The sequence below is a fragment of the Trachemys scripta genome, chromosome 10, assembly GCF_013100865.1.
Source record: "Trachemys scripta elegans isolate TJP31775 chromosome 10, CAS_Tse_1.0, whole genome shotgun sequence".
NCBI classification, from domain to species: Eukaryota; Metazoa; Chordata; order Testudines; family Emydidae; genus Trachemys; species Trachemys scripta.
In genome coordinates, this window is record NC_048307.1 from 81,884,463 (window position 1) to 82,133,297 (window position 248,835).

Consider the following 248,835-nt stretch of genomic DNA (forward strand, 5'->3'; position numbering starts at 1 on the left):
GTCCTGGGGGGCAGTTGGGGGGGGGTCTTAGGAGGGGGCAGTTAGGGGACAAGGAACAGGGAGTCTTAGGTAGGGGGTGGGGTTCTGGAGGGCAGTTAGGAGCAGGGGTCCCAGGAGGGGGCAGTCAGGGGACAAGGAGCGGGGGGTAGGGGGCTGGGAGTTCTGGGGGGGAGCTGTCAGGGGGCAGGAGTGGGGAGAGGGATCGGAGCAGTCAGGGGACAGGGAGCAGAGGGGTTTAGATGGGTTGGGAGTTCTGGGGGGGGCTGTCAGGGGGTGGGGAGTGGTTGGATGGGGCGTGGGAGTCCCAGGGGTCTGTCTGGGGGTGGGGGTGTGGATAAGGGTTGGGGCAGTCAGGGGACAAGGAACGGGGGGAGGGTTGGGGGTTCTGGGGGGGCGGGAAGTGGGAGGGGCAGGGGCGGGGCTAGGGCGGGGCTCCTCCTGTCCTCTTTTTTGCTTGTTGAAATATGGTAACCCTAAATTAACCACGTCAGTGAACATGGTGGCCAAATCCTGCTTCGTGCTATGTGAGTGATATAGGGTCAGGAAGTAAGAAAGAGCCTCTCTGGACAAAGCTCAGTTAACCGGGGGAGAGGGGGTATGCTACATAATGCTCAAGATTTAGGGCCTACTACTCAGAGGTGCTGAGTAATGTTGTGACAATTGGGCCTAGAATTTTTGCCTGCTTGGGAACGGAGGATTAAAAGTAGGTCATGTTGTTTTCAAAAATGAATGTTACAAACATGTGCAAGAGAACCAGACAGACAAATTGAATTAGTCCAAACAAAAAGACCTAACTGATACGGCTCAAAGGACTGGGCTGAAGTTGGACTGAATAAATAAGAAAATGTGGGAACGAAGTTACCTGTGCCAAGTTTGGCTTTATGGCAGTGGGTTTAATTAGTGAATTAAATAGTGAGAAGATGAAGTAGGCCAGCCACTTTCCACCTCATCCCCTTTGTTGGGGTTCTTGAAAGGAGACTTTGAAGAACTCCCATCTTATCTTCCCGCATCCCGGGACAGAGGAAGCAGACCACACTGAAGGATTTTCTTCCTGAGAGGAGGGCCAGCAGGTCTTGCTCTTGTTTATTCCTCACCTTTATACACCAGTCACCAGCTCAACCCTCGCAATTCAACATTTTAGAGAAATGTAGCAACTTCAAAGAGGGCAGAATATTTTCCAGAGCAGAAGAATGCGCCAAGATTTCTGTGGTGAAAAAGCAAAACAATAGAAATATGGTTTTTATTTTTTTGCTCCAGTGCAGAGATTCACTGAGTTACCTGGAAATAACCCAAGTGGCTAGAAGATTGGAGTTCTGTCTGAGGAGAACATAAGAACGACCTTACTGGGTCAGACCAATGGTCCATCTAGCCCAGTATCTGGTCTCCTGACAGTAGCTAGTGCCACAGAACAGGGCAATTACTGAGTGAGCATTACTGTCTTCCAGTCCCAGCATCTAGCAGTCAAAGGCTTTGCCATCTTGGCTAATAGTCATTGATGGACCTATCCTCCAGGAACTTATCTAGTTCTTTTTTTGAACCCAGTAGGAATTTCATGAGAGGTGTCTGGGAAATAAAACAATCACGGCCCTGGCACACCACCAGCCCTCCTTTCACTAACTGATGCCATGAGGAGAGTTAAACTAAAATGTTCTAAGCACCAAACTCTGCCCGAGCGAGTGCTGGAGCAGTAACTGGTGCTTCTAGCCTAGCAAACCTGTACCTTTAGCAAACTCAATTTTTAATATTTTCATAATTTTAATGGATATCAATGTTTATTTTTAAACATCAGAGAGGTAGCCATGTTAGTCTGAATCTGTAAAAAGCAACAGAGGGTCCTGTGGCACCTTTAAGACTAACAGAAGTCTTGGAGCATAAGCTTCTGTGGCCACAGGACCCTCTGTTATTTTTAAACATTTTTTCAATTTTAAATTTTCACAGCTGTGAGAAATTGGGAGGAACAGACAATTTAATGACAGCAGACACTGAGAATAAAAAAATTAAAGCTTTGTAACCATTAATATACAAATCGTCAACATCACCTGTCAAAATATACAACGTAATTAGCCTTAAATCAAACTCTATGTTCTCAAGCAGCATTTTCCCTACTTTGCCTGTCTGCACATTCCAATGACTACTGATGGAAATATTTGTGATTGGATTTGTCTGTGTACGGTAAAAACCCAACATCTACTGCTAAAAATCGAATCTTTCCGAGGGTAACTAGCCGTAGCATTGCTATTTTGGAGAGCAGTGTTGACAAGGGTGTTTCCATTCAGTGCATTAGGATCCGGGAGGCTACCTGTACTGTGGGTTGTGTATTTCCATGCAACTGGAGGCTTCACAGGAGCAACTGGAAATGATTCCGTGGATTTTAAGGCCAGAAGGGACCATTAGGATCATTCAGTCCAACTTCCTAATACCCAGGCTAGTCAACCTCAGCAGATCTCACAAGCTTGCTCAGAGCATCAAATCAAAGTCCGGATAGAAGTCTATAAAAAGTGCTTAACACGGCTTAGAAAATTCAGCCTTCCTCCGCAAAAAGCTGTCTCTAGGCAAACATTTGGCTGACGGTGGAACAACCAGGTCTAAAGCTCACTGAGTATCCTGGCTGTGCCATGAAGTGTCTCACTGATCTGAGACATGAACACAGCAGCAAAGACTTTCCCTGGGACCAACAACAGCACAAGAACCTCTCTAGTTGCTACACTCTGCCTTATTGCCTTATTTGAACAGAGCAGTCCAAAGGGTTTTCACATGGTCTTGCTGCCAGGGGAAACTTCTTCCTGGGTGGGAGATGTTTAGTTCATCCGTCTCCTGTTAACTGCATCTGCCGGGGCAAAGACTGCACTACAGTATCTGCAAGGAGTCTGCAACTGGCTGGTTGCACGGGGATAACGCCTCCTCCTCTCTCCAGCTATTAAAACATATTAAAAGGCAGCCAAAGTACGTCAATACGCTCCTGACATTACTTTACTAGGTATGCAATTGCTGCCACTTCCAGAGGGACGCAATGGGATTGCAAATTGCCCACGTGATGGCAGCCGGGAAGGTTTCCAGGAGACTATTGCGGTGTGGTCTCTATTCTAGAAGAGTCTGAGAGCCCATCACCCTCACAGATGCTGCAGTGCAGTCTGAATCCCTGGAAGCTGAAACTGAAGAGGGAAATCAAGATGCTAAACATCTCAAATTGAGGAACACGTTTCCCTGGAAACAGACCCATGCAACCCCCACCCCCACCGGCAATTCTCTCTCTCTCCTTTCATATTTCCTTTGATCTCAGAGGGAAAGAGGAAGGTGTTAATGGGGTAAATTACTGGGTACCAATCTCCATTGCTCAGGCACCTGTGGCGGTCACTGACAAGCTCTGCACCCCACTCTGCTGGGATGGCCATGGGATCATCAGTGAGACTTCAACAGAAACAGGATTCTGGGAACAATTGACTAGCAGGAGGCACCAAAGGCACCCGTTCCCCTCTAGATGATTTGCACTGCATGGCTGTATTTAGGGAAATCCATCTCCCTCTGAGACAAGTGAATGCCATTCGTCAGCTTCACCAATGGAACCCTACAGCCAGCCATATACAAGAAACCCACAGATCACCACAGCTACTTTCATAGATCCAGGAGCCACCCCAAACACACCAAGACATCAGTTCTCTACAGCCAGACACGTAGATACCACAAAATGTGCTCTGAGGAGACAGTCCAGATATACACCTTAGCACACTTAAAACCTGCTTCATCAAACAAGGACCCTCCACCAGAGAAGTAGATCGCATCATGGAATGAGCTACCCAAATACCCCAAAAGAACCTGCTACAATATAGAAATCAAACCCCCTCCAGCCACACACTCCTAGTTGTCACCCACCACCCCATATGGGTTCCGGTGTGGGGTATCAAATCGGGGATACCCATCCTGAAAGAAAATCTTGCCTGAACCCACACTTCTGGCCTTCAGACAACCCCCCCACCACCCCCGCTCCCAAATTCTCCAAGCTCATCAGAAGCAAGCCCCCAGAGACCAGGACACCAACTCAAAGTGGCACCAGACTCTGCAAGAACAACAGATGCAAAACATGCTGACAAATTTCCACTGCTACACTGATCAAACGCACCTTTCAAGCTCCATGGGTCCTACATGTGCCTATCACAACCTGTGGCATACCTCATCCAGTGCACTGAGTGCCCCAACAACAATTATGTGGGTAAAACCAGACAATCACTAGGCACCTGAATAAACACACACAGGAAAATAAGACAAACCCCCCCACACACATACACTATCACCTGTGGGTGAACGCTTTCCACTGAGCCATCAGCCTAGATGTGACCTATCAGTCCTCACCCTCAAGGAAACCTGCACAATGCTTTCAAAAGATGATCCTGGGAGTTTAAAATTCATAACTCTGTTAGACACTAAAAATCTGGACTGAACAGAGACACTGGATTAACGGTTTATTACAACAATCTGTAACCCATTAACCCCCTCTATTCGTCCTGTGACTGCATAGGTGCTAATAGGCCACTCGACCTCAAACGGTCCCTGTGATGAGGTCTACAAACCCCACACTGGGCCACAAGGGGCTAAGGGATTATTTTGGGTCCATCCTGCCCCACCTGCAGCAAAGGCGCCATCTGATGGAGGAATGACAAGGCAGGGAAACAGCTCATTTGGGGGCAGATCTGGAAGAGAGCAGACCTGCAACCCATGGCTCCAACAGCATAACTGCTGACATAACTGCCCCAAAGGGCCCTCCCTCAGGCAAGGGAGGACCCATCCCCCTCTCCTCTGCATTTGGACATTGGTAATCCCCTCTTATGTTGTTGGTTTGGACTTGCCAGCAGGGGAAAGCCTTGGACTGACCTGGCGGGGGGGCGGGGAGAGAGGGGAGACAGGAAGTGGCCCAGGGAGGGCAGTTTTAAGCAGCCTTGATTGCAAGATCATTGGTAGCCCCAAAGGGCCCTGTGTCGGAGCCCAGTGGAGAGGGAGGCCTGGGCTCCCCTACCAACAACCCTCCTGCCGGTCATGGGTTGTGGCCCTGACCACTAGGCCAGGCTTCCCGACCAAGCCCCAAGTGAGAACCATTACAGCCCCTTGGAATAGGTGCTAACGACGTATGCTAGGTCTGTTCACCTTGCATTTAGCGGTGATGCTCTGGGTACCGTTCCCAACCTGACGAAGAGCTCTGTGTAGCTTGAATGTTGGTCTCTCTCACCTACAGAAGTTGGTCCAATAAAAAGACATTACCTCACCCACCTTGTGTGTCTATTTCACAGAAAAATCAGCCCCGTTCTTGTCCATCAGTGTTGGGCAAGTAGCATCAGCAGGTGCTTGAGAGAGGAATTCAGTGAAATGGAATTACAATGCGGTCATCTCATTCTCATCCTAATAAAGAGCCTTTATACCTCAGCAACGCAGCTGTGCACAGGCGAAGTAAAACCACTACTAACGGTCATAGCCAATAAGTCAGCCATGGAGCAAGGAGTCGCAGCCAGTTTTGTGTATCTTCTTTACAGGCCTTTTGTAATAGGCACGTTTTTAACTTGCTGTTATGAACAATGCTTGAGGGCTGCCCTCTGCCAGGAGCTGTGCTTGGGACTCCATAGGATTTGGTGGTTGGTGGAGAGTGGGCTCCACATGGCTTGGTTACCTGGGTAAATTGTAGAGGGAGCCAATAGATAATGGGCGAGATAAATAGATAAATGGCCCTGGGAATTTGCACAAGTGAGGCCTGGATGAAATAAAGTAGAGATCCCAAGATTTGGCCCTATGAGGTTACAATGAAGCCTTCTAGGGAAAAGGGAACAATTTAATCTGCTCCTTGTGGGCAATTTTTTCTTTAGGGTTTGTGTGTGTGTGTGTGTGTGTGTGTATGTGTGGACACTACTACAGCCACGGGTGCCAGATAAGGGACATCAATAACCCAGGATAGTGATTAGAGAGAAGCTTAGATTACTGTTAAATTGCTCTCCATTGTTTGCAGGTGCGGAAGGGGGAGCTGGCAAGTTTGCATGTGGGTGACCCAGGATAAAATTCCTGTCTGAATTCTGGAGTTTGTTTAAATAAATAATGAAGAAGCAAGGGAAAAAGGCTGAGAATAAAAAGGAAGAGAAACAGAACAAAATTGCAATTTACAGTGCTTTTCTCAGAAATATTTGGCAGAGACGACATTACATAAGGATGTGCTTAGAACATGAATCACCACAAAGGGATGTGGATGATCCGAGTCTGATATCAGAAACATCTCTCTAACAGATGCCATTAGAATCCTCCAGAGGTTTGACTAAAGTCTGCATGGCTTGGGAATTGCGTGTTAGACATTCTTAGCGTGCGGGGCTGGACATAAGTGCTTTTGACATCAGAAAATGAAAGAGACAGTCAGCCACTTAAAAATACAAAGCATGTGGTTTAAAAAAAAGCCTCTAGTTTTGCACTTATCATTTATTGCAGGCAAAAGCGATAGAATTTAGACATCGGACTCCCTAACTGCAGCCCCATGTTGGATGTGCCGATATCATCACTTGCATCAACACCATCTACTGCAGCAGCAGAGTTACCGGTGCAAAATCAGAGGCCAGGTAAAGGCCCCTTTCAAAATGTGGCCTTGGGCTTGTCTACACTTAAAATTCTGCAGCCGTGCCACTGCAGCGCTTCAGTGAAGACGCTCCCTACGCCAGTGGGACGGGTTCTCCCCAGGAGGCGGTAGCTAGGTCGACGGGATCTCTTGTCAACCTAGGGCTGTCTACACCAGGGCGTAGGTCATTTAACTGCATCGCTCAGTGGTGTGGATTTTTCACACTCTTGAAGGACATCATAACTATACTGACCTAGATCCCTAGTGTAGGCCAGGCCTTAGCGATTCTTCAAGAGAAACTTGGCTAGGACTAGTCATGCACCCTACATAGGGCTATGTTCAAAGTACCTCTCTGCAGAGCAGCGTACAATGGGATATGAAGTGGGCAATTTCCAGCATGGCAGGAAGAACATCTGCTAATGAGAATGTCATCTGCTAGTGCTGGCAGGGTTAGAGATTAGGGAGGCTCAGTTTAGTTTATTAAAATCACCCAGTTCTACTTGGATGGCCTGGAATTTCACTAAGAACCAGCCAGCTTTAGTTTCCCACTGGCAAGAAACTCCTTTAATGCGACTCAGGTCCAGGCCCTGCCATTTTAGACCAACTGGCTAAGCAGCAGTTCTGCAGAAAAGGACCTGGGAATTACAGTGGACGAGAAGCTGGATACGAGTCAGCAGTGTGCGCTTGTTGCCAAGAAGGCTAATGACATATTGGGCTGTATTAGTAGGAGCATTGCCAGCAGATCGAGGGAAGTGATTATTCCCCTCTGTTCGGCACTGGTGAGGCCTCATCTGGAGTATTGTGTCCAGTTTTGGGGCCCCCACTACAGAAGGGAGGTGGACAAATTGGAGAGAGCCCAGCAGAGGCAACACAAAAGATTAGGGGGCTAGAGCACATGACTTATGAGGAGAGGCTGAGGGAACTGGGATTGTTTAGTCTCCAGAAGAGAAGAATGAGGGGGGATTTGATAGCTGCCTTCAACTACTGAAGGGGGGTTCCAAAGAGGATGGAGCTGGGCTGTTCTCAGTGGTAGCAGATGACAGAACAAGAAGCAATGGTCTCAAGTTGCAGTGGGGGAGGTCTAGGTTGGATATTAGGAAACACTGTTTCACCAGGAGGGTGGTGAAGCACTGGAATGGGTTACCTAGGGAGGTGGTGGAATCTCCATCCTTAGAGGTTTTTAAGGCCCGGCTTGACAAAGCCCTGGCTGGGATGCTTTAGTTTGAGTTGGTCCTGCTTTGAGCAGGGGGTTGGACTAGATGACTCCTGAGGTCTCTTCCAACCCTGATATTCTATGATTTTACAGCATGGCTGCACCTCAAGCCACAGGGACACCCAGGTCCAGCAATTGTAAACCCCAGTTGGGATGCTCAAGGGCAGGTTTGGAAATCCAGAGTCCACAAGCACGGGTGCTTCAGCCCCAGGTTCACCACGCAGCATGGACATATTTAGTCTTTACTCTCAGGTAGAGGGTCACCTGGAGCCTGGCGGATTTCCCCAGTTTTGGGCTGGTGGCTGAGAGGCAGGACCTGGTTAGAAGCCCGGCTTGCAGCAAGTCCTCACCAGTCCATTGCTCCCCTATTGTGCATCATCCCAGCAGGGTCTTGCTCTCTGCATTCAGGCCCCCTCCTACCAGCGGGGGAAGCCCAAAGGAGAGCGAGCACTGGGCATAGAGAGCAGCACAGCCCTTGATTTCGAGGCAGCTGGCAGGGAGCACAAGTCTTGCTGACTGCTTGGGCAGGACAGTCAGATACTTTCCGTGCTTATTGAAGGGAAGGAAGGAGACGGACTGGAGTGGGGAGGCAGACCTCATGAAGAGCCCTGAGCTTCTCCGGAGGAGTATGGTGGACCTCAGAAGCTCTGCGGAGAGGCTCATGGACATCATGTTTACTCACCTTCTCTTAGCACTAGTAGTTTTATCCCAGAGGATCTGACTTCTGCCTGCACGGGAAGGTAGGGGCTAAAGTGAACCCAGCACCAGACGGTTTTCTGGATCAGCTGACGAGAGATGCATGGTACACAGGCCACAGCAGCCCCCTTGCAAGCCATTCTCGAAGGAATCCGAGCGGACCCCATAGTGCAGTGCGCAATGTTAAGTGAGATCTACACCTCCTTCTGCATCTGTGACTGCCCCACCCACCCTCCGGAAACTACCAGTCTGACATCAGCACCACGGCTACTGAGTAGGGGTCTGTGAGTAGTGGAGGGTTTGGTTTACTAGTAATTTGGGCCCAGTCAAGTATTTCATTTGACCTGAATCTGAAGTTTTCATTTCAATTGGGAGCTTTTTTACAAAAAAAAAAAAAAATTAAAAGGTAATTTTGAAGCCAGAATATTTTGTTCTGAGAAAGTCAAAACAAAACATTTCAACTGAAACAATTCGCTGAAGTCCACACAAATCCGTGAAATGTCTCCATTGACCTGAATCTGCATTTTTTGGCCACATAAAAAAAAGTGTTCAAGCAACCTGGCCCAGCTCCCCTGCTGGGTTCTATAAACGCTGCCAGGCAGGAGCAGAGAGGGGAGGTGGTGAGTGAGGAAACTCTCTGGGATGGTTCCTTGCTAGCCAATGGCTCCAGCTTCAGATGAATGGGAAAGAAACAAAGGCTGAGCAGTGCGCAGGGTATGCAGGACACAGAAGCCAGACTGTCCATTGGCCGTTGTCTCTTGCCACCAGCTGTTTGGCAGGAGGGCATGGAAGTCACCAAATAACTGATGTCCATCAGCTCTCTGCATGGGGCAACTACATTGGTACCATAAGCCCATGGGTAGTGCTACCTTGATGCAAAGATGTCCAATTGGAGCAAAATCTACAGTGACAATGCACAGACGGACTGGATAAAACAGTTCTTACAATGCAGCCCTTACCCCTCTGCTGAGGGAAAGCCCGTTTGATGGTATTTGGTAGTTTCCAGTTACACTGCTGGATGGCGCACTGTATTTCTATCTAAATTAAGCGTGCACTGTTTGGCTGCAGCATCTCCAAGCCATTGATTTTTCCTCCCGGAGAATTCTGTTTTCTCCATTAGCATGCAGCTGGGCTTTTCAAGCCCCTGTTTTTAACCAGGTCAGTTGCACTGACATACTGTCTGCTTCTCAGGCGGACCTACGCTTGGCTGGAACCAAATCTCTGGCTTCACCTCTGCTCTGGATCAGCAAAGGATTTGTTCGCCAACTCCATCTAGCTAGAAATCTAACAATGTTCAGACTCGCAGGCACTGCCGTTCCTCCAACAAGCTCACAGCACCCCTGGGAGGGATGTATTTCTCATTACACATTTGGATAAACTGAGGCACCAAGAAGCATTGCCTAGTAAGTCAATGGCAAAGCCAGGAATAGACATTACAAAATTACATCTCTGTGGCTCCTGCTGTAACCACCAGGTGCCATTTCCTATCTGCAGGTGTGAACCCATCTGATGTTCTGTTAAACTGGCAAATCCATCCTTAAATTACCTGCCTCTCAAAAAGTCATCTGACTTCAGAAGCTACCCTTTAAAAAACTGGGTTACATATTTAGTCAGAGTATTTGTTTGTTAATATTTCTGGAACCCTTCTGCCAGGTGGTGTAGCAGCATCAAGGGCCGGGTTCAATATTTAGGTGTTCCTTTTAACATTAAGAACATAAGAACGGCCAGGCTGGGTCAGACCAAAGGTCCATCTAGCCCAGTGTCCTGTCTACTGACAGTGGCCAATGCCAGGTGCCCCCGAGGGAGTGAACCTAACAGGTAATGATCAAGTGATCTCTCTCCTGCCATCCATCTCCACCCTCTGGCAAACAGAGGCTAGGGACACCATTCCTTACCCAGCCTGGCTAATAGCCATTAATGGACTTAACCTCCATTAAGAAACAGAACCAGCTTAACCCCCCCACCCAGAAATCCAGGAAAGTTAACGACCATCCGGGCACCTTTCAGAAGCAGTGCTTCCCCCCGTGCAAGCACTGAGTCGGTGTATAACAAAAGAAATTTTTTTAGTGAGAGACAAGGGAACAGCATTAATTTGGGAAAACACCCACCATGATTCAAAATGACACCAACAATGAGTAAACATCCATCCCACAGTATCTTGGGCAGCAGCCCCTTGCCTCAGTTTCCCACCTTTCATTGTGAAAATTCAATGGATCAATGGCCCTTTAACACCACTCCCCCTTGCCTCCCCACTCCCTGCTTTCTCTGCTGTGCCCCGATCATGGTCTGTTGTCTGATGCCAGAAAAGTCTCGGAGTCCAGGGATGTGTTCACTTGGGTTCACCTTCCAGCCCACTCAAGGGAACGGGCCAGGAGTGATGGCTCAGCCTTTGCTCACCGCTGATGCTGCTGTCTGTAGCTGCAATGCAGCGTTCCAAGCGTCCACCACTTTGCCCAGTCCCTAATGGTTTCCCTGGGGTTAGTGGGGAACCTCGCAGCTACTGCCACCTCTTCTGCTGTCTCTTTCACTGCAACACCGTCCCCACACTAGGCCCAAGCCTCAGTCCCCCCCAGACCGACTCAGTGATTTCAGCTCTAGCGATCACTGGGGAAAAACAAGAACTCTCACTTCAGTCTAATCAGCTCTGTCTTTAAACACTGGCATCAAATGGCATCTAGGACCCACGCCACCACATAGGAACACCTGCCCGCCCCTCTGACTTTCACTTGGATTTGGCTTAGTGAGTGAGGTTATAGATAGGGGACACCCAGCGAGAGTATTGAGTGCAGTTCTGCTGCCCGTTAGTCATGCAACAAGGATGAGATTTCATTACCCCTGCATCCGGGTCTTGAGTGAATTTTAACCCCAAAAAACAGCCCCGAACCATCACTTTGGCAAAGCTGGTCTGTCTGCTGATCACCTAGGCAAAGTACCGCGCAAATCCGATCTGTTCTTGAGGTCTTTCCCCCCTGTTCAATAGGTATCAGGGGAGAGCTCGTTCAGATCGCTGGCTTGCATTTGTACAAAGCTTTGGAAATAGAAATTGCTTCATGAATTCTCAGGGCCAGATTCAGCCCAGAATTACACCCTGCATCCCCATCAAACTCAGCTGAGCCGCACAGGGCAAAACTTGGGACAAAGCCCCAATTCCCCCACCCCCCCAAGCTGATCAGCAATGTTATTTACGAGTTATACCGCAAAGGTGCCACAAGATGGCAGTGCCTCAAGTCTTTTTTTGAGCAGCTGTCTGATAGATCCAGGGTTTGTAGACTGATTGAATGCAGCAGTTGTGGGGTGTGGGGCGGGGGGGGAGGGGAGGTGGTAGCCTGTGTGTATGTGTGAGTGAGGGGGTAACCTGTGTGTATTTTCTCTCTTCTGGGCCCGCTCTTGAATTCACTTTTCAATATCACCAGCACAATTCAAGGTCGAGCATACAAGAGTTTGCTCACTCTTCATGAACATGTGCACAGCCCTCTCAACACAAAGATCTGGGGTACCAGGAGCTGACAGAATCCACACTCAGGGGAGAAAATGGATGGTCTGAAACACTTCATAGCAGATCTGGAGTGAAGTAATTTGTCTAATTCCAAGGCGCCGCCCTGCCCATGACATCAGTGGCATGGAGAATGCCATCAGAGGATGGAGCTCGTCTGTTCTCAGTGGTGGCAGATGACAGAACAAGGAGCAATGGTCTCAAGTTGCAGTGGGGGAGGTCTAGGTTGGATATTAGGAAACACTATTTCACTAGGAAGGTGGTGAAGCACTGGAATGGGTTACTTAGGGAGGTGGTGGAATCTCCATCCTTAGAGGTTTTTAAGGCCCAGCTTGACGAAGCCCTGGCTGGGATGATTTAGTTGGGCATGGTCCTGCTTTGAGCAGGGGTTGGACTAGATGACCTCTTGAGGTCTCTTCCAACCCTAATCTTCTATGATTCTACATCAGGAGCTAATGTCTAACAGATTAGGCCATGCCTCATGCTGTGAGATGTCGTGGCAGGCAGCTTTTGATCATACAGAGGATGTAACACCTTACCAACCCCTCCCCCCCCCCCGCCCGATGGGATCAGTGGGTTACTATGGCCTGTAGTTCAGAGTTAGATCAATGCCTGGGTTGAGACACTGTGCCTTGTGTATAGGCCAACTTTGAAAATAGCTGGGGTGGAGGGGGGGTGAAATTATTCCTTCAAAATGCTTTTTGGACCAAGTGGTGGGTTTTTTTAAACAAAAACTTTGCAAAAAAAATGTTAAAAATTCACAAGGGGGAGGTTGTCAAAGCCCAAAGGTTTGAGTTTGACATAGTTCCTCCCCATGAATGCAATAAAATGCATCCCCTCCCCTTTTCTCCTTTAATTTATTTTTACCACCTTAATTTAAGACTTCCCCAACTTTGGAAAAGTTACATAGCAGCAAAAAGAAAAAAGGTGGAATGTCCCCCTCCCTCGGTATATATAACACACTCCTGCCATTTTCCCAGCGGCCTGTGGGGCACCCAACAGTTATGGCTAACTGGGCATTTGGATAAACAGAAATGTCATTAATTAACATAGGGTTACCCGGAGGGCATACTGCGGATTAGGATAACTAGGATTTCTGGACAAAGGGAATTAGATCATTGGAATTACAATATAATTCCAACTATTACATTTTGTGGCAAAAGCCAGGTAAGAAGAAAAGGGGGGGGGGGATTTAAAATTCTGAAGTGTTGAAATGTCATTTAGAAAGCGTTCAAACCACTTCCAATCCGCCAAAATGAGAACAGCTTCACACAGCTAGTTTTCCGTTGGTACCCAGCTCTAAATGATAACGATCTACTCTTCGGGGTTGTCCTGCCCACCCTCAGGAGGCATTTCAAGGGACTGGAAAGGGAAGAGGTGGGCAACTAGAACTCAGTCTGGAGTTCCCCAAGCCCTCTCTGGTGAGGCTGCTGCAGCCGGATGCACCTTTAATGCCACCTGCTCTGGAGGGTACAGGTAAGGAGCGAGCTGAATCTGAGTCTCAGATGTTAATCTCTCCTCTGCCAGGAGCCTTTGGAGAGTCTGGGTCCAAATTTGGCAAGTTAGGCCCGTCTCGATTCCTGTCCCTTCCTGGGCTCTGCAGCCAGTGCCTCTAGGGCAGTGACAAAGTTTAGCTGTTGTGTTAGCGGAGGGGGGAGGAGGAAACCGAACACGGAACGGGGTGGGGGGGTGAAGAGGACATCCCTCCATCCAAGGTACTTCTCCAGCGTCCATTACCGTCATATTGGAGTGCCTCTGCCTTTAGTCTCACGGCACCCCCCCGGTGAGGAAAGGAAGTACTCTCCATTATACATACAGCTTACAAAGGTCTGTGGAGACTAAAAGGACCTTCCCAAGGTCCCATAGGAAGCCTGTGGTAGAACAGGGAATGGGACCCAGGTCTCAAGTCCCAGGCTAGCGCCCTCACCACTAAGCCATCCTTCCTCTCTCGACATGTGGCTTTCTGCAGCACCAGAGAGGACACAGCACTGCCTGCCCCAGGGCTTTGTCTCCATGCCCTAGAGAAGACCTAGGTGACTCCCATCAGGACTGGTGGGTAAGTGAGTTGCCTCAGGGAGAAACAAGGACACCCAGTGGACAACAGCTGGCAAAGCATCCCTGACCGTGGGATCTGCGCCTCGCAGCTCCAGAGACATTTTTAGCACAAAGCGGGGATTAGTGGCAGCGTCCGTCACTCCAAGAGCTGGAAATCTAGTCAACACCCATCTTCTTACGTGCTGCAAGCCACGTGTGGGGCATGAAGGAGCTGAGCTGGCAAGCACGGGCCCAGATGGAGGCCAGCCTGATGCTCGCCCCCAAGCACAGCGTGCTAAAGAAAATTTCCTCTCTCAGCGTCCCTTGGAGGAATCCGACTATTAATGGGAAAGATAAACTATTCACGGCGTGTGCTTTCCATTAGCAACGCCGCCCTGGGACCCCGGCCCTGGCCAGCCACGCGGTTCGGCATCAGCTGATCTATTTACCATAAAATCTTTAAGCCGAGCTTCCCATAGTAGGGTCTGGTGTCTGGGGTTTTATGAACCGCCAGCCCCACTCATGCAAAGCGCCTCCCGGTGTGTCAGGAGAAACGGTTTGCCCACCAGAGTCTGTAGATCAAAGCCCGACCAAAAAGGTGCAGGGAGAGGAAGTATTTGACAAGGCTTCTGTTTGGAGGTTGCTGGTTAAGATTCAGCAGCTGCGGCTCCAGATGAATTCAGACAACTTGTTGAAGAGCTGAGTGACTGCACATTAAACTACCCCCTACTAGCAAGCTCATTAACCATCAATTAACAGTTGGTGATTAGCATTTAAGCTGCAAGCCCGGGCTAGAACACTCCGGTGTGGAGAGAGGGAGAGGACCATTCCGTATATTTCAATGGATCTATTAAAGTCATGCTCCGTTCTCCTCATCCCAGAGGCAGGCGCTCGGTTGTGCTTGGCCACTTGGATTCAAGGAGCTTTTCTCCAGAAGCTGCTCAGTTGACTCTGTTTGAGTTGGTTCTCTTCTGACGTCTCCACTGCAGACACAGCGTCCCCACAGCCACTGCTGCTGACAAACGTTTCTGCTGGTTCTTTTATCAGTCTGACTCCCCGGCTCTCTGACCTGTGACCGTGGATGGAGTGAGGCAGCAACTCCTAGCTAGCGATGCCCCTAGTCGCAGGACTTTCCTGTAGGGAAGATACTCACACAGGGATGCCCCGCTATGTCTCTTGATCATTAACATCAGAACGGCCAGACTGGGTCAGACCAGTGGTCGATCTAGCCCAGTATCCTGTCTTCCGACAGTGGCTGGTGCCAGATGCTTCAGAGGGAAAGAACGGTACAGACAGTGGTGCAAATATGGCAGTCCGGTCTGGCATGCCGTACCAGTAAGATATTTACAGCCGGTACCGCACACCGCAAAGACACAGGAGGAGCCCGAGCCCAGCCCTTCCACGCAGCTGCGTCTCCTGCCTGGGGTCTGTACAGCAGAAGTCTCCGGCACAGCGGGAGGAGGACAGTCAGAGCCCTCCCTCCCCCAGGTAACGTGTGGGATGGATATGAATCATGGGGAGGAGACGGGAGTGTGCAGGTGGGGGGCCCAGTCTGGGGGCAGGGAGAAGCCACATGGGGGGTTCAGGTGGGGAGATCACATGCCCCCCTCCTTTGTGTCCCTCCCATGAGTGCAGCATACCGGCAAGAAATTATTTCTACTTGCACCACTGAGTACAGGGCAATTATCAAGTGATCCATCCCCTGGTGTCCTGTTCCAGCTTCTAGCAGTCAGAGGTTTAGGGTCAGCCAGAGCATGGGATTGCATCCCTGACCATCTTGGCTAATAGCACTGAGTGACCCGTCTTCCATGAACTCATCTAATTCTTTTGTGAACCCAGTTATACTTTTGGCCTTCACAACATCCCCTGGCAATGAGTTCCACAGGTTGACATAGTTCAGAATGAATATGGAAATCTCATTTAGAAATGAAACAGACAGCTTTTTACAGCGGGAGAAGGGTATTTAGAGAGTTCTCTCGGGTGGGGGGTGACAAGATAATGAGCATATACAGCACAGGGTTAACCGCGTAGCAGAGATTTCAGAAACCGAGCCCCATGGCTCGGCTGTTTAATGGATTTATTATATTTCTTAGGACGACTGGTGAGCTATTTCCTCAATACCTGCCAGTGCGTTTCTGCTGATATGATTCAGGTCTGGCTTGCCATCTCTTTACTAAGACGTTCACGGATGTGAACCTAGAATGGTCTCCGCGGCTTCTCCATGTTAGCTGGTCCTGCCATACACATCGTGGGAAAGGCCCAGAATGAAGAGTCAGGTTACTAACAAGTGCATGGCTGAGCAACTAAACCCCAGGTCCTATGTCTACTAGTTCATGCAGGTGGGACTCCAAGTTTGGAAACCAGAGTGCCAGGGCTTGGGGCAGCACATTTTTTGCTGAAAACCTTAACCTGTGTTTGCTTATCCAGCCAAGCATCAGTGGTGTTCAAATGGAATATTCCTACAGGAACAAAAACCGATCCGTTGACGGTGGAAGGGATGGTCTATTTATAGTCTCCTGCCCCATGTCCAAAATCTGTTGGCTTTGAAGGTGGACTGCAGAGCCATATTTGTTCCCCCTGGCCCTTGAGGGACAATTAGGGGATGCCGAGGCGTCCCTTCTGCTCCAGGCAGGTTCTGATACTGTGCTCATCACCACAGTGTCTGAGGTGCTGTTAGTTGTATTCTGGGATTAGGATTTTATTAAGCCCCACTGTTTAGGGGAAAGTGAGACCCCGCCAAAGCTGTGCATTTGGAGAGGTATTAGTGGGGTGCTCAGAGTCTGTTTCTAATTGTCAGACATCAAAAGGAAATGGTATTCGAACAATATTTAGGTCCAAATTCTGCTCTCAGATTTAAGGGCACAAATTCCATTCGGCTTCAATGGCTGCTGCAGACAAATTGTATGTTCCCACCAACTCATGAACAACAACAACTAGAAGCAGAGCTCAACCACACCGTGGCACTGACGGATACGCTGTGCGATGAAAGTGCTAGAATGTAATTTCTCTCTTTCATCTAGAAATGATAGTGCAAAGGCGCCCGACTCCAGGCACTGCTGGAGTGTGTCATTTTACGGCACTGTGTAAGCTGTGTCTGGACTGGACTGGAGAGCTGTTGGAGCAGCGGAGTGTTGTGGGAGTTCTGTGCTTTAATTAAAGAACCGAGCACCATTGTACTATGAATAGTTGGACACTAGAGGGCACCCTGTGCTTCCCAAACACTAAAGAACGACACACATCCCCTTAGAAGTCAGCTTGTCCACAGACAAAGGGTGAGGCTGTTTAGACAAAGGCGGCTTTTGGGAGGGTGGGAAGGCAGTGCCCAGAGCAAGAGAGAGCGCGAGCCCCCAGTAAGGAAGCCTAGACCGGCCCTAGAACTGGTCAAACAGACAAACGTGGTCACTACCAGAAGCACCAGGCTCAGTTTGCTCCGGTTTTGCCATCAGGGCACAAGTTGGGAATTGTGAACATTTTGTAAATGTCAGACGAAGTATTTAGCCATTCTGAAATTCACGCAGGCCAAGGCGGTTATCCACTGGCGGAGCAGAAAGAGAATCGGCAGACAGGGTGACCAGATGTCCTGATTTTATGGGGACAGTCTCAAACCCAGGGTTGTGAGTTCAATCCTTGAGGGGGCCATTTAGGGATCTGGGGCAAAAATCTGTCTGGGGGATTGGTCCTGCTTTGAGCAGGGCGTTGGACTGGATGACCTCCTGAGGTCCCTTCCAACCCTGAGATTCTATGATTTTGGGGGTCTTTTTCTTATATAGGCTCCTATTACCCCCCACCCCCATCCCGATTTTTCACATTTGCTGTCTGGTCACCCTATCATCAGACTTAGCTGACTCACCACACAACTCGACAAAGAGTCAACGCAAACAGCTCACAAGTACTCCCGAAGCCAAACAGGACTCAACTGTTGGACAAATGTTCTCACTCGTGTTTTTAAAAGTTGGGCTCAGGTGGCAAATGACTGGCTAACACGGAGATGGCCTGCTTCTGTAACAAGTGTTATTACCCAAGTAGCCTGAATGTGTCTAGTAAAGACCCTAGAACATCCCTGTTAACGGCCTCCATTCCCTGCCCAAAATTGCTCCTGAGGGCCATCAGTGGAGTTCACAGGAACATGGGAATTGCCAAGACCGGAGCAGACCTGCTCCATCCAGCCCCATACCAGCTGACGAAGGCCAGTGCCAACTGCCTCAGGGCATCCATTGACAACTGCAGGAAGCGGCTCATAACCAGTGATGCAAACAGCTCCTTGGCTCCAAGAGCAGGGCTGGCTTCCCCAAGCTGCTGGTCAGTCACATGAGCTCACCGCAGCCCCAGAGGACACCGGATCTTTCCTACTCTTCCTCCCAACAGCTTGTTCAATTCCCAGACCAGGGGCGAGAGTAACATCCAGCTGCCAGCCCTACGGGAGAACGGTGGGAGCTGCATTAACACTAGACTGGGGAGAGAACTGGAGAGCTGGTGATGAGGGCGAGGGAAAAACCCTATAGGCAAATCAAATATATGGGGCAGGATGTGGTGGAGGAATCAGTGCTGCTGGGGCCTGGAGATTTGCCAGTAGTCACGTCCCAACTTTCACGGCTATGTGTGAGTAACTCATAGGGTCCTATTGCACTGTCCCTGGTGCAGGTGCACAAGGACATGGGTGGGGGACACAAGGAGGTCCCCCCCCCCATATGCTTCCTCCCTCCCCCTGCCCCCACTCACACAATCACGGCCACAGCACCCTCCCACGCACCCGGCCAGCTCCATGTTGGGACATCTGCCTCCTCAAAGGGGGCTTGAAGGCAGTGAAGCCAGAGCTGACCAGCCACACGAGGGAGAGCAATCTGTATTCTACTAGGCCGAGTAGGCCAAATGCCCCCAGTTGAATCTTGAGCAGTGCCCTTTTCTTCCATAATCCAATGTGACTTGTTAACCCCCATCCCCAAAACACTGCTTCTCTGCCATGGCAAGCCACCACCATTCCCATGGATGGCAGTGGAGTGGAGTGGAGTACCTTACAGGACTAGACCCTTCATGCTTTTGGTTTAGGGACTACTACAAACGTGGAGCTGAATTTTGGTAGAATTCTACGTAACATAAGAATGGCCAGACTAGGTCAGACCAAAGGTCCATCTAGTCCAGTGTCCTGTCTTCTGACAGTGGCCAATGCCAAGTGCCCCAGAGGGAATGAATAGAACAGGTAACTATCAAGTGATCCATCCCCTGTCACCCATTCCCAGCTTCTGGCAAACAGAGGCTAGGGACACTTCACAGATGTTCAGAACACAATTTTTAGTATATGACACACAACTCCTTATAACTACCAAGCTCTTCCATTCACATCTTCTTTTACTGCTCCTTTCCATAACTCCCCGAACAGTCACTATTGTTATTTCATCAGCACCGTTTTCCAGCTACCAACAGGTGCTTTTCCAAGACACAGGATCCCGTTCTGAGTGACAGGACTGTATTTGTGAGGTATAGCAGAGATCCTGCCGATGAACATGAAAGTTTCAGAGGAGAAGGTGACCTGGGTCACTGTTCACAAGAACCTCCTCCCGTGCAACACGCAATGAAAACATGGCTCATTTTTAGAGAGCCTGCATCTCCCATTGACCTCAGTGAGACTGGAAAGTGCTCATATCTCAGGGGGTGGTGGGAGGGGAGTTCCAAGTTTCCCTTTAACATGTGGATTGGGCCATGCTGCCAGACATTCATAGACTAACCAAAAGCTAGAGTTGGATAACACGTCTTAAATCATACAAGCCAGGAATCCAGGATTCCTGTCAAGGCTCAGCTACAGTGCTTCTTTCTACGTTCTTCTGGCATCCAGGAACAACTCTCAAAGCTACCTAGGTGCTTACACGGGCCCTGGTCCCCAGATTATCTAAGGCCCTATCGGGAGGGAACAGACCCGCAGATACTAGTGAGGGGTGCAGCCTGTAAACCTGCAGAGACAGAAGAGTTCACCTGTCTCTGTATAAAACTGGGTGACAGAATTTAACAGGCCGAGGTAGTAGCTATACAATCTTTGTTCTAGCAAGAGGGAGGGGCTTTTCCCAAGCAAAATACAGGGATCACCATTAAAAAAAAAAATCAGCATTGTTCAGCATTCCTGGAATTCTCCTGCACAGTTAGAATACTTGCTAAGGGTGCTATCCATGTGTGGCCTTTGAATGAGAATTGCTGAGGAGAGAGGTATGCAAAAGCAAGCACCTCTTCAAACCCCAGGGCAGTGGCGTAACAGTGCTGGGAGGAGGCAAGAGCAAAAGCTATTGTTCCGACCAGACGCTGCAGAGCAGTGAAGCCAGGAGAGGGCTGCAGTGGGTGGAAACCCAGAGTACAATTTCTCCAGTCAACAGGGTGATTTTATTCTGGCTATACGCAGACAGAAGCTGGATGCTATCGAGCTGTTTTTATCCACCCTGGAGCAGTCTGAGGTGTTTGTACTCTCCTCCGTCACTGAAGTATTTGTTGAGGAACTGCATCTCACGTTTGGACTAAAGAGCTTTCAAAGATTTTTACTGAAAGTTTAAATTTAGCAACATTTAAGTTTTACAAAAATTCTGCTCCCATTTCACTTGGCCGAGGAGTTGGAAAGGTAAAATTCCCTTCTCACCATGAATGAACTGGGAACTACATTGGGAAATTAAGGTTTGGAATCTCTGGTGGTTGAAGTCAATCGATCTACACTGACTTCAATGGAGCTACACCGGTTTACATGAGCAAAGGAACCAGCTCTGTGCATTTTATTGCCAGCTGGTATTTCCTGCAGACGGTGACCATCTTATTGAGAAGAGGAAGCAGATAAGAGGAAAACCACTAACACTCCAGACCTCAAATTTAAACCTATGTTGTCAGGACTCACAACAATGGGAGGGGCTCTGAGCCCGATGCTGGAAATCAGCCCACCTCAAGCCTAGCAGCGCCTGGCCAATGGGATTTCTAGTGACCAGCATCTGATCTGTCCTCTAGAGCAGTGTTTCCCAAACTTGGGACGCCACTTGCGTAGGGAAAGCCCCTGGTGGGCCGGGCTGGTTTGTTTACCTGCCGCGTCCGCAGGTCCGGCCGATCGCAGCTCCCAGTGGCCGTGGTTCGCTGCTCCAGACCAATGGGAGCTGCGGGAAGCGGTGCGGGCCAAGGGATGTACTGGCCGCCACTTCCCGCAGCTCCCATTGGCCTGGAGCAGCGATTGGCCGAACCTGCAGACGCGGCAGGTAAACAAACCGGCCCAGCCCTCCAGGGGCTTTCCCTATACAAGCGAGGTCCCAAGTTTGGGAAAGAATGCCCTAGACAACCAGTATGTCTAGTTTGTAAACCACCCACACCTGCCTCTCCGGATCATCTATAGCATTACAAAAAAACCATGAAAGGGAAGGAGGATATTATTGCAACACCACTGGTAATGGATGACCAGGGGAAACGGTTAGTAACACCTGAACAAGTGAAGGAGAGGTGGAAACACCATTTTGAGTCTCTTTACGGTGGAGCTGCCAACTTGTGATCCTAATGCGATGCCTAAGGCAAATGTAACAGAGGAGGAGGGGAGGAGAAATGCAGTCCAGGAAATGAAGAATGGGAAGGCAGCAGGACCTGATGAAGTGATGGGGGACCTGTGAAAGTCCTGAGTGCCAGAGGCATAAACAGAGTGGTTAAAGCCATATGGTGAGAGAAGACTGGGATCAGGATAGACTTGCACCAATAAGTAATAAGGGAAGCATCCAGGACTGTGGAAATTAGAGGGATAAAGCTATTGTTGCATGGAATGAAGATGCTTGAACACATCTTGGAAACTGGGATTAGGAGAGTTGTGGAACTGCTCCTTGAACAAAAACAGTTCTGCTTTAGAGAAAGATGAGAAGTTTCCACCGATGCCATGTTTGTAATTCAGCAGGGGATAGAGAAGCAGACAGTACCAACACAATAGCTTCTGGGCTTTTACAGACTAGAAGAGGCATATGATAAGCAGACGGAAAGATGCTCACACCAGTGCTGAGGAAAAATGGAGTGTCTGAGGATTTACTATCTATGGTGAATGAACTACATAGGTCACCCAAAACAGTGACCCAAATACAGTACGTTTTGAAATGACAAGCCCCTTTGAAGGGAAAACAATCAAACTGCACCGGGGTCAGCCCTCAGCCCATTGCTGTTTAGGGTGTTGATGGATTATGGCAGCAGGAAGATCCCAATGGAAGAAAGGTGAGACACCGCTGTATGCAGATGACAAGGAATAAGGGCATCCTCCAAAGAGGATGTGGAGGAAATAGGAAGCCAGTGGTATGACCAGCTAAGCAGGCATGAGATGAAATTGAGCATGATTAAGATTGAGGTCTTGTGGGTTTGTAGAAGTGCCACAGGGAAACTGGCCACAGAGATTAATGGAGATTAAACAGGACTGCCTAGTACCTGGATTGGCTGGGTTACGGAAGACAGCGAGCTTGAATGTGAGATGCAATCCAGACTGGGAGTGCTGGAAGATGTGTGGAACAACATCTCAGGTGTTGTGAATGACAAGCCTTTGCCCCTGAGACTAAAAACCCAACTGTACAGAACAATAGCATGCCCCGCAGTGCACAAAGTGCAGACGCTTGGGCAGTAAAGAGACAGCAGGTTCAATGCCAACGGGTGCGTGAGATGAGATGTCTTCGTGCAATAAGAAGAGTTACATGAAGGGACAGAATGCCAAATGAAAGCATTAAGATGGAAGTCAAAGTCCATTGTAGCTGACAAATCCAGGAAGCATGACTTGCTGGTTCAGTCACATACAGAGGATGAATTAAGGACCCCTGGTGAAGATAGCATGGAAGGGGAGGATGGTAGGAAAGACTCAGAGGAAAACCAAGGAAGCAGTGGATGGATGGCATCAAAGAAGATAAGCAAGTGGACTTTAGTGCTGCCTTAGACAGATGTAGAGGGTGCATGTTTGCACAGTGACCCAACCCCAGATGATGGTATAAGGAGGAGAAGTTGTCAGGCCTCACAAAGTCAATCTGGATACTGTGGATATACAAGTATCAGAGGGGTAGCCGTGTTAGTCTGAATCTGTAAAAAGCAACAGAGGGTCCTGTGGCACCTTTGAGACTAACAGAAGTATTGGGAGCATAAGCTTTCGTGGGTAAGAACCTCACTTCTTCAGATGCATCTGAAGAAGTGAGGTTCTTACCCATGAAAGCTTATGCTCCCAATACTTCTGTTAGTCTCAAAGGTGCCACAGGACCCTCTGTTGCTTTTTGTGGATATACAGAATCTCAAGAAAGTGGAGACACGGTGATGGGAACAGGCAGGCACGGGAGAAGCTGTGCTGGCAGCTTTGCATAGCAACCCTGGCACCAGAGTGAATGTCTCAAAGTTAAAAAAAGCTTTTCCTTTAGGTATCCTGATCTCCAGCTGCGGAATGTGCCACGGTATAAACTCAGCTGGACCGTTCCTGGCCACTCGACCTGGCACATCACGAAAACACTTCCAAGAATTGTTATGATCCAATTAGTCCCAGCAAAAAAATTCTATAAATACAAACATCCAGACATGCTGCTTCTGTGTCTGCAATTTATGCACAATTCTGTAAGGGAAAATGACACTTCTGTGGATAAGTGGTATGCAGATGTTGCCACGCTTATATGCCCAATCTTTAGGTAGACAAGGATCGCTCTTTTTCTGGGGTTCAAGCAATCGCATAATTCTGAATGGCTGAGTTGTGTGATATTGCATTTAAGAGACCCAGCACTCAATACCACGCAGGATTTAGACAGCAATTTGGCAGGAAAGTCAATTGACAGCTAATTGATATGCCAACAGCTCAGCACATAAGACAGCTAGTGATTAATGCCAGTCATTCACTGTTTGCCAGTTCAGATTCCCATACTCCCAGGGAGGCCATCCATCCAGACTGGCACGGAAAACAAAGGGACAATGTTGCTACACTTTGCAGATGAACATATCATGGCTTTGGGAGGCGCCCAAGAGAAGCAGTAGAATGAGGAATGCAGATCGCTAAGGGTTGCTTGCTCAGCCGATGCAGAAAAGCTGGAATCAGCCACGTACTGCAGGCTCCATGGAGACTGTTTGCCAAAGCAGTAACCAGGGTGTGAAACAATCCCCGGGTTACTGCTTGGGGGCCTCTGGAGGTGTTTTGTCCAACCCACTAGAGCAAAGGGCAGGGGGGAATGGAATCCCCAACTTCCTGCTTGTGGAGCTCAAGAGGAACAGGGGGCCTCGTTCCCGAATCCCTTTACAGCCCAACAGTTTCAAATGGGAGTGCCTAAAATGAGGCACCCACATCCATATTTAGGCATCTAAACAAGAGCATGTCTACACATGAAAGTGAATCTGGAATAAGGTAGGGTTGAATTTAAAGCAGATTAACTATTCCTGATTTATTCCAGAATAAGGGTCCACATGTAGCTAAGAGTGCCCACACATACGGCTTGTCTTCACTATAGGGGTAAGTCAACTTAAGTTACGCTACTCCAGCTATGTGAATAACGTAGCTGGAGTCGATGTAGCTTAGGTCAACTTACCCCGGAGTCTTCACTGTGTGGAGTCAACAGGAGACGCTCTCCGGTCGACTTCCCTTCCTCTTCTTGTTCCCATGATGTACCATGGTCAACCAAAGAGCGCGCTGCAGTTGATTTAGCAGGTCTTCACTAGACCCACTAAATCGACACCTGCTGCATCGATTGCAGCAGTGTCGATCTCCCCCTTAGTGAAGACCAGCCCATAGAGTTAGTCGGGAATAACGCCCCATGTAGACAAGCCCTAATAGGCCTGATTTTCAGAGTCACTGAGCCCACACATGTCTACTACCGAGATCAGTTCGGGGAAGACACAGGGAGAATCTGGCCACTTCATGTTCTTTCCCTGCCCAAAGATTTAGTGCTATCCGAGGCAGGCGATTGAGAGAGACTCTCTCCTTGAATAGGAAATAATGAACAACTTGACATGAAGTCACATTTTCTTTTTTGTGACCAACAGTGTTGCTATAACCCCCAGGTCTGAAGAGCTCTGTGTAGCTTGAAAGCTTGCACTTTCCAACAGAAGCTGGTCCAATAAAAATCATTATCTCACCCACATTGTCTCTGATAGAAGTAGTAAGAAGAACAGGAGTACTTGTGGCACCTTAGAGACTAACAAATTTATTAGAGCATAAGCTTTCGTGGACTACAGCCCACTTCTTCGGATGCATATAGAATGGAACATATAATGAGGAGATATATATACACACATACAGAGAGCATAAACAGGTGGGAGTTGTCTTACCAACTCTGAGAGGCCAATTAATTAAGAGAAAAAAAACTTTTGAAGTGATAATCAAGCTAGCCGAGTACAGACAGTGTGATAAGAAGTGTGAGAGTACTTACAAGGGGAGATAGAGTCAACGTTTGTAATGGCTCAGCCATTCCCAGTCCTTATTCAAACCGGAGTTGATTGTGTCTAGTTTGCATATCAATTCTAGCTCTGCAGTCTCTCTTTGGAGTCTGTTTTTGAAGTTTTTCTGTTGTAATATAGCCACCCGCAGGTCTGTCACTGAATGACCAGACAGGTTAAAGTGTTCTCCCACTGGTTTTTGAGTATTTTGATTCCTGATGTCAGATTACCTACATGCCTCCAGCTTCCATCCAGGACACACCACACGATCCATTGTCTACAGCCAAGCTCTAAGATATAACCGCATTTGCTCCAATCCCTCGGATAGAGACAAGCACCTACAAGATCTCTATCAAGCATTCTTAAAACTACAATACCCACCTGCTGAAGTGAAAAAACAGATTGACAGAGCCAGACGAGTACCCAGAAGTCACCTCCTACAAGACAGGCCCAACAAAGAAAATAACAGAACACCACTAGCTGTCACCTTCAGCCCCCAACTAAAACCTCTCCAGCGCATCATCAGAGATCTACAACCTATCCTGAAAGATGATCCTTTACTCTCACAGATCTTGGGAGACAGACCTGTCCTCGCTTACAGACAACCCCCCAACCTAAAGCAAATACTCACCAGCAACCACACATCACTGAACAAAACCACTAACCCAGGAACCTATCCTTGTAACAAACCCCGATGCCAACTCTGTCCACATATCTATTCAAGTGACATCATCATAGGACCTAATCACATCAGCCATACCATCAGGGGCTCGTTCACCTGCACATCTACCAATGTGATATATGCCATCATGTGCCAGCAATGCCCCTCTGCCATGTACATTGGCCAAACCGGACAGTCTCTACGCAAAAGAATTAATGGACACAAATCTGACATCAGGAATCAAAATACTCAAAAACCAGTGGGAGAACACTTTAACCTGTCTGGTCATTCAGTGACAGACCTGCGGGTGGCTATATTACAACAGAAAAACTTCAAAAACAGACTCCAAAGAGAGACTGCAGAGCTAGAATTGATATGCAAACTAGACACAATCAACTCCGGTTTGAATAAGGACTGGGAATGGCTGAGCCATTACAAACGTTGACTCTATCTCCCCTTGTAAGTACTCTCACACTTCTTATCACACTGTCTGTACTCGGCTAGCTTGATTATCACTTCAAAAGTTTTTTTTCTCTTAATTAATTGGCCTCTCAGAGTTGGTAAGACAACTCCTACCTGTTTATGCTCTCTGTATGTGTGTATATATATCTCCTCATTATATGTTCCATTCTATATGCATCCGAAGAAGTGGGCTGTAGTCCACGAAAGCTTATGCTCTAATAAATTTGTTAGTCTCTAAGGTGCCACAAGTACTCCTGTTCTTCTTTTTGCAGATACAGACTAACACGGCTGTTACTCTGAAACTTGTCATAGAAGTAGTAGTTCTTCATGGAAGAAGATTTTATATATATGGTTCTTAATCCTCATACCAGCAGCCACTAGTATTACTGATGTAGATGGCCTTGTTGGGAGTAGGGCCATAAAAACACAGCACACCCAAAACATCAAATGAAACACTCTGAAGGACATTTTAAAGTCTTTTTTCCCCCAGCGACAAAGAGAATCCCCAGTCCTCCTCCTGCAAACTTATGAGAAAAACCGAAGAATCTCATTGGGTTTTCCACCTGACTTAGCCCAAAGTTCACAAATTACAGCATTTACTGGATGTTCTGATAAATAAGAGAAAGAACTTTTAGGCCTGAGGGCCACATCTGGTTATAGACATTTTATGGCGGGTCATGAATGCTCATGAAATTGGGGGATCAGGGCTGGGGCAGAGGGTTGAAGTGCGGGGTGGGGGGGGATCAGGGGTGAAAGCTCTGGGCAGCACTTACCTCAAGCAGCTCCCGTAAACAGTGTCATGTTCCCTCTCCAGCTCCTACGCAGAGGCGCGGCCAGGCGGCTCTGCGTGCTGCCCCGTCCGCAGGCACCACTCCCGCAGCTCCCATTGGCCAGGGTTCCCAGCCAATGGGAGCTGCGGGGGGCGGCGCTTAGGGCAGGAGCAGCGTGCAGAGCCCCTTGGCTGCCCCTACGCTTAGGAGCCGGAGGGGGGACATGCCGCTGTCTCTGAGAGCTGTTCAGAAAGCTCCTGACCCTGCTCCCCAGCGGGAGCTCGAGGTCTGGATTAAAAGGTCCAAGAGGCTGAACATGGCCCGCAGGCTGTAGTTTGCCCACCTCTGAGTCAGAACCAGGCACACCGCCAACAGCTGGCACTTTTGCGGGAATTGTGGAAAACAAAACGAGGCAAAATCCTTCCTGGCTGGGATGTGAAGAAGATACAAGAAAAGATTGTGTCTCCTGGACGCAGGCTCCACAATGAGCTAGAGCAGTATCTCCACCAGCATTTCTCTGGCTAGTAACCTGCGCCCGATGAACAAGAACTAGTAGTCACTAGTACTGCTGCCAACTCAACTTCAAAGAAAAGAAGCATTCTTCAGGCAACTCCTCTGAGAGTTCTGGTTAAACCTCTCTTTATGGTCACCTGTTTTGCTCTCTCTAGAGCTAAACCTAGGAAACAAAGAACCTCAACAGGTAACTAGCAGCTGAGGTCACTTTGGAATGAATGTACCCTGGTTACAGACACAGCTTAAGGCTCCAGTTCAGGACAGCACTTAAGCACGTGCTGAGTTAACCACATGTTTAAGTCCCATTGAAGTCACTGACACTTGAGAACATGTTTAATTGTTTTCCTGAACAGGGGCCTTGGAGCGTGGGTTCTCGAAGGTAAATGAGCACCCCATATTGGGAAGTGGAGGCAAGTCCAAGCTAGAGGGGACAGGAGGTATCATAGGACCCCTGCATAGATAGGGGAGAACTGTTGTGTCTTTTGCTCTTTACACAACAAAGATTAGACACAGGCACAATGGGGCACCAATATGAAATACACCCAGCCACCACCTACCTATGCACGCTCTACTGCTCTAGCTGATTTCGACATGGCTTCTACCACAGAGCACATGAGCACCACTAGAGGACTCACAAACGGTTTCAAGGGATACTGCTCTAGTCCTATAAACCCCACTCTTTTAAATAGACTGTCACATGGGACCTCTTCAGCTACCCAGTGAGCAGCACTGTCTAGCCTTCTGCCATGGTCTCTCAGCCACAAACACACAGTCTGTTTCTTTTCCACCACACATACCTCCAACCCTGTTCCCCAAGCAGGGCCAGCCATGACACAGGGATGCAGCAGATGGCACCTTTCGTGCAGTTTCTCTCCTCCACCGGCTCACACCTCTGAGCTCCACCTGCTGCCTGTTCCTCCCGGTGATACCTCCTCCCAAGTACTGAGCCAACTGTCTCGTTAGCCCAGCAATTACTCTCAGGGGTCAGTAATCCCCACTAGAAACTGGTTGATTGGCTCCAATTAAGACTGCAGCCTTCTCTGCAAGCAGCAGCAACTTCAGTGACCAGGTTGCTAGAACTAGCACTTTGTTACATAGCCCCTTGCAGGCATACTATCCATACTCCCCCCCCCCCACCGCCTCCTTCGTTAGCACAGAGCTGAGGCTGCCACGGGTATCCTGTGCCCTTCCAGAGCGTGAGATTCAGCAAAACTCACCCTCTGAGCGCCAGGAAATACAGAGTGAAGGTGCACACCAAGGCACCGTCAGCTCCGCCCTCTTTGCACGATGCCCCGCAATACCCAGACTCAGATAGTCCCGGGACTCTGGGATCAGGCCCACTGGCTAATGCCGTCTCTTCGCTAAAGCCCAGCTTATGTTTAGGGGAGCTGCACTGCAGACTGCCCTATACTCAACACTCCTACTCTACAGGAACAGTGCTGCACCTGCTAGATTTTACCCCTTACACCTGGGGTGCCATTTGACACCTGGAGCCCATCAGGAAACCCACACACCTTGCTGCTGACTGTCAGGCCACCCCTGTGAACTGCTGCTGACAGCCCACAGAACTCAGCACTGCGACAAAGCATATATATATATGGAGATATACCGATCTCATAGAGCTGGAAGGGACCCTGAAAGGTCATGGAGTCCAGCCCCCTGCCTTCACTAACAGGACCAAGTACTGATTTTGCTCCAGATCTCAAAGTGGCCCCCTCAAGTTGTGAACTCACAACCCTGGGTTTAGCAGGCTAATGCTCAAACCACTGAGCTATCCCTCCCCGCATCTCTCGCTACACATGCTCCTCTGGCCTTCAATCACACAAACTGGGGGGGCCGGGCGTCAGGGGTAGGGCCCTCCCAAATCTCCTCATCTCACAATCACAGCTCTGCCAAGCTGCTCCAGCGGATCCCTCCACCCTTCCATGGAGGCCCGGGTTAACCACTGTGCACCCCGTGAGCTTGCACTGGGTTCCCGATTTCCGCTTTGGGCCCGTTGTTGCCACCTGAGGCGTTTTTCACTGGCCTGGCTGTTTCTTTCTCTTGCATGGTCGGTGGCAATGCGCTGGGGGTGTTTTTTCACGTGTAACTTTGGACCGTTACATGTGGGAAACCCAGCACATGGCAGCCATCCAAACCCCATTGCTGTGTGCCCATGGCTGCTTCATTACAGCACCCAGGTCACACGGACAGCACCGGGTCCCGCTCTGCCTGCCGGGGCCTCAGCGCCGACGGGGCAATGAAGGCGCCTGCTCCTCTCTGTGCTGGAAAGCAGGATGGTTCTGAGGTCACCAGCAGGGGATGAGGGGAGGGGAGGCCGAGGCTCCTGGGAGGGGACAGGAGGGGGACTCCCTGGGATAAGGCTCCTGGGAGAGGGTGGGAGGGGGTCAGGCTGCTGAAGCTGGGGAGAGAAAAGAAGGGTTTGGATGGTATGAGGGGGGAGAGGGGCCAGTTTTTCTGCCTCTCAGAGGAGGCAACCCTATTTGGGCCCTGACCAGTTTGGCCCGGCTGCCACCTCTTCCCGCTCCCATCGTGAATCAATGAATTGTGATGGAGGGACTGGCAGGCCAAAATTCAGTGTGGGGCGTTCGTTGTGACCTCACACACGGGGTTGCAGTGCTGCTCAGGTTTGGTGCCCGAGACAGCTGGGCCTCTTCTTGGTGCTCTCCTAGATGGCCACGGCCATCCAAACCCCATAAGAATAGGGAGGCTTCTAGGAGAGGTTCAATTTCTCAGGTCCCTTATGGAAGCTGGGGGGGGGGAATTTCCCTAATGCAGAGGTCCCACATTCTCTGGTCCTGAATACAGCTACACTGAATACAGTAAATACAGCTGGAGGGCAGGCAGACAATTCCCAGTGGTTATTGCCGGCTCCAGGGGGCAGAGTTAAGGTTGTGTTGGCGTGTGCCCTAACTCTTCATTGCCTGGTTTTCAGAGGTTTGAGTTTTGCTGAACTCTGTGTTCTGGAATGGCACAAAATACCACCTGGCACCCTTAGTGCCGGCTCAACAAAGATTTGTGTGTCAGTGAGTTGTAATGATTATTGTGTGACTCTGGGGTTGAGTTGTCCTGCTTTAGAGAGAGAGCTAAAACCCCACCAGTTGATCTACTGTGCTTTCTAAAGTTAAACCTCACTGCGCTTTTAGAAATTGTTTTCCACAGGCAGGAACTGAAATCTCTGTGATTTCCTTAGCATTTTGGAATTCATTTCTACAGTGCATTCAGTTCATACTTGGAACGAGTCGAAACAGCTCTAAGTTCTCCTCCTAGCTCCCTGGCTATTAGCCAGTTCTAATTTGAACCAGATGACAACAGGGAGTTAGTAAGATGGGACGTTCGTTCTTGCTAGGGTGACCAGATGTCCCGATTTTATAGGGACAGTCCCGATTTTGGGGTCTTTTTCTTATATAGGCACCTATTACCCACCACCCCCGTCCCGATTTTTTACACTTGCTGTCTGGTCACCCTAGTTCTTGCTAACAACATTTTAAAATCAAAACATCTTGCTTTCAAGCAGAAGGGTTTGGTCGATTGGTTTGTTTTCCGTGCAATTACAAGCATCAAGTTCCCTCAAGGAGACAATAGCTATTTGGCATGAGCCCCCAGAAACCAAGATGGCAGTCATGCTCTGGGCTTGTCCACACACCAGCTGGAACGGAAATAACTAACTTTGTTACAATTCACAGCTGTAGTTGTTTAGTTGCAAGGCTCGCGGTAGCCACTTGTCTTGGATTCTGAGTGCTGTATTTCGATTCAACTTAAATCAGTAAAGAATGGACTAAAGTTGATTGAGCTAAGTGTTGGCTTTTTGACAAAGATTGGGTGCAGTATCAGTCTAGCAACTGAAGCATCTTCTCTAGGGACTACGGTCTGCCTTGGAAGGGGCAAGGAATTGAATGATAGGAAAGACACCAAGTCCCTACGTTAATCCTAAAAAATAAAGACACAGCAACGCACAAATAAATACATCACACAAGGAGATAATTGTTTCTCGCAATTCTCCTACCCCAGGCAATACGAAGAGTCATAGTCAAATGATCTGCTGATACTTCCTGCATCTGAGTATTGGACCAATGGAGCTGGATCTGTGCTCACATCAGAGGAAGTCAGGTGTTATTTCTCTAACATCACTTCAGTGACCCTGGGGTAAAACCGGTGCGAAGTGACATCAGCATCAGGCCCATAAACATCTGAACATTTCCCAGTCATGTGAGTATGGGTGTTATGGAAACAGACCATGAGTCAACTGACATTTCAGCAACCAATCATTTCAGCAAGACAACAACATTTGCAACAACGTAATAGAAGAAAGTTCCATTTTGAGATTCTAGAGAGTGGGCCATCCAAACTCACCCAGGAGTCGTCTTGCCATGAGAACTTCCTGGTGGCACAATAATTACGTGTTACCTGGTTGCTTTGCTATTATTCTCATATGTTTACACATACACCAAAATCCCTGTCGCTAAGGGTATGACAGACATTTGAATTTCCATGAGCTAGATTAGACCAAAGAGCAAACAACTGACGGATGGATCGATCTGAAGAAATTATCCCAGTTGCTGTAATTCAGGGAGGTTTGTGCTATTATTCCTCTCGGAAGATGCGATAGCCCATGGTGATATATTGCACTGACTGTGTCTGCAGCATTGCACACAGTGGATCTCTTGGGCACGACAGTACCAAGCCACGCTGTGAAGCCAGGCTCCGCCGAGACAGCCTCCCACGCCACTCCAAGCAGGCAGGCTCTGAGAACACTGATCAATAGGCGTTAAGTGCTCACATCCACCAAGACAGCCCCTTCCCTTCATCTGGATAAGTAGCACTGCTAAGAAACAGCACAAGGGCCTGAAATGCAAAACGCTTCTTGGCTGGGCTCCAGATGCAGGGAGTCTAGGAGACCCTGGGGGGAGGAGAGGGAGGAAGAGAGGGCACACTGAGTGGGTTTGATTATTTCTTGGGTTAATTATTATTACAAAGCCTACGAGCAGGGTGGGGCGGAGCAGCCTCGGACCCCCACAAGGCTCCGTTGACCTGCATCGTCTGCCCACACAGTGACTGCAGTTACAGGGACCATGGAGGTAGCTGCTGCTATTGGGCCCCGGCTTTCATGAGCGCTAGATGTCCAAACGGGGCGTGAGGGGGAGGGATGCACAGTGCGCTGCCCAAACTTTACCATGGTGCCCCCCAGTCCCCGATGCAGGCGATCCCATCCCTCCCCCACCCCGACACTCCTCCAGTTACCCTTTCCCTCCCAGCCCAGCCTCCGGCAGTTGTTCCTCAGGGCAGCAGAGGTGGTGTCAGGCAGGTGGTCCTGCAGTTTCCAGCTGGGGTGCTCAGACTGGGGGTGGGGAGCCAGCCGAGGGGTGACTGGCCATTGGTTCTCGCTGGGAGTGGAACGTGGGCTTCCCTTGCTAGTTTGGAAGGACAGGGCTGCAAGTGCCTTGCTACCAGCTCAGGGCTGGGGACAGAGCTGCTCTGACCCCTCTCCTCCTTGCGTGCTGCAGGATCGCACCGGATCTCCGGGAGCAGCTGCAGGCTGGGTCCCAGCAGAACATTTAAGGAGCAGAGCCGGGCTAAGCATTTTGGGGCTGACCTGTGAAGTGTTTGCCCACAAGGTGCTGCAATTGGGGAGGGTGAGCGAGGCAATTCTTGGGGGCGAAGGCCCCGATTCAGCAAAGCACTTAGGGGCATGCTTAAGCCCCGTTCAATTTGGTGGAAACTGGGTATGCATTTAAGGGATTTGCTGAATTGGGGCCACACCGGCTTGATGCAGAAGTGCATGTGAAGAGGGCTGGGGCTGTCAGGGGGAAGGGTGGAAGAGGAGCCCAGCTTTCATTTTATCTCCCTGAGGAAAAGGGCTAGAAACAGCCTTTACTGGATGCTTGAATTCTCCACACACAGCCCAGGGCAGGCTGAGGGCCTGCGGGAGCCACCAGCTGGCAGAGAAGGCAGCAAGCTAACGCATTCCTTTGCAGAACCCTGGAATGCCCGGAATTCAGATGAGGATCTCTCAGCCCCGCTCTGCAAAGTTAATTTGCAGATAACACCCCTGGCTTGTTCAAAGCTCCCTGGCCAACAAAATGCACTAGTCACAATTCCAGGAAGGAAGGCTCCCAATCCAAGCATCTGGCCCCGGAGCTCCTGAGGAAGTGATTATTTGTTTGATTTGGAGAAGCACGTGGTTTTTTGGGGGGCGGGGGGGGGAGGGAGATTGTCAGTCATTCCCAGTTTCACAAAGAGAGGGCAAATGTCACCAACAAATCATACAGCAAAATATGAACGAAAAGCCGCTGCTCCGGAGTGCTGGGAAATTCAGTTATCGCATCTGTGGTAGGAGGGAGGGGAAAGCTGCCTTTTCCTGGCCCAATGGCTATCCATTGTCGTTCATAGTCATTCATGAGGACAATGAATAGCTGTTGGGTCGGAGGAATGACTGGCTAGCCTGGTGGTTAGGCCTGTTCCTCAAGGATTTTGGAGACTCAAGTTCAAGACCACGGCACGGCAGAATATCCTACAGCCCAGCGTCTAGGGCATTCTCTTGCCATGTGGGAGAGCCAATTCCAATGCTTTTCCACATCAGGCAGAGGGGGAAATTGAGCCCCACATCCCAGGTGAGTTCCCTAGCTACTTGACTAAAGCGCACAAGTAAGGCCCCACCTCTTCCTCTCCGGACATTTGGTGAGTCTAGTCTGCCGTTGCTTGTGTCAAAATGCCCAAAATTGCAACACAAAGCTTCAGGTAGAGACAAAATGTTTTGTTCCAACCTGACCCCATTTCCCCCCGTGACTTTTCAACCCTCCCAATATTTTGAAAAAAAAAAAAAATGTTTTCACTGTAACCAATTTTTTTCAGAATTGCTAGTGCATCAAAAAATCCATTATTTGCCCTGCTTTCGTGGTTACCGGGCTAGGTCCTCGTTCCTTCGTTGTGAAGCAACCCAAACCATGTCTGCCTTTTGGTTGTGTGTGTGTGTGTGTGTGTGTGTGTATGTAGAACACGTAGCACCCAGCTGGGGCCCACAATACAAATCAGATGGGCTTTCTTTGCTTTGTAAAGTGAAATTCTCCAATAGCACTGGCAGGCATTGATCCTGATGGTCCCGGCATGGTGCGCCGTAGAGGTCACCGCACGCCATCACAAGTAGAAGCTATTCCCATGCATAAGGTTAAGCATTAGGCACAGTCTTTTACATGGCAAGGAGCAGGCCAGAGACCTCCCACTCACCTACTCCCCGGGAGGAGGGGACGGGTATGGAATGGGCATGCCAGAGGAGACACGGACCTGGATGGGATCCTCGGTATGCCAAGTTAGCCCTTAGCTGTGCATGCTCTTTGTCAGCCTATCTTCTGCTGCTAGGCGGGAGACGGGCCAAGGGACATGCGTAGCTAAGTAGGCAGGAGCCGCGAGGTGGCTGCTCAGCAGGACGCCAGGATCACGTTTCCTGCATTGTCCATCCTGCTGACCGCTGCCTACCTTGTGCGTGTGTCTGGCGCCCCACCCCAGCCCTGCGCAGGACCAACCCTGGTGCGACATTCATCCTCAAACCTATTCGCTGCTTGAACCTCACAGCGCCCCCTGGAACGGGCAAGGGGACGCTCGTCCCTATTTGAGAGAGCAGGGAAGGGACGCAGAAAGGGCAAAATCATTCTCGCCTTGCTCAGGCCTGAGGGCGCTGGCCTCTCTCACAGGCCTCATCAGCGTATTAAGGCCACGCAAGACTGCGGAGGTTGTGCCGAAGCCAGGGTTCCAACTCAAGACTAAAAACCCTGCTTGCAGTTGCCCTGTGGTGCTCCCGCCATCTTCTCATTAACCACTCCTTAAACTGGCTTCCCCTGGGAACCCTTGCAGGGACTACCTGCAAAGACATAACCCCAAACTCTGAAAAGAACCCTGGGCCACCTGCCTGTTGGCCCCTCTGTCTATGCACCATATGTTTGAACAGACCTGCCTGTATCTATTGCAAATTATAAACTCCTTCTACATTTGTACAGCCCCAAGCACGCTCTGGGGTGCTATAAATAAGGCAAAGAATTATGGACACAAGAGGCACAGATCATAGGTTTCTTGGGGCGACCGGTCCCCATTTTACAGCAAACTTCTTATTTTGAAAAGCTTCAGGCAACAACAGCTCGACAAACCTAAATGCAGCCTTGCAATCTAGACTGCAATCTTCCTTTGCCGAAGACATTCTTCAGCAATGATCCAAACCACCAAAGCTTATGCTGGGGTCTCCATTCAGCTCTCCAAAACAAGTCCAAAACAAGTCCAAAACAAGTCCAGAAGAGGGAGCTCTATTCAACACAACAGCCACTTCATTCCAGAAACATTACAGCACCATATTGCTCAGCGAGTCAGAAGCGATTATTTAGCACAACCTAGTCTGAGGAGATTTTGTGTCATTGCAGATTTCTGCTTAGGCACGGCTCTCCGAGTCACCACCGGGAGACACGCTGCAGATGCCAGAAATAGGATCCCACCCGGCAACAGTACTTACAAATGCAGCTCAGGACTCCCAACCTAAAAAATCTTCACAGTAAACCTAGTTATGTGCAGTTCAATCTGGTCTTTGCAATCAAAGATTACATGCAAAAAGAGGACTGAATTCCCATGATGCTATTGGAGATCCCAAGACAGATACAAAGATAGTTGTATCCCCTAAAACAGCCAAACCTCCGCAAAACACTTCCATAATTTTAAGATGACAAATATTCATACTGAGCTCCGTGGGTGTCATTAACAAGGGAAATTTACTGCCTGCTGCAGCATTTCCGATACTCGAGGCCAAATTCTGATCTCATTTTCACTAGTGTAATTTTGGAGTAACTCCATCGTAGTTAGCATCGCTACTCCGGATTTACACTGGTAGAGGAGAGAGACCAGAATTTGATTCTTAGAATGGGACGATGGCAGGTAATTTAACTCCTACAGTTTATGTTTTCCATAGTGCCCATTATGGGTGTGAATACTGTACCTACACATGTCATTAAAGGACACCTCATATGCCCTGGGAGCAGGTGGAACTCAGTTAGTTCGGTTCTCCAAGGCCTATGCAAACCATGCCTCCAGTCTCACTTCGGCTGGGTTGGCAGCCCTTGAGTTACAGTCTCCATTTGGGGGTCGAACGAAATCCATGCAGCCCCCCCAAAGCAAAACTCAAATAAAGTTCTGTGGATCTATGTACTGGAATTGTTCCCACCCAAATCCCCCTAAAACCAGCTCCGGTCTTTCTGTTCTAATTAGTACAGCAGCAGCCCAAGGGGGACTGGGCCCCTGACTGGGGCTCCTATGGGTTTCAATAATACAAATAAATACAAGAATAATAAAAGTCCCTACAAGGAACCTGGCTTAAATTTGGGGTTTGCTGGGTTTGCATAGCTCTGACTGGAAGCTGCTGCATTTGCACCCAGTGCAATTAGAAGCCCCCTGGCTATTTAATGGAAGTCACTTTGAGTCTCAGGAAGGGAGGATTTTCTCCCAGCCTGAATGTCAGTTAAAGCTAATACCTCGGCTGTGACCGCAAGGATGAGTCTGGCTGGGTTCATCCTCCCCCCCCGAGCAGCAGGACCTGTACAAACGTGCAGCAACGCACAGATGCTTTCCCAGGTGCCCTGACGTTGTAGGACGCTGCACACCGCCCGTTCAGTGTACCCAGAAGGGTGCTGTGTCCCGATGCCCGGAGCCAGCACTCCACTATTCTGTGCAGTGAATTCCCCTTGTTCTAGTAAGCTCAGGCCCACGGCGGTTTTCTGTGCAGCTGTACGTTGTCCCCTTCCTCCCTCAGGGAAGGAACGTCTCTTCAGAGTGCAGCAGCTGCGAGTTGCCACGGTTTGCCCTGGGAACCGGGTGGCTATTTCGCAGGCCTCGCTTTGTTCACAACAGGCCAGGAAGTGTCACTGGCTGACTGAGCTCAGACTCAAGGCTGCTTATTTGGCTGGAATCAGAAAGAGCCAAGCACTTTAGATCATGCGCCAGGGAAAGCTAGAGATAGGCCTAATTGGCACAAACGCTGGTGCCACACAACGGTGAGCATTGTGTCTGTGGGGGAAGCTTGGGAGGGGCTGCTGAACAGAGAGGAGGGGCTCCTCAGAAGCATCCATCAGGCTTCCTGTTTACAAGGACTTAGCTGGCTCCGGCTTCACTGTCTGCACTGAACCTCTGTATTCTATTAATAATTCTACTGGAGCTGCAGCCATTCCAGAGCCGGGAAGTTTTCAGGCACACACCAAACAATAGCAATTATCATTTGCGGCGAGCTGTGCAATGTTGAATAATTATGTAGGGAGTTGTTGTTTTTTTTCCTCCCATGCCACTGCGGCCCTCGGGAAGACATGCTTTCTCCATCAACCCCGGCGCGACTAAACAGGGCCAAAGAGGCTGGTAGGGCTCCGCTGGGTGGAAGCAATGTAGGAGAGTGCTGATTTGCTGCGGCCCGTTTACTGTCATCCTGCCTCTGCACACTCTCCCTATTCATTGCACCAAGAGGAAGGCACTGGGTTGTCTCAACCAGTTAAGTGGTACTAAATTAATTCCAGCAGATCGATCTCAAATACACCCAGGGAGCAGCTGAGAAGAAATTCTGATAGCCAGCATTTCCATATCTAGGCCATCAGGGTGCAGCAGGATTGACAGCACCAGGAACTCTGCAGCAGAAGACGTGGGGTAGATCCCTCTGAACGTCCAAGAAGAGGTCTCAGTGATGGAGCAAACTACACAGGAGCTGGTCCACTTTGAACAAGCTGCAGAGCAGACGGACTCAGCGCGCTGGGGCTTTTCATGTCAGTCGGACCATTTCATGTAATGTCTGTAACTAAAAGCTAACAACTCTCCTTCAAATTGCCCCTCAAGCCCCATTTCTTTCACCACTTCTGATCAGCTGCAAGTCTCAGCTCGCACCCATATGCTTCGTGCTCCTGGCTGTCTGGCGTACATAGTTTAGCCATCCAGTTTAGACCATAAGCTCTAAGAGACGGACCTTGGGTGGGATCCTGGTATTTGCTCCAGCTTCTTTATGCGATTCTGGCAGCTAACAGGGGCTCTACCCCCACTCCACATCCAGTGAGGGAGAATTCCCCTAGTGCAGGGGGCTACCAGAAACAGCCATATACAGGGCCCCATTCTCAAGCTTTGGCACAGGAGGTGGAAGGGTCATTTCTGGCCGCCACAGAGCAACTCCTGCTTCTGTTCTCTGTGCCGGGGACCACCCGGGGCCTCCGAAAGGCCAAGCATAGAGATTCTGATCTTGGCACAGACACCGGCTCTCCTGGTCGCTTTGGGCCAGTCAGTTAACACGTCTGCAAAATGGGGTTAAGAAAACTGATTTACACCCATGGGGTAGCTAGTTAGCAGCTGGACATAGACCTCTTCATTGCCACAGATTTTTTTCCAACGGTGTGAAACGGTGGCATTGCTCACCCCTAGCCAACAGGCCCTTTTTAGAAGTCAGCTGCTTATGCCAGTCATAGCCCTCTCTGCTTCTTGTTCCCTAAATCCGGGGGCAGGTGAAGGCCCAGGGCAGGTGTAGTCACCAGCTTCCAACTGGTCTAAAGAAGGAACAGCCAGAGATGAGCCAGAGGCGACTTTAGAGTTGCCAACCCTCCAGGATTGTCATGGAATCTCCAGGAATTAAAGATTATGTCGTGTGATGAGACCTCCAGGAATACATCCAACCAAAACTGGCAAGCCTAGACGAGTTATGCCCAGATCAGAGAGCACTGCCGGCTGCGGGCAGGGTGCAGAGGCACAAGGGTTCCTCTAGCACTTTCTCTCGCTGTATAGTTGCAGACTGGTGGTTTCAAGAGAGCAGGAATGGAAGGAGCTCGCTCAGTTCCTAATCCAGCCAGATGACCTGCACGGGTGGCTCCCATGTCCCTGCAAGGACTGCTTCAAAAGAGTCCCATTCCCATCTATGGAGAATTAGGGGGCCACCTGCACTGATCAGCTGGCAAGAGCTGGACCAGTAGTATGAACTTGCCACAATGTTTGGAAGCAGCATAGGGTTTATTTATTCTGTGTGAAGGGCAGTGGTCTTCCACCTCAGGCCAAACCAGCCTTCCTTCCTCTGGATCAAACTGCCACAAACCGGATCTTTCATGGCTCGTGCCCGTCAGAAAGCCACAGATCCAGCCCCTTCCTCAGGATCAGGCCAGATGTGGGTTAATCGCCCTTGCTAATGTTATACATGCCCAATTCTATTTGCTGTGGCACTTCCACTGTTTGTTTCTGGTACTAGCCCTGTTTCCCTCTCAGGCATTTCCATTCATAAACAGACTGAGGAGTGTTTTATTGTTTGGTTAATTAAGAACTCCCCGCTTCTTATAAGACATTGTAAGAGGCTGTTTTATCCCTGCCTGGCTTATTAAGCAGTCTAATTCCCCTGTCTTGTTAACAAAAGTGTTTTTAGTTTTAAACTTAATCTTGGTTTGCAATGATCCTTGCATTTAGCCTGCCAGCTTATAGGGGGAAATGGGGGTATTTGTTTAAAAGAGGTCATTTGTAGATAGTTGAGAAATTAAAGGTGGCTTGCTCTAGTGGTAATTAACTCTACATTAAATCATTAACCTTTCTCATGATTTCAAATCCATCTCACAGAACTTGTTTTATTTTTGCAAGCAGTGTTGCTTTTAGAAGAGTGTCAGAGGACGAACTTTTTTTTTTTATTCCCTTGGTACTCATGTTATCAGAGCCAATAATATTTTATGGGAAGCATCAGCACTGGGAAGATAACTGTGGTCTGTTCATCAGACTCTTGGCTGTATGATCTCCTTATAAAAAGGAAATCCTTTGTTTCCTGGCAGACTGCTTTTCTTTAAGGGGAAATGGAAATACACATTCTTTGCCTGAAGCGTTTTTAATTCAGTAGCAATAAAATAATTTCATATAGTGTCTAGTGTAGTAACTGGATAATTCTGAGAGTAAGCCACAGAACACTCTGCATTCTTGTAATTAGTTAGGAAACAGTCAGTGAAAGTTAGTGTTTCCAGTTACTACCTCTTCCACGTCAGAGCCACACTTGAAAGATTTGACCAAAAAGCCCTACAGTCATTTAGACACCTTAGCGGGGTAATATGTATAGTGGTTAAACCAGGGCCTGGGATATGGTTACATAGATTCTAGTCCTGAGTCTCCCCCTGTATCCTAGCGCCTCAATTTACTCATCTGTAAAATAGGACTAATGATTCTAAATCATTGCTTCGTGCTGACAGGTATCAATCTATGACCAGATTATGGATTTCCTCAGATTTATTTCTTATTGTATGAAAGTCTTCTCTACTGTTTTACTCTCTGGTTTGACTGCAGATGTGCAGAATTAAAAATGTGTTGCAACACATTAGCTAAGTCAGACAGTTTTGAACACACCCAGAGCAAAATCCTGCCTGTTTTGATTTGCGTTGTGATGTAAATACACACACACTTTCATCAGTTTCAAAGTTCACTGTCGCAGCCTTTATGGTTCCCCCCAAATGACACCTCAACCTCTCACTTGCTAAGATGTAAACAATCATGTAATTCACCTTGGTCAAAACAGTGACCAAGTGACTTTGAGGGGTCGGGGAGTTTCACTGAGAAATTGACTTTGACAAAAAAATGGTGAGACTCAAAATCTGGTAAAATTCAGCCAGCTCTGCTGTGAGCTATAGGGGCCGAACCAAACCTCTCACCCAGCCCCATTCCTCCCCAGGCCAAGTCCGGGTGGTTTTCATAGGGTCACATGGTTTATTTTGGCGGGAAAAGAGAAGTCGTTTCTTCTCCCACAGGAAGCTAAGCATGCAGGCGAACAGCACTGCGGCCAGGGGGTGGCACCTCTTTCTTCCAGCACTTAATTTGGAAGCTGCATCCCAGAGTGTATTTTTGTGTCCATGTGAAGTTTGTCTCAGCCCTCCAGTGTGTTGGCGGTTTTGGAGAACATACCGAAGCGGAGAGGTTGATACAAGAAGTGAGGCAGTGCCCTGAAAATACTGGCTTCACCTCAGTGAGAATCTGCTGAATAAATCCAGCAGGTGCCTCCTGAAGCAGCATGCCCTGGATTCCTGGGGGGATGGATAAGAGAACTTACTCCTCCTTCCCCCCCCCAAAAAAAAGTTGGCGTAAATCACTAACTGCCAGGCTGGGCAATGGATCCAATCCTGCAAAGAGCTGGGCCACTCCGCTCAGCATCTCCTCAAAGACCGGGGCCAGAATGCTTTTTTTTCCCCTCTGCAGAGGGGAGGGGGGAATTGAATTCTTCTTACGCAGGCACTGATCCTACTAAGGCTCTCTCCCCGGAGCAGCCCTTGCTTAGAAAAATCAGTCATTTGCAAAGTCCTGTTTGCGCCCGTTGTTAAGAGCTGCTCCCACGATCAGGGATTTGCGGGAACAGCCCTCAGCGGAGTCACGAAGCCACGTATAGAACTTGAACCTGCAAGCTCTTGCTCACACACAGTAACCTCTATGCAAGCCAGGAACCAACAGGAGTATCTGCATGATTAAGGGGGTTTAGCATGGCACCCTATCATGTCTAGTATAAAAACCTACACACACCGTTCTGAAGAAAAGTCTCTGGTCCTGTTGGAAACGGATGAGAGAGACTAGGAGGCAGGATTGAAGAGGAAGGTTGTTTTTAGAAAAAAAGGGATAAGTATTGAGGGTTCCCATTCATAAGTACAGGGCTGTTCAAGACAGCCCTGTTTCCAAAGCTTGTATTGACGCATAGTAATTCCTATTTAAAACAAACCAAGTTTGCTTTGGTTGCATCTTTGCATTGGTGTCACTGTGGCATCACAAAGAATGGATTTTTACAGAACTCTTTAGTAAGGTATAAGGGGTCAGACTCACCCCTGCAGTGCCTCCTGCTGGTCATCTGGGGAATAAGCTCAATCCAGCCTGGAGCGCCCTCTGCAGGCCAGTGATCCACCTTGCCGTTCGCCCTGGCCCCCATTTCCCTCCCAGGACCCCAGTGCCCCTTGCTCTGGGTGCTGCCCCCTGGCAGTACCCACACATGCTGGGTCTCCCCTCCCAGGGGAACCCCCACCCACTAACTCCACCTCACCTCAGAATAAGGCCACTGCCAGTCACCATCTAGCCCCACTCCCTGGGGCAGACTGCAGTATCAGCCACTCATCACAGGCAAGGTTGGGTTTGGACCCACTGCCTTGGCCTACCCCTGGGTTGCCCTCTGCAACCCCCAGTACCCCTTGGCCTTCTACTAGGCCGCAGCCTGGGGCTTTCCAGGCTGGAGCTCCCCAGCTCCTCAGCCTTTCCCCAGCCCTGATCCACCCAAGCACTCTATCTCAGCTCCCTGCAGCCAGGCCCTTCTCTCTCTGAGTGCAGAGAGGCATGGCCACAGCTGAGGCGGTTTCCCCAATCAGCCCGGCTTTCCCTGCCCCAGCCTTCTCCCAGGGCTATTTCAGGCCCTTCCAGGCAGAAGCGGGTGTCCACCCCGCCACATAAGGGTTTCCACCAGCTAAGGCATTTAAGATCAGCTTGGATCAAACACTACAGAACATAGGCCATTGCGTTGGTGGGGGAAAGGGGAACAGACCCGATGACATAAAAGGCTCTAGCTTCTGCTTTCAGTCTTTACACACTTCCAATTTTATAAAATAGTTTCAGATAGTTGCATGAATGAGACTGTGTATTTGGAAGAAACAAGAGGGAACAAGGCATGCTCTGACTACTGCCATATCCATCATGAATAAAATAACTACACTGTTGTAGCATAGCAAATAACTACACAAATGCCTTTTAAACAAACAGATATCAACCACCAATTCTAGCCTTTATAGAGGATCACCATCCTAGTACTTCAGCGAATAGGTCTGCTCTACACTTCTGCTCCCTGCCTTAATCGGTATCTCTTCACTTAAAAATACCCAGGTATTTAGCAGAATAATAAACACAAATGGACATTTAGCTGGGTGAGTTTTATACAGTGCTATTTATTGCCTCTTTCTCCCACCCTCACCCTGCAATCGCTATCTCAGCTGCTTGTGTGGTTGACACCTGTGGCTTGTTAACAATGTAGTAGAGTGCTGGGGGCAAACACAACTGTCTACATTGCCATTTCATTTGTGGTTTTTCTCCTAATCTTTGCATAACTCCTTCAACAGATGCTCTTGCAGCGCGATCACCTTTAAAATCTTTTAGTGTCTCCCACGTGCACTAAATACAAATTCAGAAGACCAAGTATCAAAATGGTTATTAATCCTCTTAGTCATGACTACTGCTACTACGCCAACGTATAAAGACCCCCCCCCAGCTAGGATCAGGCCTCTTTGTGCTGAACTCCGAACAAACGCACGGATAGAGCTAGCCCCTGAATTTTGAGCAAGGAACTGTGAGGTGGCATACCAAGGGGGCGGAGGTTTACTCACGCCTAGTGGAAGGGATCAGTGCTGGAGGAGGCATCTAAACAGATGGGAAGGCTTTTAAAAGGGAAACAAGCTGCTCTTTCCTTTGATGACTCACATTTGGTTTGGATACCAGGCAAATGTTCCCATTTAGCGGTGGGAGGTCAGATGTTCAAACCCTGGCCTCAACTCTTTCTCTAGTTTTGTCACGTTCTCAGTCTGCAGAAGCCTTCTGCTGCGCTGCAATGGTTGTCTTAAACACACGCAGGAAACTTACTCTTCAGATGAAGTGACTTTTCTTACTGATGGAACCCTCTGTTCTTTCCCCCTTCTCTATACCAACTGCTCATGGTGCTGGGTTGTAAAGGGTGTGGGCGTGGACCCCTTTGCTAACTTTTGTGGGAGGAAAAAGCAGTGGTATGACTTCCCTGTGGTGTCTAATGATTCCAGCAGTTCCTTACAGCAAATCAGTGAGCTGGACACTTATGAAAATCAGACCATGCAGTTCTACTTCCAATGGATTTGTGTAGATGCACGTACTTCGCAGAAATCATCCAGGTACTTGCCCATTGCCCCTTGGGGCTTATGGATTCTAATTTGAGAGTCTCTTCTGTATACAAGAGCAGCCTTGTAAGGCTGTCATGGAAATCTTCCCAATTCTGGCACAAAGGCCCAGGTCAATGGGAGGTAGGCACCTAAATACCTTTGTGGATCTAGGCCAAAATCAACATAACCATCCTTTCTGATGACTGTATGAAAACAAAACTTAATGATCTGTAGCATGACTATGCAAAACTATTTTGCAGACCCTTGCAATGCTGCACATGAGGTGTCAGGCTCTTGGTACGATGTTCATAAACCAGCATTTTTGTTGTCTGAGTGACTGTAGCTCCAAACCATAACTCTGTCTCTTATTGATCACTATGAGCTTTACATAAATCACAAGCCACCCGTTAAGGTGGCCATGTGAGAACTGACTGTCACAGTTAACGATGTCTGGTCACAGACATTGGTTATTGTTTTCATCCATCTGTGTTCTGAATCAAATCTAAGTAGCAAAAAAAAAAAAAAAAAAAAAAAAGGGGGATGCCTAAAAGGTAGGCTTGGCAGAATTCAGGGTTTTTTAGATATAATTTTGAGGGATGATATACATTTTCAAGCACTTTTAAATTTTTGATTTAAATTTTCAGAGTTGCAGTCAGACAATTATTACTTAATGACAGTCGACTGAGATTCAAAAAGTTAAAGGGGTATAACTGCCAAATTGTCAACCTCACATATCAAAACACGCCAAGTAAATATCTTAAAACCAAACTCTAAGTTCTCAAACAGCATTTGTCTTACTTTGCCTCTCTGTAACTTTTGATGATTAATGGCTGGATATATTCGTTAGCTGCTTTGTGTGTGTATGGGGTGAAATCGACATTTACCCATTAAAAATGGAATCCTTCCAAGCCTCCTAACAGACCATAACAATACAATCCTCGCATTTAATCTACTGCATTAATAATGAAATGGGGACATGACTTTCTTTGAGTCAGTTTAGTGTCTGTGGCATGTGCTTGACTTACCCTTCCATGCATCTGTTCATAAGGGGCCCATTGTGCCAGTAGCTTAGAGACCCAGGGGCGGGCATGAAACGATCGCCACAAACCATCTTTTGGAAAAAGAACAGGAGTACTTGTGGCACCTTAGAGACTAACAAATTTATTGTTATTTATTTAACAAATCTCTAAGGTGCCACAAGTACTCCTGTAAAAAGCAACAGAGGGTCCTGTGGCACCTTTGACACTAACAGAAGTATTGGGAGCATAAGCTTTCGTGGGTAAGAACCTCACTTCTTCAGATGCAAGACAAGGACGCCTGTTCTTTTTGCGGATACAGACTAACACGGCTGCTACTCTGAAACCTGTCATCTTTTGGAAGTTCAGCAGGTGTCTCCCGGTGTCCTGCCCCCTGCCCTTGGGAAGTTTTGTGCTCGTCACAGAGTTAAAGAAAGGACCTTTCCCCCTTGAAGCTGCAGCGTGTTCCCTCCTGGACTGTGCACCACCACAATCAATCGCTGCTTCTTTCCCCCCCCCCCCCCTTCAGTCTCCTTGGCTCTCCCCCTCCCTTCCTGTCTGCAGAGAAGGAGGCTCATGCATTATAAATGCACACGCTGACATCACTGCAGCCATCAGTGCAAGGACAGCTTCATCAGCCTGCCTGGGAGGGAGGCGGCGAAGGAGGAGGGCTGGTCCCCAGCTCTTCCTGTAACCACTGACGCCGATTCCTCTGCAGGGGGAGAGAGGAAAAAAAAAAAACCCTCAACAACCCCACCCCGCCGCGGCTTCACTCAGGCAAAGCGTCCCCTGCCTGGTTTGCTTTGCCTGCTTCCACCGGGGCCCCACCGTTCCTGCATGACTGTCACCAAGGTAAGCGCAGCGGGGGCGTCTCTTGCCCGGGGCGCGGGGCGGCTCCCTGCGCTGCAGTGGGGACCCGGCTGCCGGCCGGCCCAGCAATGCCAGGGGGCGCAGGGAGGGGGGTCGTTATTCCAGCCCCAAGGAGCCGCTTTGCGCCCGCACCCCTCGATTGCTCCCTCGCCTAATGAGCTTCAGTGCCTGCTGCATTTTTAACCCTTGGAGAGCTGGCAGCCAGGGATCCCGGGGGGGGGGGGGACTCCCTGGCTTTCCCGCAGGGAAGACCCTCACATAGGCTTGGCTCCTGCTTCCCTTCCTGGCTGAAGAACGGGGATGAGCGATCACTTGAGAGGCTTCTGCCTCTGGCGAGCAGGGGGGGCTACAACCACCCGTTGTGGGGCAACTCTGCCGGCCCCCTGCAGAGCTCACCCCAGGAGCCGGTCCTGGCCCAGCGCAGGTCCTTGGCAGGCCCCTCACCGGTATCTACAGGTGGCCACCAGGTTGTTTGCCGGGAAGCAAACCTCAGTAGGGGGGGAGCTGAACTGGGACATGGTAAAGAACTGTTTCAAAAGGAGACCCTGGGCGATGTCATGGGCTTGCTCTCTGCACCCATCTCTGCAGGAAAAAGCAAACCTGCTCTAATGGAAAAGAGCAGGGAAGTGTCATGGGCCGGAAGTTAATTTTCTTTAATGTAAAGCTTTGCAATCTTCTATTTATCTGAGGTCCTTTCGGATCTCTCTTTGGTCATAAAGTGGGGTCTCTGGTTTCCCACATTCCCTTTCTAACGGGGACCAGGGTGGCTTTCTTGGCATTTTACTTTCATATCTATAGTGACAATACCTGCAGTGCCGAATACTAGGGATCCAAGTACTTTTATTTCCCATTCACCTTGGTCCTTGGGTCTGGGATTGAGGAGATAAATATAATTTAGTTTTTGTAGGGAGGATTCAGGTGAAAAGATCTAGTTGGTGCGGTTGCTTTGTGTCAAATCAGCGTTTGTGTCTAGCGTTGTCAGCACAGGTAGCCTTGTCCGCTAAGGCCATGACTCGACAAGTGAGCAGCCGTGCATCACACACGTTAGCGGGCCAAACACCTGCTTGGCCCAACTGCACCAAGTCACTCCTTGTCTTTGATCTGTGGAGTTAGCTGAGCTGATGCACGAATGTCAAAAGACACAGAAATCCCGTACGGTGAAAAGTCTTAGCAGCTACCCAAAAGCCAGAATAATCAGTTGTAGAAGGGAGATGGCCTTGAATAGTTGGGGAGGAAGGAAGTATACTAGTAAGTGTAGAGGCATGTTAAAGTGGTTGTCTCTACAGAGCGTTGCCAGTTGGAATCACACTACAGGGTTTTGCTACATGGTTTGTTCCATGGTATTGGTTTGTGCTCCATTAATCAAAAAGCTGTAATATAGTGAAATTGTTCAGGGCAATCCGTGACTGGAACATGACTTACACTCAGTAGGTACAAATGCACAACTGGGCTTCTGGTAAGGAGGTGGGGAATAACTGCTACTTCAGGCTTTGTAAACCTGAGCTTTGAGCTACCGGACTATATTTGACAAGCCAAAGACTCTAGAGAGTAAGGAGGCAACAGGCACACAGTTCAGATCAACATTTGTTTAACAGCTGAGGAATGAACTGACTTCTTCATGGTGTGTGGGCAGGTGTCAGAGGCCAAGCGAAGCTGTTGCCCTTTGTTCCATTGATGCGACGCAGGTTAGTGGAGCGTGGCTTTGAATTAATGAAAGGCTGGGGTAGTGACCAAGCTTCCTACGGCTGTTGTTTTTCTGCATACGGAGCAGAAGCAAATGGGAATGAAAGATGGGGTGACTCCTATGTGGGTGACAGCCTTGCCTGGGGTTCAGTGAGGTCTTATTGTTATACTGCCAGAATGCCGCTTGCTACTTTTCATGCAGAATGTCCTTGGCCTTTCTGTTCAGAGAGATGGCATTGCTGATGGATTTTATTTCTACAGCATAAAGGTATTTGGAGACATACAGAGCTCCCGGCCCCAAAAGTTTACACTCTAAATCGAAGACTAAACACAACTCCCAGTATTGACATGGGCCTAGATGCACTAGGTTGGACAAGCCACGTCACTTTCTCCTAACCTAACAGGAGAGTGATCTGCTGAGAACCAACTATTCTTCCAAATGCTAAACAGTGGTGCCAATGCTTGCATGAGTTTCTTGTGAGTCTCTCAGTATATAGTGTGATTCGTAAAGTCTCTGCTCCTGGAGTCGGATGAATGTGTCAGCATCTTAACTTTCATTTGGAACAACAAAAGTATATTTCTAGCCCTTGTGGCTATAGAGAAAAGTTTGAAAATATGAACCTGTAAGTTAAGAAAAAGAACTTCACATTTATTTCTGAAATAAATAATTTTTTAAGCCAAGAAGTTGTTTTTATGGGGGCTTGAATAATGTCTTTTGAATGCTTGGAGTTGGCAAAACAGATTCAATCACAAGTGAGTGAAGTGAAGGCCTGGATGGTGCACGTTCCTCAGAATTACAGAGAACAAAACTTCCAGGCCCATAGATAGAGCACTCCTTTATTTCTGTCTATTGAAATAAATGGTAAACTAGAAGTCAAAGTAAAATACAAATATGATACAGCAGCCCTTGGGGTGCTCTAAATAAAGCATGTTCCATATTTGATTTTTGTTGTTGTTGTTTTCCCTTTCCATATCTCGTGTCCCTATAACATGAAGGGTTATAACTCAAAGGAAAATTCCCAACTAAAGCCCTGAACCTGCTGTCAGATTTACACATGGGACTTTCCATGCAGATCCCAGTGCAGGAACTCAGTGCTTGAAGCTGCTACACTCGTTCCATGCTACGGCACATCCAGCCTTTCCGATATCCAAGTACACCTTCTGCAGGGTAAGAAGCTGGGCAACATTTTTCAGCTGAATTTTTTTTCCCGCCAAATTATGCAGACTTGGGTTGACCAAGACATTTTGTGTCTTTTTATTGACTTTTGCCATATTGGTTTGGCTTAAAAAAATTCTAAAAAACAGTAAATGTTTTATTTTGAAAATGTCAGAAGAAAATATCTTGCTTTTCCCCCCAATTAAAATACATTCACAATTTACTTCAGTTCAACTTGAAAAAAAATTAAAGAATTTTTTTTTAAAAAGCTCAAGACCAAAACATTGTTTATCTCAAAATGAATTAGTTTTCAACTTTTCTGCTTGCCACAGTTTTTTAAGTTAATTCTCTGTCCCCATCCCGACCCCAACAATTTATTTTCAGAACCGCAATTTTTTACCGAAAAAAAATAATTATTTGCCCAGCTCTAGCAAGGAGTTGGATTTCATCCATGCTGTGTGCCATGAATGCAATATTGGTGTGTATCAACACAGCGCGGTGCACACTACTGAGCCAGTCCAGGGAGAACTAGCATAGTGGCACGATGCATGATGAGACTTCATGTGTTCGTTTTCAAAAGCACTTGCTTTTTATAAAAAAAATAAAACCAACCACCATCCAACACACAAAGACTAAGCTAGCAACCATACAGGAAATCCTCTGTAAACACATACTCTTCTCTCTCTCTATGGATGAGTGTTGCCTTCTAACAAAGATACGAAGTATGTAACTGTCACTATAGCACATGACCATGTGCTGTAAGGATGTCCTCTAGATACCTGTCATGCTTCTTGTAGAAAAGAAATGTGATGGCAGGGTGAATGGTGGTGGCTTCTCTCAAAGGAGATCAGCACTTGGATCTAAGCTGTCAGGCATTAGTAGGGGCCTGTCCCCCTGGAAAAGGCTTGGGTTGTTTTCCTTACCATTGCAAAGTGGTGTGTTCAATCAGACGTGGAAAGGAGGGGCTGTTCTCACAGAACAACGTGCCCTCTGGACAATTTGAGTGGTGTTGATTACTTCCGAAGGGAGTCTCTTCCAATCTGTCTGCTGTGATGCAAGGACTCGGGGTGGGTGTTCGTGAATGGGAGTTAAGTTAGGTCTGAGAAGGCTCCTGAGAGTATCCTGGACATGGGTGAGGCGAATAAGTCCTAAAAAATAACTCCTATACATTCTTAAGCACTGAGCTCCTCTGTTACTGTAGGTCTGTCAGGTATTCAGCATAGGGGTGGGCATGCTGCCCCCTTGTCAGTCAGACACAGAGTGCCTTCACTCCAAGTCAGAAGGCGAAATCCTTCTCTTAAAGGTGGGAAGTGTACCATGGGGCCTCAAAATTGTGACGCAGGATCTCCTTGCCACAAGCATTGAGCCCCACATTTTCAAACGTGAGTGCCTAAACCTAGGCACCTACCTCAACGCTGCCTGAGAGGTTGAGTCCTCACAATCCCCAGTGACAGAAGAGTGTCATTTGGTGAATTCCCCTAACTTCAGTGGTTGCTGTGGGTGTTCATCAGCTTTAAAAATCAGGCCGCTTTTAATACAGTGCCTACATGTGGACCAATGGGTCTAATTTTCAAAGGCCTTAGGCACCTAGATACCTTTGAAAATCTGACCCTAAGTGCCTAGCTTCAGCATCCTTTTGAAAATGTAGACCAGAGTTTCCAAAATACAGCTGAAGAACTTACTGTCTCAGAGCTTGTGGGGGTTTTGGTATATTGTGGTGTTTGTTAAATCTTAAGACCAAATACTGAAAGGCTCTTAGATGTGCTATAGACTAGCATGAAAGGCTTTTGTTATGGTGCCGGTCTGTGTGTGTGTGCGTGTCTGTGAAATACCTGAAACAACCTGGACATCGGCCTTGTCTGAAACAGCCCTCTGTCCTTCTCACAATAAAAGAGCCAAATGGCCCATAACAAATTCAGATAAATGCATTCTCACAGCTTGAGCCCTCATCCTGTATGCCGACTTTCTGGCCAAGGAGAACTTGGTCAAAGTATAACCAGGAAAGGGAAGAACTGACTCAAATGTAGAGAGAACCCAAGAACCACACCGAACGATCTACCCCAAACTCCAAGTAAACCTTTTTGGGGGCTTGGAAAACCTTCCATCTCTCTCCCACCTCCATTATTTTTCTGCCCACTTAACACCATAGTGAAAATTCCAGCTGAAAATGTTCAGCTGGTTCCAACTGGCAGTGAGTCTTTGGAACACAGAATTATTGTCCTAGTGGTTCCTGTTTCTCCAATAGAAGCCACCAGACACCAGCAGAAATCAAGAGAGATCAGCTAAGGGATTCTAATGGAAACTACTATTTAACCTAGGGATGAGTCTCAGTCCTCCTGGCTCCAGCCAGACCAGGAAGATGACTTGCAAATATATCAATAGCAAGGCTTTGCTTATGCTATTCTTCAGCTCAGTTCTGGAAACTCAAGGGGTTGGTAAAAGTTTTGGACCCAAATCTCTGAACTTTTGATGTTTGCCCATCACTCGTGTGTGAATTTTAGATGCCTGTTTCAGAAGGGCTCATAACTTCATGAGTGTTTCATAGAAACTCAGACTGACCAGTAATCATTGCCTTTGGGGGATGTTGCCTGATGCCACAGCAGTAAGATTAGATAAAGGAAAATTTGGTGCAAATTAAAGCATGGTGTACAAATTCTTCCCTGGAGTAACCCCATGGAGGGCTGATGATACTACACAATCTTATAAATTGGGTTTGAGTACTGTTATCTTTAAGACTTTGCACTTAGCCTGCTCTATATTTTTCCAAAGTCTGTTATAAATATTAACTTATCAACTTTATCAAAATGATGCTTCACTAGCTTCTAAAGAAGACTAAACAGACTGCTGGGGAAAGGATTCCTCCCTGAATTTTTAACCTGGAGGGTCCCATCAGCTGCATTTGTAGTGGAAGGAGCTTCCCTCACTTCCAATACAAATTGACAGTTGCACTTTGTAAAAGAATGTAATCTTTTAAAAAAAGCAATTAAAGTAAGAACTTTAATCCGGCCTGGTCTATTACCATTGCTTTGAAGTTTAAGGTCTGAATATTAAACATTAAAACAAGTCATTAACATAAATGTCCATATCTTCATTTGAACAGTAAAAACTGTCTTCCCCACCTCCCTAATACGTTTATCCATTTTTCAACACACTCAGGTCTGTGACAGCAGAATTACATACTGACAAAACGAATGGGGTCAGTCTATACAGTTACTCTTTGCACACAGGCCAAGCCTACCTGGATTCAGCAGTGCAGAGAAGCATGCAGCTCACTAATCCCAGAAAGGAGGTTATGTCCAGGGTGGAGGTTAGGCTCAGCTTGGTGAGGGAGAGATATGATGAATCCTCCACAGCCAAACCATTATGCACCAAGGAGCAGGCAGAAAAATTATTCCTCTTACACTGGTTCAAGACTAAGAGGCATATGCACCAAGCCATGTTGTCCAGTTATACATGTATGTATCACAAGTGCCACCCGTCTGGTCTCATAACCATTATTCTGACCAAATCTTCCCTTGTGTGGAATTGGCCAGTTCTCCAAGATAATGCATTGGAAGAGTGAGCACGTGGCTGACTGCTGGTCAGTCTGTGTTAATTCGGGAAGTACCTTTCAAATATATGGGGTAGGTGAAGCCATCCTTATCTTCAGCTGCTTACCTAGGAACAAGATAGTAGCTTTGCATCAAAAATGGAACTGCCCCTTGCAATCTTTCCCTAGTGAACTTATGTACATCCAGAAGATCTTATCTATATGGGACTTCATCTTGACAGATAAAGAGAAACTGAATACTGAACTAAAAATTAGTGGTTGCTTAGATGCAGGTGATTAGGACTTGATTATATTGGTTGTGTGCAAGCAGAATAAAGTCCAAACCACTAACTGGTGCTTTAAAAGGGCCAATTTCACAAAGCTGAAAACAATTGAGCTAAATAAGGTGGGAGAAAGAACTTGAATACACAAAGTGAACAACTGGGAACTGTTTAAAAACATTTTTTAAATGCTCCAAAATTCACAAAAATCTTCTAGAAGGAAGACTACAGCAGTTAAAAATGAACCAGGGTTTTTTTTTGGGGGGGGGAGGGGGAGGAAGGGGAGTGAAAGCAGCTATAAATAAATTTTTATAATATATAAAACACAAATGGAAAAAAGGAGAAGTTAATAGCAATGAATATAGATTAGAAGCTAGGAATTGTAGAAGACTGATATGGGAAGCAAAAAGGCACAAGGAGTGATCAATGGCCAGAAAAGTTAAGTACAGTAAGAAGGAGTTTAAGTACATGGAGAACAATGGGAATCCTAACAATAGTATTGGTCCGTTACTAGATGAAAATTGTAGAATTGTCAATAATGCAGAAAAAGCAGAAGCATTCAATGAATCGCTTCTGAATTTGGGGAGAAAGGCTGATAATGTATTCGTAGAAGATGACGATAATGAAATACTGTCAGAATGAAAAGTAACTCAGTAGGATGTTTAGTAGCTCCTAAATTAGACATTTTTTAAATCAGCAGGTCTATTTAACCTGTATCCAAGGGTCCTACAAGAGCTGGCCGAGGTGCTCTCTGGACAATTAATATTGATTTTTCAATAAGTCTTGGAACCCTGGGGAAGTTCCAGAGGATTAGAAGAAAGCTAGTATACTACTATTTTAAAAACATAAACAGGATGACCCCTGTCACTAGAGACCTGTCATCCTGACATTGAACCCCAAGCAAAATAATGGAATAATCGATATGGGATTTGATTAATAAAGAATTGAAGAAGGGTAATACAATTAATGCAAAAAAACATGGATTTATGGAAAACAGACCCTGTCAAACTAACTTGATATTTCTTATGAGATTACACATTTGATCGATAATGGTAATAGTGTTGATGTAATATATTTAGACTTCTATAAGGATTTTGACTTGGTACCATCTAACATTTGTATTTAAGAAAATAGAATGTTTCAAATTTAACATGGCACTTATTAAATGCATTAAACACTGGCCAGCTGATAGGTCTCAAAATTAATTTTAAATAAGAATCATCATCTATTTTAGTAACTATTTTGTGTTAACCCAAAGAAGTCAAACATGCCAAGTAAAAGATATGAGAGAATAACTTGCTGTAGTCTAATATGATCAAATACTAATTACAATGGAACCCACTTATGAGCTGAGATACAATTATGTTATTCTGGTGGTAGGAACAGGACTCTCTAAAAGAGAATTATACTGTAGTTTGTAATCTAGTTAAATGCAGTTCTAGAGTGACTGGGGCAAATTATGGTCTTATGGAAAAGGTGATACAGGATTCAATTAGTGATCATAAAGGATAGGAACATAATTAATGCCAGTCAACCTGGTTTTATGGAAAATAGGTTTTGTCAAATTGATTCTGGTCTTTGTTTGATAAAGGTGACTGTAGACTTTTGTAAGATGTTTTGACTTAGTACTCTGAGACATTCTGATTATTGATCGTGTATAGTGCTTTTATTTTAAAGCGCACTCTGAATAGGTCACAAATTGGCTGACAGATGTCAGAATAGTTGTCCAGGGGGAATCCTCATCAAATGGAGGTGGGGTTTTTTGTTGTCTAACTCTTTATTAAGGCAAAGTTACAATAAAACATTAAACATGCTAAATCATACATTGCTTGTTCTGGATCAGTTTATACTCCCAAATCCTGACTACAGAGTCTGACTTGCTGGGTGGAGAACCCACCTCTGAATATGCTAGAAAGGGTAACCACATTTCTAAATAACTGTCCTCTTTTTGGTGCAACTCTTGTGTACCTACTTGGTGTGAAAACTTTTCTATTACAAGAATGGTCCATATTTTACTATACCACAATTCCATAGGAGGAAAGGGTCACATTTTTCCAGTATGTGTAACACAGAGTCTAAGTGCTAACAATGAAAAATAAATTAATTTGTTTCTCTGTTTAAAATGCCGATCCTTTACTAGAGCATTGATGAGCAGCTCAGGGGATTTCTAGGAAGCTGGCATTTTGTCAAAGATGGTTCTCTTTAATAATTTCTTCACAATTTTTGCAGTTTCCCATGAATCTTAAATCTCATTCCCCTGCAGTATACTATTAACCTATTTAGTTAAAATAGGTACCAAAACTGACTTGAGAATTCTACAATATTCCCCAGGAAACCCCTGGACTTATATTGGATTTTAAATTCTTAAATACCTTTTCAACTTCCTTTGCAGCAATTTGCCTATCAAGAGCTGCCTTGGCATCCTCTGAAAGCCGAGGCAGTTTCATACTTCTCAAATATTTATTTACAAGTTCGGGATTTAGATGTTCTGAGCCTACAAAATATGGAAAAAATGGAAAAAATTAGCAAAGTTTTCAGAGATCTGTCTGATGCCAGTTACTAAATCTCACTTTTTATTTCTAATCAGAGTGATGTCTGCCTTATCCTATTTCTTTTTTAACTTTCTGGCTAAAAGCCTATTGGCTCTATTGCCCTGTTCATAATATGTTTGTTTACTATAGCTAAGTGTTTGCTCAGCTTTACCTGTTTGTAACAAGTTAATCGTCCCTCTTACCTCAATTATTTTCTCGCACACACTTTTAGATCCCGGAGGTTTGACTACCTGTCAAAGCAGGAAGTTCTTTAACCAAACTGTCTTCTTCAAGGAGTTCTCACTTTTTCAAGATCTGATGCTTTATTTATGAGGTCCCCCCTCATTACCACCCGGCCATAATCCCAGATAACACTTTTACTGATCACTTCCTTCTAAATGTTTCTGGAAATTTTCTTCCAGCTCTTGAATTCTAAGAGGATCGTACAACAAAGCTCTATTCAAGGGCGGGCTCTTTTGTTTTTCCAATGAGTCCCAATCTTCTGATCTAACATATGTAGGGGCATGGTTATAAACATCAAGACTTGCTTTTTTTTTTTTGACCAAACTAGACAAAGTCCTAGAAACAAAAAAGAATATAAATTCTGAATAAGATCCAGGAGTAGCAGAATATGTATATCCCCTGACATCCGGATTTATCTCCCGCCAGATGTCCACTAGATCCTCATTTTCTAAGTGATGCAACAAATTTTCCCTTGCTCCTCCCAAATGCCTTCTGTGTACATTCGATCAATCCAAAGAAGGATTAAGCACCTCGTTAAATCCCCCCCTGGAATATCCCCTTCCCTAACAGCTCCTAAATCCCTAAAAAAACTGATTAAAAAAACAACAACTTGCTCTTGATTGGGAGCATATACATTGTCAAAGGTGAGACGTTTACCTTTCAAGGACCCCTTAATTAAAATGTATCTGCCCCCTGATCAGAGTTGTGCTGAAACATAAAGAGATGTGTTTAGCAAAGAGTATTGTGAGCCCTCTTCAATTAGATTGCTCTAGTAAGACACGTGGTAGCTGTGTCCAAGAAGTCATCAGTTATTTGTCACTTTTCTTCATGTGTGTTTCCTGTAAATAAATCTTACGAGGAAAATCCTCTGTGAGCTGAATACCCTTTTCCTTTTTGTTGGGTTGCTCATCCCCTTTAGTTAATGGTCATGACATTAACAAACTCACCCATGGGTACCATGTCTGCCCTCACCCTTTCTTGAAAGCAGCAAGACCTCCCCAGCCAGATGCCAGGTCTCCATTACAGTTGTACCTCTTCCTTAAATCAGATCGTTGGGAAAGAGTTCCCATCACACACACAATCATTTTAGAACTCCCACATCTACTGCTTTTCCTCTTTTAACACCTATATTGTACCGGATACTGAGTCTGATTTACTGTACATTCTTAAATGGAGCCCCAGCACTTAATAGAATCCTTTCTTTTAAAGCATGTAACAATATTTAACATCTGTTCCGTTCTCTTATCCCCGTGTCCCTCCCTATGCTTCCCCTCACTGTCCCCTGCTCCCCTTTCGCTGTGGGAACTGGGCTCTCCTTACGTCCGCCAGGGCGTCTTAGTTCCCTGTGGGAGGTGATAGAGATAAACAACCCCTGCTGGAAGTTTTATATATAAACTAGACTTCCCCATTTCACAATGCTTGTGATAGTCAGTACGGAAGGGTCATAATGGAAAATTTAAAAAATAAACGAATTCAAAGACTGTATAATAATTTCATAATGTTAGATAGTATAAGATGTTTGATAAGATTTGATAAGGCTTGGTTCTTAAATATATTATAATTATACAATATATGTTGCATTTGTATATATTATGGTTAGATTCTTCTCTATATTGTCTGGATAAGAATCAGTGGTGGTTCAGATCTCTCTCTTGTTTCCCTCAGTATTTTATTTGTCTTGATAGTGTAGACAGACTATATAGTAGTTAAGTATCAGGGGGTAGCCGTGTTAGTCTGTATCCACAAAAACAACGAGGGGTCCGGTGGCACCTTAAAGACTAACAGATTTATTTGGGCATAAGCTTTTGTGGATTTAAAAAAAACCACTTCTTCAGATGCATCTGAATAGTAGTATATGTAGTAGTTAGTGGCAGCAGGGACGTGACTTTCCCCTAGGTATGCTGCATTGGTGAGACGGATACTGCAATATTGCATCCACTTCTGGTGTCAACATTTTTAAAAGGATGTTGAAAAATTGGAGAGGGTGCAGAAAAGAGCCACAACCGTGATTCAAGGACTAGAGGAAATGCCTGTTTAGCTTATAAAAAATAAAAATAAAAAACCTGAAAGGTGATTTGATTAGTGGGTAAGTACCTTCATGGGGAGAAAAAATACTGGGATCTAAGGGGAACTTTAATCTAGCAGCAAGAACCAATTTTAACCCACTACATTTGGATTACACAAGTACCCACTATAACTCCATTTTACTGCAGGAATAGTGAGCAGGTTCAGTCTGGTTTGACAGGAGAAGTCCCATCCGTGGATGACACCACAAGAGAAATCTGCAAATGTGGACAGTTCTGGATGCCCATACCCTGAGTTGCTCCAGTCTGGAATAAAGATTCTGCAATGTAGTAACGCTGGTCAGAATTAAAAAAACAAAAGCTCTGTTTACAAGAGGACAATCTGAGGGTTAAGACTCCTCAAATCTAAACGCAATCTTATTCCACAAATACAGTACTGTGGAAACGGTATCAAACATACAGATTTCTTCAGTATCAAAGTGTATCCGGGCCACAAATCCTACGCATTTAAAATGCACACCACTGCTTTGGCATTTGTCACCACACAGGCCTGAGCTGAACACATAGCAAGCACCCAGCTCTTTGAATAGGCCGCTATCCTTCTTCTTGTGGTTATAGTCTTGTGGAAATTAGTAAAAGCAGGCCTGTGAGCATCAGCCCTCAGGGTAGAGATCTTCACCTTCCCCGACAGTCCTATGAAATGTTTACCAGTCATTTGGGGGTACTCAAGACAAATCAGACTTCTGAAAGGGGTACAGTAGTCGGGGAAAGGTTGAGAGTCACTGGTCTAGCTCGCCCTCTGTGCATAACTAGACTGATCCTCCTTATCACCGTTGTAACAGAAGAACCATGGATTGTTTGCAATAGATTCCTCAGCAGCGGAGGGTGTTTCCTGAAATTTCGGAGAGCTATCCTGTTTTGTTGAGTGCTGCCTCTTTGGAGTGGCAGGTCCTTCCATTAACTTAACTGTGGCTCCTTCAAGTTGAGTTGTACGATTTTCCATTTTCTTTGAGTCTCCCGCAGCAGAACTTGAGCCGCGGTTAGCTTCTATGGTATGGCATGAGCTGCTAGGCTTAGACTGTTGTATTTTTCCCCCAGCTGCATAATCCTTCTTTGCTCTGTCTTCTTCAAAGTGGTGGATTTTGTACAGCAATTGGAGAGTCGGATACCTTGGAAATAGCAGTAGTATCCAAATGGTCCCTCAGATGGAGCTGTGTAATCAGGGACTCATCCCAACATCTATGAATAAATTGCTTTACTGGCTGTATGTTAAGGTTTTCTTGAATGCATGTCTTCTGCTCCATTACCCTTCTCAAATAGCTGTTTAATCTCCCCAAATACTCAGAGGGTATTTCCATGGACTTCTGAAAGGTCTCTAGGAATTGCACATACACTTCATCACCGCTGGAAACAGGGCCATTATTCTTTCCCAGCTCTGTCAAACAAACATTGTTCTGCAGGGTAGATTTCCCTCAATTGAAAGCTTCATTCGCTGGAGGTGACAAGCTTTCTATTAACTTTCTTTGCCTTCGCTTGGAAGACAATTCAGGTGCCACAAGTACTCCTGTTCTTTTCTAGTAGCTGTTGTATTTCTAGCTTCCAGGTATCAAAATCTACCTCACCACTGCAGCATTACCTGTCTGGTTAGTATTAATTGTACTGTCCTCTGGAATTGCTCCTGCTATTAACGAGGATACCTGTCATCAGAAGTATTAGGGGAATTTCTCAATATAATGGGAATTACATTCCATTTACCATTCAGTTTAACCTCTTTACATTCTTTTCTTACCATTTGAGCTGCACACTTCTCACTCCTTTCTCAAGTTGCAGTACAGGCGAGTCTTATCTTACCCTCATTTAACATGCGCGAATTCAGCTTTGTGCGGTCGGCAAAAAACAAAACCAAAAAAAAAACCAAAAAAGCAAAATAACAATTTAAATCCTGTACCTGTAGTGCGGGCGATTCCGCCCGCCATTACACTCAATGGAATTTTGACTATACACGATTTTTGCTTTACGCGCTGACAGCGGAACATAACCCCCGGGTAAGATGAGACTCGCCTGTACCTAGGTGGTAGCTTATATTCTCTTAAGTCTGGTTACTGTCTCTGAAAGCCTGGGTCCATTCCTCATTTGTACCAGTAGGGTGAATCCCGCTCAGTCTCACTGAGCTGTCTGGATGAAGCTGATAAAGCCAGCAAGTTCCATGGTCACAACAATATACAGTCTTCAACTGCAGGATGGTGCTGTCCCTGTTTGGGTGCCACAATTTTTAAACGTATGTCGCCTACTACACCAGTGGCTCTCAAACTTTTTTTTTCATGGACCATTTGAAAATTGCTGAGGGTCTCAGCGGACCATTTAATGAGCTTTCCAAATGTTGTTTGTACCGTTAGCTAACTATTGTAAAGTGCTTTGGATAAAAGCACTATATTAAAAAAAATTAATAATTAACATTTTTGTTCTACAAATAAAAGCACACAACTCCTATTTTAGTATCAGTAGTCTTAACTTTCTAGTGCGATGGATGTGCCCGGTCTGCCCCGCCACGGCAGCCCCTGAGCTGGGGCTGGGAAGGAGGGGGGGGGTCTCTCCCCCACCCCGGCAGCCCCCGAGTTGGGGTTAGGAGGGGGGGTGTCTCTGCCCGGCAGCCGCAGCCATAGAGCTGGGGAAAGTCGCCACTTTCTTTAGCTGCCGCAGCCCTGCATGTCCCAAATTCCCCCCACCCACTCTTCTCACCCCACTGCCCCCTCCCACCTACCCCTACTCCCCCCAAGGCCACCACCTCACCTTACATGTGTGTCTTCTCCAGGGTCCAGGCACCTAATTAGTGGAGCCATGCCTGCGCAGATGGGCCAATCAAGATGGGCCGCTTTCAGGAAAACATGTTTCAGCCCCATACAAGTTATTGAGCTCAATACGGGGGGTAACGGGGTGAAATTTAATGGCCTGTTAGATAGAAGGTCAGGCTAGATGGTCCCTCCTGACTTTAAACTCAATGAATCTTACACCTCCAGGTCCTGAGTGGCTCCAGTGGAATTCTTAAAGCCTACAAGTGTCCATTGACACCAGTATATCTCGCCCACTATTTTAACATTTGTTTGGCTAAGTTATGCAATATTGAACATGGCAACTAACTTAGATTCTGCTTCCTGTTTTGGCTGATAAAAGTAAAATATATGTTGAAGTGAACAGCCAGGTCCTCTCTCACAATGATGGTTATTTTCAAAATGGAATGGGGAATAATCATAGAATCTCAGGGTTGGAAGGGACCTTAGGAGGTCATCTAGTCCAGCCCCCTGCTCAAAGCAAGACCAATCCCCAACTAAATCATCCCAACCAGGGCTTTGTCAAGCCTGCCCTTAAAAACCTCTAAGGAAGGAGATTCCACCACCACCCTAGGTAACCCATTCCAGTGCTTCACCACCCTCCTAGTGAAATAGTTTTTCCTAATATCCAACCTAAACCTCCCCCACTGCAACTTGAGACCATTACTCCTTGTTCTGTCATCTGCTACCACTGAGAACAGTCTAGGTCCATCCTCTTTGGACCCCCTTTCAGATAGTTGAAAGCAGCTATCAAATCCCCCCTCATTCTTCTCTTCTGCAGACTAAACAATCCCAGTTCCCTCAGCCTCTCCTCATAAGTCATGTGCTCCAGCCCCCTAATCATTTTTGTTGCCCTCCGCCGGACTCTTTCCAATTTTTCCACATCCTTCTTGTAGTGTGGGGCCCAAAACTGGACACGGTACTCCAGATGAGGCCTCACCAATGCCAAATAGAGGGGAATGATGACATTCCTCGATCTGCTGGCAATGCTCCTAGCATCTTTGCAAGCAGATATATACTTGCCTTTATTTTCATAGATTCATAGATTCATAGATTATAGGACTGGAAGGGACCTCGAGAGGTCATCGAGTCCAGTCCCCTGCCCGCATGGCAGGACCAAATACTGTCTAGACCATCCCTGATAGACATTTATCTAACCTACTCTTAAATATCTCCAGAGACGGAGATTCCACAACGTCCCTAGGCAATTTGTTCCAGTGTTTAACCACCCTGACAGTTAGGAACTTTTTCCTAATGTCCAACCTAGACCTCCCTTGTTGCAGTTTAAACCCATTGTTTCTGGTTCTATCCTTAGAGGCTAAGGTGAACAAGTTCTCTCCCTCCTCCTTATGACACCCTTTTAGATACCTGAAAACTGCTATCATGTCCCCTCTCAGTCTTCTCTTTTCCAAACTAAACAAACCCAATTCTTTCAGCCTTCCTTCATAGGTCATGTTCTCAGGACCTTTAATCATTCTTGTTGCTCTTCTTTGGACCCTTTCCAATTTCTCCACATCTTTTTTAAAATGCGGCGCCCAGAACTGGACACAATACTCCAGCTGAGGCCTAACCAGAGCAGAGTAGAGCGGAAGAATGACTTCTCGTGTCTTGCTCACAACACACCTGTTAATACATCCCAGAATCATGTTTGCTTTTTTTGCAACAGCATCACACTGTTGACTCATATTTAGCTTGTGGTCCACTATAACCCCTAGATCCCTTTCTGCCGTACTCCTTCCTAGACAGTCTTTTCCCATTCTGTATGTGTGAAATTGATTTTTCCTTCCTAAGTGGAGCACTTTGCATTTGTCTTTGTTAAACTTCATCCTGTTTAACTCAGACCATTTCTCCAATTTGTCCAGGTCATTTTGAATTATGACCTTGTCCTCCAAAGTAGTTGCAATCCCTCCCAGTTTGGTATCATCCGCAAACTTAATAAGCGTACTTTCTATGCCAATATCTAAGTCGTTGATGAAGATATTGAACAGAGCCGGTCCCAAAACAGACCCCTGCGGTACCCCACTCGTTACGCCTTTCCAGCAGGATTGGGAACCATTAATAACAACTCTCTGAGTACGGTTATCCAGCCAGTTATGCACCCACCTTATAGTAGCCCCATCTAAATTGTATTTGCCTAGTTTATCGATAAGAATATCATGCGAGACCGTATCAAATGCCTTACTATTTTCTGGGGAGAGAAGTCAGTCGGTATCACCAGTGGTAGCAATGCTGTTAGCTGTTGTTGAACCATCTCTGGATTATGACAGGGCACCAGCATGGACAGCGCACCAGACAGACTGGTATTTTTACCAACATGATATCTAACCCTGCTCTGAGTAGGTGTTGTCAACGCTACTGCTTAGGACTCCAGGCATCTGCTGGCGTTTGTTTATGTTAGCACCAGTGGAGCTGCAACGGGGGACTCTTCTCCAGTAAAAAGGTTACTATAGATTAGGGTTGCCATATTTAAGCAGTGAAAAAGGAGGACACTCCACTGGGGCCCCTTCCCCGCCCCCATTCCAACCCCTTCCCCAAAGTCCCCACCCCAACTCCGCCCCGTCCCCTGAGCACCCCGCATTCCCCCTCCTCCCTCCCGCCCCCCGGGCTCCGGCTGCTGCTGTGCTGGGGAAGTTGCTTCGGCCCCCGCCGCAGTGGAGAGCGGCGGGAGCCGGGAAAGTTGGAGCCCGGGGAGGAGGCGGCAGCGCGCTCGGATGCCGCAGCCGCCTCCGTGCCCCGGCAGATCGGGGGAGTTGTTAGTTTTGGCTTTGCTGCAGCCACTCGCACTCGGGATCCCCTTACCCTGCCTCCCTATTTTCCCGGACATGTTCGGCTTTTTGGAAATTCCTCCCAGATGGGGGTTTGAAGACCAAAAAGCCGGACATGTCCGGGAAAATCCGGACGTATGGTAACCCTACTATAGATGGAACCAAAGTCTCTGTTTTAAGAGTGGGCCCATTTGGTTTGTATGTGCTGCCTAGTTCTGTTAACTGAATTCTGGCACTGCCGTTGGCTGTTCTGTGGGATTGCTGAAGAGTTTATAATTGCTCTTGAATGAATTGCTTTGGCTGTTTGTTCATAAATTGTGCAAAGCGGGTTGCTAGTATTGGGACTGGAAACTACAGATGCTATGCACTTTAGTTTTTTGACTAACTGTTTTGCAGCATATGACCTGCTGAGATCATATGAAGGGACATGTTGTTCCCAAGGGAAGGAGGGAATCAGATTTCTTTACTAAGCAGAATTATAAAGATGAAAATCAGAGCTTGTCTTTCAACAGAGAATAAAATACAAAATCAAACCCTTTCTCCTAACAGGTAGGAGCACCCACCACTCTCTGCTTCTCTGAAGTGCTCACAGTCTTTCAGGATCAGGCCCTGAGAAATTGCTGTGAATCAAAAATAAATAAATAAATAAATAAAAATGGAAATGCTGCATTTCCAAATGTGTTTGTTAAAAGTGATTCATCTTGCTTATCTTTTTTTTTTTTGTTAATGGATTTTGTTTCTGAGTCAGTAGCATTAATTCTATGCTTTAATATTCTAGTTTTGTAGGCAGAAGGCTCTCTATCTGTAATGTGTACAATACAGAATGCAACAGAGGGTGGGATTTTGGGTGGGGGGGGTAAAGAAAAATCTTTCCAAGTGAATAATAATTCAATTCATTATGCAGTTAGAGAATCTGAAATAGTAGAATTATGGATTCCTGTCTTTCTAGTCAGTGTGTAATTACTGAAATCTGGCAGAAGGCAGAATCTACGTGATGGAGCCAGCTGCTGCATTCCCCCACAAATCTGTGAATCGGATCTTTCACTTACTGGAAATGTACTAGGAGCCTGCTTGGTTCCAAGAAATCTTTTACTCCTTTGTTCCTCACAAAGCCATTAGAAAGCTTTTTTCAATGCAGCTTTCAATCAACAAGAACAAAAATGTTCAATAGCGGGTTAGAATTCTGTCTACCGACCCTTGATTGCAATTGTGAAAGTCTTGGTGTAAGCTCTTCCCAGGGAGAAACGTTGATGGAGAGATGAGTCTCAAAGTCTGGGGGCCCAGTGTGTTGGAATAGGACTTGCTAAGGTGGCTGGCTGCTCCTCCTTCAGGCCCTCATGGGCCACAAGATTAAAATACAAATTAAAGCTCAAGACAGGCACCAAACTTCAGACTTACACCCCACTGAAAGGAGGGGCATGGGTTTGGATCAGGACACCCAGAGCTGCATCTAGTCTGCTGGTTCCGGACTTAGACTGCAGACCAAGTTGGGTAAACAATATTTTCTGGTACCAACAAAAATCTCTCAGGGACTGCTAGTGAGAATCTGGACCCAGACAAGGCAGCGTCATTGTGGGCAGCCATGGCTTGGATGTAGCAGGTCTGTGACCTCTATTGACCTCTAATTCTACTGCATGAAAACTTGATCCAGTTCCTTTGACACAAGGAATTTAGAAAACGCAGGTCTGTTGGAAGACTGTGTTCTCTCCAGGAAGAGCAGGAAGCGTGCTGTGCTGTTCAGAGTCCCTCAGACTCCCGCACTAGAGGGATATCTCCATCCCAACCCGTATGCTCGGCAGAGATGGATAATGGGGCAGCCAAATTCCACAGTTCCCTTTTAAGCAAAACACTCCGCCAGTTTCCAGGCCTCATCGCAGCCAATGTGACACAGGTCCGGTAGTGTGCACTCCCAGTACAGGTGGGAAAGCCATTGCCATTGCCAGAGCGAAGCCGTGGAAAAGCTTGTGTGCTTTTCATCACCACTGGCAGCAGCTTGCCTGCTGTCGCTTGTCTTACCTGACTGCGTTAATAGGAAAACGGCTCCGATCACCACTGCTGTGCTAGGATTGAGACAGCGCAGGAATAATTGCCCCGGACAGTCAGTCTCCTGGCCAAAGGCTGCTGAGGAGGACACAGCCTCATTTGAGTCTAGCTCGTGAGAACTGTTGCCAGTGGCGGGGAGGGGGGAATTTAAAAGACCAGGACCCTGTATGTGACCCGCTCGTGTCGTTACTGCCGGTTTGCGCTAACATGCACCAACCGAGACAGCACCACCACCACCTGTCTGTATTACTGAGGTAGCTCCTCTCCTGCTGATGGCGTCGCTGTTACAAAACGACTTCCCTTTCTCCCAGAGGCAGGAAGCGCAGACGCTCCCCTGAATTTCCTCAGCCAGGGGATTTTCCCATCTAGGAGGTTCCATACCCTTCCGGAGCTTTCTCTGGGCAGACCAAGACAGGCCTGCTCAGCCAGCCAGCCCAGGAATTATTCTAGCTCAGTGACTGAGGGACTCGTGTAAGACAGGTCACTGGGGTGTGTTGTGGCATGCCAGTCACTGAACGTTTCTGGTTAAGAGAAGTGTTTATAGCGGTGTGGGCTAGAAGTCCGTCATGATTCTGGAGGGTGCTTGTACAGGAACTCCTCACTTAAAGTCGTCCCGGTTAATGTGGTTTCGTTGTTCCGTTGCTGATCAATTAGGGAACATGCTCGTTTAAAGTTGCGCAATGCTCCCTTCTAACGTCCTTTGGCAGCCGCCTGCTTTGTCTACGGCTTGCAGGAAGAGCAGCCCGTTGTAGCTAGCTGGTGGGGGCTTGGAACCAGGGTGGGCCGGCAGCCCCCCTATCAGATCCCCGCTCCCCTAAGTTCCCTGTGCAGCGGCTGCCGGCAGTTCAGCTGTGTCCCTCCCCTCACTGCCATGTGCTGCTCCTGCCCTCTGCCTTGGAGCTGCTCCCCGGGACTCCTGCTTGCTGTGCGGGGGGGAGGGAAGGAAGAGGGGGGCTAATGTCAGGGTGTCCCCCTCCCCGCTTACCCCATCTTCCATAGAGCAGGGGGGACAGACCAGGACGGAGGGAGCTTGCAGCAGCTGCCTCTCAGCAAGTTGATCTGACTGCCCCCCTCAGAACCCCTGACCCATCCAACCCCCCTCCCCCCCTGCTCCTTGTCCCCTGACTGCCCCGACCCCTATCCACCCCTCCCGCCCCCTGACAGGCCCCCTGGGGATCCCACCCCCTATCCAACTGCCCTCTGCTCCTCGTCCCCTGAGCACCCCCTCCCAGGACCCCCCACCCCTAACTGCCCCCTGGGATCCCACCCCCCTTATCCAACCTCCCCTGTTCCCTGTCCCTTGTCTGCCCTCCCGACCCCTATCCACATCCCCGCCCCCTGACAGGCCCCCCGGGGCTCCCACTCCCAACCCTCCCTGTTCTCCATCCCCTGACGGGCCCCCCAGAACCTCCACTCCATCCAACCGTCCCCTCCTCTCTGACTGCCCCCTAGGACCCCCCGCTCCCTTACCCAACCCCCTCACTCCCTGCCCCCTTACAAGCAGCAGGAGCTCGCAGCCGCGACACCTGGCCAGAACCAGCTGCGTTCCCAGCTGCCCAGCGGGAGCGGCGGGCCAGAGCACGGGGAGGGGGGTCAGCGGGAGAGGGGCCAAGGACTAGGCCGGGAGCTCGGGGTCCGGGCAGGATGGTCCCGCGGGCCAGATGTGGCCCGCGTGCCGTAGTTTGCCCGTCTCTGTCCCAGACAGCTTACAATATAAGACGAGAGGCAGGAGGTCATGCAGAAGGTAACAGTTCCATTATTGTTAGGACTGTAGCAAGCAGCATTTATGGAGCACTACTTGCCTAGCCACTGTCAAGGAGTTTGTTTTGGCAAAGATGAGTTGTTAGGACAGCTCTGAAGGAGGCTGGTGTAATGGATTTCTGCAGGGAACTCCTCCCCAAGGAAATTAAGCACATCAGAAGATGCTTCCTTACCAGGACAAAGCTGAAGTGCACCTAAAAGCTGGATTGGAGGACTAGGCTGCAAGGGAGGGGGCAGGGGGCTCTTAGTGCAGCTGTTTAACAATATTTCTATGGTATGAAAACTGCTGTAGTCAGCATGAGGGAGATTCTGTGATGGCTGAGGACTCGTATGACAATGTCTATCTAAATAGGCCGTTGTCCTAAGCTAACCAGGGCACTAAACCCACCAGGGTAGGATGGCTTTATCGTCAAAACACAATGCTGTGAGTCCTGACAGCCTGAATACTAACCATGTGGCATCAGTAGAGGTTTAACCCTGAACAAAACAGTCATCTTAATTAAACTGAGCAATTCCCTTGAGAGCAGACGCCAGCTCCTTCTGTATGCTGCTGTCACTGAGGGGCAGCCAGCGAGCAATGTGGGGAGTGTATGGTACAACCTTAGGAATGCCCCCCGGGAGCAGTGACGCATGGGAGCAGAACAACTGTCTCAGCTGCTGAGTCTGTAGCATCTGCAGTGAGCTCAGGGATTCAAGGTGAAATAGATCTGCAGAAGGCAGCATGAGTTTCTCCGAGAAGCTTGGGAAGGGAAGACTCTCAGCTCTCCTGTGGCCTGCATTTCTAGTAATAGTAACTTCCTGAAAAATGTAAACTCCCGGAAAATTGCAGTTATGTTCTTCCCGCAATAGAGCGCTTATCCAGCCAACATGGCAAGTGTCTTTAAAATACAACAAAAAGAGAACCAAAAAACCCAACCTGTTATGCTGTTTTAGTTTCTTTCCCTAAGCAACGTTAATAAGACTGATCGCTATCAATCCAGGGGTTATTTAAAGGGTTTCATTAGACCTCTTTACACAGTTGGTTAAGTTTAAAGCTTTCTGTGCCTCTGTTTACTTATCTGCAAAATGGGGACAAGTGACCAGGGCCACATAACATTTGAATGGCAAAGCTTGGAGGAGATATCTGGTCTTCTGACTCCGTCTTGTGTGCCATCTCTTGGGCTATGCTGTACCTTCCACTTCACATCATCTTGCGGTGAGCATGCCACCCCATAGTCCTTTCTTCATTATTGCAGTTGTATAGAACTCCATCCTCTCTCCTGACCTGTAGAGGGGTTCAGGTTGATTTGGATTTGGTCTTTATGGCTCATGCCCATGTCCTATAATAGACCTAACCAGAACACTGGATAAGGACCCCCTCTGAACTTTTGGGGATCCTCAGACTTGAATGTTGGTCTGCTCTCTGCCACTTGGGCCCATCTCTAGTTTTGAGTCTCCTCCTTGAGTAAACAATTAAGGAGTGGAATCAGTTAAAATACATGAGTACAGTGGGTCTTGAACTTTGTAAAAGATTCTCGCAAGGACCCATTATCCCTCTCCACCCCCCCCATAGCACCTAATCCCTCTCCCACAGCTTGGTTCTCAAAGTTTAGTTTTGTAGAACACTAGGTCACAGTTCAGGAACTACTGATATAAGTGAAGTATGCAGGAACCTCTTCTCCCTGGGAGTCCCACTTTCACCTGCCTGTGTGTTGCTACCCTGTAGCTTGTTAGTGCATATGGTTACACCTGCTTAGTAATATTGTTCCATCATGTGAGGGATTCTAGTTCTCTTCCAATTGTCACATAACCTCTGCTGTGCTGTTGTAATAAACCAGAAGCATCTAAAACCTACTTTGCCCCGTTCCTAAATGTACTAAATCTAATCCAAGAAATAGAGCCTCCTCCATCTTTATTGCCTGCATGTTTGGCAGATACAGCATGAATTTTCCTTTTCTTATACAGATGCTCCCCGACTTACGCAAGTGTCTGGAACTTACGGAACGTTTTCCGTAAGTGCAGATTTCCGTAACTCAGGTTGGCGTAACCCGGGGAGTGTCTGTAGTTAAAAAGAACTCTTACATCAGTGCCTTAAATGTACTCATAATGTTGATATATAGCAGCTCAGTCTGCAACCGCTAGATTTCCCCCCTCATCCGTGAGCCGAAACTGCATTGTGGGGCTCTGCATGCTGAATTAACACAAGTGTTTCCGTAACCACGATATACTGGGAAAAACCTCGCACTCAGGATCTCACCACAGCCCAGCTTGGTGTGCTGGTCTAGTGACAGTGCTCAGCTGATCTAGAAAACACACTACTATTCAATTTTTTCCCTCTCGCAGTAGGGTAAGTTACCCATTTTCTTTCCCTCACTGATGTGAATAGCTCCACTGACTTCAGCACAAGCCAAGTGGGTTTTTTCAGACGGGAGTACAGGGATATCGTGTTGGGTTTTTTTAGTAGATGGGAAGATTTTATCTACTTGCGGGTAAAGGATTCTTCCTTACTGTCCGCATTGTTTCCTGCTGGATCAGGCTGGATGGGGGCAGGGTTAGCGATACTTTCAATCTATAACTGCTAATAATTGCACATGGTCTCACCCCAAAAGCCCCTGCTCAGGAAATCATTGTAAAAGTGTCATCTGAGTGTCAGGATTCTCCCGCGGGGGAGGCTGCCGTATACAGGGCCTCCTTATGCACTCTGCTGCAAATGCTTCCTGCCTAACTGTGCTTAAAGACCGGCTGATAGCAAAATTAATCCACTGACTGTTAGAGGTGCATCTGTTTTATAGTGTAACCATGGAAACCAGACTCCAGAGCATCCTGATTAACTGCCATTAGCCTAATACAACAGGGTTAATCTAGCAGCCCGCCTCTGAAGAGCTCTGATGCTGAAACTCGTCTAAGCAGCTGGCTGAGAGGGAGAAAATAACCAAGTATACTGACTAGAGACTATAAGGTGACCCTTCAGCATCTTATAATGAGACGCTCACTTCTCTTACCCCTTACAATAAGCAAATGCTCATCTCTTCATTTGGGTCCTGGCTGAGAACTAGGAAACTCAGAACTCAGAGAAGCACATATGAATTGCCTTCTGGGAACGGACTCTTCCAGCCCTGCTTTGTCCCCCTGAGATCTGACATCAAGGCGTGGGATTCAGAAGGCCCGGCAAGGTTTGCTGCTTGCCTTGGCATCTCTGCTTTTCGCCTGCTTTAAAGTAGTTCAATGTCTCTGAGCGGGATATGTGGAAAGCGTGAGGATGGCCAAAGCACTAATGAGGTATGGCTTGTAGTGTGATGATTGAATCTGCCAGGCCTTTGATGCCAGTGGATTATAGACAAACAGGACTCAACTATGCTATTAATGACACTTCCTTCACAGGACAATTCAAATCTATAAACTAATCAAGTAATCTAAGTTACAGCAAATGGGCAGAAACAAAAATAGCTTTGAAAAACCACCGCACAGTGAATTCCACCTCTGAAACCCAGGTTTATTTTTCACTTATCATATTTCTCGGACTCTAAACAGGTCCTCTTCTGTTTAAATGCCAAGGGAGCCGATGCGAAGAGATTATAAATAGTACTTCTGCCACTATATCTGCAAGTCTGTATCTGCTAGTTCCTCAGTGGAATTTACAGCTTTGTCACAAACTCTGAACAGTGTCTTACAATCAAAGCTAGAGATTTAATGGCAGGCAGGAGTCAGTTGCATTTACTAGACTTCACATATTTTATGCAACTATAAATCATCTAAACTTTCTTTTGCCCCAGTTTGCAAATGACAATGAGGACATTGAGAATTTGTGTAGGAAAGGCTAACTGGAGGGCTTAGTTCACCAAAGAGGAAGTTATTCGTTTTGGAGGGACATGAGATCATCCCTACCTTAAGGAGGGCTATTGTTGGCAAGAGGAAATTTTCTAACAGCTCTTTTCCCAGAGAGAACATTGGAATCGTAGAAATGTAGGGCTGTAAGGAACCTCTAGGTCCTCACCCTGCACTGAAGCAGGCCCAAGTATATGTAGACCATTCCTGCCAGATTTGTCTAACCTGTTCTTAAAAAGCTCCAATGGTGGGGATTCCACTACCTCCCGTGGAAGCATATTTCAGTGCTTAACCATCATTATAGTTAGACAGTTTTTGCTGAAATCCAACCTAAATCTCCCTTTCTGAAGACCAAGCTGATTACTTATTGCCCTACCTTCAGTGGCTGTGGAGAACAATTGATCCCCATCCTTATTAGAACAGCCCTTAACATATTTGCAGACTGTCCTCAGGTTCCCCCTCAGACTTCTTTTCTCAAGACTAAATATGTCCAGTTTAACTTTTCCTCATGGATCAGGTTTTCTAAACCTTTTAATCATTTTTGTAGCTCTCCACTGGATTCAGATTTGTCCATGTATTAAAGTGTGATGCCCAGACCTGGACACAGTACTGCACCAAATAGAGTGGGGTAGTCATCTCCCATGTCTTACATACGATACCCTTCTGCTCCCAGACAGCAACTGAACTGCTCTGGCCCTGTAGCTCCTTTTAACTGAGCCCGCTGGGCTGTGATTGGCTGCTTCCCTGCAGCCTTTCTAGGCAGGCCTGGAGGACCCACCTTCACTGCTCCTTTTGCTGGGATGGGGTGAGGTAGGACCGCAAAGTCTGCAGCAGGGGGGCCTGGTAAACCCTGTCACACAGACCCAGGACAGACCCCTGCAGGACCTCGCTAGATAAGTCCTCTGAATTTGGCAGGGAACCATTTATCACTGTGATTTGAATATAGTCATTCAACCAGTTATGCACCCACCTTATACTAATTTCATCTAGACCACACCTCTCTAATTTATTTATGAGAATGTACTCGTTCAGTTTGAAAGCTCCACTGACCTATTGTTTCAAATATAATAAAAAGCTTAAGTCCAAGCCAGAGATGGGGCAGAACAGAGATGGCTGTTCTTCCTGGCACTGAAAAAGAACAAGTCCAAGGCATAGTACGGTACACGCTCACAGCACTTGCTCTGGGCTAGATTTGGACTATGATCGTTTGGTAGAACTTGAAGGTAGTGGAGGCCAGTGAGCGTGACAACACAGTAAAGATTGGGATTTTCAAAAGCCCTCAGTGTTGGCCAAACTCTTATCCCGCTGGAGAGGGATCTCTAAATATATCAGGGGAAGAAGAGGTGAACACTCAGAGGGAGAAGAGCTGCTGAAGCTAAAGGACAATGTTGGCACCAGGACAAATGAGGATAAATTGGTCCTGAATAAATTTAGGCTGGAAACTAGGTTTCGAACCATCAAAAGAGTGAAGGTCAGGGGCAGCCTCCCAATGGGAGTAGTGGGGGCAAACAAGCTAATTAGTGTTAAGATGGAACTTGATAAGTTTAGGAGCAGGATTATATGACTGGGGTTCCTGGGATAGTGGGGCACTGGACTCTCTGATCCAAGAAGTCCCTTCCAGTCCTATGTTCTGAAATCTATGGTAAAACTACCATTGATTCCAAGTTAAGCCAACACTGAGGACTTTTGAAAACCTCGCCCGAAGTATCTAAGCTGGAGCTGTATCTATTGCTAGCATGCAGGAAATCCACTTACTAACTGCTGACTGGAGACGAAGCAGAGTTTGACTGCACCATGTTGCCTGGTAGGGTGTGAGCCAGAGAACTGTGTGTGGCTTTTTGGCTTTTTTCTTAAATGGACATAACATGTTTCAGACTTGCTCTCCTCTTGCGTTTGTACAAAGCACTTTGGAATCTGCTAAGGGAATATTAAAGTCAATATTTAAATAGGAATGCTAGAGAAGGCTTAGCATGCTGGGAGGGTTCAAAGTGGAATAGGGGGAGGGATAGCTCAGTGGTTTGAGCATTGACCTGTTAAACCTACAGTTGTGAGTTCAATCCTTGAGGGGGCCATTTAGGGATCTAGGGCAAAATAAGTACTTAGTCCTGCTAGTAAAGGCAGGGGGCTGGACTCAATGACCTTTCAAAATCCCTTCCAATTCTAGGCAATAGGATAGCTCCAAAAAAAAAAAAAAAAAGGGATATTTTTGTACAGCAGTTTTGTTGTTTTTGTTTTACACAAGACAAAATAAATGGAGACCCATGTTAAAGGTTAGGACGGTGTTTTCCAGAGTAGGAGATGGGACGCCCTGGGAGATACCAAAGTTGTCCAGTGAAGCAGATGTGGGGTGGGGGGGAGTGGTGGCAGGAGAATTATGCCATATAACAAAGGCTGTCATGACCTCTAAGCCAATTTAAAAAAATCTGCTCACTAGCTACTTTGATTAAAAATATGGTGGTTCCAGGAGAAAGGATTAGGACCCAATTTTATGGGGCTCCAGGGGCTTCTGTATAGATTCTTTAGGTTAATCTTTCTATCTACCCAATGGGACGCAGTGCTCAGTCTAGAAGATACCATCAGAGATGCTTAGTTTTGCAGTTCTCAAACTGTGGATTTGTGTCTCCAGAGGTTACATGCTTGTTAACAGCAAAAATGCTTTTAAATAAATTAATATAGAGAGGTGAGAAATAACAGACCTTAACCCTACTGTCCCTCTGCAAATTTGTGTACACAGAGTCAATCCCTTACCTCTCTCTAAAAGTGCAAAGTTTCAGAAAGTTCAATGAATAGAAGATTGGTGGTGGTGGGGAATAGATCTGGACAAGGAGAAGAAATTTGGAGATAAATGTGAGAAGGGAGGAACAGGCAGTAGAAACAAAAGTGAAAGTGATTGAGCAGCATATTCCAGAATGCACTTTTATGTAGAAATCCATGATTGAATCGAGTCTTCCTGACTAGTGAAAATCTACCCTGCTGGTGTCTATCCGCTATATACCAAAGGTTGCAGGTTATTTATTTTGGATATACTGGAAACGTAAGCTAGGCGATACTGTAGGTAAAAGAGACTTTTTTATACTGCATGGCCCAACACTTCCTTATTTTAGTTTCACGCTTACCCTCCTGACTGGTCCAAAACTCCTGAGACCCAAACGGAAACGCTGAGATAGCAGAGCCAGGGGCAAGATGGACCTTTTAATAGTCCCCAGCAGCTTAAACTTCAAGGTCACTAAAAAGCAATGTCAGAGCTAGTGGCCTTAATGGCTTTAGTCTGGGGTTGTGGGCGGTACCCAAGCCCATTTGAAGCAGGGGCATCAGAGGACCGGACGGAGCACACACAAAGATCTCGGCATTGCTCAGAGTTGGTTCTGTTCTGTTCCTGGCACTGAAGGGGATAAGTAGTTGGTACACATGGCTCAGCATACCCAGTCTGAGGAAGGAAGCATTGCAAGAGTCCACTCCCAGACAGATAAGGGCAAGGAGCCCCAAGACCTGTGCTGTTGGGCTAGACTTGGACTGAACCAGTTTGGTGGATGCTTCTGAACTCCAGCACGTTTGAGGCTGGCGGATGACAATACCCAAGGCTGGGATTTTCAAAGCACTGAGTGTTGTGCTGTAGCCAAAAGGGCAGTCAGAGCAGAATGGGGGCAGAGATGTCACTGTGACAGATTCTCGAGAACCTCTCGCCTTGCTGAATGCCCTCCTCTGCCAGTGGCTTCAATGTGCTAAGTCCTATGAATGGTACAGCATAATGATGGGTTTTTACTCCGAAGTGTTCCTCTTCAAATTACATGAAAGGAGCAATAAGACTATTAAACTTCTGGTCCTTCTCCCCTGGAATTGACACTACAAATGGAAGGTGTAGTATAGAGAAGTTAAAACAAAGCATGAATGTTGAGCAGCTAGCCTCTCCTAGAGCTTTTCAAAATGTGCAGGACACAAATGAGTGCAGCACACAACAGCCATTTACCCGCTCCCACCAACCCCCAAAGAATCATGGAATCTTAGAATCTCAGAGTTGGAAGGGACCTCAGGAGGTCATCTAGTCCAACCCCCTGCTCAAAGCAGGACCAACCCCAACTAAATCAAAATCACAAGAGTACAAGCTTTGTAGAAATAAACACTGAAGCTGACTCGGGAATTTATCAAAACCAAAACTTTTTGCGGGAACGTTATGTTTTGACACAACTTTCTCGGGCCCAAGAGGTACATGAAGGAGTCACGCGGCCTGGGGAAGACCAAGGTTCACGTCTGTGCTCTGCCTGATTCGGAGCCTGGGGGTCTCATGCCCGGTGAGTCCCATACCACCAGGCGATTGGCTGTCCTGGGGTGCGTCTCTTTCTCCTTTTCATGGGAAAAATTTCCACAAGGTCTCTGTTGTTGTTGCACATCAGAATGAGAACAAATGCTGAAGCATCAACCTTTTTCACAAAAAACAGAAATGTTTTCATGCCAGCCCTGCTGAATAGTATTTCCTGGGCAAATGGACAAAGGCAATGGAAAAGGGGCTGGCAAACTCAGTTTGGCAGCAATAACTGGTTGCCTTCATAGAAAATAGGTTGGCCTAGGTTTTATTGGCTTGGGAGTAGCTGGCTATTGATTTGGGGGCCCCGGGGGAGCTTCTCTCTTCCTTTAGACTGGTGCTGTGTCTGTCCATCTGTATGTTAGCCTCCACCAGTACAAAGTTTATGGCACAGTAGCTGTCCTGGTCTCTTCCATGAACGTTACACTGTTTGACAATATGATTGTATGGAGCAGGGGGAAAAAAGACTGTCTGATGTGGGGAGTAATGATCACACTTACATTTAAAAGCTCCTTCCGAGCTGTCAGCGGGATTTAAAGCATTTACTGTCAGTCATTAGTAACGCAGGATGAACGGCAGGAAGCAGACACATTGTGCAGGAGCAGCTCGGGGGCCATGTGGTGGGGAGAGAAATGCTCCTGCACCTCCTTCCCGGCATTTCTCCTTTACATCCTCCACGTCCTTTGGCGCTTCCTCCCCTTGCAGCCCCATGACACCTCCATCAGCCGAGGTCCCCTGCCTTTGTCGCTCCAGGGGTTTCTGATGAGTGAGGGGAGGCCCCATCGGAAGGACTGATCACGGGCACAAAGCAAGCCAACAACTGGAAATGAAGCCCTGGTCTCCTGGGTGGCACTGAAGAGAGTCCCTCAGGCCCTGGGCTGGCTGACCGTGGGCTTTGCCTGTATGTGGCGTTGTGGTAGCTGTGTCGGTCCCAGGATATTAGAGAGACAAGGTGGGTGAGGTGATATCTTTTATTGGGTCCGCTTCTGTTGGGAAGAGGGACAAGCTTTCGAGCTGCATGGAGCTCTTCTTCAGGGCTGGGAAAGGCACTCCGAGCATCACGGCTCAGTACAAGGTGGAACAGATGGTTTAACATAAGTGGTTAATCACAGGCACTGACTTTTCTTTTTGCCGGTGGGTGCTCCTCTCGGCGCCCCCCCTCCCTCAGTGCGAGCAGCGGGCAAGGCCTTGGGGACAAGGTGGAGCAGGGGTGGGGCCTCGGGGTGGAGCACAGGTGAGGCCTCTGGGGGGGGGGGCTGAGCAGTGGCAGGGCCTCTGGGTGGCGCACCCCCTATTTTTTTTTTTTTTTTAGTGGGTGCTTGAGCCCTGGAGCACCCACGGAGTCGGCGCCTATCGTGGACACGTTTCAAAGGGCTATTCAAGGTGAAGTGGCCTGTTACCAGCTCTCCAGTCCATGAAGACTATTTTTAAAGAAAAAGACAACTTTTTTATTAGTGGCAAAATCAAAGCCTCCAGGACAAGCCACGTGCCTGAACGGGGGCTGTCGGCAGCCCCTGGTGGGCTGAGGAGCGCTGAACAGCATGGACTATCTCTGCTCTGCAGCCAGGCCTTCTCTCATCTCATGAGTCCCTGCACCTGGCACTCCCTCTCTACTGGGGACAGGCCTAGTCAGTGGCTGCCTGCTGTCGGCACTGGTAGCCAGGGCCAGTTGGGAGCCCTGTATTGTTGTGGCCGTGGTTCCTCCTCTCCCTTGCAAGGGATTAGACGGCAAGGGAGCAGTAGACACTCCAACCTCGGAGGTCCGTTTGCTCTTAAGGGATGGGCACCCTGCCCGTTCCTGTACCACCCAGCTGTGCGCCCCTATAACCCTACTCCCAAAAGGGGAGGACCCCGCCTTGGTCACAGGAGCCACTTCCTGGCAGAGGTCAAAGTGAAAGGAGGGGAGAGTGAGTAGCTGGCCAACTCTGGAAAAAGGAAACCCCTTCTCCCAGAGCGAGGGGCACCCACACCCCCATGACCACAGCACACAAGCCTGTCGGTACGACAGCAAGAGTTGTCTATTTGTGGGCATGCAGGTGAAGGGTGGCTAGACCTCTGCATGCTGCAAACCAGGGTCTATCTCCGTCTTTTCCGTCAGTTAGGGAAGGAAGGAGGCTTCTTTGGAAACAAGACTTCAGCTGGAGAGAGTAAAGCCAACTGTGGCAGAAAGATGACGCCCAAACTGCGCTGGTTCGATTCTTCATCTCCTGTGGGTCCAGGAGAACACCCTGTCCTCTTCCCCTCCCTGGCCCCGCAGTTCCTCAAAAGGTTTTCTGTCCTATTGCCCCCTGCTGGGGCAAAGCATTCAACCCCACCATGCCATTGGTTCTCCCCTTCCTCTCAGCCTCTTGACTGACACTGCATCACTCCTGGGTGGCGCATGAGCCTGGGGTTTGTATGTGCAAGCGAGGGAATGAGGGAGGAAGACCTGCGGGCTCGCAGTCGGAAGCAGCTTGCAAATACCGACTGAAATAGGGAGCAAGTCTGGTGAAGCATTCAGGGTCGGGTAAGGGCAGACTGGTGTCATGTGACAGATCTTATATGTGCTTTGTAAATGAGATTATTCCACTGCATGCTGCTTGCATGAAGGGCTGTGCGGAGAGTGGTTTAAACAAGGCAGGAGGCAGCTGCAAATTGTGATGTCTCCAGATTCAGGAACATTGAGAAAACTGTTATTAAACAACGGGCCTTGAACTTGCAGCTCTCTGCAGGTAGATCAATGCCGCTTTGGCTGCACGGCGACTGCAGGACTGGCCCTAAGTGCAATGCTACGAAGAGGTGCACCCATACCCTATTCTAGAGGATGTTATTAGTCTAGTGTGTGTCATTGCAAGAACTATCCTGCCAGATTTTCTTCCCCAACACTTCTGTTATAGTTTATAATGTTGAAGCACAAATGCAGATCTGCAATGGAGAGCCTGGACAAGAAGCTCAGAAGTGTCTGGCTGGCTCCCTGTGATGGCTGGGAGAATCGTTTCTGAGGCTGAGAGCAAGAGCTGGTTTGTGATGTCTTGGATTGAGCTCTTACTTGGATGCGTTGGTGTTTAAACCGGGTCGTCTGGGCATGAATGCGTGCGCCTTAGCCCTGCCGAGAGTCCCGGGAGAGAGCGTAACGACCTGTCATTTTCCTATGACTCTGCTAGACTTCTCTCCTGGTGAGGGCTGCTCTGAGTCTGAGAGCGTCTGCTCTGACTCATGTACCAAGGCACTGGCGCCGCAATATGTCATTCCCTGGATAATAACGAACCATGGCTGGTCTACACTGGGGGGGGGATCGATCCAAGATATGCAACCTCAGCCACGCGAATAGCGTAGCTGAAGTCGAAGTATCTTGGATCGAATTACCTAGGGTCCAGATGGCGCGGGATCGACGGCCGCGGCTCCCCCGTCGACTGCGCTACCGCCGCTCGCTCTGGTGGAATTCCGGAGTTGACAGTGAGCGCGTTCGGGGATCGATATATCGCGTTTTAACGGATAAATCGATTGCTACCCGCCGACGTGCCCCTGTGTAAAACCTGTTTGATACCCCATCTCTCTCACTTGTTCCCCCAACTCCTTTATACATGGCGCTTGCTTGTAAAAATGTAAATTGGAAAAAGAGAGACTTTGGGTTGAAGGGGGGCGGGGTACAGAGAGAGCACATAGTGTGGGGAAAGAAGAGTACAGCAGGGAAAAGGTGGGGAGGGAGAAGATGTGCGCTCCTCTGAGGAAAGAAAGAGAAGTAAAGGGTGGAAGTTATAACAAGAGACACATGCCATCTTTTCAGCAAGGTATTGAAGCACGGGCATAACTTCAAGTATGCAAGTCATTCCCTTGGAACCTACAGGTCTAGTACTGGGGTTGCCACCTTTCTAATGGCTGGTAACTGGACCCTCTCTTCCCACCCAGGACCCCAGCCCTGCGCTGCCTCTTCTCCCCTAGATAAAAACAATGCACACGAGGACTTGTCAAATGGCACCCAGACACACAAGCTGAAACCTGGCCTATCCGGGTGAAAACCGGACAGGTGGCAACCCTAGGTGTGTCACCTGGGTGAATCAGGGCCACGGTAAACTGCACTTTTAAAGATGAAAAGATGGCTGATGTTACAGTTAATTACAATGCACATCCGTTTTATTCCTCTAAATGGCAGGGGTATAATAGGTGTTCGGTAAGCTTCTCCAGCCCTGCTACCTGTTACATTTTAAATGCCAAGAAGAGATCTGCCAGGCCGTCCTTTACAGACTGATCTCAGGTCTGACTTCAGAATAAAGTAGTATCTGATGCAATTCAGTATCTGCATCTCTTAATTTCTTGAGAATGACCACGTTAGACCCCAAATTGTATTTAAATGATTGTGCAATTGTGAGGAACCAACAGAAGCCCAGAGCCCTGTTCCCTTAGAGCCAGCCCTCTCAAATTAGTAGGTTGAAAAGTGGCAGCCTTGCTAATTACATGGGCTTGAATGTTTTGTTATGCAAGTGGCTGTCCCACAAATGTCCTAGTCAAAGGCCAGCTCATCTCCTCAGGGAGACCATGTCGCTATCAGGCCCTGGGCTATGCCTGTGGGCAATGCCTAGCTCAAGTCTGGGAACATCCACAGCTGGTGAAAATGGCAATTGTCAACTTTACTAAAGAGGTCTTCCCTTCTCTTCCATCTCTAGTTCCCCAGGGCAGATCAGCAATGGATGTGAACTGGCATAGTTGTATTGACTGCATTGGAATCATGCCAAGTTACTTTCTGCTGCTTATTTGACATGAGCCTCTCGAATAGCATCCTACTTGTTATGTCTATATAGGCAAAGCCCCATCTGCCCCTGCGGTAGTTTTCTTCTGGGTTCCATGCCTGACCTTTCTCCAGCACTTACTTGGTTTCTTGGCTGTATTAAATTGCTGCTCTGAATACAGAATTTTATGCAGATAAGCAAATTGGTTTGCACAACTTTCTCCAGCAGGAGCCTCTCCATGCTGCTCCGGTGCTGACACGATGGTTGTGAAATAATCCGTCTGGAATGGTCGGCTGGTTGTGTCAAGCCAAGTTAAATTTTTGCCTCCCCAAAGCTTTTTTGATCAGCTTATAATATAAACATAGAACAAAGTCAGCCAGAAGTGGCTTTTCATGATTTGTTTTGAATGCGGTTCCAGTCCATGGCAAGCAGTGAAGCTGACAAGGTCCATGCCCACTTGGCATGCGGACAAGACTACTGACTTGCTTTAGGGTTGAATGTGGTCTGATACAAGCAGGAGGGGAAGGGTTTTGTTCAGCCTGCCGGTGACAAAGATTGCGCTCCAGTGGCTTTTGGCAGGCTGCTGGTCTGTGCTCTCTATGGTGTACAAAGCCATTGTCTCAGCCACGGCTTAGATTCAGTTTAATAAAATCAGCTTTTATATGAAACATGACTTGATTTTTTTATCCCACGCCAGCTTTAAATGGGGATTAAACCCCAGGGAAGAACAGGAAAATACCCTTCTTTCCCATAAAAACAACGAGTCCGGTGCCACCTTAAAGACTAACAGATTTATTTGGGCATAAGCTTTCGTGGGTAAAAAACCATCAAGAAGTGGGTTTTTTTACCCACAAAAGCTTATGCCCAAATAAATCTGTTAGTCTTTAAGGTGGCACCGGACTCCTTGTTGTTTTTGCGGATACAGACTAACATGGCGACCCCTCTGATACTTGGCTTCTTTCCCATGAGATTTATTTTTCTCACCCAAATCTCTGTCAATTCCCATGCTGGATACTCTAGTTCTTCATCTCATGGTCTTTCAAACTGCCCTTTTTTAAGCAACTCCAGTTGGTCTTCACCACTTCACTGGCGAAGTTAATTGCAGAATGCAAAACATGCTGAAGGTACCTGTGTGCTGTACTGCGAGACTTAAGGAGCGCAGGGAATGGAGCTACTGCATGCAACTTTGTGATCGCCCCTGCCGTCACAAGTCCGAGAACATTGTTTCGTTTGCCATCTGGTTGTGGAGCCTTCAGAGTGCAGTTGGATCATGTTTTCAAGCTTTTCCCCACTCTCATGAAGGCTAGAAACGTACCTTTTCTTTTAAATGACCGCTGAGATTTTCATGTAACTGGCTTAAGAGGCTGGGGCTCCAAGTGAAATATCCAATATTGTGAGTTGGGATAAAGTCCCAAGCACTGGCAATGCTGTGTTTGGAACTACAAAATCTTATCGCTTCCACTCTTGTGAACGGAAGGGAACATTTACAGTCTTCCACAGACAGTAGCCAGGGAATACAGAGTGCCATCTGCAAAACAGATTAGGCCCTGGCTTCCTCAGAGTTTGGGGGCGTTTCGATTTCCCTCTTGATTTCATAACCTCTCTAAACTAAACTAAAAGAATGAGGCGTCTGGTGTGCCACTAGGCCAGTGGTACTAGGTCAATAAACGCTGGTTCCATGTTAGAAAGGGGAGGAATTTTGTCTGATCTCAAGCTTTTCAGCTTGGCTGGATTCAATGACTTCTTTTTTGGGTGTGGTCTGCCGTGGGATCATTTTTTATATCTTGAGATGTTATATATAATATACGATTATGAGGACACTAAAAATTTAGAACTAAGTCTCTCTTCTCATCCAACCCATAGGAATCCAAAAAATTGTCAGACTTAAAACTTTCTTTCAGATGTGTCTGACTCTGTGATATGAAAACGAGCATGCCAGAGTCTTAGTCATTCCCTCCAAAATGCACTCCAGACAGTCTCCTCTTGCAAAAAATTCATTTGGAGAAAAAGGTAACTTGTCCAGCTCTAAATTTATACAGTGAGCAATGTACAAATGATGACTGTATATAAAATAGCACTTTCTCACCTAATGAATCTATGTGACTTCCTGCAGTAGAGTAGATTTCCCCTAGTGTTGAGGAAGGAAAACTGGTCATTGACATGGAAACAAGACTTCAGCGGGAGAGAGTAAAGCCAACTCTTAAAATATGGAAACTTCAATTCTGACTACATTGTAGTGTATCGGAATAGGGGAGTAGTCTTTTAAATAGTTCTTGAGCCTTCTAGTGATGCTCACTGTGTTCTGTGTTTTGGAAGGCACCAGAAACCAATCAGAGCAGCGGTGTGTATGTCTCTGTCACTAGGCCTGACATGTTTGTGCATATTTAGTACACTAGGTTATGTGTGACCCTCGTGTGCCTGGGCAGTTTCTGCCTATTGTTTTCTTATGTAAAGAGCAAAGGTCTTGCAATGTGCCACACCATTACATTATCCTGTCTTGCATTCTGACAAATAGGGCATTAAAACTTCAGTCCTTCCCGCTGCCCTGATCTGCTTCCTACACCTCTGACTTGCTCCCTTCTCTCCGTTCCGTTTAAGAGGATGGCCATTGTGGAGGATGCTTGGGATAGTACGAAATGTCTCCATTAAAGCCAATTCATTACTCACATCCTACAACCAGCTAAATATTGTCTAGTACTTTATCAGAAGCAGCAGTGTACTTGCCTACCACAGACTTTAGTTATGGTCACCACTTCTGTTTTCTAGACCGGTCTGGGAGTCAAAATATTTTTTTTCTCTTCTTGGTCCTACTGCAATCTCCGTAAGGGTGGTGTTTTTTGTGCTCAAGGTTTGGATCTGAGTCGCTACTAAATAAAAACAGTATAGCGGGAGGAAAGACGATCTTGTGACTAAAGAATGGGGAGTGAAAAGATTTGGGTTCTCTTTTAAACAGATTTCCTAAGGGACTTTAGGCAAATCACTGTCCTCTTTATGTCTGATCCTGCTCCCTAGATCTGTGCTTGGAGGAGCACTCCTTTCGTGCATCTCCTCCTGCCTCATTGCTGCAGGACCACGCTGGGGAGGGATGTGGATGTAGATTGTCCCTCCTCTAGTCCTGGGCAGAATCCCCAGAGGCCTGTTACCTCTTCCACCCCAGGGACAGGTCTCCCCAGGGGGAGTCTCTGGCTTTGGGGCACTGAAGCTGAGGGGGTTCTGCTGGAATTCAAAGCCTGGATGGCCCTGACCTCCCATTGTTTCACTATTGGAGCGTTAGCCCCTGCGTTTTCTTCTATGGGGTGGGTCAAGCCCTAACTGGGCGACGTCAGGATCATCAGACTTACTGTCCCAGAGCCCCCTGTAGTGGGCCGTTCAGTCCGAGGAGGTAATCGAGCCTTCTCTTCTCCCATCTGTTCACACAGGTTTCAGTTTTAATTAATCTCAAGATCCTCAGATGGAAAGACCGGTTGGAATCTAAGCAGCCCAGACCTGAAGACAGTGACTCAATCAAATCCGGCCTGAAAGGGTGTTCTGGCTTTCAGCATTTCCATGAGCATTTGGGGTCTGAAAGTGGAATGTTCCCTCAGAGCTGGACTCCATTGAGCCAGTACCTTAAGAGTGATGGTTCTTAAACTCTTCAATTCTGCCATTTGATCAATACTTTCTCTAGGACTGTAGATGTTACCAGGAATTATAAACTATTGATTAATCTGAACTGTTCTTTGTTTTATAGCTGTATATAATTTTAATGGAAACCTTGACTTCCCATTATAGACAGATTATTTTGTAATAAGGCATGCTGTTTTGTCTGAATCATAAATCCTAGCGGGTTTTTGAAGAGGCAAATATGTAACTACAATACATATCTCTTAATGGCCATTAGTCCCTCTCCCCACTCCACTCCACTCCACTCCACTCTCTCAAGGACTGTCCATACCAGGTATATAACTCTTTATTGTCAGTACTGATGAGAGCAGTATGTGTAATAAACCCAGCCATCATTTTTTTAAGAGGGCAATGACCTGAGAATGGATTTGTTTTCTTTGCAGTTTGCATTCTGCCTTGAGCTGCTCATCAAAGAGAAAAGCACTCCAGTCATATGGCTGGAAATGTGCTCAGTAAACCATGAAAATCAACATGTTTAATTTATGCAAACCAACTTTTTTAACCACTTATTGCCCTTTATGCAAAGGGCCACAAAGTGTTTTGTATAGCTAGAGCTCTTCACAGATGCTGGGGCAGTGATTCTCATCCTGCAAAAGACTCCTATAATTAAGAGCCTTCAGGTTTTGAATGTTTGAATCCAAAACGGAATGGGCAGCAACTTCACAGTTTTTAAAAATGATGCTTGATTATGACTGTTTTTAAAGGCTGCCCTTTTTGTTTCTGGTGAATGCCGATCATACTAAAATCCGCCGGTGGAGAGCACCACCTTTGCTGCATTCTTAGACTTAATGGATTGATTTGGGGCGGGGTTGGGGAGTTTAACAAGCAGTCCTCTGACTCTTCATAAGTACCTCATCTGTGTGTCCACCTACTCCATCCTACTTACCACTTTAAACCAATGTAATCTAACCTTACCACCTGGGGTTGGAAGCTTTGCAAGACCAAAGTGTTGCTGGCAGGGGGACTATTTAAAATTATAAAGGAGAGCTACAAATCTTCGCAAAGATACTAAAGGAGCGGGTCAATTGTAATGAGAGCACAAGTCATGCAAGTACACTTTTAAAGTTGAGAACATGCATAAGTGTTCCATTACTTCCTGCTATCAGTCCGGTTACTTTCTGGACAGATCAATATGCAGTTTAAGTAGATGCATATGAGTCAGATAATATGTACTGTACATAAGTGGTTCCATTTGCTAATGGTTTAAAGCATGAAAGTTATTTGTTAGAACGACTTTGTTCTTTAAAGGAGGGTGGGTGGTAATGTGTAATTACAACAAAAAGTAGTAGTTTAAAAGCTGTCAGTCTGAATCAAATAAGGCAGTGGGATTAGAGTGATTGCTCTCTGCTGATAGCTCTTGGGTAGGCTGATCCGACTTCAACTGTTCTGTAATAGCTTGCAAGCTTTTGCTTGAGTCCCCTGTTGATACGAGTGATTCATCTAATGTAAAACTTCCCTGTGAAGAACATTTATAAAGGGGTACAGTTAAGGCCTGATCCTAAGAGGTTCTGAGCCTCAGGAGCGCCCCTGGGCACCAGTGGCATTTGCTGGTGTTCGGCAGCTCTCTGGAACAGACTCCTACGGCTGTGTAGTGCACTACTCAGAAATCATTGGGCCAAAACATACAGGCCACTGGCCAGAGGATTATAGAGGATTTTTTTCATTCCCTTTCTGATGATTCTTAGGCTATTCCTTAACTCAAGGCCATGAACTTTCTGCATCCAATACACCAGTTAGACTTACAATCCACATCTGTGTGTGTAACTCCTTGGGCTGAAAATATGCTTATTTCCTGTTACTTAAACCAAAAGCCACCGGTTTTAGCTAGGGTTTTAGTGCGGCAACAATCAGTGAATGCAAGGAATTGACTCAGCCTGGAAAAAGGACAACATTCTCTCAGATCCACACAGTGAATTTTAATTTAAATACGTTGCATTCCCTCTCTGGACAGCCTTCTTGTTGAGTGAATGAGAGACCTGCGCACTTAGAGCAGAATGTCTGAGCTGAGATCTGAGACACATGGGAGAGGGGAAGCCACCTGCCTTTATAAATGAATAGGAATGAAAACATACTGTGTCCCTTCTTAGCTATTTCCTACTTCTCTGCATTACAATTCTGTGGTTGCACAACCTTCCTTTATTGTGACGCTTTCTTGAATCAGAATTAAAAACAAAGTAGAAAGAGAACTTGGTGCAATGTCTCGAATAACAAACTACTTGATGCACAGCTAAGAACCCATGTCCCATGACTATCCTTGTACCTATTTGACTTGAGCCATCGCTTCTCCCCTGACTTTACCTGAGGGGTGGATGGGCAGATTGGGGCATATTTGGTGTTGGGGGGAGAATGAGGCTTGTCTGTGTCTGTCTCCTGTTTAAAAGGTCAGGGCTCAAGGTCTCAGACAGATCTGCCCCTAATTTCATGTACATGATTTAGACAAGCAAATCCCTGATACATAAGTGGTGATTGTGTTGTACGTGCCTTAAGCATACCCTGTTATACTCTGGGCCCCAGCTGAGTAGGTAGAATCAACAAACCATGCCATAGCCATATAATGGAATCGTAGCCTTGTAAAGGTGAATCCACTTTTTCAAAAACACCTAAATGCTATTTTCAAAAAAGACTTAAACACTCTTAAGTCCCATTGAGTTTCACTGAGACTTAGGCTCCTATGGGCCAGACTTTAAAAGATTGCCCCCTTTAAAAGTACTAAGAGGCCTAAAGATGCAAAATAAAGGGAATTTCAAAGGTGAAATCAATGGGAGTTAAAGTGCCTAAACTACTTAGGAGCTACATGGGGTTTTCAAAGTGCCTGTCTCACCTTTAGGGACCTAGATACCTTTGAAAATCTGGCCTTTAGAAGCTTACGTCTCTTTTGAAAATGGGACTTGACAGAAAAACCCACGGTGTCCCCACACGGTGAATACTGTGTCCATTTCTGGTTGCCCCATCTCAAAAAGGGTCTGGTGGAACTGGAAAAGGTTCGAGAGGGGCAACAAAGATTATTAAGGGTTTGGAATGGCTCCCATATGAGAAGAGACTAAAAAAGTTAGGGCTGTTCAACTTAGAAAAAAGGGATGACTAAGCCAGGGGATATGCTAGAGGTCCATAAAATCATGAATGGTGTGGAAAAAAGGGACTAGAAAAGTGTTGTTTAACCTGTCACACAATGCAAAAACCAGGGGTCACCTAATGAAATTAAAGCAGAAAGCTTAATGGGGAGAGAGAGCTCAGTGGTTTGAGCAGTGGCCTGCTAAGCCCAGGGCTGTAAATTCAATCCTTGAGGTGGCCACTTAGGGATCTGGGGCAAAATCAGTACTTGGTCCTGCTAGTGAAGGCAGGGGGGCTGGACTCAATGACTCTTCAGGGTCCCTTCCAGTTCTGTGAGATAGGTATATCTCCATATATTAAGACAAAATAGTTTTTCACACCACACACAACTAACCTGTGGAACTCATTGCCATGGGATGTTGTGATGGCCAAAAGTATACCTGGGTTAGGAAAAGAATTAGATAAGTTCATGGAAGACAGGTTCATTAACGGCTATTAGCCCAGGTGGTTAGGGATGTGACTCTAAACCTCTGACTGCCAGAAGATAGGGGTGGATCTCTCCAAAATTGCCCTGCCTGTACACTATCCCTGAAACTGTTGGAGACAGGATACTGGGTTAGATGGACCGATGGTCTGACCCAGTACGGCAGCTCTTACGTTACCCAAGGTCGCAGCATGATCATGTCACAACAAGCCCCTGATACAGTATATAGGCTATAATTTATAACTGCCTGATTGCCAGCTAATGGACTCTCGTGTCTTTAAAGTTAGCGTAAAGTGGCTCTGATCTCTAGCAGGCCTTTTTATCATAAAAATAGATGAGTAGCTATCTGGAAACTTTAACTGACATTCGTGAAGATAACTGCTTAACTAACCAGGTCCGTTTACTCTTCCTTTTTAGCAAAAGAGAAATTACTAAAATTAGAGTGAAGGTCTGACCTTAAAAGCAGAAACTCTAGAAAATGTCAGGCTTAAGGCTGGATATGTAGATCTGTGCCCTGGCTATATCAACAGCGCTGAATGAATAACCAGCTGATTTTTCAGATCATTGGCAACTTTGAAAAGTTTAAAAAAAAGTTTTCAGGTCTGATTGGAAATTAATTTTTTTTTAATTTCTGGTGAATCACGGTTAAAACATTCTGGGTTGAATAAAATGTTTCATTTAGATTTTGAGCATTTTTTAACTTTTTTTTTTTTTTAATTCAGAAAGAAAATCTCAAAAGTTGTTTCGAACCAAAAATTTGTAACATTTTGTTAGTAAATGTCAAAATAAAACATCTCGGTTTTTTTGGTTATTTTTCTAAATGAACAATTCAGCAAAACTGAAACAAATTCACAATGTTTTATTGTCTCCTAACTGGCATTTTCCACCAAACAAAGTGTGGGCCAAAAAGTTCTTCCAGCTCTATATGTCCTATCTTTTCACAGCGCTAGAAACTGACATGGAATTGTGCATGTAGATTTTCCGAAACTTTCCATGGCTTGATGGTGTTTAACTTAAACGTGTACATTTGGAGGTTGGACTAGATGACCTCTTGAGGTCCCTTCCAACCCTGATATTCTGTGATTACTGAAAAGTGATGTTCTTTGCTGCTGAATTGTAATGAAGCTGAGGAATCAGATGTGCCTATGTATTAAATCTTTTTGAACTAACTTCATTAGCTCCAAATACTTTAATGTGAGCAAAAGGAATTTACAAGGTTTTCACACATGTGAAGCATCACATGTGTGAAAGATTCTGTATGAAATGAAGCTGATCTAGAACTTTCAAAAACTTCATCTGAACCTAGTTTCAGACTTTCACATGTGCCAAACTTCCCTTCACGCACACACACAATGTTTTAATTAAATGCACAACACTAAATGTTCTCAATTATTTTGGTATTTGGAAAATCCTCTTAAATAGCTAATACAGTGAAATGGGAAAATTTGGGTTGCCTTGGATTCAGATACTTTAACAGATTTTGCAGCATCAAGACACAGGTAATTTCATGAGCACCTCTGATAGCCTTGCATATCCGTCACAACCTCCTCCTGGTTGAAGACTTCAAAGGAAGACACCACAATGATAGTGAATCTAGAAATACCTCTCAATAGGTTGTTGAAGTTTAAATTATATCTTGTACTGCAAGAGGAAAGCAGAAGTGGAGGATAGTTAATTATCCTAGCATAAATAATCATGGTAAAAAGTTAATATTCAGACTCTATTATGACCTCAGTTAAGTGTGCAAATTTGGCCCTTAATTTTGGTTGTCTGATTCTAGCAAATGTAGATGTGACTGGATGAGATTCCTGTAAAGCATGCTTGTTCCCTTACTTAGCCATGTTTATGATGGGAGGAGACTTCCTTTTATTTGGCTGTAGTTTGCAGACAATACTACCTGTACGGCTCATAAAACAGAAGCTTTTATTACAGCAACATGAACTTAAGTCTTCCAGGTTAACATGAAAAGAGACCATTACTGGAACATTTCTGCAAATACATGTTGTGTTCATTATCTCCTTGCATTGACTAATTAGGAACAGCGCCCATATACGTTTGTAATAGCACGATAAGTGTTAAGTACTTAACAGTTTCCTTGGTTGGAATGTTTAAGAGTAAACGTTATGTGGTGTACACTCAACAAGTGACAGCTCTTCAAAGCTGTTATAAATCTAGGGCTGTATGTGCTCTATGCTTAATGTTTTCAAAGGTGCCTAAGGACCAAACGGGAATTTGAATCCTAACTCACTGAGGCCTTGGCTTCACTGGTAAGGTGCGTTTTCTGCCTCTGGGATAAATAACACACGGACACTGTCCTGAGGTAAAAACACAGCAAACACTGGGCACTTTAGTTTTCTCGTGAAGTAAATTTGCCAAAGTCAACCCCTGGAGGAGGTATTAGGCTATTTATCTCACAGAAAAACTTGAGTGCCTGATCTGCTCTGTGTTGGTATCTCATGCTGATGCATGTTACTTACCCCAAGGTATAAAAACACACACTTTTGTTTTTAAAGCAGTGGGAACATGGCCTGTTAAGCAATACGTGATCTAGTCTAGCGTGATAACCTAGAGAGTGTCTGCTACTCTGAAACCTGTAATTTGAAAATGACTTCTGGAAACCTGTTTTGATTCTCAGTCCTGGCCTTTTGGGGGATGTCTACACAGCAAAACCCGTGGCGGGCCCGTGCCGGCTGACTTGAGCTGCGGAATTGTTTTATTGATGTGTAGAAATCCGGGCTCAGGATGGAACCCGGGCTCTGGGAGCCTCCCACCTTGCATAGTTCTAGAGCCCAGGCCCAAGCCTGGAAGTCTACACAGCAATGAAACAGCCCGAGTCGGCCGGCACGGGCCAGCCATTGGTTTTTCTTTGCTGTGTAGACATACTCTATGTCCCTAGAAAACTAGGGGCTGGGAGTGCTGTGACCGTAGCATTTGCCCACTAAGTGGGGAGTGTGCAGACATGCCAAACCCATGAAAAAAACGCAGAAATTGGGCATGTTTTTGGCTTAATTGGCTTGTGAGTTGCTTGTTGGCTAGCTTTTGGCTTGTTGCTTCCTTTTTTTGATCGACTCCCGGCAAGCAGGGGCAAGGGGGGGAGAGAGTCAGGGGTGCACAGCAGGCCCACCACAGTCCCAGACTGCAGGCTGGGGGGATCTAGTCACAGAGTGTTGGGGTTCTTAGGGATTGGCTTGTTTTGGCCTTGTTTTGAAATGGGATTAGCTTGATGATTGGCTTATTGTGAAAGTCGGGGTGTTTATTTACCGCGTGAAAGTTGGCAACTGTGGGAGTGTGGCCTACTGAGAAACTGCACTGACTGGCTCCCAGAAGAGTCCTGTCTGGGTTTTCTCTAATCAGGAAGACTGGTTCCCCTCAGGGTCCTGATATGGGACTTATAAAGTAAGGAATACTGGGGGTAACTTCAGAAAAGGATGTGAAGAACATCTCTTCCTTCTCCAGGGCCGGAAGGGGGGAACATGGAAGAAAGTACTCCACTTCCTAGAAATGGCACTTTTTTTTTTTAAAGTGGTCTGTTTGTTGCCTGATCAGAAACTAGTGCAGACCTTTCTCTTTTTGCATGGTAAATTTTTCATTACCTTAATGGATGATCAATATTCTAAATGTCAAACACAGACAACACTGACCTTTCTGATGGAAAAGTACTCTGTGCAGTCAACATTTTAACTTTGTGCTGGAGAGGAGAGATGGATATAACCCCACGTGAACCTTTCTGCTGAAAAAACTCTCAAACAAACCAGTTAGAAAAGTTCCTCAATTTCCTTGGGAATACCTAGCATCAACAGAAATGCAGAGTTGTGTATCTGTCCGGTACCTGTCAGCAAACTCTTGGGCTAGATGCATTAATAATTTAAATGATATATAGATTCTTAAAGTGCTTTTTGGGGGAGTACAACTATGTGTGGGGTTGGCTGAATCCCAGGAGCCGGAAGGCTTTCTGTAGAAACTGTTTTTGGAGTAGCTTCAAAACTGGCCAGTGGTGACTGAGCTTGGTGAGATGTCTCGTTCCCCAGCCCTTGCTCCTTCCACATAACCCTCTGCTCTTTAGAACACCCTCTGCCGTTTTTTGTATAACTCTGTTTTCTGTTTAGCATCTGCTAATTAAAGTAAGGCCACAGTAAATATTGCCCTTTCCTCTGGCAAGCTATGCAGTACCTATCTATATGTTGCTAGAAACTAAGAAAACTTATTGTCTGAACAGCCGGAGACTAATATATTAAAAATCGATTTTATGTGGGTAGCACGTGGCTTTGACCAATGACCCTTAAATAAAGGTGAATCAATAGGCAGTGAAAGAAATAGAAAATATTGGCAACCGGGCGGTATATCTAGTGCATTTATACACAATGGGGCTTGGAGGATGTCTACTGGGCGCACCCTGGTGTTTTTATATAGGTTCCCTTTGCTAGATTCTTCCTGAGGGAAAGGGGGTTCTCTTCTGTGTCCAGAGAGGTGTCCTTGTTTTGCATGGCTTGAATTTTAGGCCTGGTGAGTAATGATTTGAGCTGATTGAATTTACACTTTCTTTTCTTTCTAGGACAGAACGTTGATTTTTCTGATTGGAAAATAAAAACCTAAAAATTTAATTTTTGAACAGAAATTCTGAAACAAATTTTTCTATTTTGACTTGAAGTGTTGTCAGTTGGGGCATTTTTGGATTGTGCTTTCCTCCCTTTCACCCCCCCCCCCCTTCCTTTGCAAATAGGAATATAAGAATGCCCATACTGGGTCAGTAGGCAGTCTTCCATCAATGGCCGGTGCAAGATGGTTCAGAGGGAATGAACAGAGCAGGGCAATTATCAAGTGATCCATCCCCTGTCATCCACTCCCAGTTTCTGGCAGTCAGAGATTTAGGGACACCCAGATCATGGGATTACATCCCTGACCATCTTGGCTAATAGCCATTGAATTTATCTAATTCTTTGTTGCACCCTAGTTGTACTTTTGGCCTTCATCGTATCCCCTGGCAATGAATTCCACAGGTTCACTGTGCAGTGTGTGAAGTAGTACTTCCTTATGTTTGTTTTAAACCTGCTGCCTGTTAATTTCATTGGCTGACCTGTTGTTCTTGTGTTATGTAAAGGGGTAAATAACACCTCCCTAGTCACTTTTTCCACACCATTTGTGATTTTATAGACCTCTATCATATCCCCCTTTAGTAGTTTCTTTTCTAAGCTGAACAGTTCCAGTCTTTTTAATCTCTTCTCATATCGAAGCTGTCTCCGATACGTCGCCTAAAAAGAATGCCTCAGGTGAGGGAATCTCCCTCCCAGCCTTTGCAGTGAATACCGATGCAAAGAATTCATTTAGCATCTCCACAACAGCTTTGTCTTCCTTTAGTACCTCAATCGTCCAATGGCCCCACTGATTGTTTGGCAGGCTTTCTGCTATTCCTTTTTATGTCTTTTGCTAGTTGCTCTTCAATGTCTTTTTTGGCCTGCCTAATTATACTTGACTTGTCAGAGTTTGTGCTCCTTTCTCTTTTTCTCAGGCAGACTTAGAATAATAGAATATCAGGGTTGGAAGGGACCTCAGGAGGTCATCTAGTCTAACCCCCTGCTCAGAGTAGGACCAACCCCAGACAGATTTTTGCCCCAGATCCCTAAATGGCCCCCTCAAGGATTGAACTCACAACCCTGGTTTAGCAGGCCAATGCTCAAACCATTGAGTTATCCCTCCCCCCAGCACAGTATTCTACTTCCTCTTTTAAAGTATGTCGTTTTGTCTCTAACTGCGTCTTTCAGTTTGGTTGTTTACTGTCCATACTGACATTTTTAGGGTTGTTTTGCTGTGGGCTTTTCTTTTAAATTTTATTTGGAGTATACAGATAGTTTGAGCCTCTATAATGATGATTTTAAAAAGTTTCCATGCAGCTTGCAGGCATTTCACCCTTATTACTGTTCCTTTTAATTTCTGATTAGCTAGCTTTCTCATTTTTTTGTGTGGAAGAAAGAGAGAGGGAAGTATTTAATTAAAAAAACAAGAGGGGAGAAAAAATGCCCAACCAGAAATCTTTATGTCAAAAAAACCCCAAAGGGCACTACATTTTAAGATGAAATGAAAATGTCATTTGAATCAAAACAAAAATGTACCTTTTGCTCTAGAAATGAAGCCCTGCAGAAAACTCAACATGTTCTCGAAAAAAAATCAGACACTTTTCATGCATAAATTATTCAGTGGAAGAGTTTGGCTTTTTCCAACCATCTCTAAGGTCTTATTTAGGATTTTGAAGCAACAAACTGGAGCGAGTCAGGATAAAAGAACATGGTTTCATCAAGTAACCATTCTCTGTGACATGGTAACGAGCTAAAACTGCTGTTTGGAAATGCCACGAACCCTTCTACGTTTCATCAGAGTGTTGGTTTGACTGTGCCAACAATAACTTTTTTTTTTCTTTCAAAATGAGACAAATTTGAGGAATAACGAATTCTCTATGTGCACTGGAAGAATTAGAAGATTATCATCAAAAAACCTCTCTTACCAAGAGCTGAAAATGACTGTTTCATACAAGCTGAGCAACGAAGAGTGAGGAAGAGGCTTTTACAGTACATTCTCTGAGAGCTTGTCTGATTGAAGCAGATTAAAAGGGCCTGTATATTGTTATTTAAAAGGATTACTGTCCACTCTTCTGTGGTGATTGCATGTTCTAGTGCTGTGTGGATTTTTGCAAGTGCTCTCCTTAACGACTGTTGCCAAGGCTCCCGACTATTCAAAAGATCCAATTATAATAAATAAAAATTGAGACACGGTGCGCCCTGCTGTTCCTGTTTGGGAAAAGCTGGAGCTGCCATAGACTGGAACATCTGAAAAGGGCCCAAGCATTTTTTTTTTTTTAAGCCATTAAATGTGACTGCACTGCAGTTATCAGGAGATGGTGTCTCCTAGGATTTTCCGTATTCTGCCTTCTGCTGTACTGTGACATACAGCTTTAATCTCTGTCCTACTATCCCCCTCTTTTCTGATGGTCTGATATATTGTAGCCTCTCTTTGAGTTTTGTGTGACCTTTCATTACCTCAGTACAGCTCAGCCCAAATTTAATTTCTTCACTAATTGACTGGAGGCAAAAAGACAGAAAATCGAGCGTTTATATTGTCTTCGTTACCTCCAGAAGTAGATCTAAGCTCCAGCACGTCCTTTTAAAATAGGAATAGTGATTTATTCTCTTGCAAGAGGAGAATGCCAGCCAGGGAAATCAAACTTTCCTTCAAGCACATGATCCAAGAGAACACCAGACTAGAGCAACACAGAACGTGGCCAGATACCCACTCCCATTTTTTTTCAGCACAGATGCCTCCCTCAAACAATTTACTTTGTACACTTACTGCCCTGCTCACTTATTCATCCTAGCCTCCCCATGCAGCCACCACTGGACAGTCGTTAAAGAGCGCCATAACCGCTTCCACACACTGAGCAGAAGGCATTGTTCATGCCTGTTTCTCATATTTGAACAATACAAATATTGGGAGAAACTTACGTTCTTTGTGTATGAAGTGAGAGGAGAGAGAACCTTCCTCCCACCTTCACCCCTAGCTCATGACCATTCTCACATGGATCAGTCCTGCGATGTGCTGAACACCTCTTGCATTTCCCAAAGCCAGTGAGAGTCGAGGGCGCTCAGCACCTTGCGAGGTCTCGTCCTAGCACAGCATCCTAAATCTCGCTGCTCTTCAGAAGCATTCTGAGGCCTTCAGGATGGTTACACTGTGATGTAGTCAGCTGACAATTTTGATTTAAAAAAAACAACAGCCTAGAATTCTATAGCATTAACATAGCACACACTGAATGTCTTAAAAGCTGGCTAACTGACAGGTGTCAAAAGGTAATTGTAAACATGGAATCCTCATCAAACAAGTGTTTCTAATGCGGTTCCTCGGGGATCTGTTCTTGGCCCTGTGCTATTTAACACTTTTATTAATGACCTGGAAGTAAACATAAAATGATCACTGATAAAGTTGCCAGATGACCCAAAAATTGAGGCGGGGTAGATAGCGAAGAGGACAGGTCATGTGACAGAGTGATCCGGATCGCTTGGTAAACTGGGTGCAAGAAAACAATGAGTTTTAATACGGCTCAATGTAAGTATATACATCTAGGAACAAAGAAAGAGACTGTACTTCCAGGATGGAGGACTGTAGCCTGGGACGCAGTGATTCTGAAAAAGCTATGGGGGTTATGGTGGATAATCAGCTGAATATGAGTTCTCAATGTGACGCTGTGGCTAAAAGGGCTAATGCGATTCTTGGATGTATAAATAGGGGATTTCTGGTAGGAGTAGAGAGGAGATTTTACTTTGTGTTGGCACTGGTGTGACCACTGCTGGGATGTGTCCAGTTCTGGTGTCCGCAGTTCAAGAAAGGGGTTGATAAATTGGAGAGGGTTCAGAGAAGAGCCATGAAAATGATTAAAAGATTAGAAAACCTGCCAAATAGTGATAGACTCCAGGAGTTCAATCTGTTTAGTTTAAGAGAGAGAAAGGTAAGGGGTAACTTGATTATCGTTTGTGAGTGCCTGCATGGGGAACAGATATTTGATGGTGAGCTTTTCAGTCTAGCAGACGAAAGGTATAACATGATCCAATGGCTGAAGTTGAAGCGAGACAAATTCAGGCAGGAAGTAAGGCGTACATTTTTAACTGTGAGAGTAGCTAAACGTTGGTATAATTTATCGAGAGTCATGGTGGATTCTTCATCACTGACCATTTTTAAATCAAGAAGAGGATGTTTTTCTAACAGCTACAGGAATTATGCTGGGCAAGTTCTATTGTCTATGTTACACAGGAGGTCAGAGTAGAATCGATGATCAGTGGTCCCTTCCGGCCTTAGAATCTATTAATCTATGCTAGGGCCCTAACCTGGCAATAGAGTGTATGGGAAATCATTTGCTAGTCAACCTGTATTCAAACACAGGGCTCTTATTCCCATCCCCAATCCATTTCTGCTCTTATGAGTTGGGGCACTAGTAGAACAAGTTAATGATCCTTTACTACAGGTCATGTCAGCTGCAGCATCCTGGCCTGAAATTGCAAAACCCAAACTCCCTGCTCTAGAGCCGTCCCCTAATATGATCTTTTTGGGGTTCAGTACAGGAAAGACCCAACATACTTCCTGGAGACAATTTATTATTCCTCTACTTTTCTCTTTCTTCCAAAGAAATATTTGCATGTAATGCTCACCTTACATGGATCGCGTTTTGTAGTGTATGACTGGTTTAATATTTAGAAACCTGCTGACTGCAACTCACTTAGCCCCATTATTAAATCTCAAACCAGTTTTATCTAAATCTCAAATTTAAAATTACTAATCTGTGTAAATCTTGGTAAGAAAAATCACTTACTCTGCTATTCACTAGGTAATGCAAAACTTTGGTGCTGGAAAGCAAAGTATTTTAAGGAAACATCTTATGTCTTACAGAAGCATCTGATTCTAAGCAAGATAAAACTAGGATATACAGAATAATTCAAAATTACTGCAAAGTCAGATGTCCAATGTATAAATACTGCTGCGGTGCCAGTAAGATGGCTTAGTTCTTCGTGATTGTCAAAAATATCTTTTTTGTATTTTATGTATCTTTACTGAGATCTAACTCCCATATAACCTCATCGATCTGTGGCAAATTTGCCTCTGCAGTTTGTGCTATTGTTCTAAATCCTATGGAGTCCAATTCTCATTCAAGATACCAAGTTGCAGGTCCCATTGGGAAACGGCATTAGGGGTTGTGCAATACACATGAGGATGAAATAAGCCCCACTGTCTCTTTTGCTTCATCTTGTAGCTAGAATAACAATGAAGATGTATTTGGGCAGGCATTGGTAGTGGCATTTGTCTCCTTTATATTAAATATTCTTGTTATGACCCACGGATTTTTGTGCTTTTCCTTACTCTCTGTGAAGTTAAAAGAATTATGTTCTTTATCTCTTGAGCGATTGGACAAATGGTGCTGTCTGAAGACCACATTCTGCTGGCAACGTCTCACATTTTAATGTTTTCCCAATTGCTATAAAAACAGTTCATCTCCACACACTATAACCTGAGTAGAACTTGCTGCGCTGTCAAGATTATAGCTTGGCTGTGACCACTGAGGCAGTCATGAGAGAGTCCAGAAGCAACACTCCTCATCCCAGGGGAAGTGGGGGGAGACGGGGGAAGAGTCAGGGATGTTTTGAAGCTCCGTAGCTTGGTCATTGTTGCCAGGGCCTGGTTCCAAGCGTGTCTGCAGTGCTATTGGTGCCACCCGTGGTTATTACTATGTACTCCTGTGGAGCAGTTTACATAATTAGCTGCATACTGGACATTTTTAAGTCTGAAAATTTTTGCAAAACTCTACTTCAGGGTCACTTGGCATTGCTGTTACAAATAGTTGTTCAGCTGCTTGAGATTAGATTACTATGGAAGGTCATAGCCAAGCTAAATTTGTTCACATACTTCTATTTTTTGTATTGATTTAGGGCACTCTTTGTAGATTCACTGATTAGAAAGCCATGAAGGGACCATTGTGATGATCTAGTCTGACCTCCTGTAGAACACAGGCCCGATGACTTTCCTGAATTCCTGTTCAAACAGGGCTGTATCTCTGAGTTTTAGTTCAGTGGGGAGGATTGTTTTGTTATTTAGTGGCTGCTAAGCCCCTTTCACTCCATTGGACGTAATTTCATGCACTGAAATGCTGCAAGCTGGATATAGGCAGGAAGACCAAATACGATGCAGTATCTCCCCTGCTGCCGTAGGCAGCGAGTTCTATGGGCCCGTGGTGCCTGGGCACCAGGAATATTCCTGGTCTGGGGCCCGGCTCCAGAACTATTTGAGGCCGGGTCTCTCCCTCGGCCCTACCTTGCGCCCCCGGACACTCCCCCGGGTGATTTAAAATGGCCCCCACCCCCCACTGGCAGTGCAGTGGAGCCGAGCGGCTTCCTGCCTGCTCGCTCTACATGGCTGCTGGCCCCTCTCTGTGGCCCCTGGGCGGGGTGGGTCGGATCTGTCCCCACACGCTGCTCCCGCCCCAAGCGCCCCTGCGGCCAATAGGAAGCTGCAGGGGCAGTGCCTGGGGGCAGCAGTGCACGGAGGCCCCCCGGCTCGCCCTACCTAGGAGTCCTAGGTAAGCGCCACACCCTCCCAGAGTCTGCACCCAAACTTTGTCCCAGAGCCTGCACCCCTCACCCCCTCCTGCACCCCCACGCCCTGCCCCAGCCCAGAGCCTGCACCCAGCATCCAAACTCCCTCCCAGAGCCTGCACCTCCTCCCGTCCCCAAACTCCCTCCCAGAGCCTGCACCCCTCACCCCCTTCTGCACCCCTGCCCCAGCCTGCACCCAGCACCCAAACTCCATCCCAGAGCCTGCACCCTGCACCCCTCCTGCACCCCAATCCCGTGCCCCAGCCCAGGGCCTGCACCGCAGACACCCTCCCCCTCCCAAACTCCTCCCAGAACCTTAGGCAGGTGGGGCGGGCGGAGTTTGGGGGAGTGGAATTGGGGGGGCGGACTGTGGGTGTTGTGAGCACCACCAAGATTTCTACAAACCTGCCACCCCTGCCTGCTGCTCACCAAGGTATCATTGGCTCTTTGCCAAGTAGCATCAGATTTTTAGGGCCATCTCTAGCAGTTTCTGTTTGGGGCAGAAATTGGTGATGTGGAGTCAGGTCATTTCTTCGTGTAACTTTGTTTGTTTCTTGGGGCACAGGTGGTGGTGGCGGTCTACTAGGGTTGACAACTTTCTAATCACACAAAACGGAGCAACCTGCCCCGCCCCCACTCCTTCTCTGAGGCTCCGCCCCTTCTTGCTCTATCTCCCCCCCCCATCGCTCGCTCTTCCCCACCCTCCCTCACTTTCACTGGGCTGGGGTAGGGGATTGGGGTGCGTGAGGGGGTGAGGGCTCTGGCCGGGGGTGCAGGCTCTGGGCTGGGACTGGGGATGAGGGGTTTGGAGTGTAGGAGGGGGCTCTGGGCTGGGGTCGAGAGGTTTAGAGTGCAGGAGGGAGTGTGGGCTCCAGCTGGGGGGTGGGGCCAGGGATGAGGGGTTTGGGATGTGGGAAGGGGACTCTGGGCTGGGGCAAATGTTTGGGGTGCATGGGGGGGGGTGCAGGGTCTTGGCGGCGCTTACCACGGCTCCGAGGAAGCAGCCACCAGGTCCCTGCGGCCTCTAGGTGCATGGGCGGCCAGGCAGCTCTGCGTGGTGCATGCTGCCTTCGCAGCAGCAGATGCTGCATCCTGCAGCTCCCATTGGTCATGGTTCCCAGCCAATGGGAGTTGCGGAGCCGGCACTGGGAGCGGGGGCAACACGTGGAGCCTCCCTGGCCACCCCAATGCCTAGGGGCCACAGGGACCTGGCAGCCGCTTCCGGGAGCTGCGCAGAGCCAGGGCAGGTAGGGAGTCTGCCTTAGCCCCGGGCCCCCACTGCGCCACCAGCCGGACTTTTAACGGCTGACCGGAGCCACCAGGGTCCCCTTTTGACCGGGCGTTTCGGTTGAAAACCGGATACCTGGCAACCCTATGGTCTACGCACAGACAATTTCCCCCTGGCTGGAACAGCCAGTAAAGCACAGCTGCCCTGTCCCCAAGTGCAGCTGTCTTGTGCCTCTTTCTATCTTCGGGGCCTCACATAAGTCTTGCTGCCTCACAAACTCTGTGCCTTTTGCACTCCTGGCAAACTCCTAAGCCTGGGCCCCACCGGGTTTGGGAAGGAGACTTGGCCACTGGCCGTCTTTGTATGCAACTCTGCATATAATGCAAAGAAGGCTCAGAAAGGGCTTATGGCTTGGAGACCGTGCTTTAACTCACCCAATGACCTTAACAACCCATCGGTTGTGGCTACTGCCGACATCTCTACCTTTCCCATCCTAGGGGCTTATGTGTCACTGACCCCTAGTGGGCAAGAGACAGTTGTTTGCCGTACCCATCTTGTCCCCTTTGCTGCCTCTACTCCAGTGCGCTGTCTGTGCACAGGGGAACAAGCCAAGGCAGGGGTGTCCTACCCAGAAGCGCCCATGAGGCAGCGCAGGAATCTGGGGTGACCTGCCCATGAGAGGAGCTGAGATTCTCTGAACGAAGACGTTGCAGGTTCTCGCTGGGCACTGAAGTCTGCTTACGAAAGCATGTAACTGATGAACAAACGAGAGAATGGGTGGAATGAGGCTCACCCTGCTGCTCTGTGCCGGTACAGCTTGACTTCAATTTTCTGCTTCACGTGGCGATTGCATGAGGGGAGGACAACTTGGAGAGATAGTTAGGGGAAAAAGAGCAAACGTGTCTCAGGTCCGCAATGTATTATTCATCGCCAGACCTACTGCATTACCCTGTTGAAATGCAAATAATTAGGACGATTTCTCACTTCCATCAGCTGCACTGCTGAATCCTGCTTCCAGGGAAGCCATTCCTACGGGGATGAAGGTCCGCAGTGCCACAGCCTCTGCTTAGGGGCCAGTCCAGCTGGGTGCTGAGCAACTCCCCTCCCATTGAAATCTGTGGGAGCAGCGGGTGCTTGGAATCTTTCAGGAGTGGACCCTTAGTTTAGAACAGTTGCAGGACTTAAACAAGCCAATTTTGTGATGTACTTTTATTTTAGGGCCCGATCCTGTTCCAACTGAAGTTAATGGCAAAACTCCTCCATTGGTGATGGGCGCTGTGCTAGGCCCTTTATTTGGAAGGCGTACATCAAGTAAAATAACTTGTTCAAAAAAGTAAAACTGTTACTTTAAATAATAATAATTTTTTTAAAAAAGTAGAAAGTACCCTCATGCGATTCTGTGCAGATGGAAGAGCCCAAACTCCTCCTCCTCTTCCTCAAGTGGTGGCTTCCTTTGGTTGCTCCCCCACCAGCAGATGTGATGCAGCCCTCACATCTGAAACCCAGGCGTTAGTGATTCCTCTCGGCCCTTTCTCCGGGGCGGGAGGTGGGTGGGAAATGGTTTTCCTGTCTTGTGAGGATTTGACATTGTGAAAAATTTTCCGATCTCGAATTGGGACGGAAAGTCAAAACTTCAGCTTTTCACAAACTGAAAACCCCAAAAATGTTTAGGTTCGGGTCAATGGAAATGTTTTTTGCTTCGATTTTGCACTTTTTTCCTTTCGGTTGTGTAAATTTACTAAAATTTCTAAACGAAAAGTTGTTTCGATTGTCAAAAAAAACCCTGACCCTCTGGTTCGACAACCTTGAAACTCTTTTATCAAAAATGTTTCGAGTTGGGTGGCTTATTGAACCTGACACTGTTTTGTGACATTTCAGTTTTGACAAATCTGGTTGGGTTTGGGGGTGGGAGGAGGTTTGTCAAAAAAAAATCCCAACCAACTGTACCCTCCAACTTTCCAGCAGTAATAGCAGAGAAGGGATTTGCTAAGGACTGATGGGAAATGGGGACTCCACTGGCCCAGAGGATTTCTCCAGAACTAGAAGCAGCCTGTGTGGTAGGCCCCAGTGTGATGCTGCATATCAAATGGTCCTTCTGTTGGCTGGGGGTTAACAGTCCCTCTTTGCTCAGCAGTGGTGCTGAGACAAGACTGGGTGGAGCTGTAGTTTCTAGGTTTTTCACGACTCCTTCACCAGCTTTCTGTGTGTTGAGCATGTCCGTGAGGAAGAAGATCAGGTCAGCCAGAGGGCAAAGGTCCTACCGGAGCAATGGCCCCCCAAAGGTGCTTTGGCCCCAAGCTTCCCAGCCACGGCTCTAGCAGCTCCTTGTTTTTCTCTGTCATCTAAAGCCGCCGGGCTGCCCTGTCTAATTCTGTCACAGGAAGTGGTGCACCTGGGAGGTCTCTTCTCAAAGCTCTCTCTCCTCCTGTCACCCGAAGAAAGTGATTCAGGCCCTGAGCAATTTCAGGGCTCGGCTCACCAGCACTTGCAGTTATAGGTAGGATGCTCTCTACGGAAATAGCACCATTTATGCTCTGCGGTAACATAGTACATCAGCAAATTCAAGCGCTTCTTACTGTTTCCTATGTCCCTACTGTTCCTTCTGTTTCTTACAGCGAAGGCTCCTTAGGGGCGCAAAAAGGCAGGAAAATGAGCGAGAGCACTTCTTGTATTGCCACTGACTAGGCAACTTCAGCAAACCCATGTATTTCTATTAATCTCTCCATTCATCTTAACAGGAATAGAGATGGAGTTTTGTATCCTTCGGGGTCTTGCTTGTTAAGTGACTCTTGGAAGAGTGAGAGCCCTTGACCCCTTCCACTTAGGGTGGCATCAAGTTCCTGTCAGAGCTCTAGCAGGATTTAGAAAAAAACTTGCAAGGCTCTCCACTTCTTCCCTTTATCCTGAAACTACATTCATAGCAGGCGATGCCTTTCAGACTGCTCAGTGTGTCCTAGACAGAGCATAGCCAGGTCCTCTCCTCCCTCAGAGATGAGAATCTGGGCTTTGGGACTTGCATTCGGGATAAAGAAAGAGGAAAAGCCATGTGCTAGCCCATACTGTTAATCCCCAGAAGAATTCCCTCCAGCCCTGCAAGTCTTACATCAGACACCTGCCAAATGGTCATGACCACAGTTGGAAATCAAGGCCTGCAGCAGGGTGGGGCTGAAAAAGGAACTCACTGTTCTGAGTCTGGAAAGAGGAAACTGCCCACAAGTCCAGGAATTCTCAGTTCCCAGGGATCCTGACATTTTTCCTGTTTGTACCATGGGGCTGCGATCAGGAGAAAGGTGAGAAGCACTTGAGTGACTGCCGTGTCTGACCCTTCCAAGTGTAAAGTCCTTGTAGCTGACCTTGGTAGAGAGGCCGTCCCCAGGATATTGAATTTTGATCTATGATCTCAAAACACTCTTGCTGTCACTGGAGATAGTTAGATGGAAAATAGCCTTTTTGCCCCCAAATAAAAAAAATGAATGGAAACGTGTTTTCCCCCCTACACTTCTTTGTAGCAAATACTTACTATTTTCCAACAAGCTTGACCCGAGCCGTTTGCAGCTGCTCTTCGAATGTGTATAACGCAAAGCATGGTAGCCGAATCGTTGCAAACAAAGATCTAGCAGATGCCTCATTGTCATACTGTATTGAACTTCCAACTTTTAAAAAAAAAATCAAACTGCAAATACTGGTTACATATGGCCCTTAGAGGTAATTTTAGAACGAAGATAGAGCAATTGATCATCTTAATTTCAATATGTTCTGAAAAAGATTCCCAAACTTACCAATATCTTGCAAGCGTGTCTGTCTTGCACTTGGGCATAGCTTAACTCCCACTCCTTCCATACATCCCCATAATTTGCATTTTGAAAAGCTTATGTGTATGTCACCCTGTCCCCTGAAAATGGAATGGAACAAACCTGGCACTGTTACGTTTTAGAATTCACTTCTGTGAGTCGCCTCTGGGTGAGTATTTCCTCCATCCAGGTGAAAACACTTGCATAAAGATCGTGGGAAGAGTTGGTTACACTATGGTAGCTCACTAAACCAGAGAAAGCATTTACTCTCAGATTTTTGGGGTAAAATGTTTGTAAGCAGAGTCAGGATGAGCTCTACCCTGACATCTGGTGGTGAATTATGGCGAGTGTGGAAAAGAACTCCAGGGGCTGATCTTGTTTGCATAGGCACACCCACTCGCCTGGCATGAAACCACAGCAACTCAAAGTGGTTACTTTGGCTGGTGTGGGATCCCCAGTTTCTCTGTTATTGGGGCAGGAAGAATAAAGTTTTGTTACCCTGATTCTGTGAATCAAGGCCAGTGGAACTGTTGTATGACAGAAGGACTGAGTGAGTCATTCACCATTACCTAGGTAGCATTTGCTTGTCAAGGGGCATGGGTTACAAAACCCAGTGAATTGAGAGAGGATGGGGACAGGTATTTGTACCTGATGGTATGGCCCCCTCCCTGAGGGGGTTGAAACACCAATTGCACTACCTCCTCTCTCCACTGTTGAATGTCAGAGCTAACTTTGATTCCCTTAGGAGTCTAGTTACAGACTGCTGAGCTGAGTTCACCTTGGGGCAATAGTGCACCAGCACTGGGGCTCCCCTACTACGAGCTGAAATCACAAAAGAGCTAAAGCTATTTAAGAGCTGAGATCACTGAGGCTGTGTTAACTAGTGGGGGAGCCTGAAGCTATATTGCTAAGCTAACTTAGCTTAGCGGCTGGTGAGCGGAGCGGCTGGAGGAACAGCTAGCAGAGCAGAGCCTTGTGGGAGCAGCCCAAGGGACAGCTGGAGCGGAGCGGAGCGGTGCGGCTCGCAGGTTGGTGAGCGGAGCGGAGTGGCTCACAGGTCGGTGAGCGGAGCGGAGCGGAGCGGAGCAGAGCAGCGCGGCTCACAGGTCGGTGAGCGGAGCGGAGCAGCTGCCAGAGCAGTTCGTGGGATGGCAGGAGTGGGACTGCGGGTGGAATGGAGCAGTTCGTGGTGAAGGCTGCGGTGGAACCCCACGGAGAAGCAGCCGGTTGGCCTCGGATCACGTAAGGTGCCCCTTAACACCCTGCTCACCCCCCCCCTTTGAACTCTGGGGCTGCACTGATCATGGACAGAGACTTTGGGGGGTTGTTGGACTTTTGGGACTTTTGTGATTCTTGCGTTGCTGGACCCAAGAGACTTTGGGATTGGTGGACTTTTGGGACTTTGGTGATTCTTGGGTCGCTGGTTTCAAGAACCAATGGGAGAGGACACGGCCCAATTTGCTGGGGTGGGTCTTCGCTCATGGTTTGGTCTAAGAACTCTAGTTCTGGTGTTTTTCCAATTTAATGCTGATGTTGTTTACCTCATGTTATTAAACATTTTCTGTTACACTCAGACTCCGTGCTTGCGAGAGGGGAAGTATTGCCTCTTAGAGGTGCCCAGGGGGTGGTATGTAATTGTCCCAGGTCACTGGGTGGGGGCTCGAGCCGGTTTTGCATTGTGTTATTGAAACGGAACCCCTAGATACAGAACCCGGCCCTTGTTGCTGCCAACTTAGATGGGCAGAAGGGTTACATGTTAATACCAGGAAGACAAACCACAATTTTCAGGTTGAGACCAGAACACCTCAATGTGCATGAATTACAGAAATGCAATTAGTGCTGCAATGCAGGTCTTACTTTCCCGGAAAGTTCCAGATGGGAAAGCTTAATCTGCCAGAGTAATCTATTGAAGGACCGGGACTGGAGAAGCAAAGTATTTAAAACTGACTTTCCAGCCAGCCTTTAGCATCTCGCATTAATCATGGAGCAAAACAATGACAAAAGCATACTGCTGCTTATGCAAGACGGTCATGGAGGAAAGAATGGCTTTTAATATTTTACTGTTTGTTAACGTGGATAAGGCTGCACTCAACTCTTTGTGTCACAAATCAGCTATAGTACAACACTCCTGTAAAGGATTTAGGATAGCTGACTTACAATTAAATTTGTTTGTCTGAAAGAATAGCAGCTCAGATCAAAACGATTTGGGACTGATTCTACGCTCATGCAAATTGGAGGTAACTCCATTGGCCTTACATGGGTGCAACACTGGTGTAAGAGGAGAATTGCTCTCTGAATTCCAGAACAGCTGCAGAAGGTACGCTTGTACTTCACGGTAAGTGGAGTCCAATAAGTGGAGAAATAAAATGCAAGACGTTAGAGTTCACTAATGAAAGATTTTGTGATGTGCACACTTCAAAATTAAAGTCAACGGCAATCCCTCATGTGTTACCTCTTCGAAATAACTTTGTTGCCCAGAACACGTAGCTCATGATAGCAAACCAAACCAAGCAGAAACAAGCTGAACAAGTTCATAGAATTGAGTATAACGTGTAAAAAGAGTAACTCCCCGAGGTTGGAGACTGTCGGACCCTCAGGCCCTGATCCTGCCCCTCTAGCTTACACACACACACACACACACACACACACACAGAGTCAGGGTTACTCACATGAGGAAGAGGGCATGGGGGGCCCCGGGGAGATGTTTCACTTCTTTCACACACTAATGATAACGATAGCTTGATGTGAAAGAAAACGCATCCAATTTTCCCCAGAAACCTTGTAAATACCTGACTTAAGATACATCAAATAAATCTTGTTTGAAAGGAGTCCACAGACAGCTGCCACATATACTGTGGAAGAACTGTGTTTCAAAATGGTATTGCTGTTATGGGCATATTGGCTAGTTTCTCTTGCTTCCATTACACTTTTAGCTGCTATTATTTTGTTGTTCCTGTAGCACCTAGCAACCCCAGGACCCTATTGTGCTATGTGATATACAAACACAGTCCTATCACTAACTGCTATGTACAGAGGGGAGAAAACCTGAGGCCCAGGGAGATGAAGTGACTTGCCCAAGGTCATCCAGCAGGGGCAGAGCCAGAAATAGATCTCACAACTCTAGGTTTCCAGTCCTGCATCTGAGCCACTAGACTACACTAATATTATGGAACACCATGGTTGAAGCCCTGGCCTTCTTGAAGGCAGTGGGAATTTTACTTTTGATTTCAGTGGGGCCAGGATTTCACCCCATAATTGCCTTCATGTCTGCCCAGGTATCCCTGCCTGAGAACTTGGAGAACACACTGGCATGGGAACTTGGGCTAAAGCACTCCTCTCCTTTGGGAAACATCTGGGTATCCTGCACCAGGTCAGCACACTTGGTTTTAACAACTGGAAAGGAGAGGACAAAACTTGGGAGTGAGGAGAGAGCTAGAAATCATGTCATCAGCGGTTCTTGACATTGCTCGTGTTGATAGGAGCTAAAATGCTATGCCAATGTAACTTGTAGTGTATTTTTGCTATTTTCCCCTAGCATTAAAATAACCCTCTAATTTTATAAACCTCCTGATCTTAGCAATTTTTTTGGTGACCCCAAACACCTTTAAGTGGGTTTTTTCCCTTGTCTTGGTCTGTCCTAACTCGTCTGGGAGCCTCCCTCCCCACACATTCTGACTGTCACCCATTTCTAACATCTCTCTTCCTGTTCTGAAACTCAAGCCGCATCATAATGGGCTATGTAGCTGAGTGGGCTGGTGGCCTTTAAATCTTGAAGGTCTGTTTGTGCTGACTGTTTGAGATGCACTTCCTTCCTTCCAGAAAGCTTCACCCCCACAATTCTTCCAGGCGAGGTTGGCTTGATGTGTGAGACTTAGTCGAGTCTCCCACGTGAAAAGATTAGCTGTTTAAGGCACCACTGTTTCTCCTCTGCCCCAAAAACAAACATTCAACCAGAAAAAAGTTCAGTCCAGAGAACCCCCTGTGTCAGGGAGTTGATAGCAGCAGTGATCATTGTACCACACAGTGCTAGGGTTACCATATTTAAAAAATAAAAAAAGAGGACACTCCACGGGCCCTGGCCCCACCCCTTTCCCAACCCCTTCCCCACCCATTCCCCACCCCTTCCCCAAAGTCCCCGCCCTAACTCCACCTCCCCCCTCCCAGCCACGCGGAAAGGGCTGCCTGAGCACTACCAGCTTCACGGTTTGCCAGGCAGCCCCCAGACCCTGCGCCCCCGGCCAGCGCTTCCCCAGCGCAGCTGGAGCCCGGGAGGGGAAGCACCCAGCTGGGGGTGCAGGGTCTGGAGGCTGCCTGGCAAACCGTGAAGCCAGTAGTGCTCGGGCTTCGGGCAGCCCCCATGCCTCCGGACCCTGCGCCCCCGGCCGGGCACTTCCCCTCCCGGGCTCCAGCTGCTGTGCTCCTCCCCTGGCTCTTCGGCTCTGCTTAAGAGCCGAGCTGCCGGAGCGCTCCGGCTTCAGGCAGCCCCCATGCCTCTGGACCCTGCGCCCCCGGAGCCCGGGAGGGGAAGTGCCCGGCCGGCGGCTGGGGTCCGGAGGCAAGGGGGCTGCCTGAAGCCGGTAGCACTCGTGCAGCTCGGCTCTTAAACAGAGTCGAAGAGTCAGGGGAGGAGCAGAGCAGCCGCGGGAGAGGAAGTGCCCGGCCGGCGGTATTTTTCCCGGACATGTTCGGCTTTTTGGCAATTCCCCCCGGACGGGGGTTTGAGGACCAAAAATCCGGACATGTCCGGGAAAAAACGGACGTATGGTAACCCTACACAGTGCAGCTCTTCTCAACAAAACAGTGTGAAGCAATTTCCAGATATTTCACTTCTTGGCTCTGTGCAGCACAGAAGCGTTTGAGCTACTTGACATTGTTTACAGGAAATACTTACTGAGGATGAAGGAGAGGAACGCTTGAACTCTCCAGTGAAATATGCACTCGGGCTTATGGCTTCCTCTCATTATGGTTGGACCAGAGCAGAGGCTTGGCTACCTTTCTGTGGGGGGGAAAAATAACAGGGACATAAAACCAGAAATCTAACGATGCTGAAATCCTGAAAACGAACATTATCTCACTCTTCTTTTTTTTGTTTTGAGTCCCAATTGTATAGGACATCACTAAACAGCTTATATACAAAATACACACTAGACTATAACAGGGTTCAAAAAATAACTAGATAAGTTCATGGAGGTTAAGTCCATCAATGGCTATTAGCTGGATGGGCAGTGATGGTGTCCCTAGCCTCTGTTTGTCAGAAGCTGGGAATGGGTGACAGGGGCTGGATCACTTGATGATTCCCTGTTCTGTTCATTCCCTCTAGGGCATCTGGCATTGGCCTAGGGTGACCAGATCACCAAAGACAAATATCGGGACGCGGGGGGGGGTGACGTGGGGGGAGGGCGGGGCGGGGCCAAAAACAAAAACAAAAAAAACCCTTCCTCCGCAAGCGCTGGAGGGAGGCCCGGGAGACTCAGGGGAAGCGCGGGGCCGGGGTAGTGAGAGTCCGGCCTGGTCCCTTGCAGGCAGGACTCAGTTGGGTGGTAGGGCGAGGAGGGGGGCGGCCCGCGGGGCCAGGCGGCGGCTGTTCTCACCCCCGGGCAGCGGGACTCGGGAGCAGCCGCTGCTGCAGCTCCCACTGCCGCGGGGGAGGAAGCGGCCATGGCGCTCCGCGGCTGCAGCTCTGGTGCCCCCGAACCCCCCGAGCCGGGGCCTGCTGCGGGGACCCAGCAGCGCGCACGCTGGGTCCAGCCCCTGGCCGGTCGCGTCTGGGCTGCTGCCCAGCTGGTGCTATCGCGCGGCGGCCCCGGAGTGGGAGCAGCAGGCCCCAGCCCCCCCGTCCCGCAGGGGAACGAACGGGGCTGGGCGGCCGATGCCTCCGCCCCGGGGCCGCCGCACGAGAGCACCAGCTGGGCAGCAGCCCAGACGCGACTGGCCAGGGGCTGGGCCCAGCGTGCGCGCTGCTGGGTTCCCGCAGCAGGCCCGGGCTCGGGGGCTTCGGGGGCGCCAGAGCCGCAGCCGCCAAGTGCCATGGCCGCTTCCTCCCCCGCGGCGGTGGGAGCTGCAGCAACAGCTGCTCCCGAGTCCCGCTGCCCGGGGGTGAGAACAGCCGCCGCCTGGCCCCGCGGGCCGCCCCCCTCCTCGCCCTACCACCCAACTGAGTCCTGCCTGCAAGGGACCAGGCCGGACTCTCACTACCCCGGCCCCGCGCTTCCCCTGAGTCTCCCGGGCCTCCCTCCAGCGCTTGCGGAGGAAGGGNGTCGGGGCGGGGGGGGGGGGGTGCGAGCACTTCCGGGCTCTAGGTTCCGGGGCATTTCCTTGTTTGTCCGGTTGTCCCGACCGCATGTCGGTCGGGACGCGGGACAAACAAGGAAATATCGGGACGGTCCCGATAAAATCGGGACGTCTGGTCACCCTACATTGGCCACTGTCGGAAGACAGGATACTGGGCTAGATGGACCTTTGGTCTGGCCCAGTGTGGCTGTTCTTATGTTGACCAGAAAAAAAGCAGAGACTTCTTATTTTCTGTGGAAAGACCAGGATGAAGGAAAGCAAAATCTCACACTAACTGTACACTATCAATTGTCAAAAGGTGAATAAAGCACCTATCATTTTGGTGCTGTGACTGGATGAGTCTCGTACAGAAGCTGGCTTGATTTTCTCTGGCCAAGAATGGAGTAGTATGGGCTGGTATTATACACTTCTAGTAATTATAGCGTTTGCCTGGCAGCAAATGCTATAGATATGTAGCTAATGCTACAGAACAGACCATTCGTGTGAGTTATACCAAGGTAGGAAGTGTGTGGAAGGGCTCATCTTAAAAACAGCCTCGCTTTGTCAAACGAAAGAGTCCAATTGCACGGGTCTCTCTGTTTAGTTGCTCACTTAAATTCATCTGTCAGTAAATGCTAGTCCGTCTTGGAGAATATAAGCTGCTTTGAGTCCCTAAGCATGAAATTGTCAGTGTGTGATAGAGATTTAAGTGCTTAAGCCACTTTACAATGGTGTAAGCGCTCATGCTTTTCTAAATGTTTAAAATGCCTTAACTCCGTATAGCGTAAGGCTTTATTGTGGTACCAGCACTTGTGCTACCATAAGGACTTTTCTTTAATAAACTTAGGAAAATAACCACGCACACAAACCCTACTAATGTAGCAATGTTTGCACAGGTCGGACCATATTTTATTTTTCTTCTTTTTGTGCATATCACAAACTCTAAACAACAGTGGCCACAAGCACAAACGAGTGCACGGTGCACTGGTTTGCATCTGAACATGTTTAGCATGATTGTATGCGCTCTTTTGGGGAAACTGTATGCAAATAGGTTTCCGGAATCTTCTCTGGTGCATACAGTTACAGCCGCTGTGTGGATGACCGAGGTAAATGTTCCAGCAATGCTAACGGGGTTGTGCTGCATGTATGTAAAGTAGCATACTAGAGTTTCCAGTTAATCCTGTAGCTTGAAAAATGACTTTTTAAAAATCTACTTTTGGAAGTAATACGTGGGACTAGACAGAAATTCACTTTTTTCCAGTTTGTGGACTTTATACACGTAACAGCACCTTGAATATAGTCAGTTTAAGAGCTTCCCCTGCATTGTTAGTTGTGGGTCTTTCAAACAAATGGGAAAAATGAGAAAAAAGAACTAGTATTAAAATTAAAAAGAAGACCCAAGGACAGGTGGGGGTGTGCCTGGAAACTGCCTTTAACCCTTTTTTTATTCTAGACAGATTAGATGTCAAGACCCTGGAATCTTTAATTCTACGTCATAGATCCCTATCTTTCAGTTCTTTGGTATCCCAAATGCCCACTGACTTCCAGGTGTGTTCACTTTTGTACAAGGAATATGTATTTTTAAAGTAGAAAGATGGCTGTTCATCGTTTCACTGAGTACTTTGAGGAGAGATACTATGTAAATGTAAAACTATTGTATTTGTAGTCAGGCTTTGATTAATTGCAGCTCGCGGCTTTTTTTTAGTGATGTCATTAGCTTGGGAATAGTTCTCTGTACATTTGCGAAGAGTAGGCGAATGAGACAGCTCGTTAACACAGAGTATGGCTCGCCTGCTGGTTAGCTACCCAGTTTTCTTTTAATCTTCAGATGACAATCCAAATGTTCCAAGCTTTGCTTTCTTTGCTTTAAAAGAAATCTTTGGAACACTTTCCCAACATCCCTTGCAAGTTCTTTTCCTAGATCTCTGTAGAAGGAGAGAGAGAAATTTCCCAACTACAACTCTGGATTTAAATTTTTGCCTTTCATGTAGAGAGACATCTGAACTGTAAAGTTCACCAGAGGATCTGAACATGTCCAGAGTGTTTGGTGATTTGTAACCAGGATCTGGCTTAAACCACATTATCTCCTAATGACAAGGAGGGAGGACTTCAACTACTCAATGTTTTTTTTCCTGTGACCATGCAGGTTAGGTGTAGAAGTCACTTGTGGCATTTGTTTCTCTTTCCTTATGAAGACTGGACTATTGTAAAAATCTTCGTACATTTGCTCCACAGATGTCATGGCGTCCGCAGTATCGCAGTTCAAAGTTTCGAAATGTCTATGGGAAAGTGGCAAACCGAGAGCACTGCTTTGATGGGATTCCAATTACCAAGAATGTTCATGACAACCACTTCTGTGCTGTTAATGCCAAGTTCCTCGCCATAGTAACGGAGAGTGCTGGCGGAGGGTCCTTTCTTGTCATTCCACTGGAACAAGTAAGTAATTTTTCCTTAACAAACCTGATTGAAGTTCAGTGGTAATCTTAAAACACAGCTGTTAAAACACACGTTCTATCCCAGGAATCTCTTTAATACCATTGTGACAGGCTGAAATCTCTGGTATTTTTTTCTTTTTAAGTGTGGCTTTCTTGTTTAGAGAAGTGAGACTTTAAAGCCGGTTTAATGAATTGTATCTTTCTTCTGTATCGTTTAGGAATAAATAAAACATTTGTATGCAAACAGGTCTTCGCTATAATGGCCCTTTGTATCTTTTAGTCCATGTCTGCATTAAGATTGCAATGCTGAGGTCTTCATCAAGCATTACTTAGTCCTTACTAATAATGGGCAAATAATCCATTGAAGTAGACAGGAGATTACCTCAGCAACAACCCAATGGATTTGGCCCTAACGCCTAGCACTCTTCCAACGGAGCTGCTGCTAATGCTACTACATACGAGCCACGCCAGGAAACGTGTCTTTCCGAAATCACAAATGTCAGTTGTCTCTCAGCTGTGTTGTGCCTGGTAATGTGGAGTGGTGGATGTAACGTTAGCCACGGGAGTTGGTGGCTACTGACCCCTGTCATGTCACAGTACACTGTTGACTTTTGTCACTTTGACCGGATCTTTCTAATTGCACAAAACTGAACACTGTTGCCCCGCCCCCTGCCCCGCCTCTTCTCTGAGGCTCCGCCCATGCTCAAACCATCCCCCCCCTTCCTCTGTTGCTCGCTCTCCCCCACCCTCACTCACTTGCTCATATTCACTGGGCTGGGGCAAGGGGTTGGGGTGTGGTAGGTGTTGAGGGCATCAGCTGCGGGTGCAGGCTCTGGGATGGGGCTGGGGATGAGGGGTTTGGGGTGCAGGGGGGGATCTGGGCTGGTGGCTGTGAGGGTGTGGGGTGTGGGAAGAGGTATAGGCTCTGGGCTGGGGGTGCAGACTCTTGGCTGGGGATGAGGGGTTTGGGGTACAAGAGGGGGCTCTAGGCTGAGGGGTTCGGAGTGTGGGACGGGGCTCCGGAGTGAGGCAGGGGGTTGGGGTATGGGAGGGGGTATGGGCTCTGGGCTGGAGGTGTGGGCTTTGGGGTGGGGTCAGAAATGAGGGGTTCAGGGTGCAGGAGGGGGATCCAGGCTGGGGCAGGGAGTTGGGGTGCAGGTGGGGGTGCGGGTTCTGAGAGGGAGTTTGGGTGTGGGTGGGGGCTCAGGGCTGGTGCAGGGAGTTGGGGTGCGGGAGGGGGTGCGGGCTCCGGGGGCTCCCTGGAAGTTGCGACATGTCCCTCGACTCCTAGGCAGAGGTGCAGCCAGGCAGCTATGTGTGCTTACTCTACGCACTGGTGCCACCCCTGCAGCTCCCATTGGCCACGGTTCCCGGCCAATGGGAGCTGCAGAGCCGGCGCTTGGGGCGGGGTGGGGGCAGCACGGAGAGTCCCCGTGGCTGTCCCTCCACCTAGGACCCAAAGGACATGTCGTTGCTTCCGGGGAACCGCACAGAGCCAGGTAGGGAGTCTGCCAGCCCCGCGCCAACCGAACTTTTAACAGCCTGGTCAGCGGTGGTGACCAGAGCCACCAAGGTCCCTTTTCAGCCGGGCGTTCTGGTCGAACACCTGGCAACCCTAGTTTGGGGTGGATACGTATCCACGCTGCTCCTTTCTCTCACCCGTATTCCCTTAACCCCATGTGCCTTGCAGCTACAGTGCCCCGTTCACAAGGCTCCATGGGGCAGTACCTTGTTAGGTAGCCTCTGTCGTTCTTCTAAACTCAATAGGTTTCTTTGGATGTGCTCTTCAAGTTTAAAGAGGGCAATAAAACTGATATAAAATTTAAGAGCTACACTATATCTTTACTCCTTTTCCTCTTCTCTATGAAATTCAGACCATAAAGCCTTTTCCATGGGTTTCTGTAAATGACAGTTCTGAAAATTTAATTGGCCCTTTTAAACTGGTGCCCTGAATCAGTCACAGCTGGGCAATCGGATGGGCATCAATCTCATCTGTCTCTTCCATGGACAAAATTGAGGCTCCCTTTCTCACTCTGAAGGATCCCAACTCGACATGGACTCAGGTCTTTTCAGACAGGGTTGAATCCTTCATATAGATTTAATGGAGAGGAAAAATTGACCCAGAGTCTCTGTAGTGGAAACTTTGGTGACAGTTTTGAGTATTCCTTTCGATTCTCCCTAGGTCTCGATGACTTAACTACTTGGCTTCATTATTCCTGCTGCCAAATCTTCACAGCATAGTCTGGTGGAGAGATTACTGTGCCTTTATAACACTCTGTCATCCTCCCGATAGCGTCTACTCGCCTTCTCCAATCTGTTCCACGTTCTGCTTGTCACTTTCACATCACAGTGGTTAAGCCTTTATTTTGTGCTCTGACAGCTCCCACTTAAACCGAAGATTTATTTTAAGTTTTTATCACCTACCCTTAGAACCTTATGAGCAATCAACCTGCAGGAGTATTTATAGTGCACAGTGTTCGAATGTTCAGCTTGTAGTGATCTGATGTACAACATGGCCTCTTTTGGTACCGATCTACCCATTACATGTTGTAAGCTTCATCCTTTGTTTGGTGGCACTCCTCTTCTAATGACTGGCAAGCTATGGCTTGCTTAAAAGCAAATCCAATCCATGCTTTTGTTTTCCCCTTAATTGTATTGCGATGTGGTCTATAGCTGGCTCTTATCTATGTAAAGCACTTTTATACGTGTGAAGAATGGCGCCTACATTTAATAAATAATAAACCTATTGGAGTAGTCACCTTTTTTCTGCAGATAACCTTGCACTTTATCTTCCCCCCTGAGACTTGCTTCAGCTGTTCACAGGAGTTTGAAAATAAACTACTTCATGCAATTTTAAACTCCTGGTCATTCAGCAGATTCTTCAGAAATGGACTGATGGGAATATACTATGTTGTGTACAAAGTAATATCTGTCACCAGTGGTCATTCCTGGTTGAACAGCCATTGCTTGGCTGACTCACCGCTCTCAGCCTTTGCTGTGCCTCTTGGAAGAATTTATTGTTTGGCTGCAACTTCGCAGCTAAACTCACTAAACATTACTGTAAGGGTACGGACTCACCCCTGCGGCGCCCCCTACTGGTTACTCCGGGGAATCAGCTCGTCCAGCATCTGGAGCGCCCTCTGCAGGCCGGTGATCCGCCTTATCCCTACTTCTGGCCCCTGTGTCCCTCCCAGGACCCCTGGTGCCCCTTGCTCTGGGTCGCTGCCCCCTGGCAGTACCCCACAGATCTGGTCCCCCCCCCCCCAGGGAACCCCCACCCACTAGCCCCACCTTGCCTCAGCACTAGGCCACTGCCAGTCACCAACTAGCCCCCGCTCCCTGGGGCAGACTGCAGTATAAGCCACTCATCACTGGCAAGGGGGGTTTGGACCTGCTGCCTTGGCCTAGCACTGGGCTGCCCTCTGCAACCCCCAGTATACCCCTTGGCCTTCTCCTAGGCCACAGCCTGGGGCTTTCCAGGCTGGAGCTCCCCAGCCTTTCCCCAGCCCTGCTCTACTACAGGTATCCTGTCTAGCTCCCTGCAGCCAGGCCCTTCTCTCTCTCAAGGCAGAGAGCGACTCTGGCCTGAGATCCTGGCTCCCAGCCTTTATAGGGCCTGCTGAGGCTGTTTGGGGCATGGCCCCAGCTGCAGCCACTTCCCCTAATCAGCTCCGCCTTCACACGGCCTACTCCCTGGGCTATCTCAGGCCCTTCCAGGCAGGAGCAGGTGTCCACCTTGCTACACCTACCTTTGGTTGGAATGCAGTTTCTTCCACTTTTGCATGTGCAGCATTGACAGGTAGTAGTTGGCTAGTGACATGAACAGCTCAACTTTCAATTACCGTGAAGAGACTTAATAAATCTTACACTTTAATCTTGTTTGCTTTGCCTCCATCAGAAGAGTAGCTCAGCCTTGACCTAATATGCACTGGGCTAAATCAAGTGCCCAGGGTGAAGGAGACTTGGTAAATTTTTTACCAGTATCAGGAGATAGCCGTGTTAGTCTGTATCCACAAAAACAACAAGGAGTCCAGTGGCACCTTAAAGACTAACAGATTTATTTGGGCATAAGCTTTCGTGGGTGCCACCAGACTCCTTGTTATTCTTACCAGTGTGTCTCACCCTCACAGGGGCGTGGTACTCCAGCTGGAGGAATGGTAGGTGCCCAGCAAGATGCTACCTTGCGTGCTTTCAGCTCCAGCATATACTGACCAGGGATGCGTTACTCTTTTCTAAGGAGTGAGGATGGGCGTGTTGCTGTCCGGTGTGACTTGCCTGCTCTGCAGTGCTCCTAGGCATCCTGTCTTGCATCATTAGGATGGCTCTTGTGACAAACACGCTGCCAGTCCCCTGTTCTGCTTTCCTATCTACAACACCTAGTGCAACTTCTACTGGAGAGGCAGGGTTTTGCCTTTAAGCTCAGGAAACAGACTTGTGACAGATTGAACTGAAATGCAAAAGAAGGGAGGTATGGGGGAGGGGGGAGATCTATACTTAATGTATGCTTTTAAAATAACCATTTTATAATGCCTGTAGTTCCTACGAAGTCAAAGGATTCATTATACGGAAACCCTACAGGATTCTTGCTGCATGATCAATAAGCTTCAGGCTGGACAGGTTCCAAAATCTCCTTGTCCTTGTAAATGAGCGCAGGTCAGGATCATGAACATTGATTGAACACCTCTTTAGCGTTCTGCTAAGAGCTACTCTCAGTCTTGGAATAACTCAACCGACATCATTTTACCCCAACGTTCAGTTTGTCCCAAGTACTTTGGGGAGGATTTGATTAAATAAACTGGGTGAAGGTTTCTGGCTTTTGGCATAATGAACATAACACTCAGCTGTGTATATTGTACAAGGATAGAAAGCTTCCTGGCCAGCCAGCCATTGGGATGTAGTGGTACCGGAATATTGTGGCCGGCTGTAAGAACAGATCACATCTGAATTCTTGCATCACTGCTTTCCTAAGCCTATCAGTCTGGTTTTTTTTTTTAAATGACTCCAGTAAACTTTCCAGGTCTCTTGTGAATTTGTCTTTAATTTCTTGTGTAGAATCAATTGCAGATGGAGGAAACTGTAATCAGCATTTTAATTACAGTGCACAGCTTGAATCTTATTAATATTCTAAAAACAAGTAGCTGGAGCTAACCAGTGTTAGGCCAGAGATGGAGACGAATGTATTTTTCCTGTTCTATTCAGTGTTTCAGCTACTGAATCTTTTTAGCCTATAATTATGAATATGCCAACCCATACTCCAATAATGTTGAGCCGCTGTAAACCTGTAGCTGTTAAGCCTTTGTTGCTAACACATCACTTTTTATTTCTGGTAAATCCAACATGGGAGCAATGGATTAGGAACAGACAGTACACTAAATTAGTTGCAGTCGATACCTGGAGGAATCATCACCAAAGATTTAGAAGACCTCATGAATATTAAATATCGAGACAGTCATTTCATTCATTCTTATCAGAACAGAGCTTGGTGAAATGTTGAAAACTGAATACGGACTCCTTGGTGCGATGTTATAATTTCATCATTTTTAAAAATAGAATCTGATTAGTTCATTAAGAGTAAATCAATTTTTTCTGGAAATAAGCAGCCTGCTAATTAGTGTTCATCCATATTTAGTGAAACATAATCAAGGTAACCTAGATACGGCAGATCTACTCCAGGATTTCATTTGCTCCTAACTTTCCTTTTCTTTTCTGCGCACTGTTCTGCATTAGAAAATGTTTTTAAAGCAACAGTACATTTGCATATTTTGGGCCATATGTTCCCATTGTTGCATACCAGAAATCACCCCAACTTGCTATAAAACCTGCCTGCATGTTCTAAGCATGAGCCAAGCCCACCTGCTTCGTACTCACCAAACCAACTTGAAACACAGAAACGGTCCAGTGTAGAATATTTGCAAAAGACTTGCCAGCTCCCTGAAGAGGGTGTGGCCAGATGCACCAAAGAAGTCAAGACAAAGGCAAATCAAAACCGAAACCCTGAAAACAAACCAAAAAAATTGTTTAGATTCAAATTGAATGGGGTTTTTTTGTTTTTGTTTTTGTTTTTTTGATGAAAAATTTCTGATGGTATTTTGGCGGGGTGGCCAAAAAGGAATTTGTCATTTAAGTTTTTTTTCATGAAACCCCATTTTTGGACCAGTCTTGTCTTTGCTACAGATTGTGTTATGTAGCAATGCAGGAGCCTTGGTTTTGCTCTTCAGTGGGTGCCCCCAGGTGCTAAAATCTGAGCCGTAAAAAAAAAATCAGAGGGCACTTTTGAAAATGTTGACCTTGACTTCTCCCAGCCTCACACAGAACCAGAAATGAAGGCACTACTCATGCCCTGTCCAGGGTTTCCCTACTATCCAGCTAAAATTACCCTGACCACCTGAGTACTATCATAGTTGGCTAGAATTGCTCTTCTGTCTTGGTGGGTAGGATGATGCTATTCATCGCCCATCCAAATTGGGATTAAACTGAGTGTTCAGTCAAAAACTGCACTTCAACTTGTTACTTAGCACAAAATATGTGGTCCCAGATCCCTTCTATAGCTGCAGCAGCCCATTCTATTGCCCTCCATCGTCTCCTTGGTAATCATCAGTGGGTCTCCATGGCCCCTTTGCCTCTCCTCAGAAGGAATCACTCTTTCCTCTTCAGAAACCCATCCTTGGGGTCTCCCTCCATTGGTCTCTCTGCTCGCTTCCTGCGACTTCCATCTCAAAAGCCCCAATCAAACTCATCTAACAAATGGAAACCAAAAGAAACTAAGCTTGTAAAGAGACCCAGACTTCCTTGTCAGATGTTTGCAACCTCAGTAGTGGCCAAGTTCAAAATTTACTGCTGCCTAAAATAAAAACCCCTTAGATCTTCTGACAGGACATAACTAAGAGCGGGGGAGAGGTAGCCTAATAGTTTAACTGTAGACGGTCAGGCTAAGACCTTGGAGGACTCAATAAATAAATTTACATAATTTTTCATGTAGACTAGACAAATCTATTTGCACTCTTGAGTGTTTGTGTCATAAGAATGTGAATGTTTAGCTGCTTCTAGAGGGCTGTTTACATTGGAAAGCAATAACACAGGATTACATTTTCTTTCAGTAGATATCTCCTTCCTGCGATCTATCTTCTCCACGTGTTGCCATGTCCTTCCATCTGTCTCTTAAACCCAACCGCCCCGGCTCCCCCCGGCTCCTACATCCCGTTTTGCATCCTCTCACCTCACACCTCTCCACATTGCTGCATCATCAAACCGATGAGGATTGCAGTGTTGTGGACCCTACAGAACCAGGCTCTCCCACCACTATAAAACTTGTGCTGTCTTTTTTTTTTCCAGAGTGGGTGTGGGAGCGCCCATGATCTTTGGTGCTGGAGCTAAAAGGAAAAGAAAAACTAAGCAGAAAGGCTGCCCACTCATCCACATTATCGTCCAGCACTGACACAAGAATTACTTCAGTTGAAGAGGAGAGATACGGAGAACGTCTGTGTGCCCTGACTCACCAATAGCCCTATCACTGTCCCTGTTAGCAGGAGCAGAATAAACACGGGCAGACAAAGCTCATTGTAGCCATGACCACAGTCCAGAGGAATTGGGTGGGGAACTCTGCACATGAAAACAATTCAGGAAAATGAGCCAGTCGTTTGCTATCTAAAAGCAATGGGTAGAAATGCACTTCAGTTCATTTTCACTTCCAGGCACAATCTTTGCAATAAATTGCAGCTTGGACCACAGTCTTGTTAATATAATAGACCTATTTTCTCTGTGCCGTGAAGATGCATGCGCTGTTATTTCATTTGCACCTAGACATATTCAAGACACTGGTTGAGCTCTCTCAATCTCTCTCTATATATATACTGTATTTAATTTGGAAAGATATTACACGTTTAGATGCATCTTTAACATTTTCAAATAAATTCTCTCTCATTACATGGCAATCTTATTAAAGTAATGTCAATTACTCCTTGTATTGCAGTGCATGCTAAAATCCTGGAAAGCTTTCTTTTTAAAAACACGAAAACAACTCCCTCCTCCCCCGTTTTCTTGAGCTCACCTTATTTCTCTATGTTGTGTAACATAGGATTTGTGTGCGACTGCCCTCTGCTGGACTGTCAAACCTGTCTGTGTGTTTTTGGGGGGGGAGCTCATTTACAGAACCTAACCTTTAATACTGCTAGTAACTTAAGGAGATTCTTCTTTATTTCATTCTGTATGTCTCCTTCTTCCAAAAAAACAAAAAGTGTTTGCAACCTTACCAGTAAGTAGGACAAGTAATGGGGTGGAAATGAAATTGCTCAACTTACAGGAAAGCTGCGTGAAAGGTTCCATTTTTACTATCTGCACAAAAGTGAAACATCGGAGTTGGTGCCTCCTGGAGGTTGTTTTTTGGGGGGGAGAGGGGGGGACTTAATTGTGCGATGTGTGAGACTTTGTGATTGGCTCTCTTGCAACTAAAATACCAATATTTTCCCCAGTGCCGTAGCATGTTTGTTAAGTGAGATATGGATGTGTTGGATATTAAACAGGGTTAAGCGCTGTCGCTCTAATGAGTAATGCAGCTGACTTCTTCACAATCCTCTAAGGAATAACTGTTTCAAGGGATATGTTTGGATTCTGGTTGAGAGCGGGCCAGGAAAGGACAACTTCCAATAAAGATTCTGAATGCGTGGTTTGGCTGTGACCTGGTTCGGCTTGACTCTTTGAGCTCTTTCAGGAAGTCTCAAGCTTTCTCTGGCAGATTGCTTTTTAGGGCTAAACAAGTAGTGTTCATTTTACCAATATTTAAAAAAATGACTTAAGTCCCACTTCAGCAAAGCCCTGAAGCATATGCTTAACTCCCGTTGACTTGAGTATTTACAGTTAAGCATGTGCTTAAGTTAGTATTGCTCACAAATCAAGACTCAGGCCCCCAAAGTCATAGGATTGGCTTTAAAATCCTGCGATTTTTACAAATAATAAAATTGGGGGTTTATTTACCTTCTGGCTTTTTGAGCCTGTAGGGGCATTTGGTTCAAATTTTCTCCGCAACCATGAGGGCTAGGGAAATGTTTTTAAAATGAAAGCTGAGATTCTCATAAAACCCGGTGACCCCAGAAGCTGGGGTGCTAAGAGAAAAGCCAAAGGTCCCGAGACTTGTGACAGAATCACAAGTGGTGGCAACATTTATAATGTTTCACTGAAGTGTTTTCGTCTGTTCCGGCTTTGGTTAGGAAAGGGTGGTGCAAACCTGTGCATTTTAGAGTTAAGGCTACATACAGCTTCCATTTTAACCCCTCTTTTACAATCTCATCATTTTAGCAAATCTGAGGCATGCTCAGTCTCCAGTCAGAGGTGGATAGGTTTGAAATTTGGAGCACATTGTGATTCAGTCCTTCCCAGTTGCTGCATTCTGGGCAGCCACTCAGGTTAATTGCCCTGCTTTCTCTGTGCAGTCTTGCAGCCACCTCGGTTTGTCCTTGAGGCCCTGCAGAAGCTCCAGTTTTCAGACATTCCCGTGAATTTGCATCAGACCAGGGAGTAGAATATTGCTCACAGCCATTGCTGCAGGAACTCAGGCCACGTCTACACTACAGCCCTATATCGGTATAACTACATTGCTCAGGAGTGTGAAAAATCCACAGCCCTGAGCGGTGTAGTTACACCAACGTAACCACCAGGGTAGACAGCGCTATGTTGGCGGGAGAGCTTTTCCCATCGACACAGCTACCGCCTCTCGCGGGGGTAGATTAACTATACAGATGGGAGAAGTTCTCTTGTCAGCGTAGGAGCAGCTTCACTTAAGTGCTACAGTGGTGCACCTCTTACCAATGCAGCGGTTTAAGTGTAGACCTGCCCTCAGTGCCTCTGGTCAGCCGCAAGGAAGAACTAGTGCAGTGTTCTGTCTTACTTCTGACACGGTGTGAAGAGCTGCATAGAGAGAGCCATTTGCAATGCACAGCACGTTTTTTGTTGGTCCTTCCAACACCTGGGAGCTACATTACATCTTCACAAGCACCATCTACTGTCACCTTGTCTTATTAGAGAGACAAGGTGGGCAAGGTAATGTTGGTCCACTAAAAGATATTACCTCCCCTACCTTGTCTCTCTAATAGCCCGGGACTGACCCGGCTACAACAACACACCACACAACCTGGTCTTATTAACTATTTACATATAAAAAGACACAGCGCACTCTTATAACACATGCATTGTGAAAGAACCCAACTTTCCTGCATTTGTTAGAGAAAAATGTTTCTTGTGCAGCCATAAATCCTCAAAAGCTGAACTAATCTGTCTCGAACTTGTCTGGTTTTGTAGATTTCCTTCAGACCTAAGGCAGAAAATTGGTGTGCACATTCTGAAGTTAGGAACAAGAATGTTTATGTATATAAAGCAGGATTTTTTGGGGAGGTTGTTTGTGTTCCCTTTAGATTTTAAACTCTGAAGCACTTTAGTTTGATCTAAGGACTGTGAAAGTTGACCAAACCTTACAATATATTCCAGGAGGCCCAGGTCACTAATGCCCAGAAAAGCAGGAGGTGGTGATAGGGAATTCTCGGAGACACCTAATACAGACAGAACATGGGCTGCTAGCCAGGCAGTCCTGCTTTCTGACCTCTAAAACTGGCTGATCAGAGCAAACACGGATGGTGCTTCACAAACACATCACGTCAGCCACACAGCAAAGAGAAATAAGTATCACCATGTGTATTTGCTGACTCAGAACCGAGGCTGAGAAAAGAAAGTCAAGGGCCAGATTTTTAAACGTATTTAGGCACCTAAATCCCATTTGATTTGGGAGCTAGGTGTTTAAACACCTTCAAAAACCTGGCTCTCGTGACAAGGATGTAGTGTAGACCAAAGCTTAATGTCGGTATAACTACTTCGCTCAGGGGTGTGGAAAATCCACACCTCTGAGCAATACAGTTACATTGTCCTAACTCCCGGTGTAGACAGCACTATGTGAACAGCAGGCTTCTCCCGTTGACATAGCTGCCAGCTCTCGGGGAGGTGGAGCACCTACGCCAATGGGAGAAGCTCTCCTGTTAGCGTAGGTGGCAACTTCGGTAAGCGCTACAACGGCACAGCTGTAACAGGGTGGCTGCCCCTCTGCTGTGCTGCAGGTGTAGAAAAGCCCGAAGTGTTGCAGAATAACGCATGGAGCTAGAACCTAGGTCTCCGGTCTCCCACTCTTACGCCTAATCCACTAGATTCCCGTGCCCCCAGGCAAAGAGAGCAACAAGAAGCAGAATAAATGATTAAAAACTGAAGCTGTTTACAACATGCAAAGTCTTGCATGTCTCCTACCATCAAATCCAGTGTTAATGTGTATTAATGATTGTGTACAACATCAAAGTGCCTCCAATGGATTTCTGCTGTGACCCACATAAATACCCAGGAATAAAAAATGTCAAATCAAGGGAGACCATAATGAAATGCAGTTGATACTTTGCCCTGCCCCATTCTGCTCCCTATAAAAAGTAGCCCATTGTGCGGAGGCAGAAGAATGGAAAATACCTTGCCTGCGGCTATTAACTGAAATAGGGAGGTGTTTATATTCTTCTCTGGCTGTGCGTACTTAACTCTGATTACCAATAATGAGCACTGCACATGCACACAGAGAGAAGACTGTGCCCTGTGTTAACATCCTTGGAAGGACAGATGGGGAGAATGGAAGCCAGGCATAATGGGCCACTCTGTACCTTCCCCATGGAGAACAGTTGTTTCTAAAAGCTTTTTGTGTGACTCTCCGAAGAGTTAGAAACCAGCTCTTCCCCAGAGTCCTGTGGCTGTTAGTCACACGGTGTTATGACCACAAGTAATCTGATGGTGTCATGGCACTGAATGGCATTTCCAATGGGTGGGGATGAATTGGCTACGCCAGGCTGAATAACGTGGTGTAGCTGTGGGCATGACATTTCACGGGACTGGCCTGATGATCGTCTCAATGGTTCATCTTTTCACTGCCTTACTGCAGCTAACAATAGATGCTTGTTTCGGCACAGCTGGGAAAGAATAAGGTCCGTCAGTACTTAGGTCTTTTGCTGTTGTGCTTTATATAAAAGTAGACAGGCACAGGAGTGTGCGTGCCGGTCTGAGCTCTGGCTAAATGGTTCCGATGATATGTCGGTCAGTGGGTGCAACTCTCGGACCCGGGGAGGGAAGGATTCTTGCAGTGATTTAGAAAAGGCTTTGTGGAAGAACTGTGTGACTAGTATCCTGCTAGCTCTGTAATAGGATGGCATTTTTGTTCCGTGAGCTCTTTAAGGGAGAGAAGACGTTTAGTTTATGCTAGTGGAAAATCTTTATCTGACAGAACTCTGTAATTCCAGGCAAAGGATTGAGAGCATGAAAAGAAAAAAAATCTTTAATAAAGGCAAAACGAAAATCCAAGAATCTTGTTCAAACCAACAAAAGCAAAGATTCCCAGTGGGCGTGCCAGGGGAAACAAGCCAGGCTGTCTCCACTGGACAAACTCCATCCTTGCTGTCCCAGATGCTGTCCCAGATGCAGTCCCATCAGCGTCAGCAATGGTAGGGGCTCTTGCAGGGACAGGCCCCGCCAATAACCAGCCAGTGGCTAGTCTGCTCTAGCACTCCCTCCAATTGAGTTGCAAATGTCGGCAATAGGAAAGAAAGGTTATGGGGCAAATCTAGTGTAGACAAGCCCTTGAACAATGCTGCTAGTAGCTCGTTGGGACAGGGATTGTGAAGAACCCCGCTTCGTGGTGGGCTTGTGGCATTCGCTGTTACAGTAGAAATGTTTAATAAGCAGTGCCAACGGCCTGTAATTTTATCTGACTGTTACCAAGTGCAAGCTAAACTTCAAGCAATTGTCTGACACTAACATGGACTTCGTTAGCTAGAGCTGAGTTGCATCAACTGTGCAAGCGATTAGCCACAAGCTGGAGTCTTTGTTTTCTGCCAGTGGATTCCTGCAGCACCTCGGGGGTGTGGCTGTCTGAGTTGTGCAGGGTGCACTATTACGGAGTGGGCAGACTGGCAGGAGGAGCCACTCCCCAGAAACTGGCAGGGGATTGATGTAAACAGAAGTCCAAACTCGTCAGATGATGTCTTACACTTAGGCACCAAGAAGAACGATGGGCCCTGTTGGCTGGTTGATTGTAACAGACGGGCAGTACAAAACTGGGGGATTCTCTTCTGCAATCCACGCTGCAGGTCAGAAAAGTAACAATCCGTGCTGGCTTAGTGCAGAAATGCTCGCCCAGCATGTCAGCAAGCCCCAGGATGGAGAGGCTAATGCACGGCTCCCCTCTGATGTCCTGGTAAAGGCCAGGGCCGAGCAGAAATGCAGATATGTTCCTGGTTGCATTTCATGGCACCCAAATTAAAAACGAGGCAAGCGGGAAGTAGAGGAGAGAGCTGAAAGCAAAACTGGGCTGTAGCAAAATCCTGAATTGAATCCTGGGTTTATCTCTAGTTCAGAGACTTCCTGAAGGGGAGTGCAAAGAAGCTGGAAGAAGCTTTGCCCTGGGCCTGCGCCTTCTCCTTACAAAGGATAGACGAAGACGCTGCTTAAATGAATGTCACACAGAAGGTCCTGCTGACATTGCTCTTGCCTCTGCATGCAGCTGGGGCAGGTAGTGGGGCCTCGCTGTAGGCAGACGCGGCTGCAAGTTGCTGGGGAGAGGAAGCAGCTAGGCTCAGGTTTGCTTGCCTGGCTTCGGTGTGATGCAGGAGGAAGCACAGAATTGCAGCAAACCCAGCTGGAGATCAGAAAACAGCCGTGAGACTGTGACAGTCTTTAATGCAATCCCAGGAGAGTTGGGGCAGTTGTCCAGGAAGATGGAAGAGGGGTATCTCTGGTTTGGGGAGGAGGGATGGATGAAAGGAGATGGGACCTGTAATGGAAAGTGCCTCCCTCTACTGCCATCCCATACTAGGAGGGACAGACGCCAAAACAAGATGATGTACGGCACCAAGGGGGTAAGCCGTAGTGATGGTCAAACCCTCGGGAGTCTTGGAGTTGAACTCATGTGGCCATCTGACCGTTTGAACGCTTATCTGCACCAAACCTCGTGAAGCAGCAACACTTGCCTGGGTCCCTCTCAAGAACAGACTTTCTTGCAAGACTATCAGCAACTGGCTTCGGTCCTGCCTGGATACCGGTGCTTCCTCCGCAGTGATTATAATTCCTGTGGCCTGTGAGAACCCTCCACTTTCAGCCACTTTGTCTCTTCTTTCTGGCCTAATGTGTTACGTGCCCATTTGACCGCCAGGTTTTTCAGCCCTTCTGGTCGCTTGTCATCCCAAACAAAGAAGGGGAAGCCCCAGGGTTAATGTGCTTCCCCCTCCATGGGAACCTCCATTGGACTAATATTTCCTTTGGGTGGAAGCTGGATCCAAAGTGGGTTGTTCTTTCACAGCATAGCCCTTGAGATAAATGCCTTGCTCTGGAATTGGCTTATATTGAATTAGCTAATTAGTATTAATTTGTATTACTGTAGCACGTAGGAGCTCTAATCCTTGCCCAGGACCCCTTTGTGCTAGGCGCTGTACAAACACAGAACAGAAAGACAGCCCCTGCCCCAAAGAGCTTACAATTAGAGCCCTGCACAGGTACAAAATTAGATCTGCGGGTGCAAATATAAAATGGATCTCTGCAGAGTTGCAGGGCTCTAGCGACAATGAGCAGGGCCATGGCCGGCAACCGGGCCAGGAACCACAGCGGCGAAAGCAGCAGCATGTTGGGCTACAGCTCACAGGAGCCAGCGCCCAGCCCAGGCAGCTTCTCCGGCCTGGCAGTACCATTCCCCGCCCTGCCCACTGGGATGGGCACCAGGCTCGCCAGCGGCTGTCCCGGGTCACGCTAGAGTGTGGAAGTGGCTGTCACACTCCCAGACAGTAGTCCCTTCCATGCAGCGGTGTGCGTCTCCTGTCTGGTCTGAGTACCTGTGTGCTGAAACCTGCCCACCCCTGCTTGGCTGAGGCTGGGGGTAAGGGGTGAACTGGATTGGCAAAGGATGCACAACCATCTGTTCACACTAACCCTGTGAGTGATGGACCAAGGAGGCTGTTTGGAATCTGGATGAGGTTTAGGCTAGTTTGGTTTTCGGGCTGAATTGAGGATGGGGTCAGAATCTGACACCCCAAAAAACTCCCATCTTGTGGGAAAATTAGCTCTTTCTGGTTCTGGCTCCATTTGAAGTCTTCTCAATGCGTAATGACCTCTTGCTGCATGCATGAAATGTGACTTAGAGAAATCAAACAGCTTGTTATCCCGCCCCCCTCACTGAAGTCTCAATGAACCTTTCTGTGCGGGTCATTCTTGCATTACTCCAGCAGGTACCCCTTTTATTCGGGGGCCCAAACACTGTGGTGTAATTAAGATCCTCCGCACTGGGATGTGTGTGGCTCCTTAAGGGCAATGACTGTTATGTCAGGGAATTTCATGGGGCTTGCCGTCCAGAAATGTATGAAGGCGCTAATCCTTCCCAGTCCAAAGTAAGTTCAAGGAAACAGGTGTCCAGAAGGGACAGATGGCTCACGCAGCAACTCAGGACATCTATGCTGGCAATTTGGCCACATTCAGCAGGTGTGAAAGCCAAGAACAGGCCTAGATGCAGCTGCTTGAAAACTGAATCCAGTTCCTATCTGGGCCCCACATTTGCCTGGCATGCCCTCTATGTGACCGTAACTGTTAACGCTCTCTTGCTTCGGGGCCAAGCGAGAAGTGGAACAAAGGTTGCGGCATGGAAACTTGTTGGCTTTGTGCCATCGGCAGCAAAGAACTATTTAAATCCCTGTTTAGGTCAGCGTGGCGGCTCTGGCTGGTGCCTCCGAAGAGAGTGGTGGGTAGTTTTTCTACAGCCGCTGGGAAGGTTGAAATACAATATAAAGGGTGTTTTAGCTACATTTCTGGCAACTGAGTGTAGCTGAGGCCTAGCGCTAGACCAGAGATTCTCAGGCACAGATCCATTATCCATGTCTGCAACAGCTGCTCACCCAGCCAAGAGGTCCGTGTACTTAAGGAAAGCTTGGGGCAACTCCTATCCTTTTGGCTTGAAATGTCTTTGCAGCAGCTGGTTGACTTGCACACCCATGGCCTGAAGGACTTTCCTTTGTGCTTCTCCGTCCAGCTCAGCCTGGCTGACCTCTGCAGGATATGTTGCTAGGAATGAATTTCCCCAAGGATCTTTACTGTGTTTCAGAGATTGGTAATTCTCTGGTAGGCACCTCCCAGCTGCCAGAAATAAAACAAGCCCTGTTTTGATGAGGTGATGCTGCATAGCGCTGTAACCTTGCTCAAGTAGCCTGGTACTGACTCAGCAGATAGACCTGGGCCCTCAACCATGGCAATCTGCCTGCAATTTATTTAACTCACTGCACACTCAGCTTTTCCCCCTCAGAGCTCCACAAACAAGCTGCCTTGTTCAGGCCCCACTAGATTCTCCTTTCCCTTTAACTTGTGCAAATCATCTTCCATAATCTAGACTTGCACCAATGTATAGGAGGACTTTATTGCATTTATGCCATCTGTTGTTCAAATAGCCTGCAAATTTGAGATGCTTGAACACTGAATACCAAGGTGCCACAGAAAAGAGGTTAACGTAGCCCCAGCTACAAGGTGCCTGTTCAGAGATTTGATGGTTGTCTGTGGTAGTAACACAAACAGAGTGCCAGAAATGTGACAGAACACATTACATCTTTGGCCTTTTGAACCCACACTTATGTAGGTCTTCTCGGGGAGAACTGGGAAGCCTTGGAACGGTTGAATGTTCTTCCATCAGAAGACCAGAGAGGATGGCTCAAAGTCAGAACCAAGTGCCCCAGTGCTGGTGTTGAAGTCAACACCAGTGATTTAAGAATTTATTGTAGACATTGAGCAAAGTGATTGAGCATACCCTCAACGTCCTTTTAGAAATGGCATAAAGGCTTGTTCTTGCTCAAACGGAACGTAAAATTCCATGGTTCCAACTGCATATGCCGGTTTTCTGTCTGAAGTCAATATCTGCCTAAATACTAACACTCTTCACAATCGGGATTAGTAATGGAGGTGTCCACGCTAAGCGTGGGGGCTCAGATACTTGTATTTACTGAGTGATACTAGCAGAATTGTGACGTGGTGTGAACTTATTTTCTGGGCAACACTTAAATCTCCTTTAATTCTATATCCACAAGCAATTGTAGACACAGGACTGAGGATGGAAATGACCTTGAATGCCTACCCAATTGTGCTTCCAGGGCTAGGAGCTAGACATGTAGGGACACAAGCATTCAAACTCGAGTACAACGTAGCCTAGAACAGTGCTTCTCAAAGTGGTGGTCCGCGGACCGATGCCAGTCCTTGAGACATCGGCTGCCGGTCCGCAGCAAGTTTCCTCATAAGAGCGTCGAATAGGATAATAATATGGCACCGGTCCCTGGCACATTGGAAAAAAAATTGCCGGTCCCCCACATCAGATAGCTTGAGAAGCACTGGCCTAGAAGACAGAGCACTGGACTGAGATTCGGGAGACCTGGGGTTTGTTCCTGGCTCTGCTGCTGGGCAGGTTACTTCACCTCTCTGTGCTTCAGCTTCCCCATCTGAAAAACGAGGCCAATGATGCTGACTCCCCTCGTAAAGTGCTTTGAGATCCATGAAAGAAAAGTGCTATAAGAGCTGGCTATTATAATAAATGTTGCATTTTGATTCATCATAAAGTCACACATGTATGTAGACAATGACCAGAAAGGGGCCTGGCTTTTTCTCAATGGTGTTGAGCAGCGGGTCAGTGTTTTCTGAGTGTATTCAGCAATTCTGTATGTGGGCGCCTAATTTGAGGAACTCAAGTTGAAAAACGTTGGTACTGAATTTTAGCATTGGATCCAGCAGATGCGAAAGAAGAGGTCAGGTTGAAAACTTAGCTTCTTGTGTAAACAGAAGCTTTGAAAAGGAAAATCAAATATTATGCCCAATTCCTTTGTTGTATTTACAGGTAAATGTGTCTGGGTTGAATTGTAAGAGGAGTTAAAACTATACAGGACATAATCTGCAGGTTTGCACATCACTCTAGCACTGTGAAAATAAAATGCTGTTAAATGTAACATTGTCCCATAGGGGCGGATAGTATGTGGGTTGCCAGTGTTTATTTGTTTAGTTACATACAGCAGCCTACAGTTGTGATAACTCAAATACTTGCACCCTCTGCTGGTTAAACCATGTCACCTTTAGGAAAGAATGGCTTTTCGTTACCAGTCAAGATAGATTTTTTCCCCAGTATGTACGGAATGCAGTTTAACAGGGATTTTGTTTGGCTTTTTGTCTTTTTCAATAACAAGCTTGATCTTGGCTACTGTTCTGGAATAAATGTAAATACCAGTTCAGCAATGCTTTGTGTCTTTAAGTTGTGCAACACTTTCATCTATCTAAAGCTTATGTATTTGTTGCTATATTTTAGATCAAACATCTCTTATGCTTTGTAGACCTACCCTGCAGTGATTAGTAAATAAGAAATGTCCTGCAGTGGAAGGGAAGTAAGAAAAAACAATTGTCCGCATGGGGGGGGGGGGTGTAGTGGGGTGGTTACCCCACTCCTGCCCTGAAGGGCTTAAAGCAGCCTGTGGGAAGGTTGTGGCTGGGAGCTGCTAAGCTGGGCCACACCCCAGTCAGGCCTCAGCTGGCCCTATATAAAAAGGCTGTGAGCCAGAGACCAAGCAGTCTCTCTCAGCGTTCAGAGAGAGAAGGGCCTGGCTGCAGGGAGCCAGAGACAGGGTACCTGGGTGGATCAGGGCTGGGGACAGGCTGAGGAGCTGGGGAGCTCCAGCCTGGAAAGCTCCAGCCTGGAAAGCCCCAGGCTGCGGCCTAGCGGAAGGCCAAGGGGTACCGGGGGTTGCAGAGGGCAGCCCAGGGGTAGGCCACGGCAGCAGGTCCAAACCCAACCTTGCCTGTGATGAGTGGCCTATGCTGCAGTCTGCCCCAGGGAACGGGGGCTAGTTGGTGACTGGCAGTGGTCTTATTCTGAGGTGAGGTAGGGATAGTGGGTGGGGGTTCCCTGGGGAGGGGAGACCCTAGTACTGAGGGGTGTACTGCCAGGGGGCAGCACCCCAGATAAAAGGGCACCGGGGTCCAGGAGGGACATGGGTGCTGGAGGATAGGCGGACCACTGGCCTGCAGGGGGCGCTCCAATGCTGAAATGAGCTAATTCCTGGAGACAACCAGCAGGAGGTGCCGCAGGGGTGAGTCAGCCCCTCTATAGGGGGCTTTCTTGCTGGCTACCCAGGAAAGTTCAGGTAGTTAACATATTAGAAAAGGGCGAGGCAGAAGATGTAATATCTGTGGCTATCCTAACTCTCCTCATCACCACGCAAGTGTGGTGACTGGCACTTAAATCTTATACATGTCCAGAAGTGTCATGAAATGTCTGTTTCTTTCAGCTATTTATCGCTAACATATTTTTACAGAGGATTAAGTTCTGTATGTGCTGATGGAGTATTTTTATAAGGGAAGTATAAGGGTGATGCGAGGTGTGCCTTAAAAATGTTCAGGTGAACAAAAACCCAAACATAGACATGTGCAACTTTGCCCCATTGTAACTAAGGAATCTGGCAAAGAGGCCCAGAGTTGTTATAATAACTATATTCCTCAGAAACATTAATTTAACATTCTACATTAACATTGAGAAGCATTAATTTAAGCCATGATCTATATCCCTCTGAGGTAGATTGGTATTAGTCTCATTGTACAGTTGAGGAAACTGAGTCACAGAAACACTAGTGTTTTATTCAAGGGGAGAGTTGGTGGCAGAGCCAGAAATGAAATCTTGACTGTCAGCCCCCTGCTCTCATCACTAGACCATGCTCCCATCCAACTGGAATAAGTAGATCAAAATAGTGTAAAAAAATTCAATGGGATTCTTCTGCATTTAGTTACAGGATGTTTGAGCAGGATGTCTGAGTGTGGAGACATTACATCTAAAATACCATAAAAGGCGGAGGCCGGGGGTGGAGGGAAATATTCCTAGACAGTGTCTGTTAGCTGATCTGACATGTGTGAAATGAGCTTGTTACATGCAGAATGGCAGGGCACTGTGGGGGGTGTCAACAGGATTTAGCTAGCTGTGTCTCTTGTCATTCTGTCCTTTTCTTCACTGGAATTTTGCAAGTACTCTTGCTAGGGCAAATTCTGACAGGGAGAAATGTGTAGGTGGCTGCTGGAAAACCTAGACCTAGTGGGGGGAGCATAGGCTCTAGAAAAATTGCAGAGAGGCTACTGAAGAGGAGCAGGAATAGCTGGTGTGGTTTTCCTACGTACTTCCCTGGAGCAAGCAAAGCCACTGATGTGCACCCCCTTGTGGAGATTATTCATTCCCCTGCCATGACCAATCTGTGCAATCGGGTAGCTGCCATTCAGAATACAAGTTCACAATGCTACTCTAAGGTTCCAGGCGCTGTGGAATTCTGCCTGTCTGGAGACTGGCGGCGGGGGGGGGGTTTCTGTAGTGAACAAGAACTTGGTCTTGGGAGAAGTCTATTTTGCTCAGTTGGCAAAGACAGGTGAAGGGAATGTTGTGTTTGACTTGTGACCACTTCTATTTATTTTCCAGAGAGCAGATACTACATGAGATTCAGTTGCGTTAGTGATGTCATGATACTGTGTCACATACATGCGACTCCAAAAAAGTCCACAGAATGCAATAGACAGCAGCTAAGTAATTAAAAACAAATGCCCATCTATATTCGTGCAGCTGATTTGATGCATGTTTACTTCCATTGACCGTTTAAAGATTAGATATATTTTGCTGCATTTGGCATAACAGACAAATGAGATTAGTAGTGAGCTCTTTCTCTATTTAAATTTTCTAAGTGATATTAATCAGAGCTATGGTTTTGCTTTGTTTTGTTTTTTCAAAGTGACAATTCCAACTTTTGTGGCATTATTCTGGGTGATTTTAGCCCTGAAATTCTAGTCTGTCCCTACTAACATGGCAAAATAGCTGTCCTCACTTCAAAGCCGTGTGAGAATGACTTTTTTTTATTTTCTTTATTTTTGGCTGCAAAGCCATCTTTGCTTGAAAATGAAAACGTTTTCTGCTGCGGAATGGGTTAGTTTTTTAACTGAGTGATCGTATTCTCGAGGAGAAATTCACAACATTTGGCAAACTTTTTGAGAAAACAGAACCATCTCTTGCATTTTTAACTAGTCTTTGCTTTTGAATATACACCAGTTCCGTTGTGCCTGGTCTGCAAACCTCCCAATAATCAGCCGCCGCAGGAATCCTTACAAGACTAGAATTGACATTCACGTGGACAATGAAATGTTCGCAGCGGACAACGAACTTTTCATTTGTTTGGCTTCCTGCAAGTCGCTACTTCTGCCTGAGTCACCTTCTAATTGGGTCAGGCCGATTGACCCAGATGGATGAGCCTGCAGGTGCTTTGAATTTCCTTGGCCTTGGCTGACTTCATCCAAGTATGATTCAGATCATGTGATTGACACAGAATCATGATCCTCAACTCTTAGAGGCTAAATGTAGAACGTGCAAATATGTAATAAAGCCGCCCCCCGCCCCCCCTTCCCAGGGTAAAAACAGTGGTGGAGAAGCTTGCAATAATTTTGGTGTTAGGTATTTTTAAAGGAACTAATGCTGCCTGTAGCCTCAGATACATAAATCTGCATTTCTCATGTCAGTTATTTACATCATGGAAATTATGCAACAAACCTCAGGGGAAGGTCTGGGGAAAGGTCTAAAATACAGGCTACCTTTGAGCTGAAAAAATCAACTGTTGCAGAGCTGTGACCTTGTCTTGTGACTAATTCCTGATGCTTTGGAGGAAAGGCGCCAAAAAACCCCTTATGGTGCAACAGAACATGGGGGAGGGAAGATCTCCCTGTCCCCATTTGTTGAGCAGCTTGTGCCCTGAATATTCCCTGTTCATCCCCGAAAGGAGCAGAGGCCCCCCCAGACTTGCTTCTCTGCCCCACCCTCACTTATTGTCTATATGAAGTGCTGGGGAGAACACAGACAAAAGCAGCAGCAGAGTGCACCGAGCACGCAGCTCCTTCACAATCAATGCACCGGGCTCCAATTTCCTGCATTTGTGTCTGAGATGGGCACCTAGATGGAGAGCAGCTGGACCCGGACAAGACGGGGGACGCTTCTGGGAAGAGAAGTGTTGTGAAGAGCTCTTTGTATTAACAGCTCCCATCAAAGGCACCCTGCCTTCCAACCTGTTCCCAGTCTTGGGCTCCACACTGCACCAGCAAAACACTCCCTGCCATTTGCAGCTGGCCAGCAGAGATGTGGCTGCTTCGCTCCAGGCATCTGCAGCATCCATGCTGGGCTGCTGTCCTTCTCTGCCTAGGCACAACACTCAGAGCCCTGAGGAAACTCCAGTTTACTCAGAATGCAGCCGCCTGATGGCTGAGCGACACACGTCCTTGGAAATGCACCGTTATGCTACACAGCTGTCCCTGCAGTAGGGAGCCAATGCAATGCGGAGTCAAGGTGACTGCCCTGATCTTCAGAACTCTGCGTGGAATTAATCCTTGAGACATGATCTCTGCAACCAAATCATCCCACAGCAGCTGGGGCGACTAACTACGAACCAACAGGAGAAGCCTGTGACTCCTGGAGACGAGACTCTCACCAGAGCTGCAGCAAGAACATGGACCTAATATTCTCTGTTGAAAATTCTGTTGCCTGCTAGGCCCCATTGTTCTTGCTATTATCCCGCCTTCTGGTATCTAGTTTGGCACTTTAATTAGACCAAATTTAGATTCACTTGGCCATGTAAGCTGTATGTGCCTATCAGCCACATGGTTGCAGTGGGTGGCTCCTTTATAAATACCTAGATAGGGACCCTCAAAAGATACCCCAAGCAGTCACCTGGTGTATAATCAAAGCTCACGACTCTACACTCAAAGGAAGCTTGTTTTCCTCCATGCGAGTGCAGCAGCCATTGCGAAGCAGGGAAGGAAATGGATTACTCAGCAGAACCACCCTTCTGGTCGTAACTGCTAAATGCAGAGCCATTCATTTCCCTGCCCATTAAGTGGCAGCTGCCCTGTTCACATTGCCTGATGCCTCCTGTTCGGATGGCACCGGGCATAGTGATGAACCGCTCTCTCAATGGACTATCCACAAACTGACCACTCCTGGGCCGCGCTTAGAGGGAGCATTAATATCTGCTAAAAGGATTGTGCCTGAGAATGCAAATGCGTCTGTAAGCGGAGGGGACGTCCGCCTGACTGAGTAGGGGATGCAGCCCGTTAGTATGAGGGGTTAATCACGCACCTTTTAAACTGGTGCAACTCTCTGATGCAGACAAGGCCTTCTTCAATAAGACAGTATAAAAATCTATTTACTCTTTTAACCCAGCCACTGAGGAGGATGTATGTACTGAAGCATTTTCATCATCCCTCCTCCCATTGCCGAGTCGTAACTTTACTAACATAAAAATGGTAAGTAGAAATTATCAACAATTAATGGGAAAATGTATACTTGGGGAAGAAAGGAATTTGGAGTCATTCTCTCCAGGGTGTTTTTTTTTTGTTTTTTTATTCCTATTATTTTTGCCTGGCTTCTCTTCTTGGTTTGTGCACGAGCTTTCAATGCATTGGAACTAATGCTGGACAAACTCCACGGCAGTGGGAGTTGCCTGAGTTTTAGAAAGAGGTGGAAAAGTGGTTCATCACTGTTACTGACTCTGTACAGAAAGCAAATAGCAATTGGGATATGAGCAACTTGTTTTATTTACAGGCATGTTAGTGGAAAGCAAAATTCTCATGAATATTCATGATTTTTTTTTATACCAGAAATGACTGATTCAAGCCCTCTTCCTAAAAAAAATCGTTGCCCAGTTGGGGAAGCAACGTGTGGCTAACACAAAACACAACTTGCTGATGGACTGAGGCTGGGTGAATAAATGCAGCCCCTCTTTGCAAGCACTAGAGGGCATGAGGAAAAGGAGGAAAGTGAAAAGGCAAAGTCATAGCTGTCATCTTGCAGCGTGACTTCAATAAAGCATGTTGTGGCAATCTTCCTGACGGCTTGCTTCCTGCAGTCAAAACAACACATTCCCATATTCACATGGGAGGGAGGAGCCTTGGTTAAAAGACAGCGTGAAACTTTGAAGCTTGCTTTTGAGTCACAGGATCTGAAGCTCTGACAAACTCCCTTCAAATGAGTCCAACACTGATAATGTCAAAATAGGATTTCCAGTGCAGACTACCAACTGAAACTTGCATGTCAGCTCCCAACACTTCCAACAAACCTTTGAAGCCTCAGACTGCTTAAGAGTGAAGCTTCAAAGAAAAAGTGCTTTGTGATGGGCCTAGGGCCTCTGTCTGCGTACGCTCGCCTTCCTTTTTCTGCTGTACATTTATACTAGAAAGCTCTAGGCAGGTGACGGTTGCCTGTACAGTAGCCGCATATTCAAGCTACTGACTGTAGAAAAAAATACGTGAACTGTACAAACTTGGGCTATTAGCTAACAATTTGATTAGAGCAGCATTGTAAAGGGGCTGGAAATGGGTGAGATTTGACGATCCTATTAAAGTTGTTGGTGAACTGGAACTCCTCAAAAGGGCCTGTCTTAAGGCATGTGCAGCTTTCACTGGGCATATTTACGCAGAGACTGTCCATTGAAACTGTACGTGTAGTATTGGAATAACTACAAAACTCTATTTTTCCCTTGTCAATGTTCCAAAGGCACTGCAATTACTAACCATTTCCAAAGCAAAGATTCCTTCTCATTCGTCAAGAGGCAAAATGACTGACTTAGGCAAACTGAAAAATTAATTGTCCTCTTCCTCTTCTTCCCCACCCCCCCCCGCCCCAAGACATAATAAAAATGAATTCCTTCGCTCCAAAATGAAGCTGTTTAATTGCTCTGGTTCCCAGGCAAAAAAATGTGTTTGAATGCTTAACGCTACTGAAGAATTACTCCTTCAAGTCCCTGTGACGACAAATGTAAAAGCGTACAGGAGCCTACAGGCAAAATCTTACTCAATAGAGTGCTCCCTGTGTTCTTGTGCTTCCACACTTAAAGGGAAATCATATTTGGGTCACCGAGCTTTAAGTAGCCCAGGGGTTATAGATACAGCTTCCTCGTATGATTAGAATTCCACTAGGGCTTAAACCACTGATGCTGACAAGGTTTCCCTTAGAATGACGAGTGGGAAATTACAGCAAAGGAAATTGCTGATTTGTATTTATCAGCATTAACCAAACAAGCTTCATGTATCCGTTTATTTTCAATCGTTGCAGAGCACAGGTTCTGAGTGTGTCAGACGCTCCTCTTTCACCAGCATTGTGACTCAGAGCAAAAGTGTTGCTAAATCAGATTCTGCCTTTGTTAATATTTCACACATACACAACGGCTGTCAAAATGTCTCTGGGAGGGGGCGTATTTTGATGGAGAAGGCAAATGGGCTGCACCAGTTTCAGGGGATAACAATCAGATCCTATGTTCTGGCTTTGTGAAATACCAGCATTATTTTGTTTTAATAAAAAAAAAAAATTCTTGCACTGTAGTGGTCTAGTAACCAAACTGTGTTTTTTGTCCTCCAGAAAGCCTAATGAATTTTGATAAAGAACACCAAGTCTGCTTTGCAAAGACAATTATCCAGCTAGTTGCTCAAAATTAGCGATTGCTTATTAAAGTACACAGTTACAAGATCTGTCCTCTTGCAGTTTAACAGCAGCTGCCTACATTTGTATTTCTTGTAAGCTTTGAAAGAGTGATCTTCAGGCAGTGTGCTGGTAATGTCATGCTAATGCAAATATGAAAACAGGAAGTTAGATTATCCAACGTGGGGTTGGTAAGTGATGTCTGTTACAGCACTTTATAAATAATAACCCATAAAATTGTGCTTTGCCTTCGAGTAGTTCACAGCAAGATGATAGGCAGGCAAAAAGGAAGGTCTGCACTGATCCTACTGTATGTTACTAGCATGCATTACACAGCTCCATGCCCACTAATGATGTTGATTTTTCTGTATCTTGCAAATCTATTGCTCTGCACTCACAAGCACACAGAGTCCTTTACTGTGCTCTCAGAGCTCAGACCCCAGCCCGGTTGCCAAGAGAGCTCATCAAATAAACTATGTTTTTGTGGAAAATGTCAAAGAAGAGGGGAAATCTTTTTTTTTTTTAATTTTTCATGGAGAATTTATTCCCCACCTCCCCCACTGGAAATTCAAAAAATCCAAATATATTTCAGTTTGGAAATGCTGCTGTGGTGCCTCATGGGAATTATAGTTCAGGTGCCTCATGCTGCCATGCTCCTCCATAGGCTGGCATCCCTGGTTGGACTACATCTCCCACCATGCATCAGTCTCCCGAGGTCTGAGTCATTGTGGACACAGGCCACAGCAAGTTCCTTGTTGCTTAGCAGCGTGGTCTCGCTCGCTCGCTCGTGTGTTAGGCTGACTTGAGGGAAGTAACTCCAGGTTGAATCACTCAAATGAACTCTACAGTGTGGACACACCAGAAATGAGAGAGGAAAGGGGAAAAAACACATTCAGAAGGGTGGTTCCTTATCACAGAATAAAAACAGGCCATTTCTTCATTTTACAACATTTCAGTGACTTAAAGGGACAAAACCAGTGGATCACACCTACTAGCAGAGGGGCTTCCTTGGATGCAGCCCTCACAGCTCCCCCAGTAGGGCTTTGCCAAAGGTGTGGCCAAGAGCAGTGCTGGTCTCGGTCTGTTCTCAGCTGATGCAACGGAACCTGGGGCTGTTTCATTCAAGCACAAATTGGAGCAACAGGTTGCTGGTCCTAGAATATAGAGGCACAAAGTCATCTTCCTGCAGCCTCCTCTGTCTCCCTGTTCCGGCACTGAGCCTGGTTTGTCTGGAATGGCCTACTGGGGCCATCGAGCATTGCACAGAAAGAAAGGAAATGGATCGTGTATCCTCGATGTTTGTCTTAAGATCACTGACTTTGACAACAAAGGCAAAGATCTGGGGGGAAGATTCACCAAGCTGCAATGACTTCATCTCCATTCTTCATCTTAAATCTTTGTTGCCTTTATATTCTCTATGATGGCAAAAAAAATAAATATCTGAGCTGGGTTCTCACACCATTGTATCAGTGGAGTCTCTCCTGACACGACTCAGTTTACACTGGGAAGAGAATCAGGACCTTCATTTTTACTCTAACTGGGAAAACTGGTGGGGAAGGGGGGGCAATCAAGCAGTTCACTTTTTCTGGTACACCTAGAAGGCTCCAGCAGTTGCCAACGTGTTTAGTGCCTTTATAACCCAGGAAGAGAGAGAGCAGTAATTTAAGAAAGCAAACAGGTGGCTTGGCTACTGTCCACCATCAGCGCTTTTCAAACACTCCCAGCGCCCGTCTGGAGGCCTGACAATGCCATGGGGAAAATGCCCAAAGGTTTACTTGGTTTTGGTCCTAAAAATCTGAACAGATTTCTAATAGCACTAATGAACTCAGATCACAGTTCCCTGGGAATTAACCATCCTTAATTCTCCCAGTCATTGGTCAATCCCTAGGAAATATCCAGTACATTGATCATTATTGCTTAATTAAAGTGGAATTACCAGACAGTCAGAATGGTAAGTACAGGTATGGGCTTAAGAAAGCACATTAGCTTAATGGATAGTGGGAGTCCATGAAATGGCTGAGTTTGACCCATTAGATCTGCTCTGGTAGTTCAGAGGCAGCAGCATAAAATTAAGACCTTTGGAGTAATCCAAGTGACCCACAATCAGAAACACCTAATTGGAATCTACCCTAAAGGAACAGGAGTTTAGCCCTGTATCTTTCAACAATTCCATCCTCTCTTTTCTTTTCTTTTTTTTTTTTTTTAAATCCTCACCTGCCACAATGGAAATTGGGCCTAATGTAGGTTAAATTCACTTTGGCTGCTGTCAGTCACTGGAGTAAAAATGAAGCGTGTGCCATATGGTCAGGGAATTTGCCTAACATGCCCTAATTAATAAGAGGCTCATAAGTCAGAAATCAATGTAGCATTAAGTGCTCATCGTAGGCAAGCTAAAAAGGGGTATAATCCTGTGGCTGTTATGTTCATGGAAATTAATGAATGTTTATAAAGGATTTAATTAAAGGGCAAAGGGAAACTGCTGAAAATGTCCCTATTATTGCGACAGTGATGTATCTGAATGTGTCCATTTGTTCCTGTATTGAAAGTAATGAGCAAATGCAGAATTTTTTTCTCTTTACCTTGGTAACTGAAAATGACACAGATAATAAACACTCCTGTGTTGCAAGAATAGCTTAACTCTGGCCTTATATGTAGGCTTGGCAGAATTGAATTTTGATAGTTTTTATAATCCATGTTTCTTTTTAAGCATTTTCTGTTTTTATCGGATTTTTTTTTTAATTTTGACAGTTGTGGGAAATGGGGGGGGGAGTATAAACAATAATTATTTAATGACACACGTTGAGATTCAAAAAGTTAAAGCTTTTGTAACCATTAAAACACAAGTTGTCCATATCAATTGACAAAATATACAAAGTAAATATCCTTAAATCAAGCTCTAAGAAATTCTCAAGCAGTGTTTTTCTTACTTGGCCTCGCTTCACATTTCATTTCTCATCGATGGAAATAATTTTTCTTTGGCTGATGTGTGTGCAGTGAAATTGAGGTTTACCAACATTTACAGATAAAAATCGAATCCTGACGAGCCTGCTGATGTGGTGTTTTGGAATGATCGGTTCATTGAAACCATATTGTTGAATTCAGTTAAAACCTTCATTGAATTAAACAAACAGAACGCAAAGTGTTAAAACGTCCTTTGGAAACAAGAAAGCAGACACTGGAAATAAGCTGATTGCAATGCACTAATCACTGTGGTTTTTAATTTGACCGTTTCTGCTGTCCTAATTTCTGTTTTGAAGAGAGGTTTGTTCACATGATGCAGGTTACTACCATCTCCTACTGCATTCTAAAAAAATCAAATCAAATCTGAAATAACATTGAACATCAGGATTGGGTAAAGGAAATAGGGGCCAGTACACCAGCTGGAAATTATCGCTGTGAGGTATGGACATTATATACTAGCTTCTTTTTCCTACCTTCCCCTATGTTCTTGTCTGTCTTTCTACATCTGCAGAGTTATTATTGGAGCTGGCTGAAAATCGCTTTTTTTCAAAATGCTTTTCCAACAAAAAATGGTTTTTGGATTAAATGGAAACTTTTGCAAGCATTTCTGTTTTCTGTTGAATTTTTCAGGTTTTTGCCCAGTCACGTGCGTAAGTGCTGCGTCTGAGTGCTCAAACATCTTCCTGATACATCACCAGTAAATGACTGGATGTCTTGTGCTTCTTTTCCAGATGACTTTTTGTGTAGTAAATCGGCCAAATTTGCTGATATTTCGGTGCCCTTGCATTTTGCATTCCAGTTCAACGCAGTATTTTCTATCAGAAATGCCCATCCTTTCCTTTAGGTGCCCTGAATAATGACTAATAGCAATCATTGGTATTGCTGGTGCATGTGTTAAATCTTTGGGGATAGAATCTTCGTACAGTGGTTGGCATCCTGTTACCTGATTGGGGCTCTCTAGGTTCTACTGAAATACACATGATAAAACCTCTAGAAATGCCCATTCATACTCTACCCTAAAGCGAGCTGAAGGGATTGTTCCGTGTATGACAGAATTTCTCTTGGCTGGTGATGGTAGGAAATCAATATACAGTATTAGCTGCTGCTTTTACCGGGGTTTTGTTCCTAGAATAAAGCAGACATTCCAGTCTGTCTCTTGGACCCCAGGCAAGACTTGTTATAACCGGTATCTGTGTTCCTTTCCGTAGCCACAGTGGCTATGATGTAGTAGAAGCAGTGACACCATCACAGCAAGAGCCAAGAATCCCCGGTAATTAACAGACTAGCTCAGTGGGGACAAATTAATTCAAATAATCTCCCCAGGAGGCAATGTCTGAAAAGCAAACTCCTACGTCTGGCATGTCAGTATCTGACCGCTCACAGTCGTCCACACTCCCAGGGAATCCCGTCAAACCAAAACAAGGCGATCTACATGGTAGCCCTGGCTGAAACACTATACCATTCTTCCCTCCCCTTGTGTTACAATGGATTACAAAATACTCACCAGTATTTGCGGAACTATTACAGTAGGAGGCTATGAATCTGCTTCACAGATGTTTACTTTACTGGTAGATTACCGAAACCAAGGACTTACCCATGTGCATTTCTTTGTTCACATTAAATGAAGCCAGGAGCTAAATACTTTAAGGTCAGTGCTGAAAATGCTATTAAATATTTAGTGTATTTAGCATTCTGACCTATCTTGTTTTCAAACCTTAAAAAAGCTTGACACCACCTCCTAGTGGACACAAGAAACCCATAACTAAGATCTGACATTTCAGTGTGGCTTTACAAAAAGGAGAGAACAAAGGAAGGAGAAATGTCTGCAAGTCTTATGCCCTAATTAAGAGACCAAACAAACAATCCCTCGGCTGCTGTACACAGACAGTTTTAGACAGAGCAGCATGTAGAATAGTTTTATACACTCAGGAAGCGAAGACTGGGGAATTTTCTACAATTCCACTGAGGAGAAGAAACTAACACAAGACTGATGTGCATTAATAGATCTGTGTGCTGTAGTCACCAAGTGAACTGTGCATTTTAAAAATCTTTCAGCTTTCTCTCTGCAAATAGAGGAAAAACACAGGGTTATGCAAATAACTGACTTTTGGGTTTAGTGGATGGAGCAAGAAGTTGGGTGGGGGGGATCTGTTTGTGTTGAAACAAAAAAAATAATTTAAAAAAATGTTTCCTTTAATTTTTGATGTTTTTAAACTTTTTTAGAATGGTTTTAAAAAATATAATTGAGTGAGTTTCTAAAATGAAAAGTCAGATTTTCTTTCAAAATGCTGAAATGAACCATTTTGACATTTATGAAACTTTTTATTTGACAGAATTTGCAAAAATTGACCCAAATTCATGAATTGTTTTCGTCATCCAGAATCTGCATTTTTCCACAAAAAAATAAACAAAACCCCCTCCAAAATACAGGTTTGCACAAGAAAATTTTGCCCATCTCCAGAAAAAAAAGATGATTCCTAAAAGTTTTCCTAAAAGAATTTTTGATCCCAGTGGAGAGAAATCACATCTCTAAGGTGCAAAGCGCTTACTACACTTTCAGTGTTCCTATTTTCTAAGCTACTACATATGGTTGTCTAGAATTTAAAAAAAAAAAATCATGCCATGCTCAATATGACTTCAGAAGTTGGGGAGAAGGAAGGCCCTCAAGAGCCAGTTAGCAATTTTGTGGTTGTACCCTCATGCTATCGTCAATGTTCCTCACCAGAAATGTCTATTGTAAATTGTTTCCTTTTCCCCAAAGAGTGTAGTAACTTCCACAGGGAGTTGAGAACTCAGGCATTAAACGAGTGGATTTTATTTTTATTTGTTATTTTCCACTTATGATGCAACTAGCAGCCTACCTCTAGGAGCATTTACAATTATATAAATAAAAGCATTAGTCCGTCAGCCTTCTCCTAAGTAGTGCAAGCCCATCAGCGAAACAAACCCTGAAGCCTCTTCACACAATTCCATTAGAAAGAGAGTAGCTAAAGCAAATACAAAGTGTTCCACTGCAGGATCGAAGGATGTTGTATAGCTAAAGGGAAAGGCATTTGTTGTATTGGTTTCTTTATTTACGAATAGTTCAGCAATAGTTGCTGGGCGTGTCCTAGAATGGAAAGAATAAGAATCTTTCCTCTGGAAAGCAAGAAGTATAAAATTGTGGCACTGACCTCAGCATGGTTGATATCTGGTCTACCATGAAATATAAGTGGTTCAGGTCATTACAGCAAGCATCTCTTTTTGTATCTCAGATACATATTTGTCCTCATGGTAATGGTGTTTGAATTGACTCTACCCTGTAATGCATTTACCCTTTCAATTTACCCTGGTGATTCACCCCCCACCCAATTAAATTAAACTCATGCATCAAACAGAAAATGTCAAACTCTTTCCCTACGTCTTTCACTGTAACTGTAATACATCTGCATGTTGTAGGAGAGTTTGAACGCAAAGAAAGCTTTCTTTCTCCTCCTTTGTTTCGAGCTAGTTCTCTGTAGTACCTTTTGATCATTGTAGAGATGCCATGCTGTAAAATTGCTAGGAGTTGTTGGTAATATCCTGAGGAAATCAACATCGTTTAGATTTGTTTTGCACATTTAACCAGGCACGTACAAACCACAGAGAAGTAGAAGAAAATGAAATCTGATCTCTGAAGCAAGCCACAGAAAGAGAGCTGAGTTACTAAAAAGCGTGTCCTCTTTGCTGACGTTTGAGTTATGCAAATGAGCTGTGCATTCTCTCTTAACATGAGTTTACTTCTTAAGATGACTAGAATTGTTGCTGATCCTGTATTTCTCCCTTACAGACCGGTCGGATCGAACCAAACTACCCAAAAGTCTGCGGTCACCAGGGCAACGTGCTTGACATCAAGTGGAATCCTTTTATTGAAAACATCATAGCTTCTTGCTCAGAAGACACCTCGGTGAGTAAAAATGATTTGAGCTGATGTCTCCTTTGACATAAAAACTTCAGCGGGAGCAGAATATGAACATCCTGCATTCCTCTCAAAGGGTGGTAAAAGCGCTTTGTCAAGCTTATAGGGTTATCATAGGCTCCATCTGTCCGGAGTGAGTCATACCATGCTCACTTTATTGGCATGTAATTTTTGGCTCCTGTCGTGGGCTTGGGGGAAGGTACCAACAATGAAGCAATAGAGGAATTTGTGCTGTTAGGGATCTAATACTACAGGGTTGGGACACTGGCTATCTTGCAAAGTGTGTATGTGGGTGAGAGAGAGAGAGAGATAGATTTATTTTTAAAGGTTAAATAGTCACATATACAAAAATTTGAAGTGACTGGATGAGGTGACTAGCAATATACCCCAACCGTGACTCTTAGCAGGTGTTTTGTTAGTTACGCCATCTTGATTTGGATTTTTCCAAAGGGTTTTTGTCACTCTGGTTTCTCGTCCTTTCTCTGAGGGGCAGAACCTGGTTCGTGATCCTTAAGGAAGGATTTGATGGACAGCTTGCGGGAATGGGCTGTAATCCCAGGGGGCCATATGGAAGAAGGTCCAGAAAAGAGAGGGGGGGGGAGATAATTATACAGCTTGGGTGGAGGGAGGATGTGAGAAAGGAGGGAGCAGAGACAGATGAGCAAAAAGGCAGGAGGCAACAAAACAACTTGAATTGGTGTCGCAAAAGTAGTGACTGCCCCTTCCCAATCTCTTCATCCATCACTGGGGTCATCAGTGACCAAGGTGACCTAGGGGACACAGCCTCCTTCTCCCTCACACAAACACTTGGCCTCGTGCATTTTCCCCCCACTGTATAAAATGCAGGTAGTGCTGCAAGCTAAGGACAGGTCAGGGGAACGGCCCCAGTAACCACAAGGAGGGAGGGCGGGGGTCACTTTGGAAGAAACAAATACTTGAGACACGAATCAATCACAAGCTATTTCCAAACCTTGGAATGATTTCTAGGGACTTCTGCTTCAGCCTGCTGAGAAGTGGGGTTCAGGCCGAGCCGCTGGCTGTGTGTGAGAGAAGGGGATGTTCCCTGCTCGCATGGTCTGTGGCGATTTCTGAACTCTCCTTTTCTGTTCACAAGAGCTCCTGTTCAGATGTCTTCCCCCACCATCACCCTTCCTGTCTCTCCCTAGCTCAGAAAGTCCCTGCGTTGAAACATCCACATTCATCATCCATCTATAGATATTACGAACAGCGGGTATCCTCCGCCTCTTGTGAGAAACGTTAAGGGGGAAGGAAGAGGAAAGGGTATTCTCCTGTTTCAAATCTCTTACCCTATTTCCCCCTTCTCAGGAGAGCTCCTCCTTCCCCAACCTAACAGATTCTGCCAGCACAGGGAGGGTCCTGAGCCAAAGGCAGACCACTCTGCCCCTCCCGTAAAGCCCTAACCGAACTCCTATGTCTGACTTGACTTTGTCAAGGTCATCAGCATCCTCACAAGGGGAGGTGTGGCTTCAGTGTGTGGCTGGTGCAGTCCAGCTGGGACCACCTGGCAAAGTCCCCCGGGTCTCCACACTAGGCGGCTGAAAGAGGAGCGGGGCCCATGTTCCATGCAGGCTGGTGGGAAGAAGAGACTGGTAGTTGTTAAGACTGCTCACGGAAACTGGCATGTGCCGGAAGGAGGGGGATGGCAGATCTAGGGGAAGCACGTCTGTTCTACGGGTAAAAGCTGGAGTAAATTAGAAGGTTCTGGAGCCGTGTGCTGCGGTTTCCGTGGCTTGTGTTAGCATTTCTGTTGTCTTTCTTTATGCCCCCTACAAAACAGACACGGGTGTTTTAAGTGCTTCTGATTTTAACTGTGAAATTTTAAATGACACATTTATGCAGCTTACAACGAGCTCTGACCTGGTGTTTTATATAAATCTGTAGCTGTTGTCTGGCTGAATCCAGTTCCCTCTGCTATACAGTGATGTCATTTATCGTTGTAGTAGTGTTCTTTTTATAGCCCATGCTGCAGATAAGCAGTAGGGCTGTGAACAAGGATGTCTTGTTTCCACCCAACAGCTATTATTAATCCTTCTTACTATCAAAGACCACAGGGGCTGCAACTATTCTAGTGTCTAGAGAAATATCAAGTAAGGGGGGGAAAAGGTAGTCTTACAACGTGGTGAAGACTGAGTCAGACCGTCTTTATTTGGCTGCTGTTTGCCTCCACTTCTTTGTTTTCTGGATACTAACATTTCCCTCTGGAATAGTGCATTGCACTAAAAAGCTGCCTTTGTACAAAGTAGTGTGTGAAAGCTTAGCAGAGCAGAAATGGGAATTTGTGGTGACCCAGTTCTTACTGGTTACAGTTCTGCCTCAATAGATCTTATAACATTTCTGTATATTAGAGAGACAAGGTTGGTGAAGGAATATCTTTTATTGGGCCAACTTGCGTTGGTGAAAAAGACAAGCTTTCGAGCTACACAGAGCTCTTCTTAGTTCTGAAAAATGGGGGAGAAAATCAGTTTGGGTAGAACCGAAATTGAATTTTTGGGGTCTGTTTGGTAAATCAAAACGTCTGGTCAAGTAAAATGTTTGTTTCAGGCATTTTTAACCTTTGTAATAAAAGAAGGTAATGAAAGGTTAGACCCACAAAACTGAAAGGAGGAAGGTGCTGGTGGTGCTTTAGACCTTTCTCTCCTTCTCTGGCCCAATGATTCTTCAGTATTTTGTATAAATTGGAACCGTTTCAATGGGAGAGCTTGAGGGGGAATACCCAATAGCCCAGTGGTTAGGGTTCCCATCCCAGTTCCAGAGCAGGGAGTTAAACTTAGGTTCCCACATTCCCTGGTGAGGCCTCTAACCACTAGACTACTGCAGTGTAAAGGGGCTACTGTCAGCGACTCCTCCTAATCCAACCTGAACAATCCAAGGTTTTAATAATGTTGAATCGATTCATTTAGACCCTTCTGGAAAAATACTTCATTTTGACTGAAACAATTTGGTGAAATCAACACAAGATGGTGAAGTGTTTTGGTCAACCCATTTTGGAGGGGGCGGGGGGGGGGGAAATATCAGCCTAAAATGCCAGCTCGAATGTGAAGTTCCAAATGTCCATTCTATGTGCTCTGCAAATGCCGCTTGTTGTTGATGCAGTAGCACTATTTGTTGTAATCACGTGCATTTGTCACCCACTGGTTGTTCTATTTCATGAACTTCCTTTGTCACAATACAGTTTTAATTTGCAGGGTGCTTTACAAACACAGACAATATGCTGGAGGTCCAAGTCAAACCTAATGTAAGTAGGTGTTAAAGGCTACGTATGGCAATTTCCTTGCGTCCTGGTTCTCTAGCCACTTAAAAAAATACACTGAAATTGCACCACTCCTACTGCTGAATTACCTAATAAATTGTATTTGTCCTATGTTCAGTTTCTGAACTGCCTACTTTCATGTCAGAGTGACCTCATTCTGGGATAGATGGGCAACTAGGAAGCTGCCTAAAACGTGAATGTTATAAGCAGGCGACTGCAAAAATGTTAATTGTAGGATCCTATTACAGTAACATTAAAGAGGACCTAACTATACCATAAACAGGAGGGCAAACTTGCTACCACGTTGCAAATTACCAGACACAGCCTGTCAGCGGCATGGGTGCTTGGTGCCCCCTATCAGAGCACCAAAGTTTCCTTTAGAGGGGGGAGAGACATCCATTCCTTCTTGGGGTCTGATCACAGCCTGAGAGAGACTTCAGAATGTTTAAAAGCTGGCTGACCTTTATGGGGTATATCCCTTTCCCAGAACTCCCACAGTTGCTACTCCACCCCAGAGCTCTCTTAATGATTGGTTTAATCAGAGGAGAAGATATACACCTCTGTAAACATCTCTCCAGAGGCTAGTAAAAGAACAAACCAACCCCCGCACCAGTAGAACAGGTGCATGTTGTGCAATAGGCAGGTAATACACTGCAGAGTCACATTTTGTTTTTGTTACTTGTTCATGACGTGAACACCTGTCACAGGTTGACAGTTCTCTTGATCTACTGTGAGGCAGGCTTCCAATTCTTAGACTGTTCTCGTTATCCAGATTGCTAGCTAAGGAAATGAGGAGGCGAATGTGTTATATGTCCAAAGAACATCCCAACGTTTCAGAAAATGAGGCCATTGGAACAACGCTCACCCTAAGTATTTGCAATGCAGTAACCACTTCAGCTTCCCATTTGGACTCCTTACCAAAGAGGGAAGACCATTTGCAGCTATGACCACTGAGATTCTGGGATGCAATCCAGACCAGTGAGGAGTTCTCATCACCTGCCTTGCAACCTTTGGTGCCTCACAATGCTTTGCTGCCGTAGCTCCTAACCGGGGCTCCTCACAAACAGCATGCAGGTCGCACCCTAAGTGCCTGGATATAGCTGCAGCCCTGGTCCAGTAGCAGTGATCCCAGCAGCCTGTCGGCAGCACACCAGTCACGCTCTGCCTTGCACCAGCCTTGGTGACTTCTTGCAAGGTGGCCCCAAGACAGTCTCAGTCCCAGATTTTCCCAAACCATATGTTCTGCACTGTCTAGCTTTCTCCTGGACAGGTCCGTTATTAAGATCCATTGCCCCTTTAAAGAATCAATATTCAACCGTTTCTCCTTTAGGTCCACTTACCTACCACAACACTGGGTTGGTTTAGGTTAAAAATAAAACAGGTTTATTAACAAAAGAAGATGGGGCTTTAAGTGAATTCATGTGTAAGAGATTATGTTACAAATGGTTACAAGCAAATCGAAGTGAAAACACTAAAAGGTCTAAAATTTAATCTAGCAAGGTTTGGTTTGAGGCTTTGTTCAAAATGGCTCTTCTCACCCATGGTCATCCAGCATGGTGACAGACCTCTCCTTGGTCAGGATCTCTCCAGAGCCCCAAGGTGCTGGTTCCTTTGTCTTCATATAGGAAAGAGAGAGAACTTGGGGTCTTCTGCCTCCTTTCAAAGGTTCAGTGGAGTATAAAAGAAGTTGATGCTTCTGAAGGTTACCCCTCAATGCAAAGTTTATTCAGACAGTGAGGAAGGTGACATGCAGCCTGGTGGTAAAGTAGGTGCCCTGCTCTTTCATAGAATAACAGGGTTGGAAGGGACCTCAGGAGGTCCTGCTCAAAGCAGGACCAATCCCCAGAGAGATTTTTGCTCCAGATCCCTAAATGGCCCCCTCAATAATTGAACTCACAACCCTGGGTTTAGCAGGCCAGTGCTCAAACCACTGAGCTATCTCTCTCTCCCCCCACCCCCCCCACCTGTGTTTGCTGACATGCAAATTTGCTTTGTCTCCTGCCATCTTCAGTACCCCATTTACTATAAACACACATTCCTTTGTCTAGAAGAGATAGGGTTGCCAAGCCTCCAGGATGGTCCTGGAGTCTCCAGGAATTAAAGATTAATCTTTAATTAAAGGTTATGTCATGTGATGAAATCTCCAGGAATACGTCCAGCCAGAACTAGCAACCCTAAGGATAGACCTGCTAAACAACTTTTGCCAAGGCAGGACTGTGTGATTTTGTGTGCTAATAACATCATACAGGAGGATTTCATAACTTTATATATAATGTTGCTACACGTATTTCACCATGATCTAACTGATCAGCGAGTTAATAGCTTTCAAATGATACCACACAAGGCACATTTTGTACAAAGATGATTACAATGGTGTGAATACAGGGGTGCTTTTGGTCAATCCACCTTCTACAGCAGGGGTCGGCAACCTTTCAGAAGTGGTGTGCCGAGTCTTCAGTTATTCACTGTAATTTAAGGTTTCGCGTGCCAGTCATACATTTGAACGTTTTTAGAAGGTCTCTTTCTAGAAGTCTATAATATAGAACTAAACTATTGTTGTATGGAAAGTAAATAAGGGTTTAAAATGTTTAAGAAGCTTCATTTAAAATTAAATGAAAATGCAGAGCCCCCCGGACCGGTGGCCAGGACCCAGGCAGTGTGAGTGCCACTGAAAATCAGCTCGCGTGCCGCCTTTGGCACCCGTGCCATAGGTGCCTACCCCTGCGCTACAGTATGTTAGAAAATCTGAACTGACTTTGAAGATCTGGGGCTTTAGTGTAAATGAGAATCAAGCCTCAGATGTCCCAGATAACGAGAGCCACGACATTAGCTGGCAGCCCAAAAAGGATAGAGGTGAGCATGGGGGAGGGGAGGCACATGGAGTCATGTGCCCTTTTCTCCCCCCCCCCTTTTGCTGCTTGGCTTGTACTGAGCATGCTCAGTAACATCTGCTGAAGCCGCCACCCTCACTCTGTTGCCCCCCCCCAATCCGCAAGTACAGGTCATCTCTGCCAAAGGAGGACTCTTAGGCCATTACCATTTTGTGAGTGAACTTCATGGAGTTATTCTTCCAATATTTACTGAAGTTTGTGGGCTCTTTTATCTAATTCACTAGCATAAACAACGTGTATTCCTTCCAGTTAGTCAGCTTGGCGTCGTGAACACTTGCAGTCCGTTATTTAAAGATAAACACTCCCTCTCTCTTTAACACAAACGTGCATTGAAATGTGCAAATCCCGCCCCCCTCCTGCGCATTTGAAAGGGGAGCCTAAAGGATGTTCAAGCTCTGCACAATTGACTCACTAATCCACATTACTTTGGTACCTGTAAGTACCATTTGTTCTGTCGCTTGCCAGGAGTCAGATTCTGCTCTCAGATGCACTGTTGTAAATCTGGGGTAACCCCGTTAACCTGGATATTCAGTGGTGTAACTGTCAGAATTTGGCCCAGCAGGTTCAGTCTCTGGAATTTAGCATAATCACTGGAATACTCATGGGACGCGAGATTAAAATGCCAGCAGGCTCAACCGGCCTAAAGTCAAGTTTTCCCTCTGGACCTTGCCCATGATTAGCACAAAACACTTTTCTTTTGCTGCTTTTTGTAAAGTATCTAGGGGTTTTTATGAATGTTGGAAGCACGTCAGTTAATTTGCCAATTCCTCTCTGGTTTAAACACCAGGGGCCTGATTCCAATCTCCCTTGCGCTGGTATAAATCTGGAGTAACTCCATTTAAAACAGTGGAGTGACACTGCTCTACAACGGTATAAATGAAGGGGCAAGGCAGGCCTATGTGTGTCTGTTTATATCAATACCTGACCAGCCACGCTGGAGGGGGAGACCCTCTTCATATCTTGTCCGTTCTAGTAGCTGATTTCTTTAATACTCAGCAGCTTGGATTTTGTGGTATACAGATGTCTCTCCTCGCTCACTTTCTTCGTACTGCAAATCTCCACTGGTTCTTAGGATCATCTATTTGATTCAAATTAGGTTTTTCGAGTCTCCTATATATTGTCCTCATCTTTCAATTGGTCTTTCATTCTCTATGTACCATCTCATTTGGTGCAATCCAGAGATCAATGCCTTCTGCATCTTAAAGTAGAAAACATCCAGGTCACGGCTTAAAACCAGCTGTAAAACCATATGTTTTGTGTGGATCTTCCACTGTGGATCAGCAAACTAACAAGTTCGGGGCTATACTCCAGTATCCTCTCTCCTCTCAGACAGTCAGTCCTGTTTGATAGGCTGTAGTACTGACCCTCCAGGTGGCATGCTCCATTCTTCTTTATATTACACTTGTGCCACCTTTGGAAAATAGCTTCTCCCACAAATTCGCCCACCCCTAAGATGCACCATTTCGGTCCTAGCAGAGATGATGATTTTTACAGCTTCATTTTTTTCAGCCTGCAAGTAGCCTGAGCGTTTTTGTAACCATCTCTCTGACTCGTATGTTACGCATTCCATCAGGCACAGATAAAACAGGCTTCTTGCAAATATTATATCCAGTGCATTGGATCAGCTTTGTCCGTAACACTCTGAAAAATTGCCTCTTGAAGATTCAAACACTGTCCCATTAGCTTGAGAATAGCTCTCCACCAAACTCATTATCAAATGGGTCCCCAGAATACCACTGTCTTCTCCCCTTAGCTCCTCTGATTGCTTATTGTTCACTCTGAATTCTCTCGAGTGATGCCAAATACCAGAATTCTCCGAAATGTAACTAACTCTCTTTTTAAAAACAAAACAAAACATCCTTTGACTTGCTCTCCCTCCTGCTCTCTTTCACCACCACTGCCCTATTTATCATCCTGTCCCTTCTCCAGTTCACTCAGCCTCCAGCTCGGACAGCTGGTCCTCCTTTCTGCTCTCACTCCCTCTGGGCCTAAATCCAGCCACGTGTCATGAGTGAGACTCTGATTCCTTGATCTTTCTGAGCATATTAACTTGTCTTTCTAAATCTGAAATTTGATCTCAGTTCTGCAGCTAAATAAGGGTGATGCTCTTAGTTTTTTTGTGAGCCTTGTCTCATCGGGTCTTCCCATGAATGAAGCAAAATGCAGGGCTATTTCAGAAAGATGCATTCCTTGCTTTCATTCTTGCCTCATTTAGATCTTTTAAAATAAAAAGAAGCCCATTTATTTCCTTGCTCCTCCTCCCGAATCAGGGTGACAAAAAGGCACTTTTTCTTTTCTGAGTTCTTGCGATACCTTCTTGATGACTAAATTTAAGGAATAAAACTGCATGATTTCGCAACAAATGCATCTTGTTAGCAAAGCTTGCACTTGCAGGGAACTTCAGGAAAACAAACAGAACAAAATGTTCCTCTCTTTACTTTTGTGTTGATAACACTGTGTCGGAGAAAAACAGAGTTCTCGCTTTTTGTTTGGGTACAGCAAGTCAGATGCTTTATTAACTCTCACATTTGTGCAGAGGGAGAGAGCTAAGCGGGTTACCTGTAGAGAGACCTGCTTAGCTCTCTCCCTCTGCACAATTGTGAGAGTTAATAAAGCATCTGACTTGCTGTACCCAAACAAAAAGCGAGAACTCTGTTTTTCTCTGACAACTGGCAATAAACTTTGCCATCCATGCAGTGTGTGTACAGTAAATGACAGCTGTGTTTTGCTGCCTATCTACCAAAGGAGTAAATATTTCTCATTCTTTGCCTTGTTCTAAGGATGTATCCGAACTCCAGGGAACTGATGCAGGAAGTTGTGAATGATGTATTAAACAAAATCTCCCCAGGGCTGAGAGAGAAATGCAGGCCATAGGGTGACCAGACAGCAAATCTTAAAAATTGGAACGGGTGGGGGGTAATAGGAGCCTATATAAGAAAAAGACCCAAAAATCGGGACCGTCCCTATAAAATCAGGACATCTGGTCACCCTAGCAGGCCACATGATGCTGCAGTTGCTGTGTGCTGTACAAAAAGAAGCACAGTTTCTTGTTATACCTGCCAAGATGCAACTGGGGGGAAAAACTCCCACCAGTCCGTGTTATCTCAAGGTGAAAAATAGTGGCAATACTTCTAGTGCTTTTTAAATAAAGTATTTTCCCTCCATAAAGGTGAGTCCAAGCATCCAGTTGTTTTCAGGGGAGAGTCTCACTCCAAACAATCTCAACGAAGCCTTCTGTTGAACCAGTGAAATAGCCTCTAACATCCTAGCTAAACTTTAGAATAATTTATTTCTAATCTCTCTCTTGAGTTTGTTTGTCCTACTTGACAGATCTCCCCCGCCCCAATCCCCAAAGATACGTTGCCTGTTTTATAGTCAGAGGCCAGCTAAAATGGCTGCTTGTATTTGAACTGCTCATCCCAATCAAGTAATAGGAAAACTCACCTAGACTTCACTGAGAATAGGCCTGCTGAACCCTTTGGTGTTGGTCAGAGTACTGGCTTTGGAAGACGGTGACTCCTTTACTCCAACGAAACTTTCCCAGAGCTAGAAGAGGAGACACCAATCCGTGGTCTTCTCTGGTTCTGGTGTCTGTTCAGCACATCTCTACCGCTATCGGCTCAATTCAATGGGGCATGACAAGCGATACATGTGTTGGCAGAGTGCAGGGAAAAGCCAGCGGTGTCTGTCAGGAATCAGAGCTACATGCTGTGGTTGGGGGTTGATCTGGTGTCCATTTATCATTACTGTCCATTCCAGAGCTGCTGGTCGTCTGGATAATATAGAAAGAAAAACTACATTGAAACACCAAACTGCCTTCCTAGACTCTTACAGTGGAGGCAAAAAGCAAACTAAATTGATTGTACAATGCATGTGATGTTACCTGGCTGTTTTAATGGGAACCTCTTAATTTTGCTGTAATATGGAGTTGCTATGAGAAATACAGCTTTGCACATGGGATGAAAACCTTCAATAGGAGCAGTCTGTGGTCGGGGGGAAAATAACTAGAGTGCAGTGATTTAGCCTGCTGATCTGAACTATGCGAGTGTATGTACAAGACCTGCTCTCATGACTCTGAAAACCCAGAGATTCCAAGCACGTGTACAAAGCTACATGAGTTTCAGTATGTTCACGCCTTCAGCTATCCATGCAAGGTGGGTAAATGACATGATGGCGCTGAACATGCCAGTCGGAATTAACCAAATGATCTAGGTCTGCACATCTTGATAAGTTGTCCCCTGAGCACCCCAGACAATGGCAATGCTCTGCAAAAAAGAGAAATCAAAAGACTTTCAAGTGAACTAAAGAACCTAAAAACCAAGAGACTGATACAAGGGTCAGATTCACACCAGTGACCAGCAATAGAGAGGAAAGAACTTCTATGCCATTTTAACTGAGGAGGAAGGGAGAAGCCTTCGGATCACCTATTCTCTCTCTATGCATTGTCTCTTTTATCCCGCAGACACTCCTAACGGGGATTTTATCCCCAAGTGCTATGGAGGCCAATGCGGGGTGAGATTGTCAAAAGCACTGAGCCCTGGCCTAACTCTACTGCCATTAAAGTCAATGGCGCTTTCACAGCCATTGGTGGCCCCTTTTTAATGACGTCCACAGAAACACAAATCCCGCTACGATGTAATAAACTCTCCACATGGTTTTCCTTTGGTACAGAAGTTTAATGGGCCAAACTCACCCCTCCAGCTCCGCTGAAGTCTGCGGTGTTACAGCCGGGGTGAATTTGTTCTAGTGCGTGTACGTTTACTCCTCTTCACAAGGTTAGAGGCAGCCCAGCCAGCGCCTGCCTTTATATTTTGATATGATCACGTAAAGAAACAATCATTCATTTTGTTAAGTTAGTGATTGAAAGGCGGATTTAACTATAGAACTTCGGGTCAAGGATGCCACTCTGTTATATCAGACCTGGCTCATATATTTGAACCTAAACAGTGTGAACCACAAGGGTCCCTTTTAGTTAAAACTGAGTTACAAATGTCAGGTGGCAAAACACGTACATCACATAACAACCTGATCTACTTTGCTACCAGCATGTCTGATGCCTGCTAATACGCTGTCCTTTATCGTGCACGGCTAGCATGACTTTAACAGAGGAGTATATTCAGTTATTTCTATTAAGTAATTAGTATCTTTTCTAAGGGGACCAAGTCTTGAAGTCCTTAGTACTGATTCCTTAAGAAGGTCATCTGAGACAAATTGGATTGATTTTTCCTTCCTGGTGCATGTGTTTGTGCAGATAGGGGGATGGTGTGTTTTTTAACTGCTGTTTTTAGAGTATTCTATTTCCCGCCTCTTTCAAGAACTGGCTTGTCTTTTGCTGTCAGTTATGGGCAGAACTCTGAAAGTGTTGTGCTATTAGCTCTTCGATAGCTCCATTGCATTCAATGGGATTCCTGTGGTATCGCCCATTATTTACAGGACTAGATCTTGCATGTGGTCTTCATTGAAGAGAATCTGGTATTGGCTGCTTCCCAGGGCCAACAAACTATTGGGGAGTGGAGAGGGGATGAAGGAGAAGGAAGGAGGGAACAAACATGCACATGGGCATGAAGGGATGACACAAAAGTGTTGCCATTGGGCACATTCGGGTCTATTTTTAATTCGCTTCTGGCATCTGGCGACCAAGTTGATGAAGGAACCACAGATGGAATTTAGTCAATGAAGATTCCCCCGCACGCCAAGTGGAGAGAACAAGATCCTTATAAGCCTCTAAAATAAGGACAAAGGTTTTTCCTCCCAATAACTCTTGCTCATCCTGTTCTTTCAGGTCCGGATATGGGAAATCCCAGAGGGCGGCTTGAAGCGGAACATGACAGAAGCTGTTCTAGAACTCTATGGCCACAGCCGACGGGTCGGCCTCGTTGAGTGGCACCCGACCACCAACAATATCTTGTTCAGTGCAGGATACGACTATAAGGTGAACTTTTCTGGAGGATTTCTACTAAATCCTCAGCTGTAGTTGGAGACTAGCATTTATTAAGGCCATGTGTGGCTTTAAAGGGTAAAATCGCGGATGGCCTCACTGTTCGTTTGGCAGCAGTTTCTGTAATCGTCACAGTTTATCCTCAGATCTTTCTTCCGATCTCTCTCTCTCTGCTTTAGAAGTGTCAGTACACGAAATGGAAATCCATTTGAGATCAGAGGTTCTTTTGCTGATGGTTTAGAGTATTTCTCTGCGTATGCCTTTAACCTTCGTGGGAATTCCCTATTGTCTAAATAATATTCCATGTCATATCTGTGTCAGATTATAGCTTCCCCAATTCATGTTGTGTCCTACCTAGTCTTAATGACTTGCTTGCTTCATAATGGTTATGTAAAACAAAAGTACAAGAGTATAGCTAGCACTGAAATCTTCAGGTTTTTTCTCTAATGGATTTTTGAAAGGATTCTTCTATGTTGTCTAGTCGTCACAGATCATTCCTGTTTCTAACACTAAGGTGCGGATCTACTCTGAAAAGCAACTGTAAAAATGGCCTCACGGGTTCCATGTGTATTGTCTCCCTGACTCCATAGCAGTTTTGCTCACTTCATAGATAAGATGTAACGAGGGGCATCATTTGGACTGTAAAACGCTTACTCCTGGCAGTCATACGTCATAACAACGGAACCCAGGTTGAGTTTGCAGGGCTGGCCGTTAGAAGAATCACAGGGGTTTTTTTTATTTATAACCTGAGCCAAGGTTGGCATGAAATTCAATGCGATAATGAACATGAAACCCATGGTGACATTTTCAGTCATTTCTGAGAGTAGGCTTGAGCCAGAGAGATTCTTTATCTTCCTCCATGTAACACAAAAGATGGCAATAAGAAGTGGGTACAGTCTGTCCTGCCGGTGGCAATAACTGCAGGGAGTGCAAGAGAGAGGCTTGCTTCTCAAGTGCCGGGTTCTGATAACTTTATTCACATTAAAGCAAAGGGACCACTTGTGAAATGAGATGACATACGAGTGGGAGAACTGGAATTTGGCCCCAAATTAGCAGTACATTTAAAATACCGAGCCAGAAGTTTGGAAAACGTGGCCTTGCATGCCTGTGCGTTTCCAGGCAGTCTGTACCCTGGAGTTATGACTGTGTCCGTCCCCCATCCGCCCCTCCATCCCACTCCCAACTAGCAGCAGCATCAGTGCTAACTTAATTCTGCCCCATTTCCCTCAGGTTCTGATCTGGAACCTGGACATTGGAGAGCCCGTGAAGATGATAGATTGTCATACAGATGTCATTCTCTGCATGTCCTTCAATACCGACGGCAGCCTGCTGTCTACCACCTGCAAAGACAAGAAGCTGCGAGTCATTGAGCCGCGTTCGGGCAAAGTCCTTCAGGTGAAGAGCTGATTTCTCAAGAGTCAGTCCTAAGCACCAGTCACAAGAAGTAAATCCATTATTTTTGACAAATACAAATTTGACCCTAGGCTTTAAAGAGTGGCTTTATTTGAGATTTCCCATTTGAGTGCATTCCTCCCCTAATGTGCAACCAGGGCAGAGTTAGGGGCAAGGGGAAGTCGCCCTTTAAGCCTAACGTACAGTAAGATAAACACTCCTTGTACAATATTGAATTGTCACAAAATACGTCTGATATTCAGGACGCAACAACGTGTCACAAATGTCAGCCTCTGAATCTAGCGCTCTGCATTCAGAGAATGTTGCTGTTTCTTATCATTATTACAATAGAAAGGATTCAGCACTATCCTAGTCAGAGATACAGGGCTTCTAATCTTTCATTAATCAAAGGTTTCTGGGAAATAGTAGAGTGTTCTGGGAAGCCACAGAGCAAGTTTTGGAAGAAAAGCTTAATTGTCCTTGTCAATTGTGGATTATTCTAAAAAGCTCAGGGAAGGCTCGGTTTAATTTTTACAAAACAGCATTTTGCCTTTCCATTCCAGATAGCATGAACCCCCATTTTCACCGGTGCAGTCTGAGCCATAGCTGGTTAATATGAAAGTTGCATTTTGCAGTAAAGGAGTAAGAGGAACGGTGGAGGCGGAAAGCCGGGTTAGCCCAGCTTGCTATGAAGTGGTTCTATTGGGACACGAATGGAGCCTTTCCCCATAGACAGTGTAGAGATTATACGAGGAGGAAGGGACCTACCTGTGGGATATGGGAGCAGAGACACCAGGAACTCAGTTCCTAACATGGGGGAGAATTCTCCCTTGAGTATCGCTCTCCTTGAAATTCTACAGCTGGCATTTTCACTGATCTATACTAAGCACCATGCGTAGGAAGACATCTGAAATGTATAGCTGTTCACTGCACGTAGCACAGACAATGTCTTCTTCCAGGAAGCCAGCTGTAAGAACCATCGTGTGAACCGGGTGGTCTTTCTAGGTAACGTGAAGCGACTTCTAACGACTGGAGTCTCCAGGTGGAATACGAGGCAGATTGCGCTCTGGGACCAGGTCAGCAAATAGATCGCTGGAAGCCGTTCCTTCCCAAGAAGGGAGCATGATTGGTGGGCTCAGGTAGAGGTCTCAGAGATAGGCGATCTGGGCTCTGCTCTAGCAGTGTGAGTATGGGACGAGTAGACCTACCCAAGCGAGCTTTGATCTAGCTCGCTTGGGTCCTAAAGCAGGGAAGTTGCGCTAGTGCATGCTTCTGTGCGGGCTGCGCAAGCCCCCCTGCAGTGTGGAGGAACAGTGGGTCCTCCGTGTGTCGCAGTTTCCCGGTCCCAGGACCCACTCTAGCTAGATTAAAGCTAGCTCCGCTGTAATATTGCCTGTGATCATAGCTTAGATAGACCCTATGTCTGAGGAGTCCAGAGACCGGGGGTCTAGCCCCTGCTCCGCTGCAAGCATAGGGTGATTATAGGCAAGGCACCTACTCACGCCATGCGACAGTTTATCCGTCTGCACGTTGAGAAAACCTGCCTAGCTTGCAACAGCTTTATGCAACTGCATTCACTCGCGTTTGGGAAGTGCTCTGAGAAGCACGGCTGGGACGTGCTGTGGATCAGTCATGTGGAGCTGTCAAAGCGGCCGACAGGTGCATAGGCACCCAACTCCCACGGAGACCTAACTCAATTCTCATGGACTTTCCAGTGAAGCTGGGGGCCCAGCTCCTTCAGGTCTCTTTGAATAGCCCAGCCTCTTGTATTGTATTGCACTGTAATACAGGGAGAGCAGCAGATACATATACCGCAGATTCTTTATTCCGTCCTGTTTCCTAGCAGATTCTACAAAGGTCTTTAGGTAACTTTTAAAAACTCTGCTGGTTGCTATGGAGATCTGACTAGACATGACACGTTGGGGAATCTGAATTCACAAGATTAATTAAAGCAGATGCAAATTTACCAGATTCATCCCAGCAAGCATTCGTACCCTCCCCTCTGACTCCATACATGATATTCTGGACCAACGGTGTTTCAGGCTGCAGACATGCCTGGCCCTGTTCACTTGGGTGGTAGAAGCTGCAGATAGTGGAAAGCTGATGTCCCCTCACTCAGGCTGGGCTGGGGGGAGACGACTGATTACTCCAGTCCTATCTGTCAGCTTGCCAGTGAACACCATAGACACCTACTTGGCTGTGACTGCTACAGGGGCAGGATGAGGAAACAGAAGTATGTGGGTGGGGCGGCTGATCTGTTCGGGAGGAATCTTGTATAAACTCAAGGACAAAGGGAGAAACCAGATCCCTTTGTGACATATAAAACTGAAAACAAGGATGTCTGGGTTCCCCTCTAAATCCAAGAGGCCAGTACGCACTCCCCAGGCGGCTGGGCAGCCTCACCATCACCGGATCTTCCTATAGTCTGGTGGGGTTTGTGTTTAAAAACCAAACAAAGCTGTTGAGCAGTTCTCTGGCTTCTCTCCGGAAGGCATCTCCGCTCAATAGAGCGTCATAGCCCAGATGGCGGCATTGGGCACAGCAGCCATGGAGTCAAAGCTCCAGAGAGGATGCAGCATTCTTCCCCCACTGCAGCTGGCCCTTCTCCCTGTAGGCAGTGTGCTCCCTGGAGGGTGTGGCTTGGTGAGCACATTGCACTGTGGCTCTCCCTGGTCCGTGGGGGAGTGAGGGCAGAAGAGAGAGCTCCTGGCACCCTCCTCTGTTTTCCTTCTCCACCCTCCTCGCTCCGTGCATTCGGCCCAGGCACAATCTGCCCCAAATTGCTCCTTAAAATATACACAGGCCTCCAGCCTCCCTGAAATGCAGCCACACAGAAATGGCTCCGGGGCGGGGGGGAGGGGTGTGACTGCACCCCATTACAACCCTTACCCTGAGAGCCCCAGAACCCACTCAGCCCTACAGGGTGACCCACGGAGTGCCCTGCAGAGAGGTGACCTGAAGTGGACATCCTCCTTATTCTGCGTGTACATGACCAGATCTGCTAACCCTCTCTCCCTCCCACCTCTGGCTTGTGGGACATGGAAATCCCGTGGCACCCTTTGGGAGGGACAGTGGGTTTGCTTCAGCTTTTCTGGGACAAAACCCGTCCCTCACCCTTCTGCCCCTGTCGCTCCTTCGTGGGTTTCGCTTTCATGTTCCATGCAACCTCTAACCCTTGCTGACTCATAAAGCCATGTTCTCTTTGTTCAGGAAGACCTGGCCATGCCCCTCATAGAGGAGGAGATCGATGGGCTGTCGGGGCTCTTGTTTCCTTTCTACGATGCTGATACGCACATGTTGTATTTGGCTGGAAAGGTGCGTTGGCTTTACTGAGGGTAACAGGCAATATACTGCGTATCCTGCTGTTCTCAAGACTGATGTGGCTCTTGCAAACTTGAGAATAAATCATCTCCCAAATAACCCATTCGAGAACGCAAGCAAAGGGGCACCTCTCCGATGAGCAGAGCATGGGGTTATTTTGGGCTTTTCATAAATAACTGTTACAATTAAACAGTCGGGGCTAGATGCTGATATTGCTTTCACCAGGGCAAATTTGGAGCAACTCCACTGAAGACTTTGGATTTATACCAATGTAAAAGGAACCAGCCTTTGGCCATTGACCTTCTTTTAAAGGTCCTTGATTATTTTGCACTTCACTGGTGTTGCTTGTGTTGTAAAGTCCAAATGCCGTCACTACAGAAACCTCTCTGGTGGGGCACACTTCTCTAATGGCCCCCCACAAGCACCCGTGTACCCTGGAGGGTGTGGCTTGGTGCACACATGCACACACTTCTCTGCAATCACACTAGCTTGTGCACAAAGCTCCACCGAAGTGAAGGGACCTGCAGATACTGTAGTGCATTTAGGAGGCCCTTAAAAAAGTAAACACATTTATTTCCTATGGGCTGCATGTTGGACTCCCTCTCAAGTCAGCTTATGGCCCTGAGTAGAGAAGCACCAGGTGTACTTTGCCATCGGTGTTCATAAAGGCCACAATCAAGAAAGAAAGCCGTAGTGGTTAAAAAACTGACCTGGGTTAGAGGGAAGTGATAAGGGAAGCAAAGGGATACAAGAAGTAATCTATGGCCAGTGGAGTTAAGGATAATAACAAAGAGTCTAAGTATATTAGGAACAAAAAGAATCCTAATCCTGGTCCTGGTCCATAGCTAGGTGGAAATGGTGGAATTATCAATAATGCAGGAGAGGCAGAAGTGTTTAATCAATATTTCTGTTCTGTATCGGGGGGAGGGGCAGGAAATGATGTAGTCAGATCACATAATGATGACACGTTCCATTCCACTAGTGCAGGGGTGGCCAACCTGTGGCTCCGGAGCCACGTGCGGCTCTTCATAGGTTAATATGCGGCTCCTCGCATAGGCGCTGACTCCGGGGCTGGAGCTATAGAGGCTAACTTTCCAATGTGCCGGGGGGTGCTCAACCCCCTGCTCTGCCCCAGGCCCTGCCCCCACTCCACCCTTTCCCTCGAGCCTGCCATGCCCTTGCTCTTCCCCCCCTCCCCACCAGAGCCTCCTGCGCACCACGTAACAGCTGATCGCGGTGGGCGGGAGGCCCTGATCGGCGGGGCTGCCGGCGGGCAGGAGGTGCTGCAGGTTGGAGTCGGGGGAGTTGGTGGGGGGCTGCTGACGTATTCCTGTGGCTCTTTGGCAATGTACATTGGTAAATTCTGGCTCCTTCTCCGGCTCAGGTTGGCCACCCCTGTGCTAGTGTCTCAGGGGGATGTTAAACAGCAACTACTGAAGTTAGGCACTTTTTAAATCAGCAGGTCCAGATAACTTGCATCCAAGAGTTTTGTTTTGTTTTTTTTAAAGCTGGCTGAGGAGCTCACTAGACTGTTAATGTGGATTTTTTTTCCAATAAGTCTTGGAAAACTGAGGAAATTTCAGAAGAATGGAAGCAAGTTAATGTTGTGCCAATATTTTAAAAGGGTCGATGGGACGACCTGGGTAGTTATAGGCCTGTCAGTCTGACATTGATAATGGAGCAGCTGATATGGAACTTGGATAATAAAAAAATTAAAGTAGGGTTATACAGTTAATGCCAATCAGCATGAGTTTATGGACAACAGACCCTGTAAAAGTAACTTGATATCTTTTTTTTTTATTAGATTACAGTTTTGGTTGATAATGGCAATAGTATTAGAGTAATATTTGAGGATTCTCTCAGGCATTTCACTTGGTACAGCACGACACTTGGATTGAAAAAATAGAATGATACAAAATTACTACGGCACACATTAAATGGATTCAAAACTGGCTAACTGCTAGGTTTCAAAATGTAACTGCAAAGAGGGAATCATCATCGAGTGGGTGCATTTCTAGTAGGGTCCCACGTGGATGAGTTCTTGGCCTGATGCTACTTAATATTTTTATCAAATGACCTGAAGAAAACATAAAATCATCACTGAAAAAGTTTGCACGTGACAAAAAATTTGGGTTGTGATAATTAATGAAGAGGATGGGTTACGGATACAGAGAGATCTGGATTGCTTAGTAAGCCAGGTGCAAGCAAACAATATGCTTAATATGGCTAAATATAAATGTATGCATCTAGGAACAAAGAATGTAGGCCATATGTCTAGGGGACTCAATCCTGGAAAGCAGGGACTCTAAAAAGGATTTAGAGGTTGTAGTGGATAATCAGCTGAACATGAGCTCCCAGTACGGTGCTGTGGCCAAAAGGGTTAATGCGATCCTTGGATGCATAAACAGGGGCATCTCGAGTAGGAGTAGAGAGGGTTTTTTACCTCTGTATTTGGCACTGGTGTAACTACTGCTGGAATATTGAGTCTAGTTCTGGTGCCCACAATTCAAGAAGGATGCTGATAAATTGGAGAGGGTTCAGAGAAGAGGCATGAGCTTTTTTAAAGGATTAGAAAACATGTCTCATAATCAAGGAGCTCAATCTATTTGCGTTAACAAAGAGAAAGCTAAAGTGTGACTTAGTCTATAAATACCTACATGGTGAAAATAAGAATGGCCACACTGGGTCAGACCAAAGGTCCATCTAGCCCAGTATCCTGTCTTCTGACAGTGGCCAATGCCAGGTGCCCCAGAGGGAATGAACAGAACAAGTAATCATCAAGTGATCCATCCTGTCTCCCATTCCCAGCTTCTGGCAAACAGAGGCTAGGGACACCATCTCTGCCCATCCTGGCTAATAGCCATTGATGGATCTATCCTCCATGAATTTATCTAGTTCTTTTTTGAACCCTGTTATAGTCTTGGCCTTCACAACATCCTCTGGCAAGGAGTTCCACAGGTTGACTGTGCGTTGTGTGCTGCCTATTAATTTCATTTGGTGGCCCCTAGTTCTTGTGTTATGAGAAGGAGTAAATAACACTTCCTTATTTACTTTCTCCACACCAGTATTGATATCATATCCCTCCTTAGTCGTCTATTTTCCAAGCTGAAAAGTCCCGGTTTTATTAATCTCTCCTCATATGGAAGCCGTTCCTAATAATTTTTGTTGCCCTTTTCTGAACCTTTTCCAATTCCAATATATCTTTTTTGAGAGGGGGCGACTACATCTGCATGCAGTAATTCAAGATTTGGGCGTACCATAAAGGCAATATGATATTTTCTGTTTTATTATCTATCCCTTTCTTAATGATTCCCAACATTCTGTTTGCTTTTTTTTGACTGCCGTGGCACATTGAATGGATGTTTCAGAGAACTATCCACAATGACTTCAAGATTTTTTTCTTGAGTGGTAACAGCTAATTTAGACCCCATCATTTTATATGTATCGTTGGGATGTTTTCCAATGTGCATTACTTTGCATTTATCAACATTGAATTTCATCTGCCATTTTGTTGCTCAGTCAGCCAGTTCTGAGAGATCCTTTAGTAGCTCTTCACAGTCTGCCTGGGACTTAACTATCTTGAGTTGTTTTGTATCATCTGCAAATTTTGCCTCCTCACTGTTTACTCCTTTTTCCAGATCATTTATGAATATGTTAAGTAGGACTGGGCCCAGTATAACTATTTGCCTCTCTCCATTCTGAAAACTGACATTTATTTCTACCCTTTGTTTCCTATCTTTTAACCAGTTACCAATCCATGAGAGGACCTTCCCTCTTATCCCATGACTGCTTTCTTTGCTTAAGAGCCTTTGGTGAGGGACCAAATATTTGCTAACGGGCTCTTCAGTCTAGCAGAGAAAAGTATAACATGAACCAAGGGCTGGAAGCTGAAAATAGATAAATTCAGATTGGAAATAAGACATACATTTTTAACGAGGGTAATTAACTGTTAGACCAATGCACCAAGGGACGTGATGGATTGTCTGTCACTGACAATTTTTAAATCAATGTTGGATTTTTTTAAGATATGCTGTAGTTCAAAGGGAACTATTTTGGGAGAATTCTATTGTCTGTTATCCAGGAGCTCAGACTACATGATCACAGTGATTCCTTCTGGCCTTGGAATCTATGAATCTATTAGCATAAATTTAGTGCAATGGAGCCCTGCCCATTCAGTGCAGCTCCACTGACTTTCACTTCATTCTAAAATTAGTTTATTTCTGTACTGGAATATTTCCTTTAGCATTCCTGGGCAACACAATGTCCTAGAACATTTTTTAGTACTTTATCCTCCTTCCATTGTGAGAGAACTAGATTAGATATGCAACTCGTATATGATATGGAACTCTTTGCCAGAGGATGTTGTGAAGGCCAGGACTGTAACGGGGTTCAAAAAAGAACTAGATAAGTTCCTGGAGGACAGATTCATCAACAGCTATTAGCCAGGATGGGCAGGGATGGTGTCCCTAGCCTCTGTTTGCCAGAAGCTGGGAATGGGTGACAGGGAATGGATCACTTGGTGATCACTTGATTTTCTGTTCTTTCCCTCTAAAACACCTGGCACTGGCCACTATGGGAAGACAGGACACTGGGCTAGATGGACCTTTGCTCGGACCCAGTCTTGCCGTTCTTTGTTCTTTAACCCAAGGGTAGAAAAACTAATTCCATAAAGTGTGAGGGAGAAATGGGAGTGACGGGGATAAAATTGCTAGTCCTCTTGTGAGTCTTCGTCCCCAAACGCCATTAAAGAGACCACATCTGTTCCTTCTACTGCTACTACTCCAAGAACCCAGACGCAGTATATGAAATGCTGTCGGTTTGGTTTGAGACTCTGTTCTACAATGGCTAACTAGCATTGTCGTCTCTGTATATTTAACCTAGAACTTGGCAGTGATGCACAACATGATGTTCTTTTTACATATCTTTTTATTTACCTACAGCTTTTACCCTGAAATGTTAAACTGATCTGCCTTTATCCCCCCTGCCTCAGGGCGACGGGAACATCCGATACTATGAAATCAGCACAGAAAAGCCCTATCTGAATTATCTCATGGAGTTTCGCTCTCCTGCCCCACAGAAAGGACTGGGTAAGAGCTTTCGGCATGTCAAGAGGCCGCCTCTTTGAACGTTAATATTAAAAAAAGCCAGCAGACTGAAATAGTAGAATTAAATTTTGCTGATAAATGTATTTTGCATAATAACCTCCCGTGCTCTCTGCACTGTGCTGACTCTCGCTGTTCAAATATGTTCTGTGTCATTAGGTAGCTGATGACTTGCTGGAAAATTAATTCAGAATTCCAATGTTCTTTATGTGGCATTTAATATTTTTGTGTATTTCTTCCTGGGTAATGGTGCAGTGTGACTCTGATGTATCTTACTGAGGGCCCAGTTCCAAGAAAATGCGTGTGCAGTTTCACCTGACGTGCAGTGACCGGCTGCCTAAACTTTAACAAGTGACCTGAGCCAGTGATATGTGGGAGGTTCCCTGGGTAAAATGCTCTTCCCTTCCCACCCTCGCTGCAAAATCCATCTGGCCCGTTCCCCGCCCCTCTTTGCCAGCACAGGGCTCTGATCTGCACATCTGCACCGCTCTCAGCTCTCCTCCCCTTCCCAGCACCTCCAGGAGACCCCTGCATGTGGCTTCCCTCCCTGGAAGCAGTTCTCCGCAGCAGCAGGGGTGACTGGTGGATTCTGGCTGTGGGGTGGCGGGCCGGGTGAGGACAGGATCAGCTCTGGTGGGTGGCATGGGGGGCAGGTCCCATTTGGGCTCTTGGAGTAGGCAGGTTTCCCTCATGGCTGGCCCCCGGGGGTGTGGGTAGGGTTGCTTGTGGGATGGGGCTCCCCCGGTGGGTGTAGAGGGTCAGAGGGAGAAGAAAGGGGCTATTCACATTCCAGGCTGCAGGTGGACAGGAAGGCCCAGGTGGGGAGGGTTGCAGGGGACGGGAGGATGCCTAGGGTGGAGGTATTTCCCTCCTCGCACACCCCCACGGGCAGGACACAGACCTAGCACGCCCTGGAATTAGGCACTAGGCCTAGCTACCCAGTTCTGTGGTGTCCCACAGCCCCAAGAGGGCAGGGACAGGTGTGAGCAGCTCAGCTGCTGATTTGGAATCAGCTCTTTGGCGCTGGCGCAGGCCTGCGAGCTCAGGGAAAGCTGATGACGCCGAGGGACGGGATATTAAAGGAGGTCGCTCTCTGCTTCGCAGCTCAGTTCAGTGCTGTGGTAATACCCTGCACTCTGGACATGATCACGAAACAAATCTCTGTGCCCATATTTAACTTCAGCCCTTTCCCCGGTGCTGCCTGCAGGCTCCAGTGGGCAGTGCTTGCGTGGTGGTTCCTGTACTTGTCTGGCAAAGCTTTCCTATCCGGGATAACACTTTCCACATGCTAGTGGTCTCTTCCCCCACTTGCCCGCTGCAGCTGCAGCTTCTGCAAAGTATATACGTACCCTGGGCCTGATTGGGAAAGATGCAGCATGCCCTCAACTTGCACTGATGTCACCACCTCACAGAAATTGGGTCCTGTGTTTCTTCCTCTATCTTATACACATAATGCCATCCCCCCTATGAGTCATCTGCAGTGATAGGACACCGAGAGCACCAAAGCACGGGCCACTGCTACTCGAGCTAAGTAAGTAACTCCATGTAGCCCGTAGCAGTGGTAGGCTGGTATCCATTGGGGAGTTGCAAGGCACACCTTCTCACTTAGCTTTGTGTTTAAGCAAAACAGAGAATCCCATTCTCGCGGAACACACTGACTGCTTTTCTTGACTTGTAAAGCGCTGACGATTTACGGTAGGAAACGAGGGTTCTCTCGGCAGCAGCTTTGAAACGTAGCTACGCTGTCAGAACTTTTCCCATCGACATGATGCCTAATTGGATCTATATACTGCTACTGTATCCTAAGCCAGCTAGCATGGGGCGAGTAAGATTGGTTCCTTTCTCACGGACCAATTTGTAGAGCAAGAGCTTTTGAATATTCCAGTGCTTTGTTGGCATGAAAGGACAGACCCTTGCTCACATGTGAACTCTCTAATAGGTGTGATGCCAAAGCACGGGCTGGATGTGTCTGCATGTGAGGTGTTCAGATTCTATAAACTGGTTACCTTAAAGGGTCTGATTGAGCCAATCTCTATGATCGTGCCAAGGAGGGTGAGTACATGTCAGCACTGTTCCTACTCCCGTACGGAACTCCAATGCTCTGATGCGTTATCTCTGCCCAACACGTTCAAAGCACAGAGTTGGAAACACTCGGTGTGCCGGGGGAATTCTATTTCTGTTACTCGGGTACGTCAAAGACTGCCGTATTCTCTATTAAAATGATGCACAGGGAAGGAGCTGGGAGACTCAGTCACTGAACTTTTACTTTTTGAGACCACACTAGGAATCCTGCTCTGACTTGCACAGAGCAGAATCATTTGGATGAAATACAGTAAATGTCAAAAGGACCTTGGCAAACTGTATCTAGTGAATTAAGCCCCTGATGGTTTATATCACTGTCCACAACAACCACACATCTTACATTCTGTACTCTGACCATGCTAGACATTTTCCTGAGTTGCATCTCAAACATCATGGGGTTGCTTTTTCCTGGCTGTGGATAACATCTGTCTTCTTCGATGGGTAGATCTCTCTGTGACCTCTCATTTATATCAATTACACATTTTAGATCCAAACTCACATCTTGCTAAAAACTGCTTTTCTAACGTACAGCAATGCTAAGTCTGAACTCTGTGCTTATGGAAAGTTCTTTAAAGAACTGACGCCAGCTTTTTTTCTAACTTCTGCTGCCATCATTTTGTGTGAAATTAACTGGGTCTTTTGAAATGTGTGACAAAGGACCGTCCCACATCTAGGGTTAGAGACCCATCCCAAGTACAACTCACATCTCCGTGTGTTGGGAGCAGTATTCAGTGCAGGCTTTACCTGCTTTGTCCAACTGTATGAAATCTGAAACAAAGCTACGAGCCATGTTCAGGTTTAGGACTGAGTCTGTATTTTTCCAAACAGAGGTGACTCAATAGAGCTTCATTCTCATTGCCCTGAATTTGCTAATCTACAGCAAGCAGAAATGTGGAGAGGAGGGGAAAGGTAAATTACCCTTGTGGACAACTTTCCTTGGTGTTTTCCCCTGGGCTGTTCTTCTTTATGCCGTATGTGGCCAGAGTGGGTGCTCCTTGACATAACTGGCTCGTGCTTTGAAATGGGAACTACACTATGTAACCGTATGCTTTGTGCACTTAGCGTTCCCTGAATGGTCTGTGTAGCAGCAGGGAGCACCCTCTCCAACAGGCCAGAGGCGATGCCCTTCCAAAGCCCCCCAGTTCAGCTGGATAATATTGATTAGTCTGTCTACAGCTCAAATGCTCAGTACTGCTGGAGTATAATTTTCTTTCAGAACATGAATTTAATAGGCAGGGGCTAGGACTCTTTATTTCCCATTTAAAGTTAATGGTGAAAAGGCAGTTAAGTATTTTTCCTGGGATGCTATTGAATGGCTACGTTACCGTTGGCCGGGGTTGTAAGAAAACTGTTGCTTATGGCACTTTGCAACGCATAGTTACAATTGGGAACAAATGTTATGAAGACAGCCACTCTTTATTCTTCCTCACTTCCAGTCAGAAACATACCAAGAGGATATTTACCCGATGACTCCAGGTATAGAACCAGCCCTGACACCAGACGAATGGCTGAGTGGAATGAACAGAGGTAAAAGAATGAACACTGCATGAGCATCTAGTGCACGTCTATTGGACATGTAAACAGAATTGATCTCTGAGCCTCACTGTGAAATGTGTCTAAATCCATACTCATCCTTGGGCACTTTCCATACTTTGCATTGGCCACCAGATGATGTGATGGTGGGTGCATAGGTGCAGTGTGTGTATGTACTTAGTGTACATAAACCCACGGGAACCATTTTAGAGCTAGTAAGCTGTGGGGGGAGAGAGGGGTAAGGAGGTCGTTGAATGCTTTTGAGCTCCATCTATAAGTAAGTTTTATTTGTGTTAAAGTAGTGCCTAGTTGCTCCAACTGAAAATATAGGCCTTGTGTGAGCATGGGAAAAGTGTGTGTGTGTGTGAGAGAGATTCAAGCTAGTTAACATGCTCTGAAGCACCACTTAGGCTGTGTCTGCCCCAGGTGCTGGTCTCTTTAGCATTGTATTACCAAGTGGTGTTTCAAATCTTTTTAGCTAACCCGATTAAAAAAACCAACCAACCATGGCTTTTTTTCTAGTCTGGACAAGGCCATAGTGAGAAAGTTCATGTTCCAAAAAGTTGGGAGTCCTATTTAGACAAGACAAAGGATGGGAAGGGAAAGAGGTATGGGGCGGGAGGCAGTGACTTGCCAGGGTTGCACAGCTGGTCAGTAGAAGAGCTGGATTAGAACCCAGGTCTCCTGACTGTCAGTCCAAGGCCTGTCCAGTCCAGTCACCATGAAAACACACTGTTGTAGCAACTGACAGGTAGTGAATGTTAAGGTAGGACAATAGGGGAGGGATATATACACATGTCCTGCAGCAGAGCACGTGTTAACATCCTCCTTTATTTTACCATCTCACGTAGATCCCATCTTGATGTCTTTGAAGGAGGGCTATAAGAAGGCATCCAAAGTTGTCTTTAAGGCACCAATAAGAGAGAAAAAAAGTGTTGTTGTCAATGGAATAGATTTGTTAGAAAACGTGCCCCCCAGGACAGAGAATGAGGTAAGCAATGGGTGTTGACTTATGGCTTTGAATGGCCAAGATCTCAGCCATGTGCTTCAAGCTTATGCAGTGCAAAACCTCTCTTGGAAATAGTAAGAAAACAGCTGGTAAGGTCTGCTGAATTTTCTGATCCTACTGAATACCACAGAGGCCTGATTTTATGCCACAGATGTCATTCTGTATTGCAGTAACACCTAGCTGACCCGGTCGAGGACCAGGACAAGCACTGAACAAGGTGGTCCTGCTCCAGAGAGTTTTCAATCAACGTCTTCCCATTAATTTCAGTAGAAAATAGTAGAGACTGTGTTTTACCCCAATTGTCATAATTGTCACCACTCCTAGCCTCCCTTGACCACAGAGTGCATTGAACTATTCCGGTGTCCCTTCTGCCAGCTTGGCTTCCATGTGCCATCCTAGTTTCTGGCATCAGTGGCTTTCACTGTATTTTCCATGTAGATGGTGTAACTTATAAACAGTTCTTTGTACAGTATTGTAACAAGTTTGTAATCATCTAGGAACTGCAGGGTTGTTATTAAGATGCACAACATAGCCACCTGGAACTTCACACCAACCGTGGGGGACTGAACTCTGACCCTCCGCCTCTGAAACCAGACTCGTAGCAACTTAACTAAATAAAAATCTCCATCTGTTATCAATATAGGGCACATGACCATAGATGAGGTCATGACTTTCTCTGACAGAGAGCAACTGCACACATCCAAGATTGTAGCATATAAACACATCAATTTGTGCATCTCTACTTTTGTTCCCAAGCCATGAAAATCTATGTGTGTGTTTCCCTGGATCAAACTTCAACCCACAGGACTTTGCTGAGGTTTAAGCAGAGAGCATACAAAATGAACTGGATTAATTTCCTAACAGTTTTTAATAAACGATTGTTCTCTGTGCTACACTTAAAGGCTGTGGGGAAACATTTACACTGAATCCAATATTGAATTTCTTTTCACAAACTGAGCTGTTGAGCCATACGATGTGAATTAACTGAGTTACCATGAAAATGGACAGGGCACATCAATGGAGTATTGCAGGTAAACGGATCTTTCAAAAGGAACAGTGTAATGACATGAATTGAAGGCAGGTTCTCTGACAGTTGGCAGGAAAGGCATGAAGCCATCGGGGAAAGCAGATATTATAAATGTTACCACAATGTTGTACACCTATTTTTTTTTCTTTCTTTTAAGCTCCTCAGAATGTTCTTTCGACAACAAGACGAGATCCGACGGTTGAAAGATGAGCTTTCGCAGAAAGACATAAGAATTCGACAACTACAGCTGGAGTTGAAAAACCTACGTAACAGCCCGAAGAATAATTAATTAACCTCAAGGGACATTTTATAAATAAACTTTCTTTGTTTATACTTGCTCTTTTATTTTACTGTATCCACTTACACAGAATATGAGCCAGAAGTCAAATGACCTGCCAAGAGTCCACATGCTAACTGGAAATATGTCCTTGTAGTCTTATCTAGCACTAAAAAGAAAGACCTGTACACTATAACCGAAAATAACTGCATGAAAGGAAGCTGGGTATGTATTTATATCCCAGCATTTTTCGTGGAGTAAGTAGAAGAGCAATTTTTCTCTATATCTAAAGACTACGGAACTAACCAATAGGGCACAACTTAAATTTAACTTGAAATGGAGAGAGAATGAAAAGAGAATACAGGGTGTCCTTAAGAAAGCAATATGGTTTATTGCTATTAACTTTTTCCTATGCAAAGCCTGACAAAGAATGCACACAGCCTACAAAACTGGAATTTTAATTCACTTAACTATGATCTAAAATATAGGGCTTAATTCACAAATGTTCTCTCCAAATCCTCTCGCCCTGGCCTTTGTCAGGAGGTTCAGGAAAACCTGCCCTTTGCCCTTTGCCTTGTTGCAAGTTTCCTTTTCTGGGGAAAGGTGGCAAAATTTGAAGTCAGGGTCTTAGAAATTGGCCTGATGGTCAAATGTTCAAGTCCCTTGGTCAATTGCTACACTCCTCTAAGACCTTAATTTGTCACTTTCTTAGGTTTATCTGTATGGAAACCAGTCACTCTCCTTAGCGGGATGGGGGCTGGTTGTATATATGGTTTGTTTGTTTTTTTTAAACGATCCTAGGTTTCCTAAATGTAGTGGGTTTATCTTCCCTGATCTGCTAATAGGGACCTTAAAGTCCTACTTCCTCCTGGAAACATAGTGGTGATAACACTGCTATAATGGTATGCAAATGACAAGCAGCAAAGGAACTTGCCATTGCTCTCTTCCCATAACTGTCTTAGAACACCTTCTTGTTCAGTAGTAAATGTTGCCAAGTTAGTGGTAACCTCTCCTGTGGAACCCTGGTTCAAAGACGTTTGATGTCTGGGAACTCGGTATGTCATCTGTGTGTCTGTTCTGCATATCTGTTCCTACCGATAGAACTGCAGAGGGTTTAAACTGCACAATAAATTATATATACCCAATATATGTACACAATGACATTTTTGTGAATTAGGCCCATAATACAGGGAAAGACACCAAAATACTGCTAGTTTACCTATATATATTTTCACTTAAATCAAGTAGGACTATCCCTAGCAGTATCAGTGCAACAAGTTTTGTCCCCCGTTACTTTACATTGTGCTCCGCACCTAATGCTTCCCCTCCCTTACATTAAAAGTGCTGTCATTCGCTATTATTTATGTTACCATAAAAGTGATGAAATAAAATGTTTTCAAGATACCAAACCTTGCGAGTGGCAAAGTCTCCTTTGAGTTTTCATTTGTAGTAACAAGATGTTTGGCGCGAGTAACTAGTTCTTTCAAAATTTAGAATGAGTCAGGTTTAGAGGAGCAAAATCCAGGTATGCTATCAAATGTCATGCTGCAGGAGACAGACATGGAATAAGCTTTCAAGAACTACCTCGGGGCATGCAGCGGCAGGGAGCTGAGGGTTTGCTAACTCACGCAGCCTAACCAGGGAAGTTTAATAAGAACTTAAGACTTTCTCCCCAAAACTGTACAGCCTCTGGAACCCTACTAAAAAGATGAGGCTGGAGGATTTTTAACAGCACACAAGGCAGTTAAGCACCCAATTCCCCGTGTTGTACACCAAAACGAAGGGATTCAAGGACTATCAGAATTATATTTCAATCCAATGAACCTGCCCTCTGGAGAGCCACTGAGGAGACAGTTAATATCTTACACCTGTTGCTAACTTTATGCACGTGACTTGTCTAAGTAGTTGATTATCCCTGTTAACTGGATGAGCAGATGATAAAGTGCCTGCAAAACTGTGTCCACCTAATAGAAGTGGACTTGAGGCCACTTGCCAAATTAGGCCCTTATAAGGCATTGAGAGAGAACCTGAGTCTTTCCCAAGCACACTGACTTACCATTTGGCAGCTGGGTCTACCAGTTGATTGCTCCTTGGAGTCGTTTATTCTGAATGCTTAAATAAGCATGTGGTTAAGGAGAGGCTGCACCAATGGAGTTAATTAAAAGAAAAGGTGCAGGTGGACTCAGAGGGGCTTTGGAAGCTACATAGCGTTAGGCAGCCATTTCATGAAGGAAGGATGTGCTGTGGAGTATGCAAATAACATTCCAAGGTGCTCCAGATTCTGCAACCCCCAGGAGGGGCTCAAACCAGAAAGACTAAGGCAAGTGTTTAGGACAGCTGAATGTGTAATAAGTCTGGGCTGACCTGCTATTTGCTGGTTTACCTAGGGCTAGAGCCAACCCATGTTAGCCAGGCCAGTGGTGCTGACACTACTGCCAGCAGAGATTGAAGCAAACACTCTGGCTGCAGAACTTGTCCACTCTTGACCTTTAGGGCCAGGCCAATTGCATTTTGTTACCTTCTGCCTAGGGTTACCCCTGGCTTGGTGTTGATGCAGGCCCTTGAGGTGCTCTGTTTAATTTGAATCTCTATGATTCTGGGGGCCGAGAGGTGGTAGTTGCCTCAGTTTTTCCCCTCCAGCGCAGAGCTGCGTTCAGGTTGGATTTTGAAGCTTGTGAGAGAGGCTATTGTGGAGCCGGAAGACCAAGGCCACCACACCATTAATACATGCCTGGGGGCCCCCCCCTCCATCATGCTCCCTCCCTCAGAGAAGAAGCTGGCACTGTTATCAAAAGCCCCACGGCTCTCCTGCAAGGTCACTTGCAGCTTGCTCTGGCCACACACCCTGGGAAAGGAAAGGGACCTGCTCCTCCATCTTCAGCTGACCTGCGTTTCTCAGCTGCCTGACAGGCTCACGTGGGCCTGTGCTAACCCTCCAACCCAGCCTGGTAAGTGATTGTTTGGGACATGGAGGCTAGCAGGGTTGCCTCTCCTGTGCTTGGGGTCAGGGCCGGCTCTAGGCACCAGCCAACCAAGCATGTGCTTGGGGCGGCACCTTACAAGGGGCGGCCACGGTTGGGGTGGCGGGGGGCGCTCGCGGTGTTTTTGCTCGCGGGGCGGCGCTCGTGGGGTTTTTTTTTTTTTGGGGCGCCCGGTGGGGTGCTCAGGCGGAGGTTTCGGCGGCCCGGCACTAGGGGCTTTGAACAGTCCGGCGCTCCGGGGGTTTGGGGCGACCCGGTGCTCGGGGGGGGGGGGGGGGGAAGGGGGTTGGCTGGCCACGGAGTGGCAAGCGGGGGGGGCGGGGGTTTCGGCAGCGCTGGGGGTGGGGAAGGTCGGTGGCGTGGTACTCGTGAGATGTTACGGCGTGGTGGCGCTCTTCTTTTTTGCCTGGGGCAGAAAAAATGTTAGAGCCGGGCCTGCTTGGGGTCTAGCCCCCTCCCTCACCGCGGCGACTGGTCTGGGGCAGGTAAGCGGGGGTGGTGAATGTCTACCAAAACCCCCAGGCCCCATGGTGGATGGGGTGGCGGTGGGGGGAGCCTTTGCTCGAGGCCTGGGCCACTGAAGGGGGAGCCTGTCTGTCTTTGCAGGAGCAGAAAGCGAGAAATGGGGGGATGGGCAGGCCCCATGGGGGGGGTGGGGAGGTGGCCCAAAAGTTGAGGGTGCCCCTCTGTACTGCTGGGCAGAGGATGAAGGGGTGAAGTGCTGAGGCAAATGGAGGCCAAACCTGACTAAAACAGTAGGAGAAAAGCAACTTACTGTGCCGGTGAGAATCTGCAGCGCTCGGGTTGCTCTAGAACGATGGCGGTTTGGGTAAGACCTCGCTCTCAAACCTCCGCTTCTCCTGCTTCCCTGACGCGTCGAGCTGGTCTCCTATGCCCCTAGTCAACTCTGCCGCCTTCCCTGCTCCAGGGGCCTACGCAGTCGCTGGCCTGCGCTTTTAAATCCCTCTTCAACGCTCAATTCCGTCTAGTCTCCCCTTCCCGCTGACCTCCGGCTCACCACTCCCACCCGCCTGCTGGCCTCTGCTCCCTCAGGCTGTGCAGAAACTTACCTAAAGCAAAACACGCCTCTGGAGAACGCGCCCACACCGCAGGGGCTTAGCTCTTTCAATCAATCAATGGAGGCAGGCATACCTTAAGTCCCTTCCCCAACCAGCTGTCACCCTTTGCTGTGATTTTCACTGTGACTTGCTATCTCGTTGGTAAAATGTAGAGCTGGTCCTAGTCTTCAGCTTTTATTTATTTTTGCTGTTGAAAAATAGCCTCCCCTCTCCCCCAGGGAAACTATTGGTAAATTAAAAAAAAATTGAAGTTTCCTGGTTTTCAATTTTTTCCCCCAAAAATGGTTATCAATTTTATATTTATTGGACACAGCATTTTCATCTGAAAAGTGGGCTTTTGGCAAACAAGCTTGAAAACCACCTCAGTTAAAAAAATAAAAAGGGAAATGGATCCATTTTGAAACTCTTGAAATGGAAAACTTTGAATTTTTTCCTGGTTTCCTTGGTTTTAGAGACGCTCTAGTACAATGCCACGTCCACCTGCAGTGCTTTAAAAATAACCAATGAGTCCCTTCCAATGGAAATGACTGAAGGTACATTTATACTTATTTCAGTTCACGACCGACTAGGGCATATGTACCAACCTTTTGAAGGAAAAAAAAATCTTGCTTACGCAAGTCTTAAATCACTTTAACTTCTGGTTTTTCTTGATTTCTTAACTACGTATAAAACTTTCTACAGAATGGAAATTCTCCTTTATCTTTTTAGCAGTTATTTATGTCTCAATATTAGGCTTATGCAAATGTTTCTTTAAAAAAAAATTCTCATGTGTAAGATGAGAGAGCTGTTCTCCAAAGCCTCTTGCATCAACATGTATTCAGCCCAATTATGGCTGGTGTTTCAGTGATGATTAATGAGTCGATTAGCATTTCTGCCAACATCAGCACAAATACTTTTGTTTTGCAACCATTATGTTATTAGTGAGACTAGCTGGAGATGGTCTTTGTAATCCAGTGGCTTTTTACAATGATGTATATGTGCAGGATTTGTTGTTTCTAATGACTTGCAGGCCTAGATGTAGGTTTTGTAAAAGTGCAGGACTAGAAAGTTCTTACACCTGTGTGGTTTTTTATCAGAAATTGCCCAGCAGGTGGCAGTCTGTACAATATATCCATTCTGCTTTCGCAAGTCTTTATTCAGTCTCCTATACTTCAGCATTGACTTACGAATCCCATAGGAATACTGTGTAATTTATTTTCATTTCTATTTTACATACTAAGAATGTAAATGCTTGAAACAAAGCAAGTTTCACTGATAACCCTGGAATCAAGTGCACTGGATTACCTGCCTTTTTCTTTTATATAACCAAGACAACTGTAACCAGAGCTGCTAGAGATCAAAGGCACTGATAGAATCGTTTCAGTTGGGAGCAAATTTGTGTTCAAGGAAGTGAGATTAATAGTGGGGGTAGAGCAAGGTATAATGCTGGGCAAGGTCTGAGTGTCATTCAGTCAACATTTGCAACTAGCTTTTTACTCCTATTCTCAGACTCATTAGCAAAAATCATCTATGGTGGCTAGGTGTGTGATGAGCATGATAATGTCTACATGGTTTCAGAAAAGGCCCCCAGACTGACTTTCACTTAGTCCTGACCAAAGGTAAGTTTTGAGCCCAAAGCACCAGTTAAGGGAGTTAAAATGGATTAACATACGTTTGAATGGCCTGCCTTTGCACGAGGGTGTCTGCTCACATGGAACATGCCTGAGTAGATCTTCCTTGCAGTAAAGCAGGCAGCTGAAAATACTGGAACAAGCAGCAGGGGCGGTAAGTTTTGTATGAAACTTTGAGAGTTGAGGGGCTGATGGATCCTACCCTGAGATTATAACAGCAGGGAAAAGATCCTGGATTTTACATGGGGAAAAGGATATTTTTAGTGGTGAGTCACCACAGGAAAAAGTCTGATTCCAAGAAGAATGGGCTGTGGAATAGGGAGGAAAACACCCAGATCACTGAAGATCCTCTTCTTAGTAAAAGGCAGGAGTGATTTTCTAGCCCAAGAGAATTGAAGATTCTTTTCTTTTCTCTGGGCAGACAGGCAGGCCCTCCTGTATAAGACATCCACATGGAAGAGGTAAGTGGTGTGGACCGTGGCAGTGAGAAAGGGTCAGTAAGAAATAACAGCAGGGCACTATTGGTTCCAGGGTTTTTTGTTTCAAGCACCAAAGTAAAGGCTGGGACCTGCAAGCACTCTCCTGGCATAAATCTGCAAGGTTTCATCATCTGATGCTAAACTATAAGGATCTAAGCCATCGAGAGATCTATTCTGCTTGGAAACGGAAGACCGTGTCAAGGATTTGATAGCTGCTTTCAACTACCTGAAAGGGGGTCCCAAAGAGGATGGATCTAGACTGTTCTCGGTGGTACCAGATGACAGAACAAGGAGTAATGGTCTCAAGTTGCAAGTGGGGGAGGTCGAGGTTGGATATTAGGAAAAACTTTTTCACTAGGAGGGTGGTGAAGCACTGGAATGGATTACCTAGGGAGGTGGTGAAATCTCCTTCCTTAGAGGTTTTTAAGGTCAGGCTTGACAGAGTTGGGGATTGGTCCTGCTTTGAGCAGGGGCTTGGACTAGATGACCTCCTGAGGTCCCTTCCAACCCTGATAGTCTATGATGTGGCAGCACAAGAGTGATCTATGGGAACTAGGGGAGAGGATTTGGGAGCTGGGACAGCTGTTGAGGTGGGTAGAGGGTTGGCCTACTGTCAGTTTCCTCAAGCCTCAGGCCTTCCTCTTGTCCAATTCAGTATTAATACTAAATATTTCTAATTCTGGTACTTCCTGAAGGCCCCACTCCCCAGTGTGCTGAAATTAGACAATCCTTACCATGCGGGGATTCAAGACACAATCTGAGTTTGGGGATTTGAGTCTATGACTAAATTAGTCTCTTTGCCATTGACACCATCTCTCCCCCTCTATCTACACAGCAAAGAGCCATTCAGCCCCCAGCTCATCATCCCAACAGCTTTGCCCCTGTGTGCCATTGGAAGCTTTATCTTCATTTTTTCCTGTGTTCAGCCTCCGTGCTCTTGTATTCAGATTAAATACTGTTCAGATACATAGACCCTCCTCGGGCAGCTAGTGCACATATTCTTTAAAGTTATCCAGGGCTGCAGGACCAAATTCCAAACTTTGGTTTTGCAAGGGACTTGAAGACCGACTCCGGTATCAGAGTTGTGTACCCAAACACCACGCTACACCGCATTTCAGATGTCTAGTAGCTGTACTGCTTCTCATGCATATCTAAACACAAAGTCTGCCAGACCTTGGGAAGAGTTTCCAAAGTTAGTCCAACTATTTAGACTGCATGTGTTGATTAGACCTATAGAGAAACTTAAAGATTTGTCAGAGGATAAACTATGCTCTGTAGCCCCTAATTTGGCAATACATAACTTGCAAAATATAAAACCTGCTAAACTACCTTTGAAACTTCTAGGCCAAACAAAAAAACTTCCCCCTTTCCCCTCCCCCCCCAAATCTCCCTCTCTCAAACAATTCAGATTTTCCTCACTTTTCTTAAAACCTCTTCATTGTCCCATCCCCCAATACTATTTAAAGTGGAAGTTCCCATTTTTGAGCACTTTGATCAGACTGGACAAAAATCAAGTTTCAGAGAACAATGCACCCGTGCTGTTGGAAGCGGGCCTGCAGGGTGATCATGGAAATTACGTAGAGCTGGGACAGTAAAACCTTCAGGCATGGGAAAGCTCAGACATGAAGAGCTCAGGACTCCTCCCAATTTTTTCCCTTCCTATATTTTCCAGCATCCTATAAATACATAAGAATGGCCATTCTGGGTCAGACCAAAGGTCCATCTAGCCCAGTGTCCTGTCTACCGCCAGTGGCCACTGCCAGGTGCCCCAGAGGGAGTGAACCTAACCAGGTAATGATCAAGTGAACTCTTTCCTGCCATCCACCTCCACCTTCTGACAAACAGAGGCTAGGGACACCATTCCTTACCCATCCTGGCTAATAATACCTACTTGGAAAGAAGATTTCCGATAGTAGAGGGCTCCCGAATCTAGCAGACAAACACATAACAAAATCCAGTGTCTGGAAGCTGGAGCTAGATAAATTCAAATTAGAAATACAGCCCTCCTAACAGTGAGGGTAATCAACCACAGGAACAATTTCTATTAGATGAGCTGTCACAAGTCTAAGGTGATTCACTGTTGGCTTTTTGAGTCTACAGTGAGATCAAAGCAAATACACCAAGTGTCACGTTCCCCAAATATCTAGTAGTGAGACTTTCAAAGCTACAGAGGAGAGTTTTGTGACCAAGTACCACTGAAAGTCAATGGGAGTTGGGCACCTAACTTTGTCTTTGCGCATCTCCCCTCTAAGGTTCTAGCATGAAAGCTTTAATTATGACCACCTGTGCGCCAACACTAACCTTGCCGTTGGCACAGATTGTTATGCCAGAAATATCCAGCTGGTGAACTTAGCCAGTATCAACCTAGATGTCCCATTCAGCTCCTGATGTTCTCCATTCATGCCAGAGGCCATTCAATACGAATAAAGAATGAAATGTTGACTATGAAGTGCAGTTCTGGTCACCCCAGCTCAAAAAAGATGTATTAGAATTGGAAGAAGTACAGAGAAGGGCAACAAAAGTGACTCGGGGAAATGGAACAGCTTCTATACGAGGAGAGTATGATGACTGGGACTGGTCAGCTTAGAGGGATATAGCAGAGGGGCATAAAGTCATGAATGGCCTGGAGAAAAAGTGGTGTTTACCTCTTCCCACAATGTAAGAACCAGGGATCACCTAATGAAATTAACATGCAGAAGGTTTAAAACAAATATACGGAAGTACTTCTTTCCACAACGCACAGTCACCCTGTAGAACTCACGCCATTGTGAAGGCCAAAATTAAAACTGGGTTCAAAAAAAGAATTAGATAAGTCCCTGGAGGATAGGTCCACCAATGGCTATTAGCGAAGATGGTCAGGGATGCAACCCCGTGCTCTGTCTGTGACTCTGACTGCCAGAAGTTGGGACTGGACAACAGACAATGGATCATGCGATAAATTGCCCTGCTCGGTTCATTCCCTCTGAAGCATCTGGCACTGGCTACTATCAAGAGACAGGATACTGGATTAGATTGGCCATATTTGGTCAGGCCAATGGGCCTTCTTATGTGCTTAGCTCAGAAATGTACTTCTGTCTTTACAAGTTATGGTAAAAGTAGTGGCTGCAGAATAATTGGATATGCAATTGTTTGACTCCTGGGTGCATCTTGCGGGAGTTTAGGGGTTTTCTATCAACTGACACGGCTCAGTTTAGTAAGCTGGTGAGGCTGAAGGGCACTACCTCTGTTATTTATATACTACAGTATGGCGAAGTATAATGGAAAATAAAAATCATAACAAAAAGTGTACATGTTGCCAAAAATTCATTACCAGTTTTTATTGGCCTGGCAATATAAGGAATAAAACAAAGATTCAATAAAACTGCTGTTACTTTTCCTGTAACAAAATGTTTAGACAAAACACTTCTTAGGGGAAAGCAATAAACGCCAAACTAAATACAACGGTAGTCAAAATACTATTAGAAAAACAACAGGGACTTATTGGGAGAAGTAGAGAGAGGAAAACAATCTTCAAGTTCACTAGCAAAAAGGGCACAGAACTGTAGCTTGTTAACTACAGACATTGTACTAGAGGTTGCTGGTACTCTTTTTAACAGCTTGATGCCCACTAACAGGTGTCTTGTGATATTAGATGGTGAGGGTTGGGTCTCTGCTACCCTCATCTAAAACACGCTCTTTAAAAAAAAAGAAATGTTACCCATTTACAGTTGTGGTTGCTACAATAAGATATCCATCCCCCTTTCCTTCAAACAGCTCTTATGAATAATAAGAGTCGTCCTGTGTTAGAATGACTCATCTCGAAGCCCAGGGCCTTGGCAAATGAAACAATATACACGATTGCTCCGCCCACTATTAACAGGGAAACGTTCAGTAGCGCGCAGCAAAGCCCCACCACTGTTCTGGGTGGGAAGTGGACTGCTTCCAACTACATTTCAGAGGCCATTTGTACAGGCAGAATGTAAGCTCCCGACCTGGAATGGGGCCAGGATATCAGAGCTAGGAGTGACCCTATTCAGAACTGCCATGAAATAGCAGGAACTTCACACACTCAGAGCCTTGCAGATGATTTTGCACTGAGACACGGAAGCAAGAAGGGGCTGCTGGAATCTCAGATTTCCCAATATGCATCAGCCACAACAGTTGTTAGAGCCATTTCTACTTCAACCTTTACAATTAAACATCTGGTATTGACCCACAGTAGCTGACGCCGATAGCTAGCTATTGTCTTTGGCTTCCACAGCTTGCTGTGCTTAGGGGCTCAGGGAGAGGCAAGAGTCACTGGCCACTGGTATATATTGGAGTAAACCTGCTTTAGAAAGGGTTGTGTTCAATCAGAAATACAATCAAAGATGCAGAATTGTAAGCTCTTCAGGCATCCAGAGACTACTCTCATACAAATAACTACACAGTCCTCCATTCAATGCTGTCCAAACACTGATTAAAGTCTTCCCCATCAGTGCTGAAATGGCCACTGCCAGCCCATCAAACTTCCGACAGCAAGGTCAATGCTCATGTGATGCACCTCTCAAATATATTATTTAAATGATAGGTCTAGCGTAAGCATGAAAATCAATAGTTAAAAGATTATGGCCAGCATAAAGCTGGAAAAATGGCGAGGCATTCACACATTAGGATGGAGATCTCCATGCAATTGGATAACTAAATAAGTAAAAGTGATTCTCAGGTATTAAAGAAAAATTTTCAATGCTGTTCCTCAATTTTGTGGGCTGTGAACATCCACCGTCTTACTTCATGTACTGAATTGCTTATCAATCCTGACTTCTTAGAAATCTTAAGCAACTAAGCTTCGGCATAGAATGATCCATTTCAATTGAAGTGCAAGATTTAAAAACAGCTATTTTTAGAGATGTCACAAATCTGCAGAAATGCCTTTTTTGCCAAGTACGTGAGGTTATACAATTGTCCTGCACACAAACCAAACTAGCGGACAGAGATTTTCTACTTTTTGGCCAAAATGCTATGCTGTCAGAGTATGCAGGTTCAGGCCCTGGGGCATCACTAAACAGAGAAGACTTTAACTATAAGGGTGATTAACTATTGAACAAACTATCAGGGAAAATGGTAGATTCTCCATCTGTTGATGTCTTCAAATCAAGACTAGATGCCTTTATAGAAGATAGGCTTTAGCCAAAACAAGTTCTTGGGCTCAATACAGGGGTAACTCTGAAGTTTAATGGCCTGTGATATGCAAGTCAGACTAGATGGAATGGTTCCTTCTGGCATTAGTAATTCAGCCACAAGAACGCATTATCAAAAACCAAGGGAATGCTCCTTGGAGGATACCAGAAATATGAATGACCAAGTCATTCTACTATTAAGCCACCACACAAAATGTCGTGATTGCTGTGTTTTAATTGGTGCATGCTGTAGTTTGGTCAACACCACCTTGGTCAAGACTTGCAGACTGTTTTCTTTCCATGCACTACAGAACCTAAAACTAAATACTAGTAATGCTGGGTAGTTAAGGATTTCATAAAAATAAAGTTAATCCGCAGTACTGCTGGATGGACGAGTGCAGCAAGTAAATATTCCACTCGAAGACCCTACTGCAGAGACTTATAAATGGTCAGTTTAATTAGCACAGTGAATCTTGGGATAAATAGTCAACCCTGAAGCTTTTTAAGAATTAGATTTGTAAAGGTGTTGATAGAGTAGATGAATTATTTTCATGGCTATTTTGTTTTCCTGCCAATGGGAAAATCAGGGTTGTGTTTTTTTTTTTTTTAAACTGAAATCTTGATTGTGCCATACCCTGGCCAGACACAGATACACTTTGCAATTATCCATTTAGAAAAGAAAATTCAGAAAGGATGACTCTTTTAAAGTCCCTGCTATACTGCACATGACATTAGAGATTTAAAACTAAATAATGCAATAGCACGGCCACATGCAGAGAAGCGGTCAATGAAAGAGATCCTCATCTGATGCAAGATATGGACCATAGCTTTTCCACTGACATTGGGTCAAGTCAGAAGAAACCATGATAAAATCTATTCTGCGACCATCTACAGTAGAACCTCAGAGTTACAAACACGTCAGGAATGGAGGTTGTTCGTAACTCTGAACAAAATATTATGGTGTTTCTTTCAAAAAAGTTTACAACTGAACATTGGACTGAATACAGATTTGAAACTTTACTATGCAAACGAAAAATGCTGCTTTCCCTTTTATTTTTTTAGTAGTTTACATTTAACACAGTACTGTATTAGATTTTTTTAAAAAATCTCTCTCTGCTGCTGCCTGACTGTGTACTTCCAGTTCCCAATGAATTATGTGGCTGACTGGTGAGTTCGTAACTCTGAGGTTCTATTATACTCCAGGTCAGTCCAACGGCCATGAAGTCAGTTAAGATTTTCTTTTATGTAACATTAACAAAATAACTTACATAAACAAGGACTAGACTTAACTGCCAAAAGCAAGGAAATTCAACACCGAGGCTATGATGCAATCTCAAGCGCCTAGTGCAATAGTTAAGACTACATTTTCAGAAAGCATTTGCAGACTGAATTTTCTGTTGCAGAGAGGATTCTGGGCATGAAATAAAGTACTTGCACTTCTAAGCACCTCAAGTGCCACCACAATTAGGCAGAGGTATTCTTCAAAAGAAGGATGCAATGCACGGTGGATGGAAATTGTGCCCATGAAAAGGATGGCTGGGCTTTTCGAGGACCTGGCCGAATACGCAAGAGACAATACTGAATTGCAAAACACTGAAGGAACTCCTGGATATGCATCCGAAGAAGCGGGCTGTAGCCCACGAAAGCTTATGCTCTAATAAATTTGTTAGTCTCTAAGGTGCCACAAGTACTCCTGTTCTTTTTGCGGATACAGACTAACACGGCTGCTACTCTGAAACCTGGATATGGAGAGTTTCCAGGTTTACTTTTGGCAATGAAGTTTAAGCCAAACAGAACACCCTTGACAAAGTTCAATCAGGAATAAGAACTATCAAGTAGTTATCCCACATAGCAAAATAAGTACTTGTGCTAGGAGTCACCCACGACTGTTCAAACCAGTGGGATGAAGGCAATCCCCAATCTAATTTTATGCAAGATTCTTTGTATTAGACAAGCTCGTTTCTACTCGTAGTGCACAAGATGCAAGGACAGAGCAATAGAGCCAAATTCTCTCTCCCGTCATATTTACAACAATACGATCTAGCAATGCAGTAAGAGAGAGTACAAATCAGACAATGGTAAGACCTGTAGGGGGCACCGTGACATTTTAGAGTCCAATAGTCCTGTAAAACAGTGAATTCTGGGGTGATTAAATCCTTTAGTACCTGGAATTGAGAGATCCAAGTGTTAAGCAAACTAGAATGGTGTGCTCCTGGATGCAGGCTTACTGGAACATAACTACCACTGATGTTGACTTCAATGGGAGTTGTTGCATCATGACTGTAGAACCAGGCCTTATATTAGCACTTACTGGCCAAATTCCAGATTGCTTGAGTGAAATGGTTAACAGAACAGGAAGTTCTTAAATCACTTGCCATTTATTAACCTGCTCAAGGAGTGTCAAAAATTAGGCCCCCAAACAAGTGACCTGATTTTTCAAAAATCCTGAGCCCACACTGCCTCCCATTGGCACAGGGGCTGCTGGGTGATCCGCACTTGGAAAATCAGGCCACTTAGGGTGCCTAAATAGGGATTTCGAAACCTAACTTTGGGCACCCGCATTTGAAAATCTGCGCTTAAGAACTGGCTCCAAATCACCAGACCAATGTTACATAAGTAATCCAAGCCCCTGAGCTGTGCATAAAGGCCCAGAGATGCGGAAAAACAGTCATGCACAATTCACGGAGATTGAAGAGTCTGTTCTATGTTTCAAGCAAGTCTGCTTCTGCAAAATATGGACGAGAGAAAATAACTATCTGCGAGAGGAGTGAGAAACTGGAATGGAGCCTCATTAGATATTTGCACGGCTCCTGTTGCTAAATTTACACAATTACAGCACATGCAATGGTCAGTCACCCTTTACTTCCTAAATACCTGAAGCAGAGACTGCCTGTTTAGAAGCAGTAAAGATATTGGGCCACATTCATCATCAGCCTGGCTCTACTGGGGGTGACTTCAGTGGATTTACACCAGTATGCAGGGAACTAGGCCCAGAGTCTTCTGTAGAGTTAGGGTAGGGATGAATATGGGCTAGTGGACTAAACTCTGTATCCTGGAAGAACTAACTGGGAACAAAGCGAGGGCAGAATTTGACTAGTTAGGTGTGTCTCAAAAGCAGTTAGGTGTGTTACTCTTAGGCCTGGTCTACACTAGGGGCTTGGTCTACACGTGGGGTTGATCTAACATAGCTGAAGTCAACGTACTTAGATCTACTTACCGTGGTGTCTTCACTGTGGTGAGTCGACTGCGGCCGCTCCCCTGTCGACTCCGCCTGCGCCTCTCGACGGAGGAGTACAGGAGTTGACGGGAGAGCACTCAGGGGTCGATTTATCGTGTCTAAACTAGACACGATAAATCGACCCCCAATGGATCGATCGCTGCCCACCGATCCGGTGGGTAGTGTAGACATACCCTTAGTGTGAAGTATTCTCCATATGGTGTGTATATTTGAGGTACATAAAGAAAAACAAGTCCATGTAAACTCTTTGAAGACAGAAGATGCTCGTGTGACACTCATTTGATGACCTGGAAAGCGTTCGTGATGGTGAGTTAAAAGATAGTGATGTCCCAACTACAGAGCTGACCCAGCAGTCCTTATCTAAGGAACAGTCACTGAAACCAATAGGAACTCTGTCTTGTTCACAGGAACTGCAAGATTGAACCCTATTAAAGATGCTAAGTGTTTAGTAGGGAAGATTCAACAATTGAAAAAAACTTAAGATCTGAGTGACATGAAACTTCAGGTCTCATCTCCACCAGTAGAACTTCAGGTACACATGGTATTTCCCTGTTGAAATCGGTTATAGTAAACAAGGGGGGCCAAGAACGATCCTGCTAGCAAAGTCTGGTAAAAGTCTATTTACTGCATTCAGATATAAAATATTCACAAAACAAAACACCACAAACATTTTACTAAGTTTGCCAAAATCATCCACTAGGATCTGGCTACCAAATGCTCCTTCACTGGCCAAACCACTGTCTTTACAAGATAAGGACACTGCAAGATATAATACAGTGAACTCCAAGACAATGTCACAATACATTTTCAGACAGATCTTCTACCCTTCGACTTTAATGGGTGCAGTCCCAGACTAAGAAAGTGGTTGGGTCCCCCTTCCCTCCCGCGCTGTGGTGGAAAGCTTTTGTTTTTTTTGTTTTTTTTAAACAGCCCTCAACAATTAACAAGTAACTGGAAATGCAATGCTTGGTGCACAGGAACGTTATTTCATGTGCCAAGTAATAACCTCAGTACGTTTACTTTATGGGTGTATATATGCAATGCACATCCTCTGGCATCACGAATCACTGGGAATTTCTTACCTCTGCAATGATTTCTTAATAATTAATTTACTTTCCAAGAGAACAAAGTTTGGTAGGTGCACAGAGACTACTAGTGGAACAAACAAAACTGACTTACGTCCCATCACCCTTTATAAACTCTGCTTCTGTATAACTCCCACAAGTCTGTTCCATCATGAAACAGCCGAGAGGAAGGCAATTAGCTTTAGAAGAATGGTGTAAAGTTAACAGACCAAATTCTGTTTTATTGGTGCAAGGCCATATCTATACTAGGGAACTTGACACAAGTATCCCCACCGATTGTCTTGATCTGGTTTTAGAGACAGCAGCTGTAGTGGAGATAAGACTCTGGAGGCGTCTGGTGTTTTGTTAGTTAGACCCAACAACTGCTCTGGTTGCAAGAATCTGGCCCTTAAACTTACCAATTTTACTTAAAGTATATAGATTACCCCAGTGTCTGTCACATTCTCTTCTACATTCATGTACTTTAAGAAACACCTTACAAACAAATGCTGCAAATAGTGTCGTTGCCTACCTGCAAACATACCATTATACGTAAAGCAACTGGCACATGCTTAAAGGTGGCTAGAGTGCGTGTGCTCTTCTGTAGCTTGCATCATTCTATGTGTATCCCTTTTATGAACATTGTACGCCAAACATCTATGGTACAGAACCCCTTCCCAACAAAGGAAAGCCAGATTTTCCTTTGGATCTTCAATGAAAAACAAAAGATGACTTCTAGGAACCTTCATCTCATTGATTAGCAAGCAAAAACCACACCAACGTTGCTAATGATTGGCCTAGCAACTGACATGTAGAGCCCTGGTAACTAAAACAATCTCTGTTGGACTTGGATTAATATGGCTAGGACAGACCGCTGATGGGAAAAATTAACATGCTAAAATGTAAGAGTCACCTTATCGGCAACTTAAAAATAAACAAACATTCTGAAATAAAGATAGCATACCATCATTTGCATTAAAGCGAAAATATCCCCTTGCTTTCACCCAACCATGGCTTAGAGCAATTTTATAGAAGAAAATGTATGAAGCGACTACTAAAAATACCAGGGAATTCAACAGAATGTTATCGTTTAAGGTATGCAGTTCATTCCCAGTGGCCCATTTTACTCAAATAAGCCACAAAAAAAAATTGTATAAAAAGATTTATTGAAATTCATCAATGACAAACAGACATAAAACTCAAAAGTTTGGCTCTTCTGGGGAAAAAAAAAAACTTGCAAATGTATTTATACAGATGAAATATTGACTAGGAAATACAAGTCACTTCTAAAGCTATTTTAAAGAGGGATATGAAAGTAAAACTGTACATTCACTAGGTATTTTCAGTCATTTTACTGACTTCCACTAGGTAAGAAAATACAATTTTGTATTAGTATTTCGTGCTTGCGTGTATGAAAAGAAACCTTCTACACTACATGCTGTACTGTCTCCTGTATTTAGGTTTGTAAAAATTTTCAAAGTATATAGCACAAGTGGAAGTCGTTTCTCATCACTTCAAATTGACTAAGTGTCGTTCTATATTACAGACCAAAATAGTACACACCTTATTTAAAAGGGTTGAAACATTTTTTTATTACAATTTGCAAATTCATTTCACTAGTAACTCAGGAATTAGGAACACTTTTTTATATATATTTATATATATATTTAAATGCCTGCCATTTTCAGTGTATTGGCTGTACCCCAGGCCAAAAAAAAAAAAAAGAAAGGAAACCCCCCCCAAAACACAACACACAGAGGGGGATTGCAAAGTAGTCACCCCATAAACCAGATCCAAAGGAACTCAACAAAAGGAAAAACAAACACATTTGGTCACTATTTACAAACAGCAAAATAAGAGTTACCTACAGAAGCAGGGAAAGCATTGGCTGAAAATGGCAGTCATTCACAAACAGGCAACAAAGAAATCACTTTATCAATATGCCATTCTCACTCCTGTTGCTGTGGACTGGATGCTTTGCCTAGATCTGCAGCATCCCCCCCAAAAAAATGCTTACAATATGCTTAGTGACTGGCAGAGATGGTAAATCCCAACAACCAGAGATATTTAGCCGTCTCAAAACAGACTGTATGCCTACTTTGGATATCCTCTAGTGATCTTAAGTTTAAGATGTCAAACTATCCACTCCAATAATAAGAAACAAATTGCCACTTGGTTTATACTTACTATTGCATTTACAGTCAGGAACTAAAAGGGACAAAAAAATTTTAAAAATGAAAAGTAGGAGTGGCAGTAAAAATAGTATTTTCCCTCGCCCACCCAAAACACTTTTCCCTCTCATTCCCACAGCAACATTACAATCAGAAAAAAAATAAGTTGGGGGGGGAGGGAGGGGAGAAGAATACAGGGTAAAAACAGTCAAATCACAATAGGAAACTTTCAAAATAGGTTATTCAGTTTAATCATCTTCATCACCCTCGTCTTCGGGTTCTCGTTTTCTCTTCTGCCCCTTTTCTTCTTCTGCAAAATAAACATGGACTGGGTTATGTGTGTACCTTGATGTACTATCATAGCATAATCGTAAAAACAAACAATTCATACAAATGGCTACATTAGGAAATGGCTTAGTACCACAGTAATATATATTCAGATACAGTTCTGCTTTTAAAAACAGTACATTACTACTTTTGTTCTGTACTAAAGTTTGTATTATTGCCATACCAATTTCTTCTTCTTCTTCATCATCATCTACTTCACCATCATTATAACCTTCTTCATCTTCCTACAGAAAGATTAACAAAAAGAGTTTTGTTCAACACCTTTCCCAATCGACAAACTTCAACAGTATTTTGAAATTGAGCAAATCCCTTGAAAGGTGTCTTTCCCCCCGCATAAGTGTGCACATTTATTCCCTAAAATACCTTCCTACACTGGATTCTGGCCCACTCTTCACAGCAGGACTCAAGAGTAGCCATATTACCCAATTTCATCTAAAATTTGGCCTCCTCTCAAAGAAGAAACTGATCTTCTCACTGCATGGTTTTAAAAGCCACACTGATATGTAAACACAAAAATTCAAGTCGAGTTCAGTGAAATCAATGGCAAGACTAATTTCAATGGGATCAGGGCCCGTTTGTGGAAATGGGATACTAAGCTTAGTTCTAAGCATTCCAAAGTTACACACTTAAACACAGGACCTCACCACTTCTGTTACTACTTTAACAGTAGGAGGGAAAGCTGTGTGAGAGAGAGAGAGAAGGGGGTGGGGCAGGGGGAAGAAAAGTCAGTTGTAGGAACCACACACTGTGCTGAATTCTGTTTTCCATTTTACCCATTCAACCTCTCGGAGGTTAGACTTAGGAAAGAATCTCTGTACTATAAAAATTGGCACCTTTTTATTTTTAGATAAAGGCCATGGACAAACACCCCCACCCCGAGTCTGAAGCCAACAGTACTTTGTTTTCAACTTTCAGACCAATCTTATTCTCAAACATTCTGACTGAAATCTTATTTATATCCGTATCATTGTGGAAAAGTCTGGGCTCAGTTTTCCTTTAAGCATCTGCTTTTTGAGACATAGGTTCTTTCTCTCAATTGTTCACAGAGACTTTGACTCCAGCTTTTAATAGTCTGAGTGTGAGAAAAGTGGCTAGCTCTGGACACATTAACGACAGAGCTGCTGAAAGTTACATCTGTTTTCAACATGATCCCAAGAAGCTGAATGATTTATTCCTGGTCACTAGATGGCAGCTGGCTCACAGGCAGATGCTCTTCAAAACCTATCCCCATGTATTTTCATTGCGTCTTAGATGGAAGAAAAAAAAATGTGGGCACTTAAAAACAAAGGTTGTGATGTGGTTTACATTTCTATGCAGGTATTCAGACCTGCCACAGATGTTCCCCCTGCCACGAATCCTTACCTCCTCTTCCCCGCTCACATCCTCCTCTTCTCCTTCCTCCTCCTCCTCATCTTCCTCTTCATCTTCTACTACTTGAGCATCTTCATCATACTCCTCTTCTACACAAGCAAGCAAGACTGTCAACTCGGTTAACTGTCTACAGGAAACTTAGTTTTCAAACATTACCAGCCAAATCCTGCCTTCCCACTGAGGTAAAAGGCACACACCCAAGGACTGCTTGAGGGCAGAATCTAGCTTGTTGCCTTTTTCCAGGTGCAAGGTACGAGGCCAGAGTGAATCCTGCACAGAGTGGCTTAAAGCCACCTGTGTGCCTCGCAGATCCTGAGCTGTTGGGGGAACATGGGTGGCCCGGGAGGAAGTCAGAGCAGACCAGGGGCTGCTCTGATTTACAGCAGCTTCCCTACTGCTGCCAGTGGGCTTCCCAGCACCACGGAATGACCAGAACCCTCTATCCCCCGCTCGCTCCTTACACCTGGTGGTAGCGGGGAGGAAGGGGAGGGAAAGAGCTGCACATAGCAACCCTGTCCAGTCCCAGTGATGGGAAAGTTCCCCCAGAGGCCGCTCAATCCTCGCTAGGCTGCAAGAGCAATGCGAAGGGGGCCATAATCCAGCGACTGGTATGGATTTTTGAGAAGGAAGATAAAGCATTTTCACTCAGGCCTGCATTTATACTGTGCCGGAGAGAGATTTTTGTCCCCACTGAACCTCTGCGTTGGGTCTGTCAGCGCACCCTTCTGCCAGGCACGGCTGCAGTGTTTACTGGATCACAACACAACAAATTCCGCACTCGAGGAGAAAGTGCAAGTCCAGCTATTCTGTGTGCTTTGCTTTTCAGCTTGGTTTGAAGAGTCTAGCAAATTCCCCAAACCCAGCCTGACATTGGTCCAACTGGTAAGCCAGATGCCTCTGAATGCAGGCTGTCGGGGTGAAGCAGAATGGCACAATATACCCCAAGAGAACTGGCAGGTTAGTTTTCCTAACATTCATAAAGTTACTCTCTGCTTCTACAGTGTCTTTGACAGCGCTGGCCCCAAGCAAAGTTCAGCATGTGCCTTCTCTGCTCCTTTGATCTATCTCAGCCGTTTTTACTTTGTTATTGATCATTCAATGTCACACTTTCCTATTAATCCACACGACAGCCTCACTCACCGTCCCCTAATTCGGCTGCTATCTTCCATTCTCAGTCTCCCTTCCCCTCCCCCTTTCTGAGGGTCTGTCCTCTCAATCTTTAATAGCTATATGTGCTTTGCTTCTGTCCCTGCCACAGCTTTCTCAACTGGAAGTGGGGAAAATGCCTTATTACTGCCTAACTGTAAAAGGCTTGGAAGATGGAGAGCAATACGTATGTCCTTTCAGTTTCTCTGATCAGTTTCTCCCTCCTGTCACCTTCCCCTCAGTTTTGCCTCTTCCTATTCGCTGCCTATGTGCTTGTCTCATTCTCTCTCCTGGCCAGACCTCGCAGCACTCTCTGACTGAAGATAAGGGTGTGTGTCTCTTTTAGGCCCTGCCTGGGCTATCCAAGTCTAGTTTTTACTCGGTCTATGGAGGAGCCACAGGTACATTCATATCTACATAAGCCAGGGAACTGGGTGCTGGGAGAACCCTTCTCTCACCAACAAGTCAGGTGAATGGGTTGCTTTTGGAGAAGAAAGGAGCATGCACATCAGTTGGCTATAATCTAAATACGCTAAATGGAGCTAGTAACATACCATCTTCATCCTCCTCTTCATCATCTAGGCCCTCCACATAGCCCTCTGCATCGGAATCTGGGGCTTCTTTGTCATCCCGGTCATAACCGTCGAGATACGTGAGTTGTGGGAGGAGTTTGAACACATTTTCTCTGTAGTCGTTCAAGTTGGTTACCTCGCAATTGAAAAGATCTAAACTCTTCAAGTTTTCTAATTTTTTCTGTAAGTAAAAATGGAGGCTCCATCAGAGACCTGTCTTGGGAAGACTTTAAAAACTGAAGGGCAGCCAGTTAACACCCAAAAGGTACATATCTCGGCAAGTAACTTCTAAGGATAAAAGGGAGTGTTTTAAATCAGTACTCTTTGTTCACAGATCTCAAAGCACTTTACAAAGCTCTGTAGCAATACTGCCATGTTACAAAGGGGAAACTGAGGCATAGAACGGGGTAAAGTCTCTGACCCAATGTCACACAGGGGCCAGTGCCTACATAACCACCAACAGCTGGATGAAAACCGGGGGGGGGGGAGGAGAGGGGAAGAGAGCAGAAGGGGTTTCAGCTTATGTTCAGCTGCACAGAATTTTTAGATGGGAAAAGGAAGCAATGTCACTTACAAACTAAACGCAATAAAAGAGAAGTGTGGTGGCTTAAGGGTTTGCCTTGGATGTTCTGAAAGGTTTCCCTCTAAGAGCTTAGTAGGAAGGCTGTAGAGCAATGTTCTCCTATGAAATTGTGAAGGTTTATTAGTTTAGAGCCCTGAGATCACAAGCAGGTGGCAGAGGCTCATGGCCACCCTGCCCGTCGTGTAGAGCTAGCGATGGATCCCAGCGACACAGGAGACGCCTCAGGAGCTTGAGATTTTCATGGAAAGATTAACGGGGTAAAAAGGCGATAAAGCCTGCCCTAGCCCTTGATTTTGCAGCCTGATTCCTAAGCACCACAGTATTATTGGGCAAGACGTGAGGGGCACCAGCTGTGTTCTGAAACTGTAATCTGATCCACTTTTAACCCAATGGTTGAGGGGTCATGAAAACAAGAGATTTAAAGGAGTCCAACAGGAAAAGAGGGGGTAGTTATGAGATCATGCGGCCAGGGCTATGCACCAGCTATGCCAACGGGACTGCTCAGGGGGAGTCGGTACTTCTGTTAGCAGACGCCAGCCCTGAACAGGGGTAGAAAATGGAAGAGTCGGGAATGGCCCACAAGTTTCCAAACCAGGGACCTGTTAGCAGAACTGTGTCCGGTGGAGGAGTGGGGCTGAGGGACCAAAATACTGTAAAGTAAAAAATGGCTTTGTTATTCTCTCCTGACGAGCTACCCTGAAGAGTAAGATTGTTCCCACTTTTAAAAAGAGTACAGAAATGACTGGCAGCTGCCTTTCACACTTCCAGAGCAGAAGTGGGACATTGATAGGTGCACGGCTAATGTGAGGACACCCTTACTGTCAGTCTCAGGGCTCTTGATTAATTCCAGATGGGCAGTCCTGGAGACTGCAGCCCCTCCTCTCGTCTCAGGACAAGTGGAGTACAGTGAGCCACCTGTGCGTACATCCCCCCCATCCAATCTCAGCCACGGCTTGACGGTATCATTTTTGGAGCGGAGAACGTAGCCATGGTAATCTCGGCCCTTCCAGTTCTTGGGTTTTCTTTATGCAACAAGTGCGCTAATGAGTATCAAACACAAATGGGGGAGGGAAGAGGACTGTGATGTCACCAAATGCCCACCAGAAACTGGATGAAGCCCACCAACACAACTCATGGAATAGCCCAGTGAACAGCCACCACAGAGCAACTTTCGATTGCTATTGTCTGCACTAGACTTGCACTATCAGCCTCAGGACTCCATATCCCACTACAAATTCCCCTAGGCCACACCCATTCTCCGCCCCAATATGGATGTGTACTATCTGATGAGGACTGGCCACTAGAGGGAGGCGTTATCTCTCTCACACACACACACACACACACACACACGCACCACCCCCAATATATTACAGCTTGCCTCAGTTAGGCCCAAGTGTCAGATGTGGACAACCTCGCATTCTATTTGGGGTGTCAGCTTGTAAGGGACCTGTGGTCACATACATATCTAGGGGTTTTAACTACACTTAAAGCACTTTTTGCTGTCGCATTAACTCACCAGAGGTTCTATTGTACTGAGATCTTTTATTTTGTTGCCGCTTAGGTTTAGATGCGTGAGGTTTGGACACTTTTCTGCCAATACTTCCAGTCCTCCTGAGATTCTGTTATCGCTTAGTTCGAGCTAGAAGTCAGACCAAAAAATAAAAATTAAAGAGATTTTAAAACAAACGCAACTGAACTCGTTAGAGGAAGCTCTTACGTGAATGTCTATTTCGCACTTAATATATTGCAAGAAAAAATATAAAGAGAGAGATACAACATGTGGCACGTCTTTATTTACCTTCTTAAGTTTGTTTAACTTTGGTAAGTTTGCAACTGAGCTTAGGCCTACGTTGATTGTACTTAAGAATTCCAGCTCTTCAAACTCATCTGTGAGTCCTTCAATTTTGCCTTCATTTGACCTACAGTTGTCAAGAACGAGTTCTTTAACCTGGAAAAGACAAAATTCAAATGTGTTAAAATGTTTATCCTACAGTCAGATACATATAAATGTTTAAACAGTTAATTCACAAACAAAGCACAATAAAAAAAACTTAAGCTATGGAACCGAATACAACAGTTTGTTGTTCTACTTTGCAACTGCGCTGGATGGTTATTTCCAGCTTCTGCCATGCAGTGTTGTTTACAATGCTAGCTTAACATCTCAGGATGGATTTTAGCTACATTTCACAAACACTGTTATTAGAGAGAGACAAATGAAGCAAACCTGAACATAGATGGCATTCTGCAACTGGCTTAGAGCCAGTTCTATTGCATTAAAGCTAGTTTACATGATTTACTAGTAGTTCCTAACAACTGTTCATCAAAGTTACTGCTAAAGACATTTTAACAATAGCTTGGAATATTCAAGACTTCATTAAAAAGAGCCTACAGCTCTGATAACTTCTTGCCTGTCAATGCAATACATCAGTCATTTAAAAGACCATTTTCTGCATTAAGAAATTATCTCAATTTATCATAACAAGCTATTCAAAGAAGTAAACTTTAATTTTAGACCGCTGGCTGTGGAGATAGATATTTTCTGAGAAGTGAAACAGGTTGACTAATACTATGCAAAGCTACATTTTAGGGAGTGCCTGACTTTCCATGGCACTGGTAATCCTAACTCCACTACGTACTCTTGGAAGTCTCCCACCCAGTATTCTGTGGGCTTCAGAGTTCTAAGGCGAGGTTTTCCCCACAGAGATGGGTTTTTCTTGAAGAGTTTATAAGGCAGGCTTCAGATGTTTCTGGAACGGGAAGGGGTAGTGGATAGAGCCTGATTCTCCTTCTGCACTCACCTGAGCATGTACGGATCCTGTATCTTCTGTCTCACCCTCCCCTTCCCCCATAATGTAGAGAAAGAGTGGGCATGGAGGGGAACAGAGGGAGGAGGAAAAGGAGGATGCAGGATTTGCCCATGTGGTTGACCCTGCCCCCCATTCAGCAAAAGCTGGGATAAATTACTGTATGGGAGCTCCTTGCTGATGATCAGACCTTAGGAAGGTGCCACCTTCAAACGACACAGGTCGATGCTCAAGCAAAGAAGCAACCCTTTAAGACGAAAAAGCCCCACCACAGTGATCAAAGAATAAAAACAGTTCATTGTTAACCAAAATCCTCACGCAGTCTTACCACACTCAGTACATCCCTGGTAGAAACACTAGCAGGATACACAGCACGAGCGGTGACCCACTACAGTAAATCCTCCCCCATTTTGCCAGAATAAAGAGTGCAAATACTCCCCTATCAACAGGCAAGTTATGAGAGCAAGTTCTCCCACACTGAGAGAAGAATACACCTCTATGGCTGCATTACAGAGCCCTGCATGATATAGGTTGTCAAGGGGGTACCACAGACCGTTGACACTCAGGGAGGGGGAAAGGCTGGAGGCAGAGCAGTGTTCCAAAACTCCGCAATAGTCAGGTCCCCCTACTGTGACAGATCGCCGGAGAAATCTGGAGAATCTTTTGTTTTAAAAGCAAAGGGGACAGGACCCAAGAGAGTTTGCAAGAACCACAGAGTTAGCAAGATGAGGAAACCTTCCTGTGCATACATGAGGCAGTTAATATGCAAATGTTTCTTTTTTTGAAAATGGTTATTGCAGTAATCCCATAGCAGGAGATTCAAGTCAATGTGGTGTGATTTGATGGTTGCATCAAACAGCTTTACTATATATTATATTTAACTCCAATTTATTTTGAATCACAGTCTCCATTCTTGCAATGAAATCCATGGGCTGAATTCAAGGGGGCTCCATGCAGGTGAAGGGAGATCCAAGATGGTATAGGTACGCAAGTGATGCATGTAATCAGAGTTTCAACAGGAAATGCAATTTCCAGGTTTCTTTTCCCAATTTCCCTCCCAGGAGAACAATAAGCAAGTGTCCTTGTACAAGTTTTGCAAAAGAATCCACACACAGACCAGAAGACTATTAATAAAGTTTTATGTATTATTTCCTATATAAATGTCTCACTTTAAAAAAAAAAACAAAAAAAAAACAAAAAACACTTCATCTGAAATTAAGGCAGGAGCAACAAACAAACCCAGAAGTATTCAATAGGCATATCCTTTTGCCACAATACTTCAAGATACCAGGTGGGGCTCGGTTAGTACCTGGATGAGACAAATCCGGGGGTAGAAAACTCCCAAAACAACCAGACTCCCACATAAAGCAGTGACGGAAGCTCTGCTCTAACACAGGGCTAGAGTACTGGTCAGTACAGACTCTGAGTGGTTTGACGTGCCAACTTGCAGATGAGAAGTACTGTAAAAAACGGAGGTTGTAGTCAACTGTGCTCATTTAAAAATAATCATATAAGCACTTTTAAAAAGAATTCACGCCAGTGACTGGTTCAAATTTGAATCTGAGTAGCTACATCCTTCCAGCCTACCTAGTTCCTCCTGCAGTTTCAAACTAATCTTACAAATCTTCACTTCCTGTCCTAAACTAGAGAAGTTTCTACATTTAAATGCACATACTTTTCAAACAGCTCTACTTATTCAAACCCAAGCAACAAACTCTTACATTCACACCCCTCGGTTTTCCCTTTATCGGATCATGTCCTTGCTGAGCAGGGCAGAGGGCCTTTGCCTGCCCCATTTATCCCCTGCAGCCTGCCCGCCCACTGGGCACTAAGTGGCTTTGGAATCCACCTTTCAAAGGAATCTCTCCTATCCCTCTAACCGTGAGAGCAAAGGAAAGGGCTAATGTGCTGAGCATGGGGCTGCAAAGCGGACCAAGAGTAAAGACTCTCCGTGAGATCTGTTTGGATCCAGTTATCCGAAGGCTATTAAACTGCGGGGGGTGACAGGCACGACACAGCCTTGCATTCCAAGGTGAGTTCAGGCAGAGAGAGAGTGCCCACAGCTCCAAGAGCTGGCACCAAGGTTAGGGGTGAGATCTGGCCTGCAACCCAGTTAAAGGGAAAATGGTGTTTAAGTCTGAAGCTGAGCAAGAGAGACAGAGAAGGACTCTCAGTCTCTTCCCTCAGCAGTGAAGGGAGGGGATAGGGGAGGAAGGACATATCAGAAATGGCAGCAGCTTAGTTTGGGATTTTGGTCCTTTTCTCTGAGAGAGAAATTTCATTCAACGAATTTTGTTAGTGCAACATTACAGTGGCAAAGTTAAAAATCATTCTGAAATTGAAAAGTGAAGGATCCCACAACAGAGCTGGCTTCACCACATTAAATATACAGGAATAGCAAATACCACAGGTGTACAATGGGACCAAGGTAACATGGCTGCATGAAACCATACACTGTGAACTTCCTGACTTCACTTTGTTTTCAGTGCACAAACTTAATTTTGCATTAGTTTTTCATCTGCACTTTTACACACAGCAGCTGATACAACCAGCCTGCAAATTTTCCCCCGGGTGTTATATACCCCATGTTAGTTTACTCTCCTCCTGCCCACATATACTTCCTCCTCTCTTCCCCTTTCTTTCTTACTTTGCCTCTCCTTTTATCTTTCCCTTCTCTAGAGCTTATCCCTTTTTGTTAGAGTCCACACAGCTGAGGAGGTCTGACAGTGACCTCCCATCCTCAAGAGGGCCCTGTTTGGGAAGACATATCCTATTGCCCAACTAGACCAAAAAAGACAATCACCATTGGAACCCCAAGGTGTTGGGCACTGCATACTCCCTCCCCTGCCAGGCTAATGGGACTTACATGTGGACTAGGGCAGGGTGTAAGATTGGACACTGTATAGATATTTACATACAGTGACAAAAGGCAGGTTTACTGAGAAGTTTCATGGAAGGGCAAATAAGACCCCACTCCCATTGGAAGTATCTGACTAGACTAACTATCTAAAGGCATGACGGAGATTTGCAGGCTTTTTGCACTGGATTATTTTCTCAAAGAAACTGGATAGTTTTGTGGAAACTGGTCTCAGACAGAGCATGCCTATCACACTTCCCACTGAACATGCCAAGTGGGTCACTGAGCTCTTTGTTTTCACACACAGGACTTCTCCCCTTTTGTTTCACCCCAATAAAACACAGCAGATAAGCATTTCTGGATGGATGCAGTATTCACCACTCAGACCCTAACCCCCTTTACAGGGCTCCTTATACACGTCAGAACGTGATGAATGGGCCCTAACCATTATGAATTAAGAACGTGAGAGTCTGCCATATCATATTTGAACCAATACTGTCTTACGGGAGCCCTGCAGTTCAGTCAAGCTAAGGAAGACACTATCGCTGATGAGAGGTACAAGCTACCCAGCGTTTCTCGAAATGTGGCTACCAAGGGCTTTTTGTGCGGCCATACCCTCCTGGGCAGTGACTGGGGGGGGAGGAGGGGCAAAGCAGTGTTAGACATACAAATGTCACTTTTCACAGAAACAGAAAAAAGAAGAAGCAACCAAACAGAAGCTGCAACAACAACAACAAAAAGACAAGAACATGCAAAGCACATTATTTGTTTCTATTCTGTTTAGGTCCAGTAAAGAATAAGAGTCGACTGTACATTATTTTTGAGTCTCCAATAAAAATGTACATAAATAAATTATAATGATTTGGACATATCTATGTGCATATTTATTTGTTTTTCCTAAAAGTTAATTAAGTATTTTAGGAAAAACCTGTCAGCAGCCACCAGCAAGAGTAGGTGGCCACAGTCTGAGGCCACCGAGAAATTTCTTGTGAGACCCCCGGAGCTAGACTATGGAAGTAAGTCTGTGTAAAAGGATGGGAGGCCCCCCAGTGCTCAAAGTCATCTAGGCTCCAACTGTTCTGTTCACTGCATGATGCACAAGCAAAGCAAACTACTGGCGGTAGTGGGCTCCACAAGAATCTAGACAGAAGGAAAGATACAAGTTGTGCAATATTGTTCTAAGAGATCACATCACATTTCCGCCCTCCTAAGCGTCCCATAACTGCATAGCATCAGCACTCAGCCCATGCACCGCACAGAAAAGTGAGCATGCCACATGCTCTCTGCCCAAAAATAGTTGATGTGTTCTGGGAAACAATGCAAGAACAGCACGCTGCAGGCAGTTGTGACCACCAAAGAGAACACTATCCTTCACCATCTCTGTATCAAAGAGGGTTCCTATCCATAAGCCAGTCTCGTATGGCCACTACTGCCAGAGCAGGTGAGTCTCACACCTAAACTGCGGCAAAGGAACCTGCAATAAGCCCAGTGGAGAGGCGGACAGACAGACTGGTTCATTGGGATCTATGGTGAGGATCGTTAAAGCCTCTGCCTGCAATGCAAGGTGGTGCATTTGGGGGCGGGGCAATGACTGCGGCATGGTTGGGACGGTCTGGTCAAGGTGTGCAGAGCCCTAACTGGTTCTCGTCTCTACGTCCCAGGGGTCTGCTCTGGGTGATCATTTCCCCATTCTTCCACTCGGTGGCCTGCCAAACCGCCACCTGCTGCGCCAGGTGCTTCCTGGTGGTACACGTACTGCTGCCTGTGTGTTACTCTGTGGTTTGCTAGTGTCAAGGCTTGCTTTTGTGTGGTGTTCCAAGAACCATAAATAGGTCACTGCTCCCTCCTCACCTGACTCCTTACTTATTTCTGTGGCCGCTCCAGTTTCTATCTCTGGTGTTGGCAGACTCTTCCAGACGGAGATCACCTTGATGTCTGTCCACTTTGCATGCCTAACTATGGATTACAGTGTGTCCTGTATCTCTCCGTGCCTTTGATTACATCACCCCTTGCAGTACTCCTTGCAGTACATGTTTGATAACCAACAGAATCCAGAGTTTTCTCATACAGATACTGTATTAAGCTGTATTCATCACTGCTTATGCAGCATTAACGTACCCCATGCTCTGCACTGTGGAACGATGCTCATTTCTGAGTTAACGACAGCCCATTGTATGCACACAGGTATTGTATTCCATGGGGACACTCATACGCAACTTTCATTACACATTCTCTGCACAGTTTACCTGGCACGATTTTTCTCCTTGCTCGCTTTTCTGCCTAGGTGACAGAGACCCTAAGATAGGTCAGTTTACTTTTCTGAAAAACGAATATACTTTGTTATACTAATTTACACACATGCACATCACTATTTTCCAATGGGTTTATGACATGGTGGGTTTTTTACATTAAGTCTACATATATATTACAGTAAGTACAAAGTTACTGCTCCAAAGAGCCTACAGTTTCACTCCTGCAAGCACAGCACAATGGTTCAAAGGCAAAGTAGTTACTGCCAGTGATTAAATCCCTGAACTGTAATCCATGACAGATCATCAAGACTAGAAGAGCGACATAAATGATATTACAAAAACCACACCGTTAAAGCTCAGTTTTTAACAGGTTAAATAGCAAATTTACTAGTAGAAAGCCAAGGATCAAATTCAGCCACACCAGTCCACGGACATTGGAGGTAGGGACCTCGTAGATTATCAGGGCATCACACAAAGTAAATCCCACCCTGTATATTTCGCTCCCTTGGGACAGAAAATGGCCACCATTCCACATGGCCATGCTACCCGCAGAGTAAGGGGAAGCACATTCACTCAGTACCACAAAGCTCTTGGCCAGTGTCTGGTCTACTGGAATTAGCAATTGCATTATGTCCCTTCCTGTCCCCCACTGCCTAATCTCAGTGCCAGGTGCTCCCTTCTCCCCATCCATAAGGAGAGGGGAAAAGGTCTGTGACAAATGGGAGCTTGCTCAGTTCTTTAGATACAACTGCAGAAACTCTATTTCTCCCCCAAATGCGGGAGCACGTCCCTCTGAGCTTTTGAGCCTGGCAAGAAGTCCTACCCCTGCATCACTCATAATTAATGATGGACACCCATCCTTTTAGGCTGTCAAATCAGATTTCTTTCTAGCTCCAGCACTTAATTCCAGATCAGTGATCCTGTGGGCTGGGGACCTTCTGGCGGAAACCTACCAGTTTGTTCACCCCAACTTATGTTACTCCAATAAACTGTTCTCTGGCACAATCTGTCATCGCAAGCAAGAGCAATTATCCTTGAACATATTCCATGCAAAAGGACACAATACACTCCACACTGGAAGTTTTGGTATGTTGGGGAAGGGCGAATCCTGTTAAACTGTCCATAAGTGTAATGAAAGTAGGACAGCCCATCATTGGCACTTCGCAGAAAAAACAGGGGAAAGAAAAACTGATGGTGAAGAGCTTTACATTCTCAGTGTTTACAAGACGATCTTCTCCCTCAAAGTTACTTTTGCCACCCCCTGGCAGAAAGGATTCAATTCTTAGGGATGTTCACTTCAGATACTATCTGGAATGTGGCATCAAGACATGCTCGAGTGCTCAGCCTATGAAACAGGCTGCACTGAAGTTGCAGCTGCTGTGAAGCTTTGCAAACTCGTGGTGCAATTATGCAAACCTCTGCACTTCCTGCTCTAAACCAGCAACCAAAATGAAACCAAGAGAGGTTTGGAAAGGTTGTTTTCTCTTTTAATCAGTAACTGTAAGCAGCATACATGCCATTTGGAAAGTACTGGGCATTTAGAGGTGGATCCTCAGAGGTGCATTAGCTCTGCTTGACACACCCAAGGAGAGGGGGCAGAGGGGCAATATACCACCCTTATACACCGTTGGGGGCAGCCAGGACCCTGTGTGGCCCCCAGGTCAAGTTAGAATAGTTACTGGGCTATGTCAACTAGGACCCACCTCCTAGCGACTGTTCTGCCATTCCAGGATTGCCAGAGCTCAGCATACGCTGGCCACGTTCCTCTCCCATCTCTGGCATTGCACCTATATGGAGGGAGATGGGGTGGGGGGATAATAGGTCGCCTGGCATTGAATGTGCTGGCTTTATGCCACTAGGGATTCCCCTATAATGGGGTAATCCTCAACTACTCCTTTAGCACTGCTCTGTGTCTCACAGGAGACACAGCCTAGGCCGGACTAAATCGGAATTTTTTCTAACCTACATTTCAACAGATACAGGAAGGGTTCTGATACTTGGAACCTCCCCCAAAACACAGACTTTTTAAATATAACCACACACACACGCCTGCCCCCCCTCAACCCCCCTAACATGAGCATGTTACTAAAGATTTGTTTTTTATCGGAGTCAGGATAAACCTAGTAATTTTGATATTTCAACCACCAGGCCTTACTCCAGGCCTTTGACAAGATGAAAAAAACTGGTTTCACTCACCTACTTATCAGCAAATATCACAAGCGTTTTAAACAAACGATTAAGAAAACTGGCTGTGGGAGTGCCACTTACCTAGCACGGAGCCTGGTCAATGTTATGCAACACAAACGCAGAGAACGCCACATATCGGGATGGGACACTTCCCTTCTGGGAAACCACACAGCACACACCCCTCCCATCCTGAGCTATGAACAACACATGTAGCAGCTGAGGCAGCGTCTCCTGGTCTCAGGAAGAGGGGACATTCTGAATGGGCCAAATGTATAACTTTAGAACGGGGATCGGCAACCTTTCAGAAGTGGTGTGCCCAGTCTTCAGTTATTCACTCTGATTTAAGGTTTCGCGTGCCAGTCACACATGTTAACGTTTTTAGAAGGTCTCTTTCTATAAGTCTATAATATAGAACTAAACTATTGTTGTATGGAAAGTAAATAAGGTTTTTAAAATGTTTAAGAAGCTTCATTTAAAATTAAATTAAAATGCAGAGCCCCCCAGACTGGTGTCCAGGACCAGGGCAGTGTGAGTGCCACTGAAAATCAGCTCGCGTGCCGCCTTCGGCACACGTGCCATAGGTTGCCTACCCCTGCTTTAGAACTTTGGGAAGCATTCAGTTACCACATTATGGAAACCGTGTATGAACAGAGAGAGCATCCCAAAGGCATCTTCACTATGGTTAATGTCCTACTAACTTCAAAGGTGCCCTTTAAAAAGACATACCCAAGATGGAGATCACCAACATACAAGGCCTGATTTAATATATGCACTTTTGGTGCTGCCAAGTTCATTAATGCTGCCATGTTCATGAAATCACAGACAGCACTGGAAATAAAAACGACCCATTCACATCTCAAGTTATTTTATTCACTTGGCACCTGTATTCATTGAGTTGGAATTCTGAATCTTTGCACAAATGTCATATGAAATACAACACTGGACTTTAAAAGCTTCTATCTGGGGTGGTCTTTGAATGGTGCAGCCCCATCAAACTTCAATATGCTAACACCTACACATCCTTTTGCTTGGAAGCTCCCTGTACTGTTTACTTAATCCCAAACTACTACAACCATGTATTTCATTTCAGCATGTGCATATTTGAAGAGCTCACTAACTTTTGTATCATGCTGGCACAGTTCTCTGCTTACTTCGCTCAAGTTGTGAGTACGTGTGTGTGCACAGAGACCCCAACATTACCTTCTAGTGCACTTTTAACAAGTTTTTTTATATTAATACCATAATGTTTAGCCACAATGAAATATTTGAGCATTACAAGTTCATTAGTAGGAAAAAGCAGTTTGTCAGTTACTAGATCAACTCAAATAGAAATACAATATACCAACACCTTAGCTCTAAACAATTATCCCAAATCTTAACCAGCCTAGCATTTTGTTCTTGAATTATTCATTGTGAATATGGAAGGAGGGCCCATAGAAAGTGAGCTAATGATTCAGATTGAATGACTAGTCAGCAGGCGTAGGATTTACAGGTTACCATTTTCTGTTGCCTGCCAACAGCCTGCCGGGGCATCCTGGCAAGGCCCACTCTCCCCTGGCCACACCCAATGCACGGGGCCAGAAGAACGTGTGGAGGAAGAACCACTAGATCAACTCTACCAAATTGTTCCTATACATAGGGGAAATAATTCTTCACTAGCCAGTTGAATTGGATTTAAGGTTGTGCCATCACTCTGGTCCATTATCAGTAAATTTCCACTCTATAACATTCTGTACAGTGTGTCACCATCAGCCCAGAAACCAACAAATACATAGAGAGTCAAAGACAAGATGTTAGAACTATGTTCCTATAGTGGAGTTATAAGAAAGTCTGAAGTTTCAAATGAAATAGGAAAGTGGTGGGAGGGAGGGAGGAAGAAAACTAATGGTATACACCCTATAATCAAAATTGCGGAGACTAACTACATAGCACCTCCAATCCAAAACTTCTAGAAGAAGAAGAAGAAAAAAAAAAGAGGGATCTATGACTTTAGTAAAGCTTACATATATTTTTAAGAATCATGTCACATGAAAGCATGCTTCCAATTGAAACATCTCAGTGACTACCTGTACATACACAAGACTATGCACCATGCTAGTTAATAAGTCAAAGAATACTTATAAAAATGTAGCAAGACCATTTTATTCAAGGGCATCTATAGGCAGGTTTTTCTAGTTTGTTTCTTTTATAAAATTACCTACAGACCAGCACAAATGCCTTAGAACAGCGCTACTCAGACTGAGGGTTATGAACCACAAATGGCTCATTAATCCCTCTCCTGCAGCTCTTTGCAGCACATGATATTAAACCTGTGTGATTTAATTATTAATCTAAATTATTAACCAATCAGGAAGCTTTTACTATGTTATTAACCAATTATAGAATACTTGGTCAGTCCTTTTGCTGTGAGAATTATATATATGTAAATGAAACAATGAATTCACATGACTGTGGCTCTTTTGGGTAATACTGATCGCAAATTTGGCTCTGAACCTCTGAGGTCTGAACACACTTCGTTTGAGGGGGCCTGGCCTAAACAGTGATAGGGAAGTGATTAAATTGCTTGACTTTCAAAACAAATGCACCCGCCCCCCCTTTTTGGCGCCATTTTGAGGTTTGCTTCCATCTCCTTTTCCTGGACGCAGGATGTCCTAGTGGATAGAGCACTGATTGGGCCTCAGGCGACCTCATCTCTATCCCTGGCTCTGCCAATGGCCTGCTGGGTGACCTTGGGAAAGTCACTTCTCCTATCTGTAAGATAGGGATAATGATGCTTACCTCCTTTGTAAAGCATTTTGAGAGCTACCAGTGGAAAACGCTATAGAAAAGCTAGATATTGTTAAATGACCTCAGAGCCACACAGTAAACACACATTCAAATACTTTGTGCACATCATAGCTAATTTTAAAATAGTTTAATTCCAAGTTAACATTTAGCTAGACTGCTGTACACATTCTGTGGTCATTCAGTACTGGAGCAATCATATCTGCTACTCTCATAAATTTAGCATGAAATTTATTTCCTGCCTTAAGTCAAATAAAAGCTTAGTAAGAATGTTAGCACATTAATCACTAATATTAAATCAATATCTTGTCTGAAAAGTTGTAGGTACTGAGTACCATGTAAGTGAAATGTCCCACTAGATTTACTAGACTCTAGCAGGAAAGAGAGAAAACCAAGGTTAGTGAGCTAGGCAAGAGGCAGAAAATAAGAGTTTATAAATGTTGTTTGAAGAATGGTAGGGTGAAAGGATGGCAGAGGAAGAAAATGAAAATGGTTTGTATGTTACAGTAATAACAAGTTAATAGTCAAGTAACAACCAGCAACTCCAGCTAGGCCCATCAGCAGAGAGTAACTGCTCACTGTTCTCGTTGGGGAGCAACCACACCTGACTACATACATTTCATTTTACCTGGCCAAGGTGTTTAATCACACAGTCTACTGAGACCTGCCACAGCAAAAAAAGTCTCAATGTTAGCGTCAGGTTATGCCAGCTCTGTTACCTCCCAGTCCGTTCACATGGAATTCCAAACACGCTTCTTCCCACACCAGAGATTCTGGCTGGGAAACCAGCTGAGTTCATAGCACCACTCATATCTAAAGCTTTACATTGTTTAAATCATTTGAAACGTAACTACTTACGTTTTTATGGGTCCAATTCTTACCTTTCTCCAGCCTCTACAGTTCCATTAGAGGTGGAATTAGTAAATAGAGTCCATATTTATGATTATTCCTAACTGAGGTGCACTACATACAGTATATCAGTTTTTAAAAGGTAGCCATCATCCTTTACACTACAAATTCAGTACCTTTAAAGATGTACATATTTGTAGACAATACAGTCCTTAGGAATTCAAGATGAATGAAGAGGGGAAGAATAGTGTACTGGAGGCCCTGAACTATTACCTCTAAAGTTGCATTTTGAAGGTCCATATGGTTAAGCTCAAAATATTGGCACATCTTGGTGCATAAGTAGGGCAGCGTAGCAGAGGACAGATACTGCCCATTGATTTTCAAGATTGTGTGTGTGCAGATCTGGCTGTAGGACAAGTTATCAGATTCAGGCTTAAGTCAATCATATTACATAGGCCCTCAAGAATCCGTACTAGTTAGCTGTTCTTCCTGCTGTGTGTCTTTTTTCAGCTTCTGGTGTCTTTTTTCAATAATTATTTCTTCATGTGACATAATGCAATTCTTTATACCATTATATGGTGGCTTGTTAACGAAAGCTCGCTATTTTTGTTCTGATAACTTTATCAAGAGAACAGTTTTTCAAGTTGATGTTTTCTTGTTCTGTACACACATGAATCATCCTACACCTTACATAAATAGGATTGCATTTGAGATACTGATAGCCGCAGGGGAATTTTGAACAGTTGAGGGTGAAATGTCAGGATTAAACCACACAATAAAAATCTAGAAAATCCATCAGATAATGACAACATCATGGACAGATTAGAAAGCTAGGCAGCAAGGTTTTATCTTGTATGTACATAGACCCCTTCACACGCTTACAACTTGGTCAAGTTTAAAAAGGAAAAAAAAAAAAAAAAAAAAAGATTTCTAGACCACTCACTATGGATTGCACACACAAATTCTGTACCTGTATATGTTCATTCTCATCCATGATTCTAGATCAAATGAGGTACATATTTGCCTAACTAGGTTTCCTTCATACCTACCTGTTTCCACTATCCGTTGTTCCAACACAAACAATTTATTCACTTTACTAAAACACCCCTTCTGGGGATCCAGCAGTATAGATGTAGAGATATATAGCCCCAATATAAACTTTTGAGAACTTAGCAGAATACCAGCAGGTCACAAATTCAGAGAGGCTGCTGGTAGCTGCATAAAATAGTTAGAGGACCTTTCATTTTTTATTTGTTAAGCACAAGAGAGATAAAATTTAAATGAAGACACTAACTTGGATTATTACAATGCTTTTACAAGAATGCAAATTTTTAAGGAGACACCAACTGAAGCCATTTACTATTATTGCAATTAACATAGTAATCATAAAGGACTAGAGGGGAAAGTTATATTTTGGTTTACCTTCTGTATTTCATAGGACTTTATAAGTAGTCATTTTCACTGTTTTCCCTTTTGTTTGTGTAGGTTTTCCACACAACAGAAGAGAACAGACATAAATAAAATTAAACAGAAGTTTCTGGCAGGGGAATCAGAAGCATGTGAAGAAAGTGAAGTAACCTTCAACATTTATTTTAATTGACTAAATTTCAAGTGAATAGTGTCCCATTTAGAACAAGCATTAAGTCTTTGGACTAAAGTAATCAACAATCTATCTCTAAAGCATAAAAAAAAGACATTTTAGCAGAATTTCAAAGACACATGCAAGATCTGTGTTGCATAGCCAGACAGACAACGTTAAACTGATAATTTGCTTTACAGCCTTTATATTTAGCTACTGAATTAGGCTATGTACAATACAAATAAACAAGAGGGCCCAAAAATCTGCCCACAAAAGCGTCTTCTATGTAGTTCAGTAGTTACATTGCCATCTGATGGCTCTCTAGTAACCTGTCTGAAATAATCTCTTCTAATTCCAAGTGAACAGGTGTTTACATCAGAAAACGACTATCATAAGTAAGACAAGCTTAGAGTGTATGTGTACAGCACATGAACTACTTTCTCAATATTAAACACAGTGGATACAGAAGAAAAGGAGAAAATTCCAGTAGGAAAAACTGCATAACCACCAACTGTACAATACATAGAAAAATATAATTTCAGGTACTATCAATCTGGCACCTTTCATTAGCTCTAAATTCATGTTAAACAAAAAAAAAGGGGGGGGGAGAAAATGGGGCTCCTATGCATTCCACCATATTTAATACATTTGCATTATATATTTTTGTTAATTAATATGTATGCTAAACCTACAGAATTATAAGATTTAACATCCCAAAGTAACCAGCTCTGTTACACAGTATTAAGCAGTATTCCAAACAAGAATTATACTACATCTCTCTACAGCCTACAGAATATTAACATAAACCCACAAAGGTAATGAAATTCTGATATAATGCTTCACTACTACGCCCCTTGATTTGCAAAATCTCAACCCTGGCAAGGGGCTGATGTAAGTTAAATACCACATGGGTTGCAATACCAAGGCACAAATGGCTCAAAAGCTTCAGCTAAATCTACTTTCGTTTTGTAAAGTGAAGGCCAGTTTTTCAGAGTATATTTCTTTTAATGGTACTTTTAAAAATACACCTCTACCCCGATATAATGCGATCCGATAGAACACGAATTCAGATATAACGAGGTAAAGCAGCGCTCCGGGAGGGGCGGGGCTGCGCACTCCGGCGGATCAAAGCAAGTTCGATATAATGCAGTTTCTACCTTTAACGCGGTAAGATTTTTTGGCTCCCGAGGACAGCGTTATATCGGGGTAGAGGTGCAATAATAATCCCAACAGAACAACGTGACCAAATACTGCTAAAATATGGGTTATAGTGCAAATATGTACTGGAAACCATTAACCTGCCAGAGAGTTACTGAAGATACTGCATCATCTTTACCTATGTAAAGAAGAGCTCACAGACTAATACAATATCAAATTTAATGTCATTGTTCTGTCTATATTGAAACATGCACAATCTACACGAAGTAGTGGATGGGCCCAAGCAATAATCACTTTTAAAATTCAGTCGCCACTTTATCTAGTGCCCAAAGGCACAGGCTCACTCAATTTGATTGAAAAAGGGTTTTTTGAAGAGTGGCAGGCCCCAAATTGTACACTTGATTTCTCCATGACATGAGGACCTATATGCACATGAACTGGCCACATTCTAATGGGTGCCTTCGGATTTGGTTGGTAAAACAGCAATGCTCACAAGCATTATTCCCCCTAGTTATCTTTAAAATAAATATGCATAATGAAATTTAGAACAATTTTAATTATAGCATTTGCTATGTGAGTTTATTCTCAGAGTCAAAAGACTTTAAACAGGTGACAAAGTAACATGCATCCGAAGAAGTGAGGTTTTTACTCACGAAAGCTTATGCCCAAATAAATCTGTTAGTCTTTAAGGTGCCACCAGACTCCTTGTTGTTTATGTTAGATAACTAACATTTTATGACTGACAGGGTTTCTTTACCCACCAAATCTCCGAGTTATAGAAGTGCAAAAACAACAAGGAGTCCGGTGGCCCCATAGAGACTAACAGATTTATTTGGGCATAAGCTTTCGTGGGTAAAAAACCCCCACTTCTTCAGATGCAACATTGTCCCAATCAAAGGCCTATTAATGCTACTCTCCATTAATCAAAAGCACAGGGAGAAAAGTAAACCAAATTTGGTTTAAAAACTATTGTTGCTAAAACGTCCCACTTAGCAGTCTGGAGAAAAATGGGGAGCATGAAGAAAAATGCAGATAAGCCTCAAGCGGCGCTCGCGGTTACTGCTACATAATCCATGAAAAAAACGAGACCTACCTTCCCGCAGGGCCCTGCCCAGGAAGAAGGCATATTCCCAACTCATCAATAATGCGCTCCCCTCCCTTTGGAAGCTGCTGCAGGCATTTTAAAGCCATCAAAAAAAAAAAAACAAAAAAAAAAAACACTATGCAAACGACCTTCTATGTCTGCTTGCTTCTTCCAGCTCCGGGGAAGCCACCTCTATCGGGATTTGGACAACGAACAACAAAGTGGCATTAATGCCCGCGCTGACGACGGGGAGACGCAGCCAGGTGCTACTGGCGAGAGCGCGACTGACTTTCCAGTCTCCTCCGAACGTTAGCCACCACGCCGCAGAATGCTCGCGAACACAACGTTCCATTTCGAGCTACCAACGCTCCATTTAAAGATACAGGCTCCTCCACGCTGCCAAGAGACGCCTTTGCAGGGAAACAAACAAGGGCTGGGATTCTCCCCTCTGCAGGCAGACGCGCACACCCCAACACCCGGCCTCCCTCCCTGGCGGCCCCCCGCCACTCTGCAGCAGTCGTTCGGGTTCGAACAGACCGTTGCCACCTTGCTGGGAATCGTGCTAAACGATTTTTATCTTCTTTAAAAACAGCCTCCTCCCCACTCAGTGACAACAACAGTGACAAAATGGCAGACCTGAATGCTGGCAGTCATGTTACACACACACACACAGAGCGAGCCCTGAATGCGCCCTCATTGCTTCAGCCGCTTAATCGTTACGATTCTGTATCCAGGACCGGCCCTATAACAAAACATTAAGTTTTTCTCCTCCCCCACCAAATAATCACCATTATTAGGAAACTACAGATCTAGATAAGCTTCTCATTTTATAGTTTGTTACAAATACTAACATTTAAAGCAACTCCCCCCCGCACACACACACACACACACACACACGCTCCCTCCAGGACGTAACAAACAAGGACTGTTTGCTAACTGCATCAATGGTGCCTGTAAGAATTCCCTCCTTTATTGTAGTCGCACGGATCCTAAAGAATAAATCGCCTCGGTTTCATACCCCAGCCTTTTTCTCCTTTGCAGCTCGACGGAAAAAAACATGGCGTCTTGTCCTACTTCACCCTTACTGTGGTGCTGCCAACGCGAGGATACAAAGTTGGGAATGATTTCATGGGGGGGAGGGAGGGAGGGAGGAATATTTCATCTCCCCGGCAGAGATGTAGGGACGGAGGCCCCCTCATTAGGAAGCTCCTTCGTTTGCTCTTTGTCCCCTTTGCACAGCTCTCACAAACAACAAGCCCTCGTGTGCTGCGCTAGCTGGCACATACACACACAGGGCAACACAAGGGAGCAGTGGCAGCCCCACTCATGCAGCAACCTACACACACACACACACCACATTTTATTAATAGGTGCTGCTGCTCCAGGCAAGGGGTCTGACCCACTAGCCAGCTCAATACAACGGAAACTCCCCCCCTCCGGCTCCATCCCCAATACTTTTTTAAGTTTAAAAAGGAGGTTACGTAAATCTTTGTCCGTCAGACATTTTACTCGCGATAGGAAAACCGTGGGGGCAGTTTCCACCCTCCCCCCTCCCTCCCTCCCTGGGAGACGTATACTTTTTGATTTCGGGAGAGGTATGTTTTCATTCGGTCCTATCTACGCCCAGCGCCTTCCAACCAAAACAGCCTAGAAGTCTGTAGGAGGCAGGCGAATCGTTTGGAGAACACCTCCCCTTCCCCCCCAAATATCAAACTATGTTAGTATTTAAGCCATTATGTAATGACCTCTTCTGCCTGGGCTTCTAAAAATCCCTGGCCAGATTGGGGGGGATCCGTTTTTTTTTGGGGGAGGGGGTTCCCCCCGAGACTGGTTATTTACTCTGTGTTACACTAAAGTTCCCAAGGCGGCCAGGCTAGGAAAAGGCGCTTGCACCGATCCCATACACCGATGACTACACAGGAGAGACGAGACCGGTCACCTTTGCGCAGCACAAAACACCAAATTCCCGTCACAGGAGAGTCTAACACACACATACACCCCCAAACCTTAATTTCTCCTTGGGTGCATCTGGCAAGAGGTTCGGGGGGCTTCCCAAATTGGGTTCCCCCCACCCCTCTCGCCGTTCTGTTGCAATCGCTGCAGGATCAGGAGGAGACCAACAGAAAAACGAGGAGAGGTAACTAGATTTTCTCTTGTCTGCATAATTTGTACCCAAGCAGCCATGGACTATTTTTGTCCTGACAAACTTTCTTGTTCTCGTTTATTCAGTGAGACGCTGAACAACAACCTAAGTCCAGCCCCAAAGGAAAAAAAAAACATCCAGTCTTTTTGTGTGTGTGGATGGAGAGGGGGTGGAGAGTGGATTTATTTGGGCAATTTTTTTTATTAAAAGCTTGCGATACTGTCAGCTGGATCAGATTTTAAAAACCCGTGAACATTTGTTTTAAAATCCTATTTTTTTGTCTTCTCAGCATCTGGAGAGGGAGAGAGAGAGAAAGGGCGCGTTCATGAGGACTACAAAGTTACAAATATGGCTCCCCAGTCTCTCTTGCCTGATCACTGCAAAGAAATGAAGACGCACTTTAAACTAAACCATTTCCAACTCCCTCACAGTCCCTCCCTGCCCAGCACCCAGTGCAAATATTTGCAAACTAAAGCAGCCAGAGAGAACCACCAACTTATTTTCATTTAATGCATTGCAAGCCCCTTTAATGCATTTCACACCAGCAGACTCGGGCAGCGTATAGTTTTCCCCTAGACCATAACGCGTGCGCCTTTGGGCACCCCAAATTGGGTGCACGGAGACATACACACACCGGTAGGCACCTCAAGGGCAACAGCGGCTTCAGCAGCAGCTGGCACGGGCGTTACCTAGGACCACTGCACCCCTACATTTTGTAATAAGGTTAATGCACCCCCCAAAATGTGGGATGGATTTTTTTTTTTGCATTGCTTACATCTGAGGGCGTCCTGTTCCGCAGCTCTAAGTGGATCCTTTTCTTCATGTCCATGTCCCTGGTTAGCAGGAGTCTCTCGCTTTGCTCAGCTCCTCTTTTGTATTGACACCAGTGGAGACCCCCCCAAAGCCAGCGCGGTGAGGGACTTTGAGGGCTCAACCAGCTCCGCTTGGAATCCCGAGCCCCAGCACCGCGGCTAACACTAACCTGATAACAGCGGAGGCGGGCACTCCCGGGGGCTCCGCCGTGATTGACACCTGGATCGGCCAACCGCGACGCCGCAGCTGGCGGCCGGAGCCAATGGGGCGGGCAAGGGGCGGCGGGAGCCAATAGGGGAGCGGCGGAGCCGGCCAGGGGACAGCCCGAGTCCGAGCGGAGGAGCATTCGGTGCTGGTGGCGGATGGGGAAGGAGCGGCGGCGGCTCCATGGTGGGGACGTGGTGCCCAGCGCTCCCCCCCCCCCGGGCCTGGGGGAGGTGCTGTGGGGGCCGTGGGGCGCGGAGCGGGGCTAGAGGGGGAGGGGCGCGGCGCGCGGCCCTGAGGCGCGGCGGGTGGTGGTGAGAGAAATGGCGCGCGGGCCGCCGGGGGGAGGGGGTTGGGGGGGGAGTGGGCGCGACGGGGTGAGGAGGCGCTTGGAAGGGGCGGGCGGCTGAGGAACAACGGCGCGCGGGGCCGAGGGCGGGGGGGGATGTTCTGGGGTCAGGAGGCACGTGGGACTGAGGGGGGAGCGGTGGGTTCTGCGGTTAGGGGGTGTGTGGAGGGGGACAGGGTTTGGGGTAGGGGTTGGGGGGCTCTGCGTAGGGGGAATGGTAGGGGGGCTGTGGGTTCTGCGGTTAGGGCGTGTGTGGGAACAGTTCGGGGGGGCTGTAGGGTGTGTGTGGGTGAGGTCAGGGGTGTGTGGAGGGGGACTGAGGGTTGGGGGAGCTGTAGGGGTATGGGGGGCTGTGGCTCGGGGTGTGTGGAGGGGGACTGAGGGTTGGGGGGAGCTGTAGGGGTATGGGGGTGTGGCTTGGGGTGTGTGGTGGGGGAGCTGTAGGGATATGGGGGGCTGTGGCTCAGTGTGTGGAAGGGGACTGAGGGTGGGGGTGTGTGGCTTGGGGTATGGGGTGACAGGGTTGGGGGAGCTGTAGGGGTATGGGGGCTGTGGCTTGGGGTGTGTGGAGGGGGACTGAGGGTTGGGAGCTGTATTGGTATGGGGGGCTGTGGCTTGGCGTGTGTGGAGGGGGACTGAGGGTCGGGGGAGGTGTGGCTCAGGGGGTGTGGAAGGATACCCAGAGCTGGAGGGAGATGAGGGTGGGGTGTGGTGCAGGAGGGAGAATGAGGGGAGAAAGGGTGGCAGTTGGAGGCCAAGCCCTATCAGAGGGGGGTTGGATATGGAGGCCAGCAGGGAATGGTGCATTGGCGGGGGAGAAGACAGACATTACTCACTGGATGTATGGGCTGCAGCCCTGGCATGGTCAGGCTCAGCTCTCTCTCCCCCTAGCTTGGTGGGGAGCTGTGCAGAGGAGCACAGTCTTGGTGCTGTGAGAGACGTAGAAGGGCCTTTTTCTGTGGTTCCCCTAGCCGGAGGGGGTGCATGTGCCTGCTGCATCAGCTTTAGATAGACTGCCCCAGCCCATCCTCATGCTGCCCAAGATGCCTCTTACTGTATCCTCTCATTTCTCTCTCATCCCTGCTGCCCCAGCTTTCTCCATACCACCGCATACACTGAGCCAAGGCAGGGGCACCTGCTAAACACAAAGGTACTATAGTTAAGATACGTGGCTCCCACATACATCTACCTGGATGGGACTCTTGTCTGTGCAAGCCACAGAAGCTGCTAGTTCTGAAGGCAGCATTTCGTGACTGAGGTGTCAAACACTGAAAAAACACATAGGGGAAGAACCTGTTGTTTGTAAATCAAACAAATCCCAAAATGGGCAGTGGTCTCTTTAGACGGCTCTGGGTCACTGTGGAGACACTTCTGTAGTCTAGTCTTACAAATGAAGGATTGTCACAAGGAAGACCTTGCAGTCTTATTTCAAAATGCTTTGTTGATTGTAGTATGTCCTGTTGTCAGATGAAGAGGTGGAGGAGGTCCTAGGGTGCCAATAAGGTATTTCTTTACCTTTTGCCAGGCACATTTCTGAAATGAGGTCCCAAATATGTGTTGGCAAGGCTAACTGTCTGCGTCAAATACTGGCTGCACTGGTATTTAGCTCGTGAAACCCCACACTCACTTGCCTCTGTGTATGACTGGACTTAGGGTGACCAGATGTCCCAATTTTATAGGGACAGTCCCGATTTTTGGGTCTTTTTCTTATATAGACTCCTATTACCTTCCACCCCCTGTCCCGATTTTTCACATTTGCTGTCTGGTAACCCTAGATGGACTTATCAGGGACAGGGGCCATTTTCACTTGGATCAGTGTGCAACACTCAATCTGGCACTTCATGCCTCAATCACCTGGTGAGATTCCAACTTGCCTATTGGTTAAGCACCTTTTACCATTCATTGAGACTTAAAGCTTCAGTATACTCTTATTTTATCTCTTTCCCCCCCGGGTAGGAAGAAGCCCTATTCCCATGGACTAGTTTTAAATGTTCAGCACCACCAAAAATGGATCTAGTGGTGTTGCCATCTGTTGCCTGGCTGAAGGCTGTTTCAGCCTCAATTTTCGTAGCTTGGAGATGATTTTGTGTTGATCAAAGCAAAAGTGTGCTGAGCTCCAGGGCAAGGATGGTCTGTAATAACCACCACATAATGACTTTTAGAGATTATCAATGCACCTCCTAAATGAGTTGCTTGGCTCTCCTGACTGAAGCAAAATTGCAGCAAGACCCAGTTAGGAGGGGACTAGTCTTTCATCAAAGCTCAGGAGGGTTGTTTTTATTCCTGAGCTTCGTAGGCTCTGAAATAATATGCATTTAACTAGATTGACCTGAAAAAGACCTGGGGAAGGCCACATGTTTAAAGCATAACTTTAAAAGAAACAAAACAAATTCATAGTTAATAAAATTGCCTTGAAGTGGTCAGAACTATTTTTTCCCTCTTTCTAGAGTTTATGTAATGATTATATCACAAGACTAAGAGCCTCTACTCCTGATTTTTTTTTTCTTCTGTTTTATGACTTGATCTGACCTTGGAAGAGTCATTTTATTTACCTTTATGGCAGTTTCTACAATGACTAAAGTTATGTACATTTTTTTAAAAAAGTTAATGTTTGTAAAGAAGTTTAGGTTTATTGGATGAAGAAGGATACATGAATTGAATTTTATTTTAAAAGTGGCCAAATACCCCCTTCAGACATTGTGAACAAAACTGTCTCTTAGTCTGGGACTTTGTGCCAAGTTTTGTTCTGCAATGAATTTTGATCGCTAAGTTATAAGCCTCTCTAAAGCAGAGTTGCTCATGGAAATAAAATATTTTAGAACCTTAATTAGAGCTGTACCATATAAATATTTTTTTGAAAGAATACAAATATATTTTCTTTTACCAAGCACTTTGACAAAAGCTATGATGAAAATTGCTTTGTAAAAACTAGGTTTTTACTTCCAGATGATAAAATCATATAAGAAAGTACAAACTTCCTTTCTGTACATTTCAATAGTTGTTTCAAATGTTTAAAATCAACAAAAAAAAATTAACTGCTATGTAAGTGTGATTACATAAAAATTCAGTGAGAAACAAATGAAATTCCTTGAGTCCCCCCCCCCCCACACACACACACACTTCCTCTTATTACAAGAATTTCATAAGTTTTGAAAAGCAGAGCACAGCGTTTAATTTTTGACAGTTTCTCCCAGCACGGAACAAGGGCCCAAACCTGAAAGCGAGCACACTTTCACAACTGTTAATGCATTTCAGACAACAGGAAGATCTAGCTTTGTAAACAGAAGCTGAATTTTGATGTTATGCCTTAGTATTGTCACTGTAATCAAATTTAAGTTAGTTTTAATATAACTGTTTTATTTGTTTGGCTCCCCATGTATGGTTATTACCTGGCAATAAATAACTTTCATGGTTAAGCCGGTTGCCTCCCTCGCGCTCTCTCTGCAGCGATGCTTCTCGTACCTAAGCAAAAGATCCCTGCAGCGCCCAAAAATCCCATGGGGTTTGCTCATCAAGTGCGTTACTACCAGAACAATTGTAACATGAAAGTGGGGATAGGGATGTGTTGAACCTGGGACATATGAGGGTGGCAGCTTGAAAGTGCTGCTCGACCCACCCTGCTGACCCAGGCACATATAAGGGGTCAGGTTGGGAGTGCCAATTAATCCGGTCTCGGACATGCGGTGTCTGTGTGTGTGAGTTTGCCTGATTCTGGAGCTGGAAGAACCCAGCCCTGGGAAACCTAGGTCCTGCAGGATAGCTCCACTGGGAGGGAACTTGCAGAAGCGAGGAGTAGAGCTCCGTATGAGAACACAATAACAAGCAGTACATTGATAGAATTACAGAACCCCTCTCCCCCAAAGAGTAACCCTAATAAATGAGCGTACCCCAAGGTAATAGGCAAATCTGGTAACACTTGTGAGCACGTGGTTTATAAATGCAATGTATTCTGATGGTGTTTGGGTACCTATGCCTTCACCTAATGGATGTTCAGCTGTGGAGGTTAACATTCATTTTTTTCTTTGCGACATGAGCACTGTGCTGGGCTTTGTTTGGAGTGTGAGTGCTTTCTTTATACCATGTCAAACCAGGAGTAAGGAATATACCCTGACTCCAGTGTTTGAATGCTGTTTGGCATGCCTTACGTAATAGTGTGTCAGCCTCTGGCCAAGAGAAAAGCCCTCTTTTCTGTTAACTGTTTCTCATTTATGCTGGTCTGGACACACAATACATAGAAGGCATAAAACTATAGTGTAATTATATGTACTACTCAAAATTTCATACTGCTCTCATTACTTGTCTGTAGTGCACAACTCATGCTACTTCTGGCCACAGTACATGGTGTGAGTGAATTGATTTCTGCGGCAAGAGACTTACGTGTTTTTAGTGTAGACTGGACCTTGTCTTTTCAATTGTACAATATCTGAAACACATTAATGGTGCTTAGAAAATACATAACCTCATGAGAACAAGGGAAGGAATCAAATACTACCAATTTTTTTCCAATCTGCCAAAACAGTTCACCAATATCTCATAAATCCCCATAGCCTGTGTGTCAGTTTTTAAACTAAGCCTGAGATTTCATTTTTATATATTTAAATATATGGCAGTCTTTCCTGCAGAAGCTGATTATTCTAAATACATTATAATATGTGTATTGCAGATTTTACTTAGATGCAAGATATAGTGTGCTTTTTTGTACAAAACTCTTCAAAGTATAAGCTTAATGAATACTCTTAAAAGTCCCTTTGGCAGTCAAGCCCATCTTAACTTAGATGGCAAATATCCAAGTGACTTTGTTCTGAAGTGATCACAGATGAGTGTTTTTTCAGTAGCAGTGATCACAGATAATTCATGTAATGACTATAAGCACATTTCTGTACAAAGATTAACAAATAATTAAATAGCATCTTGGTTAGCCAATAGCAGGAGTCGTGTCTTTTAACACATAAAGCATATATTTTTGTAGCTAGTCTCTGATTATTCATACCATTGCTTTACCAGTAGTCCCCCTTTTACTCAGTTGTCACTCCCCAGGATCCACCTGTTTCTGTATAAAACATTACAGATTGCAATGGTGAAAGAGTAGGAAGTAGTTTAACTGCTATATTTAAATTCAGAGCAGCACCAGACCCTGCCAGAACAACAGACATCAAACCTGCAGACATATCTCCACTGCTATGATGATTAATACCCCCCATAACATATCTTTCAAGATCCATGGGTCTTACACATTCCTATGACATGTGTACCTCATCCAGTGCATCAAGTGTCCCAACAAAAACTATGCCCTTGAATGAACTCATACAGAAAAACGATAAAATATAAAAACACCCTATCCCCCATGGATGAACACTTTTCACAAAACGAACTCCATATCTGACTTCTCCGTCCTTGTCCTCAAGCCTACACAACAGCTTCAAAAGGCAAGCTGGGAACTTAAATTCATAACTCTGCTGGACACTAAAAATCCTGGACTTCGAGACACTGCTTTTCATTACAATGTATAACACACACTGCTGTCTACTAACCTTCCTTTGTCCTGCAAAAGTGTTAAGTGCCCATTTCATTTTAAGTGGTCTACCATGTGTGAACCCCTTCTGCTTAACAGTCTGTCCCACCTTGTATTTAGCTGTGACACTGGGGTTACCTTCTGCAGACTTGAGGAAGAGCTCTGTGAAGCTTGCAAGCTTGTCCCTGTCAGCAACAGAAGTTACTCCAAAAAAAGATATTACCCCACCCACCTTGTGTGTGTCTCAGATTTATATATATAATATTTAGTTATTAAATGGGTATTGTAATGTTAAAATATTTACACAATTCCTTTTTTATTGGTAAGATTAAATGAGAAAAACTTAATAGTAATAGATTTTTAAAGACTACTGCAATCATGACCTGCGCAACCCAAGCCACGCAACCTCTCCGGTAGTTTCTGCATCAAGTCCATAACTTTCTTCTTCAAGCAGTGTCCCTAGGGACTCTTGAGGTGTGCATGCATCTCATTTACCTTCAATCAGAGATTTTTCAGCAGCAGTGCTCATTTGGTCTGGGCATGTGCCCTAGCCTTCTTAATGTTCCATACCGAGGATATATAAGGCTGTGACAGATGGACTGCCCTAAATTCCTTCTCAACCACCTCTCCGTGAGACAAAGCATTTTGTAGTGCTTGCCTGCACAGTTATTCATCTTAGCTAGTCTTTAGTACTTAATTTTAAATGTGTTTTATTCTTTATAGTTTGTGTAGTATGTGTTTACTTTAGTTTTTGAGGGTTCTTTCTCCTTTTGGCTGGGGCTTTGCCTCTCATACACCCTCACCTCCACACAGAGGGGCTGTCTCTAGAGAAGCCTGTTTTTTCTTTGGGCATGTTTAAGTAACCAGGCTTCAAACATTGCCTCCCGTGCTGGGAAGCCTTTCCAGTTAGTGATGGCTACTAGCATTGTATCCGCTGCTTCAGGGATATGCACATCCATTTGAAGTGCAAGACCTGTGCAAGCTTCAAGAGTCACTCCAGAAGGGACGGGGAGATAAAACTTCAGCTTTTTGCAGTGGAATGCTCACTTTGTCCTGCTTCAGATCCAGACCCAGAGACCCACCTGGGACATTGGCCTCTGAACGACCATATCACTCTGACAGTGCAGCTCATTTGCCTTCTAGGTCTTTGAGAAACAGACTTTCAAGTGAAATGAGGAAAGTCTCTTGCTAGATCTTCTCAGAGACACCGTGTTCTTAAGACACCTGCTTAAAGGAGACCCCACGTCCCTTAAAGGTTTCTCCAAGTGAAAGCCTTCATCAAAGTCACGCAGTGCTGAAGCCCTTGGTACCTCTGAAGCCTGAATGAGGTGCTTCTGAAACACTTGATACACCCTCATCTGCTGCTGCCTCTTCACTACCGAGAGCATCAGGACAGCAAGAGGCAGAGCATCCCATGCATCCCTTGGTACTGCATGCTTCAGTGTCTAGGACTCATCAAATGTCTGTGTAGATTTACACGGTACCACAGGACCTATTTTTCTCCAATGAACCTGAGTCGTCTTTACTGAGCTCAAGACTCCTGGTACCAAAACCTGAGTTATCCCTAGTACCTCACCTATCACCCGTATTGCCTGCCTCGGAAGTGATTCGGTCTGACACACAGCCAAATACTCCTCCTTTGAGTGCTCTGTTGGAATACAAAGAAGAGAGTTCTTCAGACTCTCTCTAATCTCAGTATAGGGCTACACTGACTGACTGCCGACCTTTGATTACGAAGCACCTGGAACATCAAAAGACACTTCCAGGCTTTTACTACCACGACCTGCCAATCATCCTCCCTGGTATAACTAGTACTGGCTGCCTCCTCTATTCCCCTACAGTCCTCCCTAGTGGGCATATTCTGCTGCCTACCGACAACAGTTTTTTAGGGTACCAACTACTCATGTGGACTGTACCAGACAGCACACTCCAGTTCTCTCTGTCCCACCACATCATTCTTCTCTACAGGAGGGGACCATTAAAAAACAAGAAGAGCTGATGAGGGGACAACTCATCAGACTAATATAGCCTCATCTTCCCCAGATGAGGCTGTCATGCCCCTACCAACTCATGTGGACAACTTCAAGCCATTTCAGGAGTTGATGAAAAGAGTGGCAGATGCTCTCAAGATTCCATTAGAAATAGTTCAAGAGACCAGCATAAATTGCCTGATATTGTACGTACACCATTGTCAGCATGGGTGGCCTTGCTTATAAATGAGGTGCTCTTTGAACCTGCCAAAATGATCTGGCAGAGTCCTGCTATTGCTCCCCACTCCTGACATCTAAAAGAGCAGATAAAATATATTACGTTCTACTAGGGGTTTGGAAGTTTTAGTTTTTTGTCCTGCCCCTAATTCCTTGGTCATGGATACTGTGAATGAACATAGTAGGCAAAAGCATTGAAAGGTATCCCCACGTGATAAAGACCAGAACCACTTAAAGCTTTTTGGCCATAAAAGTTATTTATCTGCAACCCTGTAATACCAGATAGACAATTATCAGGTGATTCTGGCAAAATACAACCACATCAGTTGCCCAAAATATCTTCGCTAATATGGCTGCTTGCTCCATTTCCATAGCTGTAGTTAGGTGTAAAGTCTCATGACTCTAGTCCTCAGGATTTCCCCAAGAAGTCCAAAGCACAGTAGAGGACCTTCCCTTTATTGGTTTGAAATTGTTTAGTGATTCCACAGACAACTCTGTATTTTCTGAAGGACTCCTGGGTGACCCTTCTTTTATTGGGCATATATACACCTGTGAATAAAAAGAGATTTAGTCTGTCTCATGCTTTAGCATCCCGACCCTTCTGTCTGCCCACCTTTTGGGGATTGTCTTCCCATTTTCACATTGAATGGGAGCAGGTTATCACTGACAGCTGGATTTTGGAGGCTATAACATCAGGGTACTACATATTGCCTTCTTACCCTCTTCCCCAATTTTTTTTTCAGGAATCCATCTCATGGACCTCTTCTGAACCAAGAGGTTTTATCCTTTAGCATTGGAGTTGTGGAACTACTTCCCACTCAGTACAGGGGAAGAGGATTTTAATCCAAGTACTTGGTTTCTAAAAAGAAGGCTGGGTGGAGACCGATTCTAGAATTAAGAGGGCTAAATACTTTTGTCAAAGTACAGAAATTCAAGATGTTGACATTTGGAGCTATCATTCCACTCCTGGATTTGGGGAACTATTTTGTGACCCTCAACCTTCAAGAGGCGTACTTTCATGTCAATACGCTCTTCTCCCAAAAGGTTCTAATGGGGTAGGTCAGGACAGTAACCAATATCGAGTCCTTCCCTTTGGACTGTCTACCACCCTCAAAAGGTTCACAAAAGTTATGGTAATAAGCACTGCATAGCTTCACCAGTGGTGGGTAATTGTCTTCCCTTATCTCAACAATTGGCTTCTCAAGGCCATTCCTATACCAAAGTCAGAATCAGAACTGCTGTAACCTGGGCCATGGCTCTATTTAACAGGCTTGGTTTTCAGCTCAACACCGTGAAGTCCCTTCCTCTTACCTGTGCAAAGGGTAGAGTTCCTAGGGCCCACTCTCAATGCCACATGACAGATCAGAGGACAGATTCCTCACTTCTCACACTTAATTGCACAAATTCAATTGGGCCATCAGATCCCTGCCAGATTGTATATGCAACTCCTTGGGCACATAGCAGCATGTACTTTGTCACACTACAGTAAAAAAGTGTCAATGTCCATGCAAAAACTTTCCAGCTGGGTTTCTGTCTATATCCTCTCTTGCTATACAGCCACTAACATACTATGCCCACCTAGGGTTGTAGTTCTGGTATAGTTTTACCATGTCCATGTCCACTATTCCTATTGTAGAGATTTGCCAGGATGCTACATGGGCTTCAATCCACACTTTCTCAAGACAATTCTGTAGTTGATGCTTCTCAGGTAGATGCTGCTTTTGACTCTGCAGTTTAATAGCCCTAAAACAAGTTCCAATCTTCCACCTCCTTCAGGTGATACTACTTGGGAGTCACCTCAAGCGGAGCACCCATAGGAACACTACTCGAAGGAGAGGTTACTTACCTTGTACAGTAATGAGTTCTTTGAGATGTGTCCCCCTATGGGTGTTCCACTATCCGCCCCCCTTCCCCGCTGCTTCAGAGCCTCATCTCCTTGTGGCTTTGCAGTGGAGAAAGAACTGAGTGCGGCCCATCCATCGCAGTCCTATATATCCGCAGCATGGGTCACGAGAATGGCTGAGGGCACATTCGTGGACTGAACAAGCATTGGTGATGAAAATCTCCAACTGAATGCACATGGTCACCTCAAGTAGACCAACCATAGCAGGACACATCTCAAAAAACTTGTTACTGTACCTGTTCTCTGAACAATAGCATGTCTTTTAGAAAGTTACTTGGGCTTGGTATAAAGATTTAAAGTGATGGAGACTGTGTGACTTTTCATGATCTAATTTGCTTTTCACCATTTATTTTGCATTTGATTCAGCCTGGGCAATGGAAATAGATGGGTCCATTTCATTTTTCAGAGTCCTCTGCCCAACGTTGTTGTGTGGGGTGTCCCAGAAGGGCACACATGGGAACCAGGGATGTGGGGGGTGCTGCAGCACCCTGCGGTCCTGGCTGCCGGCCTCAGCTGGGGCAGGAGGGAGTGGACAGTGGTAAGGGGGCCTGCTTTCAGCACTCCCACTATTAAAAATGTTCCAGCGCCACTGGAAGGGCAGAGGGATATTGACAGTTTAAAAGAATTATGAATCCATTTGTATTCCTGTTGCGCTGAGCCCTTTTAGAAAGAAAATGTTTATTCTGTGTAAAATGTATAAACAGTCAAAAAGCCAAACTGGGTTCGGTTAAACCAGTGTAAATCTTGAGTAACTTAACATTAATCTGGGAAATGTGGTGAAACGGTAAGGTAGTAATTTGACGATTATGTAAGTTTCTAACGGAAGACTGCTTTTTGTGAATTATTTAACTCTTACTAAAGAAGACTGAAGAACTTCAGAGAGACTTAAAAGCTAGGTATATGAGTAACAAAATAGATGAAATTCACAGGTCCTCTTTAAAGCCAATCCCAGTCGTCTTGAGGTCAATGGACAAAACTCATTTTCTGTGACTATTTGTCTTACTAAAGCTTGGTCACTCAGATTCTCGCAGAAGGCCAAAACATAAGGCGCATGAGACTGGCGGAAGCAAAAGGAGCTTTAATAGTTAACTAACATTTAAAATCTGGACAATGTTTAGGAATATTTGCCCAGCTCCATTCATTTGCAAGAAGAACCACAATTTAATTTTCATACTGATTAGTTCTTGATCTAGTCAAGCAGGTTCTTTAAAGGAGCAGAGTATAATCATCACCTTCCTTCAAAATAACAAGAAACACCGCCTTCTGTGGAGAGGCAGTTGCTGTACTCCACTTGCTGCACTGTAAGTAGTGAAGATAAAAGTGAGGACAGTTCTTGGGCAGGGGACTACAGGAGGAATGTGATTCACAGGATTCAGCTAGTACTATAATTACTAGTGCAGCTGCTGAAGTAATTCCGGCCAGTACTCAATAAAATCTGTGCTGTGTTCATTACTCTTTCACTTATAGTACAGGCGAGTCTCATCTTATGCTGGGGTTACGTTCCGTTGTCAGCGCGTAAAGTGAAAATCGCGTATAGTCAAAATTACATTGAGTGTAATGGCGGGCGGAATCGCCCGCAGTACAGGTACGGTATTTAAATTGTTGTTTTTCTCTTTTTGTTTTTGTTTTTGCCAACCGCGCAAAGCTGAATTTGCGCATGTTAAATGCACGTAAGATGAGACTCGCCTGTATAAGCCATAACGATGGGAGCAGAGGTAGTGTAATGTTTTGTTCTAATTGCCAACTTCAGACATGGCTTAAGCAGGTACAGTTCCCTTTGCACCAGATGTGAATTTGGCACCAAAACCTTACAGGACTTTCTCAGATGTTTATACTGGAATAAGACTATGTGATTAAAATCAAATCTTCTGAAATGCAGGATCACCAAGGCATTAGTCTGTCTCTCATTAATAATATATACCACTTTGTCTTCAAAACTCACTCTTCCAACACACCTGTGAGATGTAAGTAAAATTCCACTCTTTTAATCCTTTATGGAAGTGACTAGCTCGAGGTCATACAGTAGGTTAGTGTCAGAGGCTGGGGTTGAATTCAGGAATTCTTGGATTTTAAGGCCAGAAGGGATTTCTAATATCTAGCCTGAACACCTGCATAACATGGACAATAAATTCACCCATGCAGTAAGGGGAATTGTTCTCCCCTGACTGCCAGTCTTGTGTACAGACCAGTAGAGAAGGACCCTGCCCCTCTCATTTCATTCATTCCCTTCCAAGGATCTCATGTTTCAGTTTTACTATTAATAACATTTTTACTCTTCCAACTTTGGGTTTCTTCATGTCTTTGTTTTGATAGAAGAGAAGATATTACATTACAGCTATTCACTGTTCTCTCATATGGGAAAAGGTGGGTTTTTTTTAATCTGTTCTTGCTTAGTAGACTTAGCAAAGGCTTTGGGGGGTTGCTTTGAGAAAGAGGTATTCTAAATGGAGGATCAGTTATAGAATCCATCATGAGCTACAGGGGGGAGTCAATTTAAGATACGCAAATTCAGCTACGTGAATAGCGTAGCTGAATTCGACGTATCGCAGCCGACTTACCCCGTTGTGAGGACGGCGGCAAAATCGATTTCTGCGGCTTTCTGTCGGCGGCGCTTACTACCACCTCCGCTGGTGGAGTAAGAGCGCCGATTCGGGGATCGATTGTCGCATCCCGATGGGACGCGATAAATCAATCCCCGAGAGGTCGATTTCTACCCGCCGATTCAGGCGGGTAGTATAGACCTAGCCTACTGACTCTGCTCCCATTCAAGTCCATGGCAAAACTCTCATTGACTTCAGTCAGAACAAGAGTGTGGGTCCTAGAAATGCAGCTCCAATGTAGTGTGTCATGATTCTGCATAAGAAAATCTCTCAAACTCTTTGTGCTTCATTATAAGAAGGGCGGTGATGAGCTATTACGCTAATCTGAAACTACGACATGTCTGAGTATTGTTTGTACTTACATTTGGAGTCTGCCTTAATTGCACCAAGTTGTGCATTCTGCATCTTTTCTTTGTCACTGGTACAGTTGGAATCACATTCTTTGCACAGAATGACCAGCCTGGATCAACTGAAACATCAATTCTTCAAGTACTATCCACGTGGATCCCATTCACGGTGCATGTGTGGGTCAGGAAACTTTAGTGTCTGTTGGGGCCCCACATGCACCCTGTGTGTCCTCATGCCCCCACTATCTGAGGGCATGAAAAGGAGAAGAGTAGGGCTGGTCAAAATTTTCATATGATTTTTTAATTTAAAAGATTTTGAAAAATGCCAATGTTTCCACAAAATGCATATTTTCCAAAATTTAAAATAAAATTCCACATGAGAAAAAAATCTTTTTCATTTTTCTTTTTTTCTCTTCCCTTCCCCTTTTCAAGGAAAGAAGTGGATGAGAGGTCTTTTAACTGAATATTTTCAATAAAAAGTTAAAAAAAAAATCCAATAAGTGAAAAATAATTCCATCTTGAAGCCTGCCGAGCAAAAATAATTCCCAACTCTTTTGTGAAACTCATTTTCCAGCTATTTCGAACATGCAGACCCAAACACTTCTCTCAGCTTTCTGGCAGTGTGTCAGGATGCAATGGTTGTTTCTCTGAAATAGTTTTCTCAAAAAAACCCACAATGGTCAGATTTTAGTTCCAGGAGTGTAGTAGGGTTAGAATAGTTGTTTAAATAGTTTCTACCCTGTTGGCCATTTTTTCTCTTGTCGCCCAGTCTTTTGGTTGATGCAAAGACTTTGGGGCTTAAACCTTGCCTCTGTGATGACAGCCTGATGTCAGTCGCTGATGACCTCACAAAGTGCAGCTTCTATTTTGGAAAAAGTCATGTCCCTAGAGATGTTTGCTGAGCCTTTTCCAACAGGACCGACTGAGCCAGAGACAACTGTTTGAAGCTCCATCTTCTGTAGCAATCACATTGTAAACAGTTTTCACAAGGCCTGTGAGTAGGGCAGTAATATTTCATCCATTTTATGGATAGGATATTGAGGAACGAGAGGTTGAATGACTTGATGAACATCATTCCCCTCTCTGTCCCTGGCTTCTGTATGGAGCCCAAGAATCTTAACTTCCTGCTCTGCTAAGTAGAATGTCTCCCGCGATAATATTCAATCTTACAAATAAATTTGCATGCTAGCTGATTTTACTTATTTTGTGAACATGTGGTTTTATTTCCATTGACTATATTATATGTCATCTCCCATTTGAATGCTTGTTTATTAAGTAAATGCAGCCACTTTTTCAGATGATTAGGAAGAAAACAACTAAAGAGAGGAGCTACTTGTATAGACAAACTGAAATCCTGACTAACTAGTGCTAAAACATGAAGATAGTTTCTAGCTGAAGCAAGGGAATCCATGAAAAAAGTACAAGCTGTAGCCAAGAGGTTGCTGCTAAAAACAGACTGAAGAATGAAAAACATAATGAAGAGCTGAAAAAAAAAGGTGAAAAGATAGTAGGTATTGAGAGAGAAATACAGGAGAAGCAATTCATTCTAGTTAGAATCTGACACGGCAGGCTCCAGTGTGTCTGCAACATTAATGTCATAGTGGTGGAAGCAGAATATTATCTAGGGCAGAGGTGGGCAAACTACGGCCCGCGGGTCCCATCCGGCCCACAGGACAGCCCTGCCCGGCCCTTGAGCTCCCAGCCGGGAAGCCTAGCCCCCGGCCCCTCCCCTGCTGTCCTCCCGCAGCCTCAGCTCGCTGTGCCACTAGCGCTCTGGGCAGCGGGACTGTGGGCTCCTGCCGGGCAATGTGGCTGCGAGAGCCACCAGCCTGCCCCAGTGCTCTAGTCTGTGCAGCGGCAGGGACGTGATGAAAGAAGCTATATCTTGCTAATACAGAGGACTTTGTAACTGAATAAGAAAACTTGCAAAAGAATCAATACAAAATTTTATTGGAAGCCAGTGAAAGACTTTTAAAACAGGGGCAATGTGCTGAAACAACTCAGTAACAGCTGCGGACAGTTCTGTCCTGTTAGTACTGTAGCCTGTGAATAAAGATATGAAATAATCAAGCTTTGAAGCAACAATAGTATTAACCAGCAGTTGAACCTGCTGAAAGGGGGTATCCATCTGGTAGTTTCAAAGATGCTAGTCCGAAGCTCTCGTGACAGAGGTAAGACACTTACCAAAAATACACAAGGTCCGTGTAGCACCCAGGCTTTCTACAAAGGATGTGGTAAAAGGGAATTATTGAAACGGTTGCCAAGAGAAGGAGCAAATACTTAGGAGTGGCTGACAGTTGGTTTTGCCTTAATTCAGTATCCTAGTTTTGTCACATGCAAGACTGATCATCGTGAAGGAGGTTGGTCAGGACTGGGACAGCACTGTGGTAGATCTGTGTCAAATTGGGAGTCACTCACAACAATGGAGATCCAGGTTCTACTGCTGAATGATAAACCTCAAAGGGAACGTAAAGACACTGAAGAGTAAGTGTCTCAGAATGGCTCATTGAGGCAAGAAAGTACACAGGCCAAATGGCTGGGATCCAAACTCTCCCATCAGCAGCATCACAGATTGTTGTGACAGGTCAGAGTCAAGGAGTGGCAAGGTTGTGTTCAGCAGAGCCGCACAATGGCTTGTTATCAAATTAAAAGAATTCCAGGGTGGACATTGCCATGTGGTTGTAGAAAGGTCCAAACAGAGACCTTCACTCTATTAAATCATTAGCCATGGCAAGTACATTTGTTCTGCTGTAGTCCAATCCCTGGAAAATGAAAAGAAGGAATATTATTATATCTTGTCCCTTTAGACCTGACAAAACCAGAACGCAGAATTGAATTTTGGATGTTAAATACAGAATTTTAAATATTCAAAAAGGCTTTGTCACTTGCTGAGCCTAAAGAGAATATAACCAAAAAAGAAAGACACATCAACAAGTTGATCTGACTCTTCATACGTATTTCCTAACATAAATGTAGTAGTTTACTTGGGATTTTCCCCCAATAAAGATCCTTTGCACCTATTTCAATTTAAATTTATATTAGTGAAGGTCTGACTACTTTTACTTCCAAGAAATGCTATGACAAAATTTAGGAAACTGACCAAGTCAAATCCCTTTTACAGACCATTCACAGCATGCCTTCACCTATGCAGCATGCAAATAAGATATCAGCATTGCACAATCACAATTTGAAATTCATTGCTTACCTAGCTACAAATTGGGCTTAATTAGGCATGCAAAACACATTGTTGCACATATAATAATGATACAGAGGTTTGATAAGTTAGCCCTTTGTGTTTATAGTGTCAGTTTCTGGATCAGACTTTTTAGATAACAGCTGTTCAGAATATCTGCATTTACTCAGCATTCAGTATGCACTCTGAGTGAAACTTAATACGCAAACTTTTACACTGCAGTGTCTGCTTGGATATAAGCTAGAGAAATGTTCAGAGGCTCAAAAATATCCTTGCTGCTTTTATGCTGCATTGCTCTGACTTTGAAAATTCTCAAAGGTTACAACATCCTGTGTATATTTAAAAGCCAAACAGTAAAAAAGGAATTGAATGAAACACATTCCCCATCCTTTCCTCTGTAGTCTATGAATATCACATTAGACATTCTGGAAATAAGCTGTAATAATATTTTGATCTGATGTCTTCATTACAGACATCAGAGGGATAGCCGTGTTAGTCTGAATCTGTAAAAAGCAACAGAGGGTCCTGTGGCACCTTTGAGACTAACAGAAGTATTGGGAGCATAAGCTTTCGTGGGTAAGAACCTCACTTCTTCAGATGCAAGTCTTGCATCTGAAGAAGTGAGGTTCTTACCCACGAAAGCTTATGCTCCCAATACTTCTGTTAGTCTCAAAGGTGCCACAGNGGGTAAGAACCTCACTTCTTCAGATGCAAGACTTGCATCTGAAGAAGTGAGGTTCTTACCCACGAAAGCTTATGCTCCCAATACTTCTGTTAGTCTCAAAGGTGCCACAGGACCCTCTGTTGCTTTTTTCATTACAGACAATTTTCCTGTTTTTACTGAACTCTTTAAAATATCTTCTCTCCCAGTTCTTGTTATACATATTTGGGTTCTTTACACCTTAATTATGGGACTGAAGGTCTAAAACTAAAATAATGGAAATATATAAAGAATGGATGTTCATAATTTATTAAAATACAGTCTTAAAAGTTCTTCTGGTAGTTTGTTTAGTTCTAGAAATCATGCAAAGTTAGGGGAAATGTTGCATGCATCCTCATCTTTAAACACCTAAATACCTTTGAAAATCTGGCCCTCTGTGTTTAAAACAGAACCTTTCTTTTTTCCTCTCCCCCTTCTAAACATAGAATAATACTAGCAGAGTAAACAGACTGTGTACAGGGGTGCTCTAAAAGTGTTGGGAGACGGAATGCTCCCTTACAGGCGATGGAGTGCTACAGCCTCTAGGCTATGGTGGTTTCCATGGCTGATGCTCCATGGGGAGGGTCTTACTAGGTCTGGTTCTACTGTGTTCAAGGGCTTCTGAATGTATGATTGGGTCTGGGAGATGCCATCGTTTGCCCCCAAGTCACTACAGAACTTCAGATTTCTTCATAACTAAGTAACAGTTTATTTGGGTTGGAATCAGATTGATGTTGGTTGTACTACCACCTGATTTAAGTTATTTCATGCTTGTTAGCTCCATAGCAACATTTGGCTTTTGATATTGTCACAGCAATTATTGCTGGATTTCTACAGTTAACTATATTTAGGGTTGGCTATATTTTTTAATGTCAGTTAATATTGCTGTTTATTTTTAATTTTTTTTTATTTTTATCTACTTTAAATGTTCACGGTTGTGCAAAATTTTGGGGTTTAAGCATTTGCTATTTTAAATGTTACAGTTATGGTCAAATGGGTGGGAGGGGGAGTAGACAATAATGACAGTAGACTTTGAAATTCAAAAAGCTGAAGCTTTATAACTGTTAAAACATATCACAGGTCAAAGTATACAAAATAAAAAACCTTACATTAAACTCCAAAAAATTCTCAAAAAAACTTTTTCTTACTTTGCCTATCTGTACCTTTTGATTAGTTATCAAGAGAGTAGTCATCAGTGGTTCACAGTCATTCTGGAAGGACATAACAAGTGGGGTCCTGCAGGGATCAGTTCTGGATCCGGTTCTGTTCAAAATCTTCATCAATGATTTAGATAATGGCATACAGAGTACACTTATAAAGTTTGCAGACAATACCAAGCTGGGAGGGGTTGCAAGTGTTTTGGAGGGTAGGATTAAAATTCAAAATTATCTGGACAAATTGGAGAAATGGTATGAAATTCAATAAGGACAAATGCAAAGTACTCCACTTAGGAAGGACCAATCAGTTGCATACATACAAAATGGGAAATGACTGCCTAGAAAGGAGTACTGCGGAAAGGGACCTGGGGGTCATAGTGGACCACAAGCTAAATACCAATCAACAGTGTAACACTGTTGCAAAAAAAGCGAACATCATTCTGGGATGTATTAGCAGGAGCATTGTAAGCAAGACACAAGAAGTAATTCTTCCACTCTACTCTGTGCTGATTAGGCCTCAACTGGAGTATTGTGTCCAGTTCTGGGTGCCACATTTCAGGAAAAATGTGGACAAATTGGAGAGAGTCCAGAGAAGAGCAACTAAAATGATTAAAGGTCTAGAAAACATGACCTATGAGGGAAGATTGAACAAATTGGGTTTGTTTAGTCTAGAAAAGAGAAGACTGAGAGGGGACATAACAGTTTTCAAGTACGTAAAAGGTTGTTACAAGGAGGAGGGAGAAAAATTGTTTTTCTTAACCTCTGAAGATAGGACAAGAAGCAATGGGCTTAAATTGCAGCAAGGGAGGTTTAGGTTGGGCATTAGGAAAAACTTCCTGTCAGGGTGGTTAAGCACTGGAATAAATTGCCTAGGGAGGTTGTGGAATCTCCATCATTGGAGATTTTTAAGAGGAGGTTAGATAATACTTAGTCCTGCCATGAGTGTAGGGGACTGGACTAGATGACCTCTCGAGGTCCCTTCCAGTCCTATGATTCTGATGACCACCCTGGAAATATTTTCTGTCAATTTGGATGTGTACAGTGAAATCAACACTTACTGATTTTAAAAATCAAATCATTCCAAGCTTAACTATATTTCAGAGGATGTTCTGCATCTGTATAGTACCTGCCCATGTGGACTTTAGAGTTGCTAAAGATTGTCATTTGAGTGTAAAGATCATATCTTATCTTTGGGTATGCATTTTATAAGTTAGAAAGGTAGTAATTTTGACATATTGGAATGGTAATTACCTAGATGTGGGGTACAGAAGCTAGCTGGTTGGTCCTACCAAGTAGAGACTTTAGTCACCAGTAAGTGTTGGGTTTCCACAAGAACCAGCAACCCATCCTTTTTGGCTTACTCTTGGCTTCAGTTGTTTTAATTCTTCATCTTCCTTTTAGGAATGCCCACAGTAAATCTTTACCCAGCTTCTGCATCTCTGAGCCAAAGCCTGGGAGCAGGTTTAGAGATTTGTAAAACTAAGATTAATGGGATAAATTTCAGCAAAGGAAAATGTAGTCTGCTTATCAGGAAAACTGTCATATAAGTGAGGCCTCTTCAACCATCCATGAGTCACAGAGATCTAATAGTCCATTTAATGCTTGATATATTTAAAACTAAAAACATCAACATTGTAGGGAACATCCTGTATTGGCAGGGGGATGGAATAGGGGCCAATCCAACTCCCACTGAAGTCAACAGAAAAGTTTCCCCTTGATGAATAAATAGAGATGGTTCCACTGTGTTCAGGGCCTTCTGCATGTATTATTGGGTGTGGGAGGTCTGCAAGTCACTATAGGACTCTCCACATATCTTCACAATTAAGAAGCAGTTTATTTGGGTTGGAATCAGATTGATGTGGGTGGTACTACCACTTGATGGAAGTTATTTCATGCTTGTTAGCTCTATGGTGACATTTGGCTGTTGATATTGGAGATGAAAAAAAATCTGGTTTCTATGGTTCTGTGATAATATGGCAACAGACTCTCTCACTAGGTTGTTTTTTTTTTTGCTAAAGGATTAAATATGTACTTGTTTGCTTTTTGATATGACCTTTCTATCAAGGCAGCAGATTGAAAATTAAATGTGTATCTAGACAGTGCCGAACTTTCAAATAACAACCACAAAACCATACGGCTTGTTTTCTTTTCTCTCTTATTTACTTTACTTTGTTTCAAGGTAAAGCATATGTGACTTGGCTGTCAGTGCAGCTGTAACTTAGCAATGAAATAAAATCAGTGCCTAATATTATATATAGTCAGACTTTCCACAAAACAATAAAAATCACCTTTTCTTTGTGTAGAGGAATGTGACTGTGTATTGACTGTAGCTTGTATTATTAAAATGACATTAACTTGTGCCCAATGTGATGAGGGAGATCATTGCTTGTATATGACAGCGTTACTATTAGCCTTAAGATGATGTTTCTAATATTATAGACACCTGTTTTCATGGTCTTATAATTCCATGTCTTTGATTTTGGAACTCCCTACCTCTGGTTTGCTAGAGCCCAGATTTATTAATTTTCCAGGCAGGCTTCAAAACAAATCTCCTCTCAGGCCATTGGGCTGAGTTTTGGGTGATTATATTGAGCAGAACTTCTGTATTACTTTGTGTCTTAACCTATAGCATAGGTGCCCAGAGCACAGGATGGGTGCCTTTTGCTATGTTTTATTATAAATTGAAAGAAGTAAGAATAATAAAAAATGTTTGGTGTAATGTCTCAGAGTGGGAGGGATTATTTTTTTCACCAAATCTTGGTTGACGGAAGAGTACTTCACCTATTTATGAATGATCAGAATATTTAAAAAAAATCTTACTAGCACTTTCACAGCTTTTTGGCACTCATTTCTTCAGTGTAGCAAATCATTCGTGGCAGATGAGTTGTTCCTCATCAGAACTTATTAATTTGTCTATTTTCAAATGTTTTATTATTAGAAACCCCCAAGGTATCGTTATTTTCTTGGCTATTTCTTGAAAAGCTGCTTTTTCTGGTTGTGACTTGAAAAGGGAGGAAATAGGTTTGCAATGTTTCTCTTCCGTACGATGTATGAAAGAGGCCTAAAAGGTGAGCTTAGAAAGAAATCACCTTGTTTTATTCCATTGAAATATCAAAACTGTAAAGTCTTGAATTTCCTTGTTTCTACTGGAAGTCTTCTTTTTTGGCCCTTAATTGAAGGGGCTAGGATTTTGAAGTCTCAACGAGGTCTGTGCCAGTAACTCTTCCTGTCTTGTGAAAATGTTAAAGATTTTCAAAGTATTCCTAATCTTCATCAGGACAAAATTGACTTTTTGAAATCTTTTGCAAAAGTGAGAGAGAGAGAGAGAGACACACACACACACACACAAGCTAATATCCTGGTGGTTAGGGCATTCACCAGGGAAACCCATGTTCAGACCAGAGACTTGAACCTGGGTCTCCCACATCCCAGTTGATTGGTGTAACCACCAAGCTATAGGTCAGCCTTAAGCTTTCTCTTTGGCTCAATAATTGGTTAATTATTTTTAAGAAGTGGCAATTGACAGAGGTTCATCCCAGAATAGCCCATAGCCTACTGGTTTGGGCTCTCACCTCAGATGTGGGTGACCTAGGTTCAAAGTAGAGCAGGGACTTGAACCTGTGTCTTCCACATCCCAGGTACCTTAATCCCTGAGCTATTGGATACATTCTCACGACAGGTTTCACTTTTGACAAATTAGCATTTTCTGACCAAAAAAAGTCGAAAAATTCCCAACTAGCATTAGTCTCAACAAGGAACATTTTTCTCCCAAGTAGTTTAGTTAACAAACACAAACAAAACCCAAAGAATTTGAAACCATCTGAATAAAAATCACTTCCATTTAATCAAGTTTTCCCTTCCATGGTACCTCTGATATCACCTCAGTCTCCAGTCACCAATAGTATTCAAGATCTGAGTTGCTAATGTAACAGAAACAAGCAGGAAAAAGGTTTCTTTTAAACAAAATAACTCCACTTGTTATACCGTTATGTAATTACCATAAAGAGGCAAAAAAGGGTTAAAAACATTTTTTTTTTCATTGTAGGTCACCTTTAACACACATAGGAAACCCTTTGAGTCTTTCCCTTGAACAACTTTACTTCATTCATAATAGTTTCTCAGAGTCAATTTGCTCACTCTCAATTTAGCTTTAAATGTTTGCTTACCTGTTCTTCCAGGTGTGTGGTCAAAAGGGTATTCACGGTTACAAAATATTTAAGGGTCACATCTTGAGAGGTGCTAAGCACCTGCAACTCCACTCAACGACTCGCAGGATCAGCCCTAAATGTTCATATTTGAACTATTTGCCATGTTTGTTTGTCTAAGGTTTTAATTTAAAAATAAGACCACTGAATGGTTCCATTTAACATTAATTATTGGCAAATTACAAGGAAATACTGAGGCCAAGTGTATATTTTGTCATCCTTAGGGTTTGTTTGTACACAGTGTTTGTACCTATATAACTTTCTGTTTAGAAAACAGTATGGTTATTTGATTAGCTATCCTGATAAAAACACCTTTATACTGCTATAACTGCATCTACCTAGGGTGCTGCATGGATTTAACTATATCTGTTTCTAAACCAATGTACTTAAATCAGTATAAAAACTGTGTGTAGACAAGCCCTTACTAAGACTAATTCTATAGAACAGCAGAGCTGCATAGTGCACATTCCCTACTGTGAAGAGATTTCAGTTGAGGGCAAACAGAAGAGATTAATAGAAATGTAGGGCTGGAAGGGATCTCAAGAGCCCTCTGTGCTGTGGCAGGACCAGAGCCCACCTGGATGCGAGAGAGACCTAGATGTACTGTGCTGAGGGATGCTACGCCTGAAGGCCACGAGAGCCTCCTATGCCGTGTTCAGATGCTCAATAAACCCTTCTGTTTTATGCTGGCTCAGAGTTACTGCAATCTAAAGATTGGGGTTGCATTATTCCCGCTGGGAGTGGAGGACCCGAGGGTCCAGAGTGAGTGGACCCGCTGAGGGGGGCCCACAGCAAGAGACAGGCGTGCTTAAGGCTCAGAGAGGTGCGCTTCCAGGAGGCGGAGGGGCCTGCAGCTTAACCCCAAGAGAGAGTGGACCCCCGTAAAGGACTGTCACGCTGAAGGGGGTTCCTCCCAGGAACTGTATGGAGAGAGAGAGCACAAGTCCTGTGAGACCGTGACAATATTAGGAGGTAACTGTCCCACTCTACTCAGCATCAGTGACGCCTCAGCTGTTTCCAATTCTGGGTGACAAACTTTAGGAAAGATGTCCAGAGACGAGCTAAAAAAAGATGTAAGGTTTAGAAAAGCTGACCCATGAATAAAGGTTATTAAAAAAAAAACTGAGCGTGTTTAGTCTTGAGAAAAGAAGACCAAAAATGTTAAGGGCTGTTTAAAGAAAGCGGTGTTCAATTGTTCTCCAGGTGCACTGAAGCTAGGACAAGAAGTAACTGGCTTAATCTTAATCTGAAGCAAGGGAGATTTAGGTTGAATATTAGGAAAAACTTTCTAACTCTAGCTCTGGACTAGGGGTCCAAGGGAGGCTATGGAATCCCCATCACTGGAGGTTTTTAGGAACAGGTTAGACAAACACCAGTCAGGAATGATCTAGGTCTGCTTAGTCTCTCCCCAAGACAGCCGCCCCCTCCTTCCAGCTGACCATCCTATATCATCTCCCCCCACAGCTCCTCCCCCATCCTTTGGTCTTTGGTCCCAGGTAAACAGGCCACCTGGGCCTCCTCTCTTCTGTCCTTTGCTCCCCCACTGGCTGGAACTGGCTGGTCAGGTCACCAGGGTCCTCTCTCCTCAGCCTTTTGTCCTCCCACTGGCCAGAACTGGCTCTTGGTCACCAGGTCACTGGTCGCTAGGGTACCCAGTCTCCAGGCTGTTGTCCGGGGTCCCGACTGCTAGGCAAGGTCACACCTGGTCCTCTGCAACAACAAACCCTCTCTCCCATCACCTCGTTAAACATGCAGCACACAGGGAAAAATTAGACCCACACCGTATTCATGCCAAGCACTAAGAAAATCCCCCATTTCGTCACACATATTACACTTCTGTCAATACATCCCAGAACGATATTAGCATTTTTCACCGGCGCATTACATTGTTGGCTCAGATTAAATTTTTGATCCACAATAATTTCCAGATTCTTTTCAGCGGTACTACCACCTAAGCAGTTTTAGTCCCTATTTTGTAGTTGTGCATTTTGATTTTTCCTTCCTACGTGTAGCACTTTGCATGTGTTTTACTGAATTTCGTCTTGTTGATTTCAGACCAATTCTCTAATTTGTCAAGGTCGTTTTGAATTCTAATCCTGTCCTCCGAAGTGCTAGCAACCCCTTCCGGCATAGTGTCATCCACAAATTTTATAAGTATACTTTCCACTCCATAATCCAAGTCATTAATGAAAATACTGAATAGTACCAAACTCAGGACAGACCCTTAAGGGACTCCACTACATAAGTCCTCCCAGTTTGACAACAAACTATTGATAGCTACTTTGAGTATGGCCTTTAAACCAGTTATGCACCTACCTTATAGTAATTTCATCTAGATCACATTTGCTTATGCGAATGTCATATAGAACTCTGTCAAAAGCCTTACTAAAATCAAGATATATCATGTCTACAGCTTCCCTCCTAGTCACTAGACCAGTTTTTCCCAAACTTGGGATGTTGCTTGTGTAGGAAAAGCCCCTGGTGGGCCGGGCCGGTTTGTTTACCTGCCACATCTGCAGGTTCGGCCGCTCGCAGCTCCCACTGGCCGTGGTTCACTGCTCCAGACTAATGGGAGCTGCTGGAAGTGGCATGGGCTGAGGGACGTACTGGCTGCTGCTTCCAGAAGCTCCCTTTGGCCTGGAGCAGCGAACCGCGGCCACTGGGAGCCGCGATTGGCCGAACCTGCGGATGTGGCAGGTAAACAAACTGGCCCGGCCCGCCAGGGGCTTTCCCTACACAAACAGCGTCCCAAGTTTGGGAAACACTGCACTAGACCATTGTGAAAGACAGAAAATAGGTTGGTTTGGCATGATTTGTTCTTGAGAAATCAGGATAGTTTGCTGTTGTGCCTTTAATATTGTCTCTCTGAATAACTGCCAGTTCTCTTGAATTCCTTATTGCCTTAGATTTTCTTCCCAGGGGACTTTACCTACCTGTTCTGAGTTTGGCCTGCTTTTTTTGAAGTCCATTGTCCTTATTCTGGTGCTCTCACTCCTTCCTTTCCTTCAAATCATGAAATCTTTCTTGAGCACTTTCACCCAAATTACCTTCAGATTCTTAAGCAATTCCTCACTGTTGGTCAGAATCAAGTCTAAAATAGCTGCCTCCTGGTTACTACTTCTACTTTCTGAAACAAGACGTGGTCCTCAACATATCCCAAGAACTTATTGGAGATTTTATTCACCATATTACTTTCTCAACAGACGTCCAGGTACTTAAAGCCCCCATTACTACAAAGGTCTTGTGTTTTGGATAGTTCTGGATATTTGTGTTCTGGATATTTCATGCTGCGTCCGCTGGTGTTTGTTTTAGAAATGCCTCATTCATTTCCTCCTCTTGAGATCTGTAGTAGACCCCTACCATGATGTCATCCCAGTTTTTTTCCTCTTTTTATCTTCACCCAGAGACTTTCAAGTGGTCTGCCTTTCATTTCCCTCTGGACCTCAGAACAAGTGTGTATATTTTTGATGTATAATACAATACAGATGCCCCTCGGGTTACGCAAACCTGACTTACGCAAATCCGCACTTGTGGAAAAAGTTCTGTAAGCTAGAAATAGGAGGGTGGTTTTTTTTGCATAATGGTCGGGTATACGTTTCCAACTTACGCAAAATTTGAGTTACGCAAGGCATTCTGGAACAGAACGCTTGCGTAAGTCGGGGAGCATCTGTACCTCCTCTCTTTTCCCCCTGCCTGCCCTTCCTGAACAAACTATACTCATCTATACCAATAGTCTAGTAATGAGATTTATCCCACCAAGTCTCTGTGATGCCAATTAAGTCATAATTTAGCTTAGGTACTAGTTCTTCTTGTTTGTTCCCAATACTCTCTGCATTTTTTTATACACATCTCAGATGTTCAGCAGAGTCCTCCAGTTTTTCCTCTGACTGCTCCTGCGACCCTAATGCAGGGGTCGGCAACGTTTGGCACGCGGCTCGCCAGGGTAAGCACCCTGGCGGGCCGGGCCAGTTTTATTTACCTGCTGACGCAGCAGGTTCGGCCGATCGCGGCCCCCACTGGCCGCAGTTCGCCGTCCCGGGCCAATGGGGGTGGCGAGAAGCCATGGCCAGCACATCGCACGCCCGCACCACTTTCCGCTACCCCCATTGGCCCGGGACGGCGAACCGCGATCGGCCGAACCTGCCACGTCAGCAGGTAAATAAAACTGGCCCGGCCCGCCAGGGTGCTGACCCTGGCGAGCCGCGTGCCAAACGTTGCCGACCCCTGCCCTAATGTAATTGTTCACCCCTCCCCCCAAAAATCTAGCCCTCTGTTAAGATCACTTTTTTTATACTGATCTGTGGGCTTTTGTCACCTGCCCGCTTTGAATCTAGTTTAAAGCCCTCCTCACTAGATTGGCAAGTCAGTGTGTGGAGATGTTCTTCCCTTTCTTGGTCAAGTGGACCCCATTTCTTCCTAGCAGTCCTCCTTTCTGGAACAGCATTCTATGATTGAGGAAGCCAAAGGCTCCTGCCCACTCCATAAGGGTGGCCCTGGCAACCATCACCCTACATCTCCTCTTGGGCATCCCAGACTCTCTTCTTCAACTGTTGGGGTCTGCTCCTCTCCTCCTGTTGCCAGTAGAATCATAGAATCATAGACTATCAAGGTTAGCAGGGACTTCAGGAGGTCATCTAGTCCAACCCCCTGCTCAAAGCAGGACCAATCCCCAACTAAATCATCCCAGCCAGGGCTTCATCAAGCCTGACCTTAAAAACCTCTCTGGAAGGAATACAACATAATGGCTCTTGATCTTGATGAACAGGGGACCTGGGTAGGGGATGGAGCACTGTCTACTGTCCAAGGTGGCCAGCAGCCACCTCCTCCCTGTACAGCAGCCCGTTCTTCTTCCTCCACTGTAGTTTTCTCTAGTAGGCTAGCATCCTCCATCCCCGATGACTCCATATGCATCCTGTTGATGAAGTCCTCGTGCTCCTGGATGCTACGCAGACAAGCCACTTCCTCCTGCACTTCTTTTACCTGCTTCCCGAAGAACTCCACTGACAGACACCTCTCACACCTGCTGCTTCCCCCACCTGACTTTCTTTGGAAGGGACACCCAGACTGCATTCCCAGCAAGTCATGACTAGAATCTGGGTAGAAGTGTCCAGGGTCAGGATGCCTATCTGGCCAGGGGCCCCCAGAGGTGCTGGCTGAGAAAGTGCTAGCAGTGTTATTGGCAACATGCCATTTTCCTCCCATTGTGAGTTTTTCCTCATTAGAATACCTGTAATTTTAAAAAGCAAGCAAGCAAACAAACAAAAAACACACTACCTCCTTGCCTTCTTCCGCTGGTGAACTCAGCTGGCTAGCTATCTTAGTCTCCCAGCTGTTGTCTTCAGTTCAAGAAAAGGACAAAACAGTTTAGGAAAAGAAAGGATTAGAGAAGGTTTGGTTAGGAGAACAAGGGTTCATTGAAAAAGTTGGTCTTAAAAGAAGGTATCTGGCAGACAGGAATTAGGAAATTGTTCCAGTTGTGGGGGACAACATGGAAAAAGGTGAAAAGCCAACGGTGGGATATTATGAAGAGCAGTTACCATAGTAGTTGTGGTTCTTTGAGATGACTGCCTGCATGGATCTACACTGGACATTGTGCTCCTCTTAACACGTGAGCTTGGAATGTTTGAATGGTGGAGTCTATTGGGGCAATGCTGTCCAAAAGTTCCAAGCTTGCTCACCCAAAGACATGCACCTCCCTTGCAGTGGAGATCTAGGCAGGCAATCATCTTGAAGAAGAATCTGATCTAACATTTGTGTGCCATGCCCATCACTGTGGTGTCTGAGCAGCCAGCAGATAAAGATGAAGGAAGGAAAGAGGAGAAAGGTTTGGAATTCTTCATTGATTCTTCTTCACTGATTTGGATCATTCCTTTATAAAAATTTCTAATTTGAAAATGGCAATGGAATCCACTGACCTGTGTATTGGTGCCCTCTGGAGGGAAGCAGTACGCTACAAGAGGTATGCTACATCCCACCTTTGGATGGGGAAGAAGACAGCTCTTAAGACAAAGTCATATGGCATAACAAGTAGGCATGCTACCTATATACATCCAGAACAGTGCTCAACCTTGTTAAAAGAAAACTAGACCATCTGTGGAGCCTGATCCCTGAAGAAGGGAGGCTTTCTGTTGCAATGATGACCGTCCCTCCTCCAGGACTATTCTTGCTCAGCATGGGAAAGTTAACATTATTACATGCAATAGCCTATGGCATGGCACTTAGGGCTGGTCTACACTAACACTGTAAGTTGATCTAAGTTATGCTAGTTAAGTCACATAACTGAAATCGACGTAACTTAGGTCAACTTACAGCTGTGTGTACACCGCGCTATGTCGACTCCACCTCTTGGGACATGGATGAGAGAGCGCTTTCCCATCAATTTAGCATGTCTTTAGTAGACCTGCTAAATCAACGTTGCTGCATTGATAGCAGCAGAGCTGATTTAGCCGGTAGCGCAGACATGGCTTTACGCTAAAAGTAATTACAAATCAGTGCTCAGCTACTTCCATTTGTTTGACAGGGGAAGGATGGTCCAGGACTTAGGTCACTAGCCCAGGATTTAGAAGACTTCAGTTCAATTCCCTGCTCTGCCATAGACTTCCTTTGTGACCTTGGCCAAGTCAAGCTGCTCTGTGCCTTTGTTCCCTATCTGTAAAATAGGGATAATAGTACGTCCCTCCCCCATAGGGGTGTTGGGAGATTAAAGATTATTAGGTGCATAGCGATGAGTGCCAGATAGGTGCCTAAGATAGATAGCTCCATTAACCAGTCTATTTTACTCTGCTGCCATCTACCATTGGGAATAGTCTGGATAAGTCCCTGGGAAGAGAGGCACTTGAAACTGCTGAAGTCAGATTAATCTCTAAATGTTGCTCATCTTTATGGGAATTCTCTCTCTCTCTCTAACTTTCTCTATACACATGTAGTTCCATTGACGTCAGTGGAACTACTAACATGCATTTAACAGCTACATAAGTGTTTGCAGGATCAGGGCTTTAAACCAGTTAATAAGAACACAGTTTTAACCTATCCTTGGAATGATAACTTCTGGATATAATTAAACTGTCCAAAATTCTTTGTAAAAACAGAGCCTAAATTCCCTCTAAAGATTTACAGTGGTTGTAACTTAAAATTAATTTTAATTCAGTAAACAAACAGCGGTGTTATCTTAGCCAAACTTCTATCTAATTAAATATTTACTGTATGTATGTATCTGGTGACTTAACCAGGAAGCTGGAAGTGCTGATGCAAGGATCTCTAAAATGGCATATCTTGTATTTCTGCAGACTGACAATCCTGACCTTGGCTGGCTGACCCTCCACCTCCCACTCTCTCACTTTGTTCTGGCTACTCTCACCCTGGCAGTGTCACTGTAAGTCTTTGAACCCTGGAACTCTCTTGGCTTGTATAGATTTCATTTCCAAAAATCTCTTGACAGGTGAAAATGTCTGTCTTTGAAGTTGTCTTGAGAGGCAGATTCCCTTTTGGTCTGCAGCTTGCCATATGAGACTCTGCCTTTATTGTGTTAATGGTTCTGTTTGGTTTATAAGCCTTTTGCCCCTGTTTTCCCTTAAAATATTGCTCATTAACAAAGGGGACTTTTAAAATTATTCTTGTACTTTTTTTAAAATTGATTATTCTTTGTAGGCTGGCTCACAGACCCTTGATCTTTTGATATTATCTAACTGAAAGGGAAGTCTTTAAAACCATTTTCTGACTCCCCCTAGAGGATTTCTTTCACAACCTGGAAATAACACTACAGTGTGAGAGAAACGGAGCATTCAGTCACTTTTTCTGCACAGCTGGGTCTCAGTGCAGATTATATCTTTTTCAGTATCCAGAGAATGCTTATTTCTGTCAGCTCCCAGTAATGACTCCCTGATTCTATTCCCTCTTTAAATATAAAAGCTTTTTGTCCATTTTTCCTCAGACACCATAAGGGTCCAGTAGTCTCTGCCAACCAAATATTCCATCACTGCCTAAAGGTTTCCCATTCTTGTAATTCTACTGATCCCTGCAGATCAAGCTAGAAATTCTAATATCTTTCTGATGCCTCATCTCCACTTATAATACGCATGAACATTTGACTAACTGTTGTAAATAATCTCTCATCTTCTTAAGGATGTGATACATTTTTCCTCTTATCAAGGACCACAAACTGTATTTGTTGGAGATGAATCAGTATCTTTTACTATACACCATATAATGCTTTGGCCAATACAGAAATATCTACTAGAAAAGTCACGAAAAGTGTTATACCCTTTCTAGCAAACCATACCTAAATGGGGTTCTTGTTAGAAAGGGTCTAACATAATCTCCATGTCCAGAGGGAATCTCAGAGGATCTGTTCTTTTTACATATAATTTAAGTGCATGATTTGTGGCCCTGCTTAGGGTGACCAGATGTCTCGATTTTATAGGGACAGTCCTGATTTTTGGGTCTTTTTCTTACATAGGCTCCTATTACCCCCCACCCCCATCCCAATTTTTCGCTTTTGCTGTCTGGTCACCCTAGCCCTGCTTAACAATACAATACCACTCATTTGCTGTAAGAAGGATCTATTAGAGGAACATTGTTAGCTTAATATGAACAAAAAAGATCTGTCTTTTTTTACTATCTCCTTTAAGTACAAAATGCACCCAAACTCTGCTCAGCAAACCACGGTGTGATAAGGTGAGTGAATCGAGGCTGAAAGAAAGCTAGACTAATGACTGTACTAGTCCATTTTCTCCAGTTGAGGTTGGTGACACCCATCCCTAGACCACTTTCTCTTTCCTAAAGGAAATTTTTTTATTGATTATGAGTAGCAATATTACAATAGTATGTAGAGGCCCCAGTGTGGAGGCTCAGATTTTTAAAGGTCACAAGTGCCTAAATTCCTTTTGAAATGAGATTTAGGCTCTGATTCAGGTGTTGCAACACTGAGTACAACACTTGAATTCCAGTAAAAATTTGAGCTATGGTGAGAGACAGACTTGCTTGCCTTAAAAGCTCATATCTAAGTTCTACTGAAAGTCTGGAACAACCATTTTAGTTTGTTTAGCAGCTGCCATCCATGAAAGATCTACATCTCTTTTTTCCAGGTGCTTACATACTTTGATCACATGAGGGATAGAGAGGGAAATAACCTTTGAAAAAATTATGATGGAAGGAATGGTGGAGAGTCACTGTAGTAGAGGACAACTAGCGAGGAGATGGATGGATGATGTGCGACAGATCACTGGAACGTCAGCTGCTTAGTGCTGGAAGTTAGCGAAGGATCACGAAGGCTTCTGAAAATTCTAGGATGTCATTAAAAGAACAGGAGTACTTGTGGCACCTTAGAGACTAACAGATTTATTAGAGCATAAGCTTTCGTGGACTGAAGTGGGCTGTAGTCCACAAAAGCTTATGCTCTAATAAATTTGTTAGTCTCTAAGGTGCCACAAGTACTCCTGTTCTTTTTGTGGATACAGACTAACATGGCTGCTACTCTGAAACCTGTTAGGATGTCATTGAGATTCATACATAAATAAATAGATTTACTTAGCCCTCAGAAAGGAAATTCAGAGATGAAGAACCTCCCTATTTAAATAAAGTTAAGCACGTAATATTAATATAAAAGCCAGGAATTTCAAAGCCACAGTTAACATTCTTAAATTTATGTTGTGTTGTATTTCTCTCCCCCTTCTTCCACAACAGCATGGGCCATAGACAGTAGCAGATTTAACTTTGTTTGTTTTGTATCATGGCTTTTACCTCATTTAAACAAATCTTTGCCAATGATTATAGGCTGCAGTGCCAATGCACAGAACTGAGTTTTGCAGATTTTATTGGATTCAATTAAATTTTATTAAAATGCACTGTTTATGTGTAGGTTGTGGGTTTTTTGGATCACTTGGCAAAACCCCCACAAAAACATACAGATGAAATAGCACATGGAGAATTAGGAGAATCAATATGTGGTTTGCCTGAAGTCTTTCTCAAGGACACATGCCTAATCAATAACAGCAGGCCACAATGTTACAATTGAAATAGGTATTTTTAGTCTTACATTCTGATTTAAAATGGCTGTATTTCTCAATCCTAACTGCAACAGATTCTGGCTTAAACATACTTCATGTATGCATTCCTCTACCATCCACAGGTGATCCCTAAAATGCCTCAATTTTAGAGTATGTCTATACACCAACTTGACACCTGCATCTGGCCTGTGCCAGCCTACTCAGGCTTGCAGGCCTGTTTCATTACTGTGCAGACTTCCAGGCTCAGGCTGGAGCCAAAGCTCCGGCAGCCTGTGAGGTGGGAGGCTCTGGGACCCTGAGCTCCAGCCAGAGCTAGCAAATCTACACAGCAATGAAACACCCCAGCAGCGAGGACCTGAGTCAGCTGGCACGGGCCAGCCGCGGATGGCTAGTTGCTGTGTAGACATACCCTTACTTTCTTACAGAGATCTGTACCCTTCTGATATAGAAAAAAAACAAAAGTAAAAATATTGAGGTATCATTAAAGTGCTGTTTTTTTAAAGTAAATTCTAAGGTAAGGCTGAAATATACAATAGCTACACCTAAGCCTCCTGGAACACATCTGATGAAAGCCATTGTGCCGTACTATAGATCTCCATCTAAGATCAATCAGAGCCTTTCTTTTTGCAGGTGTGAGTTTTGCATGTGCAATAAATTATGCTCACTGTACTGGTCCTATAGCAAATTGCATGTAAAATGCATGAATGAATTGCTGGTTTTGAAAGACAGGCCCTGAGATGTTGGTTGTGACTGATGTGCATCAAGCTGGCTGGAGGGCACTGCTGTTACCCTCAGGGATGAAAATTCTTTGAGTTGTGGGTGTGGGTGTGTACGTACAGGGACAGTGACAGGTAGAGTCAGATGCCTAGTGTGTGTGTACAAAGGGCTATGTGCTGCCTGGGAAAGGGGGTGGAAGGGCTGCTGCCCTGTGTGTGTGAGAGAGAGCAGGAGGGGGCACTGGTGCCTGGGGAGTGTGCATGAGTGGGGCAAAGGGGAACAGTGCGTGAGGAGGGGGGGCTGAGAGGTGGCTGATGGCCCCTGGTGTGAGAGAAGGGATAGAGAATGGGCCGTGTGTGTGAGGCTGGGAGGGCAGGGGACGATGCTGATGCCCAGTGTGTATGTGTGTGTGGCAGGTATACTGCCTGTGGGGAGTGAAAGGAGGGGGTACTATGGGGGTGTGTGGGCAGGGGGATGATGCCTAGGGGGTGCACTGCTTGAAGGGGGATGGTGCTCCAGGTGTGTGGGGTGAGTACAGCTGGGGGAAGGATGGAGGCTGGTGCCCTGTGTGTGTGTGTGTGTGTGTGTAGGGGTGAGCTGGTGACCAGTGTGTGTGTGTGTGTGTGTGTTTGTGTGTGTGTGTGTGGGGGGGTGGTTGGGGCCCTGTGTGTGTGGAGGCAGTCTGGTATGTGTGTGGACACCTGGTATGTGTGAGGGGCAGGGCTGGCAGCCTGTGTGCGTGGAGGCAGCCGGGTGCATGTGGGGGCACCTGTGTGTAGATGTTGGTGGGGCAGGGCTGGTACCAAGTGTGTGGTGCCTGGTATGTGTGCGGGGGGGGGTGATCTATAGGGGGAGCTAGTGTGTGTGGGGGGGCACAGGGCTGGTGCGGGGGGGACTAGTGTGTGTGTGGGGGGGCACAGG

General features: G+C 45.5%; 3 protein-coding genes across 7 annotated transcripts in view; 2 read left to right on the forward strand and 1 right to left on the reverse strand.

Moving 5' to 3' along the window:
* Positions 1-46,293: 46,293 nt before the first annotated feature.
* On the forward strand, positions 46,294-173,946 carry CORO2B (coronin 2B). Of its 3 annotated transcripts, XM_034783362.1 has the most exons (12): positions 46,294-46,522; positions 112,040-112,240; positions 144,555-144,671; positions 156,628-156,777; positions 158,014-158,178; positions 159,135-159,251; positions 161,386-161,490; positions 166,487-166,583; positions 168,538-168,650; positions 170,117-170,207; positions 171,065-171,204; positions 172,407-173,946. In XM_034783362.1, the coding sequence occupies exons 1-12, from the start codon at positions 46,508-46,510 to the stop codon at positions 172,536-172,538; spliced, it is 1,443 nt and encodes a 480-aa protein (XP_034639253.1). In that variant the 5' UTR covers positions 46,294-46,507; the 3' UTR covers positions 172,539-173,946. The 3 variants fall into 3 exon arrangements, 2 of the variants coding, with proteins under 2 accessions (XP_034639253.1, XP_034639254.1); XR_004647376.1 differs by lacking the exon at positions 168,538-168,650 and having other exon boundaries at positions 172,407-172,544; XM_034783363.1 differs by lacking the exon at positions 112,040-112,240.
* Positions 173,947-189,682: 15,736 nt separating this feature from the next.
* On the reverse strand, positions 189,683-215,177 carry ANP32A (acidic nuclear phosphoprotein 32 family member A). 3 transcript variants are annotated; one of them, XM_034782810.1, is made up of 7 exons: positions 214,986-215,177; positions 196,105-196,254; positions 195,823-195,945; positions 193,706-193,904; positions 191,997-192,094; positions 190,798-190,858; positions 189,683-190,596 (listed from the first exon to the last, which is right to left on the reverse strand). In XM_034782810.1, exons 1-7 carry the CDS (start codon positions 215,160-215,162, stop codon positions 190,535-190,537), a joined length of 870 nt encoding a protein of 289 aa, XP_034638701.1. In that variant the 5' UTR covers positions 215,163-215,177; the 3' UTR covers positions 189,683-190,534. The 3 variants fall into 3 exon arrangements, with proteins under 3 accessions (XP_034638701.1, XP_034638702.1, XP_034638703.1); XM_034782811.1 differs by lacking the exon at positions 214,986-215,177 and adding an exon at positions 214,779-214,979; XM_034782812.1 differs by lacking the exon at positions 214,986-215,177 and adding an exon at positions 211,870-211,965.
* Positions 215,178-244,479: 29,302 nt separating this feature from the next.
* Positions 244,480-248,835, forward strand: part of LOC117883513 — a 24,282-nt gene continuing 19,926 nt past the window's right edge. The window contains exon 1 of the mRNA XM_034782807.1: positions 244,480-244,565. The gene's annotated coding sequence lies outside the window, so the exon portion shown is untranslated. The remainder of the gene's footprint in view (positions 244,566-248,835) is intronic.

Coding starts and splice junctions, on each gene's coding strand:
- CORO2B (XM_034783362.1), top strand. Junction 168,651..170,116: donor CTATGATCGTGCCAAGGAGG/GTGAGTACATGT, acceptor CCTCACTTCCAG/TCAGAAACATACCAAGAGGA. Junction 170,208..171,064: donor GCTGAGTGGAATGAACAGAG/GTAAAAGAATGA, acceptor CATCTCACGTAG/ATCCCATCTTGATGTCTTTG.
- ANP32A (XM_034782810.1), bottom strand. CDS start 215,162: ATGCTCCTCCGCTCGGACTCGGGCTGTCCCCTGGCCGGCTCCGCCGCT. Junction 190,859..191,996: donor ATGTGAGCGGGGAAGAGGAG/GTAAGGATTCGT, acceptor ATCTTTCTGTAG/GAAGATGAAGAAGGTTATAA. Junction 190,597..190,797: donor TGAAGAAGAAGAAGAAATTG/GTATGGCAATAA, acceptor TTTATTTTGCAG/AAGAAGAAAAGGGGCAGAAG.